Here is a 206,790-nt window from a genome sequence, read left to right on the forward strand (position 1 = left end):
GTTGGTGTCCTTATTACTTCCCATGATCTTCAACAAACTGAGCTTGACGCACTTAAAAACAAAGTTACTGATTTGGAGGGGAGGTCCAGGCGGAATAACATTAAATTTCGAGGTATACCGGATTCGGTCTCCAATTCTGAATTAGAGAACTATGGAGGACATTTACTGAGCAGTGATAAGAGCGGAGAAGTGAGTCAATGGATAAGTTGCCCCATCAACCAATCAGCAGCTCTGTATATATTTATAGTATGCAAATTATAGATGTTACTTTAGTGCTGACTGGTTGCTATGGGTACTTCTCCACTGGTTCACTTCTCCGTTCTTATCACTGCTTAGTAAATATCCCCATATGTCTTGATTCTGTTCTGTAAGCTCCAACCAACTGCTGAGGAGCGGGAACGTTTGATAGATCAGATTCACCGCCTTCCTCATCCTTGTACTGTTTTGTCTACTTTTCTTAAAGACACACTGCTTCGAGTACACTTCTCCACAAAAAAACGTATTCTCCGAGCGGCGAGGTTAGCCAGTGATTCGGATGCCCTGGGTGGGCTACAGATTTTTCTCTATCGTCCTAGTGGATGCTGGGGTTCCTGAAAGGACCATGGGGAATAGCGGCTCCGCAGGAGACAGGGCACAAAAAGTAAAGCTTTAGGATCAGGTGGTGTGCACTGGCTCCTCCCCCTATGACCCTCCTCCAAGCCAGTTAGATTTTTGTGCCCGGCCGAGAAGGGTGCAATCTAGGTGGCTCTCCTAAAGAGCTGCTTAGGAAAGTTTAGCTTAGGTTTTTTATTTTACAGTGAGTCCTGCTGGCAACAGGATCACTGCAACGAGGGACTTAGGGGAGAAGAAGTGAACTCACCTGCGTGCAGGATGGATTGGCTTCTTGGCTACTGGACATCAGCTCCAGAGGGACGATCACAGGTACAGCCTGGATGGTCACCGGAGCCTTGCCGCCGGCCCCCTTGCAGATGCTGAAGTAAGAAGAGGTCCAGAATCGGCGGCAGAAGACTCCTCAGTCTTCTAAAGGTAGCGCACAGCACTGCAGCTGTGCGCCATTTTCCTCTCAGCACACTTCACACGGCAGTCACTGAGGGTGCAGGGCGCTGGGAGGGGGGCGCCCTGGGAGGCAAATGAATACCTAATTTGGCTAAAAATACCTCACATATAGCCTCCGGAGGCTATATGGAGATATTTAACCCCTGCCAGAATCCGTTAAGAGCGGGAGACGAGGCCGCTGAAAAAGGGGCGGGGCCTATCTCCTCAGCACACAGCGCCATTTTCCCTCACAGAAAGGCTGGAGGGAAGGCTCCCAGGCTCTCCCCTGCACTGCACTACAGAAACAGGGTTAAAACAGAGAGGGGGGGCACTAATTTGGCGATATGCTTATATATATATTAAGATGCTATAAGGGAAAACACTTATATAAGGTTGTCCCTATATAATTATAGCGTTTTGGTGTGTGCTGGCAAACTCTCCCTCTGTCTCTCCAAAGGGCTAGTGGGTCCTGTCCTCCTATCAGAGCATTCCCTGTGTGTGTGCTGTGTGTCGGTACGTGTGTGTCGACAGGTAGGAGGACGATGTTGGTGAGGAGGCGGAGCAATTGCCTGTAATGGTGATGTCACTCTCTAGGGAGTCGACACCGGAATGGATGGCTTATTTAGGAAATTACGTGATAATGTCAACACGCTGCAAGGTCGGTTGACGACATGAGACGGCCGACAAACAATTAGTACGGTCCAGACGTCTCAAAAACACCGTCAAGGGTTTTAAAACGCCCGTTTACTTTAGTCGGTCGACACAGACACAGACAGGGACACTGAATCCAGTGTCGACGGTGAATAAACAAACGTATTCCTTATTAGGGCCACACGTTAAAGGCAATGAAGGAGGTGTTACGTATTTCTGATACTACAAGTACCACAAAAGAGGGTATTATGTGGGATGTGAAAAAACTACCATAGTTTTTCCTGAATCAGATAAATTAAATAAAGTGTGTGATGATGCGTGGGTTCCCCCCGATAGAAAATTATGGGCGGTATACCCTTTCCCGCCAGAAGTTAGGGCGCGTTGGGAAACACCCTTTAAGGTGGATAAGGCGCTCACACGCTTATCAAAACAAGTGGCGGTACCGTCTATAGATAGGGCCGTCCTCAAGGACCAGCTGACAAGGCTGGAAAATATAATAAAAAGTATATACACACATACTGGTGTTATACTGCGGCCAGCGATCGCCTCAGCCTGGATGTGCAGAGCTAGGGTGGCTTGGTCGGATTCCCTGACTAAAAATATTGATACCCTTGACAGGGACAGTATTTTATTGACTATAGAGCATTTCTATATATGCGAGATGCACAGAGGGATATTTGCACTCTGGCATCATGAATAAACGCGATGTCCATAACTGCCAGAAGATGTTATGGACACGACAGTGGTCAGGTGATGCAGATTCCAAACGGCACAGTATGGCCGTATACAGGAAGAGGACTTGTTTGGGGTCGGTCCATCGGACCTGGTGGTCACGGCAACTGCTGGAAAATCCACCGTTTTTTACCCTAAGTCACATCTCTGCAGAAAAAGACACCGTCTTTTCAGCCTCAGTCCTCTCGTCCCTATAAGATCATATCTGCCCAGGGATAGAGGAAAGGGAAGAAGACTGCAGCAGGCAGCCCATTCCCAGGAACAGAAGCGTTCCACCGCGTCTGACAAGTTCTCAGCATGGCGCTGAGACCGTACAGGACCCCTGGATCCTACAAGTAGTATCCCGGGGGTACAGATGGGAATGTCGAGACGTTTCCCCTTCGCAGGCTCCTGAAGTCTGCTTTACCAAGTCTCCCTCCGACACGGAGGTAGTATGGGAAAAAATTCACAAGCTGTATTCCCAGCAGGTGATAATTAAATTACCCCTCCTACTACAGAAAAGGGGTATTATTCCACACTATATTGTGGTACTGAAGCCAGAAGGCTAGGTGAGACTTATTCTAAAAATTTTTTTTTGAACACTTACAAAGGTTCAAATTAAGATGAAGTCACTCAGAGCAGTGATAACGAACCAGGAATAAGGGGACTATATAGTGTCCCGGGACATCAGGGATGCTTACCTCTATGTCCCAAATTTGCCCTTCTCACTAAGGGTACCTCAGGTTCGTGGTGCAGAACTGTCACTGTCAGTTTCAGACGCTGCCGTTTGGATTGTCCACGGCACCCTGGGGTCTTTACCAAGGTAATGGCCGAATTGATGATTCTTCTTCGAAGAAAAGGCGTCTTAATTATCCCTTAATTGGACGATCTCCTAATAGGGGCATAGTCCAGGGAACAGTTGGAGGTCGGAGTAGCACTATCTCGGATACTGCTACAATCAGCACGGGTGGATTCTAAATATTCCAAAATCGCAGCTGATCCCGACGACACGTCTGCTGTGCCTAGGGATGATTCTGGACACAGTCCAGAAAAAGGTGTTTCTCCCGGAAGAGAAAGCCAGGGAGTTATCCGAGCAAGTCAGGAACCTCCTAAAAACAGTGCATCATTGCACAAGGGTCCTGGTAAAAATGGTGGCTTCCTACGAAGCAATTCCATTCGGCAGATTTCACGTAAGAACTTTTCAGTGGGATCTGCTGGACAAATGGTCCGGATCGCATCTTCAGATGCATCAGCGGATAACCCAATATCCAAGGACAAGGGTGTCTCTCCTGTGGTGGTTATAGAGTGCTCATCTTCTAGAGGGCAGCAGATTCGGCATTCAGGATTGGATGCTGGTAACCACGGAGCCCAGCCTGAGAGGCTGGGGAGCAGTCACACAAGGAAAAAATTTCCAGGGAGTGTGATCAAGTATGGAGACTTTTCTCCACATAAATAAACTGGAGCTAAGGGTAAATTTATAATGCTCTAAGCTTAGCAAGACCTCTGCTTCAAGGTCAGCCGGTATTGATCCAGTGGGAAAAACATCACGGCAGTCGCCCACGTAAACAGACAGGGCGACACAAGAAGCAGGAGGGCAATGGCAGAAACTGCAAGGACTTTTCGCTGGGCGGAAAATCATGTGATAACACTGTCAGCAGTTTTTCATCCCGGGAATGGAAACTGGGAAGCAGACTTCCTCAGCACGACCTCCACCCGGGAGAGTGGAAACTTCATTGAGAAGTTTTTTCCACATGATTGTAAACCGTTGGGAAATACCAAAGGTGGACATGATGGCGTCCCGTCTGAACAAAAAACGGGACAGGTATTGCGCCAGGTCAAGAGACCCTCAGGCAATAGATGTGGACGTTCTGGTAACACCGTGGGTGTACCAGTCGGTGTATGTGTTCCCTCCTCTGCTTCTCATACCTAAGGTGCTGAGAATTATAAGACGTAGAGGAGTAAGAACTATACTCATGGCTCCGGATTGGCCAAGAAGGACTTGGTACCCGGAACTTCAAGAGATGCTTACAGAGGTCTTATGGCCTCTGCCGCTAAGAAGGGACTTGCTTCAGCAAGTACCATGTCTGTTCCAAGACTTACCGCAGCTGCGTTTGTCGGCATGGCGATGGAAAGCCGGATCCTAAGGGAAAAAAGGCATTCCGGAAGAGGTCATTCCTACCCTGGTCAAAGCCAGAAAGGAGGTGACCGCACAACATTATCACCACGTGTGGCGAAAATATGTTGCGTGGTGTGAGGCCAGGAAGGCCCACAAAGAAATTTCAACTCGGTCGTTTCCTGCATTTCCTGAAAACAGGAGTGTCTATGGGCCTCAAATTGGGGTCCATTAAGGTTCAAATTCGGCCCTGTAAATTTTCTTCCAGAAAGAATTGGCTTCAGTTCCTGAAGTCCAGAAGTTTGTCAAGGGAGTATTGCATATACAAACCCCTTTTTTGTGCCTCCAGTGGCACTGTGGGATCTCAACGTAGTTCTGGGATTCCTCAAATCACATTGGTTTAAAACCAGTCAAATATGTGGATTTGAAGCATCTCACATAAAAAGTGACCATGCTCTTGGCCCTGGCCTGGACCAGGCGAGTGTCAAATTGGTGGTTTTTTCTCAAAAAAGCCCATATCTGTTTGTCCATTCGGACAGGGCAGAGCTGCGGACTCGTCCCCAGTTCTCTCCCTAAGGTGGTGTCAGTGTTTCACCTGAACCAGCTTATTGTGGTGCCTTGCACCTACTAGGGACTTGGAGGACTCCAAGTTGCTAGGAGTTGTCAGGGCCCTGAAAATATGTTCCAGGACAGCTGGAGTCAGAAAATCTGACTCGCTGTTTATACTGTATGCACCCAACAAGTTGGGTGCGCCTGCTTCTAAGCAGGCGATTGCTCGTTGGATTTGTAACACAATTCAACTTGCACATTCTGAGGCAGGCCTGCCACAGTCTAAATCGGTTAAGGCCCATTCCACAAGGAAGGTGGGTTCATCTTGGGCGGCTGCCCGAGAGGTCTCGGCATTACAACTCTGCCGAGCAGCTACGTGGTCAGGGGAGAACACGTTTGTAAAATTCTACAAATTTGATATCCTGGCAAAAGAGGACCTGGAGTTCTCTCATTCGGTGCTGCAGAGTCATCCGCACTCTCCCGCCCGTTTGGGAGCTTTGGTATAATCCCCATGGTCCTTTCAGGAACCCCAGCATCCACTAGGACGATAGAGAAAATAAGAATTTACTTACCGATAATTCTATTTCTCGGAGTCCGTAGTGGATGCTGGGCGCCCATCCCAAGTGCGGATTATCTGCAATACTTGTACATAGTTACAAAAATCGGGTTATTATTGTTGTGAGCCATCTTTTCAGAGGCTCCGCTGTTATCATACTGTTAACTGGGTTTAGATCACAAGTTGTACGGTGTGATTGGTGTGGCTGGTATGAGTCTTACCCGGGATTCAAAATTCCTCCCTTATTGTGTACGCTCGTCCAGGCACAGTACCTAACTGGCTTGGAGGAGGGTCATAGGGGGAGGAGCCAGTGCACACCACCTGATCCTAAAGCTTTACTTTTTGTGCCCTGTCTCCTGCGGAGCCGCTATTCCCCATGGTCCTTTCAGGAACCCCAGCATCCACTACGGACTCCGAGAAATAGAATTATCGGTAAGTAAATTCTTATTTTAAGGACTTCTCCGCACTAACCCTTGCCAAGAGACGTTCATTTGCTCCAATTACTACTGCCCTTTGTGCCACAACATTACCTATCATTGGGGGTTTCCGGTGAAGCTCATAGTCTCCTATGATGACTCCTCCTACACAATTTCATCACTGGATGCCGGAGTCAAATTACTGATGGATTGGGACATATCCATTAAAATTAGTGATGAGCGGGTTCGGTTCCTCGGAATCCGAACCCACCCGAACTGCACCCTTTTTACACGGGTCCGAGGCAGGTTCAAACCTTCCCGCCTTGCTCGGTTAACCCGAGCGCGCCCGAACGTCATCATCCCGCTGTCGGATTCTCGCGAGATTCGGATTCTATATAAGCAGCCGCGCGTCGCCGCCATTTTCACTCGTGCATTGGAAATGTTAGGGAGAGGACGTGGCTGGCGTCCTCTCCGTTTATTATTGTTGATGCAAATATTTGTGCTTATTGCTTAATTGTGGGGACTGGGGAGCAGCGGTATTATATTGGAGGAGTACAGTGCAGAGTTTTGCTGATCAGTGACCACCAGTTTTATCCGTTCTCTGTCTGAAAAACGCTCCATATCTGTGCTCAGTGTGCTGCATATATCTGTGCTCACACTGCTTTATTGTGGGGACTGGGGACCAGCAGTATTATATAGGAGGAGTACAGTGCAGAGTTTTGCTGACCAGTGACCACCAGTATTATACGTTGTCTGCCTGAAAAACGCTCCATATCTGTGCTCAGTGTGCTGCATATATCTGTGCTCACACTGCTTTATTGTGGGGACTGGGGACCAGCAGTATTATATAGGAGGAGTACAGTGCACAGTTTTGCTGACCAGTGACCACCAGTATTATACGTTGTCTGCCTGAAAAACGCTCCATATCTGTGCTCAGTGTGCTGCATATATCTGTGCTCACACTGCTTTATTGTGGGGACTGGGGACCAGCAGTATTATATAGGAGGAGTACAGTGCAGAGTTTTGCTGACCAGTGACCACCAGTATTATACGTTGTCTGCCTGAAAAACGCTCCATATCTGTGCTCAGTGTGCTGCATATATCTGTGCTCACACTGCTTTATTGTGGGGACTGGGGACCAGCAGTATTATATAGGAGGAGTACAGTGCAGAGTTTTGCTGACCAGTGACCACCAGTATTATACGTTGTCTGCCTGAAAAACGCTCCATATCTGTGCTCAGTGTGCTGCATATATCTGTGCTCACACTGCTTTATTGTGGGGACTGGGGACCAGCAGTATTATATAGGAGGAGTACAGTGCACAGTTTTGCTGACCAGTGACCACCAGTATTATACGTTGTCTGCCTGAAAAACGCTCCATATCTGTGCTCAGTGTGCTGCATATATCTGTGCTCACACTGCTTTATTGTGGGGACTGGAGACCAGCAGTATTATATAGGAGGAGTACAGTGCAGAGTTTTGCTGACCAGTGACCACCAGTGTTATACGTTGTCTGCCTGAAAAACGCTCCATATCTGTGCTCAGTGTGCTGCATATATCTGTGCTCACACTGCTTTATTGTGGGGACTGGGGACCAGCAGTATTATAGAGGAGGAGTACAGTGCAGAGTTTTGCTGACCAGTGACCACCAGTATTATACGTTGTCTGCCTGAAAAACGCTCCATATCTGTGCTCAGTGTGCTTCATATATCTGTGCTCACACTGCTTTATTGTGGGGACTGGGGACCAGCAGTATTATATAGGAGGAGTGCAGTGCAGAGTTTTGCTGACAGTGACCACCAGTATATATAGCAGTACGGTATGGAAGGCCACTGCTCTACCTACCTCTGTGTCGTCAAGTATACTATCCATCTAGATTCTATACCTGTGGTGCATTTTAGTTTTGCAGTTTGCTGACAGTGACCTCCAGTATATATAGCAGTACGGTATGGAAGGCCACTGCTTTACCTACCTCTGTGTCGTCAAGTATACTATCCATCTAGATTCTATACCTGTGGTGCATTTTAGTTTTGCAGTTTGCTGACAGTGACCACCAGTATATATAGCAGTACGGTACGGAAGGCCACTGCTCTACCTACCTCTGTGTCGTCAAGTATACTATCCATCTAGATTCTATACCTGTGGTGCATTTTAGTTTTGAAGTTTGCTGACAGTGACCACCAGTATATATAGCAGTACGGTACGGAAGGCCACTGCTCTACCTACCTCTGTGTCGTCAAGTATACTATCCATCCATACCTGTGGTGCATTTCAGTTGTGCGCAGTATATATAGTAGTAGGCCATTGCTATTGATACTGGCATATAATTCCACACATTAAAAAATGGAGAACAAAAATGTGGAGGTTAAAATAGGGAAAGATCAAGATCCACTTCCACCTCGTGCTGAAGCTGCTGCCACTAGTCATGGCCGAGACGATGAAATGCCATCAACGTCGTCTGCCAAGGCCGATGCCCAATGTCATAGTAGAGAGCATGTAAAATCCCAAAAACAAAAGTTCAGTAAAATGACCCAAAAATCAAAATTGAAAGCGTCTGATGAGAAGCGTAAACTTGCCAATATGCCATTTACGGCATGGAGTGGCAAGGAACGGCTGAGGCCCTGGCCTATGTTCATGGCTAGTGGTTCAGATTCACATGAGGATGGAAGCACTCATCCTCTCGCTAGAAAACTGCAGTGCCACTCCTAGATGGGCCAGGTGTTTGTGTCGGCCACTTGTGTCGCTTAGCTTAGTCACACAGCGACCTTGGTGCGCCTCTTTTTTTATTTGCATCATGTGCTGTTTGGGGACTATTTTTTTGAAGTGCCATCCTGCCTGACACTGCAGTGCCACTCCTAGATGGGCCAGGTGTTTGTGTCGGCCACTTGTGTCGCTTAGCTTAGTCACACAGTGACCTTGGTGCGCCTCTTTTTTTCTTTGCATCATGTGCTGTTTGGGGACTATTTTTTTGAAGTGTCATCCTGCCTGACACTGCAGTGCCACTCCTAGATGGGCCAGGTGTTTGTGTCGGCCACTTGTGTCGCTTAGCTTAGTCACACAGCGACCTTGGTGCGCCTCTTTTTTTTCTTTGCATCATGTGCTGTTTGGGGACTATTTTTTGAAGTGCCATCCTGTCTGACACTGCAGTGCCACTCCTAGATGGGCCAGGTGTTTGTGTCGGCCACTTGGGTCGCTTAGCTTAGTCACACAGCTACCTCATTGCGCCTCTTTTTTTCTTTGCATCATGTGCTGTTTGGGGACTATTTTTTTGAAGTGCCGTCCTGTCTGACACTGCAGTGCCACTCCTAGATGGGCCAGGTGTTTGTTTCGGCCACTTGTGTCGCTTAGCTTAGTCACACAGCGACCTTGGTGCGCCTCTTTTTTTCTTTGCATCATGTGCTTTTTGGGGACTATATTTTGAAGTGCCATCCTGCCTGACACTGCAGTGCCACTCCTAGATGGGCCAGGTGTTTGTGTCAGCCACTTGTGTCGCTTAGCTTAGCCATCCAGCGACCTCGGTGCAAATTTTAGGACTAAAAATAATTTTGTGAGGTGTGAGGGGTTCAGAATAGACTGAAAATTAGTGTAAATTATGGTTATCGAGGTTAATAATACTTTGGGATCAAAATGACCTCCAAATTCTATGATTTAAGCTGTTTTTGAGGGTTTTTTGTAAAAAAAAACACCCGAATCCAAAACACACCCGAATCCGACAAAAAAATTTCTAGGAGGTTTTGCCAAAACGCGTCCGAATCCAAAACACGGCCGCGGAACCAAATCCAAAACCAAAACACAAAACCCGAAAAATTTCCGGTGCACATCACTAATTAAAATTACCGGCGGGAGTTACAAAGGCTTCTGCTCACAACACAGAATGGGATACCACCTGAGACTCTTTCCGTATTCAGTGCTCTGACTGACTGTTTTTTTTTCATTGGGTGCCTTTCTCCTCCGAGACATTATGTTCCAGCTACCATGTGCTGGACCGACTAGCTAAGTATACTGGGTTATTTTTTTACATGGTGTTCTTATTTTCTTCTTTTTCATACTGTATACTGATACTGCTCTACTTTAATGTCCTTAGTTCTACATATTTGTGTTAGAATGGTTAAATTCGTTCTATGCTCTATTTTGTGTTAGGGCTATGCGGTTTGGTAGACTGTTTATTACTGTATAGTGCTAAGTTTACATGGGTGGTGGCATTAGGCCATGATACCCCCTTTTTTTCCCCGATACTATTGCATATTAGTTCCTACTTCTGCAGTAGTTATGCAGGCCCGATATATTGGGCTATTTGTTTTTTCTCTCCTATCTCCCTTCCTTGTTTTACGCTTTTCAGTGTTTTCTTCTTTTCTTTTCAGATTTCAAAATGTACTCATAATGTAAGTTGCTTACTGAGGGCTCTCCTTGTAATTGACTTTATCGCTAACAATGTGCATTCATTTCTTTTGACTAGAGTTGTGCACCGGAAATTTTTGGGTTTTGTATTTTGGTTTTGGATTCTGTTCCGCGGTCGTGTTTTGGATTCGGACGCGTTTTGGCAAAACCTCCCTGAAAATTTTTTGTCGGATTCAGGTGTGTTTTGGATTTGGGTGGTTGTTTTCAAAAACCCCTCAAAAACAGCTTAAATCATAGAATTTGGGGGTAATTTTGATCCTATAGTCTTATTAACCTCAATAACCACAATTTCCACTCATTTCCAGTCTATTCTGAACACCTCACACCTCACAATACTATTGTTAGTACTAAAATTTGCACCGAGGTCACTGGATGACTAAGCAAAATGACAAGATCACTGGAATTATTTGTTCTAATCAATGGTATTATTTGTCCAAATCACTGGAAGAAAATGACAAAATCACTGGAATTATTCGTTCTAATCAATGGTATTATTGGTCCAAATCACTGGAAGAAAATGACAAAATCACTGGAATTATTCGTAAACATTTGTAGAAAGTCGCTGCTTTCTGATTACAGAAATGCTCAGATATTCCTGCGAATCCACAATTCCTTCCCAGAGGAAAAAGAAATTGAGAAACCGTTGTTTGAGAACGTTTGTTCTCTTTCCCTTACAAAGGAACAAACCACTTTCCGAGAAGACTGACGTTTTTGGGATTATGGAGACATAATGTATTTGAATATAAATCCTAAAGCAGGTGGTGTATTAGAGCAAAAGAGTGCAAGAGACCAGCCATGCAGTTTCTGAAATATTATGACAAAATGTTATTGTATTTCATAAGCACTCATTCCTAACTCTGCTAAGTACTGTTTGGTATACTGTATCTGGCTTCCATGAGGTAGTTGTCCATTATTTCAGTTTCCATTGACCTTTTTGAAAGCGGTAGAGGTTATCGATTCCCCCCCCCCCCCCCCCCTGTTTTTAATTTTCTCCTGCATAGCCCAGTAAAATGTTGCAATGTTAAGTATTGACTTGTGCCTTCTGGGGGTCCACTTCTTCACCAAACCCAGCCAAATCTCATCCTAACCCTCTGTTCCACGTTCTCTATGTACCCAATCTGTGTCACCCATGTCTGTCTACCGCTCCTCTTTAGATTGTAAGTCTCACGAACAGGGCCCTCTTCCCTCATGTGCTTATCCTTTGTCTTACTTTAATAATCTTCAACTGTACCACATCCAGCAGTCTTCTGCCACCTGATACATATTCCAGTGTCATCTGCTGATGTAACTATGTTTATTTACCCTGTACTTGTCCTATACTGTCATCAACTGTAAGTTGCTGTTTTCCTGTTTGATTATTTATGTACTTTGTAATTGGGCACTGCGGAACCCTTGTGGTGCCATATAAATAAAGGATAATAATAATAATAATAATACTACAGGGTGTATAATCACCAGGTGTATCTCACACATTGCTCAGTATAGTATACAGGGTGTATAATCCCCAGGTGTATCTCACACATCGCTCAGTACAGATTACAGAATGTATAATCACCAGGTGTATAACACACATCACACAGTACAGTATATAGGGTGTATAATCCCCAGGTGTATCTCACACATCGCTCAGTACAGATTGCAGGATGTATAATCACCAGGTGTATAACACACGTCACACAGTACAGTATACATACTGGTCACAACAATGCAGCAGATATTGAGCACTGATCAGCATACTAGAAGTGACACAGAGCTGCAAGATACAGCATTGGCCTACTGTACAACTATATACTGTTGGTCACCAAAATGCTGCACTGTAATACTTTATATACTGCTCACAAAAATGTAGCACAGATATGGAATGGATACTTGCAGTGACACAGAGCTGCAAGATACAGCAATTGCCTACTGTACAACTATATACTGTTGGTCACCAAAATGCTGTAATGTAATACTATATATACTGCTCACAAAAATGCAGCACAGATATGGAATGGATACTTGCAGTGACACAGAGCTGCAAGATACAGCAATGGTCTACTGTACAACTATATACTGTTGGTCACCAAAATGCTGCACTGTAATACTATATACTAGGTGCTTCATCGCGCCCTACGGGTGCTCTTCACACCGTCGCAAGGGGCTATGCCCCCTTAACTCTTGCATGCCTTTTTGGGGTTCAATATTTGTACTATATGGAGTTTCTCTATCGTCCTAAGTGGATGCTGGGGTTCCTGAAAGGACCATGGGGAATAGCGGCTCCGCAGGAGACAGGGCACAAAAAAGTAAAGCTTTACTAGGTCAGGTGGTGTGCACTGGCTCCTCCCCCTATGACCCTCCTCCAGACTCCAGTTAGATTTTGTGCCCGAACGAGAAGGGTGCAATCTAGGTGGCTCTCCTAAAGAGCTGCTTAGAGAAAGTTTAGTTTAGGTTTTTTTTCTTTACAGTGAGTCCTGCTGGCAACAGGATCACTGCAACGTGGGACTTAGGGGGAAAGTAGTAAACTCACCTGCATGCAGAGTGGATTTGCTGCTTGGCTACTGGACACCATTAGCTCCAGAGGGATCGAACACAGGCCCAGCCGTGGAGTCCGGTCCCGGAGCCGCGCCGCCGACCCCCTTGCAGATGCTGAAGCGTGAAGAGGTCCGGAAACCGGCGGCTGAAGACTCCTCAGTCTTCATAAGGTAGCGCACAGCACTGCAGCTGTGCGCCATTTTCCTCTCAGCACACTTCACTGGGCAGTCACTGAGGGTGCAGAGCGCTGGGGGGGGGCGCTCTGAGAGGCAAATATAAACCTTATACAAGGCTAAAAATACCTCACATATAGCCCATAGGGGCTATATGGAGATATTTAACCCCTGCCTGACTGGAAAAATAGCGGGAGAAGAACCCGCCGAAAAAGGGGCGGGGCCTATCTCCTCAGCACACGGCGCCATTTTCTGTCACAGCTCCGCTGGTCAGAACGGCTCCCAGGTCTCTCCCCTGCACTGCACTACAGAAACAGGGTAAAACAGAGAGGGGGGGCACATTAATGGCTATATATATATATATTAAAGCAGCTATAAGGGAGCACTTAATATAAGGATATCCCTTGTATATATAGCGCTTTGTGGTGTGTGCTGGCAGACTCTCCCTCTGTCTCCCCAAAAGGGCTAGTGGGTCCTGTCTTCATTAGAGCATTCCCTGTGAGTTTGCGGTGTGTGTCGGTACGTGGTGTCGACATGTATGAGGACGATATTGGTGTGGAGGCGGAGCAATTGCCAAATATGCAGATGTCACCCCCCAGGGGGTCGACACCAGAATGGATGCCTTTATTTGTGGAATTACGTGATGGTTTATCTTCCCTTAAACAGTCAGTTGAGGACATGAGGCGGCCGGACAATCAATTAATGCCTGTCCAGGCGCCTCAAACACCGTCAGGGGCTGTAAAACGCCCTTTGCCTCAGTCGGTCGACACAGACCCAGACACGGGCACTGATTCCAGTGACGACGGTAGAAATTCAAACGTATTTTCCAGTAGGGCCACACGTTATATGATTTTGGCAATGAAGGAGACGTTACATTTAGCTGATACTACAGATACCGTAAAACAGGGTATTATGTATGGTGTGAAAAAACTACAAACAGTTTTTCCTGAATCAGAAGAATTAAATGACGTGTGTGATGAAGCGTGGGTTGCTCCTGATAAAAAGTTGATAATTTCAAAAAAGTTATTGGCATTATACCCTTTCCCGCCAGAGGTTAGGGCGCGCTGGGAAACACCCCCTAAGGTGGACAAGGCGCTCACACGCTTATCCAAACAAGTGGCGTTACCCTCTCCTGAGACGGCCGCACTTAAGGATCCATCAGATAGAAAGATGGAAGTTATTCAAAAGAATATATACACACATGCAGGTGTTATACTACGACCAGCTATAGCAACTGCCTGGATGTGCAGTGCTGGAGTAGTTTGGTCAGAATCCCTGATTGAAAATATTGATACCCTAGATAGGGACAATGTTTTACTGTCGTTAGAACAAATAAAGGATGCATTTATCTATATGCGTGATGCACAGAGGGATATTTGCACACTGGCATCTCGGATGAGTGCTATGTCCATTTCAGCCAGAAGAGCCTTATGGACACGACAGTGGACAGGCGATGCGGATTCAAAACGTCACATGGAGGTTTTGCCGTATAAAGGGGAGGAGTTATTTGGAGTTGGTCTATCAGACTTGGTGGCCACGGCTACTGCCGGGAAATCCACTTTTTTACCTCAAGTCACTCCCCAACAGAGAAAGGCACCGACCTTTCAACCGCAGCCTTTTCGCTCCTACAAAAATAAGAGAGCAAAGGGCTTGTCGTACCTGCCACGAGGCAGAGGAAGAGGGAAGAGACACCAACAGGCAGCTCCTTCCCAGGAACAGAAGCCCTCCCCGGCTCCTGCAAAAACCTCAGCATGACGCTGGGGCCTCTCAAGCGGACTCGGGGACAGTGGGGGGCCGTCTCAAAAATTACAGCGCGCAGTGGGCTCACTCGCAGGTAGACCCCTGGATCCTGCAGATAATATCTCAGGGGTACAGGTTGGAATTAGAGACGGATCCTCCTCATCGTTTCCTGAAGTCTGCCTTACCAACCGTCTCTTCCGAAAGGGAGAGGGTGTTGGAAGCCATTCACAAGCTGTACGCTCAGCAGGTGATAGTCAAAGTACCCCTATTACAACAAGGAAAGGGGTATTATTCCACTTTATTTGTGGTACCGAAGCCGGATGGCTCGGTAAGGCCTATTCTAAATCTGAAGTCCTTGAACCTCTACATAAAAAAGTTCAAGTTCAAGATGGAGTCACTCAGAGCAGTGATAGCGAACCTGGAAGAAGGGGACTTTATGGTATCCTTGGACATCAAGGATGCGTATCTACACGTTCCGATTTACCCCGCACACCAGGGGTACCTCAGGTTCATTGTTCAAAACTGTCACTATCAGTTTCAGACGCTGCCGTTCGGATTGTCCACGGCGCCTCGGGTCTTTACCAAGGTAATGGCCGAGATGATGATTCTTCTTCGAAGAAAAGGCGTATTAGTTATCCCATACTTGGACGATCTCCTAATAAGGGCAAGGTCCAGAGAACAGCTGGAGACAGCTTTAGCACTATCTCAAGAGGTGCTAAGACAACACGGGTGGATTCTGAATATTCCAAAATCCCATTTAATCCCGACAACTCGTCTGCTGTTCCTAGGAATGATTCTGGACACGGTTCAGAAAAAGGTTTCCTTCCAGAGGAAAAAGCCAAGGAGTTATCCGATCTGGTCAGGAACCTCCTAAAACCAGGAAAAGTGTCAGTACATCAATGCACAAGAGTCCTGGGAAAAATGGTGGCTTCTTACGAAGCAATTCCATTCGGCAGATTCCATGCAAGAATATTCCAAAGGGATCTGTTGGACAAATGGTCAGGGTCGCATCTGCAGATGCACCTGCGAATAACCCTGTCACCAAAGACAAGGGTGTCACTTCTGTGGTGGTTGCAGAAGGCTCACCTATTAGAAGGCCGCAGATTCGGCATTCAGGATTGGATCCTGGTGACCACAGACGCCAGCCTGAGAGGCTGGGGAGCAGTCACACAAGGAAGAAACTTCCAGGGAGTATGGACGAGTCTGGAAAAGTCTCTTCACATAAACATTCTGGAACTAAGAGCAATCTACAATGCTCTAAGCCAGGCGGAACTTCTCCTGCAAGGAAAGCCGGTGTTGATTCAGTCGGACAACATCACGGCGGTCGCCCATGTAAACAGGCAGGGCGGCACAAGAAGCAGGAGTGCAATGGCAGAAGCTGCCAAGATTCTTCGCTGGGCGGAGAATCACGTGATAGCACTGTCAGCAGTGTTCATCCCGGGCGTGGACAACTGGGAAGCAGACTTCCTCAGCAGACACGATCTTCATCCGGGAGAGTGGGGTCTACATCCAGAAGTCTTCAACATGTTAATAGACCGTTGGGAAAGACCAATTGTAGACATGATGGCGTCTCGCCTCAACAAGAAACTGGACAAATATTGCGCCAGGTCAAGAGATCCACAGGCAATAGCTGTGGACGCACTGGTAACTCCTTGGGTGTACCAGTCAGTGTATGTGTTTCCTCCTCTGCCGCTCATACCAAAGGTATTGAAGATCATACGGCAAAGAAGAGTAAGAACAATACTAGTGGTTCCGGATTGGCCGAGAAGGACTTGGTATCCGGAACTTCAAGAGATGCTCACGGACGAACCGTGGCCTCTACCTCTGAGAAGGGACCTGCTACAGCAGGGTCCCTGTCTTTTTCAAGACTTACCGCGGCTGCGTTTGACGGCATGGCGGTTGAACGCCAGATCCTAAAAGGGAAAGGCATTCCAGAAGAAGTCATTCCTACCTTGATTAAGGCACGGAAGGAAGTCACCGTGAAACATTATCACCGCATTTGGCGAAAATATGTAGCGTGGTGCGAGGATCGGAGGGTTCCGACGGAGGAATTCCAACTGGGTCGTTTCCTACATTTCCTGCAATCAGGATTATCTATGGGTCTCAAATTGGGATCCATTAAGGTTCAAATTTCGGCCCTGTCAATATTCTTCCAAAAAGAATTGGCCTCTGTCCCTGAGGTCCAGACTTTTGTCAAGGGAGTACTGCATATACAGCCTCCTGTGGTGCCTCCGGTGGCACCGTGGGATCTAAATGTAGTTTTAGATTTCCTCAAATCCCATTGGTTTGAACCATTGAAAAAGGTGGATTTGAAATATCTCACATTGAAAGTGACTATGTTACTAGCCCTGGCATCTGCCAGGAGAGTATCTGAATTGGCGGCTTTATCTTATAAAAGTCCTTATCTAATCTTCCATTCGGATAGGGCAGAACTGCGGACTCGTCCGCATTTTCTCCCTAAAGTGGTATCAGCATTTCATCTGAACCAACCTATTGTGGTGCCTGCGGCCACTAGCGACTTGGAGGACTCCAAGTTGTTGGACGTTGTCAGAGCCTTAAAAATATACATTGCAAGGACGGCTGGAGTCAGAAAATCTGACTCGCTGTTTATATTGTATGCACCCAACAAGTTGGGCGCACCTGCTTCTAAGCAGTCGATTGCTCGTTGGATTTGTAACACAATTCAACTTGCACATTCTGTGGCAGGCCTGCCACAGCCTAAAACTGTAAAAGCCCACTCCACAAGGAAGGTGGGCTCATCTTGGGCGGCTGCCCGAGGGGTCTCGGCATTACAACTCTGCCGAGCAGCTACGTGGTCGGGGGAGAACACGTTTGTAAAATTTTACAAATTTGATACCCTGGCAAAGGAGGACCTGGAGTTCTCTCATTCGGTGCTGCAGAGTCATCCGCACTCTCCCGCCCGTTTGGGAGCTTTGGTATAATCCCCATGGTCCTTTCAGGAACCCCAGCATCCACTTAGGACGATAGAGAAAATAAGAATTTACTTACCGATAATTCTATTTCTCGGAGTCCGTAGTGGATGCTGGGCGCCCATCCCAAGTGCGGATTATCTGCAATACTTGTACATAGTTATTGTTAACTAATTCGGGTTATTGTTAAGGAGCCATCTTTAAGAGGCCCTTTCTGTTGTCATACTGTTAACTGGGTTTAGATCACAAGTTGTACGGTGTGATTGGTGTGGCTGGTATGAGTCTTACCCGGGATTCAAAATGCCTCCCTTATTGTGTATGCTCGTCCGGGCACAGTACCTAACTGGAGTCTGGAGGAGGGTCATAGGGGGAGGAGCCAGTGCACACCACCTGACCTAGTAAAGCTTTACTTTTTTGTGCCCTGTCTCCTGCGGAGCCGCTATTCCCCATGGTCCTTTCAGGAACCCCAGCATCCACTACGGACTCCGAGAAATAGAATTATCGGTAAGTAAATTCTTATTATTACCTGCATTCCTTTGTTATTGGTTAAATATTGCACAATGAAAGGGCATGCAATGGTGAAGGAGGCGCAGCCCCTTGCGACGGCGTGAACAGCACCTGCAGGGCACGATGTTCAGAATGTAGCGGGTGCGGGGGGGACTGTGGATGGGGAAGGGTTGGGAGGTGCTGCGGGTGGGGGAGGGTCAGAGGAGTGGGGGCTGCAGATGGGGGAGGGGTCCGGAGGCACTGCAGGTGGGGGAGGGGCAGGGGTGCCACTGGAGGGGCAGGTGCGGGGATGTTGTGGATGGGTGAAGGGTTCTGGAGGTGCTGTGGGATGGGAAGAGGCGGGGGTGCCGGGGTGGGGTAGGGGGTCCGGAAGGCGCCTCGGGTGGGGGAGGGGCAGGTGCAGGTGGTCCGGCGGATGGGGAAGGGGGGCCGGAGGTGCTGCAGGTGGTGGAGGGGCGGGTACCGGGGTGCCGTGGGTGGGGGAGGGGTGGGTAAGGGGGGGACCACGGAAGGAGGAGAGTGTTTGCAGATGCTGTGGGTGGAAGGGGGGCAGGTGTGGGGGGGAGACATATATGGGGAGTGGATGGTGGAGGGGGTCTGGAGGTGCTCTGGGTGGTGGACGGGTGGGGGAGTGGGAGCTGCGGGTGGTGTAGGGGGTCTGGAGGCACAGCGTGTGGGGGAGGGGTGAAGTGCCACATGTGGTGAAGGGGAAGGTGCGGAGGTGCGGTGCATTGGGGAGAGGTCTGGAGGCGCTGCGGATACTGTACCTGCCAAAAAGGTAGTTGGAGGGTATGCAGTAACAGGGCCAGGATAGGGGTGACAGGGTCAAAACAGGGGTGACGGGGCCAGGACAGGGGTGACAGGGTCAGAACAGGGGTGAAGGGGCCAGGACAGGGGTGACGGGGCAAGGACAGGGGTGGCAGGGCCAGGACAGGGGCGACGGGGCCAGGATAGAAATGACAGGGACAGGATAGGGGTGACAGGGCCAGGGTAGGGGCGGCAGGACCAGGACAGGGGTGACAGGGTCAGGATAGGGTTGACAGGGCAAGCACAGGGGTGACAGGACCAGGATAGGGGTGACAGGGCCTGGATAAGGGTGACAGGGCCAGAATAAGGGTGAAAGGGCCAGGATAAGAGTGACAGGGCAAGGCCAGGGGTGACAGGGACATGACAGAACACAGGGCACGGGAGAGATTGGTATTAGGGACAAAACAGTGGTGACAGACAGATGTTTCTTACCGGAGTCACTGCTGCTGGCTGCTGCTGTTCCACTCCAACCTGTTGGGATCTGCTGCTGGTGGAGACTTGGCATGGCTGACTCTCTCAGGCTCGAGTCCTGCTTCCTCTGCCCGTACGCATCCCTCCCCCCCACTCCTCAGTCACACACCGTAGACCTCGCGCGGCTGCCAGGCACTGTGGTAAGGGGAGACTGGGAGTGACTGGTTAGACCCCAGGAGACGCTGCGGCTGGAGGGAGGAGGGGGTCATAGCATGCACGCGGCGCGGACCTCGCGGCTGCCGGGCACTGTGGTAAGGGGAGACTGGGAGTGACTGGTTAGCCCCCAGGAGACGCTGCGGCTGGAGGGAGGAGGGGGGCAGAGCCCGCAAGCAGCGCGGACTTCTGCAGCGCTGCCCACCGGCTAAAGTGTGAGAAGGAGCTGGGCGCACCTCACTGCGGGCGGCAGCGCTGCAGCTAGGGTGGGGTTGCTGGGGCTGGAGATAACAGAGGCAGTACGGAACTTGCACAGCGGCAGGTGCCCCACAAAACTGCAGCTAAGAAGCGTGGAGTGTGCCAGAAAGTGACGCTCCTCCGCGCCAGAGAGCCCCTGCTGAGTATGCTGATGTGGGGGGGTCAAGCACACAGTGAGCCGGTGCCCGTCTGTCTGTACAGCATACCAACTCACACACCCCCATACCTCCCAACTACCCAAATTTTCGCGGGACAGTCCCATTTTTTTGGGTCTGTCCCGCTGTCCCACCCGCGGGCCGCAGTGTCCCGTGGTGGGGGCGCAGTTGGGAAGCTCCTGTACTCGCTGTTCTGCTTAGCAGAGCAGCGGTGAATAGATGCTGTGCGCATGCGCACATAGTCTATTTAGTGGAGACAGAGGGAGGTATCAGGGGGTACGGATTAAGGGGGGGGGTCCTGCAGCAGAGCCGGAATAAGGGGGGGGGGCAGGAGGTATGTACCGCGGGCCCCACAGTTTTAGGGGGCCCCGGGCTGGAGTAGCTCTGTCCCAGCTCTGAAGCTCCCCCGTCCTGCCAGCAACAGCAGCTGCATTGTGCTACCTCCCTGCTTTCTTCTGCCTGTAGGGGGGAGCGACCACCCCCTCTGGATTTACCTCTAGCTGAGGGGCCAAAATCCCATTAAAAAAAAATCTGGAATTTGCATAAGGGGCGTGGCCACGCGGGCGCGATTAGGCCACGACCCCAAACCCACAGCAGGCACAGCAATGAGATAGGGCCCCCCTATCTCAAGTGCCCTGGGCCCCCCGGACTCATAATCTGCCCCTGGTGGCATGCCAGCAGTTCACAGAGCGCTGGGCATGCCCCCTCACTGACGAAAACGGGGGCGTGGCTTGTGATTGTGGGCCCTCCCATGAAGCCACGCCCCCTTTTCGGTGGTCACACCCCCTTTTCACCGCGCGTGTGTCCCTCCTTCTGCCTGAAGAAAGCCGGGAGGTATGCACCCCTGCCTGTGCCATGCCCATATCCTCTGCTTCTGCTCCTAGTCTCCTATAGATTTTCCCAGATCTGTGACTCATTTGACTAACTCCGCCCAGTGTTGTGACTCTGCCCAGCGTTAGCAAATGAGGCACAAAGTCACAGATCTGGGCTAATATATAGGAGATACTGCTCACAAAAATGCAGCACAGATATGGAATGGATACTTGCAGTGACACGGAGCTGCAAGATACAGCAATGGCCTACTGTACTGTACTACTATAATTAATTATATACTGGTGGTCCCCAGTCCCCACAATAAAGCACACTGAGCACAGATATTTGCAGAACACTGAGCACAGATATGGAGCGTTTTCAGGCAGACAACGTAGATATTTTCAGCACACTGAGCACAGATATTTGCAGCACACTGAGCACAGATATTTGCAGCACACTGAGCACAGATTACGGAGCTTTTCAGGGAGAGAACGCAGCCACGTCCTCTCCGTTCAATCTCCAATGCACGAGTGAAAATGGCGGAGACGCGAGGCTCTTTATATAGAATACGAATCTCGCGAGAATCCGACAGTGGGATGATGACGTTCGGGCGCGTTCGGGTTAACCGAGCAAGGCGGAAAGATCCGAGGCTGCCTCGGAACCGTGTAAAATAGGTGAAGTTCGGGGGGGTTTGGGTTTGGATCTCGACGAACCGAACCCGCTCATCTCTACTTTTGACACACTATGCCTAGGGTTCTTTCGTTAAATGCTAAGGGATTAAGGGGATAATTCAGACCTGATCATAGCAGCAAATTTGTTAGCAGTTGGGAAAAACCATGGGGGTAATTCTGAATTGATCGCAGCAGGAACTTTGTTAGCAGTTGGGCAAAACCATGTGCACTGCAGGGGGGCAGATATAACATTTGCAGAGAGAGTTAGATTTGGGTGGGTTATTTTGTTTCTGTGCAGGGTAAATACTGGCTGCTTTATTTTTACACTGCAATTTAGATTGCAGATTGAACACACCTCACCCAAATCTAACTCTCTCTGCACCTGTTATATCTACCTCCCCTGCAGTGCACATGGTTTTGCCCAACTGCTAACAAAGTTCCTGCTGCGATCAACTCAGAATTACCCCCATTGTGCACTGCAGGGGGGCAGATATAACATGTGCAGAGAGAGTTAGATTTGGGTGGGGTGTGTTCAAACTGAAATGTAAATTGCAGTGTAAAAATAAAGCAGCCAGTATTTACTCTGCACAAAAACAATATAACCCGCCCAAATCTAACTCTCTCTGCAAATGTAATATCTGCCCCCCTGCAGTGCACATGGTTTTGCCCAACTGCTAACAAATTTGCTGCTATGATCAGGTCTGAATTACCCCCTTAATCCCCCAAATTCCCCTAACAAGCGCAGGCTGGCTCTCTCTTTTTTTAACCAGCATGGGGCAGATGTTGTGGCACTACAGGAAACCCACTTCTCTTAAATTAATCCCCCCATTTAAGGATCACAAATACCCCCTTGGTTTTTCTGCTAAAGGCCCTTTTAAGCATAATGGGGTGGCACTCCTTTTTAGTAGTTGTGTGCCTTTTGTACTTCATTCGCAAAATTCTGACAATAATGGCAGTTATCTTATTTTAACTGGTCTGTTAGATAATAGATTACTTGGTTAGAGTTTTTCTTCGCAAACTTTTTCTATTAATTAGGAAATCCTTTAAAGGCTCATTAGTTGTAATGGGGGACTTCAATTTAATTCTGAATCCTAAATTTGATAAATCACTTAAATCATCTAAGGCTTCAGGGACATCTGGCCCCTAAGGCCCCTTCACTGCATTTTGCAATTTTGATAACTGAATTCGATTTATATGATATGTGGCGAATCCAAAACCTGTCTGGGTGGGATTATACATATTATTCTCCAGTTCATAATACCTATTCTAGAATTGATTTGCTCCTTGGTGATAAGCGAACCCAGCAGCACACTAAATCGATAGACATCCTGCCTATTACTTGGTCGGACCATGCCCCCATACTTTGGTGTTGGAAGATAGATCACCGTAATGTGCCTCCTAGACCTTGGCGCTTATCTCCCCATCTTCTTTCGCATTCACTGAAAATTATTTCTGATAGCATCACTTCCTATATGGCCACGAACACCCCTTGGGATACGTCTACCTTCAATCATTGGTGCGCGTTTAAGGCAGTTACTCGTGGCTCTGCTATTGCGCGGTCCTTAAAAAGATACGTTCACAACGACAGATAGATTTAGAAACTATACTTAAGGACCTTGAGGATACAAACAAAAACTCACCATATACAGCTCTACGCAAGGAATTATCAGAAATTCATAGGGGTATATGCAATTAGCGGCGAATCGCGGCAAATTATCGGCCGTTTTTCAACTCGACACAATTCGACAGGCTAATTTCGGCAAGTGGGTGCCGAAATTGACCATATGCAATAAAAAACGGATTCGACAGTCCCGCGGCCGAAAAATGGCCAATTTGACGGATTTTGATCCGGTTTTTTAAAAACGGGAAAAAACGGGAAAAACCCGAAAAAAAATGGCGTGGGGTCCCCCCTCCAAAATATAACCAGCCTCGGGCTCTTCGAGCTGGTCCTGGTTCTAAAAATCCGGGGGAAAATTGACAGGGATCCAACGTATTTTTAAAAACAGCACCGGGCTCTGCGCCTGGTGCTGGTGCAAAAAATACGGGGGACAAAAAGAGTAGGGGTCCCCCCGTATTTTATACACCAGCATCGGGCTCCACTAGCTGGACAGATAATGCCACAGCCGGGGGTCACTTTTATACAGTGCCCTGCGGCCGTGGCATTAAATATCCAACTAGTCACCCCTGGCCGGGGTACCCTGGGGGAGTGGGGACCGCTTCAATCAAGGGGTCCCCCCCCCAGCCACCCAAGGGCCAGGGGTGAAGCCCGAGGCTGTCCCCCCCCATCCAAGGGCTGCGGATGGGAGGCTGATAGCCTTGAGAAATGTGAAAGAATATTGTTTTTTCCAGTAGTACTACAAGTCCCAGCAAGCCTCCCCTGCAAGCTGGTACTTGGAGAACCACAAGTACCAGCATGCGGGAGAAAAACGGGCCCACTGGTACCTGTAGTTCTACTGGAAAAAAATATCAAAATAAAAACAGGAGACACACACCTTGATAGTAAAACTTTATTACACAACTGCCGACACACACATACTTACCTACGTTGACCCGCCGACTGCCACAGTCTCCGACGATCCGGGGTACCTGTGAAAAAAATTAGACTCACCTCACCCAGTGTCCGGGAGATAATCCACGTACTTGGTAAAAAAAGAAAACGCATACCCGACCATGCCGGACTGAAAAGGGTCCGATGTTGACACATGGGACCCCTTTCCCCGAATGTGCCGGGACCCCACGTGACTCCTGTCACTGAGGTCCCTTCAGCCAATCAGGAAGCGCTACTTCCGTGGCGCTCACCTGATTGGCTGTGCGCGTCTGAGGTCAGACAGCGCATCGCAAAGCCTCTCCATTACTTTCAATGGTGGGAACTTTGCGGGTAGCGGTGGGGTTACCCGCGGTCAGCGGCTGACCTCACCGCTGACGCAAAGTTCCCACCATTGAGTATAATGGAGAGGCTTTGCGAGGCGCTGTCTGACAGCTCAGACGTCCAGCCAATCAGCAGAGTGCCAGGACGTTGCGCTCGCTGATTGGCTGAAGGGACCTCGTGACAGCAGTCACGTGGTGTCCCGGTATTCGGGGAAAGGGGTCTGATGTGTAAACATGGGACCCCTTTCAGTCCGTGGTTCGGGTAAATGCGGTTTGTTTTTTTGCCAAGTACGTGGATTTATATCTGGACACTGGATTGAGGTGAGTATAATTTGATTCACAGGTACCCCGGATCGTCGGATCAGGAGACGTGGCAGTCGGCGGCACATAGGTAAGTATGTGTGTGTCGGCAACATAGGTAAGTATGTGTGTGTCGGCAGGTGTGTAATAAAGTTTTACTCTCAAGGTGTGTGTCTCCTGTTTTTATTTGGGTATTTTCTTTCCAGTAGTACTACAGGTACCAGCGGGCCCGGTTTTCCTCCGCATGCTGGTACTTGTGGTTCTCCAAGTACCAGCTTGCGGGGGAGGCTTGCTGGGACTTGTAGTACTACAGGAAAAAACAATATTCTTTACATTTTCTCAAGGCTATCAGCCTCCCATCCGCAGCCCTTGGATGTGGGGGACAGCCTCGGGCTTCACCCATGGCCCTTGGGTGGCTGGGGGGGGGACCCCTTGATTGAAGGGGTCCCCACTCCCCCAGGGTACCCCGGCCAGGGGTGACTAGTTGGATATTTAATGCCACGGCCGCAGGGCACTGTATAAAAGTGACCCCCGGCTGTGGCATTATCTGTCCAGCTAGTGGAGCCCGATGCTGGTGTATAAAATACGGGGGGACCCCTACTCTTTTTGTCCCCCGTATTTTTTGCACCAGCACCAGGCGCAGAGCCCGGTGCTGTTTTTAAAAATACGTTGGATCCCTGTCAATTTTCCCCCGGATTTTTAGAACCAGGACCAGCTCGAAGAGCCCGAGGCTGGTTATGCTTTGGAGGGGGGACCCCACGCCATTTTTTACCGGGATTTTACCATTCCATCTAAAAAAAAAATATTATTTTTAAAAATATATAAAAAATACTTGTGCCTCCAAAAAAGACAAACCAAGTACCTAATCCCTTCTAATATAAATAGATATGCTATTACCAATAAAAAAAACACCACATTTTTTATTAGTTTCACCCACCAAAGTGTGGCGGATTGAAAATGACGAATTTACTGTCTAAAAGCACTGTTGTCGAATTTCCAAACTTCAATTGAATATACTTTGGTCGAATTGCAGCACTTGTATCATTGCAGAAAAGTCGAATTTGACAAAAGTCGAATTTCAAAAAGTCGAATTTTGAAAGTCCGTTTTTTTGACGGAAAGTACTGAATTGCATTGACAATTTTTTTTTTGGGCGAAAAAGTCCAGTTTTTCGCCAATTTCGGGAATTTGACCGCAATTGCATATACCCCATAGTCAATTACAAAAACTGCTAATGGCTCAGTCTCAATCGGCACTGAATAGACTTCGTCAGAAATTCTACTTATTTGGAAAAAGGCCGGGTAAGCTTTTAGCTCGGAAGTTATGACTGCAACATGCTAGAAACAGAATTAAGCTTCTTTTCTCTTCCTCCAAAACTAAACTATTGAATCCAAGGGATATTTCTAATAGATTTGCCGAGTATTATGCCCAACTTTATAATCTTTCTTAAGACCCTACTGTCCTCCAACCTTTCTCAGCCTCTATCTCCTCTTTTTTTTAGATGCGATTGAGTTGCCGTCTCTTACAGCTGCACAATTAGAGATGTTAAATGCTCCTTGGTCTGTTCTTGAAGTTGATGAGGCCATACGGTCCTTACCCAGGAGTAAAGCCCAGGGGCCTGATGATTTCATTAATGATTTGTACATGTCTTTCCGGGAGATTTTGACACCTCATTTATCTGGGCTTTTTAATGAAATTACTACTCTTGGTGCACTTCCCAAAGAGATGTTGGAAGCTCAAATAGTGACGTTACCTAAACTGGGGAAAGACCCAGCATATTGCCAAAACTACTGCTCTACAGCTCTACTAAATGAAGATATTAAGCTTTATGCGAAACTGATTACCACTCACATCAACTCGTTCCTTCCATTGCTGATACACCTGGACCAAGCTGGTTTCGTACCTGGCCGACAAGCACCTGATAATACCCGTAGGGTATTTAATTTGATTGACACTGTTTCAGATAATCGAGGCCTTTTTTGCTGTCTCTTTATGCAGAGAAGTCATTTGATCGCCTAAATTGGAAGTATATGCGGGAAGTTCTTCTTAAATTTGGTTTCCGTGATCAGATATTAGCATCTATTTTTACTTTGTGCAGTCACCCCTCTCGGCTCGGGTGTTCAGCAATGGTTTCCTCTTCAATGTATTTTCAATTTTTAACAGTACAAGACAGGGTTGTCCTCTCTCTCCTCTGATCTTCATCCTATCTATAGAACCACTTGCAATTTGGCTTCGCCCTGATGATAAATTTCCAGGAGTAGTTGCGCGTCCTTCTCGAAAATAAATTATGTATGACATCTTGTTATTTGTTTCAGATCCTGTATCTACCATTCCTCATCTTCATTAATTTTTAGATGATTATAGTAATGCTTCCTTTTACAAATTAAATACAACAAAGATGGATGCCCTTCCTATACACCTTTCTGACTCTCTCCCCTTCCTACGTTCCCAGTATAAATATAATTGGCAAGATGAGTCCATTCGCTACCTAGGTATTAATATTCCAGCTAGTGAGAGAGAGCCAGACTCCGCTAATGAGGACTAACTGTTACTAGGTCCCTCCTATTATTGATTTACATGCTTTGATATATGTTTGTGAATTGTGATCCATGATACTGATTCTCACCTTCATCTATTTTCTTGTTAATTTGCACTCACTGTTTTACTGTGATTGTGTTTTTTTAAATCTTGTCTTGTTTTCTTTTGTTCCTTTTTGATTCCCCCTTTCTCTTTTCTGTATTCCCATAATAAAAATAATAATAATTTAATAAAAATTATAGAAGGAAAACAAAATTTCACTTACCACAATCCCTTCCCCCATACATTCTCCTCCCTCCCTTCCTGTCTCTCTTTAGGTTTTGAACAAACAATGTAGACCTTGTACTTTGACTCTTTTCTATCACTGTATCAGTAAACACATGTAATTGTAACTCTTATCCATTTAAAAAAAAGTGTTATGAAGAAACAAAACCATGTTCTTAAATTAGATAACACAATTTAGTCAATATCCTTAAATGCAGTTCACATTCTTGTTAGCTTATAATCAGAGAGTGTTTTAATAATTTGTAAACTGAACACTTTCCATTAGGTTGGCTGTTGGAGTTAATCAAAATATATTTAAAACATAGTTTTGAATCCGTGTCTCAACTTCATCTACAAAATGGATACACTTGACTTGAAAAACAAAAAACAAAAAAACAGATTAATTTCCTAAAATGTACAATATTTTCTATAGTCTATCTTCTCTCCCAGCTTTGTTCCTGCAAGGGTCACGTCAAACTTGGCATCCACTTCTTTGCTCTGTTCTACAGTAAAAAGACTCTTCCAGTCCCCGATTTCTCCTTAAAGAGTAATAAAACATAGTCAAAAAGGTGTATTTGCTACAATGGAACATTTCCCAGCTGATCAAATAATGATCTATGGAAGTGTGGAAGGTGGTTGCTAGATAGTTAAAAGGTCGACACCATAGACAGGGTCAAAAGGTCAATGTGAACAAGGTCGACATATATAACAAATTTACTGTCCATGTCACAAATCGCTACCTGTAGTAACCTTGTGGCGAGTGAAGCGAGCCCGCAAGGGAACGGATTTCAACAAATTTGGTTAAAAAGATGTTTAAAAACACAAAATTTTTATCACCCACAATTTTTGTGTGCGTCGACCTTTTGACCCTGTCGACCCTATAGTGTAAACCTAATGACTGCCTATCCGTTTAATGCCTATCTTCTGTATCACACCCAGAAGTTTTTGACTGTACTCATCATTTTACAAAAGTCAGTCATCTTACAGCCTTTTACATTTACTGTTGCAGTTTGCAAGTTTTGTTCATTCAGAATTCTGCCTTATAGTGATGCAAAGGTTAAAGATAAGATATACAGTACTAACAGTATTTTCTTATATATACAGTAGAGAAAAAATATAATAGTCTGTGAGTTGCAGAAAGTGGCAATGTGCAATTAAGCCATGAGATTTAAAGTGCCAAGTAATTTTCAAAAGTTTTACAGCATTTTTTATATTTAGAAATTCTATCCTATATCCCATTCATATCAGCCCTGTCCCATTGGAGCTTACAGTCTAAATTCCCTAACACACACATATACACGCAAACACATTAGGGTTAAATTGGTCAGAATACAATTAACGTTCCAGTATATTTTTGGAATGTGAGGGAAAACTCATGCACGCACTTAAAGAACATGCTAACTCAACCTATAGGCTCCTGGTTGGGAACAGACCTCATGGCCTCTAAGCCATGAGTAATAAGCCTTTGACATATTAGTGTCAAATAGAGACGTTACCTGCTCTTTAAGGGCATAGTTGGAAAGTCAATGAAAATGATACCCCTTTTCCACCCAAATCCCGGGTCTGACGGGATTTGGAACATGGCTCAAATCTGGGTCAGACCCGGTACAGACTCCTTTAATACCACGTCTCCGGATCAGCGACGTTTACACTGCACATGGGTGCAGTCTCTCTCCTCTGCCGGCACTTAGAGCTGAGAAATTCCGAACTCCAGATCGTTGGATCCCCAGGCAGTGGCGTAACTAGAAATTTTTCTCCCCCAAACCAAAAAATCCTTCGCCCCCCCCCCCCCCCCCCATACCCCCCATAATTGGCACTAGTAAAGGCGCCGCCAAAAAGGGTGTGTGGCTGCGTTGACATGGGCGTGGCTTCGCGTAAAGGGGCGTGGCATTGCAGGAAAAGACTACCTTATACCCCAGTTTTGCAACCTGCACGCCCAGACGTTAGCCACCACAGGAAAGAAAAATAATCCTGATTCATGCCCCTTACATTATTTGTCATTTTTCCTCCTTATAGTAATGCCCAGTATACATTATGCCACATGCTGCAATGGCCCTTAGACATTATTCCACACACAATAATGCACATAACACAATATGCACACATCGCAATGCCCCCGACACATTATGCCACACACCGTAATGCCTGTGACACATTATGACAGGAATCGCAATGCCCGTTATACATTATGCTACACACTGCAATGCCCCTGATACATTATAGCACATACAATGTCTGTGACACATTATGACACACACCACAATGATCCGGAGACATTATACCACATACCACAATGCCCGTGATATAGTATACAACACACCGTAATGCCTGACACATTATGACACACACCGCAATGTCCATGATACATTATGCCAAACACTGCAGTGACCCTGAGACATTATACCACATACCACACAATGCCCGTGATATAGTATACCACACACCGTAATGCCCATTACACATTAAGTTCTACAGTAAAGCTTCCAATTACTTTTAAATTACCTGCTCGTTGCCAGGGGTTTCATGCTCTTGGTTCCATGCACGGTGCCAGGGGTTTTCATGCTCAGGGTGTCATGCTCGTTGCCAGGGGTTTCATGCACTGGGTGTCATGCTCGTTGCTAGGGGGTAGTGCTTGTTGCTAGGGCCGTGCTCCCAGTGCCACATATGCTCCCAGTGCCAGATATTCCCCCACAGTGCCAGGTATATGCACCCAGTGCCAGATATTCCCCCACAGTGCCAGGTATGTGCCCCCAGTGCCAGATATTCCCCCACAGTGCCACATATGCCCCCTCAGTGCCTGCTCCCCCCAGTGCCAAATATTCCCCCGCAGTGCCAGGTATATGCCCCCAGTGCCAGATCTTCCCCACCAGTGCCAGGTATATGCCCCCAGTGCCAGATCTTCCCCCACAGTGCCAGGTATATGCCCCCAGTGCCAGATCTTCCCCCACCGTGCCAGGTATATGCCCCCAGTGCCAGATCTTCCCCCACAGTGCCAGGTATATGCCCCCAGTGCCAGATATTCCCCCCAGTGCCAGATATATGCCCCCAGTGCCAGATCTTCTCCCACAGTGCCAGGTATATGCCCCCAGTGCCAGGTATATGCCCCCCCCAGTGCCAGATATTCCCCCACAGTGCCTGCTTCCCCCCCCAGTGCCAGATATTCCCCCCCAGTGCCAGGTATATGCCCCCAGTGCCAGATATCCCCCCCCAGTGCCAGGTATATGCCCCCAGTGCCAGGTATATGCCCCCAGTGCCAGGTATATGCCCCCCCCCAGTGCCTGCTTCCCCTCCCCCTCCTTTGTGTTGGAGGGACACGGAGCGCATAGCGCGCCTCTCCAATGTCCCTCCTGGCTCTCCCCCGGCCGGTCTAATAAAGGAAGTGCCGGTTCGTGAGCCAATCAGAGCTCACGAACGGCACTTCCTTTATTAGACCGGCCGGGGGAGAGCCAGGAGGGACACAGGAGAGGCGCGCGATGTGCGCTCCGTGTCCCTCCGTACACAGTAGGCAGCAGCGGAGGGAAGGAGGGAGAGGAGACCGCAGATTGACATGCGGACGCTCGTATGCATGTCAATCTGTTCTGTCAGTGGCGCCCCCGCAGCCCCTCGCCCCCAAGCCACCGCGAGGGCTGGGGGGGCAGTAGTTACGCCACTGTCCCCAGGGTTATAACGTCAGCGGAAAAGGGGTATCATTTAGCAAACTTTTGTTTGTTCATTCATAGAAAACATAACTGCTGGTACTGTATATTTTGTATTTTTCATTGCAGATGCCATCATATATTGTAACCCCCATGTACAGGTGCTGTAGGGGTCTGAAGTACATATGGATTTCCTATTCCAAAAGTAATGTATTCGTATAATGGTGTTGTTTACCTTTTCGGAAGAGAGTGTTTCCTAATTTCCCATGAGTATCACTGGATTTCTCTTTCATAGATTTAAAAGTACTTTTGTTTTGAACCTTCTCGATTTGCTCGTCCGTCAAAGATAAGCTACAGAAATCAGATATTTTCCTCAATTCTGCAGCAAGGTCCTGTTAGAGCATAAATTAACAATAAAAAAAATGGATGCAAACATTTTCGATTCTCAAAATAATACATTTCTGTAATAATTTTAGAGAGTTATATAACTAGATATGTAAATTTTAGGAAAACTGCTATATACAGTAGCTATAACATATATGGTAAATTGGGTCTGAATCAGGGGTGGATGCAGTGTTGACGGCAGACGTAAGCAGCCAATGTTTTAAGTCTGCACATGCTTCTGAACCGCACTGCGCATTCGTGTTACCGCTAGTGGAAACAGAAGACATTTTAGTTGCAGAGAGAGGCAATTTCAGTGGGTGTGCCTTGGAGGTAACAACAGAACTAGATGAAAGGGGGGCTCAGGTGACACTGTACCCCTAGCCCCCCACTCTCAGGGGACCCCTGCCTGTACACTATGAATGGAAAAATCTGTCAGCCAGCCGAGAATGCAATCTGGACAGTGTACAGTACAGGAAAAGATACAGGGGTATTAGGTTTCATTAGCTGCTCATGGCACTTCCCGACCATAAAAGAGACAGGAGAGGGGAGAGGGCTGCAAGTGGCCGATGGATCCCAGCTTCTTTCCCACATACACAGCAGGGTAGGTTGAGGTGCTGTGTAACCTGATCAAAGCATTCGGGACTGGAGAGAGAAACACAGAGTCCTCCTGAGTCCTGCCCCAGTGTGTAAGTATAGGGGCTGCTGCATGTGACAAGATAGATGAGATTATATTTATATAGATGTAGATGCCATCATCTATCGTGCAAATAATCACACCTCTGATCACTTTTTCACATGTAGTGTGCCTACAAATTGGCATATGCGATTATATGCACCCGTGGCCCATAGACAATGTATTGTTTAATCGCGGGTCCAACTATTCACACATGGTCGCAGCAAATTGCTCCTGTGATGTTTGCAAGTTTGCAACATCGGAATCCGAACCCGCCCGAACTTCATGTTTTTTTTCACGGGTCCGAGCGACTCGGATCTTCCCGCCTTGCTCGGTTAACCCGAGCGCGCCCGAACGTCATCATGACGCTGTCGGATTCTCGCGAGACTCGGATTCTATATAAGGAGCCGCGCGTCGCCGCCATTTTCACACGTGCATTGAGATTGATAGGGAGAGGACGTGGCTGGCGTCCTCTCCATTTAGATTAGAAGAGAGAGAGTGAGATTGATTTGAGACAGAGACACTTGATTTACTGGAGCTTAGGAGTACTGTAGAGAGTGCAGAGTTTAGTAGTGACTGACCACAGTGACCACCAGACAGTGCAGTTTTATTTAATATAATCCGTTCTCTGCCTGAAAAAAACGATACACAGTGACTCAGTCACATACCATATCTGTGTGCACTGCTCAGCCCAGTGTGCTGCATCATCTATGTATATATCTGACTGTGCTCACACAGCTTATAATTGTGGGGGAGACTGGGGAGCAGTGCCAGTTATAGGTTATAGCAGGAGCCAGGAGTACATATTATTAAAATTAAACAGTGCACACTTTTGCTGCAGGAGTGCCACTGCCAGTGTGACTGACCAGTGACCTGACCACACTGACCACCAGTATAGTTAGTAGTATACTATATTGTGATTGCCTGAAAAAGTTAAACACTCGTCGTGTGACTTGTGTGGTGTTTTTTTTTTTTTTATTCTATAAAAAACTCATTCTGCTGACAGACAGTGTCCAGCAGGTCCGTCATTATATAATATATACCTGTCCGGCTGCAGTAGTGATATATATATATTTTTTATATCATTATTTATCATCCAGTCGCAGCAGACACAGTACGGTAGTTCACGGCTGTAGCTACCTCTGTGTCGGCACTCGGCAGTCCATCCATAATTGTATACCACCTACCCGTGGTTTTTTTTTCTTTCTTCTTTATACATACATACTACATCTCTTTATCAACCAGTCTATATTAGCAGCAGACACAGTACAGTAGTCCACGGCTGTAGCTACCTCTGTGTCGGCACTCGGCAATCCATCCATAATTGTATACCACCTACCCGTGGTTTTTTTTTCTTTCTTCTTTATACATACATACTACATCTCTTTATCAACCAGTCTATATTAGCAGCAGACACAGTACAGTACGGTAGTCCACGGCTGTAGCTACCTCTGTGTCGGCACTCGGCAGTCCGTCCATAATTGTATACCACCTACCCGTGGTTTTTTTTTTTCTTTCTTCTTTATACATACATACTACATCTCTTTATCAACCAGTCTATATTAGCAGCAGACACAGTACAGTAGTCCACGGCTGTAGCTACCTCTGTGTCGGCACTCGGCAGTCCATCCATAATTGTATACCACCTACCCGTGTTTTTTTCTTCTTTCTTCTTTATACATACATACTACATCTCTTTATCAACCAGTCTATATTAGCAGCAGACACAGTACAGTACGGTAGTCCACGGCTGTAGCTACCTCTGTGTCGGCACTCGGCAGTCCGTCCATAATTGTATACCACCTACCCGTGTTTTTTTTTTCTTTCTTCTTTATACATACTACTACATCTCTTTATCAACCAGTCTATATTAGCAGCAGACACAGTACAGTAGTCCACGGCTGTAGCTACCTCTGTGTCGGCACTCGGCAGTCCATCCATAATTGTATACCACCTACCCATGGTTTTTTTTTCTTTCTTCTTTATACATACATACTACATCTCTTTATCAACCAGTCTATATTAGCAGCAGACACAGTACAGTACGGTAGTCCACGGCTGTAGCTACCTCTGTGTCGGCACTCGGCAGTCCGTCCATAATTGTATACCACCTACCCGTGGTTTTTTTTTCTTTCTTCTTTATACATACATACTACATCTCTTTATCAACCAGTCTATATTAGCAGCAGACACAGTACAGTAGTCCACGGCTGTAGCTACCTCTGTGTCGGCACTCGGCAGTCCATCCATAATTGTATACCACCTACCCGTGGTTTTTTTTTTCTTTCTTCTTTATACATACTACATCTCATTATCAACCAGTCTATATTAGCAGCAGACACAGTACGGTAGTCCACGGCTGTAGCTACCTCTGTGTCGGCACTCGGCAGTCCGTCCATAATTGTATACCACCTACCCGTGGTTTTTTTTTCTTTCTTCTTTATACATACTACATCTCATTATCAACCAGTCTATATTAGCAGCAGACACAGTACGGTAGTCCACGGCTGTAGCTACCTCTGTGTCGGCACTCGGCAGTCCATCCATAATTGTATACCACCTACCCGTGGTTTTTTTTTCTTTCTTCTTTATACATACTACATCTTATTATCATCCAGTCTATATTAGCAGCAGACACAGTACAGTACGGTAGTCCACGGCTGTAGCTACCTCTGTGTCGGCACTCGGCAGTCCGTCCATAATTGTATACCACCTACCCGTGGTTTTTTTTTTCATTCTTTATACATACTACATCTCATTATCAACCAGTCTATATTAGCAGCAGACACAGTACGGTAGTCCACGGCTGTAGCTACCTCTGTGTCGGCACTCGGCAGTCCATCCATAATTGTATACCACCTACCCGTGGTTTTTCTTTCTTCTTTATACATACATACTACATCTCTTTATCAACCAGTCTATATTGGCAGCAGACACAGTACAGTAGTCCACGGCTGTAGCTACCTCTGTGTCGGCACTCGGCAGTCCATCCATAATTGTATACCACCTACCCGTGGTTTTTTTTTCTTTCTTCTTTATACATACATACTACATCTCTTTATCAACCAGTCTATATTAGCAGCAGACAAAGTACAGTAGTCCACGGCTGTAGCTACCTCTGTGTCGGCACTCGGCAGTCCATCCATAATTGTATACCACCTACCCGTGGTTTTTTTTTCTTTCTTCTTTATACATACATACTACATCTCATTATCATCCAGTCTATATTAGCAGCAGACACAGTACAGTACAATAGTCCACGGCTGTAGCTACCTCTGTGTCGGCACTCGGCAGTCCATCCATAATTGTATACTAGTATCCATCCATCTCCATTGTTTACCTGAGGTGCCTTTTAGTTGTGCCTATTAAAATATGGAGAACAAAAATGTTGAGGTTCCAAAATTAGGGAAAGATCAAGATCCACTTCCACCTCGTGCTGAAGCTGCTGCCACTAGTCATGGCCGAGACGATGAAATGCCAGCAACGTCGTCTGCCAAGGCCGATGCCCAATGTCATAGTACAGAGCATGTCAAATCCAAAACACCAAATATCAGTAAAAAAAGGACTCCAAAACCTAAAATAAAATTGTCGGAGGAGAAGCGTAAACTTGCCAATATGCCATTTACCACACGGAGTGGCAAGGAACGGCTGAGGCCCTGGCCTATGTTCATGGCTAGTGGTTCAGCTTCACATGAGGATGGAAGCACTCAGCCTCTCGCTAGAAAACTGAAAAGACTCAAGCTGGCAAAAGCACCGCAAAGAACTGTGCGTTCTTCGAAATCCCAAATCCACAAGGAGAGTCCAATTGTGTCGGTTGCGATGCCTGACCTTCCCAACACTGGACGTGAAGAGCATGCGCCTTCCACCATTTGCACGCCCCCTGCAAGTGCTGGAAGGAGCACCCGCAGTCCAGTTCCTGATAGTCAGATTGAAGATGTCAGTGTTGAAGTACACCAGGATGAGGAGGATATGGGTGTTGCTGGCGCTGGGGAGGAAATTGACCAGGAGGATTCTGATGGTGAGGTGGTTTGTTTAAGTCAGGCACCCGGGGAGACACCTGTTGTCCGTGGGAGGAATACGGCCGTTGACATGCCTGGTGAAAATACCAAAAAAATCAGCTCTTCGGTGTGGAAGTATTTCACCAGAAATGCGGACAACATTTGTCAAGCCGTGTGTTCCCTTTGTCAAGCTGTAATAAGTAGGGGTAAGGACGTTAACCACCTCGGAACATCCTCCCTTATACGTCACCTGCAGCGCATTCATAATAAGTCAGTGACAAGTTCAAAAACTTTGGGCGACAGCGGAAGCAGTCCACTGACCAGTAAATCCCTTCCTCTTGTAACCAAGCTCACGCAAACCACCCCACCAACTCCCTCAGTGTCAATTTCCTCCTTCCCCAGGAATGCCAATAGTCCTGCAGGCCATGTCACTGGCAATTCTGACGAGTCCTCTCCTGCCTGGGATTCCTCCGATGCATCCTTGCGTGTAACGCCTACTGCTGCTGGCGCTGCTGTTGTTGCTGCTGGGAGTCGATGGTCATCCCAGAGGGGAAGTCGTAAGCCCACTTGTACTACTTCCAGTAAGCAATTGACTGTCCAACAGTCCTTTGCGAGGAAGATGAAATATCACAGCAGTCATCCTGCTGCAAAGCGGATAACTGAGGCCTTGACAACTATGTTGGTGTTAGACGTGCGTCCGGTATCCGCCGTTAGTTCACAGGGAACTAGACAATTTATTGAGGCAGTGTGCCCCCGTTACCAAATACCATCTAGGTTCCACTTCTGTAGGCAGGCGATACCGAGAATGTACACGGACGTCAGAAAAAGACTCACCAGTGTCCTAAAAAATGCAGTTGTACCCAATGTCCACTTAACCACGGACATGTGGACAAGTGGAGCAGGGCAGGGTCAGGACTATATGACTGTGACAGCCCACTGGGTAGATGTATGGACTCCCGCCGCAAGAACAGCAGCGGCGGCACCAGTAGCAGCATCTCGCAAACGCCAACTCTTTCCTAGGCAGGCTACGCTTTGTATCACCGCTTTCCAGAATACGCACACAGCTAAAAACCTCTTACGGCAACTGAGGAAGATCATCGCAGAATGGCTTACCCCAATTGGACTCTCCTGTGGATTTGTGGCATCGGACAACGCCAGCAATATTGTGTGTGCATTAAATATGGGCAAATTCCAGCACGTCCCATGTTTTGCACATACCTTGAATTTGGTGGTGCAGAATTTTTTAAAAAACGACAGGGGCGTGCAAGAGATGCTGTCGGTGGCCAGAAGAATTGCGGGACACTTTCGGCGTACAGGCACCACGTACAGAAGACTGGAGCACCACCAAAAACTACTGATCCTGCCCTGCCATCATCTGAAGCAAGAAGTGGTAACGAGGTGGAATTCAACCCTCTATATGCTTCAGAGGTTGGAGGAGCAGCAAAAGGCCATTCAAGCCTATACAATTGAGCACGATATAGGAGGTGGAATGTACCTGTCTCAAGTGCAGTGGAGAATGATTTCAACGTTGTGCAAGGTTCTGATGCCCTTTGAACTTGCCACACGTGAAGTCAGTTCAGACACTGCCAGCCTGAGTCAGGTCATTCCCCTCATCAGGCTTTTGCAGAAGAAGCTGGAGACATTGAAGGAGGAGCTAACACGGAGCGATTCCGCTAGGCATGTGGGACTTGTGGATGGAGCCCTTAATTCGCTTAACAAGGATTCACGGGTGGTCAATCTGTTGAAATCAGAGCACTACATTTTGGCCACCGTGCTCGATCCTAGATTTAAAACCTACCTTGGATCTCTCTTTCCGGCAGACACAAGTCTGCTGGGGTTGAAAGACCTGCTGGTGAGAAAATTGTCAAGTCAAGCGGAACGCGACCTGTCAACATCTCCTCCTTCACATTCTCCCGCAACTGGGGGTGCGAGGAAAAGGCTCAGAATTCCGAGCCCACCCGCTGGCGGTGATGCAGGGCAGTCTGGAGCGACTGCTGATGCTGACATCTGGTCCGGACTGAAGGACCTGACAACGATTACGGACATGTCGTCTACTGTCACTGCATATGATTCTCTCAACATTGAAAGAATGGTGGAGGATTATATGAGTGACCGCATCCAAGTAGGCACGTCACACAGTCCGTACTTATACTGGCAGGAAAAAGAGGCAATTTGGAGGCCCTTGCACAAACTGGCTTTATTCTACCTAAGTTGCCCTCCCACAAGTGTGTACTCCGAAAGAGTGTTTAGTGCCGCCGCTCACCTTGTCAGCAATCGGCGTACGAGGTTACATCCAGAAAATGTGGAGAAGATGATGTTCATTAAAATGAATTATAATCAATTCCTCCGCGGAGACATTGACCAGCAGCAATTGCCTCCACAAAGTACACAGGGAGCTGAGATGGTGGATTCCAGTGGGGACGAATTGATAATCTGTGAGGAGGGGGATGTACACAGTGATATATCGGAGGATGATGATGAGGTGGACATCTTGCCTCTGTAGAGCCAGTTTGTGCAAGGAGAGATTAATTGCTTCTTTTTGGGGGGGGGTCCAAACCAACCCGTCATATCAGTCACAGTCGTGTGGCAGACCCTGTCACTGAAATGATGGGTTGGTTAAAGTGTGCATGTCCTGTTTATACAACATAAGGGTGGGTGGGAGGGCCCAAGGACAATTCCATCTTGCACCTCTTTTTTCTTTTATTTTTCTTTGCGTCATGTGCTGTTTGGGGAGGGTTTTTTGGAAGGGCCATCCTGCGTGACACTGCAGTGCCACTCCTAGATGGGCCCGGTGTTTGTGTCGGCCACTAGGGTCGCTTATCTTACTCACACAGTCAGCTACCTCATTGCGCCTCTTTTTTTCTTTGCGTCATGTGCTGTTTGGGGAGGGTTTTTTGGAAGGGCCATCCTGCGTGACACTGCAGTGCCACTCCTAGATGGGCCCGGTGTTTGTGTCGGCCACTAGGGTCGCTTATCTTACTCACACAGTCAGCTACCTCATTGCGCCTCTTTTTTTCTTTGCGTCATGTGCTGTTTGGGGAGGGTTTTTTGGAAGGGCCATCCTGCGTGACACTGCAGTGCCACTCCTAGATGGGCCCGGTGTTTGTGTCGGCCACTAGGGTCGCTTATCTTACTCACACAGTCAGCTACCTCATTGCGCCTCTTTTTTTCTTTGCGTCATGTGCTGTTTGGGGAGGGTTTTTTGGAAGGGCCATCCTGCGTGACACTGCAGTGCCACTCCTAGATGGGCCCGGTGTTTGTGTCGGCCACTAGGGTCGCTTATCTTACTCACACAGTCAGCTACCTCATTGCGCCTCTTTTTTTCTTTGCGTCATGTGCTGTTTGGGGAGGGTTTTTTATAAGGGACATCCTGCGTGACACTGCAGTGCCACTCCTAGATGGGCCCGGTGTTTGTGTCGGCCACTAGGGTCGCTTATCTTACTCACACAGCTACCTCATTGCGCCTCTTTTTTTCTTTGCGTCATGTGCTGTTTGGGGAGGGTTTTTTGGAAGGGACATCCTGCGTGACACTGCAGTGCCACTCCTAGATGGGCCCGGTGTTTGTGTCGGCCACTAGGGTCGCTTATCTTACTCACACAGCGACCTCGGTGCAAATTTTAGGACTAAAAATAATATTGTGAGGTATTCAGAATAGACTGAAAATGAGTGTAAATTATGGTTTTTGAGGTTAATAATACTTTGGGATCAAAATGACCCCCAAATTCTATGATTTAAGCTGTTTTTTAGGGTTTTTTGAAAAAAACACCCGAATCCAAAACACACCCGAATCCGACAAAAAAAATTCGGTGAGGTTTTGCCAAAACGCGGTCGAACCCAAAACACGGCCGCGGAACCGAACCCAAAACCAAAACACAAAACCCGAAAAATTTCCGGCTCTCATCTCTAATTAGCAGTGAGCTGGGAAGACATATCTGACATCATAGTTTTAAGAGACCCTAACCAGTGAGGCTCTGTACCCTCTCCCCCAACCTCTTCACTAATTTGTGGAGATTGACTACATTGCTCACAGGAAAAAGAGTCATTAGACAATGGAGAAAATCTGGTGTGACACATGCTGCACAGCTTGTGCTTAACCATATTTCACAGTAAGTATAAACACATACACTTACACACAGACCGTTATAATGCAAGCCTGCTTTTCCTACTGTATGTGAGAGGAGACACACAGAGAGACTGTTAGCTCTGTAATCACAATAACACTAATAAATGCAATCCTAAATAGACTCAGAATAGTGTACAATAGCGGCTCTCCCCATTAGCTACACCCTGTACCACTTTCCAGTGTGTCTGTGAGGCAGGAAGCGCTGAGTGTGTGCTGCTGAAAGCAGAGAAAGGCGCCAAAACGCTGCTGGTCCCACTCTGAGGAAGCTCCGCCCCCTCCAATGGCACCAGAGCTATACATATTATTTATACTGGCAAAGTCTCCAATAAGCTTAAAACCTCACACAAGTGCTTAGTTAAGCATATTTGTGCCAGTGTACTCACGGGGGATCCTAGTGGGACCCCCCAGGGAGGGCCCCGTACATCACGCCCGTGATCAGCCGCACTTGAACCGGGAACCCCCCTAGCGGGGTCCCCGGTGTGTACTCACCACCGATGTCAGCTTCAGGCAGCGTTAGGGGTGTGCGGCGTGCTTCGGCTGTGACAGCCAAGGCGCAGTGCCCCGATGAACAAACAGCCCCACAGGATGGTGGTCCTGCAGCGGGGAAGTGGCTCTGCACCTTGCAAGGCCGGTGACCGTTCCACCCTAACTCCCACGGCGCAGGTATGCTGTTGCCCAGACAGCATACCGGAAAAAAATAAAAGATTTAAATGAAATTGAAGAAAACTCTCTGGAGCTGCAGAGATGTGCATCCTCTCCTGAGGACACTTTTTTCTAAACTGCCTGTGGGAGGGGGCATAGAGGGGAGGAGCCAGCACACCCAGTTGAAGAAATTTAAAGTGCACTGGCTCCTTTGGACCCCATCTATACCCCATCGTACTAGTTTCCCCCAATATCCCTTATGGATGACAGAGAAATCAGGTTTACTTACTAACCTGAATCAGGCCTTTTGTTACCACTGCAGGAAAACTTTATATAAAAACTGTAGCCATAAACAGTACAAAGGCATTATTAAACCACTGATATATACTAATATACACCCTCCTGTAACTTACATTGCTACAGTATAATGAGTGTAGTGCTGTCATCTCCCCCCCACCCCCTGGACGAAGCACATTACTGCACTTTGCAGGCCCATACAAGTGGGGGCAGTGCAAACAAGAGGGGGAGGGCCAGGGTGTAGGGGCCTCCCTGTCATAAGTACACAAGGCCCCTTGTAGGCTAATCTGGTCCTGGGTAACGGTGGGTGGCTAGCCAGATACGAGATTGTCGCAGGGCTGGTGCAATGGCCAATGGTGCATCTTTTAACGGGTGTGGGTCAGTAGGTCGACCAATATTAGGTTGACAGTCACTAGGTCGACCCCAGGTGGTTGACATGGGGCCAACAATGAAAAGGTAGACATGTACAAAAGTTTGATACAGTAAAAAGGTCGACATGGGTATGGTCGACACAAAACAAGTTGACAGGGGTTTTTTTTGTTGCATTTTTGGATTCCATTTTGTATGTTTAACCTCATGTGACTTCCATTAGTGTACCGCATCCCCTTGTATCGCTCATTTTGCTCGCCATGCTTCAGGCAAGTTACTATTCCCAATCTTAGTCTACGTGGATGGTAAAGTATGAAAAATAAATAAATCTTTGTGTCAATCATTAGTGTGTCGTTCAGTGTCATGTCGACCATTTGAACCTGTGGACTGTAAGCATTGTCGACCCATTAACCATGTCAACTTTTTGTTAATGTGGACCTAATGCATGTTGACCTTATGGGGTCAACCTATTCACTGCCGACCTTATTACTGTCGACTTACAGTATCATCCGGATACCTCTTTTTACAGACAGTGGCAGCATAATGCTGCAGCTGCTGGGTGTCTCATCGGGTGTAGCTAGGGTCGCATTGTGCATATAGACACAGCTGCGGCTGCTATAGTGTCCACCTCTGAATCAAAAACTTGTCTCTAGCTCTCAGGGGCCATCCAGGTTTTAAAAATTTGTTCCTGGAAGTGTTTTTTTTAGCATTGTCCAACTGCACAATAAAGTTCTTATGTTTTTTCTGAATTTCCTACAGTATGTAATTCTTACATTTTAAAAGTAATCTCCGGATTTTGACTCCGTGACCGCTTTAGCGTCTTTTGCAGTAGCCGCATCTGAGACTTTATGGTAATGCTAGTATTAGCCATTCCCCTGGTGTACAAGCGTGCATCTTACTGTACAAGGACTGAGGTGCCCACTTTGAGCATCTGTAGATGTTGAAATATTGCTTGGTACATCTTTAGTCGCAACCATTGGTTGCACCATCAACACTTGCACCAGCGGCATGCTAGGTGCACATTCTCCATGAGAGTAGGCCTCCAATGTGAGTGATTTGCAACCAGTTCAGCAACACACCCACAAGACGGATCTCTATGTGCGTCTGTATAACTAACTGCCAGTCACCTCCCAGGAGCAATAAAGCATATTTCCAAGACACTTTGAATACTGTGCATCTCAATCACAACAGCACATGGGTTCGATATATGTGACCGGCGGACTGGACCGCCATCAAGGGGTGATGGCGGATACTCCAGTCCCGGGCCCGGGGTGAGATGGGGCCTGGGTGGTTGTAGTGTGGATCAGGGTGCCAGGTCAGCCTCGGAAGAATGGAGGCAGAGGCAAGCCGCGGCCAGCGATCATATTCTGTATACAGAGCCGGCCGTGAGCCAATCGGAGCTCACGGACCGGTAGCCAATCAGGAGCTGCCTCATTGGCTGCCGGTCCGTGATCTCCGATTGGCTCACGGCCGGCTCTGTATGAAGATGAAGAATATCACCGCGGCTCTCTCTCCGTGGCTGCCTTCCGATGCGCAGGCAGGCAGCTGACCTGGGCCACTGATAAACACTACAACCACCCAGACTTCCTCAAGAGGTAGTTTGGGGAAGGGGGGGAGATCGGATGGAGGGGGGGGGCCCTGCCTTGTGAGGGTCAGTCCCGGGCCTCATTATTTCTGATGGCGGCCCTGCCGGCGGACAGGGGCGAGGTTCAGTCCCGGGCCCCATTATTTCTGATGGCAGCCCTGCCGGCGGACAGGGGCGAGGTAAGTATGATATCCCCTCTAACAGGAGGACTGGCCGTTCACCCTTAGAAAAAAATACAGAAAAAAATAGTACTTTAAGCGCCTCCATGGCCATACTGCATGCAGCCTATCACACAGCATCATGTGCTGGTCTGAGGAAAAGAGCTGCAGCTGTTGTTGCAAGGTAAGGGGGGATGAGGATGATGGGATACGGTCGTTAGGTTGACACAGCTTAGGTCGGCTATCATTAGGTCGACCACTGAAGGTCGACATGCATTAGGACAACATGGTCAATAGGTCGACATGGCCATTAGGTTGACATGCACTAGGTCGACAGGTCAAAAGGTCGACATGAGTTTTTCACATTTCTTTTACATTTTTTTTTTCATACTTAACAATCCATGTGGACTACGTTTGGAACGGTAACCTGTGCTGAGTGAAGTGGTAGCGGAGCCAGGCACCTTACCCGAAGCATGGCGAGCGAAACGAGCCATGCAAAGGGACATGGTGCACTAATTGGGGTTCCCCGTCACTTTACGAAGAAAACGACGCCAAAAACGGTCAAAAAACCTGTGTCGACCTTTTGACCATGTCGACCTAATGCATGTCGACCTTCCACGGTCGACCTAATTACTGTCGACCCAAGTTGTGTCTATCCAACGACCCATACCCGGGACGACTTGATGGAGCTACTCTGAGATACTACCATGCCACTTTCAGAGGTGCAACTAGGGTTGATTGTAACGGAGAGTAAATAAAAATTTTATTTCTTGAAAACTGCTCTTTAAAATTCTAGCTGTATACTAATGTGGAAACTGAAATACACATTGGAATCATAGATAAGGGAAGTGAGAGAGCAAGGTAAAACCTCAATATCACCAGGAACAATACTTCATGCACATACACAATATTGTGTGTAGCTAAATTGAAAGTGAATGGCCGTTGGGGCTGCTCAGGTGCACATGGGCCCCTGGAGTCCTGGGGGCCCAACCTGTACACCTTGCACCCATTACTTTTTATACGTACCCTCTGGAGAAATCACTGCGAAAATGGCGCTGCACCATTTTCCCAGCGTTTTGCGCATGCGCAGTAGGAAAATCACTGGGAAAATGGTCGCAGCACCATTTTCCAAGTAATCTGCGCATGCGCTATAGACTCTGGGACAGTGATAGGGTCCCCTAGGGACCCTAGTGCCCAGAAATACAGCGCTACCGGCTAGAGAGGAGGGGGCGCAGACGGAGCCTGTACACGGACCTCCTCCTCTCTTTAAACGCCTCTGGGGCTATGATAGTGTGAAATGCATTTTAGATGCTTATGTAACACTCCCACCACCGGATGAGACAATATTAGGTAACTTAAATGGAGAATAAATGTTCTAGCCCTCAATGTCACTCTTAATTATTTTTCTGCCACACTCTTAGTTTATACTTTTATTGGGTCCCCAAGATTTTGTCAATTGGATATCCCTATTCTTTTTTCAACCCCTACTGATAACCCCGTTCAATGCAAAGTCTTGAGTCATTATGCAGTATTCATATAGGAGATCATGTGGTATGGATGCCACTGGTTTACTTAGAAATAATGGGGGTCATTCCGAGTTGTTCGCTCGGTAAATTTCTTCGCATCGCAGCGATTTTCCGCTTAATGCGCATGCGCAATGTTCACACTGCGACTGTGCCAAGTAAAATTGCTATGCAGTTAGGAATTTTACTCACGGTTTTTTCTTCGTTCTGGTGATCGTAATGTGATTGACAGGAAGTGGGTGTTTCTGGGCGGAAACAGGCCGTTTTATGGGTGTGTGGGAAAAAACGCTACCGTTTCTGGGAAAAACGCGGGAGTGGCTGGAGAAACGGAGGAGTGTCTGGGCGAACGCTGGGTGTGTTTGTGACGTCAAACCAGGAACGACAAGCACTGAACTGATCGCAGATGCCGAGTAAGTCTGGAGCTACTCAGAAACTGCTAAGAGAGGTCTAATCGCAATATTGCGAATACGTCGTTCGCAATTTTAAGAAGCTAAGATTCACTCCCAGTAGGCGGCGACTTAGCGTGAGCAAATCTGCTAAAAGCAGCTTGCGAGCGAACAACTCGGAATGACCCCCAATATGTCATCCTCACAACAACAGAAGTTCAACCAGATAATATAATACATAGGCCCTCATTCCGAGTTGTTCGCTCGCAAACTGCTTTTAGCAGATTTACTCACGCTAAGCTGCCGCCTACTGGGAGTGAATCTTAGCAACTTAAAATTGCGAACAACGTATTTGCAATATTGCGATTACACCTCTCTTAGCAGTTTCTGAGTAGCTCCAGACTTACTCGGCATCTGCGATCAGTTCAGTGCTTGTCGTTCCTGGTTTGACGTCACAAACACACCCAGCGTTCGCCCAGACACTCCTCCGTTTCTCCAGCCACTCCCGCGTTTTTCCCAGAAACTGTAGCGTTTTTTCACACACTCCCATAAAACGGCCTGTTTCCGCCCAGAAACACCCACTTCCTGTCAATCACATTACGATCACCAGAACGATGAAAAAGCCGTGAGTAAAATTCCTAACTGCATAGCAAATTTACTTGGCGCAGTCGCACTGCGGACATTGCGCATGCGCACAAAGCGGAAAATCGCTGCGATGCGAAGAAATTTACCGAGCGAACAACTCGGAATGACCACCATAGTATTAGAAGTTTTGGGCAGGACAAAATTGGAACTTTACTGATCAAACATCCTGTTTCCAGTGCCACACACCTTCCTCTTCTCCAGTAACCCCTCCCCCCCATCCCTCACCAACATCATCCCCCCTGCTTCCTCCAGCGCCACTCCCCTGTGTCTCTTCAGCAACATCCCCCTTGCATCTCTTCACCATTATCTCCCCCGGCGTCTCACCTGAGTCATCTCTCCTTGCGTCTCTCCAGCATCACTCCCCATATCTCACCAGTACTCACCCCATCTGTGTCCCTCCACCAGCTCACCACACCTGTGTGCCTCCACCAGCTCACCCAACCTGTGTCCATTCAACACCTGACCCCACCTGAGTCTCTCCAGCAGCTCAACTTACTGAAATGACTGGTATTTGATCAGCAACCTGTGACAACTTTGAGTACTGTCCTTTCCACTGGACAGGACAGAACAGTTCTGGTTCTGGAGCACTTGTGCTGTGTGCAGTGACTGCAGTCTCACAGTGAGTCCACACACTCACATGACATGAATGCTATCTGTATCTGCATGGGCCCTCCTCTCCCTCTGTGACCCACATCACCTAGTGACGTCACTCGGTCTTACCCCCGTCACCACCATAGCAGGGGAAGCTGAGTCAAGTTGCTGAAGCAGGGCACGTCCCACACATCTATTGATATGGGCGGCGCGGTGCACAGCATGGCCTCTGTAGCAGCAGTGCAGTGACTGGCAAGAGGAGTAACTGAAGCTGGGTGAGATAGGCTGGCGGAGTTGAAATGTGTTCCCCCTCTAAACAGAACTGTCGGATTGCAGTTCCGCCCTTTTCCGAACCACTTAAACACCTGGTCAAAATAGTTTATATATATTAAAGTCAACAATTACTGATATTATACAGGATGTATTTGGATACACAGACTCAACAACAAAGGGTCCCTGGAATCTACTGTCAAATGTTGGCAGCTGTGCCCTCATTTAAACCATCCATAATTTAGGACCAAGTGTTAATGCATGTGCAAGGAAAGCATCACTATAACTGAATTAACAAGCACCGCTCTAAGGGGGTAATTCAGACCTGATCGCTGCTGTGCGTTTTCGCACAGCGGGCGATCAGGTCTGAACTGCGCATGCATATGCACCGCAATGCGCAGATGCAGTAGTCTGCAGCGCCAGGGAGCGCCGGGATGGTGCGAAAAAGGCGTTCGCACGGGCAATCACAAGGAGATTGACAGGAAGAGAGCATTTTGGGTGGCAACTGACCATTTTCAAGGAGTGTCTGGAAAAATGCAGGAGTGTCCAGGCATTGGAAGTTTGTGCAGCTCTGCTACACATGCGTTCGCACACTTGCACTGCGAAAAAACACTCCTCCTGTAGGCGGCGTCTATCTGATCGCAGGGCTGCAAAAATCGCTGCGAGACAATCAGGTCTGAATTGCCCCCTAAGATGGTTATTAAAATTATTTCAAATACATACTAGAAGGTAATTACTCACCATTTTCATATCTTCAAATGTTAGTACAAGTACATTCCTATCATCCATGTGTTTCTCCCAGCCAAGAGCATGATCAAAATATGATCCATAAATGACTAAAATAGAGAAAACACGCAAACATTTTTTTAAATGTGTTTCAAAATCAGACCAAGCAGATAATTAGTGATAAAGTTTCACAATATTCCAAAACTGCACAATGTTTTTAAATGCAATAATAATGCTTACTTAAAAATGTAAACTCTTGTTTTGAAACTGAATGAATGGAACCATCTGTATTAAATCACACAGTGAAGGGTACTGGTGAGCGGGACACTAACATACTTTATTTTGAACATTTGTTTATATGGCTGACAATCAGCTATAAATTGTCTTATACTGTACATAAAATAGATCAATCTGTTCAAATATTTCAATGTATTCCAAATGCATGACATAAATGCAAAAACGTGCTTAATAACAAACATGTTACAGAACTTACACATTTATCATGTGTGTAATAAGCCAAAACGTGAACTGTATTAAATGAAAGAGGCACAATCTAGTCTAGACATGATTATAATTGTGTTGTTTGTATTTATAATAAATGTTTAATAATTGACGGCTCTTCAATTATATTTATTTTCATCATGTTGGAGAAAGAATTGATATGCATAAACCGTATGATATTGTTGATTTGCATGAACATATGGATGTTGACATTATTATACATGACAATGCACATATATTGGCAATCTGCTCAATCAGATTGTGTTGTCACTCAGGTGCTAAAAGGGAGGGGTAATTCTGTGTAAGAAAAAACAATTTGTGTTCCCTAATGCACACGGAGTGAAAAATAATACTACATAATAATTAGATAATACAGACATCTTAGTTGCGTATATCTGCAGATATAGGGTTAAGCCCCCAGGCCGATCGGCAAGGCGTCTCTGTCACTGGGGGTCCCTAATACTAGGTATGGGTCCGGGGTGCAGGACCCCATCATGTCGGCACAGGTCGGCTACCCCAGGTCAGCACACAGGTGAAAGTTAATAAGGGTTAATAAGAAGCACATAAGTGCTATGTAAGTGAAGTGTGATTAAAATACAAATATATATACAAAGTGATATGGAAAATCATAAGTGTTAATAAAGTGTTAGGGTGTGCCGACCTGAAGCCGCCCAGCCATACCGACACAGGGGCCACCGCACCCCACACCCACCCCATAAATAATTACACATATGTCTGGGTCTGAATGCCCAGTGAAAGGCCACATGATAGTGGCTGGCCGAACACAGGGTGTATTTGTGACGTGAAACCAGGAACTAAACGGACCGAGCTGATCGCAATCTAGGAGTAGGTCTGGAGCTACTCAGAAACTTCATGAAAATATTTAGCAGCAATTCTGCTACTCTTTCGTTCGCTATTCTGCTAAGCTAAGATACACTCCCAGAGGGCGGCCTAGCGTTTGCAATGCTGCTAAAAGCAGCTAGCGAGCGAACAACTCGGAATGACCACCAACGTCTGCTCATTCAGAGGCAGGCTACTCTTTGTATCACATGGTTTCACTAAGAAGCATACCGCTGACAACCTCTTACAAAAACTAAGGGATGTCATAGCAAAATGGCTTACCTCACTTGGACTCTCCTCAGGATTTGTCATTTCTGATAAAGCCACAAATAATAGGATTTTAATACCTACCGGTAAATCCTTTTCTCTTAGTCCGTAGAGGATGCTGGGGTCACATCAAGAACCATGGGGTATAGACGGGATCCACCGGAGACATGGGCACTTTAAGACTTTCAAAGGGTGTGAACTGGCTCCTCCCTCTATGCCCCTCCTCCAGACTCCAGTTATAGGAACTGTGCCCAGGGAGACGGACATTTTGAGGAAAAGGATTTATTGTTAAACTAAGGTGAGATACATACCAGCTCACAACTCAAGCACGCCGTACAACATGGCATTCAACATAACGCAAGTCAACGGCATGAACAACGTCAGCAACAGGCTGACTAAAAACGTAACACAACATGTGTTGAAACGTAACAAAAAACTGCAGATACAGTACGCACTGGGATGGGCGCCCAGCATCCTCTACAGACTAAGAGAAAAGGATTTACCGGTAGGTATTAAAATCCTATTTTATCATACGTCCTAGAGGATGCTGGGGTCACATCAAGAACCATGGGGTTATACCAAAGCTCTAGAACGGGCTGGAGAGTGCGGATGACTCTGCAGCACCGGTTGACCAAATATGAGGTCCTCATCAGCCAAGGTATCAAACTTGTAGAACTTCGCAAAGGTGTTTGAACCCGACCAAGTAGCCGCTCGACAAAGTTGTAATGCCGAGATCTCCCGGGCAGCCGCCCAAGACGAGCCCACCTTTCTGGTAGAATGGGCCTTCACCGATTTCGGTAACGGCAATCCAGCCATAGAATGAGCATGCTGAATCGTATGACAGATGCAGCGTGCAATAGTCTGCTTGGAAGCAGGAGCCCCAATCTTGTTGTGAGCATACAGGACAAACAGAGCCTCCGTTTTCCTAAACTGAGCCGTTCTGGCGACATACATTTTTAAAGCTCTGACTACATCGAGAAACTTCGATTCCAGCAAGGCTTCAGTAGCCACTGGCACCACAATAGGTTGGTTCAAGTGGAACGACGAAACCACTTTCGGCAGAAATTGCTGAGGGGTCCTCAACTCTGCTCTATCTTCATGGAAGATCAAATAAGGGCTTTTGTGAGACAAGGCCACTAATTCAGACACCCGCCTTGCGGATGCCAAGGCCAACAGCATGACCACTTTCCAAGTGAGGAATTTCAACTCTACCTTCTGTAAAGGTTCAAACCAATGAGATTGAAGGAATTGCAACACCACGTTAAGATCCCACGGTGCCACTGGGGGCACAAAGGGAGGTTGGATGTGTAACACGCCTTTCACAAAAGTCTGAACTTCTGGAAGGGAGGCCAATTGTTTTTGGAAAAACAACGATAAGGCTGAAATTTGTACTTTAATTGAGCCCAACTTTAGGCCCGCATCCACACCAAGTTGTAGATAATGGAGAAAACGTCCTAACTGAAATTCTTCCGTAGGAGCCTTCATGGATTCACACCAAGACACGTATTTTCTCCAAATAGGGTGGTAATATTTAGACGTTACTCCTTTCCTGGCCTGAATAAGAGTGGGGATGCCTACCTTGGGAATACCCTTTCGGGCTAGGATCCGGTGTACAACCGCCAAGCCGTCAAACGAAGTCACGGTAAGTCTTGGAACACACACGGCCCCTGCTGTAACAGATCCTACCTCAGAGGAAGAGCCCAGGGATCTCCTATAAGTAATTCCTGAAGATCTGGATACCAAGCCCTCCTTGGCCAGTCTGGAACAATGAGGATCGCTTGAACTTTTGTTCTTCTTATGATCTTTATTATTTTTGAAACAAGTGAAAGCGGAGGAAACACATACACCGACTGAAACACCCACGGTGTCACTAGGCCATCCACTGCTATTGCTTGAGGGTCTCTCGACCTGAAACAATATCTCTGAAGTTTCTTATTGAGGCAAGACGCCATCATGTTTATTTGAGGAATTCCCCAAAGACTTGTCACTTCTGCAAAGACCTCTTGATGAAGACCCCACTCTCCTGGATGGAGATCGTGTCTGCTGAGGAAGTCTGCTTCCAAGTTGTCCACTCCTGGAATGAAGATCGCTGACAGAGCGCTTGTATGCCCTTCCACCCAGTGGAGAACCTTTGTGGCCTCTGCCATCGCCGCTCTGCTCTTTGTTCCACCCTGGCGGCTTATGTACGTTACTGCTGTTATGTTGTCCGACTGAATCAAGACAGGCCGATTGCGAAGAAGATGTTCCGCTTGCAGAAGGCCGTTGTAAATGGCCCTTAGCTCCAGAACGTTTATGTGTAGACAAATTTCCTGGCTTGACCATCTTCCCTGGAAGCTTTCCCCCTGTGTGACTGCTCCCCAGCCTCGGAGACTCGCATCCGTGGTCACTAAGATCCTGTCCAGGAACTAAACGGATCGAGCTGATCGCAATCTAGGAGTAGGTCTGGAGCTACTCAGAAACTTCATGAAAATATTTAGCAGCAATTCTGCTACTCCTTCGTTCGCTATTCTGCTAAGCTAAGATACACTCCCAGAGGGCGGCCTAGCGTTTGCAATGCTGCTAACAGCAGCTAGCGAGCGAACAACTCGGAATGACCACCAACGTCTGCTCATTCAGAGGCAGGCTACTCTTTGTATCACATGGTTTCACTAAGAAGCATACCGCTGACAACCTCTTACAAAAACTAAGGGATGTCATAGCAAAATGGCTTACCTCACTTGGACTCTCCTCAGGATTTGTCATTTCTGATAATGCCACAAATAATAGGATTTTAATACCTACCGGTAAATCCTTTTCTCTTAGTCCGTAGAGGATGCTGGGGTCACATCAAGAACCATGGGGTATAGACGGGATCCACAGGAGACATGGGCACTTTAAGACTTTCAAAGGGTGTGAACTGGCTCCTCCCTCTATGCCCCTCCTCCAGACTCCAGTTATAGGAACTGTGCCCAGGGAGACGGACATTTTGAGGAAAAGGATTTATTGTTAAACTAAGGTGAGATACATACCAGCTCACAACTCAAGCACGCCATACAACATGGCATTCAACATAACGCAAGTCAATGGCATGAACAACGTCAGCAACAGGCTGACTAAAAACGTAACACAACATGTGTTGAAACGTAACAAAAAACTGCAGATACAGTACGCACTGGGATGGGCGCCCAGCATCCTCTACAGACTAAGAGAAAAGGATTTACCTGTAGGTATTAAAATCCTATTTTCTCATACGTCCTAGAGGATGCTGGGGTCACATCAAGAACCATGGGGTTATACAAAAGCTCTAGAACGGGCTGGAGAGTGCGGATGACTCTGCAGCACCGATTGACCAAATATGAGGTCCTCATCAGCCAGGGTATCAAACTTGTAGAACTTCGCAAAGGTGTTTGAACCCGACCAAGTAGCCGCTCGACAAAGTTGTAATGCCGAGATCTCCCGGGCAGCCGCCCAGGACGAGCCCACCTTTCTGGTAGAATGGGCCTTCACCGATTTCGGTAACGGCAATCCAGCCATAGAATGAGCATGCTGAATCGTATGACAGAGGCAGGGCGCAATAGTCTGCTTGGAAGCAGGAGCCCCAATCTTGTTGTGAGCATACAGGACAAACAGAGCCTCCGTTTTCCTAAACTGAGCCGTTCTGGCGACATACATTTTTAAAGCTCTGACTACATCGAGAAACTTCGATTCCAGCAAGGCTTCAGTAGCCACTGGCACCACAATAGGTTGGTTCAAGTGGAACGACGAAACCACTTTCGGCAGAAATTGCTGAGGGGTCCTCAACTCTGCTCTATCTTCATGGAAGATCAAATAAGGGCTTTTGTGAGACAAGGCCGCTAATTCAGACACCCGCCTTGCGGATGCCAAGGCCAACAGCATGACCACTTTCCAAGTGAGGAATTTCAACTCTACCTTCTGTAAAGGTTCAAACCAATGAGATTGAAGGAATTGCAACACCACGTTAAGATCCCACGGTGCCACTGGGGGCACAAAGGGAGGTTGGATGTGTAACACGCCTTTCACAAAAGTCTGAACTTCTGGAAGGGAGGCCAATTGTTTTTGGAAAAACAACGATAAGGCTGAAATTTGTACTTTAATTGAGCCCAACTTTAGGCCCGCATCCACACCAAGTTGTAGATAATGGAGAAAACGTCCTAACTGAAATTCTTCCGTAGGAGCCTTCATGGATTCACACCAAGACACGGATTTTCTCCAAATACGGTGGTAATATTTAGACGTTACTCCTTTCCTGGCCTGAATAAGAGTGGGGATGCCTACCTTGGGAATACCCTTTCGGGCTAGGATCCGGTGTACAACCGCCAAGCCGTCAAACGAAGTCACGGTAAGTCTTGGAACACACACGGCCCCTGCTGTAACAGATCCTCCCTCAGAGGAAGAGCCCAGGGATCTCCTATAAGTAATTCCTGAAGATCTGGATACCAAGCCCCCCTTGGCCAGTCTGGAACAATGAGGATCGCTTGAACCTTTGTTCTTCTTATGATCTTTATTACTTTTGGAACAAGTGAAAGCGGAGGAAACACATACACCGACTGAAACACCCACGGTGTCACTAGGCCATCCACTGCTATTGCTTGAGGGTCTCTCGACCTGGAACAATATCTCTGAAGTTTCTTATTGAGGCAAGACGCCATCATGTTTATTTGAGGAATTCCCCAAAGACTTGTCACTTCTGCAAAGACCTCTTGATGAAGACCCCACTCTCCTGGATGGAGATCGTGTCTGCTGAGGAAGTCTGCTTCCAAGTTGTCCACTCCTGGAATGAAGATCGCTGACAGAGCGCTTGTATGCCCTTCCGCCCAGTGGAGAACCTTTGTGGCCTCTGCCATTGCCGCTCTGCTCTTTGTTCCACCCTGGCGGCTTATGTACGTTACTGCTGTTATGTTGTCCGACTGAATCAAGACAGGCCGATTGCGAAGAAGATGTTCCGCTTGCAGAAGGCCGTTGTAAATGGCCCTTAGCTCCAGAACGGTTTATGTGTAGACAAATTTCCTGGCTTGACCATCTTCCCTGGAAGCTTTCCCCCTGTGTGACTGCTCCCCAGCCTCGGAGACTCGCATCCGTGGTCACTAAGATCCAGTCCTGGATCCCGAACCTGTGTCCCTCTAGGAGTTGAGAGCTGTGCAGCCACCACAGGAGTGAGATTCTGGTCTTGGAAGACAAGATTATCCTTCGGTGCATGTGCAGATGGGACCCGGACCACTTGTCCAACAGGTCCCACTGAAACACTCTGGCATGGAATCTGCCAAACTGAATGGCCTCGTAGGCCGCCACCATCTTCCCCAGCAACCGAGTGCATTGATGGATCGATACTTTTGCTGGTTTCAGAATTTGTTTGACCAGGTTCTGAATTTCCAGAGCCTTTTCCACTGGAAGAAAAACTCTCTGTAATTCTGTGTCCAGAATCATTCCCAAAAACGACAGCCGTCTCGTCGGAACCAACTGTGACTTTGGCAAGTTTAGGAGCCAACCATGTTGCTGCAGAATTGCCATGTTCTGCAGTAATTGGTCCTTGGATCTCGCCTTTATCAGGAGATCGTCCAAGTACGGGATAATTGTGACTCCTTGCTTGCACAAGAGAACCATCATTTCGGCCATTACTTTGGTGAAAATCCTCGGAGCCATGGACAGACCAAACGGCAACGTCTGAAATTGGTAATGACAATCCTGAACTGCAAACCTCAGGTAAGCCTGATGTGGAGGATAAATGGGAACATGTAAGTAGGCATCCTTTATGTCTACCGACACCATAAAATCCCCCTCCTCCAGACTGGAGATCACTGCCCGGAGAGATTCCATCTTGAATTTGAATTTTCTTAGTAGAAATTTAGGGATTTGAGGTTCAGGATTGGTCTGACTGAGCCGTCTGGCTTCGGGACCACGAACAGGTTCGAATAAAAGCCTTCTCCCTGTTGTGATGGGGTAACCCTGACAATGACTTGATTGTGACACAATTTTTGTATTGCGGCGCATACCACCTCCCTGTCCGGAAGAGAAGCTGGTAAGGCCGATTTGAAAAATCGGTGAGGGGGAACGTCTTGAAACTCCAGTTTGTACCCCATGGACACTATTTCTAAAACCCATGGGTCCAGGGCCAAACGAGCCCAGAACTGACTGAAGAGCTTGAGACGTGCCCCCACCGGTGTGGACACCCGCAGAGGAGCCCCAGCGTCATGTGGTGGATTTGGCAGAAGCCGGGGAGGACTTCTGCTCCTGGGAACCGGCCGTGGCCGGTGATCATTTACCTTTTCCCTTTCCTCTAGTAGCAAGGAAGGGAGACCCTCTGCCTTTTCTGTATTTATTGGGCCGAAAGGACTGCATCTGCATCTGATAGTGGTGTGCTTTCTTTTGTGGTGCAGGCACATAAGGTAAAAATGATGACTTACCCGCGGTAGCCGTAGATACCAAATCAGCGAGGCCGTCACCAAACAATACACCACCTTTATATGGTAGAGACTCCATAGCTTTCTTAGAGTCAGCATCAGCATTCCATTGATGAATCCACAATGCTCTCATAGCTGAGACTGCCATGGCATTGGCCCTTGATCCCAAGAGGCCAATATCCCTTGCAGCTTCCTTTAGGTAGACTGCAGCGTCCCTGATATAACCTAGTGTCAAAAGAATGCTATCCCTATTCAGGATATCTATTTCAGATGACAAGTTATCTGCCCATTTTTCGATAGCGCTACTCACCCACCAGTGGCGTAACTAGAAATTTTTCTCCCCCAAGCCAAAAAATCCTTCGTCGCCCCCCCCCCCCATACCCCCCATAATCGGCACTAGTAAAGGGACGCCAAAAAGGGTGTGTGGCTTCGTTGAAATGGGCGTGGCTTCGCGTAAAGGGGCGTGGCATTGCAGGAAAAGACTACCTTATACCCCAGTTTTGCAACCTGCACGCCCAGACGTTAGCCACCACAGGAAAGAAAAATAATCCTGATTCATGCCCCTTACATTATTTGTCATTTTTCCTCCTTATAGTAATGCCCAGTATACATTATTCCACATACTGCAATGGCCTTAGCCATTATGCCACACACAATGATGCACATGACACAATATGCACACACTGTAATGCCCCCGACATTATGCCACACACCGTAATGCCTGTGACACATTATGCCCGTTATACATTATGCTACACACTGCAATGCCCCTGATACATTATAGCACATACAATGTCTGTGACACAGTATGACACACACCAAAATAATCCTGAGACATTATACCACATACCACAATGCCCGTGATATAGTATACAACACACCGTAATGCCTGACACATTATGACACACACCGCAATGTCCGTGATACATTATGCCACACACCGTAATGCCCATTACACATTAAGTTCTACAGTAAGGCTTCTAATTACTTTTAAATTACCTGCTCGTTGCCAGGGGTTTCATGCTCTTGGTTCCATGCACGGTGCCAGGGGTTTTCATGCTCAGGGTGTCATGCTCGTTGCCAGAGGTTTCATGCACTGGGTGTCATGCTCGTTGCCAGCGGTTTCATACTCTTGGTTCCATGCACAGTGCCAGGGGTTTTCATGCTCAGGGTGTCATGCTCGTTGCCAGGGGTTTCATGCACTGGGTGTCATGCTCGTTGCCAGGGGTTTCATGCACTGGGTGTCATGCTCGTTGCCAGGGGTTTCATGCACTGGGTGTCATGCTCGTTGCTAGGGGGTAGTGCTTGTTGCTAGGGCCATGCTCCCAGTGCCACATATGCCCCCAGTGCCAGATATTCCCCCACAGTGCCAGGTATATGCCCCCAGTGCCAGATATTCCCCCACAGTGCCAGGTACATACCCCCAGTGCCACATATACCCCCCCCCAGTGCCACATATGTCCCCTCAGTGCCTGCTCCCCCCAGTGCCAAATATTCCCCCACAGTGCCACATATGCCCCCTCAGTGCCTGCTCCCCCCAGTGCCAGATATTCCCCCACAGTGCCAGGCATATGCCCCCAGTGCCAGATATTTCCCCACAGTGCCACATATGCCCCCTCAGTGCCTGCTCCCCCCAGTGCCAAATATTCCCCCACAGTGCCAGGTATATGCCCCCAGTGCCAGATCTTCCCCCACAGTGCCAGGTATATGCCCCCAGTGCCAGGTATATGCCCCCAGTGCCAGATATTCCCCCACAGTGCCACATATGCCCCCTCAGTGCCTGCTCCCCCACAGTGCCAGGTATATGCCCCCAGTGCCAGGTATATGCCCCCAGTGCCAGATATTCCCCCACAGTGCCACATATGCCCCCCTCAGTGCCTGCCCCCCCCCAGTGCCAAATATTCCCCCACAGTGCCAGGTATATGCCCCCAGTGCCAGATCTTCCCCCACAGTGCCAGGTATATGCCCCCAGTGCCAGATATTCCCCCACAGTGCCACATATGCCCCCTCAGTGCCTGCTCCCCCCCAGTGCCAAATATTCCCCCACAGTGCCAGGTATATGCCCCCAGTGCCAGGTATATGCCCCCAGTGCCAGATCTTCCCCCACAGTGCCAGGTATTTGCCCCCAGTGCCAGATCTTCCCCCACAGTGCCAGGTAAATGCCCCCAGTGCCAGATCTTCCCCCACAGTGCCAGGTATATGCCCCCAGTGCCAGATCTTCCCCCAAAGTGCCAGGTATATGCCCCCAATGCCAGATCTTCCCCCACAGTGCCTGCACCCACCCCCCGCTCCTTTGTGTTGGAGGGACACGGAGCGCATAGCGCGCCTCTCCTGTGTCCCTCCTGGCTCTCCTGCCGGTCTAATAAAGGAAGTGCCAGTTCGTGAGCCAATCAGAGCTCACGAACGGCACTTCCTTTATTAGACAGGCCGGGGGAGAGCCAGGGAGGCACACAGGAGAGGCGCGCGATGTGCGCTCCGTGTCCCTCCTTACAGCAGCGGAGGGAAGGAGACCGCAGATTGACATGCGGACGCTCGTCCGCATGTCAATCTGTGCAAAGTCAGTGGCGCCCCCGCAGCCCCTCGCCCCCAAGCCACCGCGAGGACTGCGGGGGCAGTAGTTACGTCACTGTCACCCAAGCAGAAGCAATGGCTGGTCTGAGAAGCGTACCCGTGGTGACATAAATGGATTTCAATGTATTTACCTGCCTACGATCTTCAGGATCCTTTAGGGCTGCCGTGTCAGGGGACGGAAGAGCCACCTTTTTGGACAGCCGTGATAGAGCTTTGTCCACAATGGGGGGTGACTCCCATTTTTCCCTATCCCCAGAGGGAAACGGATACGCTACTGGAATCCTTTTGGGAATCTGAAACTTTTTGTCAGGATTTTCCCAAACCTTTTCACAAAGCGTGTTCAGTTCATGAGAGGGAGGAAACGTTACCTCAGGCTTCTTTCCTTTATACACACAGACCCTAGTATCAGGAACAGCAGGGTCCTCAGTGATATGTAATACGTCTTTTATTGCCACAATCATGTACTGAATGCTCTTTGCCAGTTTTGGATCTAATCTGGCATCACTATAGTCGACCCTTGAGTCAGTGTCCGTGTCGGTGTCCGTGTCGGTATCCGTGTCTGCCAGCTGGGCAAATTAACGTTTTTGTGACCCCGAGGGGGTCTGGACTTGTAACAACACATCCTCTATGGATTTCTTCCATGCCTGGTTCTGAGACTCAGATTTATCCAATATCTTATTTATCAGAGCCACATTAGCATTCAAAGCACCCAAAATATTCACCCAATCAGGTGTCGGCGGTGCCGACAGGGTCACTCCCACAGCCGTTTGTGTCCCTAACATAGTCTCCTCCTGGGAAGAGCACTCCGCCTCAGACATGCCGACACACGTGCACCCAACACCCACAGACACACTGGGCCTATAGGGGACAGACCCACAGTAAAGCCTGTCAGAGGGACACAGAGGGAGTTATTGCCAGCTCACACCCCAGCACTCAATCCCGGTCTGAAACACCACTGAAAATGCCCCAGACCTGCAGCGCTTTTATAATTAACATATAATGCACCAAAATAACTGTGCCCCCCCCCCCCCCCGTTTTTCACCCTGATACTAATGCAGCAGTGTGAGGAAGGACCAGCGTTTCTGCAGCCTTGTGTAGAGAAAATGGCGCCGGGCTGTGTGCTGTGAGGGCTAAGCTCCGCCCCCGTAACGGCGCACTTCAGACCCGCTCTTTTCAAATACATTTTTATACTGGCAGAGGTCCGGACAGTGCCCTGGCACTATGTCCGCTCTTGCCAGTTATTTATAGAGGTCATATATGCTGCCCAGGGCGCCCCCCCCCCCCCCGCGCCCTGCACCCTGTAGTGCCGCTGTGTCTGGGAGCATGGCGCGCAGCGTGCGAGTGCTGCGGTACCTCAGAAGCCGCCACTGAAGACTTCTTTTCTTCTTCTACTCACCTGTCTTCTGACTTCTGGCTCTGCAAGGGGGGTGACGGCAGGCTCTGGGAACGAGCATCTAGACATACCTAGCGATCAGACCCTCAGGAGCTAATGGTGTCCTGTAGCCAAAGAAGCAGAGCCTTTAAACTCACAGAAGTAGGTCTGACTTCTCTCCCCTAAGTCCCACGAAGCAGGGAGACTGTTGCCAGTAGTACTCCCTGAAAATAAAAAACCTAACATAAGTCATTTTCAGAGAAACTCAGTAGAGCTCCTCAGAGTGCATCCAGTCTCAGTGGGCACAGATTCTAAACTGGAGTCTGGAGGAGGGGCATAGAGGGAGGAGCCAGTTCACACCCTTTGAAAGTCTTAAAGTGCACGTCTCCTGCGGATCCCGTCTATACCAGTGACGTGCGGTGAGGTCAATGGCTGGGGAGGCACTGGCTAGTATCCGCCAGTGGGGAGGGGCAGAAATCCTTCACAGTAGAAAATAATATAATGTATAATGTCTTAGAGACATAAACTATATTTTAATAATCAATTCAGAATTAAAAACATACATAACCTAGCAAAGAATCAAACCCATGACTACAGCATTCTAAAGCAGAGCACCTAACCATTAGGTCACCAAACTACTTGCAGCAAGTATGTTTTGTTTGGAATATTAAAAGTCTATGAAAACAACATTTTGTGAAATAAATAGAAACATTTCACCCTAGTTGGGAATCAAAACCATGTCCTCCAGCATTCAACCTAACTGATGCCTAGAGCAGATAGTTATGGTTAAAATAGAATCATAAAAATCAATGTGTTAAATAAATATAATTGCAACCCATAGTGGGGATTGAACCTAGGACCCCTTGGTTGCTAGCCAGTATGCCTAACCACTAGACTACTGGCTCAGCCACACAAACACACTGACTAATCCATATATTACATCTATAGTAAATTGCATTCACTTGTCAGAGTCTGTGTGTACAGGGTCCGCCCCCAACAGACTGAGTGCCGGACAGGAAAGGAGCTGTGATGAGAGGGGTAGGGGGTGTCACCAGCCCCTGCTCTGGCAGGTTGGGTGCCTCTGCCTCGGGCTGGGCTGATGTTATTTGGCCAGGTGGCCGGAGCTCATCACACTGGCCAGGGGATAAGCTGCACTGCTGCAGCTTCAACACAAAACTGTATGTACTGTGGCTGTGTTTTGGTTACAGGAGAGGGGAGCCTCGGGGAACATGCTACTCACCCACATTCAAAGCCAGATCCTCACAGACCTCATCTCCGTGTATGGGAGGGGTGATTGGAGGAAAGGGGCATTGTCGGAATGATAGACAGAGGGGAGAGCCAGAGAGGGGCAGAGGCGTGCTCTGTATATAGGCTGAGGGGACAGCCCTGTCATTGAGGCAGAGTTAGAGCTGCCTCTTCTCCTCGTTTTTTTGAATGGGCTTTTTCTGCCGGTGGCTTGGCCCCGCCCCCCGCCTCAGCCACATTATTATTGACAGCCAGAGGCACTGCTCCAGCTGCCTCCCATCCACAGCTGCCTGCATTTTCACAGCCTAAATGATGAGAATAATACAAAGAAGATTTATATAACACAGAATATGTGTTATAAATATCTTCTTTGTCAGTATGACAGGGGAGGCACTACCTCCCCTGACTGCACGTCCCTGGTCTATACCCCATGGTTCTCTATGTGACCCCAGCATCCTCTAGGACATATGAGAAATTGTGAAATTACAGATGGGTGAATTCCATCACTTCCTATGTTTTGCTCACATAATCAACTGGGCGGTACAGGGTGTTTTAAAAACTGACAGGTGCGTGCAGGAGATGCTGTATGTGGCCTGAAAGATTTCAGGACATTTCAGCATTCCGCAACAACATGCAGGAGATTGCAACACCTGCAAAAACAGTTACATTTGCCCTGCTACCAACTAAAGCAAGAGGTGGAATTCCACCCTTTACATGCTTCAGCAGATGGAATAACAGCAAAAAGCCATCCATAGCTGTATAACAAGCTATGACATTGGTAAAGGAGGGGTAGTGTACCTTAGCCCAGCACAGTGGAGAATACTTTCTGTCTTGCTCGAGGTGTCAAACCCTTCGAAGTAGCCACCTGTGTCAGGTTATTCCACTAATTAGGCTTTTGGAAAATCAGCTGAAGAAATTGAAGGAGGAGATGAAACGAAGCAATTCCACAAATTATGTCGGACTTGTACATGAAGTCATTTATTCACTTTGCCATGATTGAATGGTTGCCAATATCTTGAAATTGGATCACAACATTTTGGTGACCGTGTTTTATCTTAGGTTTGAATTTTACGTAGCGCCTTTCTTTCAAAGATGCAGAGATCTCCCGGTGAGCAAGTTGGCAGGTCAAGCAGTACACATCACAATGACATCTCCTCCCTCAGTTTCACCAGCAGTTGCCAGGAAAAAAACCTCAGCTTTCCCAAAAGACCCAGTGGTGATGCAGATGAGTCAACACAACATTTTGACATCTGGTCAGGTCTGGAAGAATAACCTAAACTTAGTGACACCTCTACCATAACTCCATTCCATGCGATGGGGGATTGTTTTCATGACACCGTACAAATAGGCATGTCATAGAGTCCTTTTGACTACTGGAAATAAAAAAAGGTAATTTGGAGGCCTTTGTGCATACTGGCTTTCCATTACTTAAGCTGCCTACCCTCCAGTGTGTACTCAGAAAGAGTATTCAGCACAGCCGAGAACCTTAGCAGAAATTGGCGTAGGAGGCGTACTTCCTTGAAACGTGGAAAAAAAATATGTTCCTCAAAATTAACTGGAAATTCGATATGGAAGACCTTTACTGGCAGTTGTCAAAGTACAGAGACTTCTGTAGTGGTGGATTCCAGTGAGGATGAAATAATATTGTTTGAGGATGATGCACACACTGATGAGGATGATAATGACAATGACATCATATCACTGTAGAGCTGTTAGCTTAGCTGCCTTAACCCCATTCCTAGCTTGTTTTGACTGTGCCTGTACTTTTTAATATCCAAAATAAGGGTGACTGGGAGGGCCCAAAGGCAATTCCATCTTTTCATTTTTGCCACTGCCGTGTGGCAGTATTTCATAGATGTGCTATAAACTGCCGTGTTTTTGTGCCGCTGCTCTGTCGCTTAGTAACCAGCCAGCAGCCTTTGGTCTAAGGCAGACGAAAACAATATTGTGAGCCGTGACGTAGTCAAAATGAACTGGAAATGAGTGGAAATTAATGTTATTGTGGTTAATAATACTCTAGGAACCAAAAAAGGCCCAAATTATGTTGGTATAGGGCTGGGGTATCACATCATGAGGGGGTACCTTTCTCTTCGTCCATTTTTTTTTTTTAAGTCTGTCACTGGTCGAGATGAACTAAAGTGACAGGCTTTCGCCATGGTGATCAAGGACTACACTTGGTTTGGGGGAAGGGGTTATGTGGCTGAGCGAAAAACTGCCACATGTGAGTAAGGCGTTACCATCCTGAGATTTAGGTGGTGACTCTGCCATTCCTCACATCCATTTGAATCATGACCTCCTTAAGGCCAGGTTTCATGAACCTGACTTTAATCTCCTATGTTGTTGCAACCAACCCAGTCTTTTACCTCAGCCTACTGTTCTACAGGCCCGGATTTTCTGCAGTATCCCAGAGTTTGCTCAGCCTTGCTTCATTCTCCGACTCCAGTGTTTTCTGTGCATACTAGTTTCCAAGCTGCAGCACCTTTCCAGGCCGATTGCACAGGCACATAGACTCCAGCTGGTAACTATTTGTGTGCCTGATGTTTATTCAAGCTCCTGTATGCAGTACTATGATATTCTCTGACATTGCTGCAGTCCATGATTTCCAGCTGATCTCCACTTCACAACCCTAAGCCTCAGTCCGGCCAGCCAGTTTCCCTGCAGCTAATCACAGCCCAGCAGGGGGTTTAAAGGAAGTCCAGCTGCAGCATTCTGGGCCTGAGCAACTCAGTCACAGCCCTACAGTGACTACAGAGTCCTGCTTCCTGAGTTACTGTATTCACCATCTATGTACCAGGCTGTTAACAGTTCCAGTCCGGTTCTACAAGCCTCACCGGTTCCAGTCCGGTTCCACAAGCCTCACCGGTTCCAGTCCGGTTCTACAAGCCTCACGGGTTCCAGTCCAGTTTTACCAAAGTCTCACTAGTTCAGTCCAGAATTTCCAGAGTCTCATCCCAAGTGTCATCATCTCGGTTCCAGCCCGGTTAGCACTCCAGTCTGGTATATATCCAGTTCAGATGGGAACCTCTTCACAAGTTATCCAGCATCTCTAATACCATCAATTGCAACAGCTTTCCAGAGATTCCTCGAGCTTAAACATTACAAGGTACAGTAGTTTTCCCTGCCACCACCCATTCATTCGAAATAGATATTCAACCTCCTTGCTCCATTCCAGTTCCGGTGTCCACAAATCCTGTGCCGAAGCCAACCACAGCTAAGCCTGAGTCACTTGTCATGGGGTTATTTAGTTGCAGGTTGCATGTGATGGAAGAAGAGAGAACCTGTTGATAACATACAGAAAGCCTGTGGAAATACTTTATGCAGTCGCTGCAACACTGCTATGCTGCTGGAACACTACTATGCTGTTGTGACCATCTAATAGTGTCAGAGTGTTTTATCCAAGACCATTCCAACTAAGTGCATTTTTACATATGTGCCTAGTCTCACAGAATGTCTGGGGGATTCCTGGGTTTTTGTGAATGGATGCAATGATCCGATTATCAGAGAACCACACTACCCTTCTCAGTGATCAACTGCATCTACCCTCTGAGAACTCTTCTGGAGGGTCAGAGACGTCACCAGATGTGGTGACACCCGGTGTGCACCAAAAGGGGCATGTCCTACCAAAGGGGGCGTGGCCTCACAGGGATCTCAGTTTCCGCATTCTGGGGGGGTGTCCAGCATCCCTAGAGATGCTGGCTGCCCCCAGAGACTGGGCTGAGTGCAGTGCTGGCTATTCATTTGTGAAAGGAGCCAAGTGCTGCAGGTGAATATCACACTGCAGCACTCAGCTCCTGTCACTGCAGAAGAGCCGGCACTTTGGTGTCACCCCTTCCGAGGTTAAAACCCGGGTGCGGACCGCACCCCCTGCACCCGGCTTGTGACGCCACTGTGGAGGGTTACAACTTAAAAATAGGATTTTAATATCTACCGGTAAATCCTTTTCTCTTAGTCCGTAGAGGATGCTTCAAGAGCCATGGGGTATAGACGGGATCCGCAGGAGACATGGGCACTTTAAGACTTTGAATGGGTGTGAACTGGCTCCTCCCTCTATGCCCCTCCTCCAGACTCCAGTTTAAGTAACTGTACCCAGGGAGACGGACATTTCGAGGAAAGAATTTATTGTTAAACCACGGTGAGCATCTTACCAGCTCACACCTCCAGCATGCCGCAGAACGTGGCATTCAATAGAACACCAGTCAACGGCATGAAGAATATGCAGCAATATGCTGACAGAAAGCATAACACAACCTGTGTGTAAACACAAACAATAACAGCATAACGCATGCCATGGCATGAAAAACGTCAGCAATAGGCTGACTAAAAACGCAACACACCATGTGTGTAACCATACCCAATAATTGCAGATACAGTACGCACTGGGACGGGCGCCCAGCATCCTCTACAGACTAAGAGAAAAGGATTTATCGGTAGGTATTAAAATCCTATTTTCTCATACGTCCTAGAGGATGCTGGTGTCACATCAAGAACCATGGGGTTATAACAAAGCTCCAGAACGGGCGGGAGAGTGCGAATGACTCTGCAGCACCGATCGACCAAACATGAGGTTCTCAACAGCAAGGGTATCAAACTTGTAGAACTTTGCAAAGGTGTTTGAACCCGACCAAGTAGCCGCTCGACAAAGTTGTAATGCCGAAACCCCACGGGCAGCCGCCCAGGACGAGCCCACCTTTCTGGTAGAATGGGCCTTCACCGATTTCGGTAACGGCAATCCAGCCGTAGAATGAGCATGCTGAATCGTATGACAGATGCAGCGCGCAATAGTCTGCTTGGAAGCAGGAGCCCCAATCTTGTTGTGAGCATACAGGACAAACAGAGCCTCCGTTTTCCTAAACTGAGCCGTTCTGGCGACATACATTTTTAAAGCTCTGACTACATCGAGAAACTTCCATTCCAGCAAGGCATCAGTAGCCACTGGCACCACAATAGGTTGGTTCAAGTGGAACGACGAAACCACTTTCGGCAGAAATTGCTGACGAGTCCTCAACTCTGCTCTATCTTCATGGAAGATCAAATAAGGGCTTTTGTGAGACAAGGCCGCTAATTCAGACACCCGCCTTGCGGATGCCAAGGCCAACAGCATGCCAAGTGAGGAATTTCAACTCTACCTTCTGTAAAGGTTCAAACCAATGAGATTGACGGAATTGCAACACTACGTTAAGATCACACGGTGCCACTGGGGGCACAAAGTGAGGTTGGATGTCTAACACGCCTTTCACAAAAGTCTGAACTTCTGGAAGGGAGGCCAATTGTTTTTGGAAGAAAACCGATAAGGCTGAAATTTGTACTTTAATTGAGCCCAACTTTAGGCCCGCATCCAGACCAAGTTGTAGATAATGGAGAAAACGTCCTAACTGAAATTCTTCCGTAGGAGCCTTCATGGATTCACACCAAGACACGTATTTTCTCCAAATACGGTGGTAATGTTTAGACGTTACTCCTTTCCTGGCCTGAATGAGAGTGGGGATGACTACCTTGGGAATACCCTTTCGGGCTAGGATCCGGCGTTCAACCGCCAAGCCGTCAAACGAAATCGCGGTAAGTCTTGGAAATACGCACGGCCCCTGCTGTAACAGATCCTCCCTCAGAGGAAGAGGCCAGGGATCCCCTATAAGTAATTCCTGAAGATCTGGATACCAAGCCCTCCTTGGCCAGACCGGAACAATGAGGATCGCCTGAACCTTTGTTCTTCTTATGATCTTTATCACCTTTGGAATGAGAGGAAGCGGAGGGAACACATAGACCGACTGAAACACCCACGGTGTCACCAGGGCGTCCACCGCTATTGCTTGAGGGTCCCTCGACCTGGAACAATATCTCGGAAGTTTCTTGTTGATGCGAGACGCCATCATGTCTATTTGAGGAATTCCCCAATGACTTGTCACTTCTGCAAAGATCTCTTGATGAAGACCCCACTCTCCTGGATGGAGATCGTGTCTGCTGAGGAAGTCTGCTCCTGGAATGAAGACTGCTGACAGAGCGCTTGCATGTTTCTCCGCCCAGCTAAGAACTCTTGTGGCCTCCGCCATCGCCGCTCTGCTCTTTGTTCCGCCCTGGCGGATTATGTACGCTACTGCTGTTACGTTGTCTGACTGAATCAAGACGGGCAGACCACGAAGAAGATGTTCCGCTTGCCGAAAGCAATTGTAAATGGCCCTTAAATCCAGAATGTTTATGTGCAGACAAGCTTCCTGGCTTGACCCTTTTCCCTGGAAATTTTCCCCCTGTGTGACTGCTCCCCAGCCTCGGAGACTTGCATCCGCGGTCACCAGGATCCAATCCTGGATCCCGAACCTGCGTCCCTCTAGGAGGTGAGAACTGTGCAGCCACCACAGGAGAGAGATTCTGGTCCTGGAAGATAGGATTATTTTCTGGTGCATGTGCAGGTGAGACCCGGACCACATGTCCAACTGGTCCTGGCATTTAACCTGCTCACTGAATGGCCTCGTAGGCCGCAACCATCTTTTTCATCAACGGAACTTATTGATGGATTGACACTGTTGCAGATCTGACCCGACTCAGAGCTTTTTCCACTGGAAGAAACAAACTCTCAACAGTTCTGTACTAACATTATTCACAACGCTGATAACCGCGTAGATGGGATCCACAGTGATTCTGGCAAGTTCAGGAGCCAACCACTTTGTTGAAGAACTGTCAGGGAGAAAGCAACGTTTTGCACCACTTGTTTTTTGACCTTGTCGTACTCAGGAGAGCTTCCCAGTACAGAATATTCATGACACTTTCACTATCGAAGGAAAACCATCATACCGCCATCACTCCGGTGAATTGGTAATGACAATCCTGCATAGCAAACCCAGGTAAGCCCAATGTGGAAGAAACCACACTTAGACCCTCTTTCTCCTTTAACAGATTTGAGATCCCTGCCCTGAGAGATTCCATCTTGTAGTTCAACTTCTTAAGTAGAAATTTTTGGGATATTAGATATAGGATTGTACTGACCGAGCCGTCCGGCCTCAGAAGCAGGAAAAAGCTTCAATAACAGTTTTTTTTGTTTGTTTTTTGTGACCGGGACATCAGGACAATGACCTGATCCTGACACAACTCTTGTATGGCGTCGCATACTACCTCCCCATCCAGAGGAGAATCGGTAAGGTCTATTTGAAAAAACAGTGAGGGGAATCGCCTGGAAATTCCAGTATGTCCCCCTTGGGACTCTATTCTCAAACTCACTGGTCCATGTCCGTACCAGGACTGACTGAAGAGTATTAGACGTGGTCCCACTGGTGTGGGCTCCCGCAAGATAGACCCAGAGTCATGCAGTGGATATGGCAGAAACAGAGGATGATTTCAGCTTCTGCGAACTTGAAAAGGCTGCTGACCTCTTACCTTTTCACCTTCCTCTACCTGCAAAGAAAGGGAAAACTGTATCCATTCGGTCGAAATGACTTCATCCCACAAAAATGCGTCACCAACCGTTGTAGGGAACATATGTCAATAAGGTAGACCTACCAGTGGTATCTGCCGAGATCAACTTAACAAACCATCCCCAAACCAGGTTTCACCTTCACAGGGAAGAGACTACAGTTCTTCTCGGAGTCAGCCTCAGCATTCCATTGGTGAATCCACAACGCCCTCCTTGTCGAAACCGCCATGGAATTGGCCCGCGAACCCAAGAGGCCTAATCCCTTGTAGTCGCACGGCAGTATGCTGCAATGATATAGACATGACCCAACTTAAGGAGTACCCTGCATACAACTACTCCCCCATGCGCATGTAATGCAAGTATAATCAACGTACATGCGGACACATAATTAGAGTATCACATATTTTCCTGCATACGATCCTTTGCGACAGGGCACCGTGCAGAACAGGGGGTGACTCTCACTTTATTCTATCCACGGCGGGAAAAGAATAAATACTCGGAATCCTTGACCCAGAGTTTTTAACAGAGCGCTCAGCACATGAGAAGGAATAACTTTACCTCAGCATGCATTATACATTTTTTATATATATACATATATATACCTTTTAAATGCACCTATACACACATATATCCATATATGTATAACACATATACATATATCCCTTTGTCAGGAACAGCAGGGTCCCTAGTGACGTTAATACGTTCTAATGTGTATGAACATGTACTGAATGGCGATTTTGTGGATCTAATCAGGAAACATTATGGTCGACATAAGAAACATTATCCGAGTCGATCTCAGGGAGTAGTAACTGGGCAAAATAACATTTTTGCAATCCCGAGGGGTCTGAGAGAAATCTATTCTATGAATATGACTCCCTCCATAAATATTATCACGTCTGTGATCGTGCCACAGACCTACAGTATGTAACCTCACTATACATACATATACATATAGGTATAGCTCTTTCTGATATGCATCACATTATCATGTCAGTTTTCACCCAGTCAGATATTGTTGGTGCAGACAGGGTCACCCCCCCACGTCTGTGTCTCCCATATAGTTTTCTCTTGGGAAAAATATACCTCTACTGACATGTTGACCTTTATTTACATGTACAAGTACCATTAGGTGTCGACAGAGTCATTCCCTTTGTGGCAGAGCACTCAGCCTCTGATATGCCGACACACGTGTACCAAACACCCACTGACATTACACTGGCTATAAGGGATAGACCCCAGTACATTCTGTCAGGGAAACACAGAAGGAGTTTAGCAGCTCATTTCCACAGCACTCATGATATAGGGGGTAATTCCAAGTTGATCGCAGCAGGATTTTTGTTAGCAATTGGGCAAAACCATGTGCACTGCAGGGGAGGCAGATATAACGTGTAGAGAGAGTTAGATTTGGGTGGGGTGTGTTCAATCTGCAATCTAATTTGCAGTGTAAAAATAAAGCAGCCAGTATTTACCCTGCACAGAAACAAGATAACCCACCCAAATCTTACTCTCTCTACACATGTTATATCTGCCTCCCCTGCAGTGCACATGGTTTTGCCCAATTGCTATCAAAAATCCTGCTGCGATCAACTTGGAATTACCCCCATAGTGTGCTTTTATTTTTAACTTATATTGCACCAAACAACTGTGCCCCCCCTCGTTTTTCACTCTGATCTGTACAGCAGTGCTTTGGAGGGACCAGCGTCTCTGTGAGGAGAAAAAGGCGCTGAAATGAGATGTGAGGGGGAAGCCCCGCCTCCTTAATGGCGCGCTTCAGCCCCGCTATTATATACATATATTTATACTGACGGGGGTTAAATATAGTGGCTAGACACTTATATACTCTATTGCCAGTCTGTTGAGGATTTATATGCTGCCCAGGGTGCCCCCCCCTCCCCCTGCACCCTACAGTGCCTGTGTGTGTGGGAGCATGGCGCACAGCTCGGACGCTGTGCGGTACCTCAAAGCCGTCACTGAAGTCTTCTGATCTTCTTCTACTCACCCGTCTTCTGACTTCTGGCTCTGCAAGGGGGGTGACGGCGCGGCTCCGTGAACGAGCATCTAGGCGTACCTAGCGATCAGACCCTCTGGAGCTAATGGTGTCCAGTAGCCTAAGAAGCAGAGCCTTGAAACTCACAGAAGTAGGTCTGTTTCTCTCCCTTCAGTCCCACGATGCAGGGAGCCTGTTGCCAGCAGGTCTCCCTGAAAATAATAAACCTAACAAAGTCTTTTCAGAAAAACTCAGTAGAGCTCCCCTGTGTGTGACCAGTCTCACTGGGCACAAAATCTAAACTTGAGTCTGGAGGAGGGGCATAGAGGGAGGAGCCAGGTCACACCCATTCAAAGTCTTAAAGTGCCCATGTCTCCTGCGGATCCCGTCTATACCCCATGGTTCTTGAAGCATCCTCTAGGACGTATGAGAAAATGTAAATACAGTATGATGTAATAGTGCATAGAGCATAATGTGTGCAATGTAAAAAAATCTTTGAAGACCTCATACATGTTTTAGTGTAATGTTCGAGTGATTGCCATTTTTATATGTTTGCTACAGCATATGCAGTCAAAAAGTAGGAAACACTTCAACTATTGATAACTTACTGTTTCCAGTTATAAAATCTTTGAAAAACAAGTCCCAAGAGCTGTATGTAGGAAGCACAGGAGTGTTGTTTGTGAAATGGTAATAAGACACCGCTGCGTCTTTTGGGTTCCGAAGAATAAGCAATATCTATAACAAGAGTACAAAAACACAGCCGATTATGTAGTACTGTAAGTCATCTTGTCCATCTAGACCTCTAGATTAGTCAAGCAATTTAAAAATGTCCATATGGCATGTTATTTACATTGTTTTCAGCAATACATTGCAGTTCATTAAAGAACTTGTTCATCTACTTATATTTGTAGAACACTTGCTGGCAACTACTTGTAAAAAGGATGTATTCGAGCATATCTCAAATGAGCCACAATGATTAAACATCGTACAGTTTTAAGGGGCAGGTTAGTGACCAGACATTAACATCTTATATTCACTGTTAAAATCATTTAATACACTATACTATGGGCCATATGAAAAGCTAATCTGAGCAATTAACAAACATGTACGTAATAGTTGGGTTACTATTGTAGAATTTAAACAATGCCTTATCTGAAACTACCCACAACAAATAAGCCACAGAACCAGGGAATTGCTGCCATTGCTTGTCCAATAAGCACATGAATAAAAGTGCTAAGCATAACTTTGTGCTAAAGCCAGCAAATGTAGTTTTGCAAAGACCTACTGTACATGCAGTCACACAGAGTTCATGGCTATTGGCTGTTTCCATTGAGTATAACATTCAGCAGAGCGCTGCTAACAAACTGATTTGTGGAGGGCACTGAACATTCACCAATAAGAATGTAGCTAGGTGCCATACACTGACAGGGGATGTTGGTGTCCCAGCAAAACTTGTTCTCTAGCTAACATGTACTAGTAGAAAACATATGATGGGTAAGTAATTCATTTAGGTTACCATCAGAGATCTGCGATCTGATTTTATCACTAAAAGAAAATAGGGGAGTTCTATATTACAATACAAAGCCACAGTGTTGGACTGGGGCATGAAGAGCCCACAGGGGGAATGCAGTGGTAGGATTCCATGCTTAGGGGTGTGGCCTGTCTTCAGCGAAGGTGTGGCCAGTCACCACAGAGGCTTGGCTAACCATTATGGAGTGGATGGTCTTGATCCCTTGATAAAACAGGATTTTAATTACCTACCAGTAAATCCTTTTCTCGTAGTCCGTAGAGGATGCTGGGGTCCAATTTAGTACCATGGGGTATAGATGGGTCCACTAGGAGCCATGGCACTTTAAGAGTTTAATAGTGTGGGTTGGCTCCTCCTTCTATGCCCCTCCTACCAGACTCAGTCCAAAAACTGTGCCCGAGGAGACGGACATACTTCGAGAGAAGGAAATACACAGATAGTGGTGAGATTCACACCAGCTCACACATAACAAAATGGAAAGCCAAGCTAACCAACTTGGAATGATTCAGTAACGGCTGAAACAACAAACCGAACCAAGTAACAATGCAGGAAGACGATCACTGGGCGGGCGCCCAGCATCCTCTACGGACTACGAGAAAAGGATTTACCGCTAGGTAATTAAAATCCTGTTTTCTCTTACGTGATAGAGGATGCTGGGGTCCAATTTAGTACCATGGGGATGAACCAAAGCTCACAGTATGGGAGGGAGAGTGCTGAGGTTCCTGCAGAACTGATTGACCAAACTAGAAAATATATTTAGAGAATATGACTTATCCGGCGCTGTCAGAATGTAGTTCTTGTCATCTTCACACTCCCATTCACTTAACACTCGGTTTCACCATGGGGAAATGAAACAAAGGTAATAATAGTGAAGCTTGTTTTTAATATACAGATAAACACAATTATGCACATATGATCCAAAATCACCAAGCAGCTCCTGATAACAAAAGAATGCAGCGTAATTACCAGATGGCTATGGAACCGTGGCCAAACAGTTCCAAATTGAGCATGGATAAAGAAGATGGATTTGGTCAGTATCCACACTAGTCACTGGCAGCAACTTCCGCGTTCCCCTGTTTCAGCAGCAGTTTCCAACGCGTTTCCACCCCTATCTGGGGTCTTTCTCAAGGTGTCCTGGGTGAATGGTAACCTCTTGCCACATGTCACTATTTAAATGTGAATTGTCCAATCACAACCAGATAGGGGTGGAAACGCGTTGGAAACTGCTGCTGAAACAGGGGAACGCGGAAGTTGCTGCCAGTGACTAGTGTGGATACTGACCGAATCCATCTTCTTTATCCATGCTCAATTTGGAACTGTTTGGCCACGATTCCATAGCCATCTGGAAATTACCCTGCATTCTTTTGTTATCAGGAGCTGCTTGGTGATTTTGGATCATATGTGCATAATTGTGTTTATCTGTATATTAAAAACAAGCTTCACTATTATTACCTTTGTTTCATTTCCCAATGGTGAAACCGAGTGTTAAGTGAATGGGAGTGTGAAGACGACAAGAACTACATTCTGACAGCGCCGGCTAAGTCATATTCTCTAAATATATTTTCTAGTTTGTCACTTTGGTGAGGGGTGAAGGAACCTCATAAGAGTTTATGTAAGCTGGCAGCAGTCTTTTGTGCACAGAGGAATCGTTATAAATTTTTGCCTTTTGATTGACCAAACTGTAGGTCCTCAGAGGCAAAAGTATCGAACTTGTAGAACTTAGCAAACGTGTTCAACCCTGACCAAGTAGCTGCTCGGCAAAGCTGTAAAGCTGAGCCCCCCCGGGCAGCCACCCAGGAAGAACCCACTTTACGAGTAGAGTGGGCCGTAACAGATTTTGGACATGGCAAGCCTGCCGTAGAATAAGCATGTTGGATAGTAAACCTGGTCCATCGAGAAATTGTCTGCTTAGAAGCAGGACACCCAATCTTGTTGCTATCATAAAGGACAAACAGAGCATCCGACTTCCTGTGACGAGAAGTTCTCTTCACATATATTTTCAAAGCCCTCACAACATCCAAGGACTGGCAGAGGTAATGGAGGAGTCAGTAGCCGCTGGCACCAAAATAGGTTGGTTGATATGAAAAGCTGACACAACCTTTGGAAGAAACTGCTGACGCGTACGGAGCTCAGCTCTATCCTCATGGAAAATCAAATAGGGGCTCTTACATGACAGTGCCCCCAGTTCTGATACACGTCTAGCAGATGCCAATGCCAACAGCGTGACCGCCTTCCAAGTAAGAAGCTTGACATCCACCTCCTGTAAAGGCTTGAACCAATCCGATTGCAGGAACTGCAGCGCCAAATTAAGATCCCATGGTGCTGTAGGAGGCACAAAAGGTGGTTGGATGTGTAGAACCCCTTTCAAGAAAGTATGAACCTCCGGGAGAGCAGCCAATTGCTTCTGGAAGAAAATGGACAAGGCCAAAATCTGGACCTTGATGGAGCCCAAGCGTGGGCCCACAGCCACACCTGCTTGCAGAAAGAAGAGAAACCGTCCCAATTGAAACTCCACTGTAGGAAACCTCTTGGATTCACACCAAGACACATACTTTTTCCAAATTTGATGGTAATGTTTAGACGTAACTCCCTTCCTAGCCTGTATCGGGGTAGGAATGACCTTCGTCGGAATACCCTTCCGAGCTAAGATCTGGCGTTCAACCTCCATGCCATCAAATGTAGCCACGGTAAGTTTTGATAAGCGAATGGCCCCTGTTCAATAAGGTCCTCACGAAGAGGAAGAGGCCTCGGATACTACAGCAGGAATTCCAGAAGAGCCGCGTACCAAGCCCTTCGTGGCCAGTCCGGAGCAATGAGGATCGCCTGAACTCTTGTTTTTTTTATTAGCTTGAGAATCCTTGGGATGAGTGGAAGTGGAGGGAACACATACACTGACTGGAACACCCATGGAGTTACCAGGGCATCCACCACCACTACTTGTGGGTCTCGTGACCTGTAAAAGTACCTCCGAAGCTTCTTGTTGAGGTGAGAGGCCATCGTGTCTATCTGAGGGACACCCCATTGGCTTATCACTTCTGCAAACACCTCTGGGTGGAGGCCCCATTCTCCCGGATGAAGATCGCGTCTGCTGAGGAAGTCCGCTTCCCAGTTGCCCACTCCCAGAATGAAGATTGCTGGCAATGCAACCACGTGCTTTTCTGCCCAGAGGAGGATTCTTGTTACCTCTGACATTGCCGCTCTGCTCTTCGTTCCGCCCTGTCGGTTTATGTAGGACACTGCCGTTACATTGTCCGACTGAACCTGAATGGCCTGATCCTGGAGACGATATGGCGCTTGTAGAAGGCCATTGTATATGGCCCTAAGTGAGAACCAGACCATTTGTCTAGGAGATCCAGTTGGAAGGACCTTGCTTGGACTCTTCCGTACTGTAGAGCCTCGTAGGAGGCTACCATCTTCCCCAGAAGGTGAATGCACTGATGAACCGATACCCGGGCTGGCTTCAGGATGTCCCGTACCATTGATTGGATCACCAACGCTTTCTCCACTGGTAGAAACACCCTCTGCACCTCCGTGTCGAGTATCATCCCTAGGAAGGGCAGTCTCCTTGTTGGCTCCAAATGTGATTTTGGAAGGTTGAGGATCCACCCATGATCATGGAGTAGTCGAGTTGAGTGAGCAATACTCTGCAACAACCTCTCCCTGGAAGATGCTTTTATCAGCAGATCATCCAGATATGGAATTATGTTCACTCCCTGCCTGCGGAGGAGTAGCATCATCTCTGCTATGACCTTGATGAACACCCTCGGTGCCGTGGAGAGGCCAAATGGCAGTGCCTCGAACTAATAGTGACAGTTCAGCAGCGTAAATCTGAGGTAAGCCTGGTGAGGCGGCCAGATCGGAACGTGAAGGTATTCATCCTTGATATCCAGGGATACCAGGAATTCCCCCTCCTCCAGACCTGAGATCACTGCTCTCAGAGACTCCATCTTAAATTTAATTTCCCTCAAGTAGGGGTTCAATGACTTTAGATTTAATATTGGCCTTAACGAACCGTCTGGTTTTGGTACCACAAACAGGTTTGAGTAATAACCTTTGTGTTGTAGGTGAGGTGGAACTGGAACAATGACATTTGTTTCAACCAATTTTTGAATGGCATCCTGTATGATAGCACTTTCTGTCTGCGAAGCTGGTAAGCCTGATTTGAAGAATATGTGAGGTGGGAGTTCTTGGAACTCCAGTCTCTACCCCTGGACAACAATATCAGTTGCCCAGGGGTCTAGGCATGATGATGCCCAGATGTGACTGAAATCTTTTAGCCTCACTCCCATCTGCCTGATCTCCAGGCTGGGAGGTCCACCATCATGCAGAAGATTTCGAGGAAGCAGACCTTGGTTTCTGTTCCTGAGATCCTGTTGGTGCAGGTTTTCTGGATTTTCCACAACCTCCGCTAAAGAAGGTGGAGGGGGGTTTGGATTTTTTAAATTTTGCGGTCCGAAAGGTGGTGCTGCTGCTGAGGGTAGAAAGATTGACTTAGCCACAGTTGCCACGGAAATCCATGCATCCAATGCGTCCCCAAACAGAGCCTGACCTGTGAAGGGTAGGTACTCCACACTTTTCTTGGATTCTGCGTCTGCAGTCCATTGGCGTAGCCAGAGTCCTCTGCGTGCCGAGACCGTGATGGACGTAGCCCTCGCATTCAGAATGCCAATGTCCTTCATGGCCTCCACCATGAAACCTGCAGAATCCAGTATGTGATGCAAAAACAATTCAATGTCACACCTATCCATAGTATCAAAGTCCTCAAGTAATGTGCCTGACCACTTTACTATGGCTTTAGAAATCCACGCACAAGCAATAGTGGGCCTTAAAGCTACGCCATTAGCTGTGTATAGTGATTTGAGCATAGTCTCAATCTTGCGGTCAGCCGGCTCTTTCAATGCGGTTGAACCAGGGACAGGTAAAACCACATTTTCTGACAACCTAGATACAGAAGCATCTACTATAGGGAGGGGAGGGGGGTCTCCACTTTTTTCTGTCCTCTTCAGGGAAAGGAAAAGCAATAAGAACCGTTTTTGGGATCTGAAATTTTTCTCTGGGTTTTCCCAGGATTTTTCAAACAAAGAGTTTAACACCTTAGAAGTCGGGAATGTAAGCGAGGATTCCTCTACCTGCTCAGGTACCTTCTCAGTAATATGTAAAATATCCCTAATGGCTTCAATCATTAGTTGCACCCCCTTAGCAAGTGATGCATCCCCCCCCTGCATATCCCCATCACCGTCCCCTGTATCAGAGTCGGTATCAGTGTCACCTTGCATTATCTGGGCTAGTGTACGTTTTTGTGGGTATGTAGGGGGGGTCTTAGATGAATCAGTTGGGACCGAGTATGTCAAACCTTCCACAAATTTTCTCAAAACCTGCATCTCTTTTTCATTATGTGACATCCTTGATGAAATCTGGGATATCATTACCCTTAAAGAATACACCCAAGGGGGTTCGGATTCAGAAGGCTGAGAAAGCGTATTGCAGCCCAGAGTACATGGAAGAGACTCTTCAGGAGAAGATAAACACTCTGCAGCACAGGACACAGAGTCCTTAGACATGTTAATGTGAGATACACACCTACACACACACACACACACACACACACACACACACACAGGAAAATGTCAGACACAGTTTCCCCCCAGAGTACCTTCAGAGAGTCACAGAGTATAAGGAGCCAGCCACACAGCGCCCCTGTGGGCAGTTATTATGATATAAGCCCGGCGCTAACTAACCAACCTTAATAGATCAATTAGCACTATCAACACACTCCACCCCCCCACCCCACCCCCCCTGTCTATAATACCCTGGTGCTGCAGAGGATATCTGGAGTTATGTGGAGGGCAGCGCTCCCTGTCAGCGTTCTGTTCCTCAGATCTGCAGGGAGAAAATGGTGCTGGTGAGTGCTGAATCCGCTCTGAGGAGAAGCCTCGCCCCCTGTAATGGCGCGCGGCTTCCCGCACAAATTGTATTATACTGGCCTGAGGATTTTATTGCTAACAGCGGGATTAGGCCCTGTTAGCTGACTGACCAGTGTAGGGTATCAGCGCTGGCTCAGGACGCCCCTCAAGCACACACAGCATGTGTTGCTGAGCCTGCATTGGAGCTCAGCCAGTCAGAGCTGTGCTCCCATCCTTGTGTCGCCATTCCCGCCGTCGACCCGCTAACCGGCCGCCAGCTCTGTACTCACCACTGTTCTTTCTTCTGGCTCTGTTAGGGGGTGGGTGGCGGCCATGCTGCGGGAGTCAGCGGTCGCCTCGTGGGCTTGCGATCAGCACCCTCAGGAGCTCAGTGTCCTGTCAGCGGAGACAGAGAACGATTAACTTCAAGAGTTGGTTCCTACTCCCCCCCTAAGTCCCACAAAGTAGGGAGGCTGTTGCAAGCAGCCTCCCTGTAACCTAATAACTCTATTAAAACTATTTTTAAAAAAACTCAGAAAACTCCTATGGAGCTCCCCTATCTGTGACCGGCTCCACCGGGCACATTTTCTAAACTGAGCCTGGTAGGAGTGGCATAGAGGGAGGAGCCAGCCCACACTGTTAAACTCTTAAAGTGCCCATGGCTCCTAGTGGACCAGTCTATACCCCATGTTACTAAATTGGACCCCAGCATCCTCTAGGACGTAAAAGAAACATAGTAAATAATACTACTGTATGCAAGATAATGTATCCGATTAATAACAGGAATGTACTGTAGAAAATACACCATAGTCTTATGCAGTATGTAAGACACATGCATACCTCCCAACTGTCCCGATTTTCGCGGGACAGTCACGTTTTTTGGGGACAGTCCCACCCGCGGGCCGCAGTGTCCCGCGGTGGGGGCAGTTGGGAGTCTCTGACTCTCGCTGCCCTGCTTAGCAGAGCAGCGGTGAATAGACGCTGTGCGCATGCGCACAGCGTCTATTCACTTGAGTCACAGGGAGAGGGGGCATGCCAGCGGCTCACAGAGCGCTGGGCATGCCCCCTCAGTGATGAAAACGGGGGCATGGCTCGCGACCGCGGGTCCTCCCGCGAAGCCACGCCACCTTTTCTTAGGCCATGCCCCCTTTTCGGGAGCGCGCGCGGCTTCGCCGCCCGTGTATCCCTCTGTCAGCGAAGAAAAAGTTGGGAGGTATGCACATATAATTAGTGCACAGTCTGGAACCAGATCCCTAGGAGGAGGAGGGCCCAGCAGTCAGTGGGGCCCACTGGGTGTTTCCTCTGTACCTCTGTAGACCAGTCCGACCCTTCAAGAAAGCCTCATACTGTTGTCTTAGGTATGTATTTTAAAACCAGCATATATTTGGAGTTATCTGCATTCTGAAACTACCACATATTTTATGGGTCTGCAATGTAAACCACCAGAGATTTTTGTGTGTGTGCACAAGTTTGTGTGTGTGTGTTGTGGTGGGGAGTGCATTGTAGCAGACATAAAAATGCTCTCTCTATTGTGAATTGGTAATTACAATGTTCTTTGTGTTTTATCTAGGATACGATTGTAGAATGATTTATATGCAACAGCTGATTTTTTTTCCTTTCTGATTTTGATGGTGCAATGGTTTCTATTTGAAGTTCTAAATGTGTTCTATTTGCAACAGAACCCACCCACCCAAAAAAATTTTTTTCAAATAAATACATTGACCAAAAATCAACAAAATTATGCAGAAGCATTCCTACTGGGCAAAACATATCACATGCACTGTATTACCCACAAACACCTTAATTACAGTGCTAATTTGCATAGCCGCATTTTTTAAAACCATTGCTGTGCCTATAAATGCTATAATTTATGTAGCCAGAGTGCCACATACAGTATGCCTCTCTCCCATATTTTTTCCATCATATTGAGGTTTTACCCATCATATTCAGACAATTCCACATCATTTAAAGTCAAATAAAACAGTTTCAGATGGTTCTATTGAAAATGTTGATCTTTGGTAAATTTTCAAATAAATAATAATCTATTTTAAGTTCTATTTGTGTGTGAAGTATAATTTCTAGAGATGAGCGCCTGAAATTTTTCGGGTTTTGTGTTTTGGTTTTGGGTTCGGTTCCGCGGCCGTGTTTTGGGTTCGAACGCGTTTTGGCAAAACCTCACCGAATTTTTTTTGTCGGATTCGGGTGTGTTTTGGATTCGGGTGTTTTTTTCAAAAAACACTAAAAAACAGCTTAAATCATAGAATTTGGGGGTCATTTTGATCCCAAAGTATTATTAACCTCAAAAACCATAATTTACACTCATTTTCAGTCTATTCTGAATACCTCACACCTCACAATATTATTTTTAGTCCTAAAATTTGCACCGAGGTCGCTGTGTGAGTAAGATAAGCGACCCTAGTGGCCGACACAAACACCGGGCCCATCTAGGAGTGGCACTGCAGTGTCACGCAGGATGTCCCTTCCAAAAAACCCTCCCCAAACAGCACATGACGCAAAGAAAAAAAGAGGCGCAATGAGGTAGCTGTGTGAGTAAGATTAGCGACCCTAGTGGCCGACACAAACACCGGGCCCATCTAGGAGTGGCACTGCAGTGTCACGCAGGATGGCCCTTCCAAAAAACCCTCCCCAAACAGCACATGACGCAAAGAAAAAAAGAGGCGCAATGAGGTAGCTGTGTGAGTAAGATTAGCGACCCTAGTGGCCGACACAAACACCGGGCCCATCTAGGAGTGGCACTGCAGTGTCACGCAGGATGTCCCTTCCAAAAAACCCTCCCCAAACAGCACATGACGCAAAGAAAAAAAGAGGCTTTTTACTGATATTTGGTGTTTTGGATTTGACATGCTCTGTACTATGACATTGGGCATCGGCCTTGGCAGACGACGTTGCTGGCATTTCATCGTCTCGGCCATGACTAGTGGCAGCAGCTTCAGCACGAGGTGGAAGTGGATCTTGATCTTTCCCTAATTTTGGAACCTCAACATTTTTGTTCTCCATATTTTAATAGGCACAACTAAAAGGCACCTCAGGTAAACAATGGAGATGGATGGATTGGATACTAGTATACAATTATGGACGGGCTGCCGAGTGCCGACACAGAGGTAGCCACAGCCGTGAACTACCGCACTGTACTGTGTCTGCTGCTAATATATAGACTGGTTGATAAAGAGATAGTATACTCGTAACTAGTATGTATGTATAAAGAAAGAAAAAAAAACCACGGTTAGGTGATATATACAATTATGGACGGGCTGCCGAGTGCCGACACAGAGGTAGCCACAGCCGTGAACTACCGCACTGTACTGTGTCTGCTGCTAATATATAGACTGGTTGATAAAGAGATAGTATACTCGTAACTAGTATGTATGTATAAAGAAAGAAAAAAAAACCACGGTTAGGTGGTATATACAATTATGGACGGGCTGCCGAGTGCCGACACAGAGGTAGCCACAGCCGTGAACTACCGCACTGTACTGTGTCTGCTGCTAATATATAGACTGGTTGATAAAGAGATAGTATACTCGTAACTAGTATGTATGTATAAAGAAAGAAAAAAAAACCACGGTTAGGTGGTATATACAATTATGGACGGGCTGCCGAGTGCCGACACAGAGGTAGCCACAGCCGTGAACTACCGCACTGTACTGTGTCTGCTGCTAATATATAGACTGGTTGATAAAGAGATAGTATACTCGTAACTAGTATGTATGTATAAAGAAAGAAAAAAAAACCACGGTTAGGTGGTATATACAATTATGGACGGGCTGCCGAGTGCCGACACAGAGGTAGCCACAGCCGTGAACTACCGCACTGTACTGTGTCTGCTGCTAATATATAGACTGGTTGATAAAGAGATAGTATACTCGTAACTAGTATGTATGTATAAAGAAAGAAAAAAAAACCACGGTTAGGTGGTATATACAATTATGGACGGGCTGCCGAGTGCCGACACAGAGGTAGCCACAGCCGTGAACTACCGCACTGTACTGTGTCTGCTGCTAATATATAGACTGGTTGATAAAGAGATAGTATACTCGTAACTAGTATGTATGTATAAAGAAAGAAAAAAAAACCACGGTTAGGTGGTATATACAATTATGGACGGGCTGCCGAGTGCCGACACAGAGGTAGCCACAGCCGTGAACTACCGCACTGTACTGTGTCTGCTGCTAATATATAGACTGGTTGATAAAGAGATAGTATACTCGTAACTAGTATGTATGTATAAAGAAAGAAAAAAAAACCACGGTTAGGTGGTATATACAATTATGGACGGGCTGCCGAGTGCCGACACAGAGGTAGCCACAGCCGTGAACTACCGCACTGTACTGTGTCTGCTGCTAATATATAGACTGGTTGATAAAGAGATAGTATACTCGTAACTAGTATGTATGTATAAAGAAAGAAAAAAAAACCACGGTTAGGTGGTATATACAATTATGGACGGGCTGCCGAGTGCCGACACAGAGGTAGCCACAGCCGTGAACTACCGCACTGTACTGTGTCTGCTGCTAATATATAGACTGGTTGATAAAGAGATAGTATACCCGTAACTAGTATGTATGTATAAAGAAAGAAAAAAAAACCACGGTTAGGTCACTGGTATATACAATTATGGACGGGCTGCCGAGTGCCGACACAGAGGTAGCCACAGCCGTGAACTACCGCACTGTACTGTGTCTGCTGCTAATATAGACTGGTTGATAAAGAGATAGTATACTACTAATATTATATACTGGTGGTCAGGTCACTGGTCACTAGTCACACTGGCAGTGGCACTCCTGCAGCAAAAGTGTGCACTGTTTAATTTTAATATAATATTATGTACTCCTGGCTCCTGCTATAACCTATAACTGGCACTGCAGTAGTGCTCCCCAGTCTCCCCCACAATTATAAGCTGTGTGAGCTGAGCAGTCAGACAGATATATAATATATATAGATGATGCAGCACACTGGCCTGAGCCTGAGCAGTGCACACAGATATGGTATGTGACTGAGTCACTGTGTGCTGTGTATCGCTTTTTTCAGGCAGAGAACGGATTATAAATAAAAGTGGTGGTCACTGGTCACTATCAGCAAAACTCTGCACTGTACACTACTGAGTACTCCTAATGCTCCCCAAAATTAGTAAATCAAGTGTCTCTCTAATCTATTCTAATTCTAAACGGAGAGGACGCCAGCCACGTCCTCTCCCTATCAATCTCAATGCACGTGTGAAAATGGCGGCGACGCGCGGCTCCTTATATAGAATCCGAGTCTCGCGATAGAATCCGAGCCTCGCGAGAATCCGACAGCGTCATGATGACGTTCGGGCGCGCTCGGGTTAACCGAGCAAGGCGGGAAGATCCGAGTCGCTCGGACCCGTGAAAAAAAACATGAAGTTCTGGCGGGTTCGGATTCAGAGAAACCGAACCCGCTCATCTCAATTTCTGGTGATTTTGAGGGGATTTGCCTTTAGTAAATACCTGATTGTCAGAGTCACTACCAAATCACCTCAGAATCCCCTCAAGACCGACAGGGGTAAATTTACTGAGGGTCGATTTTACGTTCATAAGTATATGACATTATTTATTAAATACAGTACATGTCCAAAAGTAAGTGGAGACTCAAACATCACAACCATATGTGACTGTTGAACATCTCACTCCAAAATTAGATTACAATTTGGAGTTGGTCTCCAGTTACTTTTATAACAGCCCCCAGTCTTCTGTGATGGCATTCCACTAGACTGTAGGACATGGCTGTAGGTATTCACATCCATATAGCTAAGATTGTTAAGGAGCTTTGTCACTGATATTGTGCAATTAGGCCTGGCTACATTCCATTTCATCCCAAAGATGTTTGATGGGGTTGAGGTCAGGGACCTGTGCATGCCAAATAAAGTCTCAATACATTTTTTGATGGTCCTCGCTTTATGTATAGAAGCATTATCATGCTGATACAATAAAGGAACTTGCCAAAACTGTTTCCACACAGCTGGAAGCACGCAAATCTGTCATTATATGCTGTAGCATTGGCCCTCATTCAGATGTGGTTGGATTTGCTATCACTGCTGCTTACACAGAATCAGATGCGATAGCACTAATATGGTAATGCAGCAGGAGGCGTCACGCCACCCATGGGGTTGAGCAAATCGGCCACTGCAGATGCTGCCTAGAGGCCAGGAAATCTCCATCCTTCGATGGAGATCCTGGCCTCTTCCCTCCCATGACTCCGTTTGGAAAAATGGAGGCTGTCGCTGCCCCTCTTCCTGCCCCCAAATGGTATTAGATTGTCACTGACTGTCTGATGTCGTTCTGTGTCTGTCATCAGATGCAGCAACTCCAACCACACCTGAATGACCCCCATTAACATTTCCTATCAAGGGGACTATATGGCCCAGGCCAAACCATATATTTATATACACATATATTCAGTACTGTGCAAAAGGGTTAGGGCCGAATTCAATTAGCTGCGGAATCACTGTAATTTACCGTGATTTCCAGTTTTGCGACTTTTGCATCTTTTTTGCCATGAAAATGGACTTATCGCGGGTATGCGAGCTCCCGTGATTCGCTCTATTCAAATGCAAATAAGTGAAAATGGGCTTACTACAGAAACTCCTGCCAAAAGTGAAAAATGGGTAAATCTGTCTGTACCCCGCAAAAAAGCTAAACCTTCATCGGATAACAGTATAAAAGTTTATTATTGGTTATAATAATTTATTTCTGGTATTTACAGATGGAGCCATGCTAATAGTGGCTCCATCTGTTCCTGTGCGTGCCCTATCGCCGCGTCTGTGGCACGCGTGCGTCCGTGACACGCATGCGCCCCATTCAGTAGAATGGGAGCATCTCTGTGCACTCCCGTGGCGGGGCTAGGTGCCGGATCGCCTAGTCCCGCCGGGAGTGCACGTCATGAGTGCGGCTCCCTCTGTAAATTGGGATATATGGCTGTTATATGCATTTTTTTTTTTAATTGGAAAAAAAAAAAAAAGTTCTAGAAAGCTATTTTTTTCCATCAAAATAAGTACTAAAATTAAACTTGGGGCTACATAAAAATGGGTATAAATAAATATGTGGGTCATTTTAGGGGGACTTTAAAAAAAATGAAACAGACTGATACTCCCACCTGCAAGCCTAAAAACACTTGTCCCACTCATAAAGCACCCCAATATCCCTAAAGTGGAAAATAGAAGAGAAATTCTCTCCAGTGGCAAGCCAACTCCACTCTCCAGATGCTTATTAATTTAAAATAAAATAAATATAGAGCTGCCTGCGTATGTTTTGAGACTTGGTTAGAGTCTCTTGGAAAAAACAAGATAGATATATATATTAAAACATTGCGCTTCAAGCTATGAAATACTTAGATATAAATATATCGGTGTATATATATCGACTGTGCACTTGTCAGAAAGAGCTTGGGAGACTTCAATTATATATATATAAAAAAATACACATTTATTTTAAATTGTACACACATAAAACAAAAGAAAAAAGAAAATAATCTTAAAAGGCAATGGCTAAATTAACTGATTGGGACTGGTCCATAAATGTCCCATATATTTAATAAAGGATGGTTGGTATAATCCTTAGTATTTCCACAAATTTGTGGATGATAAAACACTAAAATGTGCAGCTTTTACTATTGTGTCCTTCTGAAAACAAATTGAAACAATTGTTGCTGATAGCTGCTTCACTGTATCCACGTCTAAAAGCAGTTGTACTGGTATACCTTAATGCCAGCGTCCCGGTTATGCACCGTTCATATAGTGAGGGGGAAATGCTGGAATAGTTACCCTCAGATTGATGTGAGCTCTCTCGCCGTCATTTCCCTTCCATTACTCTGTTCCCGGTGGTGAGGCTGTCACCGCCCCCAGGTAGTTTTGGTGTCAGTGCATGGAGTGCTCCGTAGGAACGGAGCAACGGGTCCCCGCAATGCTCTCACTCACCTTGGCCGTTTGAGTGCTTCCCGTGTGGTGCAAGGCCAAGTGATCCACGCTGCCCAGATGTCACAGCAGTGGGAGTGCACCACAGTGGGGGTAATTCCAAGTTGATCGCAGCAGGAAATTTTTTAGCAGTTGGGCAAAACCATGTGCTCTGCAGGGGAGGCAGATATAACATGTGCAGAGAGAGTTAGATTTGGGTGGGGTGTGTTCAATCTGCAATCTAAATTGCAGTGTAAAAATAAAGCAGCCAGTATTTACCCTGCACAGAAATAAAATAACCCACCCAAATCTAACTCTCTCTGCACATGTTATATCTGCCTCCCCTGCAGTGCACATGGTTTTGCCCAATTGCTATCAAAAATCCTGCTGCGATCAACTTGGAATTACCCCCAGTATCTCTAATGGCTGCTGCGGCGGAACCGTGGTGAGTATTCTAGGTGGCTGATTCTCACAGTGTCCGTGGTACAATTAAGTTGTTCCCATGAGTGTGCCGTCAACATGTTTAATCCCACAATGCCTTGGAACCTCACATTTAGTGTTTTATCGTTCACGAATTTGTGGAAATACTAAGGATTATACCAACCATCTTTTATTAAATATATGGGACATTTAGGAACCAGTCCCAATCGCTTAATTTAGCCATTGCTTTTTAAGATTGTATTTTTTTTCTGTTGTTTTATGTGTGTACAATTTAAAATAAATGTGTATTTTTTTTATATATAACTGAAGTTTCCCAAGCTTTTTCTGACAAGTGCACAGCCGATATATATATACACCGATATATTTATATCTAAGTATTTCATAACTTGAAGCGCAATGTTTTAATATATATCTACCCCAATAACCCTGCCCATACCTTGTACCCCGATTTCCATAATTTTGCACTTTCACCACAAAAATGACATGTCACTATTATTCAATAAAAAAAGAATTAATTAAAAACTTCTAAGTGCTTAATTAGTCATTCAGGGGCGTGTCCCAAAGGTTCAGAACCAAGGGGGTCATTCCGAGTTGTTCGCTCGTTATTTTTTTCTCGCAACAGAGCGATTAGTCGCTAATGCGCATGCGCAATGTCCGCAGTGCGACTGCGCCAAGTAAATTTGCTATGCAGTTAGGTATTTTACTCACGGCATTACGAGGTTTTTTCTTCGTTCTGGTGATCGGAGTGTGATTGATAGGAAGTGGGTGTTTCTGGGCGGAAACTGGCCGTTTTATGGGTGTGTGCGAAAAAACGCTACAGTTTCTGGGAAAAATGCGAGAGTGGCTGGAGAAACGGAGGAGTGTCTGGGCGAACGCTGGGTGTGTTTGTGACGTCAAACCAGGAACGAAACTGACTGAACTGATCGCAGATGCCGAGTAAGTCTGGAGCTACTCAGAAACTGCTAAGAAGTGTCTATTTGCAATTCTGCTAATCTTTCGATCGCAATTTTGATAAGCTAAGATTCACTCCCAGTAGGCGGCGGCTTAGCGTGTGCAAAGCTGCTAAAAGCAGCTTGCGAGCGAACCACTCGGAATGACCCCCCAAGTCCAGACATTTTTATCTTAAAATATGGATTTTCCCCAAGTTTATCACCTGCTCAATTGGTGAATTGAAATTCACTGTAAAATGACTGCAAAAGGAGATTTATGGAAGACTTACCATGGTTAAATCTCTTTCTGCGAGGTACACTGGGTTCCACACGGAATACATCGGGGTGTAGAGATGGATCTTGATCCAGCGGCACCAACAGGCTAAAGCTAAAGACTGTCCCAGGATGCATTGCGGGGCCTCCTCTATAACCCTTTCTCCAGGCACTGTGAGCAAAGTTTTGTTAACCAGTCCAATGCAGAAGCAGGTAAGAGAGAAGCCAGATGTTAGTCACATAGAATCACGTTCTCATGACAGGAGAAGGGACTAGCGGCTAATAAAATACAAACCCAAAGAAGCTAAGTGCGTCAGGGTGGGCGCCCTGTGGAACCCAGTGTACCTCGCAGAAAGAGATTTAATCATGGTTAGTCTGCCATAAAGCTCCTTTTCTGCAGCAGGGTACACTGTTCCACAGGGAATACATCGGGAATGTCCTAAAGCAGTTCCTTAAGGGAGGGGACGCACCTTAGCGGGTATGAGAACCCGGCGTCCAAAGAAAGCGTCCTGGGAGGCGGAAGTATCAAAGGCATAGAACCTAATAAACATGTTCGCTGAGGACCACGTAGCCGCCTTGCACAATTGTTCTGCGGACACGCCACGACGGGCCGCCCACGAAAGTCCAACAGACCGAGTAGAATGGGCTTTAATAGCAGCAGGAGCTGGGAGTCCAGCCTGCGCATAAGCTTGTGCAATCAACATTCTAATCCATTTATACAAGGTTTGCTTATTCGCAGGCCAGCCACGTTTGTGGAAACCAAAACAGTACAAAGAGGGTATCTGACCTCCTAATAGAGGCAGTTCTCTCCACATATATAGGGAGAGCCTGTACCACATCCAAAGGCCATTCTTTGGAGGACAATTCAGAAGAGCTGAAGTCTGGAACCACAATCTCTTGATTAAGGTGAAAAGATGACACCACCTTAGGTAAATAACCAGGGTGAGTTCTAAGAACTGCTCGGTCACAATAAAATATCAAAAAGGGTGGACGACAGGAGAAAGCGCCTAAGTCTGACACCATTCTAGCAGAGGCAATTGCCAGCATAAACAGGACTTTGGCTGTGAGCCATTTACGGTCCACTGACTCAAGAGGTTCAAATGGAGACTTTTGCAGGGCATTCAGAACAATAGACAAATCCCATGGAGCCACAGAAGGGACATAGGGAGGCTGAATCCGCAGTATGCCCTGAGTGAATGTATGAACGTTAGGTAGAGACAATTTTTCTCTGAAACCTCACCGACAAGGCAGATATGTGAATCTTGAGGGAGGCCAGACTAAGTCCTAAATCCAGGCCTTGTTGCAAAAAAGCCAGAAGTCTGTAAGTACTAAACTTGGAAGCATCATAATTCTTTTCAGCACACCAGGTGAAGTAAGAATTCCAGACCCTATAATAAATCCATGCAGAAGCCGGTTTGCGGGCCTTTAGCATAGTTTGGATAACCGCCTCGGAGAATCCTTTGGCCCTGAGGAGTGAAGCTTCAAGAGCCACACCATCAAAGCCAGTCTGGCCAGGTCCGGATAGACACAAGGGCCCTGAATGAGGAGGTCTGGGCATTGAGGAAGTAGAAGAGGACGCTCTATCGATAGACCCTGCAGGTCTGAGAACCAATGCAGCCTGGGCCACGCTGGAGCGACTAGAAGCAGTATTCCTCCTTTTTGCTTGAATTTCCGTAGTACCCTGGGCAGAAGTAACACTGGAGGGAACACGTAGGGCAGCCGAAAGTTCCATGGAATTGCCAGTGCATCCACGAACGCTGCTTGAGGATCCCTTGTTCTTGAACCGAAAACCAGAACTTTGTGATTGTGTCGTGACGCCATCAGGTCTACATCTGGTAGACCCCACTTGTCCACTAGGAGTTGAAAGACTTCTTGATGGAGACTCCACTCTTTGGCATGTATGTCCTGACGACTGAGGAAATCCACTTCCCAGTTAAGGACTCCCGGAATGAACACTGCCAATATTGCTTGCAGATGGCGTTCCGCCCAATGAAGGATTTTTGACACTTCCGCCATTGCCATGCGGCTTCGAGTGCCACCTTGATGGTTTATGTATGCCACCGTGGTGGCGTTGTCTGATTGTACTTGAAAAGGCCTGTTCTGTAGCAGAGGCAGGTCAAGAGTCAAAGCATTGAACACTGCCCGCAATTCCAGAATGTTTATCGGGAGGAGAGATTCCTCCTTGGTCCATCAACCCTGGAGAAAGTGTTGCTCCAGCACCATACCCCAACCCCTCATACTGGCATCCGTAGTCAGTAGGACCCAGTTGGGGATCCAGAATGGACGGCAACTGCTCCACTGCTGGTCCTGTAGCCACCAGCTCAGTGACAGACAAACCTCCGGAGTCAAGGAGATCATTTGAGACCTGATCCGATGAGGCAGGCCATCCCACTTGGAAAGGATTAATCTCTGTAGAGGGCGGGAATGAAACTGAGCGAACACTACCATGTCGAAAGCCGACACCATGAGGCCTAGTACTTGCATCGCCGACACTCTTGGGCGAGAGAGGAAGTTTCTGATCCTGTCCTGAAGTTACAGGACTTTCTCTGGAGACAGAAACAGCTTTTGGCTGTGTGTGTCCAACAGTGCCCCCAGGTGCACCATGCTCCGAGCAGGGACCAGCGAGGACTTCTTCCAGTTATAGAACCACCCGTGGGTTTATAGGAAGTGTACCGTCAGTTGCAGATGACTGAGATAACATCTTGGGAGTTCCTCAGGATCAGCAAGTCGTCCAGATACGTCAGGATCCTGATTCCCTGATGACGCAGATGAGCAGTCATCATGGCCATAACCTTGGTGAAGATCCGAGGGGCCATGGCCAGTCCAAACAGCAGATCCTGGAACTGATAACGAAGGTTTACCAATAGCAAACCACAGATATTGCTGATGCGATATGGCAATAGGTATATGCAGATAGGCATCTTGTATATCCAGAGATACCATATAATCTTCGGGTTCCATGGCCAGTACAATCAAGCGCAGCGTTTCCATACGAAACTTGGACACCCTCACAAATTTGTTCAGTGATTTGAGGTTGAGTATAGGCCGGAAAGACCCATTGGGTTTCGGGACCAGAAACAGGGTCGAGTAGTATCCTCCGCCACTCTGGGACAGGGGTACCGGCACTACCACTCCTGTATCCAGGAGGGAACGCACAACCAGGTGTAGAGCTTGCGCCTTCAAAAGGTCCAAAGGAATAACAGTCATGCAGAACTGGCGAGGGAACCATCTCTTGAAAGAGACTGCGTACCCGTGAGAGACGACATCTTGCACCCATGCGTCTGAAGTGGTCATTAACCAGACCTGGGTGAACTGCAGAAGTCAGCCTCCCTCCCTGGGATCCCTCAAGGGGAGGCTCGCCCCATCATGCAGCAAGCTTGCCTTGTTTGGAAGCAGGCTAATGGGCAGCCCAGGATGGATGTAGTCAACACCTTGGCCGCCATTACACCTGCCTCAGAGGATGCCTCCTGATTACATTGGGGGGCGGTGGTAATATGAGACAGATATTGTCTGGCAGTGTCAGATATATCCTGAGGCAGCTCATCCTCTATTGCCTGAACCCATGCTTCAATTCCTTTTGTGGCCCAGGAGACTGCTATAGTGGGTCTATGTACAGCACCTGTAAGGGAGTAAATAGACTTTAGGAATCCCTCCACACGCTTATCTGTTGGTTCCTTCAGTGAGGTGACAGTGGTGACATGCAGAGTAGATGACACCACAAGACAGGTGACATGGGAATCCACCGGCGGTGAATTTTCCCACTTGATACACAACTCAGCAGGGAGAGGATAACGAGCTAGCATCTTTTTAGACAGGGAGAATTTCTTTCCTGGAGAAGACCAGGGTTCCTGACGTATGTCTACTAAATGGTCTGAATGCGGTAAGACTACTTTAGCTACCTTCTGACGTTTAAACTTATCAGGTTTCTTAGACGTAGTAGTGGGATCTACATCATGATCAATTTGTAGAATCAGCTTAATAGCCTCCACTAAGTCAGGGACATCAACCTGAGTTTTAGGTTCCTCGTCAGAAGCAATTGTATCAGTGTCCGACGGATCAGTATACTCCCCATCTCATCAGATGTATCATCTTAGATATTATTGGATTGTGAGGAGGAAGCGGCCCGCTTAGATGACCCCTTGACCCCAGAGGGACGTGGGGTAAATTTATGTCTAACCAACGATTGATTCAATTGTTGTATCTGGGTAGACAGAGTATCCGCCCAGGGCGGATTTACCATAGGGACAATATGTGGCTGCAATGGCATAGGAGGTCCCATAGGGGGCGTAAGGCATGTCACAAGCGTATTAAGCATAGTAGAGAACACCGCCCAATGTGGCTCCTGATTGGCTACAGGAGCTGCAGACTGACTGGGAGATGTATGGCACATATTACACAGACCATCATTCAAAGCTTCCCCCTCAGGCAAATCCCTTTCTTTGTGTTAGGCATTTTAGTGAATGTAACCGCAGAGTGTATGAGTATGATACAGCCAGTCAGAGTACAATACCTGCAAATAAATTCTCTAGTATGTGACAGCGTACACAGTACACAACACCAGCGAATAAATCCGGTATGATATGACTGAGTACACAGTAGAATACACTGAACGGTAAATACTGTGCAGCACTATATATGAGACCCTGACGCACCTAGTCCTAGGGTACAGAATACAATGATAGATACAGCTGGGATACACTGAAAGTGAAATCCACATGGCAGATACAGGCACACACAGTAACAGTGCAGATAATTATTTTAGTCAGACAATAAAACTGCACTGGACTAGTATATATATATATATATATATATATATATAGATATATATGTAGATATATATAGATATATATAGATAGATATACACACACACATACACAATGCGCGGTCCGAGACAGAGTGTATATATCAGAATACTTGTACAATATATTCTGTTAGAGGTACACTTGTTCTTAACTAACACTGTCTTAAAATGACATGTACTGTACACAGAATACTTAAGTGTCTGTAAAATCACAGCACTGATTAATCAGGCGGATTTACAGAGAAGACCTTGCCCTGCAGTCCCGGAGACCTGTCGCAGCTACTGTGAGAAGATGGCATCCATTGTCTCAGTCAGGGAGTGAGGGAAAGTGTAAGGCAGCTCCAGGGCGGGAACACCAGCAGTAGATGGCGCCCGGAGCTGGGGGAGAGGCTACATGTCAAGTGTCTTTTCCCCTATGCTGGTCCTCACCACCGTGTACTATGGAGCCTTATTAAAGTGGATAGTTTACTATCCGACCTGTGCTCCCATGACTTGGTGGATGTAGTGGGATCCCTGCTCTGTCACAGTGTCCACGCCAGCGGCGCAGTTCGTCTCCCTAAACTGCGACCGGAACGCAATTTAATGGCGGGTCCCGTCTGTGGGACACTCTTACCTCCTCCCTTAGTAGCAGCCACGCGATCCAGGAGAGTGTCTGCAGTGGTGTGCCTAGGAAACGGAGCGTCTCTGCCATAAGTACCCGGGAACAGAGCCAGCGGGAGTATGGGACGTGATGGAGCCACAGCACAGTATGTCTCACTGACATATGAAGTGCTGCAGCCCTTGAAGTCTTCTAAAAAGTTTTTGCAGGGCTGCCTAGCGCAGCCCCCATTGTTAAGTGACCTGCTTCATGGAGGCAGCAAATCTAAAACTTAGCTCACAGTGCCTGGAGGTGGGGTTATAGAGGGGGCCCCACAATGCATCCTGGGACAGTCTAAAGCTTTAGCCTGTTAATGCTTCGGGATCAAGATCCATCTCTACACCCCGATGTATTCCCTGTGGAACACAGTGTACCCAGCTGTAGAAAAACATTTTCACAGAAAATTGAATAGGCGCTTTCGCAAAGTTACCACGATTTGATGCTGCAAAGTGAATGTACAGAAGATAAATCTAACTCAAATCAATATTTGCGGTGACCACCTTTTACCTTCAAAAGAGCATCAATTCTTATAGGTACTCTTGCACACAGTTTTACAACAGTCACTATATATAGCTAAGGAAAAACAATTACTGTACCTTGGCCTTCTCCAAAAACAGCTTAGGGATATTATTGTAACTCAGGTGTGATGAAAAGACTCGTGGTGACGATTGTTGCTTCACGTACTTAAGAGATGAAACAGAGAAATATTACTGTAAATGTTTTTTTCTTAAAACATTATTAGAGACTGATTTAGATTTACAGTACAACAGCCACAATTGCAGTCAAATGACATGTTCGGAAAGGTTGATGCTCACACTGTAACTCTGTTTTAACCATTTGTTTTATTTAGGAAAAAGTTTGGGTGACAGAGAACTTGAGCGCTAAGGTTCTGAAAACACGTGACGAGCAACACCCTGTGTGGCAGAGGTATACTAATCTCAAATGATCTCTTGATTCACTGTATTAAATGGTTCCTATATATTAGATGTCAGCATAGATACTCATATGAGGAACCGTATATAGTGGTGCCCAAGAGGAAAGGTGGAAGAAGAAAGAAATGGGGGATATCCTTCTACAAATAACAGAATTATGGCATTATTCTTAGAACCATTTAAGCTCCAAGTCCTGATTAAGTCCATCAAGCGCCAAGGTTTTAATTTTGTGTAACCACCGCACTTCTTCTTTCACTAACATATATAGATAGATAGATAGATAGATAGATAGATAGATAGATAGATAGATAGATAGATAGATAATATGTTAAGGTTCTGAAAACACGTGACGGTGCAACACCCTGTTTGGTAGAGGTATACTTATCTCAAATGATCTCTTGATTCACTGTATTAAATGGATTCCCATATATTAGATGTCAGGAAATATGTGGAGGAAAATACATTTTCCACATAGCAATATAACATTTAGACCAATGACAATATATCTGAACAAACAAAGACTATGTATAGACACTACTGGGTGTATCCAAAGGTAATGTAAAAAATGGAGGCTTTGCCAGCGTGGTATATAATCCGGGCATGTAGAAACAGATACTGAGTATTAAAAACACCTAGGCAAACATTTGCACAACATCAAAAAAGGACTTGCAACGCATTCCTTGGTCAATCATTTCAAGGAGGTCCACAACTGCCCCACATCAGCAATCACAATGTTCTTAGCCATAGACAACATCAGAAGCAATTGGAGAGACAGGAATGAAGAAATATATATTTTCTGAGGTTTCATCTGGACAATAACTGAACCTCTTTAGAAAGTGTGAAGGAAGGTATAGTACCCATCTAGGAACGCCAATTGCTCCAGTTGTTCTACAAGAGGTACATAGATGATCTCCTCATCCTGTGGCAGGGAACACGAGAACAACTGGAGCAATTGTTGGAGGCACATAACCAGACAGGGAGTCCAGTTCAATTTACATACCAGATGTCCTGAGTGGAGATTCAATATTTGGATGTGATAATTAGGCATCAGGATGGCCGACTACATACGGCTTTACACACCAAACCCACTGATCGCAATTCACTTTTACATTATACCAGCTCCCATCTGGTCCCATCCGGTATCATTACGTAAGGGATTACTCCAATCACAATTTCTAAGAGCCAGACGCATCATTTCAGATCCAGAACAGGTGGAACCCACCTTGGACCAGATGGTGCATAAATTTGAACAGCGGGGTTATCCACGTACTGACCTATTAACCAGTAAGAACAAGGTTATGTCCTTATCTAGGGAAATATTATTGAATCCACCAGGTGAGGATGACATAAAACAAGTGACCCGTAGAGTACCGTGGGTCAATAACTATACGGCAGCTACCACGAATATTACTAAACAGGTCAAGCAGCTCTGGCCAATTGTAAATACTGATAACACATTACCGGCGTTATTGGGCTCCCGTGTATTACCTAGTTATACTAGGGGTCCCAATATAGCCGATAGGGTAGTTAAATTGGATGTGTTTCCCCTTACCAGACAGCAACAAACCCATTTTTTACGTCCGAAGGTTGGGTCTTTTCGCTGTTTAGGTTGCTCTACATGTAACACCTTATTGACTGGCTCCACATTCAGCCACCCCCATACGGGCAAAATCTTTAAAATACGACATCGAGTGACGTGTACGACCACTCATGTCGTCTATATGTTGAAATGCCCCTGTGGTTTTGCTTATGTGGGCAAGACACAGCGGCAGTTCCGAGAACGGATGGCTCTTCACAGAAGTGCCATAAAACAGGCTAAAGAGAAGGGCACCAGTGAACAACCTCTGGCCCGCCATTGTTTAATAGCTAAACATAATGTAGCGAGTCTAAGAGCTATCATTATAGACCATGTTCCCCAGCATCACAGAGGAGGAGATCGCAATAGGATCTTATTACAAAGAGAAAGTAGATGGATACATGTACTAAACACGGTATCCCCAGGGGGTTTAAATGAAACTCTGGGACTACAGTGTTTTCTATAATATAACATCATTGTACTGCTCATTCCCAAACTATAATTCATATTGACTAGCATCCCTTTATATTTGTCTAATTCAGAAGCGCTAATAGTGTTCTATAGCGGGCTTAATTGTGTTTATATTTTACCCTACATGGCAAGTATTACTAGTAATAGTTTAGTGAATATTCCGCTATTAGTAACTGACACCTGATGTTTTTAACTTCTGTATTATTGAGGTATTTTAGGATGTATCCTCATTGATCTTTTAATACGCACTGTTGTTATTGTTTTTTTGTTTTTGTGTACAGGCGTCACTTAGCAACACCTTTTTACATCCTTCTATTGGCTCTCCTAGTCCGGTGCGGCCAGATGACGTAATTGTTCTGAGACCTGCGTGATTAGCGGCTGGACGCGGCGGGAATGGCAGTGCCGGACAGGTGAGTGATGTTAGACATTGTTAACACTTGTTAGATAGGGTATATTAGATGTGGTTTGTTGTATGTTGTTTGTATTGTTTGTCCCTGAAGACGGGGTATCACCCCGAAACGGCGTAGGACCGTAATAAAGGCTGTACGTTTACCTTATCAGTCTGCTGAGTGCCTCTGCATACATGGATACACAAAGGACTTCACACATCCTGAGATGGCACCACAGCAAGTAATCTTTCCCTGCAAGGAGTGCCGAGCCTGACCGCTGTATATATATTGTTAGGGTCTCCTGCCCTGTGCTGCCACGTCGTCATGGCAACCGGGAGACAAGTGCTAGCGGAGTGACCTGAGCGCAGCTGATACTCCGGTTCGGGTCTTTTGCTGTGCAGTGGTTATAGGCTCTGTGCATGGCAGGGGATCCGGTGCTGGTTTTTGTGCTCACAGTCTGTGAGGTCTGAGTGGGGCGTGGACAGCACCTGCTTTATAAGGCCTCTTCTCAGGGTAAGCAGATGCTGCTGAATCTTTGTTGGTTAGTCAGTTTCTGAAAGTTAGCCAGTACTGTGTAGCTTTGTATTTGTTTGTTGCTTACTGCAAATAGGCCTGGGGATTTGGTATTACACTCTGCCAATCCAGACCTAGCAGTAAGACTGGAGTCAGTCGTTTAGCTTGCTGGGGTTCTGTTACTACTCTGTGAACTTAGCAAGTTTGCGGCTGTATTCTAAGACTTGCCTGTCTAATCCTGTCTCACTGTGCTAGGTGTCAGGGGTCAGTTTAGTGGCAGTAAGCTGAACCTGTGCACTGCAAGTGAGAATTAGGATTGTGGAGACTCTCTTTGTGTCTATCATTCCATCTCTGACCAAGGAGTTTACTGCCACACCCGTTGGTAACCCTTTAGGGTTTTGCTGTTGCCCTTAGCAACAGCATTTTGGGTTCTCTACGTATTAAAACACAACATCTTGCTTTTCCCATCTGAGCAGTTCTAATACAAGGGAGATACCCAGTTCCTTAGCCTCTGGGCTTCTCTGTTCACTTTGTGTGTATTTTGTTACCCTATCACCTTCTGTGTACGTTATGTCATATTCCCCAGTCTGTCTGTAAGTCCATTTGTTTTGCATAACAGTTCAAACACCAGTACATTCCTGCAGGCACTGGAGTGCATAACAGTCCTGACACCAGTACTTTCCTGCAGGCACTGGTGTGCATAACATATTCAGCAGCCTAATACTCCTGTTGAAATTTTGTGGGAATATGGAGCATACCCCTCAAAATACGTTGCAACAGGTGGTCGATCAGGTGCAGGTCCTGACTCGACAATTTAATGATTTGTCCATTAAAATGCACACCTCCCAGGCTGCTGGCGGAGCTCCCGCAGCAGCAGCACCTGCAGGGGTTAAGGAGCCGAAAGTAAATCTCCCGGATCGTTTTTCTGGAGATCGCTCGCAGTTCTTTTGTTTCAAGGAGAGCTGCAAGCTATACTTCCGGCTTAGGCCTCAGTCTTCTGGGTCGGAGATTCAGCGGGTGGGCATAGTGATTTCCTTGCTACAAGGAGACCCACAGGTCTGGGCATATGGGTTGCAGCCTGACTGTCCGTCGCTTAAAAGTGTTGATGCTTTTTTTACGGCACTGGGCATGTTGTATGATGACCCTGACAAGACGGCCTCAGCCGAGGCTCAGATTTCGATCCTTAAGCAAGGGCGAAGGCCAGTTGAGGTTTACTGTACGGAGTTTCGGAGGTTGGCCCATGATACCCAGTGGAATGACCCAGCCCTGAGACACCAGTACCGAAGAGGTCTTTCTAACCAGATAAAGGACCAACTGGTACAATATCCCTTGCCTGATAGCTTGGATCAGCTCATGCAGTTATCCATCCGGGTGGATAGACGGCTGAGAGAGCGTAGGCTTGAAAGGGAGACTGAGATTTCCTTCCTTCCCAAGGGAACCTCAGACTCTGAGGAATTTTCCGAGGAGCCCATGCAGATTGGGGCTACCCGCCTCTCCTCGCGTGAGAAGACGCGGAGGAGACAGCAGGGGTTGTATTTGTACTGTGGGAATAAAGGTCATGTGGTAGTATCATGCCCAGAAAAGCCGGAAAACTTCAGGGCCTGAGGGTGATGGGAAATATCCTGTCAGGCCAGAAGTCAGAATTTCCCAAGAAGACTTTTATCATTCCGGTGACCTTGAAGATCCTCGGTCAAACTGTCAAGACTGAGGCCTTTGTGGACAGTGGGGCCGACGGGGTTTTTATGGACCGCCAATTCGCCCTGAAACACTCTGTTCCCTTAGTACCCTTGGCATCGGAAATTGAGATTTGTGGGTTAAACGGGGAACAATTATCCCAAGGTAAAAATACCTCTTGCACTAGCCAGATTTCTTTGTTTATTGGAGCCACACACTCTGAAAAATTGTCCTTTTATGTGACTGTCTGTACTTTTGCCCCATTGGTGTTGGGGTTACCCTGGTTAAGGGCCCACAATCCTCAATTTGACTGGGTCTCTGGGGAGATTCTTAGTTGGGGTACTGATTGTTTCAGGAGTTGCTTGAGCCTTCCAGTCAGGCTCTCGCAGCTAAGTTTGCCAGGATTGCCAGGGTGTTATGCAGATTTTGCGGACGTGTTCTCCAAAAAAGTTGCAGAGGTACTACCTCCCCATCGCCCCTATGACTGTGCCATTGATTTGTTGCCAAATGCTAAGCTTCCCAAGAGCAGGTTGTACTCCCTGTCACGTCCTGAGACTCAGGCTATGGCAGAGTACATTCAGGAGAACTTGGCTAAGGGATTTATCAGACCTTCACAGTCTCCAGTTGGGTCGGGGTTCTTCTTCGTGGGTAAAAAGGACGGTTCGTTGCGACCCTGCATCGACTTCAGGGAATTGAACCGTATCACGATTAAAAACTCATACCCACTGCCTCTCATTTCGGTCTTGTTTGACCAGCTTCGTACTGCCACCATTTTTTCTAAGATTGACCTACGCGGTGCGTACAATCTAATCCGAATAAGAGAGGGGGATGAATGGAAGACTGCCTTTAATACCCACTCAGGGCATTATGAATATTTGGTGATGCCTTTTGGGCTCTGTAATGCCCCGGCAGTCTTCCAGGATTTCATGAATGATGTGCTCAGGGAATATTTGGATAGATTCTTAGTTGTATACTTAGATGACATCCTAATCTTCTCCCATTCCCTGGAGGAACATCGGAAGCATATACGCTTAGTCTTCCAGAAACTCAGAGACCACCGGCTTGGGGCGAAGCTGGAGAAGTGCGAATTTGAAGTTCAGCAAATCGCATTTCTAGGATATATTATCTCCCCAGAAGGTTTCCAAATGGAGGGTTCCAAGGTACAGGCAGTCCTGGATTGGGTGCAGCCCACTAGTTTGAAGGCGCTTCAGCGTTTCCTGGGCTTTGCAAATTTTTATAGACGATTTATCGCTGGATTTTCGTCTATAGTGGCACCCTTGGTGGCACTCACTAAGAAAGGGGCGGATGTTGCTCACTGGTCTTGTGAGGCTAAAGCGGCTTTTGCCCGTCTCAAAAGGGCATTTGTTTCGGCCAAGGTGCTGCGACACCCAGATCCAGAGCGTCCTTTTGTGGTGGAGGTGGATGCCTCTGAGATGGGTATTGGGGCAGTGCTTTCTCAGATGGGAGTGTCTGATAATCGCCTTCATCCCTGTGCTTACTTTTCCCGTAAATTTTCGCCTGCCGAGATGAATTATGACGTGGGTAACCGGGAATTGTTGGCTATTAAGGATGCACTCGAGGAGTGGAGACACTGGCTTGAGGGGGCTAAGTTTGTGGTCTCAATTCTCACTGACCATAAGAATCTGGCATATTTAGAGTCAGCGAAGCGTCTCAATGCCAGGCAGGCACGATGGGCTTTGTTTTTTGCTCGCTTTAATTTTTTGATAACATATCGCCCTGGGTCAAAAAACATCAAGGCTGATGCGCTCTCGCAGAGTTTTGCTCCAATCCAGGAGACCACCGAGGAGCCGTTGCCCATTGTTTCCCCATCATGTATTAAAGTGGGCATTACCCAGGACCTCTTATCATTAGTCCTTAGAGCACAGGAGCAGGCTCCTCCAGACCTTCCGGTAGGTCTTTTGTTTGTGCCTCCTAGGTTAAGACAGCGAGTGTTCCTGGAATTCCATGCCAAGAAGTCTGCAGGTCACCCGGGTATTGCCAGAACTCGGGAGTTGCTATCTAGGGCGGTGTGGTGGCCCTCGGTGGCTAAGGATGTGGATCAGTGGGTTCGGGCATGTGACATCTGTGCCCAAAATAAGACTCCTAGAGGGGTTCCTGTTGGCCCATTACATCCACTCTCTATCCCATCTAAGCCATGGACCCACATTTCAATGGATTTTGTGGTGGACTTGCCCAAATCCTCGGGGATGACAGCCATCTGGGTTGTCGTTGACAGGTTTTCGAAGATGGCGCACTTCGTTCCACTGGTTGGGCTGCCATCGGCCAGACGCCTGTCTGAATTATTTATGCTGCATGTTGTGCGTCTCCACGGGTTGCCACTTGATGTGGTCTCTGACCGCGGATCCCAGTTTGTGGCCAAATTCTGGAGGGCATTTTGTTCCGATCTCCAGATTTCTGTCAGCTTGTCGTCGGGCTACCATCCGCAGTCTAATGGGCAGACTGAAAGGGTGAACCAGTCCTTGGAGCAGTTCCTCAGGTGTTATGTCTCCAAGTGTCAGACTGACTGGGTTGCTCATCTGTCCATGGCGGAGTTTGCCTATAACAACGCGGCTCACTCTGCTACAGGGATCTCTCCCTTCCTTTGTGTGTATGGGCATCATCCTAAGGCCAATTCTTTTGACCCCCTGGACTCCACGCCTGGTGGTTCCTCTGTGGTTTCGGTCCTTAGAGGTATTTGGCGGAAAGTGAAGAAAGCCCTTGTGTCTGTGTCATTAGTGACCAAAAGGGTTTTTGATAAGCGGAAAAGACCCTGCAGCTTCAAATTAGGAGACTTCGTCTGGTTGTCTACCAAGAATTTGAAGTTGAGACAGCCATCTCATAAGTTAGGCCCCCGGTTCATCGGCCCTTATAAGATCACCAGGGTTATCAATCCGGTGGCATTTCAGTTAGATCTACCCCGTTCTTTGGGTATCAATAAAACATTTCATTGTTCCCTTTTAAAACGGGCGATTAGTAATCCTTCTTCCAGTGGAAGACCTTCCCCTCTTCTGATACGTGGCCAGAGGGAGTTTGTTGTTGAAAGGATTCTTGACTCCAAGGTGGTTCGGGGTCGGCTGTCATTTTTGGTGCACTGGAAGGGGTATGGCCCGGAGGAGCAGTCGTGGGTGCGCAGTTGTGATCTTCATGCCCCCAGACTGATACGCTCTTTCTTCTCGCAGTTCCCCGATAAACCCGGTGGTAGGGGTTCTTTGACCCCTCGTCAGAGGGGGGGTACTGTTAGGGTCTCCTGCCCTGTGCTGCCACGTCGTCATGGCAACCGGGAGACAAGTGCTAGCGGAGTGACCTGAGCGCAGCTGATACTCCGGTTCGGGTCTTTTGCTGTGCAGTGGTTATAGGCTCTGTGCATGGCAGGGGATCCGGTGCTGGTTTTTGTGCTCACAGTCTGTGAGGTCTGAGTGGGGCGTGGACAGCACCTGCTTTATAAGGCCTCTTCTCAGGGTAAGCAGATGCTGCTGAATCTTTGTTGGTTAGTCAGTTTCTGAAAGTTAGCCAGTACTGTGTAGCTTTGTATTTGTTTGTTGCTTACTGCAAATAGGCCTGGGGATTTGGTATTACACTCTGCCAATCCAGACCTAGCAGTAAGACTGGAGTCAGTCGTTTAGCTTGCTGGGGTTCTGTTACTACTCTGTGAACTTAGCAAGTTTGCGGCTGTATTCTAAGACTTGCCTGTCTAATCCTGTCTCACTGTGCTAGGTGTCAGGGGTCAGTTTAGTGGCAGTAAGCTGAACCTGTGCACTGCAAGTGAGAATTAGGATTGTGGAGACTCTCCTTGTGTCTATCATTCCATCTCTGACCAAGGAGTTTACTGCCACACCCGTTGGTAACCCTTTAGGGTTTTGCTGTTGCCCTTAGCAACAGCATTTTGGGTTCTCTACGTATTAAAACACAACATCTTGCTTTTCCCATCTGAGCAGTTCTAATACAAGGGAGATACCCAGTTCCTTAGCCTCTGGGCTTCTCTGTTCACTTTGTGTGTATTTTGTTACCCTATCACCTTCTGTGTACGTTATGTCATATTCCCCAGTCTGTCTGTAAGTCCATTTGTTTTGCATAACAGTTCAAACACCAGTACATTCCTGCAGGCACTGGAGTGCATAACAGTCCTGACACCAGTACTTTCCTGCAGGCACTGGTGTGCATAACATATATATATATATATATATATATATATATATATATATATATATAATCTCATGGGCAAACAGAACGCAATCGCAAGACAAAAAAAATGAAATAAAAATATTTTCATACACAAATTACTAGCACATATTTGCCATTATCTTTGTTAATCTACTGTAATTGATCATACCTATTTTCATATATGGACAGGCTATATAATAATTTACGTAAGGCCGGTAGCAGATAGAGGGCCCGATTCAGACCTGATCGCTGCTGTGCGTTTTCGCACAGCGGGCGTTCAGCTATTAACTGTACATTCGTATGCACCGCAATGCGCATGCGCGTCGGCAAACAACAGGCATCGCCGGTCAGCGACAGGCTGGTGCGAAAATTCTAATCGCACAGCCATTTGCATGCTCATTGACAAGAAGAGGCCGTTTGTGGGTGGTAACTGACCGTTTTCTGGGAGTGTCAGTGAAAACGCAGGTGTTCCCAATCGTTTTCAGGGAGTGTATATGACATCAGCACCGGCCCTGATCAGCCCGTTGTGATCGCACTGTGGGAGTTTGGCCTGGGCTGCGCAGAGACTGCATACACAGGGCAAATCATTCAATGGTGAGTGAGCTACGAACGGATTTGCAGCTGTCCGCTGACTGAGAGGGTTTTTAGCAACTCTGCGTACACATGCGAACGCACACTTGCACGGTGAATATACACTCCCCTAGGGTGGCGACTATCTACATTTTAGCAGCCTAGCGATCAGGTCTGAATCACCCCCCCAAATACATTTAATCATCAATGGCAGGATAGCTAATCAATACCATTATCCACATTTTGATCTTTTGATTTTTTCACAAACCTCAAATTTTTCTGGTTTTCCAAATTCAATCATCGCTTGGTCAAGTGTAGGCTCTTTGTTGTGCAATCCAAATAACATTTCATGAAGTATCTGAATTGACCAGTTCGTTCCTATAGCACAAACAAGTATGGAATTATCAGATAAACCAGATGAAGAACTTGCTTTACAGTACAAAATGCACCTTATCTTTAATATTGGTTTTGCATTCATTTAACATTCAATATATCATATATAAATAGATTATTCTGAGCAAACAAACTTATATTTCTTATTTTTGTTAACTAGTTGTCAAGTTCTAATCTTTGTATAGAAATCTAAGTGCCCACAATAGCAAATTATAATGAGCACAAAGGTCATTATAATCTCAATACTATCTGAATACCAAATTTTCTACTGAATATCTAAAATATTCCCTATTAGCCAGAGTCCAGGAAATTCTAAAAGCATTCAATTGCCCAATGGGAATTTCCCAACGGACAAGCTAAAAAGTAATGTGTGGGAATGTTCATTAACAGTTTTGGTAAAGGAAATGAAGTCTGTTGATTTATACAAAAAGTAGTTCCTTATTTATTTTTCAGTATGGGAGAAGTTCCATTCATAAGTTAACTAACTTATTAACAATGGGGGTAATTCAGACCTGATCGCTTGCTGGCGTTTTTTTGCAGTGCTGCGATCAGATCAGAACTGCGCATGCGTATGCACTGCAATGTGCAGGTGCGTCGCACGGGTACAAAGCGGATCGTTGCTGATGGATTTTACGAACAATTAATTCATACAGCCTATTGCAAGGAGATTGACAGGAAGAGGGCGTTTGTGGGTGGAAACTGACAGTTTTCAGGGAGTGGTTGGAAACACGCAGGCGTGTCCAAGCGTTTGCAGGGTGGGTGTCTGATGTCAATTCCGGCCCAGAACAGGCTGAAGTGATCGCAGTGGATGAGTAAGTCCTGGGCTACTCAGAAACTGCACAAAGTTTATTTGTACCACTCGTCTGCACATGCGATTGCACACTTGCAAAGCAAAAATACACTCCCCTATGGGCGGCGACTATGTGAACGCAGGACTACAAAAATCAGCTAGCGAGCGATCAGGTCTGAATTACCCCCAATGACCAATGCTTCGGAAATAATAATAATAATAATAATAATAATTATTATTATTATTATTATCATTATTATTATTATTATTATTATTATTATCTTTTATTTATTTGGTGTCTCAATGAGGCACAGTGGTGTAAGATCTAGGAAATAAAACTGCAGCTGGCAGACTAAGAAACTGGTATTCAAATGTGTGGCAAGGTGTAGATCCTTTGGGGAGTGGGGGGCATCAATGTTTTTTTTCATGCAGCGGCAAATGTGTGGGTTTATATTCCTCTCGATGCCAATAGGGGGAGGGGGGGGCGTGGAGATTTTGCTATGGGTCCCACAAAGTTCTAGTAACGTCCTTGAGTAACAGTAATCTAGGTGAAGGATAGGTGCGATAGATTTAGTAGTTTCCAGGGTCAGAAAGGGCTTGATCCTGGAAATATTACAGCAGCAGAAGTGGCAGGATTGGGCAAGGGACTGAATGTAGGAGATGAATTAGAGGGCAAAGTCAAGGATGACACCCACCCTTGTAGACTTCGGTCATAGAGAAGGTGATGGAGAGAGTTGAGGGAAAAGGCAAGGACTTTTGATACTGTATACTGTAGACTTAATTAAGTTTAAGGAAGCATTGGGCAACCTATGAGGAGTTGGCCATCAGACAGCTGGAAACACATGAGCGTACAGAAGGGGAGAGGAAGAGAAAATAACTACATTTTAGTTCTTTGGCACAAAAATGGTATTGGAGGATAATGTATTCATAAATATTCTCCTCATCCGAAGCCATTAAGGAACGGGATAGGGCATCCACCTTGGTGTTAAGAGTTCCAGCCCGGTACTTAATGACAAACGAAAATCGAGCAAAGAACAGTGCCCATCTTGCTTGACGGGGATTCAAGCACTGGGCCGTCTTAAGATACAGTAAATTCTTGTGATCCGTGAAAATCGTAATTAGGTGTTTAGCCCCTTCCAAAAGATATCTCCATTCTTCTAAGGCAGATTTTATTGCCAACAGCTCTTTGTCTCCAATGGTGTAATTTAATTCAGCAGGGGAGAACTTACGGGAATGGAAACCACATGGATGTAACTTCCCATCTGAAGCGTACTGCGAAAGTACGGCACCTATGCCTACCGTAGAAGCATCAACCTCCAGAAAGAATGGTTTTAGAAAGTCTGGTTGCTGAAGCACCGGAGCGGTCATAAAGGCTGCCTTCAACTGGGCGAACGCTGCTACAGCTTCAGAGGACCAATGGCTTGGGTCAGCCCCCTTCTTGGTTAGGGCAGTAATAGGCGCCACAATAGTAGAGAAACCCCTTATGAATTTCCGGTAGTAATTTGCGAACCCTAGAAAACGTTGTACTGCTTTCAAGGAAAGAGGCCGAGTCCAGTCCCGAATAGCAGAAAGTTTCTCCGGATCCATACGCAACTCCGTACCTGAAATAATGTAGCCCAGAAATGGAATAGAGGGGACCTCAAAGGTGCATTTGGAAATCTTGCCGTAAAGATGGTTCTCTCGCAACCGAAGGATTACCTCCTTAAATTGTATTCTGTGCTCAGTGAGATTCTTCGAAAATATCAGGATATCATCCAAATATACCACCACATTTAGGTATAACATGTCCCGAAAGACTTCATTAATGAATCCCTGAAAAACAGCGGGGGCATTGCTGAGGCCAAACGGCATTACCAGGTACTCATAAAGCCCATCCCTAGTATTGAAGGCCGTCTTCCATTCGTCCCCTTGTCGGATACGTATCAAGTTATAAGCTCCCCTTAAATCGAGCTTAGTGAAGACTCGAGCTCCGCGAACTCTATCGAAAAGCTCCGTGATGAGCGGCAGAGGATACTTATTCTTAATGGTGACTTCATTTAGACCACGATTATCGATACATGGCCTCAGGCCTCCGTCTTTTTTCTTCACAAAGAAGAAGCCTGCTCCCGCTGGGGAAGTAGAGGGGCAGATGAATCCCTTCTGCAGATTAGACTTGATATATTCTGACATGGCTTGAGTCTCAGGTACTGACAAAGGATAGGTACGACCTCGAGGTGGCATTTTCCCCGGAATGAGCTCAATAGGACAGTCCCAAGGTCTATGCGGTGGTAATTTATCGGCCGCCTGTTCCGAGAAAACATCTGTAAACTCCCGATAAGCCTCCGGAATAAGCTCTACATCCGACTTGGATGATGCACGAAGCGGGTAGACAGGAGTAAGACAATTCGAGTGTCAAAATAGACTCCAAGAAATTATCTGTGTCAACCTCCAGTCGACGTGAGGGTTGTGAAACTTGAGCCAGGGAAGACCAAGGACGAGATCGTGAGACATCTCCTGAATCACAAGGAACTCCAGATGTTCTTGGTGCAAAGCTCCCACTTGCAGCTTGATTGGCATTGTATGACTTGTAATCAGAGCATTAGGAATTTGGGTACCATTAATAGCAGTTATCGTAATAGGTCGTTCGACCGACTGTAACTTCAAACCCAGATTCTGGGCGCAGGAAAGGGAAATAAAATTCCCCGCAGCTCCTGAGTCCAACAGTGCCTTAACGGTTTTGACTTCAGACTCAGAAAACAGAGATACAGAAAGCAGACAGTCCACTGCCGGAGAGGATTGAAAAACAACCCCTAGCTTAACTTCTCCAGAACAAGCTAGGACTGAACGTTTTCCCGGGCGAGACCTGCAAGACTTGAGGAAATGATCCGCGGCTCCACAGTAGAGGCAAAGTCTACCCTCACGCCGACGCTCTTCTGGGGACAGCCGAGACCGATTAATCTGCATGGGTTCGTCTGGACTGGAATTAGCTGTTTGCTTAGAAGGAAGAGATCGGAGTCTCAACCGGTCTGACCGACTACGTTCACCACCTCGTTCCTGCATACGAAGATCCACCTTTACACAGAGTGAGACCAACTGTTCCAAGGAATCTGGCAGATCTCTAGTAATCAATTCGTCTTTTAAACGATCCGAGAGCCCGTTCCAAAAAGCAGCACGAAGGGCATCATTATTCCAGCTCAGTTCAGAAGCTATAGTTTGAAAGTGAATTACATACTGTCCCACTGTACGAGAGCCTTGTCGAACTCGGAGCAAGTCAGCTGAGGCAGCAGTCGTCCGGCCAGGCTCGTCAAAGATCCTTCGGAACGACGTAATGAAGTTGGTATAACTAGAGACTAACGGATCTGATCGCTCCCACAACGGTGACACCCACTCCAACGCTGAACCCTCAAGCAAAGAGATAATGTATGCCACTTTAGACCGATCAGTAGGGAAGTTATGTGAGAGGAGTTCGAAGTGTACCTCACACTGATTGAGGAATCCACGGCAATTTTTCGGATTCCCGTTATAACAAGGAGGAGTGGGAAGCTGAAGGCGTGACCTGGTTCCAGACAAGGAGGGAACATTGCCAGATACAACCACTGGAGCGGATACTGGAACTGGAGCTGGGACCACAGAAGCCAGCGAAGTCTGGATTTGATCCAGCCGGCCAGATAACTCCTGGAGATAATGCATCACCTGATTCTGTGCAGCTTCCTGACTCTGTACTTGGGAAACCAGGTCCTGCATGGCGCTTGCCTCTGGGTTCCGATTCCCCGGGTCCATGGGGCCTGAGTATACTGTCACTGGCCTAGACTGAGGGTGTTGTGAACTCGGGGATTTCCTCATACAGGACGCAGACAGTGGAGTTTGATGAAATACTGAAGAATTTTATTGTAGGGAAAACAAATTAAAGCCAAAGGACAAAAGGGGTAATTGAGGGAAATGTCCAGACCCACTGAAGGGTTTTATGAGCAGGATTAGAGATGCTGGTAACTGAAGAAACTGTGGGAGATGTTTAAAAGTCACTGATAACTTATAAATGATGATAAAGGCACAGATGGATAAAGAACTTGTGAGCGGTGACAGAGACGCTGATGATGTGAAGAACTGAAGTGCAGGGGTTTTGGACGCTGTTAATTTGTAGAACTTGAGAATGGTGACTGAGACGCTGATGATGTGAGGAACTGAAGTGCAGGGGTTTTAGACGCTGTTATTTTGTAGAACTTGTGAACGGTGACTTAGACGCTGATGATGTGAGGAACTGAAGTGCAGGGGTTTTAGACGCTGTTAAGTTGTAGAACTTGAGAACGGTGAATTAGGCCCGCAGCCCCGCTGATTCCTAGGAGCACTGGTGACTGGACCGCAGAGAGATATACCGGCCGCTGAGTACACTGGAACCGGTGCAGCGAACTGGCAGACTGGAAATGCCGGAGACACTGGAGTACAACTGCAGAGATCCTTGCCGGGAACAAGAGCGCTGGCATCTACGTCAGGGAAAGATGATACTCAGGCACTGAGGCTCCGTCCGGTATCTGACTTTGAATTCCCCGCCACCGCTGGATTGGCGGAGCAGTCAGATGACGTCACCCGCCCCCCGTCCACGTGAAGCCGGGTTTCATGGCGGCGCCCATGCCCCGGAGAACCGCCGGGAGCCGCGCCAGCCAGACGCCGGAGCCTGTGGCCCACCGAAGGCAGAGGCCGCAACACCGACCAGCAGACACACAGGGGTAAGCGCGGCGAACGCCACCTCTGGTGTGTGACAGTGGTTGCCAAGCACATTACTACGCATTGTAAGCTGCCGCCCAGATAATATACTGGGAGGTGTTTCTATTAATTTTTCACAAGGTGATACCTAATAGGGTATAGACTAGAGATGAGCGCCTGAAATTTTTCGGGTTTTGTGTTTTGGTTTTGGGTTCGGTTCCGCGGCCGTGTTTTGGGTTCGAACGCGTTTTGGCAAAACCTCACCGAATTTTTTTTGTCGGATTCGGGTGTGTTTTGGATTCGGGTGTTTTTTTCAAAAAACACTAAAAAACAGCTTAAATCATAGAATTTGGGGGTCATTTTGATCCCAAAGTATTATTAACCTCAAAAACCATAATTTACACTCATTTTCAGTCTATTCTGAATACCTCACACCTCACAATATTATTTTTAGTCCTAAAATTTGCACCGAGGTCGCTGTGTGAGTAAGATAAGCGACCCTAGTGGCCGACACAAACACCGGGCCCATCTAGGAGTGGCACTGCAGTGTCACGCAGGATGTCCCTTCCAAAAAACCCTCCCCAAACAGCACATGACGCAAAGAAAAAAAGAGGCGCAATGAGGTAGCTGTGTGAGTAAGATTAGCGACCCTAGTGGCCGACACAAACACCGGGCCCATCTAGGAGTGGCACTGCAGTGTCACGCAGGATGTCCCTTCCAAAAAACCCTCCCCAAACAGCACATGACGCAAAGAAAAAAAGAGGCGCAATGAGGTAGCTGACTGTGTGAGTAAGATTAGCGACCCTAGTGGCCGACACAAACACCGGGCCCATCTAGGAGTGGCACTGCAGTGTCACGCAGGATGGCCCTTCCAAAAAACCCTCCCCAAACAGCACATGACGCAAAGAAAAAAAGAGGCGCAATGAGGTAGCTGTGTGAGTAAGATTAGCGACCCTAGTGGCCGACACAAACACCGGGCCCATCTAGGAGTGGCACTGCAGTGTCACGCAGGATGGCCCTTCCAAAAAACCCTCCCCAAACAGCACATGACGCAAAGAAAAAAAGAGGCGCAATGAGGTAGCTGTGTGAGTAAGATTAGCGACCCTAGTGGCCGACACAAACACCGGGCCCATCTAGGAGTGGCACTGCAGTGTCACGCAGGATGTCCCTTCCAAAAAACCCTCCCCAAACAGCACATGACGCAAAGAAAAAAAGAGGCGCAATGAGGTAGCTGTGTGAGTAAGATTAGCGACCCTAGTGGCCGACACAAACACCGGGCCCATCTAGGAGTGGCACTGCAGTGTCACGCAGGATGTCCCTTCCAAAAAACCCTCCCCAAACAGCACATGACGCAAAGAAAAAAAGAGGCGCAATGAGGTAGCTGTGTGAGTAAGATTAGCGACCCTAGTGGCCGACACAAACACCGGGCCCATCTAGGAGTGGCACTGCAGTGTCACGCAGGATGTCCCTTCCAAAAAACCCTCCCCAAACAGCACATGACGCAAAGAAAAAAAGAGGCGCAATGAGGTAGCTGACTGTGTGAGTAAGATTAGCGACCCTAGTGGCCGACACAAACACCGGGCCCATCTAGGAGTGGCACTGCAGTGTCACGCAGGATGTCCCTTCCAAAAAAACCCTCCCCAATCAGCACATGATGCAAAGAAAAAGAAAAGAAAAAAGAGGTGCAAGATGGAATTGTCCTTGGGCCCTCCCACCCACCCTTATGTTGTATAAACAAAACAGGACATGCACACTTTAACCAACCCATCATTTCAGTGACAGGGTCTGCCACACGACTGTGACTGATATGACGGGTTGGTTTGGACCCCCCCCAAAAAAGAAGCAATTAATCTCTCCTTGCACAAACTGGCTCTACAGAGGCAAGATGTCCACCTCATCTTCACCCTCCGATATATCACCGTGTACATCCCCCTCCTCACAGATTATCAATTCGTCCCCACTGGAATCCACCATCTCAGCTCCCTGTGTACTTTGTGGAGGCAATTGCTGCTGGTCAATGTCTCCGCGGAGGAATTGATTATAATTCATTTTAATGAACATCATCTTCTCCACATTTTCTGGATGTAACCTCGTACGCCGATTGCTGACAAGGTGAGCGGCGGCACTAAACACTCTTTCGGAGTACACACTTGTGGGAGGGCAACTTAGGTAGAATAAAGCCAGTTTGTGCAAGGGCCTCCAAATTGCCTCTTTTTCCTGCCAGTATAAGTACGGACTGTGTGACGTGCCTACTTGGATGCGGTCACTCATATAATCCTCCACCATTCTATCAATGTTGAGAGAATCATATGCAGTGACAGTAGACGACATGTCCGTAATCGTTGTCAGGTCCTTCAGTCCGGACCAGATGTCAGCATCAGCAGTCGCTCCAGACTGCCCTGCATCACCGCCAGCGGGTGGGCTCGGAATTCTGAGCCTTTTCCTCGCACCCCCAGTTGCGGGAGAATGTGAAGGAGGAGATGTTGACAGGTCGCGTTCCGCTTGACTTGACAATTTTGTCACCAGCAGGTCTTTCAACCCCAGCAGACCTGTGTCTGCCGGAAAGAGAGATCCAAGGTAGGCTTTAAATCTAGGATCGAGCACGGTGGCCAAAATGTAGTGCTCTGATTTCAACAGATTGACCACCCGTGAATCCTTGTTAAGCGAATTAAGGGCTGCATCCACAAGTCCCACATGCCTAGCGGAATCGCTCCCTTTTAGCTCCTTCTTCAATGCCTCCAGCTTCTTCTGCAAAAGCCTGATGAGGGGAATGACCTGACTCAGGCTGGCAGTGTCTGAACTGACTTCACGTGTGGCAAGTTCAAAGGGCATCAGAACCTTGCACAACGTTGAAATCATTCTCCACTGCACTTGAGACAGGTGCATTCCACCTACTATATCGTGCTCAATTGTATAGGCTTGAATGGCCTTTTGCTGCTCCTCCAACCTCTGAAGCATATAGAGGGTTGAATTCCACCTCGTTACCACTTCTTGCTTCAGATGATGGCAGGGCAGGTTCAGTAGTTTTTGGTGGTGCTCCAGTTTTCTGTACGTGGTGCCTGTACGCCGAAAGTGTCCCGCAATTCTTCTGGCCACCGACAGCATCTCTTGCACGCCCCTGTCGTTTTTTAAAAAATTCTGCACCACCAAATTCAAGGTATGTGCAAAACATGGGACGTGCTGGAATTGGCCCAGATTTAATGCACACACAATATTGCTGGCGTTGTCCGATGCCACAAATCCACAGGAGAGTCCAATTGGGGTAAGCCATTCCGCGATGATCTTCCTCAGTTGCCGTAAGAGGTTTTCAGCTGTGTGCGTATTCTGGAAAGCGGTGATACAAAGCGTAGCCTGCCTAGGAAAGAGTTGGCGTTTGCGAGATGCTGCTACTGGTGCCGCCGCTGCTGTTCTTGCGGCGGGAGTCCATACATCTACCCAGTGGGCTGTCACAGTCATATAGTCCTGACCCTGCCCTGCTCCACTTGTCCACATGTCCGTGGTTAAGTGGACATTGGGTACAGCTGCATTTTTTAGGACACTGGTGACTCTTTTTCTGAGGTCTGTGTACATTTTCGGTATCGCCTGCCTAGAGAAATGGAACCTAGATGGTATTTGGTACCGGGGACACAGTACCTCCAACAAGTCTCTAGTTGGCTCTGCAGTAATGATGGATACCGGAACCACGTTTCTCACCACCCAGGATGCCAAGGCCTCAGTTATCCGCTTTGCAGTAGGATGACTGCTGTGATATTTCATCTTCCTCGCAAAGGACTGTTGAACAGTCAATTGCTTACTGGAAGTAGTACAAGTGGGCTTACGACTTCCCCTCTGGGATGACCATCGACTCCCAGCGGCAACAACAGCAGCGCCAGCAGCAGTAGGCGTTACACGCAAGGATGCATCGGAGGAATCCCAGGCAGGAGAGGACTCGTCAGAATTGCCAGTGACATGGCCTGCAGGACTATTGGCATTCCTGGGGAAGGAGGAAATTGACACTGAGGGAGTTGGTGGGGTGGTTTGCGTGAGCTTGGTTACAAGAGGAAGGGATTTACTGGTCAGTGGACTGCTTCCGCTGTCACCCAAAGTTTTTGAACTTGTCACTGACTTATTATGAATGCGCTGCAGGTGACGTATAAGGGAGGATGTTCCGAGGTGGTTAACGTCCTTACCCCTACTTATTACAGCTTGACAAAGGGAACACACGGCTTGACACCTGTTGTCCGCATTTCTGGTGAAATACCTCCACACCGAAGAGCTGATTTTTTTGGTATTTTCACCTGGCATGTCAACGGCCATATTCCTCCCACGGACAACAGGTGTCTCCCCGGGTGCCTGACTTAAACAAACCACCTCACCATCAGAATCCTCCTGGTCAATTTCCTCCCCAGCGCCAGCAACACCCATATCCTCCTCATCCTGGTGTACTTCAACACTGACATCTTCAATCTGACTATCAGGAACTGGACTGCGGGTGCTCCTTCCAGCACTTGCAGGGGGCGTGCAAATGGTGGAAGGCGCATGCTCTTCACGTCCAGTGTTGGGAAGGTCAGGCATCGCAACCGACACAATTGGACTCTCCTTGTGGATTTGGGATTTCAAAGAACGCACAGTTCTTTGCGGTGCTTTGCCTTTTGCCAGCTTGAGTCTTTTCAGTTTTCTAGCGAGAGGCTGAGTGCTTCCATCCTCATGTGAAGCTGAACCACTAGCCATGAACATAGGCCAGGGCCTCAGCCGTTCCTTGCCACTCCGTGTGGTAAATGGCATATTGGCAAGTTTACGCTTCTCCTCCGACAATTTTATTTTAGGTTTTGGAGTCCTTTTTTTACTGATATTTGGTGTTTTGGTTTTGACATGCTCTGTACTATGCCATTGGGCATCGGCCTTGGCAGACGACGTTGCTGGCATTTCATCGTCTCGGCCATGACTAGTGGCAGCAGCTTCAGCACGAGGTGGAAGTGGATCTTGATCTTTCCCTAATTTTGGAACCTCAACATTTTTGTTCTCCATATTTTAATAGGCACAACTAAAAGGCACCTCAGGTAAACAATGGAGATGGATGGATTGGATACTAGTATACAATTATGGACGGGCTGCCGAGTGCCGACACAGAGGTAGCCACAGCCGTGAACTACCGCACTGTACTGTGTCTGCTGCTAATATATAGACTGGTTGATAAAGAGATAGTATACTCGTAACTAGTATGTATGTATAAAGAAAGAAAAAAAAACCACGGTTAGGTGGTATATACAATTATGGACGGGCTGCCGAGTGCCGACACAGAGGTAGCCACAGCCGTGAACTACCGCACTGTACTGTGTCTGCTGCTAATATATAGACTGGTTGATAAAGAGATAGTATACTCGTAACTAGTATGTATGTATAAAGAAAGAAAAAAAAACCACGGTTAGGTGGTATATACAATTATGGACGGGCTGCCGAGTGCCGACACAGAGGTAGCCACAGCCGTGAACTACCGCACTGTACTGTGTCTGCTGCTAATATATAGACTGGTTGATAAAGAGATAGTATACTCGTAACTAGTATGTATGTATAAAGAAAGAAAAAAAAACCACGGTTAGGTGGTATATACAATTATGGACGGGCTGCCGAGTGCCGACACAGAGGTAGCCACAGCCGTGAACTACCGCACTGTACTGTGTCTGCTGCTAATATATAGACTGGTTGATAAAGAGATAGTATACTCGTAACTAGTATGTATGTATAAAGAAAGAAAAAAAAACCACGGTTAGGTGGTATATACAATTATGGACGGGCTGCCGAGTGCCGACACAGAGGTAGCCACAGCCGTGAACTACCGCACTGTACTGTGTCTGCTGCTAATATATAGACTGGTTGATAAAGAGATAGTATACTCGTAACTAGTATGTATGTATAAAGAAAGAAAAAAAAACCACGGTTAGGTGGTATATACAATTATGGACGGGCTGCCGAGTGCCGACACAGAGGTAGCCACAGCCGTGAACTACCGCACTGTACTGTGTCTGCTGCTAATATATAGACTGGTTGATAAAGAGATAGTATACTCGTAACTAGTATGTATGTATAAAGAAAGAAAAAAAACCCACGGTTAGGTGGTATATACAATTATGGACGGGCTGCCGAGTGCCGACACAGAGGTAGCCACAGCCGTGAACTACCGCACTGTACTGTGTCTGCTGCTAATATATAGACTGGTTGATAAAGAGATAGTATACTCGTAACTAGTATGTATGTATAAAGAAAGAAAAAAAAACCACGGTTAGGTGGTATATACAATTATGGACGGGCTGCCGGGTGCCGACACAGAGGTAGCCACAGCCGTGAACTACCGCACTGTACTGTGTCTGCTGCTAATATAGACTGGTTGATAAAGAGATAGTATACTCGTAACTAGTATGTATGTATAAAGAAAGAAAAAAAAACCACGGTTAGGTGGTATATACAATTATGGACGGGCTGCCGAGTGCCGACACAGAGGTAGCCACAGCCGTGAACTACCGCACTGTACTGTGTCTGCTGCTAATATATAGACTGGTTGATAAAGAGATAGTATACTCGTAACTAGTATGTATGTATAAAGAAAGAAAAAAAAACCACGGTTAGGTGGTATATACAATTATGGACGGGCTGCCGAGTGCCGACACAGAGGTAGCCACAGCCGTGAACTACCACACTGTACTGTGTCTGCTGCTAATATATAGACTGGTTGATAAAGAGATAGTATACTCGTAACTAGTATGTATGTATAAAGAAAGAAAAAAAAACCACGGTTAGGTGGTATATACAATTATGGACGGGCTGCCGAGTGCCGACACAGAGGTAGCCACAGCCGTGAACTACCGCACTGTACTGTGTCTGCTGCTAATATATAGACTGGTTGATAAAGAGATAGTATACTACTAATATTATATACTGGTGGTCAGGTCACTGGTCACTAGTCACACTGGCAGTGGCACTCCTGCAGCAAAAGTGTGCACTGTTTAATTTTAATATAATATTATGTACTCCTGGCTCCTGCTATAACCTATAACTGGCACTGCAGTAGTGCTCCCCAGTCCCCCCCACAATTATAAGCTGTGTGAGCTGAGCAGTCAGACAGATATATAATATATATAGATGATGCAGCACACTGGCCTGAGCCTGAGCAGTGCACACAGATATGGTATGTGACTGACTGAGTCACTGTGTGTATCGCTTTTTTCAGGCAGAGAACGGATATATTAAATAAACTGCACTGTGTGTCTGGTGGTCACTCACTATATAATATATTATGTACTCCTGGCTCCTGCTATAACCTATAACTGGCACTGCAGTAGTGCTCCCCAGTCTCCCCCACAATTATAAGCTGTGTGAGCTGAGCAGTCAGACAGATATATAATATATATAGATGATGCAGCACACTGGCCTGAGCCTGAGCAGTGCACACAGATATGGTATGTGACTGACTGAGTCACTGTGTGTATCGCTTTTTTCAGGCAGAGAACGGATATATTAAATAAACTGCACTGTGTGTCTGGTGGTCACTCACTATATAATATATTATGTACTCCTGGCTCCTGCTATAACCTATAACTGGCACTGCAGTAGTGCTCCCCAGTCTCCCCCACAATTATAAGCTGTGTGAGCTGAGCAGTCAGACAGATATATAATATTATATATAGATAATAGATGATGCAGCACACTGGCCTGAGCCTGAGCAGTGCACACAGATATGGTATGTGACTGGGTCACTGTGTGCTGTGTATCGCTTTTTTCAGGCAGAGAACGGATTATAAATAAAAGTGGTGGTCACTGGTCACTATCAGCAAAACTCTGCACTGTACACTACTGAGTACTCCTAATGCTCCCCAAAATTAGTAAATCAAGTGTCTAAACGGAGAGGACGCCAGCCACGTCCTCTCCCTATCAATCTCAATGCACGTGTGAAAATGGCGGCGACGCGCGGCTCCTTATATAGAATCCGAGTCTCGCGATAGAATCCGAGCCTCGCGAGAATCCGACAGCGTCATGATGACGTTCGGGCGCGCTCGGGTTAACCGAGCAAGGCGGGAAGATCCGAGTCGCTCGGACCCGTGAAAAAAAACATGAAGTTCTGGCGGGTTCGGATTCAGAGAAACCGAACCCGCTCATCTCTAGTATAGACACCATAAAATTTGTACTCAAGCGCCGTAGTCTCTATTTATATATATATATATATACATACACACACACACACACACACACACACACACACACACAGTATACAGGTTTATACCCTCCAACTGTACCTTTTTGCCAGGTACAGTACCTTTTTTATGGTCTGTTCCGATTTTTGGCTCTCCAAACTTCCATTGAAAGTATAGGAAAAGGGGCGTGACCTTACCCATATCCACGCCCCCTTTCCTAGTTTGTACCGATTTTTCTGTGTAAAATGTTGGAGAGTATGCAGGTCATGCCTTCACAGTTTCGGGATATTTATTCTGTCTTCTATCCTGAAGACAGAATAAAGATTCTGAAACATTTAGAGCAGGGCCTGTGTCACAGAGACTCTTCATTAGCACGCTGGAATGCCGTTATTGTTGTAATTTGGTATCCATTTGTGTGTCCCTGCGCAGGGGCATTTCTAGTGAAGAAAAGGCCTGTGTGCAGGCTCCGTCTGGGCTCCCTCCTCTCTAGCCAGCAACGCTGTATTTCTGGGCACTAAAGTCCCTAGAGGACCCTAGCGCTGTCCCAGAATCTACTGCACACGTGACGATTGCTGGGAAAATGGTGCTGCAGGACTCCGGACATTAAGTCGGGGGTGGGGGCCCATGTGCACTGTGCCCCTTACCTGGATGCTGGTTATGCGAGTGTCGGCTATTGGCTCTTTGGCCATATACATACAATAGCCCGCATGAGCCTAATTTTTTCGGAAAGCAGATATAGATTTTGGTTCTATTTGGTGGAATAAATTATATTTACATAATTGTCATTTACTCTGTATATTAAATATCGAGAGTACAGGTAATAATGTAACAACGATACAAAGTAATCTATAGATAAAAAAAAGAAAAGAAAAAGAAAACACATGATTCACATGAAAAAAACAAAAGCACACACTCATAGGCCCTGCAGGAAAAAAGTAAAATACACATGAAAATAAAAACAGGATTTTTGTTTTACCTGTAAAATCTGTTTTTCTGAAGCCATGGTGGACACTGGGACAGTGGGTGTCAGGCCCCTGGCCAAGCACTAAGGAGTTGAACTTCTTGAGTGCAGTCTGGGAGGCCCCTACTCCCCTACACACAGTCTGCCTCAGGCACAGAGACTCAGTTGTTACTCTACAAGCCGAAGAACAGGAGAGCAAAGGCATACAGGAAACTTCCACACCCACCCAGTATCTTGACAGAAAAAAACATGTCCGACAAAGGCTCGCCAAAAAGGAGCGGAAGGGTAGGCACCCAGTGTCCACCATGGCTTCAGAAAAACAGATTTTACAGGTAACACAAAAATCCTGTTTTGTCTATCAGCCACTGGTGGAGACTCGGACAATGGGACGTCCCAAAGCAGTCCCATCAAGGGCGGGAATGCTCCCGAGCTGCAAAGGCTGAGTCAGCAGAGGTGATGGTGCCAAACCTATAGAATTTGAAAAAGGTATGGGCAGAGGACCATGTAGCTGCCCTGCAAAGTTGCTCTGCAGAAGCCCCACGGCGAACTGCCTAGGAAGCCCCAACCGACTGTGTGGAATGGGCTCTGACAGATGACGGAAGCGGCTTCCCAGATAATAGATAAGCCTGGTGAATAGTCACCCATAACCATCATGTAATGGTTTGTTTAAGGGCTGTGCAGCCTCGTTTATGTTTGTCATAAAGGATGAACAAGGAATCAGTCTTGCGAAAAGGCCTAGTGCCCCGTACATAAGTACGCAAGGCTCAAACTACGTCCAAAGTGGCCATAGAATCCCTGCCCTCTGCAGATCCTGAGGAAGATAGGGATGGAACAACTATTTCTTGATTAATATGAAAATGCGAAACCACCTTTCAAAGGTAATTTAGGCATGTGCGAAGCACTGCACGGTCCGGGTGGAAAATTAAGAAAGGAGATCTGTGGGACAGAGCTCAGAAATCCATCACGCCGATGCGATAGCCAAAAGGAAAACAGTCTTCCTAGTAAGCTAGTGAAGATCAATGTCATACAATGGTTCAAATTGGGATTTTTGTAATGACTGGAGGACTAAGGACAAGTCCCATGGATGAACAGGTGGGACATAGGGAGACTGTATATGAAGTACTCCCTGCACAAATGTTTGAACCGCTGGGGACGGAGCTATTCAGCATTGGAAAAGCACTGAGTGGGTCGAGAACTGTACTTTTAGAGAAGCCAAACAGGGGCCAGAGTCCAGTCCCGACTGTAAGAAGGACAACAACTTGGACAGGCGATATTGGAGTTGTTCCAAATGACATGTAGCACACCACTTGAAGTAAATGTGCCACACTCTGTAATAGATCCCAGCAGTGGAGGGTTTCCTAGCAGATAACATAGTGGAAACAACCTGGTCAGAGAAACCTCTTGCCTTTAAGACGACCTCTCAATAGCCAACCCATCAAAGGCAGATGGTGGAGATACGAATGCAGACACGGTCCCTGCGACGGGTGTGGTTCATCAAATCGACAGTATCTAGGTCGACAATGTTTAGGTCGACCACTATAGGTCGACAGTCACTAGGTCGACATGGATGGAAGGTCGACAGGGTTTCTAGGTCGACATGTGCTAGGTCGACAAGTCTAAAGATCGACATGAGGATTTTTTTTTTGTGTCGTTTTCTTCGTAGAGTGACCGGGATCACAAATTAGTGCACCGCGTCACCTCGCATGGCTCGCTTCGCTCGCCATGCTTCGGGCATGGTGCCTTCGCTCCACTACCGCTTCGCTCGGCACACTTTACCGTTCCAATCGTAGTCCACATGGATCGTTAAGCATGAAAAAATTCAAAGAAAGAAAAAAAAAATGTGAAAAACTCATGTCGACCTGTAGACCTGTCGACCTAGCACATGTCGACCTAGAAACCCTGTCGACCTTCCATCCATGTCGACCTAGTGACTGTCGACCTATAGTGGTCGACCTATAATTGTCGTACTAGATACTTTCGATCTTCAGACCGGATCCCCCCTGCGACAGCAGGTCTGGTTGTAGGGGAAGTCGCCATGGGATGTGACTGACAGACCCAGAAGATCTGCATACCAACACCTTCTCTGCCAGTCTGGAGCGACCAGAATGGCTGTTGCACCCTCTAACTTCAACTTGCAAAGAACTCTTGGTAGAAGGACAATTGGAGGAAATATATAAACCATCTGAAAGGTCCAAGGAACTGCCGAGGCGTTGATGAGGAACGCTCATGGATCTCTTGTCCATGCTCCGTAGCGAGGAAGTTTGTGTTTGTGACAGGAAACAAAGAGATCCATCTGTGGACGACATGTCGAAGACTTCGGGGTGAAGAGACCATTCTCCCGAATGGACGTCCTGCCTGCTGAGGAAATCTGCTTTCCAATTCAGAAGACCTGGAAGAAATTCCTCTGCCCACCTTAGAATGTTGCTGACTTCCTTCATGGCTGCTCTACTGCGGGTCCCTCCCTGATGGTTGATGTAGGCGACAGTTGTCGCATTGTCTGACTGAACGTTTACCGGGCGGTGTTGCAGTAAGGGACCTGCCTGACAGATTGCCCTGAACACAGCTCGCAGTTTGAGAACACTGACTGAAAGCTGGCACTTCTGATTCATCCAGCGACCATGAAAGGAATGTTCCTCTATCACTGCTTTCCAACCCCGGAGGCTGGCATCTATTGTGAGCATAACTTAATATTTAGGTGAGACGTTTGGAGCGACCACAGAATAGAGAGATGCGTGTCTCTGGACAGAACGATCAATTGTGACTTGAGATGTTGAGGGGAGTGATTCCAACTCCTTCCGAGCTCCAGTTGCAACGGTCTGGAAAGGAACTGGGCATACTCCACCATCTCGAAGCATGAGACAATATCTCCCAAGAGGCGCATGCAGAAATGAATAAAACCGTCCACCGAGCCAGGAACTTTCGGATCAGCTACTGTAAGGATCTCCGTTTCTCGTCTGGAAGGAAGACTCTCTGTACTCTTGTGTCCAAGAGGGCTCCTAGGTGGACCATGCTTTGAGAAGGGCCAGGCTGTATTTGAGCCGATTTATCAGCCACCCATGTGACTGAAGAGTCAACAGTGTGAGCTGAATGTGCTCCTGAAGAATGGCCTGAGTTTGTGCCAATAGAAGGAGGTTGTTAAGATATGGAAAAACATGGACCCCTTGCAACCGAAATGGGCTGTCATCACTGCCATCACCTTAGTGAAGGCCCTTGGTTCTGTGGAGAGTCCGAAGGGTAATGCCTGAAACTGGTAATGCTTTTTCTGAATCGCAAACCGGAGGAATCTCTGGTGACTGTCCCGAATGGGTATGTGCAAATACGCGTCCTGAATATCCAAGGAGGCCATATAGTTGCCCTGCTCTAAAGCTTGCAGGATAGACCTGAGCGACTCCATTTGGAATCTCGGGACTCTGAGAAACCAGTTCAGGTTCTGCAGATTGAGTATGGGATGGAACAAGCCATCCGGTTCTGGAACTAGGAAAAAATATGAATAGAATCCTGTTTCCTGTTGGTGAGAGGGGACAGGGACAATGACTCCTGCTGAGAGGAGAGAACGGATTGCATCCCGGAGAGAGGTAGCCTTGCCGATGTCTACAGGCAGTCGTGTTGAGAAAAACTGACTTGGGGTGTCGCCCCAAAATGAGTGGGAGTAACCGTTGGACACGATGGCCGTGACCCAGGCATCCAATGTGTTCTGTGTCCAGATGTCAGCAAAAAGGAGAAGACGACCGCCCACCCTGGAAGCATCCTGGTGGGAGCACCTACCGTCATTCTGTGGACTTTTCAGTTTCCTTTGGAGCCTGGCACTTACCTAACCATGCCCGACGTCTTTTGGGTTTTAAGGGTTTTGTGGAAGGAACCTGGAAGCGGGAAGATGGTTGTCCTCTTGACTTTCCCTGTGGTCAAAAGGAGCGCAAGTTAGGAAACCTAGTGGGTAATTCAGACCTGATCATAGCAGCAATTTTGTTAGCAGATGGGTAAAAACATGGGGGTCATTCTGAGTTGACCGCACGCTGCCGATTTTCGCAGCACATCGATCAGGTTACTACTGCGCATGCGCATCGTACAGGTACAAACAGCATTGTTGCTGTGCAATGCTTCTAGCGACGATTCCATTCGCACGGCCGTTCGCAAGGAGATTGACAGAAAGAGGGCGTCTATGGGTGTCAACTGACCGTTTTCTGGGAGTGGTAGGCAAAACGCAGGTGTGTCCAGGTGTTTGCAGGGCGGGTGTCTGACGTCAATTCCGGCACCGGACAGGCTGAAGTGATCGTAAGGGCTGAGTAAGTCCAGAGCTACTCAGAAACTGCAAAAACTTTCGTCCCGCTCGGCTGCACATGCGATCGCACACTTGCAAAGCGAAAATACACTTCCTCGTGGGCGGCGACTATACATTTGCATGGCTGCAAAAAGTATCTAGCGAGCGATCAACTCGGAATGAGGGCCCATGTTCAGTGCAGGGTAGGCAGATATAACGTGTGCATAGAGTTAGATTTGGGTGGGATGTGTTCAAACTGAAATCTAAATTGCAGTGTAAAAATAAAGCAGCCAGTATTTCCCCTGCACAGAAACAAAATAACCCATCCAAATCTAACTCTCTGTGCGCAAGTTATATCAGCTATGCAGGTATAGGCGTGCAACCTGGTAGTTCCCTTCTCCTTTAGGGCAGGCTTGCCTACCCTCCCGCATTCAGAGGGAGGCTCACGATTTTTAAATGAGCCTCCCGCTGCCCCGCAAACCTTGCTAGCCCCCCAGATTTTAAGGGTCCTTACCGATAATCAGTACTGCGCATGCGCAAGTCCAGAGAGACCAGGGGGCGGGGCCTGCACGGGAGACTTCATGGCTGGCCACCGCAGTGTTGTGTGTATGTAGCATCGGCACACTGGGCACACTGCACACTGAGAAGCCGTCTCAATCAGGGGTGTGCTTCCCTGTGGCTGGCCCCTCCCACCACACTCAGAGAGGGCTGGCTGCGTGTATCAGCCCAGCAGCAGCTCTCCTCTGTGTCTGCTCCTCGGCTCTCACTGCTGCCTTCCCACACTGTCCTGGAGCTGGGGCCTCCAGTCCACTAGTCAAGTGATTGCTGTATGTAATGGGGGGAATGTAATGTGGAACTGACTGGGTGTAATATGAGAAAGGAGGATGCTGTATATAAAGTTATATAATCTGGTACTGGGAGTAATATGGGGAAGGGGTCTGTGTATGCTGTGTGTATTACCAATATGGCACTGTGGGTAATGTGTGTGTGTGTGTGTGTGTGTGTGTGTGTGTGTGTGTGTGTGTGTGTGTGTGTGTGTGTGGGGGGGTATAATGTAATGTACTGGGTGTAATATGGTGGAAGGGGTTGTGATGTTAGTGTATTAGAATGCTTAATATTTGTAGACACTCCCTTACTAATCTGTGTAAGCCTGAATCTTCAGTGATGGTCCCTGGAACCAGGGGGATGCTGGGAAGTGGGTGGTCCAGTGTGTAGTGTGTCTGGAGTTGGTGATGGAAAAAACAGCACAGCAGTGCACTCACATGTCTCTGTGTCCTTATGACTGGATTTACAAACATGAACAAAACATGGTGTCAGAAGTGGAATAAACTTGGACTGCTAGTGCTCTCAGAGTGTGAAAGAATCCTGCAGAAGTCTGTAAGGCTGTGATAGTGTCTGCAAAGCCTGCCGTGTGCTCCTCTCTTCAAACAGTGAGTAACCATGGATCAACTAGCTCCTCCAACCGGCATGCTGATGTCTGGTAACTTGTCTGAAAACTGGAAAAGATTTAAGCAAAGGTTTAATATATATCTTGCTGCATATGGAGCTGATACAGAGGCTGACAAAACAAAGGCATCCATTTTCCTCCATGTGATAGGAGAGGATGTGCTGGACATTTATAATAGTTTTCCGTTTGATGAGGGGCAGAATATGGTGCTATCTTCTATAATGCAAAAGTTTGAAGATTACTTTGTGCCAAGGAAAAATGTGACATATGAAAGATATAAGTTTTTCACATGTGATCAGAAGTCTGTAGATGGATTTGATCAGTATGTTACAGAGCTGCAATCACTCAGTAAAACCTGTGAGTTTGGTGATTTAAAGGATTCACTGATTAGAGATCGTATTGTCTGTGGAATACCTGATAATGGACTCAGAGAGAGATTGCTGAGAGAGCAAGACCTAACACTAGAAAAGGCAGTGACTATGTGTAGATCTGCAGAAATAAATAGATTTCAAGACAAAAACGTTACACAAGGAAGTTAATGCTGCTGTCCATGTAGTGCAGAAAACAGAGCCAAGCAAACCTCCATTCTCAAGAATGAAGCAGTCTAAGCCACAGTCTAATAAGGAAATGTGTAGTAGATGTGGAAATGCTCACAATCCTAAAATGTGCCCTGCTTATGGTAAAACCTGCATGAAATGTGGTAGACTTAATCATTTTGCCAAATGCTTTACAATGAAAAGGGAAACAAGCAATGTGCATGCTGTTAAACAAACAGAGGAATTCTTTGTGGATTGCATTGAACTTTGCAGTGCAGATAAGAAATAATGGATTGTCCCTTTAACTGTGAACGAGATTGTCATTCCCTTTAAGGTTGATACTGGCGCGCAGGTGAATTTAATATCGTTTCAAGACTATAAGACTTTTAGAGTAAAACCTAAAATTCATCCAGCAAAAGTGAAAGTTAAAGGGTACACTGGGGAGGAAATTCCTGTGAAAGGTACATGCCTAGTTACACTGAAATATAAGGGACAACAGTTTAAAACATCTCTACTGATTGTGGATAAAAATGTGCAACCGATTCTAGGATTAAGTTCCTGTGAGAAACTAAGTTTGCTAAAGAAAGTTTTTATGGTGACATCACAAGGAGAAGATGACTGCAAATCGATGATTACAGAATACAGAGACTTGTTTGAAGGTCTAGGTTGTTTGCCTGGAGAGCATAAAATAAATATAGACACGCAAGTTTCTTCAGTGATACACCCCTGTAGAAAAGTGCCGTTTGCGCTGAGAGAAAAACTGAAACAAGAGTTAAATCGTATGGAAGCCTTGGGTGTGATACAGAAAGTTGATGAGCCTACTGAATGGGTAAGCTCCTTAGTAATTGTTGAAAAGAAAAACGGACAACTCAGAATATGTCTAGACCCCAGAGATTTAAACAAAGCTATTAAAACGAGAACATTTCAAACTACCAACCAGAGATGAAAATCATGTCACAATTTGCGGGAGCAAAATGGTTCAGTAAATTGGACGCATCTTCAGGATTCTGGCAAATAAAGCTAGATGAGGCCAGCTCAAAGCTTTGTACATTTAATACACCAGAAGGTCGATACAGATTTCTTCGACTACCATATGGAATATTGTCTGCTCAAGAAGTATATCACAAAAAGGTACACATGATTTTTGAACATATTCCAGGTGTTGAAACAATGATGGATGACATTATTGTCTGGGGATCTACAAAGGAAGAACATGATTCTAGAGTGAGACAAGTAATGGAACTTGTCAAGAAAGTGAATCTAAAGCTAAACAAGGACAAATGTGAATTTGGCGTGAATACACTTACCTTTATGGGCGACGTGGTCTCGGATCAAGGTGTAAAACCAGACCCAAGGAAAATATCAGCCATAGTGAACATGGAACGTCCTAACAACAAAGACGACGTCAGAAGATTCTTAGGAATGATCACTTACTTAGGAAAGTTTATTTCTCAACTCTCTGAACGAACAGCCTCTCTTAGATGGTTGTTGGACAAAGATAACGAGTGGATGTGGTCACATGAACAAGAAGAAAGTTGGCAAAACTTGAAACAGATCATTACAGAGCAACCAGTGCTAAAACTTTTTGATCCTGCGAAAAGAATAAGAATTTCAGCAGATGCTTCGCAATTTGGCCTAGGCTCAGTGCTGTTACAAGAACATGAGGATACATGGCAACCAGTAATCTATGCATCAAGAGCACTGACAAGGTATGCTCAGATAGAAAAAGAACTTCTAGCGATCACATATGCATGTGAGCGATTTCATCAGTTTGTGTATGCTCAAACATTTACAGTGGAAACTGACCACAAGCCATTGGTAGCTATCATGACTAAATCATTACATGACTGTCCCATGAGAATTCAACGAATGCTAATCAGACTACAGAAATATGATGTACACTTGCTGTACTGTCCCGGCAAATATATGTACATTGCTGATACACTTTCTCGTGCTGTGGACAAAAGTGATGATTCCAAAAGTCTGATGGATGAAGAGATAGAAGCCTATGTTAATTTGATTGTAGCTTCTCTACCAGTGTCTCTTGCAAGACAAGAACAGATTAGGAAAGAAACTTAGACAGATGACACAATGAAAGTGTTGAAAGATATCATTCTGAAAGGTTGGCCAGCAGAAAAACATGCGTGCCCGCTGTCTATCCATGATTATTGGATGTACCGCAGTGACCTTACAGTTGTCGATGGTATTATTTACAAAAGCAATAGGTTTGTCATACTTGCACGACTAAGAAAAATTATGCTGTGCAAGATACATGAAGGCCACATAGGAGAAGAAAAATGTAAGCGGAGAGCGTGTGAAGTTATATATTGGCCAAGAATGAACCAAGACATAGCACAGACTATAGCTACATGTGAATTATGTCTTACGTATAGACCGAAACAACAAGTCGAGCCACTGAGTCCTCACGCAGTGCCAGAGAGACCGTACCAGAAAGTTGGCGCAGATTTGTTTGATTGTAATGGGAAAACGTACATTGTCGTGACTGATTATTACTCTAACTACCCTGAGGTGAAGACCTATACATACATATATATACTATACATATATATATATATATACATATATATACTAGTATAGCTGTAATCAATTGCATGAAGTCAATCTTTGAAAGGCATGGTGTTCCTATGGAAGTGTTCACTGACAATGGTCCTCAGTTTTCCAGTGCTGAATTTAGACAATTTGCTGATGAGTGGGAATTTGTCCATACTACGTCAAGTCCCCACTATCCACGCTCAAATGGGTTGGTGGAAAGTTCAGTAAAAACTGTAAAGAGTCTCATGAAAAAAGCTCAAGAAGGTAAAGAAGATTTCTACAAAAGTCTTTTAATCTACCGCAGGACACCTTTACAGAATGGACTTTCTCCTGCACAAATGCTGATGGGAAGGAGGATTAGAGCAAATCTGCTGATACATGATGAACTGCTTAATACACATAACTCAGCGTTGGTCAGACTGAGTAAGGAACGTCAACAGGCGAAACAGAAACTGTTCCATGACAGGCGAGCAAAAAGCTTATCTGATCTAAAATCGGGTGATCAAGTCCGTCTCAGAGATCACGAGAAAGGTATTTGGGGGCAGAAAGGTATTGTGCAAGCACAAGTAGCACCAAGAGCTTATACTATACGTACAGAGCATGGAACGGAAGTAAGAAGAAATCGGGTGGATTTAAGATCTCAACCTAACCATAATGAAGACAACATGACTGAAGAATACCCTTCATCTGACATGTATGATGATCCTCATAATGGTGAACAAACCACGATTCTAGAAAGGTCCAACATGGTAGATGAAACACAGACTGTGTATGAAAGACCCAAAAGGGAAATACGCAGACCTGAGAGACTCATTGAAACGTGTTAGATGATGTTCTTAATATGATGTTGTTAATTGTTGCATTGAAGCGTACAGGGCTTATCTTTAAAGAAAAGAGGATGTGATGTTAGTGTATTAGAATGCTTAATATTTGTAGACACTCCCTTACTAATCTGTGTAAGCCTGAATCTTCAGTGATGGTGCCTGGGACCAGGGGAATACTGGGAAGTGGGTGCTCCAGTGTGTAGTGGGTCTGGAGTTGGTGATGGAATAAACAGCACAGCAGTGAACTCACATGTCTCTGTGTCCTTATGACTGGATTTACAAACCTATGAACAAAACAGGGGTCTGTGTATGCTGTGTGTTATACTAATATGGCACTGTGGGTAATATGGGGGGTATAATGTAATGTACTGGGTGTAATAATGGTTAGTGGGCTGTGTGTGATGTGGTTCTTGGTGTAATATGGGTGGGTTGTGTATAATGTAGTGTCCTAGGTATAATATGGGGAGGGTGTGTGTGTATAATGTTATGTAATAAGGTACTGTGTGTAGTAAGTGGGAGGGGGCTGTGTATAATGCAATGTATTATGGTGCTGTGTGTAATATGTATGTGGGTGTATGTATATATATATATATATATATATACATATACACATACAGTGCTCGAAGTGGCCCGGTATACACCGGTATGGCACTTCGAGCACTGACTGAAGACCCCAGCCACCGCATTTTTTCAAATTCGCCACTATTCACGCACTAATTGGATCTCTCAAACCGGCAGCCAATCAGGAGCAGCCGCTCCTGATTGACTGCCGGACCGTGTCAGATTTGAAATAGCGGCGGTCATAGGCGGACCGGAGCCGGACTAAATGCTGTTGACCACAGCCGTCTCCTCTGCACCGCATCCCACAGCCGCCTCCTCCGCAACGCTGCCACCCACAGATTCCTCCTCCACACTGCCACCGACCACAGCCTCCTCATCCTCTGCACCGCCGACCACAGCCTCCTCCGCACCGCCGCTGCTCATTAGGTAATCTTGCACTGCTGCCTTTCTCTCTCCCTACTATATGTCCTTGCTGTCTCTCTCTCTGTCACTTTCCCTGTCCCTGCTGTCACACTCCCTGTCCCTATGTCCCTGCTGTCGTTCTCCCTGTCCCTATGTCCCTGCTGTTATTCACTGTCCCTGCTGTCATTCTCCCTGTCTCTGAATTTTGGATCATTCCATGTGGCATAATATGAATTTCGTCTCATTCCGTGTGAATTGAGGCTCATCCCCTGTTGCATAATGTGAATTTTGTCCCATTACGTGTGAATTGTGGCTCATACTGTGTGGCATGTGAATTTTGTCCCATTACGTGTGATTTGTGGGTCATACTGTGTAGCATAATGTGAATTTTGGCTCATACCGTGTGGTATAATGTGTATCTCGGCTCATAGCGTGTGTGGCATGGGTGTAGTATGTGTTGCTGGCGGTCGGACTCCCGGCGACCAGCATACCGGCGCTGGAATCCTGACCACCTGCATACTGACAGCTGGACCCCCAAGAGGGATAAAAGTTGTCGGTATGCCGGCGGTCGGGATTCCGGCGCCGGTATGGTGGTCATCGGGAGCCCAGCCGCCGGCAACCTGAAGACCACCCCTGCGGCATATGTGAATTTTGGTTCATACTGTGTGGCGTATGTGAATTTTCGCTCATACCATTTGGTATAATGTGAATTTCGGCTGATACTGTGTGGTATAATGTATAAGGGGAACCAGTACTAGATAGTATAAGGAGTCCTACTGTTGTGGTGTATAAGGGGTATATGGTGTGGTAAACTACACTTAAGGACACGCTCCTTTTGCGTGGCCACACTTCCTTTTCTGGAGCGCGCGCCTTTGACGCGCACATAGTTACAACCTTCACTTTTCCACACCCCCTCTTCAAAACTTCCACTTCAACTACTGTGTGTAATATATATATATATATATATATATATATTATACATACCCCTGATCGCAATAAATACACCCATAGGCGGAACTAGACACGCCGCTTGGGTGGAGCTAGGAACACCCCTGCACGGCGCGTTCTGCTGCCGCCTTGAATCTCCCTAATACTAGTTTTCAAAAGTAGGCAAGTATGCTTTAGGGAGGATTTGGAAGATCCCTTGTTGGACATGATTCAACCTGTAAAGATATGGCAAGCGAATATATATACACTCAGACCCAGACCTATGTAATATAGGAAATTAATAGAAGGGGCAGGCACTGAATTAGAGAACCACTAATAAAAGAAAAAAAAGTGGTTCGGGTACTATAGCTGTGAGCCCACCACAGGAGTAGCTACTGTTTAGGTAAACAGAGGTACAATACAGCTAATATAGCATACAGTTAGTGATGTGCACCGGAAATTATTTGGGTTTTGTGTTTTGGTTTTGGATTCGGTTCCGCGGCCGTGTTTTGGATTCGGACGCATTTTGGCAAAACCTCCCTGAAAATTTTTCGTCGGATTTGGGTGTTTCTTTACAAAAAACCCTCAAAAACAGCTTAAATCATAGAATTTTGGGGTCATTTTGATCCCATAGTATTATTAACCTCAATAACCATAATTTCCACTAATTTCCAGTCTATTCTGCACACCTCACAATATTATTTTTAGTCCTAAAATTTGCACCGAGATAGCTGGATGACTAAGCTAAGCGACCCAAGTGGCTGACACAAACACCTGGCCCATCTAGGAGTGGCACTGCAGTGTCAGACAGGATGGCAGATTTAAAAAATAGTCCCCAAACAGCACATGATGCAAAGAAAAAAAGAGGTGCACCAAGGTCGCTGGATGGCTAAGCAAAGCGACACAAGTGGCCGACACAAACACCTGGCCCATCTAGGAGTGGCACTGCAGTGTCAGACAGGATGGCAGATTTAAAAAATAGTCCCCAAACAGCACATGATGCAAAGAAAAAAAGAGGTGCACCAAGGTCGCTGGATGGCTAAGCGACACAAGTGGCCGACACAAACACCTGGCCCATCTAGGAGTGGCACTGCAGTGTCAGACAGGATGGCAGATTTAAAAAATAGTCCCCAAACAGCACATGATGCAAAGAAAAAAAGAGGCGCAATAAGGTAGCTGTGTGACGAAGCTAAGCGACCCAAGTGGCCGACACAAACACCTGGCCCATCTAGGAGCGGCACTGCAGTGTCAGACAGGATGGCACTTCCAAAAATAGTCCCCAAACAGCACATGATGCAAAGAAAAAAAAGGAGGTGCACCAAGGTCGCTGGATGGCTAAGCTAAGCGACATAAGTGGCCGACACAAACACCTGGCCCATCTAGGAGTGGCACTGCAGTGTCAGACAGGACGGCAGATTTAAAAAATAGTCCCCAAACAGCACATGATGCAAAGAAAAAAAGAGGCACAATGAGGTAGCTGTGTGACGAAGCTAAGCGACCCAAGTGGCCGACACTAACACCTGGCCCATCTAGGAGCGGCACTGCAGTGTCAGACAGGATGGCACTTCCAAAAATAGTCCCCATACAGCACATGATGCAAAGAAAAAAAGAGGTGCACCAAGGTCGCTGGATGGCTAAACTAAACGACACAAGTGGCCGACACAAACACCTGGCCCATCTAGGAGTGGCACTGCAGTGTCAGACAGGATGGTACTTCCAAAAATTGTCCCCAAACAGCACATGATGCAAAGAAAAATGAAAGAAAAAAGAGGTGCAAGATGGAATTGTCCTTGGGCCCTCCCACCCACCCTTATGTTGTATAAACAGGACATGCACACTTTAACAAACCCATCATTTCAGCGACAGGGTCTGCCACACGACTGTGACTGAAATGACTGGTTGGTTTGGGCCCCCACCAAAAAAGAAGCAATCAATCTCTCCTTGCACAAACTGGCTCTACAGAGGCAAGATGTCCACCTCCTCCTCTTCCTCCGATTCCTCACCCCTTTCACTGTGTACATCCCCCTCCTCACAGATTATTAATTCGTCCCCACTGGAATCCACCATCTCAGGTCCCTGTGTACTTTCAGGAGGCAATTGCTGGTGAATGTCTCCACGGAGGAATTGATTATAATTCATTTTGATGAACATCATCTTCTCCACATTTTCTGGAAGTAACCTCATACGCCGATTGCTGACAAGGTGAGCAGCTGCACTAAACACTCTTTCGGAGTACACACTGGAGGGGGGGCAACTTAGGTAAAATAAAGCCAGTTTGTTCAAGGGCCTCCAAATTGCCTCTTTTTCCTGCCAGTATACGTACGGACTGTCTGACGTGCCTACTTGGATGCGGTCACTCATATAATCCTCCACCATTCTTTCAATGGTGACAGAATCATATGCAGTGACAGTAGACGACATGTCAGTAATCGTTGGCAGGTCCTTCAGTACGGACCAGATGTCAGCACTCGCTCAAGACTGCCCTGCATCACCGCCAGCGGGTGGGCTAGGAATTCTTAGCCTTTTCCTCGCACCCCCAGTTGCGGGAGAATGTGAAGGAGGAGCTGTTGACTGGTCACGTTCCGCTTGACTTGACAATTTTCTCACCAGCAGGTCTTTGAACCTCTTCAGACTTGTGTCTGCCGGAAAGAGAGATACAACGTAGGTTTTAAATCTAGGATCGAGCACAGTGGCCAAAATGTAGTGCTCTGATTTCAACAGATTGACCACCCGTGAATCCTGGTTAAGCGAATTAAGGGCTCCATCCACAAGTCCCACATGCCTAGCGGAATCGCTCCGTTTTAGCTCCTCCTTCAATCTCTCCAGCTTCTTCTGCAAAAGCCTGATGAGGGGACTGACCTGACTCAGGCTGGGAGTGTCTGAACTGACTTCACGTGTGGCAAGTTCAAAGGGTTGCAGAACCTTGCACAGCATTGTAATCATTCTCCACTGCGCTTGAGTCAGGTGCATTCCCCCTCCTTTGCCTATATCGTAGGCAGATGTATAGGCTTGAATGGCCTTTTGCTGCTCCTCCATCCTCTGAAGCATATAGAGGGTTGAATTCCACATCGTTACCACCTCTTGCGTCAGATGATGGCAGGGCAAGTTCAGGACTGTTTGCTGGTGCTCCAGTCTTCGGCACGCGGTGGCTGAATGCCGAAAGTGGCCCGCAATTCTTCCGGCCACCGACAGCATCTCTTGCATGCCCCTGTCGTTTTTTAAATAATTCTGCACCACCAAATTCAATGTATGTGCAAAACATGGGACGTGCTGGAATTTGCCCACATGTAATGCACGCACAATATTGTCATAAATCCCCAGGAGAGTCCAATTGGGGTAAGCCATTCTGCGATGATGTTCCTCAGTTTCCGTAAGAGGTTGTCAGCTGTGTGCCTCTTATGGAAAGCGGTGATACAAAGCGTAGCCTGCCTAGGAACGAGTTGGCGTTTGCGAGATGCTGCTACTGGTGCCGCCGCTGCTGTTCTTGCTGCGGGAGGCAATACATCTACCCAGTGGGCTGTCACAGTCATATAGTCCTGAGTCTGCCCTGCTCCACTTGTCCACATGTCCGTGGTTAAGTGGACATTGGGTACAACTGCATTTTTTAGGACACTGGTGACTCTTTTTCTGAGGTCTGTGTACATTTTTGGTATCGCCTGCCTAGAGAAATGGAACCTAGATGGTATTTGGTACCGGGGACACAGTACCTCAATCAATTCTCTAGTTCCCTGTGAATTAACGGTGGATACCGGAAACACGTTTCTCACCACCCAGGCTGCCAAGGCCTGAGTTATCCGCTTTGCAGCAGGATGACTGCTGTGATATTTCATCTTCCTCGCAAAGGACTGTTGGACAGTCAATTGCTTACTGGAAGTAGTACAAGTGGTCTTCCGACTTCCCCTCTGGGATGACGATCGACTCCCAGCAGCAACAACAGCAGCGCCAGCAGCAGTAGGCGTTACACTCAAGGATCCATTGGAGGAATCCCAGGGAGGAGAGGACTCGTCAGACTTGACAGTGACATGGCCTACAGGAGGAAATTGACACTGAGTGAGTTGGTGGTGTGGTTTGCAGGAGCTTGGTTACAATAGGAAGGGATTTAGTGGTCAGTGGACTGCTTCCGCTGTCACCCAAAGTTTTTTAACTTGTCACTGACTTCTGATGAGTGCGATCCAGGTGATGTATAAGGGAGGATGTTCCTAGGTGGTTAACGTCCTTACCCCTACTTATTACAGCTTGACAAAGGCAACACACGGCTTGACACCAGTTGTCCGCATTTCTGTTGAAATAATTCCACACCGAAGAGGTGATTTTTTTTGTATTTTGACCAGGCATGTCAATGACCATATTCGTCCCATGGACAACAGGTGTCTCCCCGGGTGCCTGACTTAAACAAACCACCTCACCATCAGAATCCTCCTTGTCAATTTCCTCCCCAGCGCCAGCAACACCCATATCCTCATCCTGGTGTACTTCAACAGTGACATCTTCAATTTGACTATCAGGAACTGGACTGTGGGTGCTCCTTCCAGCACTTCCCGTCCAGTGTTGGGAAGGTCAGGCATCGCAACCGACACAATTGGACTCTCCTTGGGGATTTGTGATTTAGAAGAACGCACAGTTCTTTGCTGTGCTTTTGCCATCTTAACTCTTTTAAGTTTTCTAGCAGGAGGATGAGTGCTTCCATCCTCATGTGAAGCTGGACCACTAGCCATGAACATAGGCAAGGCCCTCAGCCGTTCCTTGCCACTCCGTGTCGTAAATGGCACATTGGCAAGTTTACGCTTCTCCTCAGACGATTTTGATTTAGATTTTTGGGTCATTTTACTGAGCTTTATTTTTTGGGATTTTACATGTTCTCTACTATGACATTGGACATCGGCCTTGGCAGACGACGTTGATGGCATTTCACCGTCTCGGCCATGACTAGTGGCAGCAGCTTCAGCACGAGGTAGAAGTGGATCTTGATCTTTCCCTATTTTACCCTCCACATTTTTGTTCTCCATTTTTTAATGTGTGGAATTATATGCCAGTAATATATCAATAGCAATGACCTACTACTATATGTACTGCGCACAACAGAAATGCACAACAGGTATGGATGGATAGTATACTTGACGACACAGAGGTAGGTAGAGCAGTGGCCTACTGTACCTTACTGCTATATATTATATACTGGTGGTCAGCAAACTGTGCAAAACTGAAATGCACCACAGGTATGGATGGATAGTATACTTGACGACACAGAGGTAGGTAGAGCAGTGGCCTTCTGTACCGTACTGCTATATATTATATACTGGTGGTCAGCAAACTGTGCAAAACTTAAATGCACCACAGGTATGGATGGATAGTATACTTGACGACACAGAGGTAGGTAGAGCAGTGGCCTACTGTACCGTACTGCTATATATTATATACTGGTGGTCAGCAAACTGTGCAAAACTTAAATGCACCACAGGTATGGATGGATAGTATACTTGACGACACAGAGGTAGGTAGAGCAGTGGCCTACTGTACCGTACTGCTATATATTATATACTGGTGGTCAGCAAACTGTGCAAAACTTAAATGCACCACAGGTATGGATGGATAGTATACTTGATGACACAGAGGTAGGTAGAGCAGTGGCCTACTGTACCGTACTGCTATATATTATATACTGGTGGTCAGCAAACTGTGCAAAACTGAAATGTACTACAGGTATGGATGGATAGTATACTTGACGACACAGAGGTAGGTAGAGCAGTGGCCTACTGTACCGTACTGCTATATATTATATACTGGTGGTCAGCAAACTGTGCAAAACTTAAATGCACCACAGGTATGTATGGATAGTATACTTGGCGACACAAAAGGTAGGTAGAGCAGTGGCCTACTGTACCGTACTGCTATATATTATATACTGGTGGTCAGCAAACTGTGCAAAACTGGGCAGAATTTACCCCCTCCTGGAGCTCCGGGACCCACTTCCCGGAGCGTGTATATTCACTGGTGGCCTAGTGGTGGAATTAGTGATGGGAAATCTAGTTCACTATGGTGATTAGTTCACTATGGTGATTAGTTCAGTATGATTTAGTTCACTGAAAAGATTAGGTCATGTAGTTCATTTAGTTCATCATTTTACTCACTGACTCTGAGACTAAAAGGAGTGAATGGATCTAGAACTAGTCTAGACTATTAAACATAGAGTAGGTATTTCTAATACTAGCTCATTGTGGGAGTTATAGGGGTATATTCAATTAGGGTCGAAAACTGCCATCTGTCGAAAAGACGGCAGTTTTCGACTTTTTAAGATTGAATAGTGATTCGACCTATTCAGTCCCAGCAGTTTTTATTCGACAAGTCGTGGAATTCGACTTGTCGAATAGTACGTGAATCGGCAATATAGCTGCCGATTCATGTACTTTTGAGTGAAACGGGGCCAAATCCTGTCGAATTAGGCCCCGTTTCCGACCATCTCAGTCCGACATAAAAAAATGTCGGACTGAAATGTGGGACCCAGAGGAGGAGAGGGGCCAGAGCCGCAGGGAGACGGGGGGACAGCCGCGGGCAGACAGGGGAGATCAGCGCTACAGCACAGCGCTGCAGCAGGATGTCTCACAGCCGCGCCGCTCACGGCAGCGTCCATCCGGCTCCAGCAAGTGAGGTCATGCTTGCTGGAGCCGGGTAGACACTGCCGTGAGGTCTGGCGGTTGTGTGACATCCCCCTGCAGCGCTACTGTAGCGCTGCTTTCCTCCGTCTGCCCGCGGCTGTCCCCGCTGGTCTCCCTGTGCCCCCCCCCCTCTCCGCCTCTGGGTCCCTCATCTCAATTCGAGTTTTTAAAAGATGAGATTGAATAGGGGTTGTCGGATCCATTCCGACAAATGCATGTCGGAACGGATCCGACCCTAATTGAATATACCCCATAGTCTTGTTCAAATGATCAGATACAGTATGTTTAATATGTCAGATTTTTTTATATTTAAGAAAAGCAATAACTTATATAGCAATCTTATAGTGACATGTTTATCTCTGCAATATTAATCCCATTGTTGGTACTAATTTTTACTTCATGATATGCAAGTGAAAGACCCAAATTCAGAGTAATGTAGTAAGTCACTTTTTTTCTGCTTTTAAAATACAGTAATTAAAAGAAAAAAATGTCCCTTTGCCCCAATGTAACAGACCTTAGAGAGAGATAAAGTGGAGATGTTGCAAAGTAACAAATCAGCTTCTGTCATTTATCTTCAACAGTCTATAAAGTGACAGAAGCTGATTGGTTGCTAAGGGCAACTGCTCTACTTTATGTCACTTTAAGGTTCATAGTACATATCCCCCTATGTCTTGTGTTGTGTGCAGTAATCAGACCCTACAGGATAGCATGCAGCACTCAGCATTGTGTCTTTAGCTGATTGGGAGTGTAGTTTGTCACCCAATATACTGGATGAATGAATCATGGCTATATGCAGTTCAGGATCAATTCCATACAATGCATATGCCTGAGCACAGCAGTGCCACACATGGTAGCTTAGAGGCACTGTACTGACTCGTTATGGCTGTATGAGTCATTGAGTCAGAGAGCTGATCAGTGATCTGTATGAATCAGTGAACTGCTGAACTACTTGCAAGAAGAATGACTCATTTATTATTTATTAACAGTTTCTTATATAGCGCAGCAAATTCCGTTGCGCTTTACAATTGGAGTCATTATGACAATGTAGTTCAGAATTAGCTCCATACAATGCATATGCCTGAGCACAGCAGTGCCACACATGGCAACTTAGAGGTACTGTACTGACTCGTTATGGCTGTATGAGTCATTGAGTCAGAGAACTGATCAGTGATCTGTATGAATCAGTGAACTGCTGAACTACTTGCAAGGAGAATGACTCATGAGACATTATGACAATGTAATTCAGAAGAAGTTTAACTCCTTGGTGCCCGGCCAGGGGCCTGATATTACCCATTGCCCCAGTCTCCACCATTGGCTGATAGAAAAAAAACCTATTTGATCCTTAGGCCTTTGTAGGGCTATTCATATGCCTATCCCAAGTACAGTATATTTAAATTGCTCTACTGTCTTAGCCTCTACTACCTCTAATGGGAGGCTATTCCACTTATCAACTACTCTTTCTGTAGTATTATTATATATTGTATCACATGCAGGTAGATCCATATATACACTGTATTATTATTATTATTATTATTATTGTTATTATATACAGAGCCGGTTCTAGACCTTGTGGAGCTCAGGGTGACCATTTCCCTTCCCATATCTAAAATAGGGACAGTGCGAGTCTAAGGCATGCACCAAATATAGGGGCATAAATACAGAATAGAGCCACTTATACACATTATGCCATGATAGAGCCCATTATACACATTACACCACAGTAGAGCCACTATGGAAGTAGCTGTGAGGTGAGGACGAGAGACAGAGAGTTGAGGACAAGAGAGAGGTAAGGACGAGAGAGGCAGAGATAAAAGAGGTCAGGACGAGAGAAAGAGTGAGAGGTGAGAACAAGAGAGAGGTGAGGATGAGAGAGAGAGAGAGAGATCTGAGGATGAGAGAGGACAAGAAAGAGGTGAGGACGAGAGAGAGAGAGAGGCGAGTATGAGAGTTAGAGAGTTGAGGACGAGAGAAAGAGACAGAGGTGAGGATGAAAAAGGATGAGAGAAAGAGAGGTGAGGACAAGAGAGAGAGAGAGGCGAAGACGAGAGAGAGGTGAGGACAAGAGAGAAAGGGGAGGACAAGAGAGAAAGAAAGGTGAGGATGAGAGAGAGAGAGAGAGAGAGAGAGGGGGGTGGGTGAGGACGAGAGAGAACGAGAGAGAGCGAGGTGAGGGTGAGAGAAGACAAGAGAGAGAAAGAGAGGTGAGGACGAGAGAGAGATGTGAGGACGAGAGAAAAACAGGTGAGGGTTAGAGAGGACAAGAGAAATATAAAGGTGAGGACAAGAGAGTTGAGGATGAGAGAAAGAGAGAGGTGAGGACGAGAGGACAAGAGAGAAAGAGAGAGGTGAGGACGAGATAGAGAGAGGTGATGACAAGAGAGAAAGAGGTGAGGACAAGAGAGAGAGAGGGAAAGATGAAAGAGAGGTGAGCACAAAAGAGAGAGAGGCGAAGAATATCAGCCATTGGTGGAGACTGGGACAATGGGTGACAGAGGACAAGAAAGAGAGAGAGAGAGAGCACGAGAACGAAGGAGAGAGAAAAACAGGGGAGGATGAGAGAGAGGGGAGAAGGAAAGAAAGTTACAGAGGTGAGGGTTTAAGAGGATGAGAGAGAAAGAGAGGTGAGGACAAGAGAAAGGTGAGCAGAAGAGAAGGACTTAGAGGTGAGGGTTAGAGAGGACAATAGAGAAAGAGAGAGGTGAGGATGAGTGAGAGAGGTGAAGACAAGAGAAAGAGAGAGAGGAGAGGACGAGAGAGAGAGAGGTGAGGACAAGAGAGGACGAGAGAGAGAGAGAGAGAGAGAGAGAGAGAGAGAAAGAGGTGAGGGTGACAGAACAAGAGAGAGAAAGAGGTGAGGACGAGAGAGAAAGAGGTGAAGACAAGAGAGCGGATGAGAGGAAGAGACAGAGGTGAGGGTGAGAGGACATGAGAGGAGAGAGGTGAGTATGAGAGAGAAAGTTGAGAACAAGAGAGAGAGGTGAAGACAAGAGAGAGTGAGAGGTGAGGATGAAAGAGAGGTGAGGATGAGAGAGGACAAGAGGTGAGGATGAGAGAACGAGAGAGAGAGAGAGAGATAGAGAGAGATGTGAGGGTGAAAGAGGACAAGAGAGAGGTGAGGGTGAAAGAGGATGAGAGAAAGAGAGGTGAGGACAAGAGAGAGAGAGAGAGAGGTGAGGACAAGAGAGAGAGAGACGAAGACTATCAGCCATTTGGTGGAGACTGAGACAATGGGTGACAGAGGTATTGTTTTGGGGGTGGGGATTCTTAGTGTAGGCCGCTAGTGGGCCTTCCACTAAAATAGATGCTTATTGTGTGGCGCACTCTTTTTTGAAATGATTATCATATATTAAAAATTAATTAATCTTTATTTCTATATATTAAAAATATCACAAATAACAGGCATACTAACCAATCTGATTGCCCGAAAGTACAGAAAGAAAAATCTATGCTAAATTGCAGTATAAATACACAATGCACAATATTATATAATGCATTTAAACTTATATCTGTGTAGATCTAAGGGAAAGGATGATTATTCAATTGAAGTTATTCAAGCAAAAGTGAGATATTATTAATCTTAATCAGTGCCCATTAGGCTGTTGTTAGGCTCATATGAAACACATAGTTGATATGATAATCCCTGTGTGGTAGTAAATTCTATACTCTTAAGTAAGGGGAAATCTTTACACACCCGTGTTTCTACTTAATTGGTCCGCGAGTGATTCCCAGAGGTATTGCTACCCGGAAAATGGGGGAAGGGAGGAGAGATAAGAGAGACACCAGAAACTGATATGCTGGTTATTGAAACATATATGCACCCTTTGCATCAATCCACTTGTTCAGGACTGTAGCAACAGTGTTAATGTAAATTGATACAGATTCCTCATCCACAAATTGGCAGCAGCTAGTCAGACAGCCAGTGCCAGAGAACAGATAATTGTTACACTGTCTCAGGTACTGTTTATGTGTCAGGAATAAAAAACACCTTGATTGGGGCCGATCTGGCCAGGCTGGGGCTCCTTTTTCTGTTGCTATGGTGCAAATGCTATCATAGCATAGATACCGCAAATATCAGATATAATATGCTAGTAACAGTTGAATTATTGTAGTTAGAAGATTTACCCGGGGCTCTTTCTCTTATACTCCTACCTGTACCTTGGTCTCTCTTATACTCTTACCTGCACCTTGGTTATAAAGTATTACAACACGGATGCATTTACCTTCATTTATGTATATAACCCCAATCTGTTAATTAGATCAAAATTTATATCTTTATACCTAAATGCATCTTCTCATTAGAGCAAATTAACGGGTAAATCTTCTAACTACAATAATTCAACTGTTACTAGCATATTATATCTGATATTTGCGGTATCTATGCTATGATAGCATTTGCACCATAGCAACAGAAAAAGGAGCCCCAGCCTGGCCAGATCGGCCCCAATCAAGGTGTTTTTTATTCCTGACACATAAACAGTACCTGAGACAGTGTAACAATTATCTGTTCTCTGGCACTGGCTGTCTGACTAGCTGCTGCCAATTTGTGGATGAGGAATCTGTATCAATTTACATTAACACTGTTGCTACAGTCCTGAACAAGTGGATTGATGCAAAGGGTGCATATATGTTACAATAACCAGCATATCAGTTTCTGGTGTCTCTCTTATCTCTCCTCCCTTCCCCCATTTTCCTGGTAGCAATACCTCTGGGAATCACTCGCGGACCAATTAAGTAGAAACACGGGTGTGTAAAGATTTCCCCTTACTTAAGAGTATAGAATTTACTACCACACAGGGATTATCATATCAACTATGTGTTTCATATGAGCCTAACAACAGCCTAATGGGCACTGATTAAGATTAATAATATCTCACTTTTGCTTGAATAACTTCAATTGAATAATCATCCTTTCCCTTAGATCTACACAGATATAAGTTTAAATGCATTATATAATATTGTGCATTGTGTATTTATACTGCAATTTAGCATAGATTTTTCTTTCTGTACTTTCGGGCAATCAGATTGGTTAGTATGCCTGTTATTTGTGATATTTTTAATATATAGAAATAAAGATTAATTAATTTTTAATATATGATAATCATTTCAAAAAAGAGTGCGCCACACAATAAGCATCTATTTTAGTGGAAGGCCCACTAGCGGCCTACACTAAGAATCCCCACCCCCAAAACAATGGGTGACAGAGGACAAGAGAGAGAAAGAGAGGTGAGGATGAGAGAGAGAGGTGAGCAGGAGAGAAAGTGAGAGGTGAGGGTTAGAGAGGACAAGAGAGGAAGAGGTGAGGATGAGAGAGAGAGGTGAGGATGAGAGAGGACGAGAGAGAGGTAAGGATATGAGAGAGAGATGTGAGGATGTGAGAAAGAGATGAGGACAAGAGAAAAAGAGGTGATGACAAGAGAGAGAGAGAGGAAGTGACAGAGGTGAGGGTGAGAGAGGACAAGAGAGGAGAGAGGTGAGGATGAGAGAGAGAGGTGGGGACAAGAGAGAGAGAGGTGAAGACGAGAGAGAACGAGAGGTGAGGATGAGAGAGAGGATGAGAGAGAGAGAGAGGCAAGAGGGTGAGAGAGAGAGAGAGAGAGAGGTGAGGGTGAAAGAGGGCAAGAGAGAAAGAGGTGAGGATGAGAGAGAGAGAGAAACACACACAGAGGTGAGGACGATAGAGAGGTGAGGATGAGAAAGAAAGAGAGAGCGAGAGAGGTGAGGACAAGAGAGAGAGGGGAAGATGAGAGAGAGATGAGGTCAAGAGAGAGAGGTGAAGACTATCAGCCATTGGTGGAGACTGGGACAATGGGTGACAGAGGACGAGAGAGCGAGAAAGAGAGAGGGGTGAGAATGAGAGAACGAGAGAGAGAGAAAGAGAGGTGAGGATGAGAGAGAGGTGAGCAGAAAAGAAAGTGACAGAGGTGAGGGTTAGAGAGGACGAGAGAGAAAGAGAGTGAGGACAAGAGAGAGAGAGAGAGAGAGAGAGAGAGAGAGAGATGAAGACGAGAGAGAGGGAGTGTGCACGAGAGAAAGAAACAGAGGTGACGGTTACAGGTTTCGAGAGAGAGAAGTGAGAACGAGTGAGAGGTGAGGATGAGAGAGAAAGATGAGGATGAGAGAGGACAAGAGAGAGAAAGAGACATGGGGATGAGAGAGAGATGAGGGTTAGAGAGGACAAGAGAGAGGTGAGGATGAGAGAGAGAGAGAGGGGGGTGAGGATGACAGAGAAAGATGATGACGAAAGAGAGGTGAGGATGAGGACGAGAGAGAGGACAAGAGAGCGAGGTGAGGGTGAAAGAGGATGAGAGAGAGAGAGGTGAGGGTTAGCGAGGACAAGAGAGAAAGAGGTGAGGACGAGTGAGAGAGAGAGGTGAGGGCAAGAGAGGACAAGAGAGAGAGAGAAAGAGGTGAGAGAAAGAGAGGTGAGGATGAGAGAGAGAGAGAGGTGAGGGTGAGAGAGGACGAGAGAAAGAGGTGAGGATGAGAGAGGTGATTATGAGAGAGGACAAGGGAGAGAAAGAGGTGGGGATGAGAGAGAGAGAGAGAGAGACATGAGGATGAGAGAGAGGTGAGGATGAGAGAGATGAGGATGAGAGAGAGAGGTGCGGATGAGAGAAAGAGTCAGAGGTAAGGGTTAGAGAGGACAAGAGAGAGAAAGAGAGGTGAGCATGAGAGAAAGACACAGGAGGTGAGGGTTAGAGAGGACCAGAGAGAAAGATGTGAGGACAAGTGAGAGAGAGAGGTGAGGACAAGAGAAAGAGGGAGAGTTGAGGATGAGAGAGGACAAGAGACAGAAAGGTGAGGATGAGAGAGAGGACGAGAGAAAGAGGTGAGGATGAGAGAGAGAGAGAGTGAGAGAGAGAGAGAGAGAGAGAGAGAGGTGAGGGTGAGAAAGAACAAGAGAGAAAGAGGTGAGGATGAGAGAGAGGTGATTATGAGAGAGGACGAGAGAAAGAGAGGTGGGGACGAGAGAGAGAGAGAGAGAGAGAGAGAGAGAGAGATGAGGATGAGAGAGAAGTGAGGATGAGAGAGAGTCAGAGGTGAGGGTTAGAGAGGACAAGAGAGAGGTGAGGATGAGAGAAAGAGAGAAAGGTGAGGGTGAAAGGACAAGAGAGAGAGAGGTAAGGATGATTGAGAGAGGTGAGGACAAGAGAGAGAGAGAGAGAGACAGAAAGAGAGAGGTGAGGATAAGAGAAAGACAGAGGTGAGGGTGAGAGAAGACAAGAGAGAAAGAGAGAGGCGAGGACAAGAGAGAGAGAGAGAGAGGCGAAGACGAAAGAGTTGAGAACAAGAGTAAGAGGGAGAGGTGAGGACAAGAGAGAGTGAGTGGTGAGGTCGAGAGAGCATGAGAGAGAGAGGTGAGGATGAGAGAGAACGAGATAGAGAAAGAGAGAGGTGAGGATGAGACAGAAAGAGGTGAGGATGAGAGAGAAAGAGAGAGAGAGATAGACAGAGGTGTGAGAGGATAACTCTGCGGTGCTGGTCAGCAACAGAAGCTGCAGGTGAGACACACAAGTCGGTGAATTCTCACTCTGCAGAGCGGCCTCAGGAGACAGCCCTGAGGGGTCAATTCATGAAGCAGTGAAAAGTGTGGAGAATCGAGCCAGTGGAGGAGTTGCCCATGGCAACCAATCAGCACTAAAATAACATTTATAATTTGCAGACTATACAATTATGCGGAGCAGCTGATTGGTTACCATGGGCAACTGCTCCACAGTCTCTCTTCACTCTTTTCACTGCTTCATGAATAGTCCCCTAGAGCTTGGCGCCCTACGCTGCAGTGTAACGTCCGTTATTGGCCGACCCTGGTGTTAATGTTAATACAATATGAGACTGGTCTGGGACATTATCATGTAAGCAGCCGTGTCCTGCTGTATGGAGGCTGGCCTAGAGATGCAGTACCCGTTTTATTCATATGTTTGTAAATCCAGTCATAAGGACACAGAGACATGTAAGTTCACTGCTGTGCTGTTTTATTCCCTCGCCAGCTCTAAACACACTGCACACTGGACCACCCACTTCCCAGCATCTCCCTGGTCCCAGGGACCATCACTGAAGATTCAGGCTTACACATATTACTAAGGGAGTGTCTACAAATATTAAGCATTAAGAAGACCCTTTTGGGTCTTTCATACACAGTCTGTGTTTCATCGACCATGTTGGACCTTTCTAGAATCGTGGTTTGTTCACCATTATGAGGATCATCATACATGTCAGATGAAAGGTATTCTTCAATCATGTTGTCTTCATTATGGTTAGGTTGAGATCTTAAAGCCACCCGATTTCTTCATACTTCCGTTCCACGCTCTGTACGTATAGTATAAGATCTTGGTGCTACTTGTGCTTGCACAATACCTTTCTGCACCTAAATACCTTTCTCGTGATCTCTGAGACGGACTTGGTCACCCGATTTTAGATCAGATAAGCTTTTTGCTCGCCTGTCATGGAACAGTTTCTGTTTTGCCTGTTGACGTTCCTTACTCAGTCTGACCAACGCTGAGTTATGTGTATTAAGCAGTTCATCATGTATCGGGAGATTTGCTCTAATCCTCCTTCCCATCAGCATTTGTGCAGGAGAAAGTCCATTCTGTAAAGGTGTACTGCGGTAGATTAAAAGACTTTTGTAGAAATCTTCTTTACCTTCTTGAGCTTTTTTCATGAGACTCTTTACAGTTTTTACTTAACTTTCCACCAACCTATTTGAGCGTGGATTGTGGGGACTTGGCGTAGTATGTACAAATTTCCACTCATCAGCAAATTGTCTAAATTCAGTACTGGAAAACTGAGGACCATTGTCAGTGAACACTTCCATAGGAACACCATGACTTGCAAAGATTGAGTTCATGCAATTGATTACGGCTTTACTAGTAGTTGCATGTAGTGTCTTCACCTCAGGGTAGTTAGAGTAATAATCAGTCACAACAATGTACGTTTTCCCATTACAATCAAACAAATCTGCGCCAACTTTCTGGTACGGTCTCTCTGGAACTGCGTGAGGACTCAGTGGCTCGACTTGTTGTTTCAGTCTATACGTAAGACATAATTCACATGTAGCTGTAGTCTGTGCTATGTCTTGGTTCATTCTTGGCCAATACATAACTTCACGTGCTCTCCGCTTACATTTTTCTTCTCCTAAGTGGCCTTCATGTATCTTGCACAGCATAGTTTTTCTTAGTCGTGCAGGTATCACAAACCTATTGCCTTTGTAAATAATACCATCGACAACTGTAAGGTCACTGCGGTACATCCAATAATCATGGATAGACAGCGGGCACGCATGTTTTTCTGCTGGCCAACCTTTCAGAATGATATCTTTCAACACTTTCATTGTGTCATCTGTCTCAGTTTCTTTCCTAATCTGTTCTTGTCTTGCAAGAGACACTGGTAGAGAAGCTACAATCAAATTAACATAGGATTCTATCTCTTCATCCATCAGACTTTTGGAACCTTCACTTTTGTCCACAGCACGAAAAAGTGTATCAGCAATGTACATGTATTTGCCGGGACAGTACAGCAAGTGTACATCATATTTCTGTAGTCTGATAAGCATTCGTTGAATTCTCATGGGACAGTCATGTAATGATTTAGTCATGATAGCTACCAATGGCTTGTGGTCAGTTTCCACTGTAAATGTTTGAGCATACACAAACTGATGAAATCGCTCACATGCATATGTGATCGCTAGAAGTTTTTTTTCTATCTGAGCATACCTTGTTTCAGCACTTGTCAGTGCTCTTGCTGTATAGATTCCTGGTTGCCATGTATCCTCATGTTCTTGTAACAGCACTGAGCCTAAGCCAATTTGCGAAGCATCTGCTGAAATTCTTATTCTTTTTGCAGGATCAAAGAATTTTAGCACTGGTTGCTCTGTAATGATCTGTTTCAAGTTTTGCCAACTTTCTTCTTGTTCATGTGACCACATCCACTCGTTATCTTTGTCCAACAACTATCTAAGAGAGGCTATTCATTCAGAGAGTTGAGAAATAAACTTTCCTAAGTAAGTAATCATTCCTAGGAATCTTCTGACGTCGTCTTTGTAGTTAGGACGTTCCATGTTCACTATGGCTGAGATTTTCCTTGGGTCTGGTTTTACACCTTGATTCGAGACCACGTCGCCCATAAACGTAAGTGTATTCACGCTAAATTCACATTTGTCCTTGTTTAGCTTTAGATTCACTTTCTTGACAAATTCCATTGTCTCAATCTAGAATCATGTTCTTCCTTTGTAGATCCCCAGACAATAATGTCATCCATCATTGTTTCAACACCTGGAATATGTTCAAAAATCATGTGTATCTGTTTGTGATATACTTCTGGAGCAGACAATATTCCATATGGTAGTCGAAGAAATCTGTATCGACCTTCTGGTGTATTAAATGTACAAAGCTTTGAGCTGGCCTCATCTAGCTTCATTTGCCAGAATCCTGAAGATGCGTCCAATTTACTGAACCATTTTGCTCCCGCAAATTGCGACATGATTTCATCTCTGGTTGGTAGTTTGAAATGTTCTCGTTTAATAGCTTTGTTTAAATCTCTGGGGTCTAGACATATTCTGAGTTGTTCATTTTTCTTTTCAACAATTACTAAGGAGCTTACCCATTCAGTAGGCTCATCAACTTTCTGTATCACACCCAAGGCTTCCATGCGATTTAACTCTTGTTTCAGTTTTTCTCTCAGCGCAAACGGCACTTTTCTACAGGGGTGTATCACTGAAGAAACTTGCGTGTCTATATTTATTTTATGCTCTCCAGGCAAACAACCTAGACCTTCAAACAAGTCTCTGCATTCTGTAAACATCGATTTGCAGTCATCTTCTACTTGTGATGTCACCATAAAAAATTTCTTTAGCAAGCTTAGTTTCTCACAGGAACTGAATCCTAGAATCGGTTGCACATTTTTATCCACAATCAGTAGAGATGTTTTAAACTGTTGTCCCTTATATTTCAGTGTCACTAGGCATGTACCTTTCACAGGAATTTCCTCCCCAGTGTACCCTGTAACTTTCACTTTGGCTGGATGAATTTTAGGTTTTACTCTAAAAGTCTTATAGTCTTGAAACGATATTAAATTCACCTGTGCGCCAGTATCAAGCTTAAAGGGAATGACAATCTTGTTCACAGTTAAAGGGACAATCAATTCTTTCTTATCTGCACTGCAAAGTTCAATGCAATCCACAAATAATTCCTCTGTTTGTTTAACAGCATGCACATTGCTTGTTTCCCTTTTCATTTTACAGCATTTGGTAAAATGATTAAGTCTACCACATTTCATGCAGGTTTTACCATAAGCAGGGCACATTTTAGGATTGTGAGCATTTCCACATCTACTACACATTTCCTTATTAGACTGTGGCTTAGACTGCTTCATTCTTGAGAAGGGAGGTTTGCTTGGCTCTGTTTTCTGCACTACATGGACAGCAGCATCAACTTCCTTGTGTAACGTTTTGGCTTGAAATCTAGTTATTTCTGCAGATCTACACATAGTCACTGCCTTGTCTAGTGTTAGGTCTTGCTCTCCCAGCAGTCTCTCTCTGAGTCCATTATCAGGCATTTCACAGACAATACGATCTCTAATCAGTGAATCCTTTAAATCACCAAACTCACAGGTTTTACTGAGTGATTGCAGCTCTGTAACATACTGATCAAATCCATCTCCAGACTTCTGATCACATGTGAGGAGCTAGTTTATCCATGGTTACTCACTGTTTGAAGAGAGGAGCACACGGCAGGCTTTGCAGATACTGAGTATCACAGCCTTACATACTTCTGCAAGATTCTTTCACACTCTGAGAGCACTAGCAGTCCAAGTTAAACTTCTTCTGACACCATGTTTTGTTCATATGTTTATAAATCCAGTCATAAGGACACAGAGACATGTGAGTTCACTCATGTGCTGTTTTATTCCCTCACCAGCTCTAGACACACTGCACACTGGAACACCCACTTCCCAGCATCCCCCTGGTCCCAGGGACCATCACTGAAGATTCAGGCTTACACATATTACTAAGGGAGTGTCTACAAATATTAAGCATTCTAATACACTAACATCACAGTACCTAAATAAGAAGAACTTCCCTCTTCTTTCTTGGGCGCGGCAGCGGGAAGGTGGGCCACGTGCTTAATCATCATGTCTCTCCCATTGAGTCTGCTCCAGGCTCCATGCAGCAGTGGTGGGTGTCCTGCCCCAGCCCAGTTTGCGCATATTGTAATGAGTGGCATGATCTCATGATGCTCCATTGATCATTACATGTGCATGATGCAGCACTACACAGTGAGGGGAGGGGGCGGCAGGCGAGCATCTGCAGCATGCAGCAGTACTATGTAATAGAAGTCAGTGACAGTGACTCAGTGAGAAGTTGCCGTCTCTCTATCGCGGTTCGTGGCTGGAGCACCCTCTAAGTGCGGCGCTTCACTCAACCACGTAGTTTGTGTATTTATAGGGCCAGCCCTGATTATACACAATGCAGACAGAAGTGATTGTTCGCATTAATCACTGCACAAGTACTGACGTCAACAAAATATTGTATCTGTGTATATATATATAGCCAAATTTCCACTCTGTGGAGAGTGCACTCACGCAGATATATGGAACAGTTTAAACAATGTTTATTGGTCATCAAAAGAGCCTTGGGGTCGACGTTTCGGTTCAATAATGAACCTTTCTCAAGACCGGCATTAGTACTTAGTCAAACCAACATCGAATTAGAAAGTATTGCTAGAACGTCTTTAATAAAAACAAAAACACATATTAAGAGACTCCGCCTCCCAGGCCTGATCACAATCTTAGTAAATAGATCATCTCAAAAGATGAATAGGACAAAATTTTAGAATAGTGCCAACACAAGTGTAGATACCCATCACCCTTTACAGCAATTTTCACAGGGTGATAATTCAGAGGTTATAAGTATAATTGGTGAATTATTAACAAAAACAATTTAATAAGCGAAAGTCAGATTCTGGGAGTGACTGTATGTGAAAACAGTAGCTTAGCAAAAATATTAATCAATTAAATTATTCGTGATCTCCAAATTCACGATTTACAAATTGCCAGGAGTAAAATTCTGTGATGCTTGTGTCACCATAATTCTGCATAATATATCTTATGAAATGTATGACCATCATTCATTCTGCTAATATCCATTACGGATTTTTATAGATGCAGAGAATAAAATCATAGGTCATGCGAATTCCAATATTTTATGACATAAAGTTGAGTGCCAATGTGTCCAATAGCCAATTTATTGCAGTACCAGGGTATTCAAAGGAGGTCTCCCTTCCTCAGACTGACCCGGCCTTTCACTGCTTAGCTTCCAAGTTCAGAAGAGATTGGGCATCTCCAGTGAAGTGTGACCGCAATTATTGGACTCCTCTCTTTGATCACTCCAAATATATGCCAAGAGGCTACTATATGTTGGGAATGGATTAGGAATAATATATGTGGGAAAATTCATAAACGCCACATATCATCACTAATTGATTAATTTTAAATATGAGCTTAGAACAGGTCACCAGTACGGCCGTACCAATTAATTTAAATGCCTAATTCAATTTATGCTGTAGAAGACAGCGTGAGATTATGGCGAAATGGCAGACAAACGGACACATATCAGACGGATACCAGCTCTTTGTGGTGGACCCCTCTGGGTCACGGAAGGGAAGGGAGGGAAAGGGGAGAAAGGGTGGGGGGGAGGAAGGAAAGGGGGAAAATATATGTATCACAGCAGGTTATATAAACTTGCAGGGAGTAATGCTGCAATAAACAATTAACCCTTGAATAGAAGGTGGAGACTGAACTTATATAGGATGTCTCTAATATTCAGAGTTCTATTTGAAAAGTGTTTGCAGGAAAGGATAGGAAACAATTGGATGTTCAGTTAGTCAGTTTGCAGCCTTGCAAATTTTAAACTAAAGAGTGGATGGGTTTCACATTAGTGTGGGGTATATACGATACCAGTGCTGGTATATAAGCTGTCCGTTCCGCTTTTGGCCGTGTAGAAGCTCCGGAGACTGCAGCGGCGTGTGTCCGTAATAGCGTTCCCAGGGAGCGGTGGTTTGGGGCCGTTGCCGTGGAGATGCTCCGGAAGCTGCAGCGGCGTGTGTCAGTGGTCTCGCTCTCGGAGAGCGATGGCTTGGGGCCGTTGCCTGGTGATAGTCTAAGCGCTCCGGCTAGCGCGGTCACGTGTGCGCATCACGTGATCGCCAATCCTTCCTGACGTACGTTTCGCAAAATAAGCTTGGTCACAGGGCGTAGTGAGGTCACTAAAGGTTCCAGTTTATGTAGAGCAGGGCTCATAGCTGATTGGATACATTTTTAGATGGACATGCTGATCCACCAATCTTGTTAAGTTATATTAGTCTCCCAGGTTTGACACAATTAGTAGTAACAACGGCTTGAGTTTGCTTGTGGTTAATTTGAAATACAGATAGATATGCCTGGGCGTTTTTAGTATAATGAAAAAAATATTAATTATTGTGCAAGTGATTAAATAAATAAACAGTTATTGGTTAATTTGTGACAGTGACATGATTAATAGATTAAAGGTTAATTAGAGAATAAGTGGTGTGATTTAGGTGTTAATGATTTTTGTTATATTAGATTTTCTGTGCTGGTTGATGAGAATGATAGGAATGGGATAATAAGGAAAATGAGAAAGGAAGTGAGGGAAGGGATAGTGAATCAGGAGCATGGTTGGGGAAAGGATGGTACTAATATGTGATGATAATGTGTTACTTATAGAGGGCAGAAAAAATGAATGTGAGAAGAGCCCATGGTGAGAAAGATGATAATGTGCTGTGTGAAATTGGGTAGGAGTCATAAAAACGTGAATAATATACTGTGGTTGAAGACTGGGATGTTATGGAAAAATATTATAAACATATATTTTATGTGGATTAGCCATATCTGAAAGGAGAGACTAAAAATGGATACTAAAGGTGTTAATATGACGACATTAATTTAAATATACCCCATAGTTTATGTTTTCATTCATGCCTGTTGGGTATAGGGATCCTATCTTAAAGATCCATTCACTCTCTCTTTTCAGTAGGTTCTCGGTTAGGTTACCTCCTCGTATTCCGAGTTTGATTTTCTCCAAGCCAAAGATTTTAAGCTCCTCCCATCTATTTTCATGATGGGTGTGAAAATGGCGAGCGACAGAAGTTAATTGCTTCATCTTGGCTTTGTCCATGATGGCATTACGTATAGATCCTACATGTTCCAGGACTCGCTGTTTAAGCGGACGAGTTGTCATGCCAATGTATTTTTGGTTACTGCTACATTTCAAGCAATAAATAACCCCTTCCGTTTGGCAGTTCATTTAGTCTTTTATTTGTATCATCTCTCCAAATTTATCTTCTATTTCCTTTGTTGGATCAATATATTTGCAAGCTTTGCATTTGCCACAGGGATACGTTCCGGTGACTATTGGTCTTTTAGTCGAGAATTTTTGAAAGTGACTGCTTACAAGTCTGTCTTTAAGGTTTTTGGATCTGCGCCAGCTCATGGCGACCTTAGGACCTGCTAAAACAGACACTGCTGCTAGGATGCAGCTGCAGGGGCACGTGGATACATGGGATGCTACAAAAGCAAATATAAAAACTAATAATTCATAGTTCAAGAGACAAGCAACAAAGGTGCATAGACACTACTATGTTACTTACATGTGTTCTGATATCCAGGTCATCCCTGCGTTGCATAGCTCATACAGGCAGCATGACAGCTATTTAAGGAGCCCGGGCCGGAAGTGCCCGGAAGTGGCAGGTGTGTCAATGGACACGTTCCCTCACTGTCCCTACCACTAAAACTGACACCCAGCGTCCAACTAAACTAACTCAGTGCCCGTTGCTGTATTGGGCCACTGACTCACCGTCTGACTCAATCACGACAGCGCTGTAAACAGGTGAAGCCGCCGAGAGGAGCGCCATGCGCTCCAACTCGCCGGAAGCGCTGCGTTCCACCCGGCCGGAAACGCTGCGTTCCACACTCCGAGAGGAGCGCCATGCGTTCCATCTCGCCGGAAGCGCTGCGTTCCACCCGGTCGGAAGTCATGGGAGTTCCGCAAATAAGGGGGAATGTGATCACTCCATCTGCTAGACAGTGGCTACCGCTGCCACCAATGCATATATAGGTGACGAAAACTCACTAAGAAGGATGTGGGAGGCACCATTAAATAACAATATTAAGGGAATATCAATCTGAAAACAGTATAAAAGTTGATGCAGGCACTCTTCCATAATCACACTTAATGGTAAAAATAAAGGCTCTGCAGATTATATAAAATAAGTTTCAAAGCCCATGTTTGGTGTGGGCTTAAGAATAGATTGCTTAGGCCTGGGAAGAGGCTCTCCTAGTTGCATGTCACAAGTTGGGACAGAGATGGTTAATCCCAGAGAACTAGGTACAACAATTGCAAATGCATCACCTGCTATTACTCTGGTTTCTCACGATGTAAAAAAAAAGAGCTTACACCAAAAAAAAGAAGAAAGAAAGAAATATAAACACAGAACATCAAATAATAAAACAAAAATGTCAACAAAACAATAATAATACATATATACGAGTATATATTTGAATATAATTAGCCCATGGCTTCAGGAAACTCATATCTGAATATACTAATATAGACAGGGGAAACCTAGTCTCATACCAATAGGGTACTACTCTAAGTTAGAGAAAGACATTGAGTGGGTTCGATTCATTTAGCCCTCTAGGGGCCACCATATCAAGCTGGTGTATCCAATAGCTTTCCCGTCTTTTCAACAGGAGAGCCCGATCCCCCCCAGTTGGACAGGGCGGGATCCAGTCAATTAACTTACATTTCAAGCTGGCTACTTGATGTTTTGCTGCTATAAAATGCCTCGCTACCGGTTTATCGGTTTTGCCTGTCATTAATGCTGTATGTATTGAGGACCTGTGATTGGCCATTCTATCTCTGAATGGCCTTGTGGTGAGGCCAACATAACAGAGACCACAAGGACATTTAAGCATATAAATCACATGGTCCAACCTGCAATGGAGATGGTATTTGATTTTAATTGCTTTGCCAGTATGTGGATGGTACAAGACAGGGCCCGTCATCATTGACCTACATGTGGTGCAGCTGCCACAAGAGTAGCTGCCAGGCTTAGATTGCATTACATCAGTGGTAGTCATACTTGTCTTAGGATACATAGTGGGGCGCATTAGAAGTTGTTTCAAATTGGCACCACAACGGTATGCAACCATAGGGGTATTCATCCCTCTGAATGGAAGGTTGGTGTCTGTGGCTAGAATGGACCAATGTTTTCTCAATGATTTCTTAATGGTAGGATTATTGTCAAATTGGGTGGGAAAAATTATACAGTTCAAATTTTTCTTAGTCGTCTTGCGCTTGCCTTGAAAAATCTGAGAGGCAGTTTCTAGGCAGCTAGACAAAACTTTGGGTGTATATCCCTGGTGTAAAAAGCGGGAAGTTACTTCAGAGCATTGAATATGCCTACGACCAGAGTCAGAGTTAATACGCATAGCTCTCAAATATTGCGACACGGGGAGACTGTCCTTTAAGGCTGGCAAATGAAAACTACCAGCCTGTAACAATAAATTACGATCCGTAGGCTTACGGTACAGAGTGGAAATAAATCCTGTCTCAGTATGAATGACAGTAATATCAAGAAAATTAATCTCAGTAGATGTGATAGTATGGGTAAAGCGAATAGGGCTATCAAGAGCATTCAAGTTAATCATCATGTCAAGTTAATCATCAAGCATCATGTCGTTAAATTCATGTTCAGTGCCATGCCATAACAAAAAAATATCATCGATAAACCTACGGTAAAAACCAATCTTTTGACCATATGTGGATAATATATGTGTTTGCTCGTACTCTGTCATAAATAAATTGGCATACGATGGGGCCAAATTTGACCCCATCGCTGTGCCAGATGTTTGTAGAAAGAATTTGTCTTTATACAGAAAATGGTTATTTCTCTGACGTCCTAGTGGATGCTGGGAACTCCGTAAGGACCATGGGGAATAGCGGCTCCGCAGGAGACTGGGCACAAAAAGAAAGCTTTAGGACTACCTGGTGTGCACTGGCTCCTCCCCCTATGACCCTCCTCCAAGCCTCAGTTAGATTTTTGTGCCCGACCGAGCAGGGTGCAATCTAGGGGCCTCTCCTGAGCTTCTTAGAAAAAAGTTAGTTTTAGGTTTTTTATTTTCAGTGAGACCTGCTGGCAACAGGCTCACTGCATCGAGGGACTAAGGGGAGAAGAAGCGAACCTGCCTGCTTGCAGCCAGCTTGGGCTTCTTAGGCTACTGGACACCATTAGCTCCAGAGGGATCGAACACAGGCCCAGCCTCGGAGTCCGGTCCCAGAGCCACGCCGCCGGCCCCCTTACAGAGCAAGAAGCAAGAAGAGGTCCGGAAAATCGGCGGCAGAAGACATCAGTCTTCATCAAGGTAGCGCACAGCACTGCAGCTGTGCGCCATTGCTCCTCATGCACACCTCACACTGCGGTCACTGATGGGTGCAGGGCGCTGGGGGGGGCGCCCTGAGCAGCAATATTAACATCTTGGCTGGCAAAAATACATCACATATAGCCCCCAGGGCTATATGGATGTACATTAACCCCTGCCAGATTTTACAAAAAAGCGGGAGAAAAGTCCGCCGAAAAGGGGGCGGAGCTATCTCTCTCAGCACACTGGCGCCATTTTCCCTCACAGCTCCGCTGGAAGGACGTCTCCCTGACTCTCCCCTGCAGTCCTGCACTACAGAAAAGGGTAACAAAGAGAGGGGGGGCACTAATTAGGCGCAGTATTACAGATAACAGCAGCTATAAGGGAAAACACTCTATATAGTGATATCCCTGTGTATATATAGCGCTCTGGTGTGTGCTGGCATACTCTCCCTCTGTCTCCCCAAAGGGCTAGTGGGGTCCTGTCCTCTATCAGAGCATTCCCGGTGTGTGTGCTGTGTGTCGGTACGGCTGTGTCGACATGTATGAAGAGGAAAATGATGTGGAGGCGGAGCAATTGCCTGTAGTGGAGATGTCACCCCCTAGGGGGTCGACACCTGAGTGGATGGGCTTATGGAAGGAATTACGTGAAAGTGTCAACTCTTTACATAAGAAGTTTGATGACATGGGACAGCCGGCTTCTCAGCTTGTGCCTGTCCAGGCGTCTCAAAGGCCATCAGGGGCTCTAAAACGCCCGCTACCTCAGATGGCAGATACAGACGTCGACACGGATACTGACTCCAGTGTCGACGACGAGGAGACAAATGTAACTTCCAGTAGGGCCACACGTTACATGATTGAGGCAATGAAAAATGTTTTACACATTTCTGATAATACCACAGGTACCACTAAAAAGGGTATTATGTTTGGTGAGAAAAAACTACATGTAGTTTTTCCTGCATCTGAGGAATTAAATGAAGTGTGTGATGAAGCGTGGGTTTCTCCTGATAAAAAACAAATAATTCCTAGGAAGTTATTGGCAATGTACCCTTTCCCGCCAGAGGATAGGGCGCGTTGGGAAACTCCCCCTAGGGTAGATAAAGCGCTCACACGCTTGTCCAAACAGGTGGCACTACCGTCTCCGGATACGGCCGCCCTTAAGGATCCTGCTGACAGAAAGCAGGAGACTATCCTGAAGTGTATATACACACACACTGGTGTTATACTGCGACCAGCAATCGCCTCAGCCTGGATGTGCAGTGCTGGGGTGGCTTGGTCAGACTCCCTGACAGACAATATTGATACCCTGGATAGGGACAGTATATTACTGACTGTAGAGCATTTAAAAGATGCATTTTTATACATGCGTGATGCACAGAGGGATATTTGCCGACTGGCATCACGAGTAAGTGCTATGTCCATTTCCGCCAGAAGGGGGTTATGGACTCGGCAGTGGTCAGGTGATGCCGATTCTAAAAGGCATATGGAAGTATTGCCTTATAAAGGGGAGGAGTTATTTGGGGTAGGTCTGTCGGACCTGGTTTCCACGGCAACTGCTGGGAAATCCACGTTTTTACCCCAGGTCGCCTCTCAGCAAAAGAAGACATCGTATTATCATGCGCAGTCCTTTCGGCCCCATAAGGGCAAGCGGGCAAAAGGCTCCTCTTTTCTGCCCCGTGGCAGAGGGAGAGGAAAAAGGCTGCAGCAAACAGCCAGTTCCCAGGAACAGAAGTCCTCCCCCGCTTCCGCCAAGTCCTCGGCATGACGCTGGGGCTCTACAGGCGGACTCAGGTACGGTGGGGGCCTGTCTCAAGAATTTCAGCGCACAGTGGGCTCGCTCACAAGTAGATCCCTGGATCCTTCAGGTAGTATCTCAGGGGTACAAATTGGAATTCGAGACGTCTCCCCCTCGCCGTTTCCTAAAGTCTGCCTTACCGACGACTCCTTCCGACAGGGAGGCGGTATTAGAAGCTATCCACAAGCTGTATTCCCAGCAGGTGATAATCAAGGTACCCCTCCTGCAACAAGGAAAGGGGTATTATTCCACAATGTTTGTGGTACCGAAGCCGGACGGCTCGGTGAGACCCATTTTAAATCTAAAGTCATTGAACGCTTACATAAAGAAGTTCAAATTCAAGATGGAGTCACTCAGAGCGGTTATCTCGAGCCTGGAGGAAGGGGATTATATGGTGTCTCTGGACATCAAGGATGCTTACCTGCATGTCCCAATTTACCCTTCTCACCAAGGGTACCTCAGGTTTGTGGTACAGAACTGCCACTATTAGTTCCAAACGCTGCCGTTTGGATTGTCCACGGCACCGCGGGTCTTTACCAAGGTAATGGCCGAAATGATGATACTCCTTCGAAGGAAGGGAGTTTTAATTATCCCGTACTTGGACGATCTCCTGATAAGGGCGAGATCCAGGGAACAGTTGGTAGTCGGGGTAGCACTATCTCAAGAAGTGTTAGGACAGCACGGTTGGATTCTCAATATTCCAAAATCGCAGCTGATCCCGACGACACGTCTTCTGTTCCTAGGGATGATTCTGGACACAGTCCAGAAAAAGGTATTTCTCCCGGAGGAGAAAGCCAGGGAGTTATCCGATCTAGTCAGAAACCTCCTAAAACCAGGTCAAGTATCGGTGCATCAATGCACAAGGGTCCTGGGAAAAATGGTGGCTTCTTACGAAGCAATTCCATTCGGCAGATTCCACGCAAGAACTTTCCAGTGGGACCTGCTGGACAAATGGTCCGGATCGCATCTTCAGATGCATCAGAGGATAACCCTGTCACCAAGGACAAGGGTGTCTCTCCTATGGTGGTTGCAGAGTGCCCATCTTTTAGAGGGCCGCAGATTCGGCATTCAGGACTGGGTCCTGGTGACCACGGATGCCAGCCTTCGAGGCTGGGGAGCAGTCACACAGGGAAGAATTTCCAGGGAGTGTGGTCAAACCTGGAGACCTCACTTCACATAAATATCCTGGAGCTAAGGGCCATTTACAATGCCCTAAGCCAAGCGAGACCTCTGCTTCAGGACCAGCCGGTGTTGATCCAGTCGGACAACATCACGGCGGTCGCCCACGTAAACAGACAGGGCGGCACAAGAAGCAGGAGGGCAATGGCAGAAGCTGCAAGGATTCTCCGATGGGCGGAAAATCATGTGATAGCACTGTCAGCAGTGTTTATTCCGGGAGTGGACAACTGGGAAGCAGACTTCCTCAGCAGACACGACCTCCACCCGGGAGAGTGGGGACGTCACCCGGAGGTTTTCCACATGATTGTAAGCCGTTGGGAAAAACCAAAGGTGGACATGATGGCGTCCCGCCTCAACAAAAAACTAAAAAGTTATTGCGCCAGGTCAATGGCCTCTACCTCTAAGAAGGGACCTGCTCCAGCAGGGACCCTGTCTGTTCCAAGACTTACCGCGGCTGCGTTTGACGGCATGGCGGTTGAACACCGGATCCTGAAGGAAAAAGGCATTCCAGAAGAAGTCATCCCTACTTTGATAAAAGCCAGAAAGGATGTAACCGCAAAGCATTATCTCCGCATTTGGCGAAAATATGTTGCGTGGTGCGAGGCCAGGAAGGCCCCGACGGAGGAATTTCAACTGGGTCGATTCCTGCATTTCCTGCAAACAGGAGTGTCTTTGGGCCTCAAATTGGGATCCATTAAGGTTCAGATTTCGGCCCTGTCGATTTTCTTCCAGAAAGAACTGGCTTCAGTTCCTGAAGTTCAGACGTTTGTCAAGGGGGTGCTGCATATACAGCCTCCTTTTGTGCCTCCAGTGGCACCTTGGGATCTCAATGTAGTTTTGGGGTTCCTAAAATCACATTGGTTTGAACCACTTAAATCTGTGGATTTAAAATATCTCACGTGGAAAGTGGTCATGCTGTTGGCCCTGGCTTCGGCCAGGCGCGTGTCGGAATTGGCGGCTTTATCCTGTAAAAGCCCTTATCTGATTTTCCGTTCGGACAGGACGGAATTGAGGACTCGTCCTCAGTTTCTCCCTAAGGTGGTGTCAGCGTTTCACCTGAACTAGCCTATTGTGGTGCCTGCGGCTACTAGGGACTTGGAGGACTCCAAGTTGCTAGACGTTGTCAGGGCCCTGAAAATATATATTTCCAGGACGGCTGGAGTCAGAAAATCTGACTCGCTGTTTATCCTGTACGCACCCAACAAGCTGGGTGCTCCTGCTTCTAAGCAGACTATTGCTCGCTGGATTTGTAATACAATTCAGCTTGCGCATTCTGTGGCAGGCCTGCCACAGCCAAAATCTGTAAAAGCCCACTCCACAAGGAAGGTGGGCTCATCCTGGGCGGCTGCCCGAGGGGTCTCGGCTTTACAACTTTGCCGAGCTGCTACTTGGTCAGGGTCAAATACCTTTTGTAAAATTTTACAAATTTGACACTCTGGCTGAGGAGGACCTTGAGTTTTCTCATTCGGTGATGCAGAGTCATCCGCACTCTCCTGCCCGTTTGGGAGCTTTGGTATAATCCCCATGGTCCTTACGGAGTTCCCAGCATCCACTAGGACGTCAGAGAAAATAAGAATTTACTTACCGATAATTCTATTTCTCGTAGTCCGTAGTGGATGCTGGGCGCCGGTGTGATTGGTGTGGCTGGTATGAGTCTTACCCGGGATTCAAAAATCCTTCCTTATTGTGTACGCTCGTCCGGGCACAGTATCCTAACTGAGGCTTGGAGGAGGGTCATAGGGGGAGGAGCCAGTGCACACCAGGTAGTCCTAAAGCTTTCTTTTTGTGCCCAGTCTCCTGCGGAGCCGCTATTCCCCATGGTCTTTACGGAGTTCCCAGCATCCACTACGGACTACGAGAAATAGAATTATCGGTAAGTAAATTCTTATTATTTCAATACCAGTTCTGTGATTTCTAGTATGAATTCGATGGGAAATTCTAAATCGCTGACACTCAGAAGACATTTCTTAATAGTATCAAGCCCTGCCTGATGCGGAATTACTGTATATAGAGAGCAGACATCGATGGTGGCCATAAAAGCCCCTCTGTCATTAATGGGGATATTGTGTAACTGAGTCAAAAAATCACCAGTATCTCTCAAATAACTAAAGTGTCCTATCCTGTATACTCTACCAAAAATCCATAACACTTTAGGCAGACCTATCATCGCAGCCGAGGGGTCACTGCTCCAACCTCTGGCAATACTGATTGACAGTATTCTGCAGCCACAGGTGGTTAAAACGGATAGTTATTTGAGAGATACTGGTGATTTTTTGACTCAATTACACAAAATCCCCATTACCTGGATATGACCTGGATATCAGAACACATGTAAGTTACATAGTAGTGTCTATGCACCTTTGTTGCTTGTCTCTTGAACTATGAATTATTAGTTTTTATATTTGCTTTTGTTGTAGCATCCCATGTATCCACGTGCCCCTGCAGCTGCATCCTAGCAGCAGTGTCTATTTTAGCAGGTATGTCTAAGGTTACAGCAAAGTGGGATTGTATCTGCACACACACAATTGTATTATATCAGATTTGGAACTATATACAGCTCCAAAATAACCCCTATTGCATTCAAGTATTCACAATTATTTGTGGGGGTGCTATCGACTACAGCTAAGGTTAGTCAGCAAAAAGAAAAAGAGAAAAGGACTGTATTTGTCGATGCACAGGAAGAAGGGTGACCTGATTATCACAATCTTCTGGAGAATTATTAAAATTTAACTTTTATTAGTGTCAAATTAAAATAGTGTGATGATAACTGACACACAAACTACGAGTATAGACGAAACATAAAGGTTAAAATCAAGACGTATACAACATATACCACAAGTGCAATGAAATAATAAGTGTGATTAAAGATTAAAATATGTGTCCGCGTGTCTGTTCTTATATCCAATTATATAATATTGCTCACAATATTTACTCAGTCTGATAATAGTTGTCAGCAATTGGTCTTCATATGTTCACATGACCATTTGTCAGTATTTATAATATCTGGAGTATCCCACTCCTATGTGTATAATTGTAGCTGACAATATGATTCCAATGGTGTCTATAATATTCACACTGTGTATATCTTATATTCTAGGCTTGGTGGTCTGTCTTATTCCCCACTTCAATATAGTGTTTTAATCACACTTAAATGGATCACACTCAGTCTGTACACTTATATATACTAATATGCAACTTTGTCAAGATGGAGTATCATTCATTACATATATATAGTTTGTTCAGTAGTGGATGCATCTTTCCTGAGCCTTCTAAAGAGCATTCATTGGGAATACAGATTGGGTTTTTCTGCCTAAAAATTAACACATTCAATATCCTGGTTGGTACTTATGTGTAGATTATTGTTGTAAACAGTATAAATAGGTTACAGTGTACCAATATCTCTATGTGGTTGTATTACGTGCGCTCTTGATTTTAATGAGACTCTCTGTAGTCATGTAAGATAATTAGATCAGGAGACATGCCATTCCTATAGTGAGAGTGAGTACTTTCCTCACACTTCAATATAGGTATTATAAATGTGCAGCAGTATACTGTGTTGCAGTACCCCTCTTAAGGGTGACACCTCCTATATTGACAGACTAAATGTATCTGAATTAGATAGGGATAGTTATGTCCCCCGTCAATTATAGAGGGCCAGCTGGTTATTAATAATAAATTAGGTAATGGTGGTTTATATTCCTACCACTCAAGGTGTATATATGTTGAATTAGCTAAGCTAATTGGTAATCAAAAAGTACGGGTTCTGAGATGTTTATTATAGTATCAATATACCTGCTGCATAAGTTAATACTGCAGCACTTTATCCATTGGCATTCATTGAGTTGTATCATAAGTGTTTCCACATGCCTATTGAATTATAAATGACCACACACTTATAATTAGAACCTTGCTAGCTTAATTGCTACCTCTGGAGACAAAGATGTACTTTATTATCTGTGCTGATAATTCTCAAACAGCATAGATTATAGGGTATGTTTCTTATAGTATTTATGTATCTGCCGGGTTCTGAGGTGTTTATTATAGTATCAATATACCTGCTGCTTAAGTTAATACTGCAGCACTTTATCCATTGGCATTCATTGAGTTGTATCATAAGTGTTTCCACATGCCTTTTAAATTATAAATGACCACACACTTATAATTAGAACCTTGCTAGCTTAATTGCTACCTCTGGAGACAAAGATGTGCTTTATTATCTGTGCTGATAATTCTCAAACAGCATAGATTATAGGGTATGTTTCTTATAGTATTTCTGTATCTGCTGCACAGATTGAAACTGTAACGTTTATTCTATTGGCATTAGTTAAATTGTATCATGCATATCTCCTCCTGACTAACAGGTGGCTTGGAGAATCAACTGTGAAACATTGTTGCGTTTCTATCTGTATAAGCCACAACACTGTCAATTACTGCTTTCTCACTGACATAGTTAGACTGACTGTGTCTGCTAGCCTAACACAATTTATCCGTCTACCTGCTATTTAGTGCTGTGGATACCATCGGAATCTAACTAATCACATAATCAGAACTAGTTATACATTAAATTGGTTTACCAATTTAATGTATAACTAGTTCTGATTATGTGATTAGTTAGATTCCGATGGTATCCACAGCACTAAATAGCAGGTAGACGGATAAATTGTGTTAGGCTAGCAGACACAGTCAGTCTAACTATGTCAGTGAGAAAGCAGTAATTGACAGTGTTGTGGCTTATACAGATAGAAACGCAACAATGTTTCACAGTTGATTCTCCAAGCCACCTGTTAGTCAGGAGGAGATATGCATGATACAATTTAACTAATGCCAATAGAATAAACGTTACAGTTTCAATCTGTGCAGCAGATACAGAAATACTATAAGAAACATACCCTATAATCTATGCTGTTTGAGAATTATCAGCACAGATAATAAAGCACATCTTTGTCTCCAGAGGTAGCAATTAAGCTAGCAAGGTTCTAATTATAAGTGTGTGGTCATTTATAATTTAAAAGGCATGTGGAAACACTTATGATACAACTCAATGAATGCCAATGGATAAAGTGCTGCAGTATTAACTTAAGCAGCAGGTATATTGATACTATAATAAACACCTCAGAACCCGGCAGATACATAAATACTATAAGAAACATACCCTATAATCTATGCTGTTTGAGAATTATCAGCACAGATAATAAAGTACATCTTTGTCTCCAGAGGTAGCAATTAAGCTAGCAAGGTTCTAATTATAAGTGTGTGGTCATTTATAATTCAATAGGCATGTGGAAACACTTATGATACAACTCAATGAATGCCAATGGATAAAGTGCTGCAGTATTAACTTATGCAGCAGGTATATTGATACTATAATAAACATCTCAGAACCCGTACTTTTTGATTACCAATTAGCTTAGCTAATTCAACATATATACACCTTGAGTGGTAGGAATATAAACCACCATTACCTAATTTATTATTAATAACCAGCTGGCCCTCTATAATTGACGGGGGACATAACTATCCCTATCTAATTCAGATACATTTAGTCTGTCAATATAGGAGGTGTCACCTTTAAGAGGGGTACTGCAACACAGTATACTGCTGCACATTTATAATACCTATATTGAAGTGTGAGGAAAGTACTCACTCTCACTATAGGAATGGCATGTCTCCTGATCTAATTATCTTACATGACTACAGAGAGTCTCATTAAAATCAAGAGTGCACGTAATACAACCACATAGAGATATTGGTACACTGTAACCTATTTATACTGTTTACAACAATAATCTACACATAAGTACCAACCAGGATATTAAATGTGTTAATTTTTAGGCAGAAAAACCCAATCTGTATTCCCAATGAATGCTCTTTAGAAGGCTCAGGAAAGATGCATCCACTACTGAACAAACTATATATATGTAATGAATGATACTCCATCTTGACAAAGTTGCATATTAGTATATATAAGTGTACAGACTGAGTGTGATCCATTTAAGTGTGATTAAAACACTATATTGAAGTGGGGAATAAGACAGACCACCAAGCCTAGAATATAAGATATACACAGTGTGAATATTATAGACACCATTGGAATCATATTGTCAGCTACAATTATACACATAGGAGTGGGATACTCCAGATATTATAAATACTGACAAATGGTCATGTGAACATATGAAGACCAATTGCTGACAACTATTATCAGACTGAGTAAATATTGTGAGCAATATTATATAATTGGATATAAGAACAGACACGCGGACACATATTTTAATCTTTAATCACACTTATTATTTCATTGCACTTGTGGTATATGTTGTATACGTCTTGATTTTAACCTTTATGTTTCGTCTATACTCGTAGTTTGTGTGTCAGTTATCATCACACTATTTTAATTTGACACTAATAAAAGTTAAATTTTAATAATTCTCCAGAAGATTGTGATAATCAGGTCACCCTTCTTCCTGTGCATCGACAAATACAGTCCTTTTCTCTTTTTCTTTTTGATGTCTAAGGTTACCCCAGAGCCGGCTTTAGGCATAGGCAAACTAGGCAAATGCCTAGGGCATTTGGTATGCTTAGGGGCACCAGCAGCTTCTGCTGATTAAAATGATATGTGGCATGCCTATATTCTGTGTATTCCTGGAAATCACTGTAATGTAGCATTTCGTATGCAGATACAGCCGCACACAGTATATAGGCATGCTGTTTATCATTTTAATCAGCAGAAGCTGCTTGTGCATCTTAGCCACACAATAATGCAAAGAAGATGCATTTTCATAAACAAAAGGCGTCCGACGTTAGCAGAGCTGCCTCATGCCAGGTATCTCTTGCAAAACTAGCGGTGGTGCTAGGGGGCACCAGCCAAAATCTTGCCTAGGGCATCATATTGGTTAGGGCCGGCTCTGGGTTACCCTCACCTGTTATATATTTTGCCTATATCCCCTTAGTGGATATTTTTACCACTAGGCAGAGCCGGCCATAGGCATAGGCAAACTAGGCAATTGCCTAGGGCATTTGATATGCCTAGGGGCATCATCAGCTTCTGCTGATTAAAATGATATGCAGCATGCCTATATTCTGTGTGTAGCATTTCATATGCAGATACAGCCACAGTCTCACACAGTATATAGGCATGCTGCATATCATTTTAATCAGCAGAAGCTGCTTGTGCATCCTAGCCACATAGCAATGCAAATAAGATGCATTTTCATGAAAAAAAAATATGTGCCCGACGTTAGCATTGAGGCAAGATTTATGAGGACACATCTGTATCCAAGCAGAGGCAGAGGTCACAGTGTTAGTGGCAGTGTGAGTGCTGTGTGCATGTGAGTGGGTTGGTTGTGCAGTAGTGTTTGGAATATGTATAAGGAGCATTATGTGTGTCATGTAAAAATGCATTAATAATGTGCAACATATGTGTAAGGGGCACTATGTGTGTCATTATGTGTATAAGGGCATTAATAATGTGCGGCATATGTGTAACAGGGTACTACTGTTTGTGTGTCATTATGTGTATAGGGGCACTAATAATGTGCAGCAAATGTGTAGGGGCACTATATGTGTCATTGTGTGTATAAGGGCATTAATAATGTGCAGCATATGTGTAAGGGACATTATGTGTAAAAGGGCATTAATAAAGGTTGTCAAAATGTGTAAGGCGCATTATGTTTATAAGGACATTAATAATGTGTCTCATATGTGTAAGGGGCATTACTGTGTGGCATTATGTGTATAAGGTGCTTTACTATGTGGCATTGCATATAGAAAGGGCACTAGGGTGTGGTGTAATGTGAATAAGGAGCAATTCAGTGTGATGTAATGTGAATAAGGGACTCTATTGTGAGGAGTAACGTTTATAAGGTAAAGTGATACTACTGTGGGATGTAATATGAATTATGGACACTATCGCATGATCAAATGTGATTAAAGTTGCAGTACTGTGTGGCGTAATTGGAATTGGGGTTACTATTGTGTGGCCATGCCCCTTGCCAGCAAAAACACATCCCTTTTTGGGCTGTGCGCCAAATGTGCCAACTGTTCCTATTTAAAATATAGGGGGTACAAACACCAAAATAAGGACTGCTATGGATGAGGGGTGGTGTTGCTGGGAAAGAGGTACAAGGTCAGAGGCGGAACCAGCGGTGGTGCTAGGGGGCACCAGCCAAAATTTTGCCTAGGGCATCATGTTGGTTAGGGCCGGCTCTGCACTAGGGATGATGTGAATTTGTTGTCCTAGATTCTTCTGACTTATTTTCACACATGTGATTATGCTGGAGAGGAATTTATATTCATCACCCATATATATTATGGTGGAATTAGTATCAGGTCAGTGAGATGTTTTTGGGGTTTGTTTAGGTAACATCACAGGTGATGGAAGTGTTTGAGCTTTTTGTATATTATCACCCTGTGGAAATTGCTGTAAAGGGTGATGGGTATCTACACTTGTGTTGGCACTATTCTAAAATTTTGTCCCATTCATCTTTTGAGATGATCTATTTACTAAGATTGTGATAAGGCCTGGGAGGCGAAGTCTCTTAATATGTGTTTTTGTTTTTATTATAGACGTTGTAGCAATACTTTCTAATTCGATGTTGGTTTGACTAAGTACTAATGCCGGTCTTGAGAAAGGTTAATTATTGAACCGAAACGTCGACCCCAAGGCTCTTTTGATGACCAATAAACATTGTTCTTTTATGCACAAACTGTTCCATATATCTGCGTGAGTGCACTCTCCACCGAGTGGAAATTTGGCTATTTCAAGTAGACCTATTTTGGTCTATTGGGAGCACCCGCCACGTTGAATTATTGAAGATGTGAGTGCAGGATCAGCTGGGATATTGTGTATATATATATATATATATATATATATATACACACACACACACACACACACACACACACACACACACACTCTGTGTATATACCCTTTATTCCTTGAAAAAAATGTAGCAATACATGAAACCAAACGTCGGAAGTACAACCCTGTGTTGTGTTCTATTTATTGAAAGTCTGTGGAGTGCATATACTTTTCTTGTGTCATCCTCCAAGCTGGACACCCCAGCACATCGGATTTACTGTATGAGAGCTGGACATTCCCACTATATATATATATATATATATATATATATATATATATATCTATATCATGATCTTTTGATGTAGTCAAGGCACCAGAGTGGAGTTTTTCTGCGCCATCAGGATTCAAGGCATTTATTCTACAGTACCTGTTGTTTTGACCTTGTCAGTCATTATGGCGATGCAGCCTGAAATGAATGAAGTGAGTGGTTTTGCAAGCATCAGCCTGTTAGCAGGTGAAAACCTCAGCTACTCAGATTCCGATGCAGATGGAATCTTATTTAAGGAGAAGATGGATCAAGCCAGTGAAGCATCTATGTCTGCAAAACAAGTGTTTCAGCAATTGCTTAAACTGCACAAAAGGGAAATAGACTATTTCCTACATGGAGTAAGTCTTCCTGACTATTACAGGGATAAAAGAATCCCCAGGGGATTCAGGATTCACAACATACCCACCACTGGACGCTTTAATTTGGAGTTTTGCAAACAGTGGGCTGCAGTCCTGAAAATTGTTCTTATGATTTAATTATTTTGGATATTGAGGAGTCAGCAAGAGTTAAAAACTACACGGGAGCACATAGTGAACTTTGAGAAAGATAACTTGAACATCTTAAAACAAGATTCTGAAACCCTATGGCTAGAACAGCTGGCTACACAAGTAGATAAGTACAAAGCAGATATCATTGCCTTCAAAGAGAAGAAGAGATCTATTGTGGATCGTGACTATGAGGAACACAGAGTCTATGCATGGGTTAACAACAAGCAACGTAGTTTCAGATCCCTTCCAAGAAAGCCCAGGAAACAGAACAAAAGCACCAATTTGACACACGTCTCTAGTAAAGGTGCTTTATCTAGAAGTGACAGTGACATCTCCTCTGAACAAACTTCTTCACAGTCACAAAAGCCCCCTTTAGGGGTGACCACGAGGGTGAAAGCAGGGCCTCGAGGAGACGTTTTACAAGAAGACGGAGGCCAGTGGGCGAGGCAAATAAAAAAGACCATCCAAAGGAAAACATAGTCTTTAATTTGCCATCACAGCCCTTGTCATCTGATGAGTTGGTTGTTTTAAATAAAGGGCCTTTCTTTTGTGCCCACCAACTTCCCTGATAGAAATCTGCAGCTTTAAGAACAATTTGAGACTGAACCAACCTTGCATACTAAAGAGTTACCATGTTTGAAAAAAATCTAGTTTTGATCCACCTTCAACAAATATAAATGTAAATGTAACTATCAAAAGTTATACTCAACATATCAACAAAACTATTGAAAATTGTTCAAAAAGAAAGGATACTTCTGGCAGAAATTTGACAAATGGAGAAAGAATAGCTCTGGAATATTTGGCTAAATGCAAAGATATTACTATCAGATCAGCGGACAAAGGCGGCGGCATCGGCATACACGATGTGTCGGCATACAAAGCAGTGATATACCGTCAGCTGGAAGACCAGAACGTATATGGCCTTTTACAACAGGATCCAACTCTTATGTATAAAAAGGAGCTCGACGAGCTGTTACAGTCTGCTGTAATGAATACCATCACTACACAGAAGGTGTGCGACAGCTTGATAACGGAATTCCCAAAGGTACCTTTGCTTTACACGTTACCCAAGCTACATAAAGATTCTGTTCCCCCCATGGTAGGCCAATCATTTCGTCCAGAAACTCTTATGTATTACAAGGTTTCAAAATTTCTGGACTTTTATCTACAACCAGTGGTCCAGGGTGAACAAACGTTCCTAAAGGATACCACAACCTTTATTATTAAACTCCAGGAACTTCTTCCTCTTCAAGGCGATCATTGGATGGGAACAATTGAGGTGGTAATCCTGTGCATCAGTATCCCTCATGGGAGAGGGCTGGCAGCTACAAAACATCTCTTAACCAGTAACCATAGGTATGAGGGTCCAGACATTGATTTTTTCCTATCTCTTCTTGAATTAACCCTTATTCAGAACTATTTCCTGTTCGACGGGAAATTCTATATTCAAAGACTTGGATGTGCCATGGGATCTTGTGTGGCCCCGAGCTTTGCAAATGCATTCATGTTTGCCCTAGAGCAGGATTTGTTTTTCACCAATTTAGACATATCGAGACACAGGTGTTATTTACGGTACATAGATGATATCTTCATCTTATGGAAAGGTACCGAGACACAATTTACATCTATGATGGAAGAGATCAATTTAGCCGATGAGTGTACTGACGGTGTTTACCTACACTGTCAGTAACTCCAGGATACACTATCTGGATGTATCAATATCCTTGGCTAATGATCAGTTATGTACCACTGTATACCACAAGGATACGGACCGAAATACACTTCTTGCCGTCAATAGCCATCATCCTGGTTCATTAAAATGAGAACTGCCATACTCCCAATTTCAGAGAGTCTTGAGGATCTGCAGTAACACCGTAGAAGCAAAGTCACAAATTAACATTGTCATGCTTAAGTTTATCGCCAGGGGCTACAATCCAGTTACATTGAGAAGAATCCGAGCTAAGGTTTTAGAGATACCTAGAAATGAGATTCTGAATTTAAAGTAACTACTAAAAAAGAAGTCCCAAATTCAATGATTTTGGTTACAGATTTCTCCACTGCTAGCAAAGAGATCGATAATGTAGCCACAACATTCTGTCCGCTAATAAATACTGATCCCTCTCTACCAGCCTTGACAGATAAAAAATTGATAGTTGGGCACAGAAGGGGTAAGAACCTTAAAAATATGGTGGTTCACAACGATGTGACTAATCTCAAGCCTGATCCACCAGTCCATTTTTTGGAGTAGAAAACCAGGCAATTATAGATGTTTAGGCTGTGTTGTTATCTTGATATAGGAGATTGTTTTTTCACACCATCTGGTAAAAAAGTATAAAACTCAGTACCCCCTGGCTTTTACATCACAAACAATATGTAATTTATTACATCAAATGCCCCTGTGGATCTCTTTATGTGGGCAAAACCATTTGCCAATTTAAAGAGTGCATGGCAACTCATAGGATGTCAATACGTCATGTGCTAGACGAAGATCAGCCAGTAGCCAGGCACTTTAAACAGATGGGCCATAATTTGGCAAGCCTATAGTACAAAATGATAGACCATGTGCCGGCCTCTATCAGGGTAGGAAATAGAGGTAACATTCTCCTTAGAAAAAAAGCAAAGTGGATACACACGTTGCAGACTCTTCAGCCATGTGGGCTTAATGAATACTTGTCTTTGAACTGCTTCTTTGATAACGGACTTCCTTTTTGTGTCAAGTACAATCTTTCCCCTTGATATCTTTTAATCTCTATATTAGTCAGTATGGCTATATATCTGATTCTGCATTTATATCATTATGTATTTTTCAATGGATATTTACATGCACTTCACATTAAGGGCTTGGCAGTCTACCTTTATTTATGTATTATATTTCATACAGGATGCCACCGTATGTTTGTAGCTGTCACTATGGTGATGGGCACTTGGCAACCAGACCCTAGGCGGTGAGCATTGAAGCGTCAGTTCTGCGGTGCACATAGTAGATGACGTCACGCGCCATTAACCAGAGCTGGCCGCGGGTGGGAGCACTTATGGTGTGGCACTATTTTGGTGAGTAATGTGATATTGTTGTTTATTCCTTGAAAAAAATGTAGCAATTAATGAAATGTCGGAAGTACAACCCTGTGTTGTGTTCTATTTATTGAAAGTCTGTGGAGTACCGACTACCTGTACTTTACTTGTGTCATTCTTTAAGCCAGGCACCCCAGCACATTGAATTTATTGTAGGAGTGCTGGACATTCTCACTACGTATATAGGGGGTCATTCCGACCCGTCCGCACGCAGCGTTTTTTCGCTGCGGTGCGAACGGGTGCGGAATGCGCATGCACGGCAGCCACTGTGCACATGCGCGACGTTGCCCGGCGACAGAGGTCACCAGGTTATGTCACAGCTACCGACGAAAGCGGTCGCAGAGGCAACCACTAAGAAGATTGACAGGAAGGAGGCGTGGCAGGGCGGATCCGGACCGTTGGAGACCGTTTTCGGGGAGTGGTGAGTAAAACGCAGGCGTGTCCAGGACAACGGAGGGCGGAGAGGAGTGACATCAAAGCCTGGCCCATTATTGCTGGATCCATCGCACGGGGTAAGTATGTCCAGGGCTAGTCTACTTCTGCTTGAAATTTTTTTTAGCTTAGCAGGGCTGCACAAGCGATCGCAGCCCTGCTAAGCTAAAATACACTCCCCCATAGGCGTGGACTATTGATCGCAGCAGCAGCTAAAAGTTGCTGGCAGTGATCAACTCGGAATGACCACCACGGTATATATGAAACTGCTGGAGAATACAAGACACATTTTTTTTTTAAACTAACCACTTGAAACAGGGGCCTACTATCACCATCCGCATCTGGGGATGACAAGTGATAAACTCAACCCAACTAGCACTGCATAATTGACTACATCGCATGGATGTATCAATTATCGCATGCAGGGACAGAGCTTGTGAGCCACTCCACAGAATTATCGGGGTATTTTTGCCCGACATCGCCGCTACCACCGCTGGGTTGACCCTTGTAATGACTACCTGCCCCCCTCCGCTCTGCGGATCCCTCCGATGATCATACTCACCAACACCCGAGGATCGTTGATCGGGGCTCCCTGCTTGCTGTGACCTCTGGAGCTGTAAAGTGAGCTTTGCAGCATCACTTTACTGCACTGGATGACACTGGAGCATCAGGGAGCCCCAATGACCAGCAGCCCGCACCAGAGCCCCGATCACCGGTCCCTGGGTTGGTATGTTTTTTTGTTTTTTTTTTACTTTTTCTTTTTTACACAGTGATCAGCTTGTATGTCCATCGGACACACAGAGCCGATCACACTGCCTGCTACCTGTATAGCTTTCTCTGTGTAGCTGTACAGAAGTAAACAATCTGCAGTGAGCTGGCGTAATTATCACAGGGCGCACTGCTGTGTTTACAATTTTTGTTTTGTAAAACTGGTCAGATCACATTTCCCATTATGAATTTGAGAAATGTGATCTTGCTTACTTAAATAAAAGGGGAAAGTAAAGTGAAATAAAGGGTTTGGAGCCATTTAATACATTCAGGTGATACTAAAATAAAGTGATCATGGTGTGAAAACACCCTTTTTCACATTATTTTAGTAAAACAAATGTTAATAATATGCCCCTTAGCAAATGTAACGATTTCCCCACTTACCACATTTTGGATAAGTTACAATCAGCACATCATCTTCTCTGGCTTCAAAGGGCTCTAAGGCTTGGAATGTGGCCTCACTACAGAGAAGGGTCGGGTACAGAATCCCCTTATAATTAAATTTGAGTTCCTCTGGAGTCTTCTTACTGGCCTCTTCAGCTACTCTTTTCATTTCCTCCAGGAATATCTCCCGTTTAGATTTGCTTTGCCCTTCAGAACCAGACATCTTCCTGCACGGTAACTGAATGGAGTAATGAGCTTTCACAGGCACTTCCTTTATGTATGAGGCACTTAGAGGGAAGTGTTTACATGTGCACTGCTGCACATTCCACACACACATTCACAGTCAGAGAACACTGCTTATATTACATCATTATACTAGCCAGTGCCATATAAAGGACCACATGGGCCTGGGGCTGAAATTTATGAAGGGCCAATTGTGTACCATCACAGGGGGAGTGACCAGCAACAGCAGGATTGTGACTAGGGGTTGTGTCACGCAGGGCCCACCACACATTGTCCCTTGAGTCAATAATTACAGCAGCCAGTCTCAAGCCAACAAGTAACTGCAGGTTCTTTTGGCTTGAGAGCGGCTGCTGTAATTGTTGGTGGTCTTGAAATTGGTCTGGAAGGGGACCGAAGCATTGACAACCGTTACTACAGCATGTGATCCAGGTTATACTGTTTCTGGTGTTATTACATTTACATTCTTTCTTCTATATCTATCTATCTTTCTCTCTCTATATATAATAGGGTTGGGTATGTGTTACCGGCAGACGGGATCCCGGCTACGCTCACCACAGGTTCTAGTTCCACTCTATGGGTGTCGTGGATACCCACGAGTGGGAATAGTCCCTTTTAGTCGACATGCCAACTGTCGGGATTGTCAGGCTTCGGGATGCAGGGGGAGGTATTGTGACCGACGGTCACATAATTACATCCCATATATCTATATATGTCTATAGCTCTATTTCTTTCTTTCTATATATCTATCTATCTCTCTCTCTCTCTCTCTCTATATATATATATATATATATATATATGCTGGTATAATTTATTAGTAAAAGATCTATACAGTTCAATCGATGTTTTGCTCCAGAAGTGAGTTTCAAAACAATCTAAAAACCTATTAAGGTTGGTGATATAGGTGCTGGCTAGTGTCTAATAGAAGTGTGTAGAATGTAATGTGTGTACAACACATACAACATGAAATATTTGACAGTATTCAGGGTGGATGTGTGAGGGAAGTGTATGAAGACAGATATGGGTGTGGGGAGCACCAGTGGTAAGTAGTACACTAGGGGAACACTTGTATAGCACTGTCCTTGAGATAATAGCTAGGCGTCTGGCTTTGAGTGTGGGCTTGCGGTATTGTGGTGCCTTGCTAATGTTACATGCCGGTTGACGGGTGGTATAACTAACGGTTGGTTGGAGGTGTGTGCGTCTGTCTGTGCAGCAGCTATTTATCCCGGCTTCCCTTAGCTATAAGCAGCAGCTAGATAGCTCAGTCACGATCTCCTGGGCCATCTTCATGAAGCCCCTTTTATTCACGTTATGATAGGTAGAGCCCCTTTTATACATGTTGCGCCAGGTAGAGCCAGATATACACACTGCGTCTGATAGAGCCAGATATACAATCTGTGCCAGGTACAGCCCATTATACAAACTGCGCCAGGTAGCCTCTTTTACACACTGCACCAGGTAGAGCCCGTTATACAAACTGCGCCAGGTAGCCCCTTTTATACACTGCGCTAGGTTGCCCTTTATACACACTGTGCCAGGTAGCCCATTTTACACACTGTGCCAGGTAGCCCCTTATACAAATTGCGCCAGGTAGCCCCTTATAGATACATTGCGCCAGGTAGCTTCTTATAAACATTCACCAGGTAGCCCCTTATACACATTGTGTCAGGTAGCCCATTATGCAAATTGCACCAGCTAGCCGTCACTCACCATCTGGCGCCTGTGGTCCCGTGGCTCTATGCTCTGCTCATACTTCCGCCCAGCGTGAAGCTGAAGGGGAGTAAGTAGTGGCAGGAGGTGGCCGTCAGGAAGCGTCTAGGAGAGGGGGTAGCCGGCAGGAGGAAGCGGTGAGGTGCGGGCAGTGTGAAGTGGCCAGGACAGGGGTCGGCTGGCTGGCATCAGGAAGTGGTGGGGGGTATTGCGGTGCAGGCAGCAGACGAGTGCTGATGGCGCTGGTGGGGTGACTGCAGCCTCAGGCCACAGTGCCCTGAGCGCCTGCCCTGCTAACCGCACCTAAAACCGCCACTGGCGGGATCCCCTGAGCTGGATGACCAGCGTCCCTCCCCGCATCCCCCCCCCGCGCAGCCAACCCTCCAACGTCGACAACAAAGCCCTTCCCAGTGCACATCGTGCAGCCAAATGCACAAGGACAGAGTGTCCACAGACATGCAGATCACCCGCCTGAGCATAGCCTCCAATGTGAGCAACCCAGTCTGTGCACGGAACTAATCCCAGCAACATACCCATGTCACCACAGACACACAAAGCCTCCCCCCCTCCCTACACACACACAGCCTGTTTCCCCTGTCCCTACACACACCACACACATACAGTACATACATACACACAAAGCCTGTTCCACCCCCCCCAGCCTGTCCTTTCCAACACAAAATCCCTGTTCCCCACAAATAATAAAATAAATAAAAATATACAGTATATTTACACATACACTGTATATTGGCCACACAAAATATTGTTGCATGTATTCTACAACTGAAACAAATAATTGTGTACCATGAACAGTATGTTTACCTGGGTGTGTATCGTTTTGCCGGCGGCCAGGATGACTGTGTGTGTGTGTGTGTGTGTGTGTGTCTGTGTGTGTGTGGGAAGGGGGTCGCCACAGGTTCTATTCCCACTCTATGGGTGTTGTGGACACCCACAAGCGGGAGTAGTCCTGTTAGTTGGCATGCCAACCATCGGGATTGTGAAGGGGCGGGATGTAAGGGAAGGTAACGTGTCCGGCGATCTCCTGACCGGCAACCGCCGGTCACATAACTGCATCCCATTTACTTTACTAGAAATAGTAACGGTCCATTTATTTGGGGTCCAGAGAGAATGAAGTCCCAGCTACTGTGACAGCTGCTCAGCTCCCCTACACTCCAATTATTATGATCAGTGGATTCAGAGTGAATAAATGTTGCATAACTGGGCCACCGTACATATCAAGCACACTCAGTGGGGTTAAAATGGCCTGGGAATGTCAAAACATTCAACACTTGCAGTAAAAGCATTCCTGCCCTTTCGCTGTCAATAACTACTAAGGGCTACCTCCCACCATCAAGCAGTGGTATATAGGGCTGCCAGTACACATTATGCAACACAGTACCTCCAATTTATATTATGACACAGTTCATATGTCACCTTACAGTGTCCCTAGTTTATATTATCCCACCCCATAGGTGCCGATTTATGTTTTTGCTGGTGCTTGGCGGGAGGCAGCAGCGAGGATGAACAGGCGGCCGCGGCAGTTACTAATGCCTATTACACATTATGCAACACACCATAATGCCCATTATGCAACACACCGTAATGCCCATTACACATTATGCAACACACTGTAATTCCCATTACACATTATGCAACACACCATAAATGTCTACTACGCAATATGCCACACACTGTAATGCCGATTACACATTATGCAACACAGCGTAATGCCCATTACACATTAAGCACACACCGTAATACCCATTACGCAATATGCCACACACTGTAATTTCTATTACGCAATATGCCACACACCGTAATGCCCGTTACGCATTATGCAACACACTGTAACGCCCATTACACAATATGCCACACACTGTAATGCCAATTACACATTATGCAACACACCATAATGTCCATTATGCAATATGCCACACACCGTAATGTCTATTATGCTATATGCCACACACCATAATACCTGTTACACATTATGCCACACATCGTAATGCCCATTACACATTATGCAACACACCGTAATGCCCATTACACATTATGCAACACACTGTATGCCACACACCATTATGTCTATTACGCAATATGCCACACACCGTAATGTCTATTACCCATTATGCCACACACCGTAATGTCTATTACATGTTATGCTACACCCTGTAACACCCATTGTGCGTTATGTCACACACTGTAACGTCAATTACATATTATGCCACACACAGTTATGGCCCTGACATAATTTTATGCCCCACACATAATAATGCCCCTTACAAATGATGCGACACACTAAGACTTCTAATTACTTTTAAATTACCTGCCTGTTGCTACGGGTCTCCTGCGCATTGCCAGGGGTTTCATGCACGTTGTCAGGGGTCTCCATGTTGCGAGGGGTCTCCTGCACATTGCCAGGGGTTTCCTGTGCATTGCCAGTTGTCTCCTGCATGTTGCCAGGTGTCTCCTGTGCATTGCCAGGGTTCTCCTGGCCGCTGCCCCAGTAAAGTATGGGAGGGTGGGTGCATGCATCAGTATGTATACTGCTAGCCCCTGCAGTGGATTGAGATGCGCTGGGGGCTGCAGAAGCGCTTCCGTACTTTGCAGTGTAAAAACAAAACCTTCAAATGCCCGCCGCCGGGGAGACAGGTGCTAGAGCTCAAATGTGACCTCTAGCGTCTGTCTCCTCCTTGGCGGTGGCCATTTTTGGTGGGTTTTTTTACTCTGCAATGTACGGAAGTGCTTCTGCAGCCCCCAACTTGTCTCAATCCACTGTGGGGGCTGCGTTGGCTAGCAGTAACTGTACTGGGGCAGTGGCTGGTTCCGTGAGTGCTACTCATTGTCTCTGGGTGCTCGGGCTCGGGAGCACCCACGGAATCGGTGCCTATGTCCCACACTATAGTGCCTGAACGTCATACTGTGCACACATTACAGTGCCCAAGTTCATACAGTATTATGTAACATTATAATGCCCTCCAGTTCATTTTAAACATCATCACAAAGAACAGGTCCAAGGGCATAACTAGATATACAGTATTTTAGGCCTCAAGCCAAAAGTTTGTATGTGCCACTATGGACCACCCAATGGTGACAAATGTGTAACTCATCTTATCTCTGGGCCCCATAGCAGCTGCACTCCCTGCACAGATGGTAGCTATGCCCTTGACTGGAGCTCTGGTCAACCATACAAAATATATATAGGTTAAAGTGGGGGGGACTAGCTCCAGCTCCTCCACAGCCCTGCAGAGTAATTCCAGTAGAAAAGCCTGCTCCATCACTCACATAAAAGATGATGCAGGCTGTGCTAGTGTCACTGATGAGCTATAGCCACCTCCCCCTTCCACAAGTTCTGGTGGCTACTTGGTCTTCCTCCACCTGTGGCCCACTATGTATGTGATGTCAGTCCATCACCACCGCTGAAGTGAAGAGCCATGAAGAGGAGCATGCTCCATGAATGATGAAGACAAGCCAAAAGGTGGCTGGAAGGACACAGAGAGGCAGGGAAGCTTTGGGGGACACAGGGAATGGAGCTGCTGGAGGGACAAAGGTGGTGACCTGCTGGAGTGACAGAAGCAGATATTTGTATAAGGGGCACCACAGTGGTCATTATGTATATAAGGGGTGCTCCTACTGGGGCATTATGTATATAAGGGGCACTTTTGTGGACATTATCTGTATAAGTATCACTTCTGTAGGCAATATGTGTAAGGGGCACTACTATTATGTAGAGATGAGCGCCGGAAATTTTTCGGGTTTTGTGTTTTGGTTTTGGGTTCGGTTCCGCGGCCGTGTTTTGGGTTCGACCGCGTTTTGGCAAAACCTCACCGAATTTTTTTTGTCGGATTCGGGTGTGTTTTGGATTCGGGTGTTTTTTTCAAAAAACCCTAAAAAACAGCTTAAATCATAGAATTTGGGGGTCATTTTGATCCCAAAGTATTATTAACCTCAAAAACCATAATTTACACTCATTTTCAGTCTATTCTGAATACCTCACACCTCACAATATTATTTTTAGTCCTAAAATTTGCACCGAGGTCGCTGTGTGAGTAAGATAAGCGACCCTAGTGGCCGACACAAACACCGGGCCCATCTAGGAGTGGCACTGCAGTGTCACGCAGGATGTCCCTTCCAAAAAACCCTCCCCAAACAGCACATGACGCAAAGAAAAAAAGAGGCGCAATGAGGTAGCTGACTGTGTGAGTAAGATAAGCGACCCTAGTGGCCGACACAAACACCGGGCCCATCTAGGAGTGGCACTGCAGTGTCACGCAGGATGGCCCTTCCAAAAAACCCTCCCCAAACAGCACATGACGCAAAGAAAAAAAGAGGCGCAATGAGGTAGCTGACTGTGTGAGTAAGATAAGCGACCCTAGTGGCCGACACAAACACCGGGCCCATCTAGGAGTGGCACTGCAGTGTCACGCAGGATGTCCCTTCCAAAAAACCCTCCCCAAACAGCACATGACGCAAAAAAAAAAAGAGGCGCAATGAGGTAGCTGACTGTGTGAGTAAGATAAGCGACCCTAGTGGCCGACACAAACACCGGGCCCATCTAGGAGTGGCACTGCAGTGTCACGCAGGATGTCCCTTCCAAAAAACCCTCCCCAAACAGCACATGACGCAAAGAAAAAAAGAGGCGCAATGAGGTAGCTGACTGTGTGAGTAAGATAAGCGACCCTAGTGGCCGACACAAACACCGGGCCCATCTAGGAGTGGCACTGCAGTGTCACGCAGGATGTCCCTTCCAAAAAACCCTCCCCAAACAGCACATGACGCAAAGAAAAAAAGAGGCGCAATGAGGTAGCTGACTGTGTGAGTAAGATAAGCGACCCTAGTGGCCGACACAAACACCGGGCCCATCTAGGAGTGGCACTGCAGTGTCACGCAGGATGTCCCTTCCAAAAAACCCTCCCCAAACAGCACATGACGCAAAGAAAAAAAGAGGCGCAATGAGGTAGCTGACTGTGTGAGTAAGATAAGCGACCCTAGTGGCCGACACAAACACCGGGCCCATCTAGGAGTGGCACTGCAGTGTCACGCAGGATGTCCCTTCCAAAAAACCCTCCCCAAACAGCACATGACGCAAAGAAAAAAAGAGGCGCAATGAGGTAGCTGACTGTGTGAGTAAGATAAGCGACCCTAGTGGCCGACACAAACACCGGGCCCATCTAGGAGTGGCACTGCAGTGTCACGCAGGATGGCCCTTCCAAAAAACCCTCCCCAAACAGCACATGACGCAAAGAAAAAAAGAGGCGCAATGAGGTAGCTGACTGTGTGAGTAAGATAAGCGACCCTAGTGGCCGACACAAACACCGGGCCCATCTAGGAGTGGCACTGCAGTGTCACGCAGGATGGCCCTTCCAAAAAACCCTCCCCAAACAGCACATGACGCAAAGAAAAAAAGAGGCGCAATGAGGTAGCTGACTGTGTGAGTAAGATAAGCGACCCTAGTGGCCGACACAAACACCGGGCCCATCTAGGAGTGGCACTGCAGTGTCACGCAGGATGGCCCTTCCAAAAAACCCTCCCCAAACAGCACATGACGCAAAGAAAAAAAGAGGCGCAATGAGGTAGCTGACTGTGTGAGTAAGATAAGCGACCCTAGTGGCCGACACAAACACCGGGCCCATCTAGGAGTGGCACTGCAGTGTCACGCAGGATGGCCCTTCCAAAAAACCCTCCCCAAACAGCACATGACGCAAAGAAAAAAAGAGGCGCAATGAGGTAGCTGACTGTGTGAGTAAGATAAGCGACCCTAGTGGCCGACACAAACACCGGGCCCATCTAGGAGTGGCACTGCAGTGTCACGCAGGATGGCCCTTCCAAAAAACCCTCCCCAAACAGCACATGACGCAAAGAAAAAAAAAAGAAAAAAGAGGTGCAAGATGGAATTGTCCTTGGGCCCTCCCACCCACCCTTATGTTGTATAAACAGGACATGCACACTTTAACCAACCCATCATTTCAGTGACAGGGTCTGCCACACGACTGTGACTGATATGACGGGTTGGTTTGGACCCCCCCCAAAAAAGAAGCAATTAATCTCTCCTTGCACAAACTGGCTCTACAGAGGCAAGATGTCCACCTCATCATCATCCTCCGATATATCACCGTGTACATCCCCCTCCTCACAGATTATCAATTCGTCCCCACTGGAATCCACCATCTCAGCTCCCTGTGTACTTTGTGGAGGCAATTGCTGCTGGTCAATGTCTCCGCGGAGGAATTGATTATAATTCATTTTAATGAACATCATCTTCTCCACATTTTCTGGATGTAACCTCGTACGCCGATTGCTGACAAGGTGAGCGGCGGCACTAAACACTCTTTCGGAGTACACACTTGTGGGAGGGCAACTTAGGTAGAATAAAGCCAGTTTGTGCAAGGGCCTCCAAATTGCCTCTTTTTCCTGCCAGTATAAGTACGGACTGTGTGACGTGCCTACTTGGATGCGGTCACTCATATAATCCTCCACCATTCTTTCAATGGCGAGAGAATCATATGCAGTGACAGTAGACGACATGTCCGTAATCGTTGTCAGGTCCTTCAGTCCGGACCAGATGTCAGCATCAGCAGTCGCTCCAGACTGCCCTGCATCACCGCCAGCGGGTGGGCTCGGAATTCTGAGCCTTTTCCTCGCACCCCCAGTTGCGGGAGAATGTGAAGGAGGAGATGTTGACAGGTCGCGTTCCGCTTGACTTGACAATTTTCTCACCAGCAGGTCTTTCAACCCCAGCAGACTTGTGTCTGCCGGAAAGAGAGATCCAAGGTAGGTTTTAAATCTAGGATCGAGCACGGTGGCCAAAATGTAGTGCTCTGATTTCAACAGATTGACCACCCGTGAATCCTTGTTAAGCGAATTAAGGGCTCCATCCACAAGTCCCACATGCCTAGCGGAATCGCTCCGTGTTAGCTCCTCCTTCAATGTCTCCAGCTTCTTCTGCAAAAGCCTGATGAGGGGAATGACCTGACTCAGGCTGGCAGTGTCTGAACTGACTTCACGTGTGGCAAGTTCAAAGGGCATCAGAACCTTGCACAACGTTGAAATCATTCTCCACTGCACTTGAGACAGGTGCATTCCACCTCCTATATCGTGCTCAATTGTATAGGCTTGAATGGCCTTTTGCTGCTCCTCCAACCTCTGAAGCATATAGAGGGTTGAATTCCACCTCGTTACCACTTCTTGCTTCAGATGATGGCAGGGCAGGTTCAGTAGTTTTTGGTGGTGCTCCAGTCTTCTGTACGTGGTGCCTGTACGCCGAAAGTGTCCCGCAATTCTTCTGGCCACCGACAGCATCTCTTGCACGCCCCTGTCGTTTTTTAAAAAATTCTGCACCACCAAATTCAAGGTATGTGCAAAACATGGGACGTGCTGGAATTTGCCCATATTTAATGCACACACAATATTGCTGGCGTTGTCCGATGCCACAAATCCACAGGAGAGTCCAATTGGGGTAAGCCATTCCGCGATGATCTTCCTCAGTTGCCGTAAGAGGTTTTCAGCTGTGTGCGTATTCTGGAAAGCGGTGATACAAAGCGTAGCCTGCCTAGGAAAGAGTTGGCGTTTGCGAGATGCTGCTACTGGTGCCGCCGCTGCTGTTCTTGCGGCGGGAGTCCATACATCTACCCAGTGGGCTGTCACAGTCATATAGTCCTGACCCTGCCCTGCTCCACTTGTCCACATGTCCGTGGTTAAGTAGACATTGGGTACAACTGCATTTTTTAGGACACTGGTGAGTCTTTTTCTGACGTCCGTGTACATTCTCGGTATCGCCTGCCTAGAGAAGTGGAACCTAGATGGTATTTGGTAACGGGGGCACACTGCCTCAATAAATTGTCTAGTTCCCTGTGAACTAACGGCGGATACCGGACGCACGTCTAACACCAACAAAGTTGTCAAGGCCTCAGTTATCCGCTTTGCAGCAGGATGACTGCTGTGATATTTCATCTTCCTCGCAAAGGACTGTTGGACAGTCAATTGCTTACTGGAAGTAGTACAAGTGGGCTTACGACTTCCCCTCTGGGATGACCATCGACTCCCAGCAGCAACAACAGCAGCGCCAGCAGCAGTAGGCGTTACACGCAAGGATGCATCGGAGGAATCCCAGGCAGGAGAGGACTCGTCAGAATTGCCAGTGACATGGCCTGCAGGACTATTGGCATTCCTGGGGAAGGAGGAAATTGACACTGAGGGAGTTGGTGGGGTGGTTTGCGTGAGCTTGGTTACAAGAGGAAGGGATTTACTGGTCAGTGGACTGCTTCCGCTGTCGGCCAAAGTTTTTGAACTTGTCACTGACTTATTATGAATCCGCTGCAGGTGACGTATAAGGGAGGATGTTCCGAGGTGGTTAACGTCCTTACCCCTACTTATTACAGCTTGACAAAGGGAACACACGGCTTGACAAATGTTGTCCGCATTTCTGGTGAAATACTTCCACACCGAAGAGCTGATTTTTTTGGTATTTTCACCAGGCATGTCAACGGCCATATTCCTCCCACGGACAACAGGTGTCTCCCCGGGTGCCTGACTTAAACAAACCACCTCACCATCAGAATCCTCCTTGTCAATTTCCTCCCCAGCGCCAGCAACACCCATATCCTCCTCATCCTGGTGTACTTCAACACTGACATCTTCAATCTGACTATCAGGAACTGGACTGCGGGTGCTTCTTCCAGCACTTGCAGGGGGCGTGCAAATGGTGGAAGGCGCATGCTCTTCACGTCCAGTGTTGGGAAGGTCAGGCATCGCAACCGACACAATTGGACTCTCCTTGTGGATTTGGGATTTCGAAGAACGCACAGTTCTTTGCGGTGCTACTGCTTTTGCCAGCTTGAGTCTTTTCATTTTTCTAGCGAGAGGCTGAGTGCCTCCATCCTCATGTGAAGCTGAACCACTAGCCATGAACATAGGCCAGGGCCTCAGCCGTTCCTTGCCACTCCGTGTGGTAAATGGCATATTGGCAAGTTTACGCTTCTCCTCCGACAATTTTATTTTAGGTTTTGGAGTCCTTTTTTTACTGATATTTGGTGTTTTGGATTTGACATGCTCTGTACTATGCCATTGGGCATCGGCCTTGGCAGACGACGTTGCTGGCATTTCATCGTCTCGGCCATGACTAGTGGCAGCAGCTTCAGCACGAGGTGGAAGTGAATCTTGATCTTTCCCTAATTTTGGAACCTCAACATTTTTGTTCTCCATATTTTAATAGGCACAACTAAAAGGCACCTCAGGTAAACAATGGAGATGGATGGATACTAGTATACAATTATGGATGGACTGCCGAGTGCCGACACAGAGGTAGCTACAGCCGTGGACTACCGTACTGTACTGTGTCTGCTGCTAATATAGACTGGATGATAATGAGATGTAGTATGTATAAAGAAGAAAGAAAAAAAAAAACCACGGGTAGGTGGTATACAATTATGGACGGACTGCCGAGTGCCGACACAGAGGTAGCTACAGCCGTGGACTACCGTACTGTGTCTGCTGCTAATATAGACTGGTTGATAAAGAGATGTAGTATGTATGTATAAAGAAGAAAGAAAAAAAAACCACGGGTAGGTGGTATACAATTATGGATGGACTGCCGAGTGCCGACACAGAGGTAGCTACAGCCGTGGACTACCGTACTGTACTGTGTCTGCTGCTAATATAGACTGGATGATTATGAGATGTAGTATGTATAAAGAAGAAAGAAAAAAAAAACCACGGGTAGGTGGTATACAATTATGGATGGACTGCCGAGTGCCGACACAGAGGTAGCTACAGCCGTGGACTACCGTACTGTGTCTGCTGCTAATATAGACTGGTTGATAAAGAGATGTAGTATGTATGTATAAAGAAGAAAGAAAAAAAAAACACGGGTAGGTGGTATACAATTATGGACGGACTGCCGAGTGCCGACACAGAGGTAGCTACAGCCGTGGACTACCGTACTGTGTCTGCTGCTAATATAGACTGGTTGATAAAGAGATGTAGTATGTATGTATAAATAAGAAAAAAAAAACCACGGGTAGGTGGTATACAATTATGGATGGACTGCCGAGTGCCGACACAGAGGTAGCTACAGCCGTGGACAACCGTACTGTGTCTGCTGCTAATATAGACTGGTTGATAAAGAGATGTAGTATGTATGTATAAAGAAGAAAGAAAAAAAAACCACGGGTAGGTGGTATACAATTATGGATGGACTGCCGAGTGCCGACACAGAGGTAGCTACAGCCGTGGACTACCGTACTGTACTGTGTCTGCTGCTAATATAGACTGGATGATAATGAGATGTAGTATGTATAAAGAAGAAAGAAAAAAAAACCACGGGTAGGTGGTATACAATTATGGATGGACTGCCGAGTGCCGACACAGAGGTAGCTACAGCCGTGGACTACCGTACTGTGTCTGCTGCTAATATAGACTGGTTGATAATGAGATGTAGTATGTATAAAGAAAAAAAAAAAAAAACCACGGGTAGGTGGTATACAATTATGGACGGACTGCCGAGTGCCGACACAGAGGTAGCTACAGCCGTGGACTACCATACTGTACTGTGTCTGCTGCTAATATAGACTGGATGATAATGAGATGTAGTATGTATAAAGAAGAAAGAAAAAAAAAACCACGGGTAGGTGGTATACAATTATGGATGGACTGCAGAGTGCCGACACAGAGGTAGCTACAGCCGTGAACTACCGTACTGTGTCTGCTGCGACTGGATGATAAATAATGATATAAAAAATATATATATATCACTACTGCAGCCGGACAGGTATATATTATATAATGACGGACCTGCTGGACACTGTCTGTCAGCAGAATGAGTTTTTTATTTTATAGAATAAAAAAACACCACACAAGTCCCACGACGTGTGTTTAACTTTTACAGGCAGACATTCACAATACAATATAGTATACTATATACTGGTGGTCAGGTCACTGGTCAGTCACACTGGCAGTGGCACTCCCGCAGAAAAAAAGTGTGCACTGTTTAATTTTAATATGTACTCCTGGCTCCTGCTATAACCTAACTGCTCCCCAGTCTCCCCCACAATTAAGCTGTGTGAGCATAGTCAGATATTATACATAGATGATGCAGCAGCACACTGGGCTGAGCACAGATATGGTATGTGACTGAGTCACTGTGTATCGTTTTTTCAGGCAGAGAACGGATTATATTAAATAATATAAAACTGCACTGGTGGTCACTGGTCAGTCACTAGTATAACTAACTAATACTATCAGCAAAATTCTGCACTCTCTGTCTGAGTACTCCTCCTAAGCTCCAGTAAATGAAGTGTCACTGTCTCACTCTCACTCTCCTATCTATTTCTTCTCTAAACGGAGAGGACGCCAGCCACGTCCTCTCACTATCAATCTCAATGCACGTGTAAAATGGCGGCGACGCGCGGCTCCTTATATAGAATCCGAGTCTCGCGATAGAATCCGAGCCTCGCGAGAATCCGACAGCGTCATGATGACGTTCGGGCGCGCTCGGGTTAACCGAGCAAGGCGGGAAGATCCGAGTCGCTCGGATCCGTGTAAAAAAAGCTGAAGTTCGGGCGGGTTCGGATTCCGAGGAACCGAACCCGCTCATCTCTACTATTATGCGCATTATCTGAATGAACAGCACTACTACTGTAGGCACTATGTGTAAGGGAGACTACCACTGTGGGCATTGTGTTTAAGGGGCAATACGGTGTTGTATAATGTGTATAAAGGGTACCACTGTGTAGCATAATGTAAATAAGGGGTAATACTGAGTGATGGAGAAATGAGTTCCACCACTTCTCCATTTTAAGCTATATATATATATATATATACACACACACACATACACATATATATATATATACACACATACACATACATACATACATACTATCCCCTCTTTGATAGAGAAGATCACAGGACCATCACTTCAAGGCAAAAAGAAAGTTGGTTTATTTAGGCAGAAACAGTCCAGACCATAACAGAGGCCAATAGTCTGTTTCAACTGCTCACAGACAGTTTTCATCAGGGGCTGATGAAAACTGATGAAAACTGACGAAAACTCCTGACAAAATCTACCTGTGAGCAGTTGAAACAGACAGTTGGGCCTCCTAATGGTCTGTACTGTTTATGCCTAAATAAACCAACTTTCCTTTTGCCTTTGAGTGCTGGTCCTATGATTTTCTCTCTCAGAGGGGTGAGTGTGGTAAACGTGCACATCATCAGGTACAAGTAGCTCAATTACATGTAATGTCATTTTGATTTAATGTTGGGGAATGTTTAAAGTAATTGTTTGCTGTTGCTTTACCCTGGGAGTCAGTGGCTCAAAGGACCCTGTGGGACTTCTTTACATGCATTATAATAACTATTCGATTTAAGTGCCTTGGTGTTTCCTGGGATGGCAATAGGTACAGGAATAGGTTTTATTGTAGAATTGTTATTACATGGGCTGCTGTAATACTTTATTAATAACAGTGGTTTGTGTTATCCATTTTAAGAACAATGAGGAAATAAACTTACCTTCTGATGAGTTGTCCTGGAATGTGGTGGAAGTGGGGACTTACAGTATACACAACTGAGTGCAAAATTTCTGCCATGGTGTTAACACAGTCAGTTACTAATGTACAGTACCACTGGGTTTTCCTAAGCAGACCCATTATTAATTACAGATGCCTTGTGGAGGCACCGATGTCTAAGAGTATGCTACTTAATGAGATTTAAGGAGTGGGTACAATCAGGAAAGGTGCAACCTTAAGAGAAAGTTAGTGGCTAGTCCCCTTAGAGGAAGGGGGGGGGGGGGTGATACATACTCGGGTAAATGTATTGTAGCAGCGGGCATCGCCCCCCTATAACACTTCCTGCTTCGCCTCAATATCAAGGCAAGGCAGGAAGGGACATCGACAAGATGTATCAGCATCTCGTCTGCCGAAGCCTCTGGTGATATTCCCCTGAGCTCACAGCGCGTCAGCTCCCAGTCGGTTCCCTCTGCGCATGCGCAGGATCTTGCTACTCTCGCGAGATCCCCATCGCTGTCAGGAGCCGGCACCCGCTACAGCCAGGGACAGCTCTGTTCCTGCTGTGGTGTATGGGCATCGCCACCTGCAGCTGTTGAAATCGACAGCTGCAGGTGTCGGAACGGTCAGCATCGTACATTGCCCTCCCATATGGGCCTGCTATCTTTTAGCACCGATAAGGACAGGGGTGCAGCCATCATACACGGGGCAGAATCGGTATAGCACACTTAACGTGCGCTGATACCGCTTCTCCCCCATAGCGCCCGTCTTTACATTTACCCCTATGTTCTTATGTCTGTTTTCATTTGTCAGACCATGAGGGACACTTACACAACCGCAAAGTGCACCAGGGTTATCCTCTCTGTGTCACACCCGTCCATAACAATTGGTTTTAGAAACAGTTTGTTATATTTAATCCACTAGGAACTTAAAACAACTCTGTATGCTGGTGAATATAAGCTATACATCATATTTAACCTACACTCAATCTATCCAGATACAGTGATACATAAGATAATTAAATAAAAAAGACCAGAATGCATACTGTATATATGTGCATATGCATTTATATAGAACATTTTAAATGTGCATCTTATATAAATGGATTAGTTATGTCATGTTTAGTCATCCCCCCAAAAAGACATTTTTGCCATAAAAGACCAATACATTTTTTTAAAACTAGTGTTTCATACTGTTACCTTTGTTTTTTTTTATTTTTATTTTTTAAGTGTTTTGATTACTTGTCACTAGTAACAGGGTTGCACTTTCCTGACATCACTTCGATGAAACGTTTCGATGACTAAGCAGACAGGGCGATAGGTTATAGAGCGGTAAGTATTGCTTGTGTTGTTTTTATGTTCGGTGATCTTGGCAAAGGCGCAAAAGGGTAGTATGCACTATGAAGGCGGAATACATTTCGTCAAACGTTGCGCCATTATTGCAGTGGTGCTAATCGCATGCGCGATTAGTACTGCAGAGGGCAGCTTTTCCGATAATAGGATTTTAATTACCTACTTGTAAATCCTTTTCTCGTATTCCGTAGAGGATGCTGGGGTCCACATTAGTACCATGGGGTATAGACGGGTCCACTAGGAGCCATGGGCAATTTAAGACTTTGATAGTGTCGGCTGGCTCCTCCCTCTATGCCCCTCCTACCAGACTCAGTCTAGAAACTGTGCCAGAGGAGACAGACAACTTCGAGAGAAGGATTTTACACACAGATAGTGTCGAGATTCACACCAGCTCACACATACAAGGCAAATCAAGCTAACCAGCTTGAAAACTCAGCAACGGCTGAACAATATTATTTAACCAAGTAACCAAAACAGTACTTAACCAAGAACAAAGCAGTACTGAATGAAATAACCACTGCAGGATCACGAAGCGCTGGGCGGGCGCCCAGCATCCTCTACAGACTACGAGAAAAGGATTTACCGGTAGGTAATTAAAATCCTATTTTCTCTTGCGTCCTAGAGGATGCTGGGGTCCATATTAGTACCATGGGGATGTACCATAGCTCCCAGAATGGGAGGGAGAGCACAGAGGCTCCTGCAGAACTGATTGACCAAGCTTTAGGTCCTCCGAGGCCAAAGTATCGAACTTGTAGAACATAGCAAATGTGTACGACCCAGACCAAGTAGCTGCACGACAAAATTGTAAAACAGAGACACCCCGGGCAGCCGCCCAGGAAGAACCCACCTTACGAGTAGAGTGGGCCTTAACAGCTTTTGGACATGGCAAACCAGCCGTAGAATATGCATGCTGGATAGTGACCCTGATCCAGCGAGATATCGTCTGCTTAGACGAAGGACACCCAATATTTTTGGGATCATACTGAACAAACAGAGAGTCCAATTTTCTGTGACGAGCCGTCCTCTTCACATAACTTTTTAGAGCCCTTACAACATTCAAGGACTTTAATGGAATTGAGGAGTCAGCAGCAACTGGCAACACAATAGGTTGGTTGATATGAAATGCCGACACAACCTTCGGAAGGAACTGCTGACATGTTCGGAGCTCAGCTCTATCTTCATGGAAGATCAAGTAGGGGCTTTTACAAGACAAAGCCCCCCAACTCCGACACATGCCTAGTAGAAGCCAAGCCCAACAAAGTGACAGCCTTCCACATGAGAAACTTGACCTCAACCTCCTGTAGAGGCTCGAACCAACCCGCTTGGAGGAACTGTAACACCACGTTAAGATCCCAGGGCGCCATAGGCGGCACAAAGGGAGGCTGGATGTGCAGAACCCCTTTCAAGAAAGTCTGAACTTCAGGAAGTGAAGCCAGTTGTTTCTGGAAGAAAATAGATAAGGCCGAAATCTGGACCGTTACGGAACCCAAACTCAGGCCTATATCCACACCTGCTTGCAGGAAGAGAAGAAACCGTCCCAGTTGAAACCCCACCGTAGGAAAATTCTTGAATTCACACCAAGATACATACTTTTTCCAAATGCGATGGTAATGTTTAGACGTTACTCCGAGCTAATATCTGGCGTTCAACCTCCATGGCATTAAACGTAGCCGTGGTAAGTCTTGATAAGCAAACGGCCCGTGTCGCAGAAGGTCCTCCCAAAGAGGAAGAGGCCTCAGATCTTCCAGCAATAGATCCAGAAGATCCGCGTACCAAGCCCTTCTTGGCCAGTCCGGAGCAATGAGGATTGCCTAAACTCTTGCTCTCTTATGAGTTTTAAAATCCGTGGAATGAGTGGAAGAGGAGGAAACCCGTACACTGACTGGAACACCCACGGAGTAACCAGGGCGTCCACCGCCACTGCTTGTGGGTCTCATGACCTGGAACAGTACCTCCGTAGCTTCTTGTTGAGACGGGAGGCCAGCATGTCTATTTGAGGTACACCCCAAAGATTCGTCACCTCCGTGAACACCTCCAGATGGAGGCTCCACTCTCCTGGATGGAAATCGTGTCTGCTGAGGAAGTCCCCTTCCCAGTTGTCCACTCCCGGAAAGAAGATTGCTGACAGCACCAACGCGTGCCTTTCTGCCCAGAGGAGGATTCTTGTTACCTCTGACATTGCAACTCTGCTCCTTGTTCCGCCCTGTCGGTTTATGTAGGCCACCGTCATTACATTGTCCGACTGCACCTGAATGGCTTGATCTTGTAGAAGATGCACCACTTGTAGAAGGCCATTGTACATGGGTCTTAGCTCCAGAATGTTTACTGGAAGAATGGATTCCAGTCTTGACCACCTTCCTTAGAAGATTTCCACCTCGGTGACTGTGCTCCAACCTCTGAGACTTGCATCCATGGTTAGAAGGATCCAGTTCTGAATCCCGAACATGCATCCCTCGAGAAGGTGAGGCAGCTGTAGCCACCACAGGTGGAAATACCTGGCTTTCGGCGACAGACGTATCCTCTGGTGCATGTGCAGATGAGATCCCGACCACTTGACCTGAAGATCCAGTTGGAAGGACCGTACATGAAATCTTTCATACTGTAGAGCCTCATAGGAGGCAAACATTTTCCCCAGAAGGTGAATGCACTGAGGAACCGATACCCGGGCAGGTCTCAAGACAACCTGGACCATCGTTTGTATCACCAACGCTTTTTCCACCAGAAGAAATACACTCTGCACCTCCGTGTCGAAGATCATCTCTAGGAAAGACAATCTCCTTGTCGGCTCCAAATGTGACTTTGGAAGATTCAGGATCCATCTGTATTCCCTGAGAAGTCGAGTCATGAGAGCAATGGACTGCAACAACCTCTCCCTGGGTCAGCAGATCGTCAAGATATGGAATTATATTCACCCCCTGCTTGCGGAGGAGAATCATCATCTCTGCCATTACCTTAGTTAACACCCTCGGTGCTGTGGAGAGGCCAAATGGGAGTACCTGGAACAGATAGTGACAATCCAACAGTGCAAATCTGAGATAAGTCTGGTGTGGCGGCCAAATCGGAATGTGGAGGTACGCATCCTTGATATCTAGAGATACCACAAACTCTCCCTCCTCTAGCCCTGAGATCACCGCTCTCAGAAACTCCATTTTGAACTTGAATTCCCTCAGATAAGGGTTTAGCGACTTCAGGTTTAAAATTGGCATGACCGAACCATCCGGTTTCGTTACCACGAAAAGGTTTGAATAGTAACCCTGGTGTACCAGATGAGGTGGAACTGAAACAATAACAGCAGACCTTTCCAATTTGTGAATGGCTTCCTGAAGGATAGCCCTTTCTGTCAGCAAAGCTGGCAGGCGTGATTTGAAAAACCTGCTCTTGAAACTCCAGTTTTTATCCCCGAGACACAATATCCAGTACCCAGGGATCCAGACCGGATGACACCCAGACGTGACTGAAACGTCTGAGCCTCGCTCCCACCTGCCTGTTCTCCAGGCAGGGAGGTCCACCGTCGTGCTGAGGATTTTGAGGACACAGAGGCAGATTTCTGTTCTTGGGAACCAGCAGGTGCCGGCTTTTTGGATTTTGCGTGCCCACCTCTGAAGAAAGTGGTAGGAGCCTTGGACTTTCTTGCTTTTGCGACCAAAAGGACTGCACAGAGGATGTAGAAAAAGGTTCCTTCGTCGTCGGAGAGGTTGAGGGAAGAAAGGTTGACTTACCAGCGGTTGCCGTGGAGATCCACGCATCCAATGCTTCTCCAAATAGAGCCTGACCTGTGAAGGGTAGGTTCTCCACACTTCTCCTGGATTCCACATCTGCAGACCATTGGCTTAGCCAGAGTCCCCTGCATGCTGAAACAGCCATGGACAACGTCCTTGCAGTCAGATTATCCAGGTCCTTCATGGCCTCCACCATGAAACCCGCAGAAACCTGTATGTTACGTAAAAACAACTCAATGTCACTTCTATCCATAGAATCTAATTCCTCTAGTAACGTGTCTGACCACTTTACTATGGTTTTAGAAATCCATGCACAGGCAATAGTGGGCCTTAATGCTACTCCTGGAGCAGTGTATATGGATTTGAGCATAGTTTCAACCTTGTGGCCTGCCGGTTCTTTCAAAGCGGTAAACCCCGGGACAGGTAAAACCACTTTCTTAGACAGTCTAGATACAGAAGCATCTACAATAGGCGGGTTTTCCCACTTTTTCCTATCATCCTCAGGGAAAGGAAAAGCTACAAGAACCCTTTTTGGAATCTGGAAGTTTGTCTCTGGATTTTCCCAGGATTTTTCAAATAATGCGTTCAATTCCTTAGACGCAGGAAAGGTCAGGGAGACTTTCTTATTGTCTGTAAAGTAAGCCTCCTCTACCTGTTCAGGTGGTTTGTCAGTAATGTGTAACACATCCCTAATAGCCTCAATCATGAGTTGCACCCCTCTTGCCAGGGAAGCCCCTCCCCCCCAGGGAATGGAATGGTCTATAGCGACCGGAGCCCGCAGTGAATTGTCAGGGATCCAGCTACGCTGCGTAACAATGGGCGGTGGGTCAGGGTCACAAGATTCAGCCGCCTGCAGGAATCAGAATCACCATTCACTGGTGGGTCCCTTCTCACAGTCCAGCAGCAGAGGGTGCACCATCAATTGCTGCAGCACATGGTGTGTGGTAGCAGGAGGGAGCCATCCTGTCCCCTATTGCAGGTGTTAGCAGGACTCCTGGCATAGAGCCAATTAACTATTCAGTAGCAGGTGCGCTGCAGAGCTCCATTGGAAGAGCAGCAGTCACACTTGAATCCTGCTCTGAAAAACACAGGTGCTGCTGTACATGTACAGTAGGTACCCCTTCATGGCTTGGAGACCAGAGGCAGGCGTCTTCATTGCCTCTGGAGATATGCCCCTGATCAAGAATTTTATCAAGACACCCTGCTTTCTGCATACAGCCACCACTGCAAATCCTACCACAAAACTAATCCTGATCTGACAATTTGTACTGGCCTCATGGGCACGGCAAGCGGTCAGGGTTTAGTAGCGGATGCCATGCAAAGCCAAGCAAGTCTATAGAGTGTCAGACAGTTGATTGGCTTGTACTTTATCACTCTCCAAGGCTTATATCTACCCCTATAGCACAAAAAAAAATTACTACAGTATGTGCATCATCAGGACAGTGTTTTGCTTGGCCCCATAAGAAAACATCAGTAGGGTCCAAGCAGTGCCAGTGCAGTTTCCCAGGCTCCATACCCTGCTCTGAAAGGTGGACTGCACTTCCTGCTGGTAGCTCTATCACTGGCTATGTATGTGTATACCTTAATAAGATCACACAAGGTTTTCCATATTCTGTAGATCCTGTCAGGGGTGTAGCTGGAACTTTGTGGGCCCCATAGCAAAATTTTGAAGGGGCCCATGTCCAAATGCTTCTAGAGACACCTCTGCTGCAGTTCTTAATGTTATTCCCCATAACTGTGCCTTAGATCCTTTTCTGATCCAAAGTGCTTTAGTTAATGTTATGCTCTATAGTAGTGCCCTAGTTTATGTTGTGAACCATAGTAATGCCCTAATTCATTATTATATCACACTGTAGGGCTGCCAGTACATATTATGCCACATAGTACCTAGAGATGAGCGGGTTCGGTTCCTCGGAATCCGAACCCCCCCGAACTTCAGCCTTTTTACACGGGTCCGAGGCAGACTCGGATCTTCCCGCCTTGCTCGGCTAACCCGAGCGCGCCCGAACGTCATCATCCCGCTGTCGGATTCTCGCAAGGCTCGTATTCTATCGCGAGACTCGGATTCTATATAAAGAGCCGCGCGTCGCCGCCATTTTCACACGTGCATTGAGATTGATAGGGAGAGGACGTGGCTGGCGTCCTCTCCATTTATAGTTACGGTTAGTAGTTAGTTGATCTGATTGCTGCTTAGCTTATTGTGGGGAGGATTGGGGAGAGCTGTTAGGAGGAGTACAGTCAGTGCAGAGTTTTGCTAGTTTTTTTTAATCCGTTCTCTGCCTGAAAAAAACGCTGCATACCATATCTGTGCTCAGCCTCAGTGTGCTGCATGATATATCTATGTATATCTGACTGTGCTGAGTGCTCACTGCTCACACAGCTGAATTGTGGGGGAGACTGGGGTGCAGTTATAGCAGGAGTACAGTGCACACTTTTGCTGCCAGTGTGACTGACCAGTGACCACCAGTATATTGTCTGCCTGAAAAAGTTAAACACTCCTGTGGTGTTTTATTTTTTTATTCTATAAACGCATTCTGCTGACAGTGTCCAGCAGGTCCGTCATTCATTATATTATATAAATATTTACCTGCAGTAGTGTTATATTTTTTTTGTTCATCTCTATCATCTCTATATTAGCAGACGCAGTACGGTAGTCCACGGCTGTGGCTACCTCTGTGTCGTCAGTGCTCGTCCATAATTGTATACCTACCTGTGGTGGGTTTTTTTTTTCTATCTTCTTCATACTAGTAGTTTAGGAGTCTGCTGACAGTGTCCAGCAGGTCCGTCATTATATTATATATATATACCTGCAGTAGTGATATATATATATATATTTTTTATATCATTATCATTTCTATACTAGCAGATGCAGTATGGTAGTCCACGGCTGTAGCTACCTCTGTGTCGTCAGTGCTCGTCCATAATTGTATACCTACCTGTGGTGGGGTTTTTTTTTTTCTATCTTCTTCATACTAGTAGTTTAGGAGTCTGCTGACAGTGTCCAGCAGGTCCGTCATTATATTATATATATACCTGCAGTAGTGATATAAAAAAAAAAATATATATATATATATATATATATATCATTATCTCTATACTAGCAGACGCAGTACGGTAGTCCACGGCTGTAGCTACCTCTGTGTCATCAGTCACTCGTCATCCATAAGTATACTAGTATCCATCCATCTCCATTGTTTACCTGAGGTGCCTTTTAGTTGTGCCTATTAAAATATGGAGAACAAAAATGTTGAGGTTCCAAAAATAGGGAAAGATCAAGATCCACTTCCACCTCGTGCTGAAGCTGCTGCCACTAGTCATGGCCGAGACGATGAAATTCCATCAACGTCGTCTGCCAAGGCCGATGCCCAATGTCATAGTACAGAGCATGTAAAATCCAAAACACAAAAGATCAGTAAAAAAAGGACTCAAAAATCTAAATTCAAATCGTCGGAGGAGAAGCGTAAACTTGCCAATATGCCATTTACCACACGGAGTGGCAAGGAACGGCTGAGGCCCTGGCCTATGTTCATGGCTAGTGGTTCAGCTTCACATGAGGATGGAAGCACTCAGCCTCTCGCTAGAAAAATGAAAAGACTTAGGCTGGCAAAAGCACAGCAAAGAACTGTGCGTTCTTCGAAATCACAAATCCACAAGGAGAGTCCAATTGTGTCGGTTGCGATGCCTGACCTTCCCAACACTGGACGTGAAGAGCATGCGCCTTCCACCATTTGCACGCCCCCTGCAAGTGCTGGAAGGAGCACCCGCAGTCCAGTTCCTGATAGTCAGATTGAAGAGGTCAGTGTTGAAGTACACCAGGATGAGGAGGATATGGGTGTTGCTGGCGCTGGGGAGGAAATTGACAAGGAGGATTCTGATGGTGAGGTGGTTTGTTTAAGTCAGGCACCCGGGGAGACACCTGTTGTCCGTGGGAGGAATATGGCCATTGACATGCCTGGTGAAAATACCCAAAAAATCAGCTCTTCGGTGTAGAAGTATTTCAACAGAAATGCGGACAACATTTGTCAAGCCGTGTGTTGCCTTTGTCAAGCTGTAATGAGTAGGGGTAAGGACGTTAACCACCTCGGAACATCCTCCCTTATACGTCACCTGCAGCGCATTCATCATGTCAGTGACAAGTTCAAAAACTTTGGGCGACAGCGGAAGCAGTCCACTGACTAGTAAATCCCTTCCTCTTGTAACCAAGCTCACGCAAACCACCCCACCAACTCCCTCAGTGTCAATTTCCTCCTTCCCCAGGAATGCCAATAGTCCTGCAGGCCATGTCACTGGCAATTCTGACGAGTCCTCTCCTGCCTGGGATTCCTCCGATGCATCCTTGCGTGTAACGCCTACTGCTGCTGGCGCTGCTGTTGCTGCTGGGAGTCGATGGTCATCCCAGAGGGGAAGTCGTAAGACCACTTTTACTACTTCCACCAAGCAATTGGCTGTCCAACAGTCCTTTGCGAGGAAGATGAAATATCACAGCAGTCATCCTGCTGCAAAGCGGATAACTGAGGCCTTGGCATCATGGGCGGTGAGAAACGTGGTTCCGGTATCCATCATTACTGCAGAGCCATCTATAGACTTGATTGAGGTACTGTGTCCCCGGTACCAAATACCATCTGGGTTCCATTTCTCTAGGCAGGCGATACCGAAAATGTACACAGACCTCAGAAAAAGACTCACCAGTGTCCTAAAAAATGCAGTTGTACCCAATGTCCACTTAACCACGGACATGTGGACAAGTGGAGCAGGGCAGGCTCAGGACTATATGACTGTGACAGCCCACTGGGTAGATGTATTGACTCCAGCCGCAAGAACAGCAGCAGCGGCGGCACCAGTAGCAGCATCTCGCAAACGCCAACTCTTTCCTAGGCAGGCTACGCTTTGTATCACCGCTTTCCAGAATACGCACACAGCTAAAAACCTCTTACGGCAACTGAGGAAGATCATCGCAGAATGGCTTACCCCAATTGGACTCTCCTGTGGATTTGTAGCATCGGACAACGCCAGCAATATTGTGTGTGCATTAAATATGGGCAAATTCCAGCACGTCCCATGTTTTGCACATACCTTGAATTTGGTGGTGCAGAATTATTTAAAAAACGAGAGGGGCGTGCAAGAGATGCTGTCGGTGGCCAGAAGAATTGCGGGACACTTTCGGCGTACAGGCACCACGTACAGAAGACTGGAGCAACACCAAAAACGCCTGAACCTGCCCTGCCATCATCTGAAGCAAGAAGTGGTAACGAGGTGGAATTCAACCCTCTATATGCTTCAGAGGTTGGAGGAGCAGCAAAAGGCCATTCAAGCCTATACAACTGAGCACGATATAGGAGGTGGAATGCACCTGTCTCAAGCGCAGTGGAGAATGATTTCAACGTTGTGCAAGGTTCTGCAACCTTTTGAACTTGCCACACGTGAAGTCAGTTCAGACACTGCCAGCCTGAGTCAGGTCATTCCCCTCATCAGGCTTTTGCATAAGAAGCTGGAGACATTGAAGGAGGAGCTAACACAGAGCGATTCCGCTAGGCATGTGGGACTTGTGGATGGAGCCCTTAATTCGCTTAACAAGGATTCACGGGTGGCCAATCTGTTGAAATCAGAGCACTACATTTTGGCCACCGTGCTCGATCCTAGATTTAAAACCTACCTTGGATCTCTCTTTCCGGCAGACACAAGTCTGCAGGGGTTCAAAGAACTGCTGGTGAGAAAATTGTCAAGTCAAGCGGAACGCGACCTGTCAACATCTCCTTCACATTCTCCCGCAACTGGGGGTGCGAGGAAAAGGCTCAGAATTCCGAGCCCACCCACTGGCGGTGATGCAGGGCAGTCTGGAGCGACTGCTGATGCAGACATCTGGTCCGGACTGAAGGACCTGCCAACGATTACGGACATGTCGTCTACTGTCACAGCATATGATTCTCTCCCCATTGAAAGAATGGTGGAGGATTATATGAGTGACCGCATCCAAGTAGGCACGTCAGACAGTCCGTACGTATACTGGCAGGAAAAAGAGGCAATTTGGAGGCACTTGCACAAACTGGCTTTATTCTACCTAAGTTGCCCTCCCACAAGTGTGTACTCCGAAAGAGTGTTTAGTGCCGCCGCTCACCTTGTCAGCAATCGGCGTACGAGGTTACTTCCAGAAAATGTGGAGAAGATGATGTTCATTAAAATGAATTATAATCAATTCCTCCATGGAGACATTCACCAGCAGCAATTGCCTCCACAAAGTACACAGAGAGCTGTGATGGTGGATTCCAGTGGGGACGAATTGATAATCTTTGAGGAGGGGGATGTACACGGTGATGAATCGGAGGATGATGATGAGGTGGACATCTTGCCTCTGTAGAGCCAGTTTGTGCAAGGAGAGATTAATTGCTTTTTTTTTTGGTGGGGGTCCAAACCAACCCGTCATTTCAGTCACAGTCGTGTGGCAGACCCTGTCACTGAAATGATGGGTTTGTTAAAGTGTGCATGTCCTGTTTATACAACATAAGGGTGGGTGGGAGGGCCCAAGGACAATTCCATCTTGCACCTCTTTTTTCTTTCATTTTTCTTTGCGTCATGTGCTGTTTGGGGAGTGTTTTTTGGAAGGGCCATCCTGCGTGACACTGCAGTGCCACTTCTAGATGGGCCAGGTGTTTGTGTCGGCCACTTGGGTCGCTGAGCTTAGTCACACAGCTACCTCATTGCGCCTCTTTTTTTCTTTGCGTCATGTGCTGTTTGGGGAGTGTTTTTTGGAAGGGCCATCCTGCGTGACACTGCAGTGACACTCCTAGATGGGCCAGGTGTTTGTGTCGGCCACTTGGGTCGCTGAGCTTAGTCATCCAGCTACCTCGGTGCAAATTTTAGGACTAAAAATAATATTGTGAGGTGTGAGGTGTTCAGAATAGACTGAAAATGAGTGGAAATTATGGTTATTGAGGTTAATAATACTTTGGGATCAAAATGACCCCCAAATTCTATGATTTAAGCTGTTTTTTAGGGTTTTTTGAAAAAAAAAAAAAACACCCGAATCCAAAACACACCCGAATCAGACAAAAAAAAAATTCGGTGAGGTTTTGCCAAAACGCGTTCGAACCCAAAACACGGCCACGGAACCGAACCCAAAACCAAAACACAAAACCCGAAAAATTTCCGGTGCACATCTCTAATAGTACCCCCATATTCACATTATGACACAGTGTCCCCAGTTCATATTCTGCCGCATTACACTGCCACAATATAGTACGTCCACTTCATATTGTGCTACATGACACTGCCCCAGTTCATACTATGTAACAATATAATGCCCTCCAATTCATTTTATACCACATTACAATGAGCAGGTCCAGGGGCATAACTAGATATACTGCAGGCCCCAAGGCAAATGTTTGTAAGTAGCTACTACTGGTGAAAAGTGTATATAAACACATGTAACTGTGACAGAGAAGGGCCCCTTTAAGCTCTGGGCCCCATAGCAGCTGCACTCTCTGCACATATGGTAGCTACGCCCATGGATCCTATTGTTTAATTGTAATCCACATTTTATTTAATCTCTACATTTTTAGTTATGACGGACTGATACAAATATATTTAAGACTGTAGCTTTATTTAACACAATCAAAAATCTTTTTACTTGGTGGAAGGGGGGTGCACAAAGTCTCTAAAATGTACAATATTTTCTATAGTCTATCTTCTCTCCCAGCTTTGTTCCTGTGAGGGTCACTTCAAACTTGGCATCCACTTCTTTACTCTGTTCTTCAGTAAAAAGACTCTTCCAGTCCCCGATTTCTCCTTAATAATTAGAAGTGGAAAAAGTTACAATGACTCAATATTTTTAAATGCAATGCTGCAGTTTATACAGTACTATTCCTACTCGTGGGGAGCTTGTTGTGCTCGCTCGCTCCCCCCTGCCGGCATTCCGCCGCCGGGATCACACAGTCAGTATGCTGACCACAGGGATCCCCAGCGGCGGTCACGCATACCCAACCCATTCTCACCTGGTAACTGTTGTGTTTATGTACAGTACTATAGAATACACGACACATATCCATAGACATGTAGGCATACATACCAACCTCCTGAACCCAATGTGCTATGTCCTTCTTCACCTTGCTCATTTGTATTATGCTATACCACCACCACTTGTATATGCTTCCACTCCACGACTATTATGCTGCCCCCACATGTTTTATGAATTTCCTTCCCTGCTTCTAATACGGTGTGTTCCCCTGCCTTCTTTGATTGTATTATGTTCCCCTTTCTCCCTGTATAAATACACTGTACAATGCCTGGGGGTCCACCCCTTTCTCTAGGGATCAGGTTCCGAATTTTGCGCTTGAATTATACATTATGCATATTATATACATTATACTGCACAGGACTATAGGGGAGATGTACTAAGCAGTGAAAAGAGTGGAGAAGTTAGCCAGTGTAGAAGTTCTTAAACATAAGAATCTATCCATCTATTCGTAGAGAATTGACAGAATCGGGCGCACCTTTAACAAATCTCAAAACATAGCCACAAACAATTAAAAATTTAGTAGCTGCTCCTATTCGACCATCTGAATGTAAATTTAGATATATAAAACAGAAAACCATGTTACTTTGTTATAAAGTAACAGCATAGGAGCGCCAATAATTTTTAGGATACTTAAAAAGAGTATAATATATATATTATATATATATATATATATATATATATACATACATATATATATATATATATATATATATATATATATATATACACACATACATACATACATACATACATACACATACACACACATATACATATACATACAAAAACTTCCACACAGCTAAATTTCTCTCTGGATCTACTCTGTGAGACTTATTGAGGAAGTCGCATAATTTATTTCTTTGTGATTGTCAAACCAGCCATTTACTTCTTGAGTTTCATTTTACATGGGTCAACACCTGAATTAGAAATAGTCTTGGTTTTAAAAGTTGGATACCACATTTTAGGCAGTTTGCAAATAACGCAGATATACGGTTGTCAGTACTCCTATGATGGACTGTAATTATTCATCTCCATAGGTGGCTCTAGGGAATTATGCCTAATTAGTTCTAAGGTAGTTTGTCAAAACATCATTATTTAACAGATTATACTTCTAAGAAGGACCGTCATTTAAGCTCCCATCAGGAGCCCCTATATAAGAGCTCCATCTACTAAGTCCCGATAATGGAAATTTCGATTATTCTTATATTTGAGGTTATGATTTTTTTATATAAATTCCTCGAGAACAAATTAGCCCTTTTTTCCCCATACTCGTTACCCCTGATGAAGTCGATAAGACGAAACGCGTTGGCTTTGTCAGTCAGAAAATCGCCACTTAGTTTGTGAAGATACTCCCCCTCGAGCTTGCACCTTGCAAAAGGTGAGGGAGTATCTAGAGTCCATCTTAACAAACGTGTTGGTTGTATTGTTTTGGTTGTATTTTATTTGAAACTCATTTCTTGTATAACTACATGATGAACTGTGTTTAAAATTTCATGTGTTCAAATGTACGTTATTAAAATAATTTTACTAATTGGCCGTTGGCCTCTTGTTTGGGTGAGGGGTGTCTGTTACAGGTCCCCAGATCTAAACATCCTCCAGTCTACATTCCTATGAAATTAATGCTGGAAGAATTCCGTAATTACGTTTTACCATAGCGCACTTGGGAATTTGTGTTTTTCTTGTATGCTATCGAGGTCTTCCAACAAAGATCTCTCCCATTGTGCCGCTTCCAGGTTGGCGCAAGATAAAGATACGATTGTGAGATATAGATATATAGAGATATATATATATATAGATATATATATATATATATATATATATATATATATATATATATATAGATATATATATAGATATATATATAGATATATATATAGATATATATATAGATATATATATAGATATATATATAGATATATATATATATAGATATATATATATATATATATATATATATATATATATATATATATATATATATATATATATATATATATATATATATATATATAGATATATAATAAGAATTTACTTACCGATAATTCTATTTCTCGGAGTCCGTAGTGGATGCTGGGGTTCCTGAAAGGACCATGGGGAATAGCGGCTCCGCAGGAGACAGGGCACAAAAAAGTAAAGCTTTACTAGGTCAGGTGGTGTGCACTGGCTCCTCCCCCTATGACCCTCCTCCAGACTCCAGTTAGGTACTGTGCCCGGACGAGCATACACAATAAGGGAGGCATTTTGAATCCCGGGTAAGACTCATACCAGCCACACCAATCACACCGTACAACTTGTGATCTAAACCCAGTTAACAGTATGACAACAGAAAGGGCCTCTTAAAGATGGCTCCTTAACAATAACCCGAATTAGTTAACAATAACTATGTACAAGTATTGCAGATAATCCGCACTTGGGATGGGCGCCCAGCATCCACTACGGACTCCGAGAAATAGAATTATCGGTAAGTAAATTCTTATTTTCTCTATCGTCCTAAGTGGATGCTGGGGTTCCTGAAAGGACCATGGGGATTATACCAAAGCTCCCAAACGGGCGGGAGAGTGCGGATGACTCTGCAGCACCGAATGAGAGAACTCCAGGTCCTCCTTTGCCAGGGTATCAAATTTGTAAAATTTTACAAACGTGTTCTCCCCCGACCACGTAGCTGCTCGGCAGAGTTGTAATGCCGAGACCCCTCGGGCAGCCGCCCAAGATGAGCCCACCTTCCTTGTGGAGTGGGCTTTTACAGTTTTAGGCTGTGGCAGGCCTGCCACAGAATGTGCAAGTTGAATTGTGTTACAAATCCAACGAGCAATCGACTGCTTAGAAGCAGGTGCGCCCAACTTGTTGGGTGCATACAATATAAACAGCGAGTCAGATTTTCTGACTCCAGCCGTCCTTGCAATGTATATTTTTAAGGCTCTGACAACGTCCAACAACTTGGAGTCCTCCAAGTCGCTAGTGGCCGCAGGCACCACAATAGGTTGGTTCAGATGAAATGCTGATACCACTTTAGGGAGAAAATGCGGACGAGTCCGCAGTTCTGCCCTATCCGAATGGAAGATTAGATAAGGACTTTTATAAGATAAAGCCGCCAATTCAGATACTCTCCTGGCAGAGGCCAGGGCTAGTAACATAGTCACTTTCAATGTGAGATATTTCAAATCCACCTTTTTCAATGGTTCAAACCAATGGGATTTGAGGAAATCTAAAACTACATTTAGATCCCACGGTGCCACCGGAGGCACCACAGGAGGCTGTATATGCAGTACTCCCTTGACAAAAGTCTGGACCTCAGGGACAGAGGCCAATTCTTTTTGGAAGAATATTGACCGGGCCGAAATTTGAACCTTAATGGATCCCAATTTGAGACCCATAGATAATCCTGATTGCAGGAAATGTAGGAAACGACCCAGTTGGAATTCCTCCGTCGGAACCCTCCGATCCTCGCACCACGCTACATATTTTCGCCAAATGCGGTGATAATGTTTCACGGTGACTTCCTTCCGTGCCTTAATCAAGGTAGGAATGACTTCTTCTGGAATGCCTTTCCCTTTTAGGATCTGGCGTTCAACCGCCATGCCGTCAAACGCAGCCGCGGTAAGTCTTGAAAAAGACAGGGACCCTGCTGTAGCAGGTCCCTTCTCAGAGGTAGAGGCCACGGTTCGTCCGTGAGCATCTCTTGAAGTTCCGGATACCAAGTCCTTCTCGGCCAATCCGGAACCACTAGTATTGTTCTTACTCTTCTTTGCCGTATGATCTTCAATACCTTTGGTATGAGCGGCAGAGGAGGAAACACATACACTGACTGGTACACCCAAGGAGTTACCAGTGCGTCCACAGCTATTGCCTGTGGATCTCTTGACCTGGCGCAATATTTGTCCAGTTTCTTGTTGAGGCGAGACGCCATCATGTCTACAATTGGTCTTTCCCAACGGTCTATTAACATGTTGAAGACTTCTGGATGTAGACCCCACTCTCCCGGATGAAGATCGTGTCTGCTGAGGAAGTCTGCTTCCCAGTTGTCCACGCCCGGGATGAACACTGCTGACAGTGCTATCACGTGATTCTCCGCCCAGCGAAGAATCTTGGCAGCTTCTGCCATTGCACTCCTGCTTCTTGTGCCGCCCTGCCTGTTTACATGGGCGACCGCCGTGATGTTGTCCGACTGAATCAACACCGGCTTTCCTTGCAGGAGAAGTTCCGCCTGGCTTAGAGCATTGTAGATTGCTCTTAGTTCCAGAATGTTTATGTGAAGAGACTTTTCCAGACTCGTCCATACTCCCTGGAAGTTTCTTCCTTGTGTGACTGCTCCCCAGCCTCTCAGGCTGGCGTCCGTGGTCACCAGGATCCAATCCTGAATGCCGAATCTGCGGCCTTCTAATAGGTGAGCCTTCTGCAACCACCACAGAAGTGACACCCTTGTCTTTGGTGACAGGGTTATTCGCAGGTGCATCTGCAGATGCGACCCTGACCATTTGTCCAACAGATCCCTTTGGAATATTCTTGCATGGAATCTGCCGAATGGAATTGCTTCGTAAGAAGCCACCATTTTTCCCAGGACTCTTGTGCATTGATGTACTGACACTTTTCCTGGTTTTAGGAGGTTCCTGACCAGATCGGATAACTCCTTGGCTTTTTCCTCTGGAAGGAAAACCTTTTTCTGAACCGTGTCCAGAATCATTCCTAGGAACAGCAGACGAGTTGTCGGGATTAAATGGGATTTTGGAATATTCAGAATCCACCCGTGTTGTCTTAGCACCTCTTGAGATAGTGCTAAAGCTGTCTCCAGCTGTTCTCTGGACCTTGCCCTTATTAGGAGATCGTCCAAGTATGGGATAACTAATACGCCTTTTCTTCGAAGAAGAATCATCATCTCGGCCATTACCTTGGTAAAGACCCGAGGCGCCGTGGACAATCCGAACGGCAGCGTCTGAAACTGATAGTGACAGTTTTGAACAATGAACCTGAGGTACCCTTGGTGTGCGGGGTAAATCGGAACGTGTAGATACGCATCCTTGATGTCCAAGGATACCATAAAGTCCCCTTCTTCCAGGTTCGCTATCACTGCTCTGAGTGACTCCATCTTGAACTTGAACTTTTTTATGTAGAGGTTCAAGGACTTCAGATTTAGAATAGGCCTTACCGAGCCATCCGGCTTCGGTACCACAAATAGAGTGGAATAATACCCCTTTCCTTGTTGTAATAGGGGTACTTTGACTATCACCTGCTGAGCGTACAGCTTGTGAATGGCTTCCAACACCCTCTCCCTTTCGGAAGAGACGGTTGGTAAGGCAGACTTCAGGAAACGATGAGGAGGATCCGTCTCTAATTCCAACCTGTACCCCTGAGATATTATCTGCAGGATCCAGGGGTCTACCTGCGAGTGAGCCCACTGCGCGCTGTAATTTTTGAGACGGCCCCCCACTGTCCCCGAGTCCGCTTGAGAGGCCCCAGCGTCATGCTGAGGTTTTTGCAGGAGCCGGGGAGGGCTTCTGTTCCTGGGAAGGAGCTGCCTGTTGGTGTCTCTTCCCTCTTCCTCTGCCTCGTGGCAGGTACGACAAGCCCTTTGCTCTCTTATTTTTGTAGGAGCGAAAAGGCTGCGGTTGAAAGGTCGGTGCCTTTCTCTGTTGGGGAGTGACTTGAGGTAAAAAAGTGGATTTCCCGGCAGTAGCCGTGGCCACCAAGTCTGATAGACCAACTCCAAATAACTCCTCCCCTTTATACGGCAAAACCTCCATGTGACGTTTTGAATCCGCATCGCCTGTCCACTGTCGTGTCCATAAGGCTCTTCTGGCTGAAATGGACATAGCACTCACCCGAGATGCCAGTGTGCAAATATCCCTCTGTGCATCACGCATATAGATAAATGCATCCTTTATTTGTTCTAACGACAGTAAAACATTGTCCCTATCTAGGGTATCAATATTTTCAATCAGGGATTCTGACCAAACTACTCCAGCACTGCACATCCAGGCAGTTGCTATAGCTGGTCGTAGTATAACACCTGCATGTGTGTATATATTCTTTTGAATAACTTCCATCATTCTATCTGATGGATCCTTAAGTGCGGCCGTCTCAGGAGAGGGTAACGCCACTTGTTTGGATAAGCGTGTGAGCGCCTTGTCCACCTTAGGGGGTGTTTCCCAGCGCGCCCTAACCTCTGGCGGGAAAGGGTATAATGCCAATAACTTTTTTGAAATTATCAACTTTTTATCAGGAGCAACCCACGCTTCATCACACACGTCATTTAATTCTTCTGATTCAGGAAAAACTGTTTGTAGTTTTTTCACACCATACATAATACCCTGTTTTACGGTATCTGTAGTATCAGCTAAATGTAACGTCTCCTTCATTGCCAAAATCATATAACGTGTGGCCCTACTGGAAAATACGTTTGAATTTCTACCGTCGTCACTGGAATCAGTGCCCGTGTCTGGGTCTGTGTCGACCGACTGAGGCAAAGGGCGTTTTACAGCCCCTGACGGTGTTTGAGGCGCCTGGACAGGCATTAATTGATTGTCCGGCCGCCTCATGTCCTCAACTGACTGTTTAAGGGAAGATAAACCATCACGTAATTCCACAAATAAAGGCATCCATTCTGGTGTCGACCCCCTGGGGGGTGACATCTGCATATTTGGCAATTGCTCCGCCTCCACACCAATATCGTCCTCATACATGTCGACACCACGTACCGACACACACCGCAAACTCACAGGGAATGCTCTAATGAAGACAGGACCCACTAGCCCTTTTGGGGAGACAGAGGGAGAGTCTGCCAGCACACACCACAAAGCGCTATATATACAAGGGATATCCTTATATTAAGTGCTCCCTTATAGCTGCTTTAATATATATATATATATAGCCATTAATGTGCCCCCCCTCTCTGTTTTACCCTGTTTCTGTAGTGCAGTGCAGGGGAGAGACCTGGGAGCCGTTCTGACCAGCGGAGCTGTGACAGAAAATGGCGCCGTGTGCTGAGGAGATAGGCCCCGCCCCTTTTTCGGCGGGTTCTTCTCCCGCTATTTTTCCAGTCAGGCAGGGGTTAAATATCTCCATATACCCCCTATGGGCTATATGTGAGGTATTTTTAGCCTTGTATAAGGTTTATATTTGCCTCTCAGAGCGCCCCCCCCCAGCGCTCTGCACCCTCAGTGACTGCCCAGTGAAGTGTGCTGAGAGGAAAATGGCGCACAGCTGCAGTGCTGTGCGCTACCTTATGAAGACTGAGGAGTCTTCAGCCGCCGGTTTCCGGACCTCTTCACGCTTCAGCATCTGCAAGGGGGTCGGCGGCGCGGCTCCGGGACCGGACTCCACGGCTGGGCCTGTGTTCGATCCCTCTGGAGCTAATGGTGTCCAGTAGCCAAGCAGCAAATCCACTCTGCATGCAGGTGAGTTTACTACTTTCCCCCTAAGTCCCACGTTGCAGTGATCCTGTTGCCAGCAGGACTCACTGTAAAGAAAAAAACCTAAACTAAACTTTCTCTAAGCAGCTCTTTAGGAGAGCCACCTAGATTGCACCCTTCTCGTTC

At 46.0% G+C, this 206,790-nt stretch overlaps 2 protein-coding genes and 1 pseudogene across 2 annotated transcripts in view; all 3 read right to left on the reverse strand.

The window, feature by feature from the left end:
- Positions 1-27,799: 27,799 nt before the first annotated feature.
- Positions 27,800-172,006, reverse strand: LOC134910167 (sulfotransferase 6B1-like). The gene is made up of 7 exons (XM_063917893.1): positions 171,730-172,006; positions 103,171-103,280; positions 93,213-93,299; positions 70,786-70,912; positions 47,610-47,704; positions 31,460-31,616; positions 27,800-28,128 (listed from the first exon to the last, which is right to left on the reverse strand). The coding sequence occupies exons 1-7, from the start codon at positions 171,950-171,952 to the stop codon at positions 27,998-28,000; spliced, it is 930 nt and encodes a 309-aa protein (XP_063773963.1). The 5' UTR covers positions 171,953-172,006; the 3' UTR covers positions 27,800-27,997.
- Positions 149,290-149,409, reverse strand: LOC134912629 (5S ribosomal RNA; annotated as a pseudogene).
- A 26,817-nt stretch (positions 172,007-198,823) lies between the features above and the next one.
- The window catches only part of LOC134910168 (sulfotransferase 6B1-like), a 125,367-nt gene continuing 117,400 nt past the window's right edge, over positions 198,824-206,790 (reverse strand). The window contains exon 7 of the mRNA XM_063917894.1: positions 198,824-199,029. Within this exon, the coding sequence (XP_063773964.1) occupies positions 198,899-199,029 (131 nt within the window). The 3' untranslated portion in view covers positions 198,824-198,898. The remainder of the gene's footprint in view (positions 199,030-206,790) is intronic.

The sequence above is a fragment of the Pseudophryne corroboree genome, chromosome 4 (assembly GCF_028390025.1).
Source record: "Pseudophryne corroboree isolate aPseCor3 chromosome 4, aPseCor3.hap2, whole genome shotgun sequence".
Taxonomy (NCBI): Eukaryota; Metazoa; Chordata; class Amphibia; order Anura; family Myobatrachidae; genus Pseudophryne; species Pseudophryne corroboree.

Bases quoted from the DNA above. Each gene is read 5' to 3' on its own strand.
- LOC134910167 (XM_063917893.1), bottom strand. From the start codon at position 171,952: ATGTCTGGTTCTGAAGGGCAAAGCAAATCTAAACGGGAGATATTCCTG. The intron at 103,281-171,729 runs GTAAGTGGGGAA...TTTGTGCTATAG, and splicing joins TGTAACTTATCCAAAATGTG to GAACGAACTGGTCAATTCAG. The intron at 93,300-103,170 runs GTTTGTGAAAAA...TCATCTCTTAAG, and splicing joins GAAAACCAGAAAAATTTGAG to TACGTGAAGCAACAATCGTC.